This window comes from Bufo bufo, chromosome 8, assembly GCF_905171765.1.
Source record: "Bufo bufo chromosome 8, aBufBuf1.1, whole genome shotgun sequence".
Lineage (NCBI taxonomy): Eukaryota > Metazoa > Chordata > Amphibia > Anura > Bufonidae > Bufo > Bufo bufo.
The window spans coordinates 4,913,485-5,161,756 of NC_053396.1; the positions used below are offsets into that span (position 1 = coordinate 4,913,485).

The 248,272-nt window shown below is 47.6% G+C and overlaps 5 protein-coding genes and 3 non-coding genes across 31 annotated transcripts; 7 read left to right on the forward strand and 1 right to left on the reverse strand.

Annotated features, from left to right (window-relative positions):
• The first annotated feature begins 63,491 nt into the window (after window positions 1–63,491).
• Window positions 63,492–107,896, forward strand: AIF1L (allograft inflammatory factor 1 like). Its single transcript, XM_040405813.1, has 6 exons — window positions 63,492–63,647; window positions 63,761–63,822; window positions 72,325–72,391; window positions 90,740–90,781; window positions 91,264–91,426; window positions 107,520–107,896. The coding sequence occupies exons 1-6, from the start codon at window positions 63,623–63,625 to the stop codon at window positions 107,605–107,607; spliced, it is 447 nt and encodes a 148-aa protein (XP_040261747.1). The 5' UTR covers window positions 63,492–63,622; the 3' UTR covers window positions 107,608–107,896.
• Window positions 107,897–114,219: 6,323 nt separating this feature from the next.
• Window positions 114,220–148,970, forward strand: NUP214 (nucleoporin 214). Of its 2 annotated transcripts, XM_040442084.1 has the most exons (37): window positions 114,221–114,522; window positions 114,932–115,127; window positions 118,434–118,585; window positions 118,889–119,087; window positions 119,164–119,234; window positions 119,657–119,717; window positions 119,885–119,988; window positions 120,105–120,211; window positions 120,309–120,375; window positions 120,951–121,077; window positions 122,265–122,426; window positions 122,731–123,415; window positions 124,183–124,352; window positions 124,449–124,543; window positions 129,332–129,403; window positions 129,481–129,630; window positions 130,837–130,995; window positions 131,083–131,186; window positions 131,866–132,039; window positions 132,139–132,224; window positions 134,979–135,062; window positions 135,218–135,499; window positions 135,577–135,735; window positions 135,821–135,920; window positions 136,436–136,508; window positions 137,814–137,901; window positions 138,268–138,343; window positions 138,581–138,657; window positions 139,622–139,789; window positions 139,869–141,353; window positions 141,440–141,510; window positions 144,374–144,530; window positions 144,606–144,752; window positions 147,085–147,256; window positions 148,242–148,396; window positions 148,472–148,496; window positions 148,810–148,970. In XM_040442084.1, the coding sequence occupies exons 1-37, from the start codon at window positions 114,481–114,483 to the stop codon at window positions 148,844–148,846; spliced, it is 6,339 nt and encodes a 2,112-aa protein (XP_040298018.1). In that variant the 5' UTR covers window positions 114,221–114,480; the 3' UTR covers window positions 148,847–148,970. The 2 variants fall into 2 exon arrangements, with proteins under 2 accessions (XP_040298019.1, XP_040298018.1); XM_040442085.1 differs by lacking the exon at window positions 144,606–144,752 and having other exon boundaries at window positions 114,220–114,522.
• A 7,956-nt stretch (window positions 148,971–156,926) lies between these two features.
• FAM78A (family with sequence similarity 78 member A) lies at window positions 156,927–184,494 on the reverse strand. 8 transcript variants are annotated; one of them, XR_005780760.1, is made up of 6 exons: window positions 184,482–184,494; window positions 183,501–183,502; window positions 167,248–167,507; window positions 165,803–166,286; window positions 158,483–159,603; window positions 156,927–158,036 (listed from the first exon to the last, which is right to left on the reverse strand). XR_005780760.1 is itself a non-coding variant. In XM_040442551.1 (5 exons), exons 4-5 carry the CDS (start codon window positions 166,228–166,230, stop codon window positions 159,075–159,077), a joined length of 957 nt encoding a protein of 318 aa, XP_040298485.1. In that variant the 5' UTR covers window positions 166,231–166,286; window positions 167,248–167,507; window positions 183,501–183,502; window positions 184,482–184,494; the 3' UTR covers window positions 158,244–159,074. The 8 variants fall into 8 exon arrangements, 1 of the variants encoding a protein (XP_040298485.1); XR_005780758.1 differs by lacking the exon at window positions 156,927–158,036 and adding an exon at window positions 158,118–158,342; XR_005780756.1 differs by lacking the exon at window positions 156,927–158,036 and adding an exon at window positions 158,118–158,370.
• On the forward strand, window positions 173,149–191,254 carry PLPP7 (phospholipid phosphatase 7 (inactive)). The gene is made up of 2 exons (XM_040442552.1): window positions 173,149–173,767; window positions 190,807–191,254. Exons 1-2 carry the CDS (start codon window positions 173,326–173,328, stop codon window positions 191,169–191,171), a joined length of 807 nt encoding a protein of 268 aa, XP_040298486.1. The 5' UTR covers window positions 173,149–173,325; the 3' UTR covers window positions 191,172–191,254.
• Window positions 191,255–204,311: 13,057 nt separating this feature from the next.
• PRRC2B (proline rich coiled-coil 2B) lies at window positions 204,312–238,171 on the forward strand. Of its 16 annotated transcripts, XM_040405892.1 has the most exons (33): window positions 204,312–204,468; window positions 214,091–214,260; window positions 214,795–214,972; window positions 215,054–215,156; window positions 216,545–216,617; window positions 216,706–216,873; window positions 218,732–218,976; window positions 219,708–219,835; window positions 219,929–220,080; window positions 220,155–220,242; window positions 220,377–220,572; window positions 221,948–222,275; window positions 222,431–222,594; window positions 223,386–223,590; window positions 223,774–223,975; window positions 224,136–224,250; window positions 224,293–226,079; window positions 226,409–226,590; window positions 226,675–226,787; window positions 226,867–226,990; window positions 227,554–227,630; window positions 228,908–229,093; window positions 229,256–229,450; window positions 229,535–229,753; window positions 230,336–230,440; window positions 230,542–230,734; window positions 231,063–231,160; window positions 233,980–234,107; window positions 234,192–234,417; window positions 234,501–234,662; window positions 234,756–234,859; window positions 236,567–236,642; window positions 237,849–238,171. In XM_040405892.1, the coding sequence occupies exons 2-33, from the start codon at window positions 214,146–214,148 to the stop codon at window positions 237,987–237,989; spliced, it is 6,576 nt and encodes a 2,191-aa protein (XP_040261826.1). In that variant the 5' UTR covers window positions 204,312–204,468; window positions 214,091–214,145; the 3' UTR covers window positions 237,990–238,171. The 16 variants fall into 16 exon arrangements, 15 of the variants coding, with proteins under 15 accessions (XP_040261826.1, XP_040261818.1, XP_040261821.1 ...); XM_040405884.1 differs by having other exon boundaries at window positions 224,136–226,079; XM_040405887.1 differs by having other exon boundaries at window positions 224,136–226,079; window positions 234,768–234,859.
• LOC120978325 lies at window positions 227,679–227,762 on the forward strand. Its single transcript, XR_005774075.1, has one exon. It is a non-coding gene; the product is annotated as a small nucleolar RNA SNORD62 (small nucleolar RNA).
• Window positions 230,936–231,021, forward strand: LOC120978326. The gene has a single exon (XR_005774076.1). It is a non-coding gene; the product is annotated as a small nucleolar RNA SNORD62 (small nucleolar RNA).
• On the forward strand, window positions 231,208–231,288 carry LOC120978324. Its single transcript, XR_005774074.1, has one exon. It is a non-coding gene; the product is annotated as a small nucleolar RNA SNORD62 (small nucleolar RNA).
• Window positions 238,172–248,272: the final 10,101 nt, after the last annotated feature.

The window sequence follows — 248,272 nt, forward strand, 5'->3', positions numbered from 1 at the left end:
GTCTAAACTTCACTCATCGTGCTTGGAGGAAAAAGAAGAATGAGTTGCATCCCAAGAACACCATCCCTACTGTGAAGAATGGGGGGGGGGGTAACATTATGCTTTGGGGGGGATTTTCTGCGGAGGGGACAGGACGACTGCACTGTATTAAGGAGAGGATGAATGGGGCCATTTATTGGGAGATTTTGAGCAACAACCTCCTTCCCTCAGTCAGAGCATTGAAGATGGGTCGTGGCTGGGTCTTCCAACATGACAACGACTTGAAGCACACAGCCAGGATAGCCAAGGAGCGGCTCCGTAAGAAGCAGATCAAGGTTCTGGAGTGGCCTAGCCGGTCTCCAGACCTAAATCCAACAGAACCTCTTGGGAGGGAGCTGAAACTCTGTGTTGCTCGGCAACAGCCCTGAAACCTGACAGATGTAGAGGAGATCTGTGTGGAGGAGCGGGACAAAACCCCTGTGCAGTGTCTGCAAACCTGGTCCAGAACTACAGGAGACGTCCGACCTCTGGAACTGCAGACAAAGGCTTCTGAACCAAATAGTACCACGGATTGTCTCAGGTGTTCAGATACTTCTGTTCAGCAGCAAGACAAAGACATCCTTTATAAATCATACAATGGGATTTCCTGAATTAAAATTTATTTATTTATTCTGCCTCTCAGAGTAGGAATGCCCCTACAATGTAAATGTCAGACCCCTCTATGATTTCTAAGTGGGAGAACTTGCAAAATCGCAGGGTGTACAAATACTTCTGTTCCTCACTGTATCTGATACAGGTTTAATGGCCGGAGGTCTCTGTCCTCACCGCTCAGTCACCGACCTCCCTCTGTTCACTCCTCAGTCATCCATCTCTACACCCCTCTTATCCTTCTCTCCTCACTCATTCTCTCTGTCACCAGTCTCTGACTGCAGTCGACTCTCTACTCACCGATCAGTCCTCTCCATCACCTGTCTCTTCTGTCACCTATCCTATCATCTCTCTTATTACCTCTCCCTATGAAATCTCTCTTTTCTGTCACTTCTCTCCTCTGTCACCTCTCTTTTCTGTGTTGCCTCTCTATGACCTCTCTCTTCCTTATCACTTCTATCACCTCTCTTTTATCAAATCTATCCACTCTGTCACCTGTGTCTCTTCCATCATCTCTCCCTTCATTTTCCTCTCTCTCCTCTATGGCTCTCTATCACCTTCCTCCTCTCCATCACCTCCCTATTCTCTGTCACTCTCTTTTCCATCACTGCCTCTCTCCTCTATCACCTTTCTTTCCTCTAACATTTCTCGTCCATCGTCTCGCTCTTCATTTTCCTTTCTTTTCTCTTCACCCTTTTCTCAGTCAATATTTCTCTCCACTATGACTCTCTCTCCATTACCCCTCTGTCTGTCACTCTCTTCTATCATCTCTCTTTACTATTGTCACAGGAAAGGGAAAAGGGAATAAGGCCTGGAAACTAGGGAAGGAAGACGGACATCTCCTAGTAAAACCCTAATCAAAGCCCTGACTGACTGCCAGTATGAACAGACCCCAGAGGTAGGTGAGTTCATACACAGGAATAGCTAAAGTCCTATCTAACCCTAAAGGACCCTGGTACTAATGATGGACGGGAGTCTCCCTAAGGCCTAATACAAAACAACAAGGAAATGCAACACACAGAAAAGTCTAAATAAAATACAAAAGGGAAAGGTAACACTTAACTTCTAAGAAGCTATGGCAGCACCAGGAACTCAGCCGAGATCCACACACCAGATCTCCACAGGTCCAACAGAAGCTATAAACCGCACAGCATTGTGGGAGAGACAACTATAATTAGGGAAAGTTATGTGACCACAATAGCAACACCTGGAGGTTAAGGTTGTGGCCAGATCCACAAGGTAAACCTGTCCGATCACACCACGTGAGGCCAGTCTCAAAGATCTCCTGCTACTCACTATCGCAGGGACGTCCGTGACAACTTTGAATATCTCTCCCTCTATCACCTCTCTTTTCTGTCTCTCTCCTCTACCACCTCTCTTTTCTGACTCTCTCCTCTACCACCTCTCTTTTCTGTCTCTCTCTCCTCTACCACCTCTCTTTTCTGTCTCTCTCCCTCTATCACCTCTTTTCTGTCTCTCTCCTCTACCACCTCTCTTTTCTGTCTCTCTCCTCTATCACCTCTCTTTTCTGTCTCTCTCCACTATCACCTCTCTTTTCTGACTCTCTCCTCTATCACCTCTTTTCTGTCTCTCTCCTCTACCACCTCTCTTTTCTGTCTCTCTCCTCTATCACCTCTCTTTTCTGTCTCTCTCCTCTACCACCTCTCTTTTCTGTCTCTCTCCTCTATCACCTCTCTTTTCTGACTCTCTCCTCTACCACCTCTCTTTTCTGTCTCTCTTCTCTATCACCTCTCTTTTCTGTCTCTCTCCACTATCACCTCTCTTTTCTGTCTCTCTCCTCTACCACCTCTCTTTTCTGTCTCTCTCCCTCTATCACCTCTTTTCTGTCTCTCTCTCCTCTACCACCTCTCTTTTCTGACTCTCTCCTCTACCACCTCTCTTTTCTGTCTCTCTCCTCTATCACCTCTCTTTTCTGTCTCTCTCCTCTATCACCTCTCTTTTCTGTCTCTCTCCTCTACCACCTCTCTTTTCTGACTCTCTCTCCTCTACCACCTCTCTTTTCTGTCTCTCTCCTCTATCACCTCTCTTTTCTGTCTCTCTCTCCTCTACCACCTCTCTTTTCTGTCTCTCTCCTCTACCACCTCTCTTTTCTGTCTCTCTCCTCTATCACCTCTCTTTTCTGACTCTCTCTCCTCTACCACCTCTCTTTTCTGTCTCTCTCCTCTATCACCTCTTTTCTGTCTCTCTCTCCTCTACCACCTCTCTTTTCTGTCTCTCTCCTCTATCACCTCTCTTTTCTGACTCTCTCTCCTCTACCACCTCTCTTTTCTGTCTCTCTCCTCTATCACCTCTCTTTTCTGTCTCTCTCTCCTCTACCACCTCTCTTTTCTGTCTCTCTCCTCTATCACCTCTCTTTTCTGTCTCTCTCCACTATCACCTCTCTTATCTGTCTCTCTCCTCTATCACCTCTCTTTTCTGTCTCTCTCCTCTACCACCTCTCTTTTCTGACTCTCTCCTCTACCACCTCTCTTTTCTGTCTCTCTTCTCTATCACCTCTCTTTTCTGTCTCTCTCCACTATCACCTCTCTTTTCTGTCTATCTCCTCTACCACCTCTCTTTTCTGTCTCTCTCCCTCTATCACCTCTTTTCTGTCTCTCTCTCCTCTACCACCTCTCTTTTCTGACTCTCTCCTCTATCACCTCTCTTTTCTGACTCTCTCCTCTACCACCTCTCTTTTCTGTCTCTCTCCTCTATCACCTCTCTTTTCTGTCTCTCTCCTCTATCACCTCTCTTTTCTGTCTCTCTCCTCTACCACCTCTCTTTTCTGACTCTCTCTCCTCTACCACCTCTCTTTTCTGTCTCTCTCCTCTATCACCTCTCTTTTCTGTCTCTCTCTCCTCTACCACCTCTCTTTTCTGTCTCTCTCCTCTACCACCTCTCTTTTCTGTCTCTCTCCTCTATCACCTCTTTTCTGTCTCTCTCTCCTCTACCACCTCTCTTTTCTGTCTCTCTCCTCTATCACCTCTCTTTTCTGACTCTCTCTCCTCTACCACCTCTCTTTTCTGTCTCTCTCCTCTATCACCTCTTTTCTGTCTCTCTCTCCTCTACCACCTCTCTTTTCTGTCTCTCTCCTCTATCACCTCTCTTTTCTGACTCTCTCTCCTCTACCACCTCTCTTTTCTGTCTCTCTCCTCTATCACCTCTCTTTTCTGTCTCTCTCTCCTCTACCACCTCTCTTTTCTGACTCTCTCCTCTACCACCTCTCTTTTCTGACTCTCTCTCCTCTACCACCTCTCTTTTCTGTCTCTCTCCTCTATCACCTCTCTTTTCTGTCTCTCTCTCCTCTACCACCTCTCTTTTCTGTCTCTCTCCTCTATCACCTCTCTTTTCTGTCTCTCTCCTCTATCACCTCTCTTTTCTGTCTCTCTCCTCTATCACCTCTCTTTTCTGTCTCTCTCCTCTATCACCTCTCTTTTCTGTCTCTCTCCTCTATCACCTCTCTTTTCTGTCTCTCTCTCCTCTACCACCTCTCTTTTCTGTCTCTCTCCTCTATCACCTCTCTTTTCTGTCTCTCTCTCCTCTACCACCTCTCTTTTCTGTCTCTTTCCTCTACCACCTCTCTTTTCTGTCTCTCTCCTCTATCACCTCTCTTTTCTGTCTCTCTCCTCTATCACCTCTCTTTTCTGTCTCTCTCCTCTACCACCTCTCTTTTCTGTCTCTCTCCTCTACCACCTCTCTTTTCTGTCTCTCTCCTCTATCACCTCTCTTTTCTGTCTCTCTCCTCTATCACCTCTCTTTTCTGTCTCTCTCCTCTATCACCTCTCTTTTCTGTCTCTCTCCTCTATCACCTCTCTTATCTGTCTCTCTCCTCTATCACCTCTCTTTTCTGTCTCTCTCCTCTACCACCTCTCTTTTCTGTCTCTCTCTTCTATCACTTCTCTTTTCTGTCTCTCTCCTCTATCACCTCTCTTATCTGTCTCTCTCCTCTATCACCTCTCTTTTCTGTCTCTCTCCTCTATCACCTCTCTTTTCTGTCTCTCTCTTCTATCACTTCTCTTTTCTGTCTCTCTCCTCTATCACCTCTCTTATCTGTCTCTCTCCTCTATCACCTCTCTTTTCTGTCTCTCTCCTCTATCACCTCTCTTTTCTGTCTCTCTCCTCTATCACCTCTCTTTTCTGTCTCTCTCCTCTATCACCTCTCTTTTCTGTCTCTCTCCTCTATCACCTCTCTTTTCTGTCTCTCTCTCCTCTATCACCTCTCTTTTCTGTCTCTCTCCTCTATCACCTCTCTTTTCTGTCTCTCTCCTCTATCACCTCTCTTTTCTGTCTCTCTCCTCTATCACCTCTCTTTTCTGTCTCTCTCCTCTATCGCCTCTCTTTTCTGTCTCTCCTTCCGTGTGTTTTGGTGAGGCATTATACCTGAGTGTTTTGCGTTCCTTATCAGACCACTTATTTGTATCTGCAGTCAGTGGTCTCTTGGGGACGCTCTCTGTCACATGTGAGACTCCTGTTACAGGAAGAAATATTTTATTAACATCCGTTAGCGATTGCTTCCTTCTGAGGATGATTTATCGCCGCCTCGCGCTGTGATTCCAGCAGGTGTCTGATGTCTCCATGCTGCACTATTGTGTGAGCTGAAGACAACAATATCCATTACAGGAATATGGAGGAGATCGCTGTCCCCTGGAGTGGGACCTCTGGAGTGGGACCTCTGACTAATTCAAGGATGAGTCATCAGGAATACGGCTGAGGAATACCTGTCAGTCACCTCTGCCTGACTCATGTCACCTGTCAATTATCTCTGCCTGACTCCCGTCACCTGTCAATCATTTCTGCCTGACTCATGTCACCTGTCAATCATTTCTACCTGACTCATGTCACCTGTCAATCATCTCTGCCTGGCTCATGTCAGCTGTCAGTCATTTCTACCTGACTTACATCACCTGTCAGTCATCTCTGACTCATGTCACCTGTCAATCATCTCTGCCTGACTTATGTCACCTTTCAATCATCTCTGCCCGACTCACTTTACCTGTCAATCATCTCTGCCCGACTCACGTCATCTGTCAGTCGTCTCTGCCCAACTCACTTTACCTGTCAGTCATTTCGCTCATTCTCTGGTCACTTACCTCTCCCCCTCCTCCCTGGTCGGCAATATCCTCTTCTCACTCATCAATCATCTTTCTTTCCATCTCCTCGGTCCTTTTACTTGTCACTGGTTCATTATCTGCTGTCACTTATCACTTTCATCTGTCTCATTTATCAATCACAGTCTCTCTCTTGTCATCCATCTCTCCTCATTACCTGCTCATTATCTCATGTCCATTGTCTTCATTTGTCAGCCGTCTCTCCAATGGTTCTTCTTTCTCATCTACCATCGCCTGTCAATTCCCCTCACTGATCTCTCTTCAGCTGTCAGTCACGTCTCTACCTCCCAGGACTTGTCATTAATATTCATCTCCCCTCATTACCTCCCTCTACTTGTCTTCATCTGTCAGCCACCGTCTCAGGACTTGTCAGAAACTTCAGTCTCACCTGTCACTCATCCTTCCCTCCTTCCTATCACCTGTCTCTCCTTCCTATCACCTGTCACTCATCCCTCCCTCCTTCCTATCACTCATCTTTCCCTCCTTTCCGTTACCTGACACTCATCCTTCCCTCCTTCCCGTCACCTGTCACTCATCCTTCCCTTCTTCCGTCACCTGTCTCTCCTTCCTATCACCTGTCACTCATCCCTCCCTCCTTCCGATCACCTGTCACTCATCCCACCATCCTTCCTATCACCTGTCACTCATCCCACCCTCCTTCCCGTTACCTGTCACTCATCCCACTCTCCTTCCAATCACCTGTCACTTATCCCTTTGTCCTTTCTATCACCTGTCACTCATCCCTCCCTCCTTTCCGTCACCTGTCACTCATCCCACCCTCCTTCCGATCACCTGTCACTCATCCCTCCCTCCTTTCTATCACCTGTCACTCATCCCTCCCTCCTTTCTATCACCTGTCACTCATCCCTCCCTCCTTTCTATCACCTGTCACACATCCCTCCCTCCTTTCTATCACCTGTCACTCATCCCTCCCTCCTTCCGATCACCTATCACTCATCCCTCCCTCCTTCCGATCACCTGTCACTCATCCCTCCCTCCTTTCTATCACCTGTCACTCATCCTTCCCTCCTTCCGATCACCTGTCACTCATCCCTTCCTCCTTTCTATCACCTGTCACTCATCCCTTCCTCCTTTCTATCACCTGTCACCCATCCCTTCCTCCTTTCTATCACCTGTCACCCATCCCTTCCTCCTTTCTATCACCTGTCACCCATCCCTTCCTCCTTTCTATCACCTGTCACTCATTCTTCCCTCCTTCCAATCACCTGTCACTCATCCCTCCCTCCTTTCTATCACCTGTCACTCATCCCTCCCTCCTTTCTATCACCTGTCACTCATTCTTCCCTCCTTCCAATCACCTGTCACTCATCCCTTCCTCCTTTCTATCACCTGTCACTCATCCTTCCCTCCTTCCGATCCCCTGTCACTCATCCCTCCCTCCTTCCTATCACCTGTCACTCATCCCTCCCTCCTTCCTATCACCTGTCACTCATCCCTTCCTCCTTTCAATCACCTGTCACTCATCCCTCCCTCCTTCCGATCCCCTGTCACTCATCCCTCCCTCCTTCCGATCACCTGTCACTCATCCCTCCCTCCTTCCTATCACCTGTCACTCATCCCTCCCTCCTTCCTATCACCTGCCATCATCCCTTCCTCCTTTCTATCACCTGTCACTCATCCCTCCCTCCTTCCGATCCCCTGTCACTCATCCCTTCCTCCTTTCAATCACCTGTCACTCATCCCTCCCTCCTTCCGATCCCCTGTCACTCATCCCTCCCTCCTTCCGATCACCTGTCACTCATCCCTCCCTCCTTCCTATCACCTGTCACTCATCCCTCCCTCCTTCCTATCACCTGTCACTCATCCCTTCCTCCTTTCTATCACCTGTCACTCATCCCTTCCTCCTTTCTATCACCTGTTACTCATCCCTTTCTCCTTTCTATCACCTGTCACTCATCCCTTCCTCCTTTCTATCACCTGTCATTCATCCTTCCCTCCTTATGATAACCTGTCACTCATCCTTCCCTCCATTCTATCACCTGTCACTCATCCCTCCCTCCTTTCTATCACCTGTCACTCATCCTTCCCTCCTTTCTATCACCTGTCACTCATCCCTATGTCTTTCCGATCACCTGTCACTCATCTCTCCCTCCTTCCTATCACTGGTCACTGATCCTTCCCTCCTTTCTATCACCTGTCACTCATCGGTCCCTCATTCCCCTCACCTGTCACTCATCCTTCCCGTCACCTATCACTCATCTCTCCCTCCTTCCCGTCACCTGTCACTCATCCTTCCCGTCACCTGTCACTCATCCTTCCCATCACCTGTCACTCATCCTTCCCGTCACCTGTCACTCATCCTTCCCTCCTTCCTGTCACTCATCCTTCCCATCACCTGTCACTCATCCTTCCCATCACCTGTCACTCATCCCTCCCTCCTTCCTATCACCTGTCACTCACCCGTCCCTCATCCCATCTCTTGTCAATCACCCTCTGTCTCTGACTGGTCGCCATCATTAATCTTCCATTCTCCTTCTGCTTCTTGCCTCCCCATTTATTGATAATCTCTCATCTCTCCTGGTGATGTCTTCATCTCTTCACATATTTCTGTCACTTCCTTCTGCCGTCGTTGCGCCGCGTGTCCACATCTCAGCCCGCACCACCCCCTCCCTCACTCTCCCCAGATATAATTAAGGGCGCTCAGTCTGCTCCAGCCCGGGGGATTCTGCCATCTTCTGTCTTAATTAATGTTCATTAAATATGTCATAATAAATGCTGACTTGTCCCTATTAACTATTTCAAGGGAATGGCAAAAAAACACCGCCAGGCACAGTTTGACAAAGTTGCGTTCACTGCGACAGTCCACTCCGGAACGTGTAGGTCAATGCTTATAATTACAAATGGGGCGCCTGATACAATGATATTATGGGGGGCCCTTGAAGTCGGCACCCGTCTGGTGCTCGCAGCTCTCCGACTTCCCTCGCACGGTTCCAACGCTTTTTAATTTACAAATCAATAAAACGCATCTTCCCCTGTCGAACCAATTATATTTGATTTAGGACACTCCCGTACAATTGTGGCTCCTCACCACAGAGGCTGGGATTCATTCTTCACAGACACATCGCCTCCCCCAGATTTATCATCATGCCTCTCTATAGAAAATATAATTCACGTGTTATTACGCCATCAGACAGATTAATCAGGCAGGGAATTGTTTTAGACGCTGCAAAAAAAATAAAATAAAAATATAAAAAACCTCGCTGCATAAATCTTATCTCACCGGAAGGAAATTCGCTCCAGTCACTACTATTATATATAGACGGGTGAGTTAAAAGCTAAGGATCTCCCAAATATCTGCAAGACCCTTGAGCACCAGTTTTTTTTATATATGTAGATAAATCCAACAATCTGTGCTGATTAATTTTATAATATAAATCTATAGTAGTTATTGCTCAGTTTTTCTAATATAGACATACAGTGAGGCTACTTTCACACTAGTGTTTTTGCTGGATCCGGCAGGGTTCAGCAAAAACGCTTCTGTTACTGATAATACAACCGTCTACATCTGTTATGAACGCCATTGAAAGTCAATAGGGACAAATCAGTTTTCTATTGTGTCAGAGAAAACGGATCCTTCCCTGTCACGGCTGGGTCGCGGTCTCTGTGTTGTTGGCCATGACACGTTTGCCGTGCATGCTGGTTGCCTGGGGCAACGTGTAGTTTATGCAGCATGTGTGTGCACGTCTCCTTTAAGGTTTGTTTCCCTTCCCTGTCTGGTGCTTGTGGGGTTAACTACCTGGCTGGGTGAGGTCACTAGGTGCTTATATTGCCTGTGGTTGGCAGCCTGGGGGGACTTGTCCTCCGGCCTATGTTGGTGCTGGAGCTATGCTCCTGTCCTGAGTGTTCCATCTCGCCAGTCCTTGAGGGCCTCCTTGTGGGACATCAATGTCTCTTCTATGTCTTCTCCCCTACCTTCCCTACTCTATGTGTGGTGTGGTATTTACGGGTTGGTGTTGTATGTCTAGTTGTTGTTCCATGTCTGGTCTTTCTATGGTGTGTATAGTCCTGCATGGATGCTAGACATGTCCCCTGTCTGTGCCTTTGCTGAGAGGGCTCCAGGGTTCCCCGGAGGGGGAACAACGAGTCAGTGATCAGCTCTGCCTAGGGCCGCCATGCACCCTGTCCACATGGGAGTCCAGGCAGTTACTGGTGTGCTGGATTCTGTGTTTGTTGTTTGTACTGTGTCCTGTATGGTGCTGGTGTTCCTTCCGGTAGTTGCAGCAGGTAAGTGCCTAGGATTCCTGTGCCCTTGATCCAGTGGGTATTATCTGCCACTGAGTTATTACCTGCTGATCCAGTTGCTTTTCACTGTCTTCCCCTTTCCTTGCATCTAGGCCGGTGGGAGACTCCTGTTCATCCGTGCCTGGGAAGAACAGGTCGTCTCTTGTTCTTGACATTTATTTACAGGGATCATAAGGGCGACTCAGGGTCCTAGGTTCCTGTGTATGAGCCCTCCTACCATCTGGGTCCGCTCATACGGATAGGAGTCAGGGCAAGGATTAGGGATGCTTTAGGAGGTTACTTGCTCCCTTTTCCAGGTGTTCTGGCCTAGTTTCTATTCCTGTTTACCTTCATGTGTTCGGTGGGGAGTTTCCCCCCTCTTCCCATCGTGACAGTATGTCCCACAAGGTGGCCCTCAAGGACTGGACAGATGGAACACCCAGGACAGGAGCATAGCTCGAGCACCAACAGAGGCTGAAGGACAACTAAAATCCAGGCTACCAGCCACGGGCAATATAAGCACCTAGACGGAGCTCACTACATACAGATTATACAGCCACCACTAGAGGGAGCTCACTACATACAGATTATACAGCCACCACTAGAGGGAGCTCACTACATACAGATTATACAGCCACCACTAGAGGGAGCTCACTACATACAGGTTATACAGCCACCACTAGAGGGAGCTCACTACATACAGATTATACAGCCACCACTAGAGGGAGCTCACTACATACAGATTATACAGCCACCACTAGAGGGAGCACACTACATACAGATTATACAGCCACCACTAGAGGGAGCTCACTACATTCAGATTATACAGCCACCACTAGAGGGAGCTCACTACATACAGATTATACAGCCACCACTAGAGGGAGCTCACTACATACAGATTATACAGCCACCACTAGAGGGAGCACACTACATACAGATTATACAGCCACCACTAGAGGGAGCTCACTACATTCAGATTATACAGCCACCACTAGAGGGAGCTCACTACATACAGATTATACAGCCACCACTAGAGGGAGCTCACTACATACAGATTATACAGTCACCACTAGAGGGAGCTCACTACATACAGATTATACAGCCACCACTAGGGGGAGCTCACTACATACAGATTATACAGCCACCACTAGAGGGAGCTCAGTACATACAGATTATACAGCCACCACTAGAGGGAGCTCACTACATACAGATTATACAGCCACCACTAGAGGGAGCTCACTACATACAGATTATACAGCCACCACCAGAGGGAGCTCACTACATACAGATTATACAGCCACCACTAGAGGGAGTTCACTACATACAGATTATACAGCTACCACTAGGAGGAGCTCACTACATACAGATTATACAGCCACCACTAGAGGGAGTTCACTACATACAGATTATACAGCCACCACTAGAGGGAGCTCACTACATACAGATTATACAGCCACCACTAGGGGGAGCTCAGAAGTTTACTGCATACAGATTACAGCTTCCCCTAGTGGTGACTGCTGGCAATCAAAACATTATTAAGGATTTATGTCTATGCAGGGTATTTAAAGCTCTGTATCAAAAAATAAAGCTCTGGCCGCTGTAATATAAAAATAAATAATTACTCAGCACTGAGGTACAAACGACCCGATGAGTAAACTCATTTTTAGCAGACGCTTCCTTTCCTTAGGCCTCATGCACAGAACCGTATTTTGTATCCGTGTCTGGATTGCAGAAAGACCCATTTGTTCCTATGGGTCAAAAAAAAACAACTGACGGCACACAGATGTCTATGTGTCCCTTCTGCAAAAAGACAGAACATGTCCTATTCTTGGCTGCAAAATGCAGACCACGGACCTACTGAAGTCACACAAAAAAATAAAACGGATGCAACACAGAAATGACACGGATGTCATCTGTGTTTTGTGGTTCTCATGTTTTGAGGACTGCAAAACAGATGGTGTGCATGAGGCCTTATTCTGAGGGTGTCTGGGCTGCGATGCGGACTGTCTGGATACCAGACTGGGATTATGGGATTAACACCAAATTCTATGCACAGGCAGAGTCTCAGGAGGAGGTGGGAGGGGAGTCCACTGAGAAGTCCAAATACCTGTGACCATGACCAGCAATCCTCAGCCTCCAGAATGGCGGATGGCGGCGACTTTGCACTTTGTTGTAGAATAAGACAGCAGTGTACCATTATGCATTAGACTAATAAGCGGCGCCATGATAAAGCCGCCATCTTGCACATATATGATATAGGTGTAAACTCGTCAGGAGTTCGCTCCATATGTCATGAACATGCAGATCTCGTTTCCTCACTGTATTGTGCAGCACTGATGATGTAAAGGTCACCATCATCGGTTCTCCTTTGCCTCCCTGAAGACGTTACTTAGCCTGCAGCTGATTAGGATGCGTCTTTTTTGCAAGGTAAGGCATTTTCAACGCTCGTCTTTGCTTCCTTTCTCTGCTCTTGACAATATGGTGAATGGCAGGAAATGATGATATTGAACCATCGAACTCAAGAGGCTGAAATAAAATCGTTACAGTGATCTACGTCTTAGAAACGCACCTGACGGCCGACACATGGAGCCTTCTGGTGCCTCTTCGTTATCAGTCATGTCTTGCGGGAGGAGGGAGGGGGCATTGTATGTGCACAGTAATGGAAGCTGACATATATTCATCAGTGTCAGCCAGTTACCCCCCTCCCTACCACCACCACCATCATCATTAAAGACTAGATGTAGCATATGTCTAAATCTGTGAGAGTGACTGACCATGGAATGTTCTAGGTACCTGTGGAGATGCTACATGGTTTGGTTTATGATCTTGGGTGGTCCTCCTGGCATGGATGGTTCGTCTACCTTGGTGGTGTCCATTTCAAAGAGAATTGACAGCCAGGGTTGGCACCATTGCAGGGAAGATGTGACTTCTCTCCAATCCTCGCCTCCAGGAGGTCCTAAGCACTTAGGATCATCTTCGTTCCATTTGGTGTTTATGTGACTTGTGAGGAGCCTCCAACCAATTTGCTATTTGAAGATGGTAGAAGACCTCCTGTCTATTGGGAGACTTCGTGCCAACAATGAGATCCTTGGGTGGTCCTGGATTCTTAGAGCCTGTCCATTGGGAGACTTCGTGCCAACAATGAGATCCTTGAGTAGTCCTGGATTCTTAAAACTTGTCCATTGGGAGACTTCGTGCCAACAATGAGATCCTTGGGTGGCCCTAGATTCTTAGAGCCTGTCCATTGGGAGACTTCGTGCCAACAATGAGATCCTTGGGTGACCCTAGATTCTTAGAGTCTGTCCATTGGGAGACTTCGTGCCAACAATAAGATCCTTGGGTGGCCCTGGATACTTAGAACCAGTGTTTCGTAGAAGACTAGGTCTACCTGAAGAACCAAAAAGGTCTCTCTCCTCCTTTACTGAAACCTCTTGGAAAAATAATTTGGCAGACCATTTCCTCATAGGGTTTATTTAGTCCATGTTTGGACTGGGTCATTACATGATCCCTTGGAAAGGCCCTCCAAATCATGTCTTCTGGTGAACTCAAGTCCAAAGCATGGGGGAAGGGATTTAGGTTGTGGGTTGCTGGAAGATGCTCCTGACAAGATGACTTGAAGGTTGCTCTGCTCCTTGGGGACTTTCCATTGACCGATAGATCAAAGAGCCATACGACGCTGGGAGGGGATGGTCAGGAGGATTGAGGATTTCAGGCTGAAGTCTGCCCTACCTCCATTGCCAAAAGGATGGGATGATCATGGTCGGGAGGTCGGGTCACCTCCATTGTGGATTGGCCAGATGCAATAGGAATTTATCAGATGGTGTAATAATCACAACTGTGTAAAACCTGCGAGATACAATGTAACACTTAGTCTCCATATCACTTCCTGTATATTATATATATAATGCATGAGTGTTTCTTCCATGAGGCCCATATATAATTCATTATAAATGATATACTCTTATCTACTGTATATTAGGGATGGACCAGCCGGCACCTCCAGGTCTTCGGACAGGGCACGATAGCGGGCGCAGTACTGAACAGGTACGTGTGTAATTACTGGAACCCTCGCTGGTGTGAGGGAGTTTATCTGTGTGAGAGAGCGTCTGTGATTGTTTGTTACCCTCGGCGGCTTCTCGCCACATTCTTTCAAGAATCCACAAAGCTTGCTCGGATTTTCTGTTCTGCAGCCAAGAGATGGGGGGGGGGGCACAGACAACCTTAATCTATAATGTAATCGCGCCTCCCATGGCTGCTGCCTCCTCCCGTCTTATTTTCGATGTCTCGCTCTCCATGCTGGTGACTTGATGACGCTCCTTTCCTCTCCATTGCTCCTTTGTCATCATCTTCCCTCTCGGGATCTCTGCCACCCCCTCCATGGCTGTTGATGTTTTTGGTTTTCTTTTTGTCTTCTCTGTTCACAGGTGGTCCCCATTCTGGATAATACCATTCCATGATTTAAAGGGGGGGTCCAGGATATTTTTGCTGATCCCTGACATCTCCTTCTTCCCACCTGGTTTCCTAATACAGTGATCCCTCAAGATACAATGGCCTCAGGATACAATATTTTAAACATACAATGGTCCTTTCTGACCCATCGTAAATTGAAACTAGACTCAACATACAATGTCTCAGACTAAGGTCTAACCAATCCAGGCCACTTTTCTGGTCAAATAGCTGGATTAGATGCTAGATGTTATATGTAAGGATTTGTATTATCTGTTAATTTTTCTTAAATCTTAATTTCCTCTTATCTTCGATGACATTTTGGGGCTTTGGAACCAATTACTCAAGTTACAATGGTTTCAACCTACAATGGTCATCCAGGAACCAATTAATATTGTATCTTGAGGGACCACTGTAGTGTGGTTGACCTTAGTCGTGACCTCTCTAGCCTCCATCCCCTCTCAGACCCTTCTTTGCTCCTCAACATTTTGGCCGTTGCTTGACCTTTCTCCCGTTCTTCTTCATCCTCTGTTGGACTTCAGCCATTAGGTCTTGTCTTCTCCAGCCTTTCTCCATCGTTGACCCGTCACCCACGCATTCGGGTTCTCCTCGCCTCCTTACCCACATTCAGGTGAAGCTCGCTGCTTCATTACTTTCTTCAGAAGTTTCAAGATCTCTGCTTGCTATTCACGAAGTGAGCATGCATGCTTACATCCAGATCCTAAAAACCCATCCCGAGCGAATCCGTCTCACAGCTGAGGATTTGTTACAATCGTATCCAAACCAGACATGGTGAACACACATCTCTGCCGTCCTGATAAAGTGTTACAATGTATCAGTGCAGGTGATTTGTATCAGTTTTGGATCCAGGCTGTTTTGCGCACAGAGTATTGTGTAGGCTGGATACATTGTAACAAACTCTCAGCTGTGAGAAGTGTTATTTACGGATGGGTTTTCACAAACTCATCATTTACATAAGGGTATGTTCACATGGAGCATTTTCCACGCCTGTTTCCACACTGCTGTTCTGTTTATAAGTTAGCAGATTTTTTCCACGCGGATTTGAAAGCCTCGTCAGTAAAGGACTTGTCCCTTCTCGTCGCACTTTCTCGTTTCACGTTCAGCCGTGAGTTTCTGCTGCAGATTCCACCGCAGGTTATGTATTTTACACTGTGTGAATATAACCTAACCCTAGAAGCCTCTTTAACCATCTGCATGTCTTGTACTCTAGTCACCACCAGAGCTGCAAGTAGAGTTCTGTCTGTTTCCTGCTCTTCCTGCTGCCTCTCCCCCGATGGTTCGGCACATGCTCAGCTGTAGTGAACTGTGAGGGTAGTAGTCTGCATGCTGGGCAATTTATCAGTGCGAAGCTGTGAGGTGCAACATTGTGAGTGCAGCTTGGAATGCGACTGGAGTATAAAGTATGGAGCTGTGCTGGGGTCTTCTCCTCCCCTCCCCCATCACGTCTTTATCATTCCTGCAGGTGTTTTCAGTTGCCTAATTCCCGTCCACATCACACCCATGAGGTTCCCCGGATCCCTCCTCCCGCCATCCCTTTCATTTCCTTCTCTTCTTCTCCGGTTTGTCACGTTCCTTGCTCACGTCCTCTCAGAATTCTTCAGTCTCAGGATCCCTCTTTATCCCGCGCCTTGTCCTCATTCACACACAGCTTCTTTTTTCTATTTTTATAGACTTAAAGGGGAACTCCACTCTGTAATCCTCTGTCTTATCTCTTGCTCTCCAGTAATTGCCTTCAATGGTGCTATGATTGCTTCATGTGATGAGGTACCACTGGAGGACCAACAAAGGGGTTCCTGACTAAAGGACGCAGCTTTTGGTCCCCCCCAATATATATTTTGTAATCATCGACTGACAATCCCCCCACAATGACCAGACATCCACAGTAAATGAAACCGGTCAGGAGGATCTTCACTGCCCGACACCCCCACCTATAGCAGGGTGATGTCTGGGGGTGAGGAGGCTCTTGTGTCAGTCCCGGGGTACGGGGCAGTGTCTGTCCCGGGGTACGGGGCAGTGTCAGTGCCGGGGCACGGGGCAGTGTCAGTGCCGGGGCACGGGGCAGTGTCAGTGCCGGGGCACGGGGCAGTGTCAGTCCCGGGGTACGGGGCAGTGTCAGTGCCGGGGCACGGGGCAGTGTCAGTCCCCAGGGACGGGGCAGTGTCTGTCCAGGGGTACGGGGCAGTGTCAGTCCCGGGGCACGGGGCAGTGTCAGTGCCGGGGCACGGGGCAGTGTCAGTCCCCAGGAACGGGGCAGTGTCTGTCCAGGGGTACGGGGCAGTGTCAGTCCCGGGGCACGGGGCAGTGTCAGTCCCGGGGTACGGGGCAGTGTCTGTCCAGGGGTACGGGGCAGTGTCAGTCCCGGGGTACGGGGCAGTGTCAGTGCCGGGGCACGGGGCAGTGTCAGTCCCGGGGTACGGGGCAGTGTCAGTCCCGGGGTACGGGGCAGTGTCAGTCCCGGGGTATGGGGCTGTATCAGTCCCAAGGTACGGGGCAGTGTCTGTCCAGGGGTACGGGGCAGTGTCAGTCCCGGGGCACGGGGCAGTGTCAGTGCCGGGGCACGGGGCAGTGTCAGTCCCGGGGTACGGGGCAGTGTCAGTCCCGGGGTACGGGGCAGTGTCAGTCCCGGGGTAGGGGGCTGTATCAGTCCCAAGGTACGGGGCAGTGTCTGTCCAGGGGTACGGGGCAGTGTCAGTGCCGGGGCACGGGGCAGTGTCAGTCCCCAGGGACGGGGCAGTGTCTGTCCAGGGGTACGGGGCAGTGTCAGTCCCGGGGTACGGGGCAGTGTCTGTCCAGGGGTACGGGGCAGTGTCAGTCCCGGGGTACGGGGCAGTGTCAGTCCCGGGGTACGGGGCAGTGTCAGTCCCGGGGTACGGGGCAGTGTCAGTCCCGGGGTACGGGGCAGTGTCAGTCCCGGGGTACGAGGCAGTGTCAGTCCCGGGGTACGGGGCAGTGTCAGTCCCGGGGTACGGGGCAGTGTCAGTCCCGGGGTACGGGGCAGTGTCAGTCCCGGGGTACGGGGCAGTGTCAGTCCCGGGGTACGGGGCAGTGTCAGTCCCGGGGTACGGGGCAGTGTCTGTCCAGGGGTACGGGGCAGTGTCAGTCCCGGGGTACGGGGCAGTGTCAGTCCCGGGGCACGGGGCAGTGTCTGTCCAGGGGTACGGGGCAGTGTCAGTCCCGGGGTACGGGGCAGTGTCAGTCCCGGGGCACGGGGCAGTGTCAGTCCCGGGGCACGGGGCAGTGTCAGTGCCGGGGCACGGGGCAGTGTCAGTCCCGGGGTACGGGGCAGTGTCAGTCCCGGGGTACGGGGCAGTGTCAGTCCCGGGGTACGGGGCACTGTCAGTCCCGGGGTACGGGGCAGTGTCAGTCCCGGGGTACGGGGCAGTGTCAGTCATGGGGTACGGGGTAGTGTAAGGCCTCTTACGCAAAAACGTTTTTTTTTTCCATTTATGTTCCGGTTTTTTTGCGTTTCATATACGGAACCATTCATTTCAATGGATCCGCAAAAGAAAACGGAAGGTACTCTGTATGCCTTCCATTTCCGTTTTTCCGTTCCGCATAATGGACAAGGATAGTACTGTTCTGTCAGGGGCCAGCTGTTCCGTTCCGCAAAAAACGGAATACACATGGACGTCATCCGTATTTTTTACGGATCTGTTTTTGTGCGGACCGCAAAATACTAAAAAAGCCATCTGGTCGTGTGCAGGAGGCCTCAGTCTCAGGGTCTCTGCTCTTGAGCTGCATTATATCCCTTCATGCACACGAACGTTGTTTGTTTCCGTGTCCGTTCAGGTTTTTTTGCGGATAGGATGCGGACCCATTCATTTCAATGGGTCCGCAAAAAAAATGCAGACAGCACACCGCGTGCTGTCCGCATCAGTATGTCCGTTCCGTAGCCCCGCCAAAAAAATAGAACACGTCCTATTCTTGTCCGTTTTAGGCATTGTTACAATGGATCTGCAAAAAAAAAAAACGGATGTCATCCGTTTTTATTTTCCCCGCAATTTGTGGACCGCAAAACACATACGGTCGTCTGCATGTAGCCTTAGTCCTGGTCGGCGATCTGGCTCTGGGTGATTCTGCGGCAGCAGTAACGGACACTGAGGTTGGGGCCAGACTGTCCATAGATTGTCAGCTCCCTGGGCTAGTATAGGAGACCTTGCCATAATCAGGGGGTGAAGCACTCGCCCCCATTGTCTGTCCCAGTGCCTGCGCTCTGCTCTCTCCCCTCCGCCATGTCGTCTCCCCTTTATCTCCGCCGCTCGTTTCCTCGTCTTCCTTCTTCTCTGTAATTTCTTTATTCTACTTTTTCTCCTAACTTTCCCCCCGTTTGGTGCTTCGCGCCTGGGGAGGGGGCGGGGGGGCTGTCGGTGCATTATAAAGGTATTAGGGAGCTCCTAAGCCCGATCCCACGGCTCCACATTTTCAAAGCCCCATTAGCATATATTGAGCCGGCTTCTGACAGCCTGAGCTGCTGCCAGTCCGGGCTCCGAGAGATGAATTGGCAGACGAGCAGTGGCCGCCAGGCTGGGGGGGGGGGCGCCCCCCGTCTCTCGTCTTCTTAAACTCCCAACACCTGTTGTCTCTTCTGATGCTTAATGCGTCTGGATGTCTAAAGGTGACACCTAATGACTTATGGGTCGTCTGGCGGGATCGGCCACATGAATGGGGCGCACGGCTGCTCCGTCAGCGCCTCCTGCAGAAGCCAAAAGGCCTTTCTATTCCAGACGGTTCTTAAAAGGGCAACGTGAAGAAGGGCTCTCACGTTTTTTCGGTTGGGGGGGCGAGGGGCTCACGCCTCGGTGGTGGGGAACATACAGAAAAAGCGATATATCTATGTCTAGAGGAGAAGCGAGTCCTGCCGGGTGCAGAAAAGTAGGATTTATAGGAAAAAGTTTAAAATGTAAGAAAATCTAAGACAGCGACAACTTCTACGACTGTGGACTCGGTGGTTGTCAGATTGGGGGATAAGAGGGCAGAGGTCTAAGGGGGCCGCCGACTGTGCAGAAATAACATATGGGGGGTGTGTATCAGGTTGTATCATGGACGACTGTCAGCTCCTGGGATCAGGGATGATGGGAGTGATACAATGTGTGCGAGATGAGATTGTGAACATCCGGGGATGGAATCATTGGAGTGACACATGGCGTGGAAGATTGGATTGCGAGCTCTTGGGGAGTGATACATTATAAGTAAAATAGGAGTATTGGATTGCAAACTCCCGGGGGCGGCAGAGATGATGGGAGTGATACCCTGAGTGTGAGGTTAGAGTATCAACTCCTGGGGACAGGGATGATGGGAGTGATACATTGTGTGTGAGATTAGATTGCGAGTGGGGTCCCGTTGTCAGGGATGATGGGAGTTGATACAATTTGTGCGAGATGAGATTGCGAGCTCCTGGGGGCAGGGATGATGAGAGTGATAGACTATGTGATACGGTATTAGATTATGAGCTCCTGGGGACAGGGATGATGAGAGTGATAGACTATGTGATACGAGATTAGATTATGAGCTCCTGGGGACAGGGATGATGAGAGTGATAGACTATGTGATACGGGATTAGATTATGAGCTCCTGGGGACAGGGATGATGAGAGTGATACACTATGTGATACAGGATTAGATTATGAGCTCCTGGGGACAGGGATGATGAGAGTGATAGACTATGTGATACGAGATTAGATTATGAGCTCCTGGGGACAGGGATGATGAGTGTGATAGACTATGTGATACGGGATTAGATTATGAGCTCCTGGGGACAGGGATGATGAGAGTGATACACTATGTGATACAGGATTAGATTATGAGCTCCTGGGGACAGGGATGATGAGAGTGATAGACTATGTGATACGAGATTAGATTATGAGCTCCTGGGGACAGGGATGATGAGTGTGATAGACTATGTGATACGGGATTAGATTATGAGCTCCTGGGGACAGGGATGATGAGAGTGATACACTATGTGATACAGGATTAGATTATGAGCTCCTGGGGACAGGGATGATGAGAGTGATAGACTATGTGATACGAGATTAGATTATGAGCTCCTGGGGACAGGGATGATGAGTGTGATAGACTATGTGATACGGGATTAGATTATGAGCTCCTGGGGACAGGGATGATGAGAGTGATACACTATGTGATACAGGATTAGATTATGAGCTCCTGGGGACAGGGATGATGAGAGTGATAGACTATGTGATACGGGATTAGATTATGAGCTCCTGGGGGCAGGGATGATGAGAGTGATACACTATGTGATACGGGATTAGATTATGAGCTCCTGGGGACAGGGATGATGAGAGTGATAGACTATGTGATACGGGATTAGATTATGAGCTCCTGGGGACAGGGATGATAAAGGTGACACATGGATTGCAGGATACAGAGATTAGATTGTGAGCTCCAGGGATGATGGGAGTGATACACTGTGTGATAGTGGAATTAGATTACGAGCTCGTGGGGCCAGGGATGATGGGGATGATAAATTGTGTGCGATATGGAGCGTACATTATGAGCTCTAGGATGATGGGAGTAGATTCACATCTCCAGCTGTGTCTACACCTCTGCTCTATACAGATGTACTATCTTCCCATCCACTGGGGCCACGGCGACAACGTGGCAGCTGTGTGTGACAAGTCGGTGCCGCGGAGCAGGTGGCACATAGTGTCACATGTCAGCCGGGGGCTCCAGATGTTCCTCCACATCTGCCATCTTCTGCCAGGGCGCCCACACCACATGCGCCATCTGATTGTCTCTCCCGCTGGTGCAGGGGGTGAAATGACTCGTTACAATGTTGCATCTTGCAGCTTCTTGTTGGTGACACATTGAGGATAACCGCTTGGCTTGCTGCGGATTGTCAGCTCTTGGGGTTGTCGGCAGCATGAGATCGGCACTGTGTGTTCCTTTCCAGCCTGTTGAATAATTCAGGGGATGAGAGCGTGCAGATCCTCGGAGCTCAGGTGCCGCGCTGCATCCCAGATCAACCGCGCCGAAGCGGATTTATCTCAGGCGAGCGCTCCGCAGCATCTGGGCTAGCCTCGCCGCCATTAACCCCTCACAGGAGGATGAGATCCCCCATCTCTGTGCTAAAGGCTACAATACTCCGACGCATGGCGTTCCTGGTAGAATGGCGCTGGTTTACGCCAAACTGGACCCTGAAGCTTCTTTTTAGCGCAAAATGGAGCAACTGACATGACCCGAATCATGGATGACAGTCGCCTTAATAATAAAAACCAGGCGGCCAGGACTGAACGCATAAAGGAAAAAATAACACGTTCCCGCCCTTTAAAATTTAGATTTTTGCAAGCCCCCCCGTTTCCTGATTGAAGGCCTAGACAGGTTACGTGCACGGTGAGATGGAGTGTGGCGCGTGCGGCGTCCCATAGGAACGCATCGCGTTTTACATGACATGCCGCTCGAGGCCGCCGTCTGCAGTGACCCAGAGGTGTGACGTGAAGCTTGCGGGCCCCAATGCAAAAGCTGTAATGGGGCCCCCCACCCACCATGTGCCACTAGTTCTGGAGTCTCCTGATGTGGCATTGGGGCCAAAGCGGACTGGACCTCCTACAGCTAAAGACCTCGACAGGGTGAACTGCCTAAATAAATCAATTTTAAAAAAGTGGAAAACGAACAAAAATGTAATTAAATTTTTTAAATTTTTTCTTTAAATCATTACATGAGTTGATAGCTGAAATATTACCGCCACAATCCTGCCTCTGCGGGGGTTTGTCAGTTTGATAACACGGACAGCGTGAACGGAGGGAAGCGATGAGGGGCAGGAGCTGGATAAAGGAGTAAAAAATTAATCGCCCCTTTAAGAATGAGAATTTTTCTGCTGTTGAATGATTGGCGCCGATTGGCATCGCCTGGCGTAATCATGTTGTTAAATTGTACATTTGCAGTGAGGTCCACGGCGTCAGATTTGGAACAATCCAGCACCTTTCAGGGGTAATGATGACGCCGGAGTCCAAGACAATAACCAATCAGGGGCAATTTCCATCCCGGCGCCGTTTGCTTATGACTACACGTCTCGGGCAGGAACCGCTTATATCCTCCTCCAAGACACGGCAAAGTACACTCACGTATCTAATGGCGGCACGGAGGAGAACATTCAGGTCTGAAGAGTCCAATTTGATGGAAAATCTCTTCTGAAGTCATCAAGTGTTTCACTCTGAATAGAAAGAGTCCCAACAACCGGCCCCGAAACCTTCTCAGAATACGAGATTTAGCTGGAGGCTCGAAGACGGCAACTTAAGATGAACTTAAAGGGTCAGGATGCAAAATCGGCGCCAGTCGCCCATGAATAAGTGAGGGAGCCATTAATGACCCCCACTGCAGAACTGAAGGACACTGGTATTATTCACCCTGGTTGTACCACCCTTAGACTGGGGTCACAGCACACAAAATGGAAGCAACATGGTGACCTCAGCCACACCTCCTTAAAGGGCTTGTCCACAGTAGATTTTTCAGTTCATTATCAATCAGCGATAGAGAAGTAGTCACGCATAAATGGTGGCTGAGACAAAAGATAACCAATAATTAGTATAAAATATATTGCTGCTCCATGCTTTACACTGCAGCTCAGCTTCTACAGACTGGCTCAGCAGAAAGTCAAGGAGAAAAGATTAGGACAGAAGAAGTAACTAGACCACCAATGAGAGAACTGCTGCACCTGACTAAAGGGAGGAGCCTCAAAATGGGGAGTGGCTTTACAGAAGCTTTAATATGCTGAATTTACATCGAAACATTATTATGTCCAATGAGGGAGCTCTACAGCACCGCCATCAACACCAGGGGCCCCTCCAGTCAGGAAGTAGAGAGGATTCCCAATATACACTGAAACATGAACATCAAAGATACAGAAGAATAAAAAACTACAAGCATCATCCTCCTCACATCATCCACTTCATCTGCAGCACAACAGCTACTTATGTTTTCTACTCAATTACAGCAAAGAGGCTACAGGCACTGAAATAATTATTACCTGACAAAACTACATTGTAACCTGCTCATTACAATAACAGAAGGAACTCAGCCGGGAATCACAAAGCAGAAGAGACCGAGCACAAGTGTCATAGAGGGGAAGGGGCAAAGGGTAAGATGTGAAACCGTATACGAAGCGGCAAAAACACGCAAGAATATAACTACTATAATACTGCTCCTATGTACAAGAATATAACTACTATAATACTGCTCCTATGTACAAGAATATAACTACTATAATACTGCCTCCTATGTACAAGAATATAACTACTATAATACTGCTCCTATGTACAGGACTATAACTACTATAATACTGCCTCCTATGTACAGGTATATAACTACTATAATACTGCTCCTATGTACAAGAATATAACTACTATAATACTGCTCCTATGTACAAGAATATAACTACTATAATACTGCTCCTATGTACAAGAATATAACTACTATAATACTGCTCCTATGTACAAGAATATAACTACTATAATACTGCTCCTATGTACAGGAATATAACTACTATAATACTGCCTGCTATGTACAAGAATATAACTACTATAATACTGCTCCTATGTACAAGAATATAACTACTATAATACTGCCTCCTATGTACAGGAATATAACTACTATAATACTGCTCCTATGTACAGGACTATAACTACTATAATACTGCTCCTATGTACAAGAATATATCTACTATAATACTGCTCCTATGTACAAGAATATAACTACTATAATACTGCCTCCTATGTACAAGAATATAACTACTATAATACTGCTCCTATGTACAATAATATTACTACTATAATACTGCTCCTATGTACAAGAATATAACTACTATAATACTGCTCCTATGTACAAGAATATAACTACTATAATACTGCTCCTATGTACAAGAATATTACTACTATAATACTGCTCCTATGTACAAGAATATAACTACTATAATACTGCTCCTATGTACAAGAATATAACTACTATAATACTGCTCCTATGTACAAGAATATAACTACTATAATACTGCTCCTATGTACAAGAATATAACTACTATAATACTGCTCCTATGTACAAGAATATAACTACTATAATACTGCTCCTATGTACAAGAATATAACTACTATAATACTGCTTCTATGTACAAAAATATAGCTACTATACTGCTCCTATGTACAAGAATATAACTACTATAATACTGCTCCTATGTACAGGAATATAACTACTATAATACTGCTCCTATGTACAAGAATATAACTACTATAATACTGCTCCTATGTACAAGAATATAACAACCATAATACTGTTCCTATGTACAACAATATAACTACTATAATACTGCTCCTATGTACAAGAATATAACTACTATAATACTGCCTCCTATGTACAAGAATATAACTGCTATAATACTGCTCCTATGTACAAGAATATAACTACTATAATACTGCCTCCTATGTACAAGAATATAACTACTATAATACTGCTCCTATGTACAAGAATATAACTACTATAATACTGCTCCTATGTACAAGAATATAACTACTATAATACTGCTCCTTTGTACAAGAATATAACTACTATAATACTGCCTCCTATGTACAATAATATAACTACTATAATACTGCCTCCTATGTACAAGAATATAACTACTATAATACTGCTCCTATGTACAGGAATATAACTACTATAATACTGCTCCTATGTACAATAATATAACTACTATAATACTGCCTCCTATGTACAAGAATATAACTACTATAATACTGCCTCCTATGTACAAGAATATAACTACTATAATACCGCTCCTATGTACAAGAATATAACGACTATAATACTGCCTCCTATGTACAAGAATATAACTACTATAATACTGCCTCCTATGTACAAGAATATAACTACTATAATACTGCCTCCTATGTACAAGAATATAACTACTATAATACTGCTCCTATGTACAAGAATATAACTACTATAATACTGCTCCTATGTACAAGAATATAACAACTATAATACTGCTCCTATGTACAAGAATATAACTACTATAATACTGCTCCTATGTACAACAATATAACTACTATAATACTGCTTCCTATGTACAAGAATATAACTACTATAATACTGCTCCTATGTACAAGAATATAACAACCATAATACTGCTCCTATGTACAACAATATAACAACTATAATACTGCCTCCTATGTACAAGAATATAACTACTATAATACTGCTCCTACGTACAAGAATATAACAACTATAATACTGTTTCTACGTACAAGAATATAACTACTATAATACTGCTCCTACGTGCAAGACTATAACTACTATAATACTGCTCCTATATACAAGAATATAACTACTATAATACTGCGTCCTATGTACTAGAATATAACTACTATAATACTGCCTCTATGTACAAGAATATAACTACTATAATACTGCCCCCTATGTACAAGAATATAACTACTATAATACTGCCTCCTATGTAAACGAATATAACTACTATAATAATGCCTCCTATGTACAAGAATATAACTACTATAATACTGCTCCTATGTACAAGAATATAACTACTATAATACTGCCTCCTATGTACAAGAATATAACTTCTATAATACTGCTCCTATGTACAACAATATAACTACTATAATACTGCCTCCTATGTACAAGTATATAACTACTATAATACTGCTCTTATGTACAAGAATATAACTACTATAATACTGCCTCCTATGTACAGTAATATAACTACTATAATACTGCCTCCTATGTACAAGAATATAACTACTATAATACTGCTCCTATGCACAAGATTATATCTACTATAATACTGCTCCTATTTACAAGGATATAACTACTATAATACTGCTCCTATGTACAAGAATAGAACTACTATAATACTGCTCCTATGTACAAGAATATAACTACTATAATACTGCTCCTATGTACAAGAATATAACTACTATAATACTGCCTCCTATGTACAAGAATATAACTACTATAATACTGCCTCCTATGTACAAGAATATAACTACTATAATACTGCCTCCTATGTACAAGAATATAACTACTATATTACTGCCTCCTATGTACAAGAATATAACTACTATAATACTGCTCCTATGTACAAGAATATAACTACTATAATACTGCTCCTATATACAAGAATATAACTACTATAATACTGCCTCCTATGTACAAGAATATAACTACTATATTACTGCCTCCTATGTACAAGAATATAACTACTATAATACTGCTCCTATGTACAAGAATATAACAACTATAATACTGCTCCTATGTACAAGAATATAACTACTATAATACTGCTCCTATGTACAACAATATAACTACTATAATACTGCTTCCTATGTACAAGAATATAACTACTATAATACTGCTCCTATGTACAAGAATATAACAACCATAATACTGTTCCTATGTACAACAATATAACAACTATAATACTGCCTCCTATGTACAAGAATATAACTACTATAATACTGCTCCTACGTACAAGAATATAACAACTATAATACTGTTTCTACGTACAAGAATATAACTACTATAATACTGCTCCTACGTGCAAGAATATAACTACTATAATACTGCTCCTATATACAAGAATATAACTACTATAATACTGCGTCCTATGTACTAGAATATAACTACTATAATACTGCCTCTATGTACAAGAATATAACTACTATAATACTGCCCCCTATGTACAAGAATATAACTACTATAATACTGCCTCCTATGTAAACGAATATAACTACTATAATAATGCCTCCTATGTACAAGAATATAACTACTATAATACTGCTCCTATGTACAAGAATATAACTACTATAATACTGCCTCCTATGTACAAGAATATAACTTCTATAATACTGCTCCTATGTACAACAATATAACTACTATAATACTGCCTCCTATGTACAAGTATATAACTACTATAATACTGCTCTTATGTACAAGAATATAACTACTATAATACTGCCTCCTATGTACAGTAATATAACTACTATAATACTGCCTCCTATGTACAAGAATATAACTACTATAATACTGCTCCTATGCACAAGATTATATCTACTATAATACTGCTCCTATTTACAAGGATATAACTACTATAATACTGCTCCTATGTACAAGAATAGAACTACTATAATACTGCTCCTATGTACAAGAATATAACTACTATAATACTGCTCCTATGTACAAGAATATAACTACTATAATACTGCCTCCTATGTACAAGAATATAACTACTATAATACTGCCTCCTATGTACAAGAATATAACTACTATAATACTGCCTCCTATGTACAAGAATATAACTACTATATTACTGCCTCCTATGTACAAGAATATAACTACTATAATACTGCTCCTATGTACAAGAATATAACTACTATAATACTGCTCCTATATACAAGAATATAACTACTATAATACTGCCTCCTATGTACAAGAATATAACTACTATATTACTGCCTCCTATGTACAAGAATATAACTACTATAATACTGCTCCTATGTACAAGAATATAACAACTATAATACTGCTCCTATGTACAAGAATATAACTACTATAATACTGCTCCTATGTACAACAATATAACTACTATAATACTGCTTCCTATGTACAAGAATATAACTACTATAATACTGCTCCTATGTACAAGAATATAACAACCATAATACTGTTCCTATGTACAACAATATAACAACTATAATACTGCCTCCTATGTACAAGAATATAACTACTATAATACTGCTCCTACGTACAAGAATATAACAACTATAATACTGTTTCTACGTACAAGAATATAACTACTATAATACTGCTCCTACGTGCAAGAATATAACTACTATAATACTGCTCCTATATACAAGAATATAACTACTATAATACTGCGTCCTATGTACTAGAATATAACTACTATAATACTGCCTCTATGTACAAGAATATAACTACTATAATACTGCCCCCTATGTACAAGAATATAACTACTATAATACTGCCTCCTATGTAAACGAATATAACTACTATAATAATGCCTCCTATGTACAAGAATATAACTACTATAATACTGCTCCTATGTACAAGAATATAACTACTATAATACTGCCTCCTATGTACAAGAATATAACTTCTATAATACTGCTCCTATGTACAACAATATAACTACTATAATACTGCCTCCTATGTACAAGTATATAACTACTATAATACTGCTCTTATGTACAAGAATATAACTACTATAATACTGCCTCCTATGTACAGTAATATAACTACTATAATACTGCCTCCTATGTACAAGAATATAACTACTATAATACTGCTCCTATGCACAAGATTATATCTACTATAATACTGCTCCTATTTACAAGGATATAACTACTATAATACTGCTCCTATGTACAAGAATAGAACTACTATAATACTGCTCCTATGTACAAGAATATAACTACTATAATACTGCTCCTATGTACAAGAATATAACTACTATAATACTGCCTCCTATGTACAAGAATATAACTACTATAATACTGCTCCTATGTACAAGAATATAACAACCATAATACTGTTCCTATGTACAACAATATAACTACTATAATACTGCTCCTATGTACAAGAATATAACTACTATAATACTGCTCCTATGTACAAGAATATAACTACTATAATACTGCTCCTATGTACAACAATATAACTACTATAATACTGCCTCCTATGTACAAGTATATAACTACTATAATACTGCTCTTATGTACAAGAATATAACTACTATAATACTGCCTCCTATGTACAGTAATATAACTACTATAATACTGCCTCCTATGTACAAGAATATAACTACTATAATACTGCTCCTATGTACAAGAATATAACTACTATAATACTGCTCCTATGTACAGGAATATAACTACTATAATACTGCTCCTATGTACAAGAATATAACTACTATAATACTGCCTCCTATGTACAAGAATATAACTTCTATAATACTGCTCCTACGTGCAAGAATATAACTACTATAATTCTGACCCTACGTACAAGAATTTAACTGCTATAATTCTGACCCTACGTACAAGAATATAACTGCTATAATACTGCCTCCTATGTACAAGAATATAACTGCTATAATACTGCCTCTATGTACAAGAATATAACTACTATAATACTGCTCCTACGTACAAGAATATAACAACTATAATACTGTTTCTACGTACAAGAATATAACTACTATAATACTGCTCCTACGTGCAAGAATATAACTACTATAATACTGCCTCCTATGTACTAGAATATAACTACTATAATACTGCCTCTATGTACAAGAATATAACTACTATAATACTGCCCCCTATGTACAAGAATATAACTACTATAATACTGCCTCCTATGTACAAGAATATAACTACTATAATACTGCTCCTATGTACAACAATATAACTACTATAATACTGCCTCCTATGTACAAGAATATAACTACTATAATACTGCTCTTATGTACAAGAATATAACTACTATAATACTGCCTCCTATGTACAGTAATATAACTACTATAATACTGCCTCCTATGTACAAGAATATAACTACTATAATACTGCTCCTATGTACAAGAATATAACTACTATAATACTGCTCCTATGTACAGGAATATAACTACTATAATACTGCTCCTATGTACAAGAATATAACTACTATGATACTGCCTCCTATGTACAAGAATATAACTACTATAATACTGCTCCTATGTACAACAATATAACTACTATAATACTGCCTCCTATGTACAAGAATATAACTACTATAATACTGCTCCTATGTACAACAATATAACTACTATAATACTGCTCCTATGTACAGGAATATAACTACTATAATACTGCCTCCTATGTACAAGAATATAACTACTATAATACTGCTCCTATGTACAAGAATATAACTACTATAATACTGCCTCCTATGTACAAGAATATAACTACTATAATACTGCTCCTATGTACAACAATATAACTACTATAATACTGCCTCCTATGTACAAGAATATAACTACTATAATACTGCTCTTATGTACAAGAATATAACTACTATAATACTGCCTCCTATGTACAGTAATATAACTACTATAATACTGCCTCCTATGTACAAGAATATAACTACTATAATACTGCTCCTATGTACAAGAATATAACTACTATAATACTGCTCCTATGTACAGGAATATAACTACTATAATACTGCTCCTATGTACAAGAATATAACTACTATAATACTGCCTCCTATGTACAAGAATATAACTACTATAATACTGCTCCTATGCACAAGATTATATCTACTATAATACTGCTCCTATTTACAAGGACAGTGATACAGATGGAAGTGCTGTGGCGGGGCAGGGGAGGGAGAGGCACTAAGCCTGCAGCCTATCAGAGGCCGGCGCAGGCGGCGGGATGATGTTGTTATCGCGCCGCCTGAGCCGTACAGCGCGGGACACAGGCCGGAAGAGGCCTGCATCACATCGCTGCCAGCCTGATGGAGGTAAGTATGTGTTTATTTTTTTTTATATGGTACTACTACTGGCACATAATTGGGGGGCATCTATGGGGGCACATCTTACTGGCACATTGAGGGGCACTGTGGGGGCATCTATGGGGGCAATTACTGGAACATTATTACATAGTAACATAGTACATAAGGCCGAAAAAAGCCCTCAGTCCATCCAGTTCGGCCTGTCATCCTGCAAGTTGATCCAGAGGAAGGCAAAAGAACCCTGTGAGGTAGAAGCCAATTTTCCCCACTTTAGGGGAATAAATTATTCTTTCCCGACTCCAATCAGGCATCAGAATAACTCCCTGGATCCACGACCCCTCTCTAGTAGCTATAGCCTGTAATATTATTACACTCCAGAAATACATCCAGGCCCCTCCTGAATTCCTTTATATTACTCCCCATCACCACCTCCTCAGGCAGAGAGATCCATAGTCTCACTGCTCTTACAGTACAGAGTCCATAGTCTCACTGCTCTTACAGTATAGAGTCCATAGTCTCACTGCTCTTACAGTATAGAGTCCATAGTCTCACTGCTCTTACAGTATAGAGTCCATAGTCTCACTGCTCTTACAGTAAAGAGTCCATAGTCTCACTGCTCTTACAGTATAGAGTCCATAGTCTCACTGCTCTTACAGTAAAGAGTCCATAGTCTCACTGCTCTTACCGTAAAGAGTCCATAGTCTCACTGCTCTTACAGTAAAGAGTCCATAGTCTCACTGCTCTTACCGTAAAGAGTCCATAGTCTCACTGCTCTTACAGTAAAGAGTCCATAGTCTCACTGCTCTTACAGTAAAGAGTATATAGTCTCACTGCTCTTACCGTAAAGAGTCCATAGTCTCACTGTTCTTACAGTAAAGAGTCCATAGTCTCACTGCTCTTACAGTAAAGAGTCCATAGTCTCACTGCTCTTACAGTATAGAGTCCATAGTCTCACTGCTCTTACAGTAAAGAGTCCATAGTCTCACTGCTCTTACAGTAAAGAGTCCATAGTCTCACTGCTCTTACAGTAAAGAGTCCATAGTCTCACTGCTCTTACAGTATATAGTCCATAGTCTCACTGCTCTTACAGTAAAGAGTCCATAGTCTCACTGCTCTTACAGTAGAGTCCATAGTATCACTGCTCTTACAGTAAAGAGTCCATAGTCTCACTGCTCTTACAGTATAGAGTCCATAGTCTCACTGTTCTTACAGTAAAGAGTCCATAGTCTCACTGCTCTTACAGTAAAGAGTCCATAGTCTCACTGCTCTTACAGTATAGAGTCCATAGTCTCACTGCTCTTACAGTAAAGAGTCCACAGTCTCACTGCTCTTACCGTAAAGAGTCCATAGTCTCACTGCTCTTACAGTAAAGAGTCCACAGTCTCACTGCTCTTACCGTAAAGAGTCCATAGTCTCACTGCTCTTACAGTAAAGAGTCCATAGTCTCACTGCTCTTACAGTAAGGAGTCCATAGTCTTACTGCTCTTACAGTAAAGAGTCCATTATCTCACTGCTCTTACAGTAAAGAGTCCATAGTCTCACTGCTCTTACAGTAAAGAGTCCATAGTCTCACTGCTCTTACAGTAAAGAGTCCATAGTCTCACTGCTCTTACAGTAAAGAGTCCATAGTCTCCCTGCTCTTACAGTAAAGAGTCCATAGTCTCACTGCTCTTACAGTAAAGAGTCCATAGTCTCACTGCTCTTACAGTAAAGAGTCCATAGTCTCACTGCTCTTACAGTAAAGAGTCCACAGTCTCACTGCTCTTACCGTAAAGAGTCCATAGTCTCACTGCTCTTACAGTAAAGAGTCCATAGTCTCCCTGCTCTTACAGTAAAGAGTCCATAGTCTCACTGCTCTTACAGTAAAGAGTCCATAGTCTCACTGCTCTTACCGTAAAGAGTCCATAGTCTCACTGCTCTTACAGTATAGAGTCCATAGTCTCACTGCTCTTACCGTAAAGAGTCCATAGTCTCACTGCTCTTACAGTAGAGTCCATAGTATCACTGCTCTTACAGTATAGAGTCCATAGTCTCACTGCTCTTACAGTAAAGAGTCCATAGTCTCACTGCTTTTATAGTAAATAGCCCATAGTCTCACTGCTCTTACAGTAAAGAGTCCATAGTCTCACTGCTCTTACAGTAAAGAGTCCATAGTCTCACTGCTCTTACAGTAAAGAGTCCATAGTCTCACCGCTCTTACAGTAAAGAGTCCATAGTCTCACTGCTTTTATAGTAAATAGCCCATAGTCTCCCTGCTCTTACAGTAAAGAGTCCATAGTCTCACCGCTCTTACAGTAAAGAGTCCATAGTCTCACTGCTTTTATAGTAAATAGCCCATAGTCTCACTGCTCTTACAGTAAAGAGTCCATAATCTCACTGCTCTTACAGTAAAGAGTCCATAGTCTCACTGCTCTTACAGTAAAGAGTCCATAGTCTCACTGCTCTTACCGTAAAGAGTCCATAGTCTCACTGCTCTTACAGTATAGAGTCCATAGTCTCACTGCTCTTACCGTAAAGAGTCCATAGTCTCACTGCTCTTACAGTAGAGTCCATAGTATCACTGCTCTTACAGTATAGAGTCCATAGTCTCACTGCTCTTACAGTAAAGAGTCCATAGTCTCACTGCTTTTATAGTAAATAGCCCATAGTCTCACTGCTCTTACAGTAAAGAGTCCATAGTCTCACTGCTCTTACAGTAAAGAGTCCATAGTCTCACTGCTCTTACAGTAAAGAGTCCATAGTCTCACCGCTCTTACAGTAAAGAGTCCATAGTCTCACTGCTTTTATAGTAAATAGCCCATAGTCTCCCTGCTCTTACAGTAAAGAGTCCATAGTCTCACCGCTCTTACAGTAAAGAGTCCATAGTCTCACTGCTTTTATAGTAAAGAGTCCATAGTCTCACTGCTCTTACAGTAAAGAGTCCATAGTCTCACTGCTCTTACAGTAAAGAGTCCATAGTCTCACTGCTCTTACAGTAAAGAGTCCATAGTCTCACTGCTCTTACAGTAAAGAGTCCATAGTCTCACTGCTCTTACAGTATAGAGTCCATAGTCTCACTGCTCTTACAGTAAAGAGTCCATAGTCTCACTGCTCTTACCGTAAAGAGTTCATAGTCTCACTGCTCTTACAGTATAGAGTCCATAGTCTCACTGCTCTTATAGTAAAGAGCCCATAGTCTCACTGCTCTTACAGTAAGGAGTCCATAGTCTCACTGCTCTTACAGTAAAGAGTCCATAGTCTCACTGCTCTTACCGTAAAGAGTTCATAGTCTCACTGCTCTTACAGTATAGAGTCCATAGTCTCACTGCTCTTACAGTATAGAGTCCATAGTCTCACTGCTCTTATAGTAAAGAGCCCATAGTCTCACTGCTCTTACAGTAAAGAGTCCATAGTCTCACTGCTCTTACAGTAAAGAGTCCATAGTCTCACTGCTCTTACAGTAAAGAGTCCATAGTCTCACTGCTCTTACAGTATAGAGTCCATAGTCTCACTGCTCTTATAGTAAAGAGCCCATAGTCTCACTGCTCTTACAGTAAAGAGTCCATAGTCTCACTGCTCTTACAGTAAAGAGTCCATAGTCTCACTGCTCTTACAGTAAAGAGTCCATAGTCTCACTGCTCTTACAGTATAGAGTCCATAGTCTCACTGCTCTTACAGTAAAGAGTCCATAGTCTCACTGCTCTTACAGTGAAGAATCCATAGTCTCACTGCTCTTACAGTGAAGAATCCATAGTCTCACTGCTCTTACCGTAAAGAGTCCATAGTCTCACTGCTCTTACAGTAGAGTCCATAGTATCACTGCTCTTACAGTATAGAGTCCATAGTCTCACTGCTCTTACAGTATAGAGTCCATAGTCTCACTGCTCTTACAGTAAAGAGTCCATAGTCTCACTGCTCTTACAGTAAAGAGTCCATAGTCTGACTGCTCTTACAGTATAGAGTCCATAGTCTCACTGCTCTTACAGTAAAGAGTCCATAGTCTGACCGCTCTTACCGTAAAGAGTTCATAGTCTCACTGCTCTTACAGTATAGAGTCCATAGTCTCACTGCTCTTACAGTAAAGAGTCCATAGTCTCACTGCTCTTACCGTAAAGAGTTCATAGTCTCACTGCTCTTACAGTATAGAGTCCATAGTCTCACTGCTCTTATAGTAAAGAGCCCATAGTCTCACTGCTCTTACAGTAAAGAGTCCATAGTCTCACTGCTCTTACAGTAAAGAGTCCATAGTCTCACTGCTCTTACAGTAAAGAGTCCATAGTCTCACTTCTTTTATAGTAAATAGCCCATAGTCTCACTGCTCTTACAGTATAGAGTCCATAGTCTCACTGCTCTTACAGTAAAGAGTCCATAGTCTCACTGCTCTTACAGTAAAGAGTCCATAGTCTCACTGCTCTTACAGTAAAGAGTCCATAGTCTCACTGCTCTTACAGTAAAGAGTCCATAGTCTCACTGCTCTTACAGTAAAGAGTCCATAGTCTCACTGCTCTTACAGTATAGAGTCCATAGTCTCACTTCTCTTACAGTATAGAGTCCATAGTCTCACTGCTCTTACAGTATAGAGTCCATAGTCTCACTGCTCTTACAGTATAGAGTCCATAGTCTCACTGCTCTTACAGTATAGAGTCCATAGTCTCACTGCTCTTACAGTATAGAGTCCATAGTCTCACTGCTCTTACAGTATAGAGTCCATAGTCTCACTGCTCTTACAGTAAAGAGTCCATAGTCTCACTGCTCTTACAGTAAAGAGTCCATAGTCTCACTGCTCTTACAGTATTGAGTCCATAGTCTCACTGCTCTTACAGTAAAGAGTCCATAGTCTCACTGCTCTTACAGTATATAGTCCATAGTCTCACTGCTCTTACAGTAAAGAGTCCATAGTCTCACCGCTCTTACAGTAAAGAGTCCATAGTCTCACTGCTCTTACAGTAAAGAGTCCATAGTCTCACTGCTCTTACAGTATAGAGTCCATAGTCTCACTGCACTTACAGTAAAGAGTCCATAGTCTCACTGCTCTTACAGTATAGAGTCCATAGTCTCACTGCTCTTACTGTAAAGAGTCCATAGTCTCAGTGCTCTTACAGTATAGAGTCCATAGTCTCACTGCTCTTACAGTAAAGAGTCCATAGTATCACTGCTCTTACCGTAAAGAATCCTCTTCTATGTTTATGTAGAAACCTTCTTTCCTCCAGACGCAGAGGATGTCCCCTCGTCACAGTCCTGGGGATAAATAGATGATGGGAGTGATCTCTGTACTGACCTCTGATATATTTATACATAGTAATCAGATCTCCCCTCAGTCGTCTTTTTTCTAACGTGAATAACCCTAATGTTGATAATCTTGCAGGGTCCTGTAGTTGCCCCATTCCAGTTATTACTTTAGTTACCCTCCTCTGGACCCTCTCCAGCTCTGCTATGTCTGCCTTGTTCACAGGAGCCCAGAACTGTACACAGTCCTCCATGTGTGGTCTGACTAGTGATGTGTAAAGTGGTAGGACTATGTTCTCATCACCGCCATCTATGCCCCTTCTGATGCAACCCATTATCTTATTGGCCTTGGCAGCAGCTGCCTGAGTTTCTACAGCTTAGTTTGCTGTTTATTAAAATTCATAGATCCTTTTCCATGTCAGTGTTACTGAGTATTTTACCATTTAGTATGTACGGGTGACTTGCATTATTCCTTCCCATGTGCATAACTTTACATTTGTCAGTGTTAAACCTCATCTGCCACTTATCTGCCCAAGCCTCCAATCTATCCAGATCCATCTGTAGCTGTATACTGTCCTCTGTAGTATATATATACAGTATACTGTCCTCTGTAGTATATATATATATATATATACAGTATACTGTCCTCTGTAGTATATATATATACAGTATACTGTCCTCTGTAGTATATATACAGTATACTGTTCGCTGTAGTATATATACAGTATACTGTCCTCTGTAGTATATATACAGTATATTGTCCTCTGTAGTATATTTACAGTATACTGTCCTCTGTAGTGTATATATACAGTATACTGTCCTCTGTAGTATATATATACAGTATACTGTCCTCTGTAGTATATATACAGTATACTGTCCTCTGTAGTATATATATACAGTGTACTGTCCTCTGTAGTGTATATATACAGTGTACTGTCCTCTGTAGTGTATATATACAGTATACTGTCCTCTGTAGTATATATACAGTATACTGTCCTCTGTAGTATATATACAGTATACTGTCCTCTGTAGTATATATATACAGTATACTGTCCTCTGTAGTGTATATATACAGTATACTGTCCTCTGTAGTATATATACAGTATACTGTCCTCTGTAGTATATATACAGTATACTGTCCTCTGTAGTGTATATATACAGTATACTGTCCTCTGTAGTATATATACAGTATACTGTCCTCTTCAGTGTAAATTACTTTACACAGTTTAGTGTCATCTGCGAAAATTGATATTTTACTGTGCAAGCCTTCTACAAGATCATTAATAAATATATTGAAGAGAATAGGCCCCAGTACTGACCCCTGAGGTACTCCGCTAGTGACAGTGACCCCTCCAGTACTGACCCCTGAGGTACCCCACTAGTGACAGTGACCCAATCTGAGTATGTACCGTTAATAACCCCCCTCAGTTTTCTATCACTCAGCCAGTTACTTACCCACATACAGACGTTTTCTCCCAGTCCGAGCATTCTCATTTTATATACTAACCTTTTATGCGGTACAGTGTCAAATGCTTTGGAGAAGTCCAGATATACGACATCCATTGATTCCCCGCTGTCAATTCTAGAACTTATCTTCTCGTAGAAACGGATTAAATTAGTTTGGCATGACCGATCCCTCATGAAGCCATGCTGATATGGGGTTATTTGCTTATTTCCGTTGAGATGCTCTAATATAGCATCTCTCAGAAAACCTTCAAACAGTTTACCCACAACAGATGTTACACTTACCGGCCTATAGTTTCTGGGGTCTGCTTTTGGACCCTTTTTGAATATTGGCACCACATTTGTCATGCGCCAATCCTGTGGAACATTCCCTGTCAGTATAGAGTCCGCAAATATCAGAAATAAGGGTCTGGCTATGACATTACTTAATTCCCTTAGGATACGGGGGTGTATGCCATCTGGTCCTGGCGATTTGTCTATTTTAATAATTTTAAGTCGCTGTTGTACTTCTTCCTGGGTCAGACAGGACGATTTTAATAGGGAATTTACTTTTACATTCTGCATTTCATCTGACAGTTTATTTCCCTCAGTGAATACATTGGAGAAAAAAATATTTAACAGCTTTGCTTTCTCCTCGTTGCTCTCTGCGACTCCCCCCTCATCACTCTGTAGAGGGCCGACAGCTTCAGATTTATACTTTTTACCATTTAGATAATTGAAGAACATTTTAGGGTTAGTTTTACTCTCTTTGGCAATTATTCTCTCGGTCTCTAGTTTGGCCGCTTTTATTTGTTTTTTACATGTTCTGTTTTTTTCCTTATAGTTTTTCAGTGCTTCCTCGGTCTCCTCCTGTTTTAGTGATTTATATGCTTTCTTTTTGTCATTTATTGCTTTCTTTACAGTTCTGTTTATCCACATTGGTTTCTTTTTGTTCCTTAACCCTTTATTCCCATACGGTCTGTACCTCTCACAATGAGATTTTAGGATGCTTTTAAAAATATCCAATTTTGTGGCTGTATTTTTATTTTTGAGGACTTTGTCTCAGTTAGTTAGGCCTATGGCCTCTCTTAGTTGGCTAAATTTAGCTTTTTTTAAGTTTGGTATTTTTGTTCCTCCCTGTAGAAACGCTCTTTTGAATGATAATTGGAAGGTTATTACTTTCTGGTCACTATTTCCCAGGTGTCCCCCGACCTGCACGTCTGTTTATTAGTGGCACTTTTTACTGGCACACTATTGGGTGACACTATGGGGGCACTTCTTACTGGCACATTATTGGGGGCACTATGGGGGCATCTACTGAGGCCACAAAGAAGGGGTATTTTATATGGGGGGCTCTGTATAGGGGTATTTTATACTGGGGCACATTATGTTGGGTACTATGGGGAAGGGGAGAGAGCAGTACTATGGGCTCAGCTATGGGGGGCACTAAGAAGGGGTATTTTATACTTGCAAATTATGGGAGATACTGAGGGCATCTACTGGGGCACTGTATATGGGGCATTTTATACTGGTACATTATGGGGGGCACTAGGAAGAAGGGAGGAGAGGAGCACTGAGGGTCTATGGGGAACATGATTACTAGTATGGGCACTATGGGAGCATTATTACTTCTGGGGCACAGTGGGGACATGTTGGGGGCACTGTAGGAGCACTATTACAGGGCTCCAGACAAAAAAAATATCAAGGAGCCATTGTCTCCTAACCTGAAAAATTTGGGAGCCAAACTTAAAATACATATAATTACGGTATAATAAAAAAAAACACACACGTCTTACCTAGGGTTGTCACGATACCAAAATTTTGACTCAATTTCGATACCATAAAAAAGTATTGCGATACTCGATACCACATGAAAAAAACACACCAAAAAAGCCGCCTGCATTCCAGATTTTATGGAACGTCTGGACCATAATAGACCTAATTTCTGTCGGGACAAGGTGACTAAAAAATGGCAAATTGCACGTTTTGTTTTTTCTGTTATGGCGTTCACCACATAGGAGATATTTTTAAATATTTTAATAGTTCGCACTTTTTCGGGCGTGGCGATATGTAATTTTTTTTATTGTTTATATATTTTATATGTAAAATTGGGCAAGGGGGTGATTTAAACTTAATATTTTGGTGTTTGTTTGTTTTTTTACACTTTTTATTTAATAACTATTTTCCCCCTTAGGGGTTAGAACCTGGATCTTTCATCCCTTGTCCTGTTCCCCCTGATAGAGCTCTATTGTGGTGAATAGGAGCTCACACTGTCCCTGTGCATAGTGCACACAGCAGCAGGGAGCTGACCATGGCAGCCAGGGCTTCAGTAGTGTCCAGGCTGCCATGGTAACCAATCGGAGCCTCAGGATTACACTGCTGGGGCTCCGATCGGAAGCTGCCGCCAATAATAATAATACTTGGGGGGAAGGGGGTTTCGGTGCACTGCGCCACCTATGAATATAGTTTATGCTTAAGTCAAACGCAGGCTCTGCTGCGGGTGCCGGACATATCCCATACCCGGCACCCAGCCTCTATGACTGCGCGCTGCGATCCACCGCTATTAACCGCTCAAATGCCGCACCTGATGGGTTAATAGCGGCGGATCGCAGCGCGCAGTCATAGACCCTGGGTGCCTGGTATAGGAGATGTCCGACACCTGCAGCGCAGCCTTGTCTTAAGCATAAACTATATTCATTGGTGGCGCAGTGGCCACAGCCCCTCCCCTCCTCCTCCTCCTTGCTATCAGCCCATTGGTGGTGCAGTGGCCACAGCCCCTCCCCTCCTCCTCCTTGCTATCAGCCCATTGGTGGCGCAGTGGCCACAGCCCCTCCCCTCCTCCTCCTTGCTATCAGCCCATTGGTGGCGCAGTGGCCACAGCCCCTCCCCTCCTCCTCCTTGCTATCAGCCCATTGGTGGCGCAGTGGCCACAGCCCCTTCCCTCCTCCTCCTTGCTATCAGCCCATTGGTGGTGCAGTGGCCACAGCCCCTCCCCTCCTCCTCCTTGCTATCAGCCCATTGGTGGTGCAGTGGCCACAGCCCCTCCCCTCCTCCTCCTTGCTATCAGCCCATTGGTGGTGCAGTGGCCACAGCCCCTCCCCTCCTCCACTTTGCTATCAGCCCATTGGTGGCGCAGTGGCCACAGCCCCTCCCATCCTCCTCCTTGCTATCAGCCCATTGGTGGGGCAGTGGCCACAGCCCCTCCCCTCCTCCTCCCTGCTATCAGCCCATTGGTGGCGCAGTGGCCACAGCCCCTCCCCTCCTCCTCCTTGCTATCAGCCCATTGGTGGTGCAGTGGCCACAGCCCCTCCCCTCCTCCTCCTTGCTATCAGCCCATTGGTGGTGCAGTGGCCACAGCCCCTCCCCTCCTCCTCCTTGCTATCAGCCCATTGGTGGTGCAGTGGACACAGCCCCTCCCCTCCTCCTCCTTGCTATCAGCCCATTGGTGGTGCAGTGGCCACAGCCCCTCCCCTCCTCCTCCCTGCTATCAGCCCATTGGTGGTGCAGTGGCCACAGCCCCTCCCCTCCTCCTCCCTGCTATCAGCCCATTGGTGGCGCAGTGGCCACAGCCCCTCCCCTCCTCCTCCCTGCTATCAGCCCATTGGTGGCGCAGTGGCCACAGCCCCTCCCCTCCTCCTCCCTGCTATCAGCCCATTGGTGGTGCAGTGGCCACAGCCCCTCCCCTCCTCCTCCCTGCTATCAGCCCATTGGTGGTGCAGTGGCCACAGCCCCTCCCCTCCTCCTCCCTGCTATCAGCCCATTGGTGGCGCAGTCGCCACAGCCCCTCCCCTCCTCCTCCCTGCTATTAGCCCAATGGTGGTGCAGTGGCCACAGCCCCTCCCATCCTCCTCCCTGCTATCAGCCCATTGGTGGCGCAGTCTCCACAGCCCCTCCCCTCCTCCTCCCTGCTATCAGCCCAATGGTGGCAGCGGCAGCAGCGGTGCAAGGGGAGGGACTGCCTCCTTCTCTCCTGTGCTGTGTTGAGAAGAACATGGCCGCGCTGACAGCAGCCTCGTGCCATGTCAGTTTAATGTGAAAGCGGCAGAGCCGCGGTGGGTCTAGGCGCAAATGGCGACAAGACTAAATAGTCTTGTCGCCATTTAGCAATTTTAAGTCGCATCTGGAGCCCTGTATTAGGCTGGGTCTACACAACGACATTTGTCGCGCGACAGATAGGGCACAACTACACAACGACATTTGTCGCGCGACATTTTGTTGCACCAATGTCGCACGACAATTTTTATAATGGCAGTCTATGGTGTCACACTGCAACATGCAACATGCTGCGACTGCGACGCGACAGTCGCAGAAAAATCCATCTCGAATGGATTTTCTGCGACTGTTGCATCGCAGCATGTTGCAGTGCGACACCATAGACTACCAATAAAAAAATTGTCGTGCGACATTGGTGCAACAAAATGTCGCGCGACAAATGTCGTTGTGTAGACGTAGCCTTACTGTGGGGGCACCCTGGCACAGTATCAGCTTACCACAATTATTTTTGGGGGACGTTATGTTTACACTATTAGTGTCAGGGGCACTGTTTGCTGGGCGCAGTTACTTTAGGGCACTGTCTGCATGGTACTAGTATTATCAGGGGGTTTATCTGCTTCTGCAGTATAGAATTGGGGGGCACAGCGGCACAGTATTGGGGGTGGCAGGATGATTTGTCCAGAAGATGGGAGGATGATGGAAAAGTAGTAAACTAAGATTTTGTTTGTCAAACTACAGAGACGAGAAATGGCTGAAAATTGTGTCTGGTCTGAAAGGAGAAGATGAGGAAAGAGAACATCTACATCAAGGAGACGTCACTAGATGTAAGAGGTATGGGGCGCTGTATTACCCTGTAGGTAAGAGGTATGGGCGCTGTATTACCCTGGATGTAAGAGGTATGAGGCGCTGTATTACCCTGGATGTAAGAGGTATGGGGCGCTGTATTACCCTGGATGTAAGAGGTATGGGGCGCTGTATTACCCTGGATGTAAGAGGTATGGGGCGCTGTATTACCCTGTATGTAAGAGGTATGGGGCGCTGTATTACCCTGTATATAAGAGGTATGAGGCGCTGTATTACCCTGGATGTAAGAGGTATGAAGCGCTGTATTACCCTGGATGTAAGAGGTATGGGGCGCTGTATTACCCTGGATGTAAGAGATATGGGGTGCTGTATTACCCTGGATGTAAGAGGTATGGGGCGCTGTATTACCCTGTATGTAAGAGGTATGAAGCGCTGTATTACCCTGGATGTAAGAGGTATGGGGCGCTGTATTACCCTGGATGTAAGAGGTATGAGGCGCTGTATTACCCTGGATGTAAGAGGTATGGGGCGCTGTATTACCCTGTATGTAAGAGGTATGGGCGCTGTATTACCCTGTATGTAAGAGGTATGAGGCGCTGTATTACCCTGGATGTAAGAGGTATGAGGCGCTGTATTACCCTGTATGTAAGAGGTATGGGCGCTGTATTACCCTGGATGTAAGAGGTATGGGGCGCTGTATTACCCTGGATGTAAGAGGTATGGGGCGCTGTATTACCCTGGATGTAAGAGGTTTGGGGTGCTGTATTACCCTGTATGTAAGAGGTATGTGGCGCTGTATTACCCTGGATGTAAGAGGTATGGGGCGCTGTATTACCCTGGATGTAAGAGGTATAAGGCGCTGTATTACCCTGTATGTAAGAGGTTTGGGGTGCTGTATTACCCTGGATGTAAGAGGTATGGGGCGCTGTATTACCCTGGATGTAAGAGGTATGAGGCGCTGTATTACCCTGGATGTAAGAGGTATGGGGCGCTGTATTACCCTGGATGTAAGAGGTATGAGGCGCTGTATTACCCTGTATGTAAGAGGTATGTGGCGCTGTATTACCCTGGATGTAAGACGTATGGGGCGCTGTATTACCCTGGATGTAAGAGGTATAAGGCGCTGTATTACCCTGGATGTAAGAGGTATGGGGCGCTGTATTACCCTGTATGTAATAGGTATGGGGCGCTGTATTACCCTGGATGTAAGAGGTTTGGGGTGCTGTATTACCCTGTATGTAAGAGGTATGTGGCGCTGTATTACCCTGGATGTAAGAGGTATGGGGCGCTGTATTACCCTGGATGTAAGAGGTATGGGGCGCTGTATTACCCTGTAGGTAAGAGGTATGGGCGCTGTATTACCCTGGATGTAAGAGGTATGAGGCGCTGTATTACCCTGGATGTAAGAGGTATGGGGCGGTGTATTACCCTGGATGTAAGAGGTATGGGGCGCTGTATTACCCTGGATGTAAGAGGTATGGGGCGCTGTATTACCCTGTATGTAAGAGGTATGGGGCGCTGTATTACCCTGTATATAAGAGGTATGAGGCGCTGTATTACCCTGGATGTAAGAGGTATGAAGCGCTGTATTACCCTGGATGTAAGAGGTATGGGGCGCTGTATTACCCTGGATGTAAGAGATATGGGGTGCTGTATTACCCTGGATGTAAGAGGTATGGGGCGCTGTATTACCCTGTATGTAAGAGGTATGAAGCGCTGTATTACCCTGGATGTAAGAGGTATGGGGCGCTGTATTACCCTGGATGTAAGAGGTATGAGGCGCTGTATTACCCTGGATGTAAGAGGTATGGGGCGCTGTATTACCCTGTATGTAAGAGGTATGGGCGCTGTATTACCCTGTATGTAAGAGGTATGAGGCGCTGTATTACCCTGGATGTAAGAGGTATGAGGCGCTGTATTACCCTGTATGTAAGAGGTATGGGCGCTGTATTACCCTGGATGTAAGAGGTATGGGGCGCTGTATTACCCTGGATGTAAGAGGTATGGGGCGCTGTATTACCCTGGATGTAAGAGGTTTGGGGTGCTGTATTACCCTGTATGTAAGAGGTATGTGGCGCTGTATTACCCTGGATGTAAGAGGTATGGGGCGCTGTATTACCCTGGATGTAAGAGGTATGTGCGCTGTATTACCCTGGATGTAAGAGGTATGGGGCGCTGTATTACCCTGGATGTAAGAGGTATGAGGCGCTGTATTACCCTGTATGTAAGAGGTATGTGGCGCTGTATTACCCTGGATGTAAGACGTATGGGGCGCTGTATTACCCTGGATGTAAGAGGTATAAGGCGCTGTATTACCCTGGATGTAAGAGGTATGGGGCGCTGTATTACCCTGGATGTAAGAGGTATGGGGCGCTGTATTACCCTGGATGTAAGAGGTTTGGGGTGCTGTATTACCCTGTATGTAAGAGGTATGTGGCGCTGTATTACCCTGGATGTAAGAGGTATGGGGCGCTGTATTACCCTGGATGTAAGAGGTATGGGGCGCTGTATTACCCTGGATGTCAGAGGTATGGGGCGCTGTATTACCCTGGATGTAAGAGGTATGGGGCGCTGTATTACCCTGGATGTAAGAGGTATGGGGTGCTGTATTACCCTGGATGTAAGAGGTATGGGCGGCTGTATTACCCTGGATGTAAGAGGTATGAGCGGCTGTATTACCCTGGATGTAAGAGGTATGGGGAGCTGTATTACCCTGGATGTAAGAGGTATGGGCGGCTGTATTACCCTGGATGTAAGAGGTATGGGGCGCTGTATTACCCTGGATGTAAGAGGTATGGGGCGCTGTATTACTCTGGATGTAAGAGGTATGGGCGCTGTATTACCCTGTATGTAAGAGGTATGAGGCGCTGTATTACCCTGGATGTAAGAGGTATGGGGCGCTGTATTACTCTGGATGTAAGAGGTATGGGCGCTGTATTACCCTGGATGTAAGAGGTATGGGGCGCTGTATTACCCTGGATGTCAGAGGTATGGGGCGCTGTATTACCCTGGATGTAAGAGGTATGGGGCGCTGTATTACTCTGGATGTAAGAGGTATGGGCGCTGTATTACCCTGGATGTAAGAGGTATGGGGCGCTGTATTACCCTGGATGTCAGAGGTATGGGGCGCTGTATTACCCTGGATGTAAGAGGTATGGGGCGCTGTATTACCCTGGATGTAAGAGGTATGGGGTGCTGTATTACCCTGGATGTAAGAGGTATGGGCGGCTGTATTACCCTGGATGTAAGAGGTATGAGCGGCTGTATTACCATGGATGTAAGAGGTATGGGGTGCTGTATTACCCTGGATGTAAGAGGTATGGGGCGCTGTATTACTCTGGATGTAAGAGGTATGGGGCGCTGTATTACCCTGGATGTAAGAGGTATGGGGCGCTGTATTACCCTGGATGTAAGAGGTGTGGGGCGCTGTATTACCCTGGATGTAAGAGGTATGGGGCGCTGTATTACCCTGGATGTCAGAGGTATGGGGTGCTGTATTACCCTGGATGTAAGAGGTATGGGCGGCTGTATTACCCTGGATGTAAGAGGTATGAGCGGCTGTATTACCCTGGATGTAAGAGGTATGAGCGGCTGTATTACCCTGGATGTAAGAGGTATGGGGTGCTGTATTACCCTGGATGTAAGAGGTATGGGGCGCTGTATTACTCTGGATGTAAGAGGTATGGGGCGCTGTATTACCCTGGATGTAAGAGGTATGGGGCGCTGTATTACCCTGGATGTAAGAGGTGTGGGGCGCTGTATTACCCTGGATGTAAGAGGTATGGGGCGCTGTATTACCCTGGATGTCAGAGGTATGGGGCGCTGTATTACCCTGGATGTAAGAGGTATGGGGTGCTGTATTACCCTGGATGTAAGAGGTATGGGCGGCTGTATTACCCTGGATGTAAGAGGTATGAGCGGCTGTATTACCCTGGATGTAAGAGGTATGGGTGCTGTATTACCCTGGATGTAAGAGGTATGGGGCGCTGTATTACTCTGGATGTAAGAGGTATGGGGCGCTGTATTACCCTGGATGTAAGAGGTATGGGGCGCTGTATTACCCTGGATGTAAGAGGTATGGGGCGCTGTATTACCCTGGATCTCAGAGGTATGGGGCGCTGTATTACCCTGGATGTAAGAGGTATGGGGCGCTGTATTACCCTGGATGTAAGAGGTATGGGGTGCTGTATTACCCTGGATGTAAGAGGTATGGGGCGCTGTATTACCCTGGATGTAAGAGGTATGGGCAGCTGTATTACCCTGGATGTAAGAGGTATGCGGCGCTGTATTACCCTGGATGTAAGAGGTATGGGGCGCTGTATTACCCTGGATGTAAGGGTATGCGGCGCTGTATTACCCTGGATGTAAGAGGTATGGGGCGCTGTATGTAGGGGTGGATGGAGGGGTTAGTAGTACAGTACTATCTGCACATGGTAAAAAAAAAAGTAATCTGTAAAATACTAAATATTTGTGTCAGAAGTTGTGCTTTTTTAATTTTTTGAATAATGATACAGACATTTTATTTGATACTTTTGTGCTGATTCTTTTTCCCCCTCTATATTAAGGGACACTATAGTCACCAGAACCACGACAGCTAAACGTCGTAGTTCTGGTGTCTGTAGCGCGTCTCTGCATGCTTCTTAAAGGGAATCTGGTTTGAGCATATTAAGGTGTTACTACTGCCATGTACAATAAGATACCTTATTTCTTGCTGCAGTCTTCATTTTTTGTTTCATGGTTTCATTAGCAATAAAATCCACTTTTTATGTTATGCCAATGAGTGTCCAAGGCGCCCAGAGGGGCGTTATCATCCTTCTCTGGAGCCAGGGAGCTCCCCCGTACAGTGCCCAGCCCGCCAGCATCAGTGACTGCCCGCACCTGGACTCCCTCCGCTAGGTGAAATCTCAGGCAGGCGCAGTACCGCGGACTGCCTGCGCGATGTAGAAGCTCCTGAGGGCAGCAGCTTTAGATTGTCCCTGGGCTCGGCGCATGTTCAGCGACACATTGGAAGCAGTTTTTATTGTACCTGGCAGGAGTAACAGCGTAATGTGCTCAGACCAGGTGACAGATCCCTTAATGGAAACACGGCCTTATCCGGAAAAAGGCTGCATTTACATCACTGCCAAGGAGCCTCTAGTGGCCGCTCATCATTATTACAGCTTACTACTCTACGAGGAGTGTTGTGGCGGAGGGCGCGATTGCATGCCAGGGTACGGGAAGGCTGGATCCAGGGGGCCCAAGTAAATTCTTGCCCAGGGTCCAATCCAATATTAAAGACGGCCCTGACTATAATACTGCTCCTATGTACAACAGGTTTAGGGCGCATTTCCCTCTCTCGCCCGGTTTGCTGTATGGCGTTACAATGTGTTACGGTTTTCGCTTTTCACATTGTATGATGATTCATTTATACGATTGAAGCAAATCAAATTCCGTACAGTGAGATTAGTTTAGAGCGTGAATGAGCCGCGCGACACCCGGGGCCCCCGCCAAATGCTACGACTGGCGCCGTCATCTTTTTTCAAAATTATGTGAGATTGAGCGCTTCCAGGAAAACAAATGGCTCGTGAATGTGAATACGTTCCCTGCTGGAAGGAATCGGACGAGACTTCTTCCAAATCAGGGACAAAGCTCTTTATCTGAACGGTCCCTAAAGAACCATGGAGCCTGTCTGCAGCTGCAGGGGCCGATGTGCGACACAAGTCTGCCACCTGCTGGCCGCAGCCCATACGACGCCCGGCACCCTGTCTGCACCCCATGTGTCACTATTAGAAATAACGGGGGTCTTTCCCTCCATTGTTCTCCGTCATGTAAAGGCGCCAGCGGGTACAGGCGTCGGCCATTAAGCGCCATTTAACCTCATCCATCTGTCTTTGGAAACAAATATTTGCACTGTAATCCTGAGACGTAAGCGGTGGGCAGCGCAGGATACGGACGCGGGCGACATGGAATCCAATAAAGAGGATGTGATGGGTTTTTTGGGGGATTTTTGTAAAGCTGCCGCCGGGGTTCCCAGCCCCTGGAGGGTAGAACATCCGAAAGCGACTCCTTACAGAGAGCAAAACGCTGAAAATAAAAAGTGGTAATGCGGAGACAGTGGCGACGGCGCCCAGGAGATTACGACGAGAAATTAAACCCGTAAATCACGTACATTCTCAACATTACAATCAGGCGGCTCAGCTGGAGCCGGAGAAGAGCAGGGCATGTGGTGGAGGATGCGGGCACGCAGGTACCGGGGAGGTCCTGGTCACCGATGGGGCCACAGCCATCACTGCACTGATTAGAAGAGAAGTGCTCTGCCATTGGAACAGAAAAAAATCAGGGGGTGCACCCGGGGGACACCCCCCAATCCACTCCGCCATCAGCGGGCAGCAAATAGAATCTGAACACGACGGTCGGCGATTTATAGAGCGCAGCCTTGACAGTGCACATCATCCAGCTCTCCAATAGAATTATTATACTAAACTTATCCCCCACCGCTCTTTGGACGTATAATGTCAGTCTTCACCACAGCTCTGGGATTCTGTTCAGTTAGGTAGCCCAGGATAGAAACGTGCCAGAGCTGCAATCACAATTCTATTGGAAACAATAGATGAATGTTGGACCTGCTAAAAAAATACATTCACAGAATGCCACCCGCCAGAATAAGGTCTGTGCAGACACTACGCAAGCAGGGAATGCTGGGGGAATGTTAGCTCTAAAGCCTGCAGAATAGTGAGTGCAGCTCTGGAGTATAATACAGGATGTAAGTCAGGATCAGTACAGGATAAGTAATGTATGTACACAGTGACTGCACCAGCAGAATAGTGAGTGCAGCTCTGGAGTATAATACAGGATGTAACTCAGGATCAGTACAGGATAAGTAATGTATGTACACAGTGACTGCACCAGCAGAACAGTGAGTGCAGCTCTGGAGTATAATACAGGATGTAACTCAGGATCAGTACAGGATAAGTAATGTATGTACACAGTGACTGCACCAGCAGAACAGTGAGTGCAGCTCTGGAGTATAATACAGGATGTAACTCAGGATCAGTACAGGATAAGTAATGTATGTACACAGTGACTGCACCAGCAGAATAGTGAGTGCAGCTCTGGAGTATAATACAGGATGTAACTCAGGATCAGTACAGGATAAGTAATGTATGTACACAGTGACTGCACCAGCAGAATAGTGAGTGCAGCTCTGGAGTATAATACAGGATGTACTCAGGATCAGTACAGGATAAGTAATGTATGTACACAGTGACTGCACCAGCAGAATAGTGAGTGCAGCTCTGGAGTATAATACAGGATGTAACCCAGGATCAGTACAGGATAAGTAATGTATGTACACAGTGACTGCACCAACAGAATAGTGAGCACAGCTCTGGAGTATAATACAGGATGTAACTCCGGATCAGTACAGGATAAGTAATGTATGTACACAGTGACTCCACCAGCAGAATAGTGAGTGCAGCTCTGGAGTATAATACAGGATGTAACTCAGGATCAGTACAGGATAAGTAATGTATGTACACAGTGACTGCACCAGCAGAATAGTGAGTGCAGCTCTGGGTTATAATACAGGATGTAACTGAGGATCAGTACAGGATAAGTAATGTATGTACACAGTGACTGCACCAGCAGAATAGTGAGTGCAGCTCTGGAGTATAATACAGGATGTAACTCAGGATCAGTACAGGATAAGTAATGTATGTACACAGTGACTGCACCAGCAGAATAGTGAGCGCAGCTCTGGAGTATAATGCAGCATGTAACTCAGGATCAGTACAGGATAAGTAATGTATGTACACAGTGACTGCACCAGCAGAATAGTGAGTGCAGCTCTGGAGTATAATACAGGATGTAACTCAGGATCAGTACAGGATAAGTAATGTATGTACACAGTGACTCCACCAGCAGAATAGTGAGTGCAGCTCTGGAGTATAATACAGGATGTAACTCAGGATCAGTACAGGATAAGTAATGTATGTACACAGTGACTGCACCAGCAGAATAGTGAGTGTAGCTCTGGAGTATAATACAGGATGTAACTCAGGATCAGTACAGGATAAGTAATGTATGTACACAGTGACTGCACCAGCAGAATAGTGAGTGCAGCTCTGGAGTATAATACAGGATGTAACTGAGGATCAGTACAGGATAAGTTATGTATGTACACAGTGACTGCACCAGCAGAATAGTGAGTGCAGCTCTGGAGTATAATACAGGATGTAACTCAGGATCAGTACAGGATAAGTAATGTATGTACACAGTGACTGCACCAGCAGAATAGTGAGTGCAGCTCTGGAGTATAATACAGGATGTAACTCAGTTGTTCACTTTCCTATGTCTGGCGTCTTTTATTCTGTTTTGTCGCCTTTAAGTGAAATTGAATATAATCAGCTATTCAAGCACCAGTGAGCTCTGGGGACCCATCATGAATCTGAGCGATGAGGGGGTGATAATCTGCTGACAACAGTAGTATGAAGCTGTATTGGTCTCTTGTGACTTGTTCCTCTAGAAACTTTGCTGTGATGCCATAAAGTGTTTTTATGGGCTTAAAGGGCAACTCCATTTACTGCTGATATTAATATAACTGGAGCCGGGATCCTTCCTTCTTTTCCTTGGTGACAGCAGTAATAATACTACATCCCTTCTCAGGCTTGGACTGGCCCACCGGGGAGGCGGGAGATTCCTCGATAGGCCCCCCCAGTCTCCTGCGCGGAGGAGTAATTATTTCTCTCGTTTCTCAGGAGAGATAATTATTGTAGCCACTAGGTGGCAGTATCGCACAGCGATGCAGCCTCCTACTGGTGAACATTGTACAGGAGGCCACGCTGTATCTTCTAAACTTCAGGGGCTGCTGGCAGTGAAGGAGGAGAGAACATGTCCGGCCATCCTCCTGCCTTCCCTGCTGTCAGAAAACTGTGGCTGCTGGAGAGAAGGACTCCTCTGCGGTGCTGAGCTGATTTCTCAGGTGTGTGACAGTAGTGAGCTGTAGGAGACTGTAAGGGGGAAATAGGGGATATGTTTATAGCAGACTCAGATCTGTGTATGTGTGCTGCTCTCTGCAGAGTTCAGAGTGGCATTGGGGGGACTCTGCCCTAGGTCCCCCCAATGCCTCTGCTTTATGTGCACCCCAATTAGTGCCACAGCTCCTGATGCCCCCACTCTAAATGCACCCCTAATATCTTCTCCAGTTACCCCTGCTCCAGGATCCCCACTATTACCCTGCCTCAGGTGACCCTTTTGTGCTCCTCTAGCACCTTTGCTTGGGCTTTGTTAAAGGTTATGACCTGCAAAGGGGTTTGGACTTATGCCCGAAAAAGTCTGCCCAGTGCGTCACATTCTCCAGTATTGACAGGTACGGTTTACATGGCGGCAGTGATGATATTCCGTATTTACAGGCATCACTGCTGCCAGGTAAAGAGATGCTGGTGGTGGAGGATTTAAAGGGGTTGTCCAGGTTTTCAATTTATCCTCTCCACACCATAGGGCATAACTATATGATTAATGGGGTCCAATTCTGCGACCCCCACTGATCCCAGGAACGGGTCCTGTTCCCCCTTTTTCATGGTGTGACAGGCCACACATACGCCCTGCTGCTCCATTCATTCTCTTTGGGACCACTGGAAATTGCCAGCGCTGTACTCCGCCATCTCCGGCGACCCCATAGAGAATGGATGGAGAGGCAGGGCATGTGCTCCACCTGCCCCTCAGTCAAGAAGGGGGGTCAGTGGGGGCTCCGGCGTTCAGACCCCCACAGATCACTTAGTTATCCCCGAACCTGTGGATCGAGCAGAACTAGAAAAGCGGACACCGGCCCTTTAACAGGCGAGCGTTTCTATTTTAGTTTGACACATATTTTGGGCCAGATTTTTAATTAAAAATTTTTTACACCCTAAGAAAACCTTTAAGTTTAGGAAATGTGAAAAGGTCCCACAGCTATGACACGACAGGTGATAAGTGTCTGATTGGTGGGGGTCTGACTGCCGGGACCCCCATGATCAAGGGAACGTGGTCTTAAGACTGGCGGTCATGTAACTGAATGTCTTCGGACCCCTTTTATCCTGATCAGTGGGTGGTCCAGCAGTCAGACCCCAGCAATCTGATATTTATCACCGATCCTGTAGATTATGGTCGGACGTCCCTGATCATTATACTGTAGATTATGTGCAATCTGAGGAGGGTAGGATTTGGTAAATTTCATGCCAGACATTTATGCTTAAAGGGTTAAAGGGTTTGTCTCCCTTCAGTAAATGGCATTTATCCTGCACTTACTAATGTATTGTGATTCTCCATGTTGCCTCCTTTCCATCACATTATACACAGCACGTATCCGTGGTTACGACCACTCTGTAATCCAGCAGCGGTGGCCGTGATTACACACTATAGGTATAGGCTGGAAGTGCTCATAGGCCCTTTACCTATAGTGTGCAAGCACGGCCACCGCTGCTGGATTACACGGTGGTCGTAACCATGGATACGTGCTATGTGTAATGTGATGGAAAGGAGGCAATATGGAGAATCACAATACATTAGTAAGTGCCTTGTATTAACTTTCTCTACATGATAAATGCCAATTGCTGACGTGAGAGGACCCCTTTAAGTCTGCTACACGTAATAGGGTTAGGCATGAATGTCTTGGTGTGTGCATTGCGTGTTTCCTATGTGTGATTGGTGTGTGCTATGCATGTTCTATGTATCAGTGGTGTATGTGCAGCATGTGACATATGCATCAGTGGCATGTGAGCCACGTATAAGTCTCTTGTGTGCCACATGTGTCCAATGAGTGATTGGTGAGCGCTGCACGTGTCTTGTTTCTGACTGACGCAGGATATCCATATATGTGTAACTTTTGCCACATGTATGTTTGTGCGTGTTGCTGTCAGTGTCGGCCATCACGCTTCATCTGTAATATTTCTGTTATCACGATAAGGGCTCATGAACGCGACTGTTGGATGTTTTTTAGTCCGCAAACTGCGGATCCGCAAAACATGGATACCGGGTGTGCGCATTCCAGATTATGCGGAACAGAACGGCCTCTAATAGAACCGTCCGATCCTTGTCTGTAATAGGACATGTTCTATCATTTCGCAGAACGGCCATGCGGACATACAGACGCGGAATGCACACAGAGTCATTTTTTTTTTTTTTTTTTGCGGCCCCCCAAAAAAATAGGTTTGTGTGCAGGAGCCCTAAGGTGGGCCCCCAGGATCAGTTACACTGGTGGGCCCCAAGTACCCCAGTCGGACACTGTCCATCAGACCCCTGCAGAGATTCTCCTTACTGTGGGAGGAGCTGTATCTTATGGTCACTGCTGCCCCCTGCTGTAGAACGTGAGAAGCGACCGGACAGAAGTGGTTTTTACTATTCAAGGCCAGTGTGCGCCCACCTGGTGGCTCTCCAGCTGTTGCAAACCTGTTACGTCCAGCATGCACGGACCACTTCTGACAGTCTGGGCATGCTGGGAGTTGTGGTTTTGCAACATACGATGAGCCGCAAGCTTTGTTACACTGATGCAGAGGAACAGTCCCTGACTCCACATCTTCTGGGAAAGCTGGGTGACAAGCAATCTGGTCGACAAGAGCTCCCACCCAAAGTTCCCAGGCCCCGATCTCCCCAATGACTAGTGTAGTGTATACGCTGCAGAAAGCCTGGAAGCTTGTGGTTGCAGCAATAGCAGTGACTCCATATTGTATGGTGAGCTTGCAATCATTTACAGCAGTTTTGGGGGTGCAGGGGGGGGGGGGGGATTGGGCCCAAGACAGGAAACCATCTGGCACCGTGCACACATTCTGTACACCAAGGACAGGGAGTGCCATATACAAGGGTACGTCAGGGGAAGAAATATGACTCCAGCCAGAAGAGGAAATCAGGGCGAGGGTGGGGAGGGCGATAAATATGAATCCAAGGACGTAGATCAGCGAGAGTTTTAGTGCCATGGAGAACGCTGTGGGCGAGGGGCAATACGTGGGTCCACCACGATAACAAATATGGAGCACCAGGGTAGGGGGAGTTACGATCAGGTGTGGAGCCCCCCATGGTGGATTGTCCGACTGCTAAGACTCAGACGTCAAAGTGGCGCAATTTTTATAAAGAATTTTCCGGCACGCCCCTGTAAACAGATAAGAGTGCAGCAGTGCTGCTACATTGTTGCATATCATTGTAAACATAACTGATACATATAAACAGCTGTATGCAAATGAGCAAATCAAACCACAAGGGCGGCAGCACAATATTGGACGCCGTCCATCCGCTTTATCGCAGATTCCGGACTCCACACATGGATCATCGCTGATGACAGTGGCATGGCACATGTTGTGCACAGCAGCGGTTGTCGCTCTTTTAGCTCCTCCCCCTCCGCTGGCCGTTACTTATCCGCAGCGCGGTTGTCATTCACGCGGCACGATCTCAACCGCCTGCGGCTCCGATCCTGAGCTAACAATTTCATAATCAGGTAAAATGACAGGTTAATTATACACAGATCAGGAGAAAGAAAATGGTGAATTATAAGAACCCCGACCCCCTCCACTCCAAACCCTTACGGGGACACCCGACCTGCTTGCATCACTACAGTTGTGCGTTCCTTCTCGCTGCAGGTAGGTAGTTACGTCCCCAGAGTGACATAACCTTAGGTAAGTCAGACATTACCAGATCAATAAAAATAATACCGCGGAACTGTGAGCAGAGTTCTCCTTTAAGTCGGTCAGCGGCGTGCGGAGAACCATGGCCTTTGCATGCAGAAGTTAACAAGGACAGAATGTACTTTTTTGCCGGCAGCGAATCAACAATAAAAGTTAAAACAGAGCGCGCAGAATTACGGCGCGGCAATAATTTACGCAATAGAAAAAATTCCACCAAGGAGGTCCTGCCATCCAGTGCAAATCCACCGGCGGCCCACTGTCAAATATATGAGGGGGGGGCGGGCATGGAAATACTGCGACTGGGCGGTAAAAACAGATCCCCATTACTCAAAGTGACGCTTTGACTGAGAATCATAAAAAAAAAAGAACAGCCGCGCGGTGTCCGACCCCTCTGATCGTCTGGAGGACCGCAAAACCCGCGCCTCGCGGCTCAAAAATGTCTCATCAATAATAGGTAGGCCTTCAGAAAGAGATATAGACCCCAGCTGGTACCGCCTGACACCGAGCATGAATCTCACCGCTCCATATGCCGAGCATGTCACGGGGTCCTTGTTCTAGAGAAATAGATGTGATGTTAGAATCTACCCCGAGATCATGTGACCAACAGAACGAGGCGCAGTAATGTGCGGGCAATATTACTCATAAATGACGTTCCGCTTCTAGTACATAGGAGCAGTATTATAGTAGTTATATTCTTGTACATAGGAGCAGTATTATAGTAGTTATATTCTTGTACATAGGGGCAGTATTATAGTAGTTATATTCTTGTACATAGGAGGCAGTATTATAGTAGTTATATTCTTGTACATAGGAGGCAGTATTATAGTAGTTATATTCTTGTACATAGGAGCAGTATTATAGTAGTTATATTCTTGTACATAGGAGCAGTATTATAGTAGTTATATTCTTGTACATAGGAGCAGTATTATAGTAGTTATATTCTTGTACATAGGAGCAGTATTATAGTAGTTATATTCTTGTACATAGGAGCAGTATTATAGTAGTTATATCCTTGTACATAGGAGCAGTATTATAGTAGTTATATTCTTGTACATAGGAGGCAGTATTATAGTAGTTATATTCTTGTACATAGGAGCAGTATTATAGTAGATATATTTCTGTACATAGGAGCAGTATTATAGTAGTTATATTCCTGTACATAGGAGGCAGTATTATAGTAGTTATATTCTTGTACATAGGAGCAGTATTATAGTAGTTATATTCTTGTACATAGGAGCAGTATTATAGTAGTTATATTCTTGTACATAGGAGCAGTATTATAGTAGTTATATTCTTGTACATAGGAGCAGTATTATAGTAGTTATATTCTTATACATAGGAGCAGTATTATAGTAGCTATATTCCTGTACATAGGAGGCAGTATTATAGTAGTTATATTCTTGTACATAGGAGGCAGTATTATAGTAGTTATATTCTTGTACATAGGAGCAGTATTATAGTAGTTATATTCTTGTACATAGGAGCAGTATTATAGTAGTTATATTCTTGTACATAGGAGCAGTATTATAGTAGATATATTCTTGTACATAGGAGGCAGTATTATAGTAGTTATATTCTTGTACATAGGAGCAGTATTATAGTAGTTATATTCTTGTACATAGGAGCAGTATTACAGTAGTTATATTCTTGTACATAGGAGCAGTATTATAGCAGTTATACTCTTGTACATAGGAGGCAGTATTATAGCAGTTATATTCTTGTACATAGGAGCAGTATTATAGTAGTTATATTCTTGTACATAGGAGGCTGTATTATAGTAGTTATATTCTTGTACATAGGAGCAGTATTATAGTGGTTATATTCTTGTACATTGGAGCAGTATTATAGTAGTTATATTCTTGTACATAGGAGCAGTATTATAGTAGTTATATTCTTGTGCATAGGAGCAGTATTATAGTAGTTATATTCTTGTGCATAGGAGCAGTATTATAGTAGTTATATTCTTGTACATAGGAGCAGTATTATAGTAGTTATATTCTTGTACATAGGAGCAGTATTATAGTAGTTATATTCTTGTATATAGGAGCAGTATTATAGTAGTTATATTCCTGTACATAGGAGCAGTATTATAGTAGTTATATTATTGTACATAGGAGCAGTATTATAGTAGTTATATTCTTGTACATAGGAGCAGTATTATAGTAGTTATATTCTTGTACATAGGAGCAGTATTATAGTAGTTATATTCTTGTACATAGGAGGCAGTATTATAGTAGTTATATTCTTGTACATAGGAGCAGTATTATAGTAGTTATATTCTGGTACATAGGAGCAGTATTATAGTAGTTATATCCTTGTACATAGGAGCAGTATTATAGTAGTTATATTCCTGTACATAGGAGCAGTATTATAGTAGTTATATTCTTGTACATAGGAGCAGTATTATAGTAGTTATATTCTTGTACATAGGAGCAGTATTATAGTAGTTATATTCCTGTACATAGGAGGCAGTATTATAGTAGTTATATTCTTGTATATAGGAGCAGTATTATAGTAGTTATATTCTTGTACACATGGAGCAGTATTACTCTGGTCCTGTCTGTCTATATGGTTTTCTGTCACCAGTCTCTGTAGGATATGAACAGTTATTAGTCTGTGAGTGCCGGGTAATTACTCCACAGGTAGTGGTCTCTGCGGACTGGAGAAGAAGCTCTCTGACTGAACAGGTGGTGACATCTCTGCCCCCTCCTCCATGGTGAGGTGTCTGTCTCAGCATCCCTGCCTCTCATGAGATCTGACACTAAACCCTAAATCTAGTTAGCAGGCAGAGAGGCCAGCTCTGCAATCCGGGGATAATAGTGTCGTTCTACAGATTAGCAGCGCCTTGCTTCGTGCAGACATTGTACATTTGTACTAAGTGTATATTCAGTTCTTGAAGATTTTAAGAGATGGAAAGTGAGCAACCGGAATAAAGCTAAAAAAATCACGGCAGGTGGGTGACAGTGAAAACTAGAGAGGTTCCTGCTGCTGACGCGTTTCACAAGCTTTCATCCCACATCCTTGGCTGGAATACAGCATTAATGATGAAGCTTTATACTGTAGCATGGACAGGACATGTTGAGTTGTAGTTTCCCAATGGCTGAGGATCCACATTTTACAGTCCACTACTAATGTCCACGTTTCTGTCATTCATTGAGGGGTATCTGAATCTCTATTTTCTAGTGGCCCTATGACAAACACTTGCTGTCCCGTGCCCTGGTCAGTTCAGAGTTGTCATAGGGATATGTGTGGATCCTAATCCCCTTCCACATCAATAGCTATGTCATAACTAATAATTATTGATATGCAGCCATATTCAGCTGATCAGGGGGGGGGGTGCCGTGAGTCGCCCCCTTAAGTGATACAATATTACTGGCCTATCCTAAGGTCCTGGAAAATCCCTTTAATCATTATATAATGAAGAGCTCTGCTACTTTACAATATAGTCTGTGTTTCAACTTCGTATAGCTGAGGTTTCGCTACAGTTGGATCCTGTCTAGACAATTAGTCAGCTAAACAGTCTGAACTCCGGATGGATACATTGCTCCCGCACTGATAAATTGTATCAAACTTTTAGAATTGGAGCGTGAAGTTTTCTGCCGATGTGTTGCACATGGGGCCCTTTATTTGACATCTGGGGCCCATTAAGACATGGGTAATGGAGCCTATGGATCCCAAAGGCATGATTGAACCCCAAATCAAAAGACATTTTTAAGCCCCACCGCTTTCCACTAGGAAACGTCCCTCAGACGCCTAGAAAATATTACAAATTTGCAGAATCTGTGCCCTTTGATAACTGGACGGACAGATGTATCAATGATGACCCCATAAGACGCTCCCCTCCACAACATGTCAGTGACTGAGCCCCTTCACGCCTCGAGTCCGTGCTCAATTAAAGCGCAGGTTACCACTACCGCAGGACTCTTTTTTTTTTTTTACGCCTCCTCTTGTGTTATTTGGCGCCATACTGAACTATGGGGCAGTTATCTGACAGCAATTCCTGGTCAGTTTTTGAGGCGTTCTCAGCCTCGCGTCTCTTCTCTATTTCTCATCCTTTTTCTGCTCCATGTTTAGAATATCTGATATGGCCAGGCCTTGCTTCTGGCCTCTCACTTGCTTTGTGTTGACTCCCTATTTGAGGTCATTTTTTATGTCTTCGGGACGGGTATCAGTGAGAGGGAATGAATAGCTGGAGGCGGCGAGGCTGTTTGCTGGCGCAGGGGACGTGTCCGCTCGCAACGCAAGGCGGTTTAAGGCCCTTGACGCCTCGTTTCAACATCTGTTGGGTGGAGAGGAGTTCGGATCAGCCGGAGCCCCCTGGGTGATCGCCTCACTTTTTGGACACCTGCCTGATCTCTCTGGTCCTTTGTACAGAAAGTGGAGTCGCTTTCTTAAAGGGGATTTCCACCCTGTACATAATGATGGGGGATGTGGATACGTGTAAGGCTATATCAGAACTACATGCTGATTTCAGGGTACTGGACTGTCATACGTGCTTCAGAGCCACAATCAGTCTGTTTCACGTGGGGGATGGGTGCTGACAACCAAACAGCTGAAAAGTGATTTGAGAATGATCTGTGTTGTCAGGTGGAGTTGTGGTTCAGGTCTGTAAGATGGCGAGCTAACATGTTTTGCACGTCAATCCTTCAAGGTGGCCTGAAACGCGTTAGGTATTTTATGAAGATTCCGCAGATCATGAACGTTCATGTCCTAGAAGCAGGTTGTGTGTGTCCGGCGGTCTCCTTGTCGTCGTCGTCCCCCCATCTCTTATTATTTGCAGGCACTGGAGATGAAGCCGAGGCTCTAATCCCCGGGCTGAGGATAATGAGAGGACTTCTCTGACAATCTATACTGCAGCCTCCAGCAAACAATACTCTGCATCCTCCGCTACACTCCCCAAGAACCGCTCTCGGCTGGGCGCCAAAATATATGCAAACAGATGCTCACTAATCCAAATAGTGTCAGATTAAACGTGCGGCCAGGACGTCTCCTTGTCGTGGCAGATGAAGAGTCAGCTGAGGGGAGTCAGTGATGGATCTGTCAGTCACACCTGGTTCATGGATCCTCTCGCAGGAACGGAGATTACGCGTTTCATGGACGGTCTCCATAAAGTCACAGACATGAGGCCAGAGCAGAACAGAGCCCCCAATGTGCTGCAGGGGTCAACTACCCCTCATCTACAGCCAAAGGGGCGCAGGACTGGACCACATACCCTGACTGCCATATAAACCTGCACTGTGGTCTGCACATGAGTGTCAGTCCTGGAATTCTATTCAACAGTCACCATAACTCAGGATCAGTACAGAATGTACAGTTAGGTCCGTACATATTTGGACACTGACACAAATTTTGTTTTTATTACCTGTTTATGAAAACCTATTCAAGTTATAGTTATATAATGGACATGGACATAAAGTCCAGACTTTTAGCTTTCATTTGAGGGCATCCACATTAACATTGGATGAAGGGTTTAGGAGTTTCAGCTCCGTTACATGGGGCACCCTGTTTTTAAAGGGAAATAAATGTATTGGACACTTGACTCTTGGGCAGTTTCATGGGCAGCTGTGGGCGATTCCTTCATTATTTCATTCTCAATTAAGCACATAAAAGGCCTGGAGTTGATGTGAGGTGCGGTGATTTTGAAGATTTTGCTGAGCAGTAAACCTGCGGTCACAGGAGGTCTCCATGCAGGTGACACAAGCCGTCCTTCATCTGCGAAAACAGAAAAACCCACCTGAGAAATTGCTGCACTATCAGGAGCGGCAGAATCTACAGTTTGGTTCATCCTAAAAAAAAAAAGAAAGCCCTGGTGACCTCAACAATCCAAAAGACCTGGACGCCCATGGAAGACACCAGCGGTGGATGACGGCAGAATAATTACCACGGTGAAGAGAAGCCCCTTCACAGCAGCCGACCAAGTGACCACTCTCTCCAGGATACAGGCGGATCAATACCCAAATCTGCCATAAAGAGAAGACGGCATGAAAGTAACACAGAGGGTTCACTGCGCGGTGCAGCCGCTCCTCAGCCTCCAGGATAAGAAGGATGGACTGGACTTTGCTGAAAAACATCTTAATAAACCGGCACACTTCTGGAAGAACATTCTGTGGACGGATGAAACCAAGATCAGCCTCCAGAATGATGGAAAGAAAAAAGTATGGCGAAGGCGCGGTACAGCTCATGATCCAAAGCATACCGCATCGTCTGTAGTACACGGCGGGGGCAGGGCGATGCTCGGGCATGCATGGCTGCCAGTGGCCCCGGGGCCCTAGTACTTATTGATGATGGGACACAGGACAGAAGCAGCCGGATGAATTCTGTGCGCTCAGATCCAGCCAAACTGATTGGTCGGCGTTCATAATACGGATGGACAATGACCCAAAACATAAAGCCAAAGCGACGCAGGAGTTTATTACAGCAAAGAAGTGGAATGTTCTAGAACGGCCGAGTCCCCGGGTCTGAAGCCAACAGAGCGCGTCACTGGTCACCGACTAAACTTCAGACAGAAAGGCCACAAACCGCAACTGAAAACCGTGGCCGTAAAGGCCGAGCATTAAAGAGGAGGAAACGGCGTCCGGTGATGTCCGTGAGGTCAGGACTCCAGGCAGTCACTGCTAACAAAGGGTTACAACCAAGTATTAGAAAGTAACATTTTATTTACAATTATTTAATGTGCCCAATTCCGGTATTTTTCGCCCTATAAGACGCACCTAGGTTTTAGAGGGTGAAAATAGGAAAAATTAATATTTTGACAAAAGTCATGTTAAAATAAAAAATTTAATAAAAATCAGAACAATATGTTAACACTGTAAACATTAGTCAATGTTATCGGCACGCAGTCTTGACTTCCGTCATTCCATGTGCCTCACCTTAATAATAAGTGGCCTGTATTCTGTAACTCACATTAACCCCACATTGCCCATTATTTGAGAAGGCACCAAACTTTGGGGGTCACTTACTATTAATGTGAGGCACATGGGGCCCATTCCAAAATAAAGCATGTGCCCAGCCTGACATTAAATATAAGTGACCCCCATCATGTTTAAAACATGGCAGCCGCAAGATTGGGGTTAATGAGTCACATTAACCCCGATCTTGCTGGCTGACTGGTAAGTACAGTATGTTTTCGCCTGCCTTTATTTTGAGGCAGGCTGATCACATTTGCACTGTATGGGGGACACCTGCTATGCACAAAGTGACTAATGGTTTCCTATAGATATTGGGCCAGATTTATCATTCCTCTGACAGCTCACTCCACTTTAACATATGGCTAAAGTCAGTTTTAGCCAAGTCAGATTTATGATCGGCCCTTTAAGACTATAATAAATGTGGTTTGACGGTAGCAGTTTATCCGTCAGTAAGCAGCTTTACAAAAGTCGCACATCTTGATGAAAAAGTCGCACGTTTTTATGAAAAAGTCGCATGTTCTATTAAAAAGTCTCATAAGATAAGCATGGTCCTCGCTGGAGTGAAATTGGGACTTTTTTGCGACTTTTTTGCGACTTTTTAAAAAAGTCGCAATAGTAAATTTGTCTTGCCAATCATTTGCATAAGGCAAAACGCCCATTTTCTCAAAACTGGAGTGCTTAGCGCTTGCCTTCAAAAAGTCGCAAAAAAGTCGCAAAATTTTGATTTGCGCATTTTTTTGCGACTTTTTGACTCCATAAAAGTGACTTAGCCTAATGATATATCTGGCCCATTGTCTCTGTGTGACTATCTTTCTGGTTCACGTGATATCGCACCTCCTCGACTGCCCAATGGGTAGATGATCAGTCTTCTTCCTGTTCGTGTTTACATTGAACAATGGGTAAAGAAGAAGAATTGGGACTACGTTATTCATGTACTGACCACTGTCCTGCCCCATGGGTTGATGTTGTTGGCTATGTCTTTGCCCCCCTCGTATACAATTCACCAAATCTGGCTTAGCTCCATGACACCAGAGAAGCCTTATAATGGAGTCTGTACAGTAAGTCCTTGCTGGATTCTGTCAAGGTGATGGTGTCCTGTGCAGACTCCTGAGAGGACAATGACAATGGAAGATCTTGGGAACAGCAACCTCCATGTAACAGACATTTTAGGGGACCGCAATGGGGTCTCACTCCAGGCTCACACTGAATTTTAAGTTGCTAAAAATGAAAGAAGACGACAAGCTGCAGCAAGATGGCTGCAGACAAAGGCGGCAATGGCGAATACACCAGTGAGAGACCTAAGGCCCCAAATAGAGGACAGGACATACTATTTCTATAGTCACCAGGTGTTCACCCCATGAAATGCCACCTAAAAGAGGAAATGAATGGCTGCAGACTGGGTGCCACCCTAGCTCATGGGCTGTATCTGATCTTGCAGAATAGAATTCCGGGCAGTTGGCTGCATTCTCTTTCTTGGGCAGCAGGGGGTGGTATGTTAATGCTGAGGATGAGTAAGAAGGCATGATGGTTGTGTTAGCTGGGCTGGGCTGGATACAGCAACCTATGTAAGCGGGTGCCTGTAGCCATCTGCTGCAGAGTGAAGGAGACAGAGGCGTCTGCATCTACAGCTCAGGAGATCAGAATCCAGTCCTGAAGGAAGTCCCAGCACCCTGCTCAGCATGACCTGCAACAACAACACCCAAGGTAAAAGCAGCTCCAAAGTGTCCTCCTAACAAATCACTGGCTGGGTATGGGGGCTCCAGTGTGAACGATGCAGACGAGACCCTCATTCTGTTCCTCTCATTCCTTGCACACAGGTGGCAGAGCCTTTGGCCTCTTGAAGGCGCAGCAAGAGAAGAGGTTGGATGAGGTGAACAAGGTGAGGCGGGCACTCTGGGTGGCACTGTACCGCGCTCCAGGAAAACTTTCGGTGACTTTCTGTAGAATAACTTTCATAGGAGATGAGGGTGCGCTGCTGTTACTTCTGCCAGGGATTATGAGACTTGTAGTTCCATCCACAGATTGGGAAATTGGGTGACTTTGCTTAGTATTAGTAGGAGATGATATAGTATTATGTCATGTGATATGGTATGCCATTATGGGGTACGATATGATATAACGTGGTATAGTATGATGTGGTATGGTGATATATATATAGTATGTGACATGGTATGGTATGACGTGTTATAGCATTATGTGGCATGGTGATATATAGTATATGACATAATATATAAGATATGATATATATGGTATAATATGATACATATGGTATGACATAGTATGGTATGATATGATATATATTGTATGATACGACATGGTATGATATGATGTGGTAAGGTATGACATGGTATGGTATGATATGACTTTAAGGCTATGTACACCTTTTATTTTATTACAGCATTGTACTTATTTTGAGCTAAAAATAATATAAAATATAGAGCCTTTTTCTCTGTACAGAGCTGAGATGCTGTATTAGCAGCCTGTGGATTTTCTCTCTTTCCCGTCATCTGGGGAGCTACGGCTCCTTATCTCTGCTCATAAACAGGGATGAGGGAATCGACTTCGGATGAAACTTTGTTTCAATACTGCTCCGTACAGTATTAGAATGTATTGGCTCCGATGAGCCGAAGTTATTATTTCGCGAAGTCTCGCGAGACTTTGCATAATAACTTCAGAAATTGATTTATACTGTAAAAAAATATTTCGTGAACTCGGGTTCGGTCCCTAGTGGTACCTTGGAACTGAACTAGAGTTCGGGAAATGGTTCTTTACAGTATAAATCAATTTCTGAAGTTATTATGCGAAGTAATAACTTCGGCTCATCAGAGCCAATACATTCTAATACTGTCGAAGCGTTCGCTCTGTACAGTATTGAAACGAAGTTTTATGCGAATCGACTTCTGATGTTGCATCCGACAGGTCGATTCGCTCATCCCTACTCAAACACTCATTATAGCTCAATCCTTATCTTACTGATAAGAAAGTGTCTTTTCAAAGATCAGGTTTATCAGAAGACCAGCACAAAGTGAAGGTAAAATTACCAGTCACACAGAAAAAGTTAACCCTTTGTGACTGAATGGCTTCATATTTTAAATAAATTGAAAATATGATTTTTAGCCAAAAATGAGTAAGATGCAATCATAAACAAAAATTGCCTCCAAAGGTGTACCTAGCCTTTAAAGGGGTTATCCCATCTTAGACAATGGGGGCATATCGCTAGGATATGCCCTCATTGTCTTATAGATGCGGGTCCTACCGCTGGGACCCGCACCTATATCGGGAACGGAGCCCCATAAGGTGGTGGCTGGAGGACTCCGGTCCGGCCACCACCAAGCTGCTCCCCATAGAAGGCCCATAGAAAATGAATGGAGGACGGCTGCGCATGCGCAGTGCGCCCTCCTTCACTTCCGGGGCTCCGTTCTCTATATAGGTGCGACCTATAAGACAATGGCGGCATGTCCTAGCGATATGCCCCCATTGTCTATGATGAGACAACCCCTTTAAGCCTCCGAGTGTAGCCCCGGCCTGTGGTGTGGGCCCTGTACCAGCGGCGTGTCTCCGGCAGTGTCACCGCTGATTACTTATCACTTCCTCTACTCACCGGGTCTTATCTCCGGACTTTCCATCTCTGATACACGCATCGCGGCAAATAATACACCTGCAAAATCCAATTCCCGCAGCTGAAGCCCTTGATCCGGCAGGAGACACAGACCATGATCCCGGCCGCTGCTTCAGCCATGAATATATTCATGAAGGCCGTGCAGAGATTTCCTGCACCCGGCAGAGTGAATGCAGCGCACGCAACCCTGTACATCAGAGCGGTGCGGAAAAACGGGCAAATACAGCGCCAGCATCCGATCACGGAAAGTTCTGCACATTGTATCAGTGCCTCACAATAGTCAACATATCTGCATGTTGTCGGGGAATGGAAACATTCTTGTTTAAATTTATAATATCTGTGCAGGCCGAATACTACTCACAGCTGAGGGTTTGTTACAGTGTATCAGCCCAGGCATTAGGGTCCATTCACACGTCCGCAATTCTGTTCCGCATTTTGTGGAACGCAATTGCCGACCCATTCATTTCCCGCACTTCCGTGTCCGCATTTCCGCTCCCGAAAAGAATAGAATATGAAAAGGCATATGCTATTAGTGCCGGCGATGTGCGGTCCGCAAAATGCGGAACGCACATTGCCGGTGTCCGTGTCTTGCGGATCCGCAAAACACACACGACATGTGAATGGACCCTTAGGCCTCATGCACACGTTGTTTTGGTCCGCATCCGAGCCGCCGTTTTGGCCCATTCACTTCAATGGGGCTGCAAAAGATGTGGACAGCACTCCGTGTGCTGTCCGCATCCGTTGCTCCGTTCCGTGGCCCCGCTAAAAAAATATAACATGTCCTATTCTTGTCCGCGCTTTGCGGACAAGAATAGGCATTTATATTAAAGGCTGTCCGTGCCGTTCCGCAAATTGCGGAATGCGCACGGACACATCCGTGTTTTGCCGATCCGCGATTTGCGGACCGCAAAACACACCACGGGCGTGTGCATGAGGCCTTACTCTGCGATTTTTAGCAGTGGCAGCAGCCCAGATCTCTCTCCTGACCTCATAGTGTGTCAGTCTGGAGTCACAAACCCTCGGCTGAGCGGACTAGGTCACGAATACTTCCACTCGGTGTTAGCAAGCAGAGATCTTGAGAATGGAGAAGAACTGAAACACAGAGGGATATATTTAGGCCTCATGCACACGACTGTATGTGTTTTGCGGTCCGCAAATTGCAGATCCGCAAAACAAAAAACGGATGCCGTCCGTATGGCATCTGTTTTTTTTTTTTTTGCAGATCCGTTATTTTTGCGGATCTATTGTAATAATAGCTATCCTTGTCCGCAAACTAGAAAAAAATAGGACATGCACTATTTTTTTTGCTGGGCAACGGAACGGACATACTGATGCGGACAGCACGCGGTGTGCTGTTCGCGTTTTTTGCGGACCCATTGAAATGTAGCATCCTATCCTCAGAAAAAAACGGAACGGAAACAAAATATGTTCGTGTGCATGAGGCCTTATCCTGTAGATGGTGTGATCTTAGATCTTCCCCAGATTTATCACAGGGGCTGATGATACCTCTGGTGCAGACACTTTTGTCTAACTCTATAGAGACTAGAGACACCAAATTGCGCCAAAAATGCGCCTGTCTGGGTGCGCCTGTCATCAGCTCGCGGGTCTGCGGTCACATGACTCAGGGTCCAAATCATCATGAAGACATCACTTTTCACAGTGAAAACATCTGCAACTTTCTATCCGACTCTGACTTGAATTCCTCACCATTTTCACTATCTCTGTCTGCTGTCAGTGAACAGGAACACACTATTATTTCCCGAGGCTAAAACCTGCCTTGACCTTGCGCTTCTCACAGCTGAGGGTTTGTTATAATTGTATCCAGTCTACACAATGCTCTGCGCACTACGCAGGCTGGACTGATACATTGTAGCAACACTCAGGAAAGGAGAAGGACATGTGCTGCTGATGTGCTTGGGATTGTTCTAGACTGGATACAACTGTGACAAACCTTCAGCTGTGACAAGTATAAGGTCATTTTGGCGTCTTGAAACAAGACAGAATCAGTGAGCTGACAGCAAGCAGAGATCTAGAATGATTTAGCTTTTTAGCTCTCCATATGGGCATCGCCATTGGGGCCCCTTATGTGAGAGCTTTTAATGGCAACATTTGCCTGTTGTCTTATAACCTACAGCGGATTATAATCACTCTATAAACTCCGACTAATTATACCCGACATCACGGCTTTTAATTATCGCTCTCTGATGTTGCCGAAACCTCCCTGCCCCACCCCCGCCCTCTCTGAATGCCATTCACATGACACCATGTGACCCTGGCAGCCATATTGAGTGTCACCCTGCTTTTCCAGGAACAGAAAACAGGTGGAGGTAAAGTCAAGTTTTCGGGGTGATACGCCTCATACTGCAGATACCCAGCTTTCCAAGGCTTCCGCATCGCAAACCCAGCTTTTTCGGAAACTGACAGAACTCGGACAAAGCTTTTCTGCACTTCCAAGGGTTAATAATGAATTTGCCTCAATTCCGGGGTTGTTGCAGAGTGCGCCACCTTCCCAGCATTCCATCTACTACACCAGGACAGGAGGGGTTAATAAACGTGTTGATCATGTGACCCCTTTAAGGGTAGATACACCCGGGATACGTTGTTATCCGCAGCAGCACAATCCGTACCAACTGGCGGCGATTTTGTTAGCGTAAATGCTGGAGGTTTGGCGCCAATTTTTAAACTGGCATGCTTGTGTGACAGCCCCATAGATCGCAGGATGCAGCGTGGTACACTAGCCTCTCCATGACCTGCTCTTCCTGGGCCTCCTGGTGCACAAACAAAATGTCAGAACTGCAGTGAAGACTGACACGCATAGTGATCAGGGAGAAACAGAGTGCAGGGATCCTGATTTATGGGCCCTTAAAGTGTGGGTGACAACCCTTATGAGGGCCCCCCCTCCAGTGACTCATCAATGAAAGAACGCGACGTGTATTATTAGGAGACCGTCGAGCCGCCGCCTGCAACGACTAATTATTACCGCTGCTGATCATAACAAGAAATGAATAGCGCCCCTAAAACCGCAGCGCACTGAGCGCGCCTCCCCCGGAGATCCTCCACAACACTAATAATTAACTGTCCCTCCTATCCCGTCCCTAAAATCACCCTGCAGGACCCTCCGTTAATCTGGCCTCGCTGGGATGTGAAGGGTGTCGGATTGTCCGATATTCTGGATTATTAGACCCTCATAGAACCTGCCAGGTCCCTGAATGGCAGATATTCTCACGTTTGCAGCCATATTGGCGTGGAGCATGAATGGTCGCAGAAACAGGCCCAACTGCTATGCACGACTGGGTGATAACTCCTGCGTAACCGCTTAATGGCGGCCCTATTGGTTGTCACCCAGGTTTCCCTGCAGCAGATAGTGACATGCGCTGCGTTTAGCGCCATATCCAACAACCCCAGTGGCGTATATGTTTATTATGTCACGACTTTCGGAAAATATCCACTGTTCGGCATTTGTACTGTGAAATATTAAATATACGTGATTGTGTCCGCGGCGTGACTTCAAGGGGCAAATGACACGGATACCGTAACCACTTCTCGCAGGAAAGGATTCTTCTAAGGCTTCTGTGAAGCCGGAATATTTGGGATTCCAGACGGAGAAAGGAGCCGAATCCCAGGAGGGTACGAGCTCCAGGCTCCTTTTATGGGAAATGGCAGCTTCCCTATCAGAGGAGAAAGCTGTGAGGGAATGGTGGGCCTCATGAACGAAAACCAAGACAGAGACCACAACGGGAGGAGAGACCTACGGCAACCAATCAAATCTTTCCTTTCATTTTCTAATTTACTATCGAAAAATGAGAGCTATAATCTGATTGGCTGCTTTGTGCTATAAGGCCTCCTATGTAAAGAGCAGTGCCAATAAGCTGTAGCACATAGCAACCAATCAGATCTCTCCTTTCATTTTCTAGCTTACATTAGAAAAATGAGAGCTAGAATCTGACTGGCTGCTATGTGCTCTGAGGCCTCCTATGTAAAGATTACTGCAAATAAGCAGTGGCCCATGGCAACCAATCAGATCTCTCCTTCTATATCCTAACCTGTATTTGAACTGGGCTCTAATTGGTTGCTATGGGCAATCACTCCAGGTGCAGGAATCATGCCCAAAAACAGCACAAGCAAGAAGTGATGAGGTTTTCCTTAGCAACCAATCAGGAGGCTTCTTGCATTTTCCAAATGGCACTAAAACAATGAAAACTTAGATCTGATTGGCTGCTATCTAAGATCCTCTTTCACTGTTGGAAAAGTTGCCCATAGCAACCAATCAGATCGCTTCTTACATTTAATAACTTGTGATAAGACAATTAAATCTGGGATGTGATTGGTTACCATGGGCTATTCTCATAAGGTGCATGTCATGTGATACTAGAATGGCGCCAAAGTCGTGAAACATTTCCGAAAAGCCTTGGAAATTAGATTTGTTTTATTTTTGTAGACCTAACAGAGAATTTTTGTGATTACTGTCCACTGCTGCCATCGCAACCAATCACAGCACAGCTTTCATTTCATATCCTGCTCTTCGAAGATGAAAGCTGCCCTGTGATTGGTTGCTATGGGCATTATTTATAACCTGCCCTACTGTCCACTGCTGCCATCGCAACCAATCACAGCACAGCTTTCATTTCATATCCTGCTCTTCGAAGATGAAAGCTGCCCTGTGATTGGCTGCTATGGGCATTATTTATAACCTGCCCTATGGTATAACACAAAAGCTACAGTACTTAAAGGAAATGTTTGGAAAGGCGTTAAAAGTGGAACACCTGCAAAACCGCGCCATTTAGTGACCAACCTGAGCCTCTTATATCTCCCCCCCTTCACCCTCGCATTGCGGATTCATTATCGGGGGCTTCAGTGCGATTATCCTCTTAGTCGCCAGATATCCTACGGCCTCCATGTGTTATCCACCAGAAATCTTAATTCGTATCCATACTGGCGAGACTGACGTTAGCCTTATCTGTGCTCGGTTATCTGCCCTGCGTGGGGGAGAGACGCGCCATCCGCAGAATCGCGCCAATCTTCCACTTATAAGGAGATGGTGACGGATAAATTCTATTTTTACCGACGACAAATTAAAGCTTTTTATTTTTAGACTGGGCTAAAATAGGGGAAGACTCATGAGACGGGCAGCGGATTTAAGGAGGCACACTGACCTGACAATTTACAACCCTGCCTGTGTCAGTATTCACTGCAGTTCTAGCATTCTGTTCAAGCTCTGGATGGACAGATCTACAACTCTAAAGGCACTGGTGCCCACTGGCCAACTTGGCGCAGCGATTAATACCAGCCTCACTCTGGCCGGAGGACGGGGGAGGGGGTGTGCATTGGGAAGTTTCCGCACGGATTTGAGCGTTCCCACAGCCTCGCTGTAGACCCCCGCCGGCAGCCGCCACCGTACATGAATAGAGACTGTGAATAGCTGGGGGGGAGACAATGCTGCGACGGCGTCCCAGAGACCGCTGCGCGTATTGATGTATGCCAGCCATGGAGGAGCCCACAGGGCCCGACTCTTCTCGCATTTAACCCCTCAAGTGCCAAAACCGATAGCACCGAGCGTGACAGAACACTTGTCTTTATCTTCCATTAAGAAGAAAAATGATCTGTCATTGAGGTGCGTGGATATTGGTTGTCACCCAGCTTTCCCGGAAACAGATATCACTAAGGCCTCATGCACACGACCGTATGTGTTTTGTGTTCCGCAAATTGCGGATACGCAAAAAAAAAGGATGACGTCCGTATGACATCCGTTTTTTTTTGCGGATCCGTTATTTTTGCAGATCCGTTGTAATAATGCCTATCCTTGTCCGCAAATTAGAAAAAAATAGGACATGCACAATTTTTTTTGCGGGGATTCGGAACGGACATACTGATGCGGACAGCACAAGGTGTGCTGTCCGCATTTTTTGCGGACCAATTGAAATGAATGGGTCTGCATCCTATCAGCAAAAAAAACGGAACGGACAAGGAAACAAAATACGGTCGTGTGCATGAGGCCTAATAAATGGCGTCCCCCGTTGGTCCGCAGAAGACGTCTCCAAGACTTATATTCTCTGGGGATTTTTTTATTTTTATTTTAGGGACTTTCTTTCTGTTCTCGGGGACAATCCCCTCGTTAACCCCTTACTTCCTCATCACGTGGATTACAAGGTTTATTTTTTTAGATTATTTTGTTGTTTTTCCTGCTGATTAAAAGGAAGTTAGAAGAGGATCTAACATCAAAGAGAGCGAGGCAGAACAAACATTGTTATGGCTGCACACTCAGGTTTAATGAGTCACTACAACCCCCATTATACGCCAGCCAGACTGTATGTGACTATAAAAGGGATAGAAGATTGGATTTTCTAACGGTGTCCGGGTCATAGACTGAGTTTTGCAGATTATAACAATGCGGCTGATATTTGCAGCTGACGCTTTCTTCCACTTTTACGGTGTTCTGAAAATCAATTCAGTTACTAGTTCAGGGAAGGGGGCGCTGTTGCAAGTCTTTTCTATAGTAAAACATAGTAATCACTGGCAAAGTGGTGGAAGGAGGTACTGCAGGTCACAGCAATTAATATCCTAAAGCAGGCATGCTCAACCTGCGGCCCTCCAGTTGTTGAAAAAATACAACTCCCATCATTCCCTGACAGCCTACAGCTATCATCGTACAGAAGGGCATCGTGGGAGATGTAATTTTACAACAAGCTGTAGGGCCGCAGGTTGAGAACAGAAGGTAAAAACGAAGGATTCTTAGAGGATATTCATTTTTATTCTATTTTACAGGAATTCCTTACAGATGAAAAGTACATGGATATGGAAGACATAGAGGAAAAGCTGACATCCGCTAAGAGTAAGTGCCAAACTACCATCTATGCAATCACACAGGCTCCTCCCCCTCGTATAAGCCCCGCCTTCATCCAACGGTGACCGTCTCCCCTCTGGGGGTTTACACCTTTTAGTTTATAATCATTCTCTTCTTACTGCCAGGAAAATATTATATCCAGGTAATAACACAGAGCAGCCAATGTGAACAAACAGACCTGCACTGTAAAGAATGGTGGAGAGATTAACTCTTAGGCCTCTTTCACACGAGCGTGTCCGGATAAGGTCCGGATGCGTTGCGGCAAACCCGCGCGAGTAGGTACGCAATTGCAGTCAGTTTTGACTGCGATTGCGTTCCGTTGTTCAATTTTTATCGCGCAGGTGCAATGTGTTTTGCACGCGCGTGATAAAAAACTGAATGTGGTACCCAGACCCGGACTTCTTCACAGAAGTTCAGGTTTGGGTTCAAGGTTGTGTAGATTGTATTATTTTCCCTTATAACATGGTTATAAGGCCCCTTTCACACGGGCGAGTATTCCGCGCGCGGATGCGATGCGTGAGGTGAACGCATTGCACCCGCACTGAATCCGGACCCATTCACTTCTATGGGGCTGTTCAGATGAGCAGTGATTTTCACGCATCCCTTGTGCGTTGCGTAAAAATCGCAGCATGCTCCTCTTTGTGCGTTTTTCACGTAACAAAATAATTGGGGTTGCGTGAAAATTGCAAGCAAGTGCGGATGCGGTGGGATTTTCACGCACGGTTGCTAGGTGACGATCGGGATGGAGACCCGATCATTATTATTTTTCCTTATAACATGGTTATAAGGGAAAATAATAGCATTCTGAATACAGACTGCATAGTAAAATAGCGCTGGAGGGGTTAAAAAAATAATAATAATTTTAACTCACCTTAATCCACTTGCTCGCGCAGCCCGGCTTCTCTTCTGTCTTCATCTGTGAGGAAAAGGACCTTTGATGACGTCACTACGCTCATCACATGATCTTTTACCATGGTAATGGATCATGTGATGGACCATGTGATGAGTGCAGTGACGTCATCAAAGGTCCTTTTCCTCACAGATGAAGACAGAAGAGAAGCCGGGCTGCGCGAGCAAGTGGATTAAGGTGAGTTAAAATTTATTTATATTTTTTTAACCCCTCCAGCCTATTGTACTATGTATTCAGAATGCTATTATTTTCCCTTATAACCATGTTATAAGGAAAAATAATAATGATCAAGTCCCCATCCCGATCGTCTCCTAGCAACCGTCACGCATTGCACCCGCGTGGAAATCTCGCCCGTGTGAAAGGGGCCTTATTATACAATGAAGTGGATTCCAACAGAATTACAACAGTGCATTGAAGCTGGAGTCACTGATCATAACTGGTATAACCTGGGCATCTCCTGTATATAATTATATATGTACAGCTGGTATAACCTGGGTATGTCCTGTATATAATTATATATGTACAGCTGGTATAACCTAGGTATCTCCTGTATATAATGATATATGTACAGCTGGTATAACCTGGGGATCTCCTGTATATAATTATATATGTACAGCTGGTATAACCTAGGTATCTCCTGTATATAATTATATATGTACAGCTGGTATAACCTGGGTTTGTGGTCGGGGCTATATGTGAAAGAACCTACCCCCTAATGTATGCCCCAACAGAACTAGCGGCTTGAGTTGTGCCATAACCGCTTCCGTCGAGAGTACACCTGAAAGAGGGCATACCCTGTAGGAGAGTGAAAGGAAAAGGGCGGGCTGGGAGGGGAACACTGCTGCCGTCCGTCCCCTCTGGAGAAAGGTGCGTCCTAGATATAGGGCAGGGCGCCCCTCCCACAAATACAGGCCAATTAATCGGCCTTAATACTTGTGGTCGGGGCTATATGTGAAAGAACCTACCCCCTAATGTATGCCCCAACAGAACTAGCGGCTTGAGTTGTGCCATAACCGCTTCCGTCGAGAGTACACCTGAAAGAGGCCAAAAACCCAGCATGAAAATACAAAGCGTGTTCATTGACGTATTACAACGCCAAATTCTGAAAGGCACAAGAAATCTCGCTAACGGGGTTCGGAACATAACGGCTGTAACAAGACGAGCGCCACCGGCCCAACTTACGGATAATGTGGGCTGGCACCTGATTCCTGAAGCGGCCGAGGCTGCCCCAACCCTGAACGAATGCCCTGACACCGTGAGGGGGTCAAAACCTAGATTGACCGCCAGTATACGCGCATGCGCTATGAATTGGGAGGTAGATAACGCTGCTGTCCCGAAGGGTAACAGTGGGGTGTTAGTGCCGCGACCGGCCAGTGCCCCTGACAATCCCTGCAGGACGTGGACCGGACCCCATTTGTGAGACGTGGGGAAGAATTTGACCTGGGTAGGGGGACCTGACTGGGAGGTCTTGGTCATTTAGACCACAGTACGGCCTGTCCAATGGTTACCCTAAACATGCGCTGCTGCCACCACGGGATACAGGTCCCTAGCCTCCGTTGCCTGGAAATTCCCGTGGCCTCGCAAAACTCCTCCGGCCACGCCCCATTCAGCCAATGGGGGCCAAAAATAGCAGCGAAACCAGTGCTGACCCCGCTGTTGGAGAATATGACGGGGGAGTTGTGGGAGACCGCCGGGACAAACATGGACACGCCATTCCAATGACTCAAGAAGTGGTCCCACATGCTCAAATCCGCTTGCGCTTGACTGTCCAGGAACACTGGACTATCCTGACAGGAAATAACTGAGACACGGCTGGATGATAGCTATGACAGTGGGAATAACTGAGACACGGCTGGATGATAGCTATGACAGTGGGAATAACTGAGACACGGCTGGATGATAGCTATGGCAGTGGGAATAACAGACATGGCTGGATGATAGCTATGACAGTGGGAATAACTGAGACCTGGCTGGATGATGGCTATGACAGTGGGAATAACTGAGACACGGCTGGATGATAGCTATGACAGTGGGAATAACTGAGACATGGCTGGATGATAGCTATGACAGTGGGAATAACTGAGACATGGCTGGATGATAGCTATGACAGTGGGAATAACTGAGACACGGCTGGATGATAGCTATGGCAGTGGGAATAACTGAGACATGGCTGGATGATAGCTATGACAGTGGGAATAACTGAGACACGGCTGGATGATAGCTATGACAGGGGGAATAACTGAGACATGGCTGGATGATGGCTATGACATAGTGGGAATAACTGAGACATGGCGGGAGGATAGCTATGACAGTGGGAATAACTGAGACACGGCTGGATGATAGCTATGACATAGTGGGAATAACTGAGACACGGCTGGATGATAGCTATGACAGTGGGAATATCTGAGACATGGCTGGATGATAGCTATGACATAGTGGTAATAACTGAGACACGGCTGGATGATAGCTATGGCAGTGGGAATAACTGAGACATGGCTGGATGACAGCTATGACAGTGGGAATAACTGAGACATGGCTGGATGATAGCTATGACAGTGGGAATAACTGAGACATGGCTGGATGATAGCTATGACAGTGGGAATAACTGAGACACGGCTGGATGATAGCTATGACAGTGGGAATAACTGAGACACGGCTGGATGATAGCTATGGCAGTGGGAATAACAGACATGGCTGGATGATAGCTATGACAGTGGGAATAACTGAGACCTGGCTGGATGATGGCTATGACAGTGGGAATAACTGAGACACGGCTGGATGATAGCTATGACAGTGGGAATAACTGAGACACGGCTGGATGATAGCTATGACAGTGGGAATAACTGAGACACGGCTGGATAATAGCTATGACAGTGGGAATAACTGAGACACGGCTGGATGATAGCTATGACAGTGGGAATAACTGAGACACGGCTGGATGATAGCTATGACAGTGGGAATAACTGAGACCTGGCTGGATGATGGCTATGACAGTGGGAATAACTGAGACACGGCTGGATGATAGCTATGACAGTGGGAATAACTGAGACACGGCTGGATGATAGCTATGACAGTGGGAATAACTGAGACACGGCTGGATAATAGCTATGACAGTGGGAATAACTGAGACACGGCTGGATGATAGCTATGACAGTGGGAATAACTGAGACATGGCTGGATGATAGCTATGACAGTGGGAATAACTGAGACATGGCTGGATGATAGCTATGACAGTGGGAGTGGTAACAATCTGGCTACGAAAACCTACCCTGAGGAATGACGCGCATCGCACACTTTACATGCCTAACAACGACTGCAGTTCCACCTTGGTGGTGACCCTACCAGTGACGAAACTGTGAATGGCTGCGCGGACCCTAACCAACTTGTCTTCCGGCAACCTAGCTGACATGCTCTCTGTGACTGTAAAGCAAGCAAAAAACGGACCGTCACTACTACTGTTTAGCAACAATTTGACTACCACCCGTGCCTAGACACCACCACCGCCACTGCAGAAACCATCATGCAAAGGTAACTGACCCTGGTGACCACCTGACAGGTACGGAGAAAGAGGAGACGTGTGACAGTGGAAAATAAATTAGAGACAAAGAAGGAGGACCTTACCGGAAACCGGACATGATGCTGATACGAGAAGAACACAAGGAACCAACCGTGGAAATAGACCTGTTCGCACGAATTAAGCAGAATACGGTTTGTTTTTTTTTAACAACGCTTGCGCCTGCGTTCAGGTGGCCCGAAGCTGGGTGACGAGACACGATTGTCAGATTGCCGGGGTTCTCACGGAGTTGGCTGAACGGCTGACGTGCATATGCCAAAATAAAACACAGCTATCTACGTAGCAAGCAAATTGCGACAAGTGTATGAAGACAGGCAAGTGAGAAACCTGCCCATCTGAAACAGAACAATGGAATAAAATGCCATACAATGTGAAGGGTCTGGCGTGCCCCTGCTGGCCTACGTCTAGGGGCGCCTGTTACTGGGGGTACTACCCCCAACAACTCATCACCATCACACTGCATGGCATTAACCCCCTACCTAACTGACAGCACAGCGGCCCGTGCCAGACTTTGCCCCCCATATAACAGTCATGGTGAATATACCAAATTCGTCTTGACAGAAAAGTTAAAAACAGCTAGGCTGTGATTAATCAGGCAGATTGAAACTCCGCCCTCAAAGACTAGCCTTCTCATTGACATTCCCCCCCCCCTCCCCCAGTCCTTACTCCCTTACAAGCCTCCCCCAATGCAGAAAGATAGAGCCTAATGCGAGTAGCCCCAGCAAATATACGAACGGAGTCCCGCTGACTCCTGCTACCTGCGTGCAAGTCACGTGGGAGCGGGGCGTGCTGCCAGACTGCCGTTCCGGTGTGGGGATGTCCCTCTCATACCTTAGAGGGACCGACCCCACCGACCGGACTAAGGAGCCGACACTGCGCTGAGGCAGCCGCACGAGGAGGAACAGGACGCCGGAGGAAGCGCCGACCGGAAGTGACGCTCTGTCGCCTAGGAGATGCTGACGCCGCCGGCTGTAACAGGAACACTGCTGCCGTCCGTCCCCTCTGGAGAAAGGTGCGTCCTAGATATAGGGCAGGGCGCCCCTCCCACAAATACAGGCCAATTAATCGGCCTTAATACATGTCCTGTATATAATTATATATGTACAGCTGGTATAACCTGGGCATCTCCTGTATATAACTATATATGTACAGCTGGTATAACCCGGGCATCTCCTGTATATAATTATATATGTACAGCTGGTATAACCTGGGTATCTCCTGTATATAATTATATATGTACAGCTGGTATAACCTGGGCATCTCCTGTATATAATTATATATGTACAGCTGGTATAACCCGGGCATCTCCTGTATATAATCATATATGTACAGCTGGTATAACCTGGGTATCTCCTGTATATAATTATATATGTACAGCTGGTATAACCTGGGCATCTCCTGTATATAATTATATATGTACAGCTGGTATAACCCGGGCATCTCCTGTATATAATCATATATGTACAGCTGGTATAACCTGGGTATCTCCTGTATATAATTATATATGTACAGCTGGTATAACCTGGGTATGTCCTGTATATAATTATATATGTACAGCTGGTATAACCCGGGCATCTCCTGTATATAATTATATATGTACAGCTGGTATAACCTGGGCATCTCCTGTATATAATTATATATGTACAGCTGGTATAACCTGGGTATGTCCTGTATATAATTATATATGTACAGCTGGTATAACCTGGGCATCTCCTGTATATAACTATATATGTACAGCTAGTATAACCTGGGCATCTCCTGTATATAATTATATATGTACAGCTGGTATAACCCGGGCATCTCCTGTATATAATTATATATGTACAGCTGGTATAACCTGGGTATCTCCTGTATATAATTATATATGTACAGCTGGTATAACCTGGGTATGTCCTGTATATAATTATATATGTACAGCTGGTATAACCCGGGCATCTCCTGTATATAATTATATATGTACAGCTGGTATAACCTGGGCATCTCCTGTATATAATTATATATGTACAGCTGGTATAACCTGGGTATGTCCTGTATATAATTAAATATGTACAGCTGGTATAACCCGGGCATCTCCTGTATATAATTATATATGTACAGCTGGTATAACCCGGGCATCTCCTGTATATAATTATATAAGTACAGCTGGTATAACCTGGGCATCTCCTGTATATAATTATATATGTACAGCTGGTATAACCTGGGCATCTCCTGTATATAATTATATATGTACAGCTGGTATAACCCGGGCATCTCCTGTATATAATTATATAAGTACAGCTGGTATAACCTGGGCATCTCCTGTATATAATTATATATGTACAGCTGGTATAACCTGGGCATCTCCTGTATATAATTATATATGTACAGCTGGTATAACCTGGGCATCTCCTGTATATAATTATACATGTACAGCTGGTATAACCCGGGCATCTCCTGTATATAATGATATATGTACAGCTGGTCTAACCTGGGCATCTCTTGTATATAATTATATCTGTACAGCTGGTATAACCTGGGTATCTCCTGTATATAGTTATATATGTACAGCTGGTATAACCTGCGCATCTCCTGTATATAATGATATATGTACAGCTGGTATAACCTGGGCATCTCCTGTATATAGTTATAGCTGTACAGCGGGTATAACCTGGGCATCTCCTGTATATAATTATATATGTACAGCTGGTATAACCTGGGCATCTCCTGTATATAATTATATATGTACAGCTGGTATAACCTGGGCATCTCCTGTATATAATTATATATGTACAGCTGGTATAACCTGGGCATCTCCTGTATATAATGATATATGTACAGCTGGTATAACCTGGGTATCTCCTGTATATAATTATATATGTACAGCTGGTATAACCTGGGCATCTCCTGTATATAATGATATATGTACAGCTGGTATAACCTGGGCATCTCCTGTATATAGTTATATCTGTACAGCGGGTATAACCTGGGCATCTCCTGTATATAATGATATATGTACAGCTGGTATAACCTGGGCATCTCCTGTATATAATTATATATGTACAGCTGGTATAACCTGGGCATCTCCTGTATATAATGATATATGTACAGCTGGTATAACCTGGGCATCTCCTGTATATAATGATATCTGTACAGCGGGTATAACCTGGGCATCTCCTGTATATAATTATATATGTACAGCTGGTAGAACCTGGGCATCTCCTGTATATAGTTATATATGTACAGCTGGTATAACCTGGGCATCTCCTGTATATAATTATATATGTACAGCTGATATAACCTGGGCATCTCCTGTATATAACTATATCTGTACAGCGGGTGTACGTTTTTCTCTCTCCGCTCCTCGGCCGGCTCTGGTAATGTTATGACTGTAGGTGGGGGGTTATTCGCTGTCGCACACTGGAAGCCTTGACTCTTCGTCCTCCTCTCCACAAGGTCCCTATTGTGTGGACTCCAACGCCCTGCACTGGAACGCTCAGCTGTTCCGTCTTCGGGGGCTGCAGTGCTGAGGGGACGGGGAAGGTCAGGGCCGGGAATCTTCAGTGTCCACTGGGGAAGGGGCGAGAGAAGCCAAACATGGAGCAGGGACGAGATCAAGCAGCACAATGGGAGTCTTGTTACACATCTGCCGCTTGTCCCTCTGTTCTCCGTCACATGACGCTGTTTCTTTGGGGGTTCACATAGTTTCCTACATATCACTGTTATAAAGCTGCCAACTGCTTGAGACAGCACATGGTAAATGTTAGTCACAGGCAGGACTGGACTGCGATGACATCATCATTAGTGATATCATCATGTAGTGACATCACCGGATGTGAGATGCTCAGCCAATCAGCTGCCTCATGCAGTCATAAGCTGTCAGAGGGTGGAGTATGTCAGCTAGGGTTCCACCATAGGAAACCCTCATCCATCTGGGGCAGAATATGCTATCACTGTTTTCAAGATCTCTGTTTGCTGTCAGTGAACAGGAACATCCTTTCTTACATCTACAAGCAGAAAACCCATACAGACCTAGTACTCTACAGCTGAAGGTTTGTTACAATGTGTCCAGTCTAGACAATGCTCTGTGAGCTGAACACATCAGCAGCACTGATCTCTCTGTCCTGATAGTTTGTTACAATGTATCAGTGTTACTGACAACATGGTCACATACCTGACCTCACCATGCCCTATTGTCACAGCTCCGCCTCCCGCTAGTAGATGGTATTAAAATTAAAGGGGCGCTCCACCCAATGCATTTTGTGGTTTTTAGTGACCCTGTTTCTGAGATTTAGATCATTGATGGGAAAGGAGGATCGGGTGAAGGAGGTGAGTAATGTCGCGCTAAACTCAAACTTTCTAACTTGGATTTTCTGAAAGCTCAGAGGCAATAAAATATGAGCTTGATGCAAAAGTAATCACCCCCCGAAAACACAAATCCAGCAAAAAAAGAGGAAGCCCCCTCCCCATCACGATTCAGGACGGTTAAGGAAACATAAAGCACGTGAATTGGGGGGGGGGGGGGGGGGGGTGATTTGTGCCGGCCTCCGATTCGAGAAACAGGAAGGCCTTAAAAAAGGAAGATTCCGCCCAGCAGATCTCCATTATTACCGCAGCCATTCTCGCTGAGCCTCCGGGCGCCTTATTAAAATATCATTTCTTGATATAATATTATGGCTGCTTTGTAGCCTTCACCAAAATGAATAGAAACTAAGAGCTGGAGCCGGTGCTGACGTCTACGTGTGAACGGACACCTAGAGGAACGCACAAGGGGCTGACTGTGGGGGCAACACATGCGGAGAACTGGAAGAGCCCTGGATGGATGGATGGATATGAGATAGATAGATATTAGATATTAGATAAATATGAGATAGATAATTAGATAGATGGATAATAGCAGCGGCGTAGCTAGAAATGACTGGGCCCCACAGTAAATTTTTGAATGGGGCCCTCCTCCCCCAGTAATTTTTTCACCACCCCTTCCTTTCAAGCCGCCCCCATTCCTGTGGCCAGTAAAGATCGCTCTCTCAGACCGGGGCCGGCAGCTGTTCCATCCGTTTTCTACACCGTCTATACTGTCACTGTATATAATGGCATAGTGTAATAATGTTGAGGGGGCCCTGACCAAATCTTTTAGTCCTCCTCCTCCTGGAGGGGCCCCTTCTGGGTCAGGGCCCCGAAGCAGCCGCTTCCCCTATAGCTACGCCCCTGGATAATAGATATACAGATAGATAATCTCGGCCCCTCATGCAGTAGTGCGGTGATTGATGGGCTATTAGTCTACACACCGCCGCTCGATGGCGGTGTAGCCGGGAGCGTCAGGCGGAGTCACTCGCTCATCCCCCGGCTGGCGCTGGATCTGCAGGGGAACCGCCGGTACAAATGGCAGATGTCAGCGTTCATCAGAATCCACTGCACCAAAGCTGACGAGAGAGGAAGGAGTAGCGTCCTGGAGGATGGCTCGGAGCGCTCACTGCTCTGCCCACTCCAGTCTACCTGTCTTGTTTGTTACAGTGTGTCAGTGTGGAGCCGGGACACATTGTCTAGACTGGACACATTTACTAAGAGCGGCTTTTTACGCCAATCTTAGTTTCCCCTCTGCGCTGCCGTTAGATTCGTCAGACATTAGGCGCATCTGTGGCAGTCCTTACGCCTGGTGTAAAACTACGCCAGCCCCCGCCACACCCAACTGGCGGACACGGCGTGAAAGCATCCGTGAGACTAAATATTGTCACACGGTCGGTTAAAAAAGTTGCCAAAAATAGTTGCGAGTCCTTTAGTAAATGTGCCCCATTGTAGGACTGTGTTCACACGTGGCCATCCAGAGCTGACGCTCCATGAGGATAATCCGCGGGTTTTCCGAATGGAATTCACGAGAAGAATGAATGCGCTCATTTATCTTCTGCGGTGTGTGAACAGGGTATAAAACCCCTCATTGATTTACACTGCAGGCAGAATATTAGTGGATACGACAAGGGTTTAGGAGCAGAATCCGAAGCAACTCATAGTCACCCGTCGCAAGACCGCCACGTCACCTGAGGCCTGTGTGAACCGCGCAGGACCACATTCACAACCATCGGGTGACATGACTGAGGACAGCGTAAGGGCTCTTTCACACAAGCGGATGCCGTGCGGGTAATCCGCTGCGTGAAAGCGTGCCAAGCCGCGCTCCGGACAGCAGAGACACGGAGCATTAAAGGGTAACGGCATCCGCTCATGTGAAAGAGCCCTAAGACGTCTCTTCAAGGAACTGCTCAGCGCGGCCTCTTCTGCTTTCCTGGAAACGTGGCCAGTTTCTGGTAGACAGGTTGTCGTCTGTCTCACGGATTTTCCATTCTAATGTAATAGAACATATTGCCTCATAATGGAAGCGCCCCTGACCTGACAACTGACAACTACAGTCACTATGGAAGGTTGTCGCTGTTCTCTATGATAGCGCCACAAAGCAGAGCCAAGGAAGTGCGCGGCAGTGTTACCAAATGTGGGAAATGCTGAGGGGAGTAGTTAGTAATAAAGATATAGCACAAGAGGCGCAGAGATTAACAAAGCAGAGGTAGACATTGTATCCAATCCTGTCCTGTGTGATACTGCCTGCTGAGCTGTGTATCTAATCCTATCCTGTGTGATACTGTCTGCTGAGCCGTGTATCTAATCCTATCCTGTGTGATACTGTCTGCTGAGCTGTGTATCTAATCCTATCCTGTGTGATACTATCTGCTGAGCTGTGTATCTAATCCTGTCCTGTGTGATACTGCCTGCTGAGCTGTGTATCTAATCCTATCCTGTGTGATACTGTCTGCTGAGCTGTGTATCTAATCCTATCCTGTGTGATACTGTCTGCTGAGCTGTGTATCTAATCCTATCCTGTGTGATACTGCCTGCAGAGCTGTGTATCTAATCCTATCCTGTGTTATACTGTCTGCTGAGCTGTGTATCTAATCCTATCCTGTGTGATACTGCCTGCTGAGCTGTGTATCTAATCCTATCCTGTGTGATACTGTCTGCTGAGCTGTGTATCTAATCCTATCCTGTGTGATACTGCCTGCAGAGCTGTGTATCTAATCCTATCCTGTGTTATACTGTCTGCTGAGCTGTGTATCTAATCCTGTCCTGTGTGATACTGCCTGCTGAGCTGTGTATCTAATCCTATCCTGTGTGATACTGCCTGCTGAGCCGTGTATCTAATCCTATCCTGTGTGATACTGCCTGCTGAGCCGTGTATCTAATCCTATCCTGTGTGATACTGTCTGCTGAGCTGTGTATCTAATCCTATCCTGTGTGATACTGCCTGCAGAGCTGTGTATCTAATCCTATCCTGTGTTATACTGTCTGCTGAGCTGTGTATCTAATCCTATCCTGTGTGATACTGTCTGCTGAGCGGTGTATCTAATCCTATCCTGTGTGATACTGTCTGCTGAGCGGTGTATCTAATTCTATCCCGTGTGATACTGTCTGCTGTATCTAATCCTATCCTGTGTGATACTGTCTGCTGAGCTGTGTATCTAATCCTATCCTGTGTGATACTGCCTGCTGAGCGGTGTATCTAATCCTGTCCTGTGTGATACTGCCTGCCGAGCTGTGTATCTAATCCTGTCCTGTGTGATACTGCCTGCTGAGCTGTGTATCTAATCCTATCCTGTGTAATACTGCCTGCTGAGCGGGTGTATCTAATCCTGTCCTGTGTGATACTGCCTGCTGAGCTGTGTATCTAACCCTATCCTGTGTGATACTCTCTGCTGAGCTGTGTATCTAATCCTATCCTGTGTGATACTGCCTGCTGAGCTGTGTATCTAATCCTATCCTGTGTGATACTGCCTGCAGAGCTGTGTATCTAATCCTATCCTGTGTTATACTGTCTGCTGAGCTGTGTATCTAATCCTATCCTGTGTGATACTGTCTGCTGAGCGGTGTATCTAATCCTATCCTGTGTGATACTGTCTGCTGTATCTAATCCTATCCTGTGTGATACTGTCTGCTGAGCTGTGTATCTAATCCTATCCTGTGTGATACTGTCTGCTGAGCGGTGTATCTAATCCTATCCTGTGTGATACTGTCTGCTGAGCTGTGTATCCAATCCTGTCCTGTGTGATACTGTCTGCTGTATCTAATCCTATCCTGTGTGATACTGTCTGCTGAGCTGTGTATCTAATCCTATCCTGTGTGATACTGTCTGCTGAGCGGTGTATCTAATCCTATCCTGTGTGATACTGTCTGCTGAGCTGTGTATCCAATCCTGTCCTGTGTGATACTGTCTGCTGTATCTAATCCTATCCTGTGTGATACTGTCTGCTGAGCAGTGTATCTAATCCTATCCTGTGTGATACAGTCTGCTCAGCTGTGTATCTAATCCTATCCTGTGTGATACTGTCTGCTGAGCTGTGTATCTAATCCTATCCTGTGTGATACTGTCTGCTGAGCTGTGTATCTAATCCTATCCTGTGTGATACTGTCTGCTGAGCTGTGTATCTAATCCTATGTGATACAGTCTGCTGAGCTGTGTATCTAATCCTATCAGGTGTGATACTGTCTGCTGAGCTGTGTATCTAATCCTATCCTGTGTGATACTGTCTGCTGAGCTGTGTATCTAATCCTATCCTGTGTGATACTGTCTACTGAGCTGTGTATCTAATCCTATCCTGTGTGATACAGTCTGCTGAGCTGTGTATCTAATCCCACCCTGTGTGATATTGTCTGCTGAGCTGTGTATCTAATCCTATCCTGTGTGATACTGTCTGCTGAGCTGTGTATCTAATCCTATCCTGTGTGATACTGTCTGCTGAGCTGTGTATCTAATCCTATCCTGTGTGATACTGTCTGCTGAGCTGTGTATCTAATCCTGTCCTGTGTGATACTGTCTGCTGAGCTGTGTATCTAATCCTATCAGGTTTGATACTGTCTGCTGAGCTGTGTATCTAATCCTATCCTGTGTGATACTGTCTGCTGAGCTGTGTATCTAATCCTATCAGGTGTGATACTGTCTGCTGAGCTGTGTATCTAATCCTATCAGGTGTGATACAGTCTGCTGAGCTGTGTATCTAATCCTATCCTGTGTGATACTGTCTTCTGAGCTGTGTATCTAATCCTATCAGGTGTGATACTGTCTGCTGAGCTGTGTATCTAATCCTATCAGGTGTGATACTGTCTGCTGAACTGTGTATCTAATCCTCTCCTGTGTGATACTGTCTGCTGAGCTGTGTATCTAATCCTATCCTGTGTGATACTGTCTGCTGAGCTGTGTATCTAATCCTATCCTGTGTGATACTGTCTGCTGAGCTGTGTATCTAATCCTATCCTGTGTGATACTGTCTGCTGAGCTGTGTATCTAATCCTATCCTGTGTGATACTGTCTGCTGAGCTGTGTATCTAATCCTATCCTGTGTGATACTGTCTGCTGAGCGGTGTATCCAATCCTGTCCTGTGTGATACTGTCTGCTGTATCTAATCCTATCCTGTGTGATACTGTCTGCTGAGCAGTGTATCTAATCCTATCCTGTGTGATACAGTCTGCTCAGCTGTGTATCTAATCCTATCCTGTGTGATACTGTCTGCTGAGCTGTGTATCTAATCCTATCCTGTGTGATACTGTCTGCTGAGCTGTGTATCTAATCCTATCCTGTGTGATACTGTCTGCTGAGCTGTGTATCTAATCCTATGTGATACAGTCTGCTGAGCTGTGTATCTAATCCTATCAGGTGTGATACTGTCTGCTGAGCTGTGTATCTAATCCTATCCTGTGTGATACTGTCTGCTGAGCTGTGTATCTAATCCTATCCTGTGTGATACTGTCTGCTGAGCTGTGTATCTAATCCTATCCTGTGTGATACTGTCTGCTGAGCTGTGTATCTAATCCTATCCTGTGTGATACTGTCTGCTGAGCTGTGTATCTAATCCTATCCTGTGTGATACTGTCTGCTGAGCTGTGTATCTAATCCTATCAGGTTTGATACTGTCTGCTGAGCTGTGTATCTAATCCTATCCTGTGTGATACTGTCTGCTGAGCTGTGTATCTAATCCTATCAGGTGTGATACTGTCTGCTGAGCTGTGTATCTAATCCTATCAGGTGTGATACAGTCTGCTGAGCTGTGTATCTAATCCTATCCTGTGTGATACTGTCTTCTGAGCTGTGTATCTAATCCTATCAGGTGTGATACTGTCTGCTGAGCTGTGTATCTAATCCTATCAGGTGTGATACTGTCTGCTGAACTGTGTATCTAATCCTCTCCTGTGTGATACTGTCTGCTGAGCTGTGTATCTAATCCTATCCTGTGTGATACTGTCTGCTGAGCTGTGTATCTAATCCTATCCTGTGTGATACTGTCTGCTGAGCTGTGTATCTAATCCTATCCTGTGTGATACTGTCTGCTGAGCTGTGTATCTAATCCTATCCTGTGTGATACAGCCTGCTAAGCTGTGTATCTAATCCTACCATATGTGATACTGTCTGCTGAGCTGTGTATCTAATCCTATTCTGTGTGATACAGTCTGCTGAGCTGTGTATCTAATCCTATCCTGTGTGATACTGTCTGCTGAGCTGTGTATCTAATCCTATCAGGTGTGATACTGTCTGCTGAGCTGTGTATCTAATCCTATCAGGTGTGATACAGTCTGCTGAGCTGTGTATCTAATCCTCTCCTGTGTGATACTGTCTGCTGAGCTGTGTATCTAATCCTATCCTGTGTGATACTGTCTGCTGAGCTGTGTATCTAATCCTATCCTGTGTGATACAGCCTGCTAAGCTGTGTATCTAATCCTACCATATGTGATACTGTCTGCTGAGCTGTGTATCTAATCCTATCCTGTGTGATACTGTCTGCTGAGCTGTGTATCTAATCCTATCAGGTGTGATACTGTCTGCTGAGCTGTGTATCTAATCCTATCAGGTGTGATACAGTCTGCTGAGCTGTGTATCTAATCCTATCAGGTGTGATACTGTCTGCTGAGCTGTGTATCTAATCCTATCCTGTGTGATACTGTCTGCTGAGCTGTGTATCTAATCCTATCCTGTGTGATACTGTCTGCTGAGCTGTGTATCTAATCCTATCCTGTGTGATACAGCCTGCTAAGCTGTGTATCTAATCCTACCATATGTGATACTGTCTGCTGAGCTGTGTATCTAATCCTATCAGGTGTGATACTGTCTGCTGAGCTGTGTATCTAATCCTATCCTGTGTGATACAGTCTGCTGAGCTGTGTATCTAATCCTATCAGGTGTGATACAGCCTGCAGTGTGATGGGTCGGCAGGCTGTGGCGGGATTATTATTACACCGCCAGTTATGCAGATTTTAGTCACTCGCAGCATCAGCTCCTCTGAGTTTTAATCCTGTTTTTCATATTTGAGGACATTTTTATTAGCGGACTTAATAATGTATAATCACCTCTGAGAGGAGTAATAGCAGAGCAATGGCGGAGAGCGGCAAGCGACCGCAGGAAAGAAGACGAGGGACTAAATGAAAAATGAAGCAAAAATAAACAGTGGGGCCCCTAGCTCTCAGCCGGGGGCCATTGGAGACAGAGCAGGGATCTGGAATCTAGGGTCAGAAAAGTTGCTACATAATAAGAAGAGAGTGCTTCATCTTGGGGGGGGGCTTCAGTAAGCAGGTGAAGGAGTTATAGGTCACAACTGCAGGCGGAAAAGTGGGAGAAGGTCTCTGCTGTAGAAAGCTGCCTCTCAGCTTCAGTAGGAGAAGGTCTCTGCTGCAGAAAGCTGCCTCTGAGCTTCAGTAGGAGAAGGTCTCTGCTGTAGAAAGCTGCCTCTCAGCTTCAGTAGGAGAAGGTCTCTGCTGCAGAAAGCTGCCTCTCAGCTTCAGTAGGAGAAGGTCTCTGCTGCAGAAAGCTGCCTCTGAGCTTCAGTAGGAGAAGGTCTCTGCTGTAGAAAGCTGCCTCTCAGCTTCAGTAGGAGAAGGTCTCTGCTGCAGAAAGCTGCCTCTCAGCTGGAGTAGGAGAAGGTCTCTGCTGTAGAAAGCTTCCTCTCAGCTGGAGTAGGAGAAGGTCTCTGCTGCAGAAAGCTGCCTCTCAGCTGGAGTAGGAGAAGGTCTCTGCTGCAGAAAGCTGCCTCTCAGCTTCAGTAGGAGAAGGTCTCTGCTGTAGAAAGCTGCCTCTCAGCTGGAGTAGGAGAAGGTCTCTGCTGCAGAAAGCTGCCTCTCAGCTGGAGTAGGAGAAGGTCTCTGCTGCAGAAAGCTGCCTCTCAGCTGGAGTAGGAGAAGGTCTCTGCTGCAGAAAGCTGCCTCTCAGCTGGAGTAGGAGAAGGTCTCTGTTGCAGAAAGCTGCCTCTCAGCTGGAGTAGGAGAAGGTCTCTGCTGCAGAAAGCTGCCTCTCAGCTGGAGTAGGAGAAGGTCTCTGCTGCAGAAAGCTGCCTCTCAGCTGGAGTAGGAGAAGGTCTCTGCTGTAGAAAGCTGCCTCTCAGCTGGAGTAGGAGAAGGTCTCTGCTGCAGAAAGCTGCCTCTCAGCTGGAGTAGGAGAAGGTCTCTGCTGCAGAAAGCTGCCTCTCAGCTGGAGTAGGAGAAGGTCTCTGCTGCAGAAAGCTGCCTCTCAGCTGGAGTAGGAGAAGGTCTCTGCTGCAGAAAGCTGCCTCTCAGCTGGAGTAGGAGAAGGTCTCTGCTGCAGAAAGCTTCCTCTCAGCTGGAGTAGGAGAAGGTCTCTGCTGCAGAAAGCTGCCTCTCAGCTGGAGTAGGAGAAGGTCTCTGCTGCAGAAAGCTTCCTCTCAGCTTCAGTAGGAGAAGGTCTCTGCTGCAGAAAGCTGCCTCTCAGCTGGAGTAGGAGAAGGTCTCTGCTGCAGAAAGCTGCCTCTCAGCTGGAGTAGGAGAAGGTCTCTGCTGCAGAAAGCTGCCTCTCAGCTGGAGTAGGAGAAGGTCTCTGCTGCAGAAAGCTGCCTCTCAGCTGGAGTAGGAGAAGGTCTCTGCTGCAGAAAGCTGCCTCTCAGCTGGAGTAGGAGAAGGTCTCTGCTGCAGAAAGCTGCCTCTCAGCTGGAGTAGGAGAAGGTCTCTGCTGCAGAAAGCTGCCTCTCAGCTGGAGTAGGAGAAGGTCTCTGCTGCAGAAAGCTGCCTCTCAGCTGGAGTAGGAGAAGGTCTCTGCTGCAGAAAGCTGCCTCTCAGCTGGAGTAGGAGAAGGTCTCTGCTGCAGAAAGCTGCCTCTCAGCTGGAGTAGGAGAAGGTCTCTGTTGCAGAAAGCTGCCTCTCAGCTGGAGTAGGAGAAGGTCTCTGCTGCAGAAAGCTTCCTCTCAGCTTCAGTAGGAGAAGGTCTCTGCTGCAGAAAGCTGCCTCTCAGCTGGAGTAGGAGAAGGTCTCTGCTGCAGAAAGCTGCCTCTCAGCTGGAGTAGGAGAAGGTCTCTGCTGCAGAAAGCTGCCTCTCAGCTGGAGTAGGAGAAGGTCTCTGCTGCAGAAAGCTGCCTCTCAGCTTCAGTAGGAGAAGGTCTCTGCTGTAGAAAGCTGCCTCTCAGCTTCAGTAGGAGAAGGTCTCTGCTGTAGAAAGCTGCCTCTCAGCTGGAGTAGGAGAAGGTCTCATAGGCATCATAAAAATGTTCGTAAATGTTCAACTCTTATAGATAATAAGTAGTGAACAGGAGAGAAAACATCGCCCATATCTTTGTGCTGATGCAGCCTCTGGTGCAGGCGTGGCGACGCTGATTCAACGCTCATGGCGATTGTTGTATGGCGGCATAATGAGCATTTCCTGCAGTGATTGCCGACATCTACAGGTCGGTGATTGACAATCCTGAAATTGTAGGCATTGTTCTGTAACACTGTAACAATTCTGTAATGCAGAGGGGAGGAGCCAATCACACGACATGTAACAGGACACAATGTAACCATGTTTACCTTGATTCATTGTATACGATTCATCCTCATCATCCTCATCATCCACTCTCTTTGTTCTAGAAAAATTCATGGAATTTGACTTAAACGATCAAGGAGAAATCGGTAAGTGATGTGTCATGGCTCCCATGGCCGATTGTCGCCCCGCCTTTCAGACTCCCCTGAAAATAAATCGCCCCCTATATGCCCATTGGTGCTCTTTCCAATGTCAGCAGTGCACAGGTTCCTCCGCCCTTTTGACACCCAATCGGCATCACACATCCATCTGTGTCTACAGCCCAACGACTGCTTAGTGGGGGTCATTCACTAAAGACTGGGCATTTCACACACAGGTCTTAGTATAAGCCCCGTTGGAAGAAACAGCGACCAATTTATTACGCGGAGTGCGCCACTTAATAAATTAGTCCCACTTTCTGCCGTCTGTGCACCAAAAATGAAATTCCTCCTCCTAGGCGGACATGTAGAGGTCCTACCCGCCACCCTATGCCAGGAAATGGCCCCCAATGTGTGTACCCCGGTTTAGGACCCCCCGTTAATATCTTGACGATACAGTGCGGCATTGACTAACCTACTGACGCTCATTCTAGACATGATGGGACTGAAGATGATGATGGAGAAGCTTGGGGTCCCCAAAACCCATCTAGAAATGAAGAAGATGATCTCCGAAGTGACCGGAGGAGCCAGCGACACCATCAGCTACAGAGACTTCATCAGGATGGTGGTGGGAAAGAGGTCCTCCATCCTTAAAATGTAAGTGGCCCCCACTGGAAGGGTATGTTCACACACAGTGGATTCTGCGCCAAACACAGCAGGTCTTCCCCACGGATTTCATACTGCGCTTTTTTTCCCGCTTGTAGTTTTTAAAAACCTCACAGCAGAAAAATACAGTAAGCGTCCTGTCCTGTCTTCTGCCGGGAATCCACATCCAGAATTCCCACTGAAATGGGCAGGAATGGAAATCCATGTCAAAAGCGCATTTTCACGCGGATCCATTATTTCAGCACAGAAAATCCTCCTAAAGGAGTAACTCCGATACAAGCAAATGTTAAAGGGGTTAACTGGGAACGTGATATTGACGGCCGAAGAGGCCGCGGCGCTCCGTGAGCATTTAGGCCCCTTCCTAGGCCAGTGACGTCATGATACGTGGGTCACATGACCTAGGCACAGCTCAGTCCCATTCTAGTGCATGGGGCTCACCTGCAATACCAAGTGTGGCCACAATCCTATGGATGGCGCTGTGCTCTAAGGCGCTAAACAGCGCTACAGTAAGCGCAGCGGTCCTGTCCAAACAGCTGATCGGCGGGGGCCCGACTCCCGCCACCCCCGCCGTTCTGATACTGATGACCTGTCCTCAGCAGTGTGTAGTAATCATTCCCAAAGTCCCCCATGGGGGGGGCAGCTCTGGTGACAGGTGGTGCGGGCAGCAGTCGTCTCAAGCCGCACGTCTGCTGCTCAACACTTGTCTCAAAAGCAGGTGGCGAACTTACTCACCCTCAGCAGGATCGTCCCTGTGACTGCCGCCCTGTCCATTGGAAGGGGATCACCGGCTGAACCTGGAGGAGACAGAGGCACGAAATTATCAGCCCCAGAACATAGCAACAACATCTGAACAATATGTTATACTCTACTCACACCCAAAGCTGCATTCACAGGCCTGCTTCCCCTTGCAAAAGCAGGCGCCATGTGACCTAACAGTTGTGACTAGACAACCACAATGTAGAACTGTGAATGCAGCTCTGGGTGTGACTGGAGGATAAGACATAATATGAGGTAGGTATTTACAAGGTGACGTAACGTTATAAGCTTTGAGGCTTTATATCTGTGCGCTGTGGATAGAATGAAGGGGGGGGGGGGGGGGGGCTGCGTGTACGGGGGTGACCCGGGGTTAATGGGATTCATTCTTGGCATGTGCTGCCCGCTGCGGTTCATGGATCGTGGGCATCTCATTCCAGTGTGTAGGACGCCGGCATTGGAATGTGCTGGGTCACAACAGAGCAGTTGGTGGCAGCCTGGCATCACCCGTCATGTACCAGCTGAGCAGAAAGCCAGTGCCAGGCAGATGGCGGCCATGACACTTAGTTGTGGAGGACAATAAACAAGGGAGAGAGACCCTAAAGTTACATCATGCCTTATGCTCCAGTCACATCCAAAGCTGCACCGGCAATTCTGCTGCTATCCTGTTGGTTCTCGGGTCCCACAACCTGACATCTGCTTGCTAGTCCAGTGTCTGCTGTAAAAGCACTGGTGTGCAGCTCTGGTGGTGACTAGAGTATTACATCTCATATACTAGATTCAGATGTACTATTATTTTACTAGTGCACATTTTGTGCTGCAGTCACTTGTGTCAGCAGTTTGTGCTCCAGAGCTGCGCTTCCTGCATTTTATAGGACAGACCACATACATTCGGTTCAGTGTGGGGAATTAATGGCTGACACCAGAGAACTGCAGCTCGTCATGACCAAACCATTCTACCTGATCACTGACCCGTGACAGGTATCCGAGCCGCACCTGTATTATCGGGAGAGCCGAATACCTTCCGGATACCTACATACATAGCTGGCATCGCCCCTCCCCTGTAATCTGCCTCCTATGACTGTACCCCGATTACTCCCAGTGTTGTGTCACAGCCGGTGGCGCAGAGCCGAACCCGTTCTACCACATACGTGTCCCCTGAGGAGGTAACTCCCCCGACCACCTATAGGTCTGTGCCGTGCTATAGCCGCCCTCCAATGCCAAATACTAGCAGGGGGTTGTCACACTACAGACTTTCTGTTTCAGTCCCTCATTTTCAAGATCTCTGCTTGCTGTCAGTAAATTACAGCATCCTCATCCTGACCTATTATTTCTCACAGCAGAGAGTTTGTTACAGTTGTATCCAGCCTAGACAATCTTCTGGGAGTTAAACACACGAGCAGCAGAAATCTCCCTCCTGTCCTGATAGTTTGTTACAATGTATCAGTCTGGAGTCCCATAGTCTGGACGGGATACATTGTAACAAACCCCCATCTGTGAGAAACATTACGTCCAGAAGTGTTTCAGCCTCTGAAGGTAAACAGGAATGTTCCCATTCACTGACAGCAAGAAAACAGGCTCCATCTCAGGCAGTGTATCTGTGAGGTCTCCACAGCTCAGCAGACAGTATCACACAGGACAGGATTAGATACACAGCTCAGCAGACAGTATCACACAGGATAGGATTAGATACACAGCTCAGCAGACATTATCACACAGGACAGGATTAGATACACAGCTCAGCAGACAGTATCACACAGGATAGGATTAGATACACAGCTCAGCAGACAGTATCACACAGGATAGGATTAGATACACAGCTCAGCAGACAGTATCACACATGATAGGATTAGATACACAGCTCAGCAGACAGTATCACACATGATAGGATTAGATACACAGCTCAGCAGACAGTATCACACAGGATAGGATTAGATACATAGCTCAGCAGACAGTATCACACAGGATAGGATTAGATACACAGCTCAGCAGACAGTATCACACAGGAGAGGATTAGATACACAGCTCAGCAGACAGTATCACACAGGATAGGATTAGATACACAGCTCAGCAGACAGTATCACACAGGATAGGATTAGATACACAGCTCAGCAGACAGTATCACACAGGATAGGATTAGATACACAGCTCAGCAGTCAGTATCACACAGGATAGGATTAGATACACAGCTCAGCAGTCAGTATCACACAGGATAGGATTAGATACTGCACACAGGGACAGGTCTCAATCCGCTATCAGACATCATGGGGTCTATAAGAAGTGCCGCAGAAGCGAAGTCCCCCCACTCCCCCTCCCCAGACCCCACGCCCATGCACTTGAAGAGCAGCTTTGTGTTTGTCGCGGTCCCCGGACTCCACTCTTCCCAGGACTGATGTGGAGGGTGGAGCGCAGCTGTTCACAGCAGGCACCGCACAATTAAGCGTCCTCCAGAGGAATCCTGGGGCGCAGACAAAACAAAGCGACATCTAAATATATCTTAAGACTGAACGTAAAGTCACTAGATAACGTCGCTACCCCTATGGAGCAGCACAAGAATAACTGAGTATTACAGGTGCAATAACCAGTGTCTGTATAGCATTATTAACCCCTTCACACCCCACTATCCTTTGCCCCAAAAGAGATATCAGAGCAGACAGCAGCACATAACACTAGTACTGGCCGTATAATCTGTATGTAGTGAGCTCCCCCTAGTGGTGGCTGTATAATCTGAATGTAATGAGCTCCCTCTAGTGGTGGCTGTATAACCTGTATGTAGTGAGCTCCCTCTAGTGGTGGCTGTATAATCTGTATGTAGTGAGCGCCCTCTAGTGGTGGCTGTATAATCTGTATGTACTGATCTCCCCCTAGTGGTGGCTGTATAATCTGTATGTAGTGAGCTCCCCCTAGTGGTGGCTGTATAATCTGTATGCAGTGAGCTCCCTCTAGTGGTGGCTGTATAATCTGTATGCAGTGAGCTCTCTCTAGTGGTGGCTGTATAATCTGTATGTAGTAAGCTCCCCCTAGTGGTGGCTGTATAATCTGTATGTAGTGAGCTACCCCTAGTGGTGGCTGTATAATCTGAATGTAATGAGCTCCCTCTAGTGGTGGCTGTATAACCTGTATGTAGTGAGCTCCCTCTAGTGGTGGCTGTATAATCTGTATGTAGTGAGCGCCCTCTAGTGGTGGCTGTATAATCTGTATGTACTGATCTCCCCCTAGTGGTGGCTGTATAATCTGTATGTAGTGAGCTCCCCCTAGTGGTGGCTGTATAATCTGTATGCAGTGAGCTCCCTCTAGTGGTGGCTGTATAATCTGTATGCAGTGAGCTCTCTCTAGTGGTGGCTGTATAATCTGTATGTAGTAAGCTCCCCCTAGTGGTGGTTGTATAATCTGTATGTAGTGAGCTACCCCTAGTGGTGGCTGTATAATCTGTATATAGTAAACTCCCACTAGTGGTGGCTGTATAATCTGTATGTAGTGATCTCCCCCTAGTGGTGGCTGTATAATCTGTATGTAGTGAGCTCCCTCTAGTGGTGGCTGTATAATCTGTATGTAGTGCGCTCCCCCTAGTGGTGGCTGTATAATCTGAATGTAATGAGCTCCCTCTAGTGGTGGCTGTATAACCTGTATGTAGTGAGCTACCTCTAGTGGTGGCTGTATAATCTGTATGTAGTAAACTCCCCTTAGTGGTGGCTGTATAATCTGTATGTAGTGAGCTACCCCTAGTGGTGGCTGTATAATCTGTATATAGTAAGCTCCCCCTAGTGGTGGCTGTATAATCTGTATGTAGTGATCTCCCCCTAGTGGTGGCTGTATAATCTGTATGTAGTGAGCTCCCTCTAGTGGTGGCTGTATAATCTGTATGTAGTAAACTCCCCCTAGTGGTGGCTGTATAATCTGTATGTAGTGAGCTACCCCTAGTGGTGGCTGTATAATCTGTATGTAGTGAGCTCCCTCTATTGGTGACTGTATAATCTGTATGTAGTAAAATCCCTCTAGTGGTGGCTGTATAATCTGTATGTAGTGAGCTCCCTCTAGTGGTGGCTGTATAATCTGTATGTAGTAAGCTCCCCCTAGTGGTGGGTGCATAATCTGTATGTAGTAAAATCCCTCTAGTGGTGGCTGTATAATCTGTATGTAGTGAGCTCCCTCTAGTGGTGGCTGTATAATCGTTATGTAGTGATCTCCCCCTAGTGGTGGCTGTATAATCTGTATGTAGTGAGCTCCCTCTAGTGGTGGCTGTATAATCTGTATGTAGTAAACTCCTCCTAGTGGTGGCTGTATAATCTGTATGTAGTGAGCTACCCCTAGTGGTGGCTGTATAATCTGTATGTAGTGAGCTACCCCTAGTGGTGGCTGTATAATCTGTATGTAGTAAGATCCCCCTAGTGGTGGCTGTATGATCTGTATGTAGTGAGCTCCCTCTAGTGGTGGCTGTATAATCTGTATGTAGTGAGCTCCCCCTAGTGGTGGGTGCATAATCTGTATGTAGTGAGCTCCCTCTAGTGGTGGCTGTATAATCTGTATGTAGTGAGATCCCTCTAGTGGTGGCTGTATAATCTGTATGTAGTGAGCTCCCTCTAGTGGTGACTGTATAATCTGTATGTAGTGCGCTCCCCCTAGTGGTGGCTGTATAATCTGTATGTAGTGAGCTCCCTCTAGTGGTGGCTGTATAATCTGTATGTAGTGAGCTCCCCCTAGTGGTGGGTGCATAATCTGTATGTAGTGAGCTCCCTCTAGTGGTGGCTGTATAATCTGTATGTAGTGAGATCCCTCTAGTGGTGGCTGTATAATCTGTATGTAGTGAGCTCCCCCTAGTGGTGGCTGTATAATCTGTATGTAGTGAGCTCCCTCTAGTGGTGGCTGTATAATCTGTATGTAGTGAGCTCCCTCTAGTGGTGACTGTATAATCTGTATGTAGTGCGCTCCCTCTAGGGGGTCACGTTATTGATACTATTTATGGGGGGTTGATGGCACTTTGGCCTGTATTATGGGGGTGCAGTCTGTATTAGTGTGTGGGGGCCAGGCTCCCAGAACATGATTCTTGAAAGTAGCAAAATATGGCCCCCATTATGTGTGCTTCCTCTAGTGCATTATACCAGGTGGTCCCTATATTATTAGTCACCCCTTTGTTCTCACGGCCCGTTTAGTTACGAGACCACCACCCTGGCCTTCAGGGATGACCACCCAGCTTTCCTACTGCCCTGAGCAGCAGATACATCACCCACTCAGGAGAGCCGGATAATTACCCTTGTGGGGGCCATAATGATGACCCTGTTGGTTGTGATCCAGCTTTCCCCTTGACTGATGAGATTTCTGATTTTAGGGGCCGCTCCTCACTACATGTGACCCCTCAGGGGGATCATATTCTCTTATCTCTGGAGACATCAGAGTCTTTGGGATCAGGTAACCGGTCACCTTTCGGAGGATGAGGCTCCAGTATCGGGGGCTCTCCTCCAGTTACTGCCGCACCGGGTGGGAACAGTACGGCCCTTTGTGCGGATGTCCAACCCTCATCCCTCCCTGTTATCAGCCATTATCTCCGGCCGGGGCGGCGGGCTCTGGAGTGGCTGAGACCCCCTCACATGTGGCACGCTGCCTAACCTCCAGACAATCCGTTTTCTGTGCGTCTTGTCTCTTTCAATGCATTCCCATGAGGCGCCCCAAATAGAGCTCCGTGAGAAGGAAATTGGGGGCTCAGGGGAGGGGAGCGCTGGCAGTTCTTCTCTGCACTTTGTATGGAGTCTGCCTTTCATTGTGCTGCAGCTTGGGTGGTGAATGGTGTGGAGGCGCAAATAAAATGTGGGTATATAGCTTTAAGGGAGCTGCCGAATACGATGAGGGGTTCAGACATGAACGTACGGTTACCGGATGCACAGACTCCGCTCAGGGGGGTCCGAAGGTGGGCAGATGCTTCACCATTCATCTTGCAATTGCTCTATTAGGTTAGGAGAAGGCTGACGTGATTGCTATCACTTTATATTACTCAGGATTTATTAGCTTGTATCACGCTGCAGAACATCCCTGTATACCATATATACCTCTGCATATAACCTGGGGCAGGTCGGGCCACTCCTAATCCCAAGCATATAAACAGGGGATAAACGCACTGGAAAGCTTTTACTTAAAGGGCCGGTAACACTAAAGTCCAGATCTTATTACGGTGCAAAAGCGTCTGATATCAGCCATATATGATAAAAATGTATCTGCACTGGAGATATGGGGGCCTCATGTCACTCAACTCATTAATGAACACTGAAGCCGATAGCTGATAACAGGGAGCAATAGACTGTATTCTCCTGTCCTACAGTCATCCTCTCCCCTGAAATGGCTGATAACAGGGAGCAATAGACTGTATTCTCCTGTCCTACAGTCATCCTCTCCCCTGAAATGGCTGATAACAGGAGGCAATAGATTGTATTCTCCTGTCCTACAGTCATCCTCCCCCTGAAATGGCTGATAACAGGGGGCAATAGACTGTATTCTCCTGTCCTACAGTCATCCTCTCCCCTGAAATGGCTGATAACAGGAGGCAATAGATTGTATTCTCCTGTCCTACAGTCATCCTCCCCCTGAAATGGCTGATAACAGGAGGCAATAGACTGTATTCTCCTGTCCTACAGTCATCCTCTCCCCTGAAATGGCTGATAACAGGGGGCAATAGACTGTATTCTCCTGTACTACAGTCATCCTCTCCCCTGAAATGGCTGATAACAGGAGGCAATAGACTGTATTCTCCTGTCCTACAGTCATCCTCTCCCCTGAAATGGCTGATAACAGGGGGCAATAGACTGTATTCTCCTGTCCTACAGTCATCCTCTCCCCTGAAATGGCTGATAACAGGGAGCAATAGACTGTATTCTCCTGTCCTACAGTCATCCTCTCCCCTGAAATGGCTGATAACAGGGAGCAATAGATTGTATTCTCCTGTCCTACAGTCATCCTCTCCCCTGAAATGGCAGATAACAGGGGGCAATAGACTGTATTCTCCTGTCCTACAGTCATCCTCTCCCCTGAAATGGCTGATAACAGGGAGCAATAGACTGTATTCTCCTGTCCTACAGTCATCCTCTCCCCTGAAATGGCTGATAACAGGGAGCAATAGACTGTATTCTCCTGTCCTACAGTCATCCTCTCCCCTGAAATGGCTGATAACAGGGAGCAATAGACTGTATTCTCCTGTCCTACAGTCATCCTCTCCCCTGAAATGGCTGATAACAGGGAGCAATAGACTGTATTCTCCTGTCCTACAGTCATCCTCTCCCCTGAAATGGCTGATAACAGGGGGACAATAGACTGTATTCTCCTGTCCTACAGTCATCCTCTCCCCTGAAATGGCTGATAACAGGGGGCAATAGACTGTATTCTCCTGTCCTACAGTCATCCTCTCCCCTGAAATGGCTGATAACAGGGGAGCAATAGACTGTATTCTCCTGTCCTACAGTCATCCTCTCCCCTGAAATGGCTGATAACAGGGGCAATAGACTGTATTCTCCTGTCCTACAGTCATCCTCTCCCCTGAAATGGCTGATAACAGGGAGCAATAGACTGTATTCTCCTGTTCTACAGTCATCCTCTCCCCTGAAATGGCCGATAACAGGGAGCAATAGACTGTATTCTCCTGTCCTACAGTCATCCTCTCCCCTGAAATGGCTGATAACAGGGGGCAATAGATTGTATTCTCCTGTCCTACAGTCATCCTCTCCCCTGAAATGGCCGATAACAGGGAGCAATAGACTGTATTCTCCTGTCCTACAGTCATCCTCTCCCCTGAAATGGCTGATAACAGGGAGCAATAGACTGTATTCTCCTGTCCTACAGTCATCCTCTCCCCTGAAATGGCTGATAACAGGGGGCAATAGATTGTATTCTCCTGTCCTACAGTCATCCTGTCCTCTGAAATGGTTGATAACAGGGAGCAATAGACTGTATTCTCCTGTCCTACAGTCATCCTCTCCCCTGAAATGGCTGATAACAGGGAGCAATAGACTGTATTCTCCTGTCCTACAGTCATCCTCTCCCCTGAAATGGCTGATAACAGGGGGCAATAGACTGTATTCTCCTGTCCTACAGTCATCCTCTCCCCTGAAATGGCTGATAACAGGGGGCAATAGACTGTATTCTCCTGTCCTACAGTCATCCTCTCCCCTGAAATGGCTGATAACAGGAGGCAATAGACTGTATTCTCCTGTCCTACAGTCATCCTCTCCCCTGAAATGGCTGATAACAGGGGGCAATAGACTGTATTCTCCTGTCCTACAGTCATCCTCTCCCCTGAAATGGCTGATAACAGGGGGCAATAGACTGTATTCTCCTGTCCTACAGTCATCCTCTCCCCTGAAATGGCTGATAACAGGGGGCAATAGACTGTATTCTCCTGTCCTACAGTCATCCTCTCCCCTGAAATGGCTGATAACAGGGGGCAATAGATTGTATTCTCCTGTCCTACAGTCATCCTCTCCCCTGAAATGGCTGATAACAGGAGGCAATAGACTGTATTCTCCTGTCCTACAGTCATCCTCTCCCCTGAAATGGCTGATAACAGGGGGCAATAGACTGTATTCTCCTGTCCTACAGTCATCCTCTCCCCTGAAATGGCTGATAACAGGGGGCAATAGACTGTATTCTCCTGTCCTACAGTCATCCTCTCCCCTGAAATGGCTGATAACAGGGGGCAATAGACTGTATTCTCCTGTCCTACAGTCATCCTCTCCCCTGAAATGGCTGATAACAGGGGGCAATAGACTGTATTCTCCTGTCCTACAGTCATCCTCTCCCCTGAAATGGCTGATAACAGGAGGCAATAGACTGTATTCTCCTGTCCTACAGTCATCCTCTCCCCTGAAATGGCTGATAACAGGGGGCAATAGACTGTATTCTCCTGTCCTACAGTCATCCTCTCCCCTGAAATGGCTGATAACAGGGGGCAATAGACTGTATTCTCCTGTCCTACAGTCATCCTCTCCCCTGAAATGGCTGATAACAGGAGGCAATAGACTGTATTCTCCTGTCCTACAGTCATCCTCTCCCCTGAAATGGCTGATAACAGGGAGTAATAGACTGTATTCTCCTGTCCTACAGTCATCCTCTCCCCTGAAATGGCTGATAACAGGAAGCAATAGACTGTATTCTCCTGTCCTACAGTCATCCTCTCTCCTGAAATGGCTGATAACAGGGGCCAATAGACTGTATTCTCCTGTCCTACAGTCATCCTCTCCCCTGAAATGGCTGATAACAGGGGGCAATAGACTGTATTCTCCTGTCCTACAGTCATCCTCTCCCCTGAAATGGCTGATAACAGGAAGCAATAGACTGTATTCTCCTGTCCTACAGTCATCCTCTCTCCTGAAATGGCTGATAACAGGGGCCAATAGACTGTATTCTCCTGTCCTACAGTCATCCTCTCCCCTGAAATGGCTGATAACAGGGAGCAATAGACTGTATTCTCCTGTCCTACAGTCATCCTCTCTCCTGAAATGGCTGATAACAGGGGGCAATAGACTGTATTCTCCTGTCCTACAGTCATCCTCTCCCCTGAAATGGCTGATAACAGGGGGCAATAGACTGTATTCTCCTGTCCTACAGTCATCCTCTCCTCTGAAATGGCTGATAACAGGGGCAATAGACTGTATTCTCCTGTCCTACCGTCATCCTCTCCCCTGAAATGGCTGATAACAGGGGGCAATAGACTGTATTCTCCTGTCCTACAGTCATCCTCTCCCCTGAAATGGCTGATAACAGGGAGCAATAGACTGTATTCTCCTGTCCTACAGTCATCCTCTCCCCTGAAATGTCTGATAACAGGGGGCAATAGACTGTATTCTCCTGTCCTACAGTCATCCTCTCCCCTGAAATGGCTGATAACAGGGGGCAATAGACTGTATTCTCCTGTCCTACAGTCATCCTCTCCCCCCTGAAATGGCTGATAACAGGGAGCAATAGACTGTATTCTCCTGTCCTACAGTCATCCTCTCCCCTGAAATGGCTGATAACAGGGGGCAATAGACTGTATTCTCCTGTCCTACAGTCATCCTCTCCCCTGAAATGGCTGATAACAGGGGGCAATAGACTGTATTCTCCTGTCCTACAGTCATCCTCTCCCCTGAAATGGCTGATAACAGGGGGCAATAGACTGTATTCTCCTGTCCTACAGTCATCCTCTCCCCTGAAATGTCTGATAACAGGGGGCAATAGACTGTATTCTCCTGTCCTACAGTCATCCTCTCCTCTGAAATGGCTGATAACGGGGGGCAATAGATTGTATTCTCCTGTCCTACAGTCATCCTCTCCCCTGAAATGGCTGATAACGGGGGGCAATAGACTGTATTCTCCTGTCCTACAGTCATCCTCTCCCCTGATATGGCTGATAACGGGGAGCAATAGACTGTATTCTCCTGTCCTACAGTCATCCTCTCCCCTGAAATGGCTGATAACAGGAGGCAATAGACTGTATTCTCCTGTCCTACAGTCATCCTCTCCCCTGAAATGGCTGATAACAGGGGCCAATAGACTGTATTCTCCTGTCCTACAGTCATCCTCTCCTCTGAAATGTCTGATAACAGGGAGCAATAGACTGTATTCTCCTGTCCTACAGTCATCCTCTCCCCTGAAATGGCTGATAACAGGGGGCAATAGATTGTATTCTCCTGTCCTACAGTCATCCTCTCCCCTGAAATGGCTGATAACGGGGGGCAATAGACTGTATTCTCCTGTCCTACAGTCATCCTCTCCCCTGAAATGGCTGATAACAGGGGCCAATAGACTGTATTCTCCTGTCCTACAGTCATCCTCTCCTCTGAAATGTCTGATAACAGGGAGCAATAGACTGTATTCTCCTGTCCTACAGTCATCCTCTCCCCTGAAATGGCTGATAACAGGGGGCAATAGATTGTATTCTCCTGTCCTACAGTCATCCTCTCCCCTGAAATGGCTGATAACAGGGAGCAATAGACTGTATTCTCTTGTCCTACAGTCATCCTCTCCCCTGAAATGGCTGATAACAGGGGCCAATAGACTGTATTCTCCTGTCCTACAGTCATCCTCTCCCCTGAAATGGCTGATAACAGGGGGCAATAGACTGTATTCTCCTGTCCTACAGTCATCCTCTCCCCTGAAATGGCTGATAACAGGGAGCAATAGATTGTATTCTCCTGTCCTACAGTCATCCTCTCCCCTGAAATGGCTGATAACAGGGGCCAATAGACTGTATTCTCCTGTCCTACAGTCATCCTCTCCCCTGAAATGGCTGATAACAGGGGGCAATAGACTGTATTCTCCTGTCCTACAGTCATCCTCTCCCCTGAAATGGCTGATAACAGGGAGCAATAGATTGTATTCTCCAGTCCTACAGTCATCCTCTCCCCTGAAATGGCTGATAACAGGGGCCAATAGACTGTATTCTCCTGTCCTACAGTCATCCTCTCCTCTGAAATGTCTGATAACAGGGAGCAATAGATTGTATTCTCCTGTCCTACAGTCATCCTCTCCCTGAAATGGCTGATAACAGGGGGCAATAGACTGTATTCTCCTGTCCTACAGTCATCCTCTCCCCTGAAATGGCTGATAACAGGGAGCAATAGACTGTATTCTCCTGTCCTACAGTCATCCTCTCCTCTGAAATGGCTGATAACAGGGGGCAATAGACTGTATTCTCCTGTCCTACAGTCATCCTCTCCCCTGAAATGGCTGATAACGGGGGGCAATAGACTGTATTCTCCTGTCCTACAGTCATCCTCTCCCCTGATATGGCTGATAACGGGGAGCAATAGACTGTATTCTCCTGTCCTACAGTCATCCTCTCCCCTGAAATGGCTGATAACAGGAGGCAATAGACTGTATTCTCCTGTCCTACAGTCATCCTCTCCCCTGAAATGGCTGATAACAGGGGGCAATAGATTGTATTCTCCTGTCCTACAGTCATCCTCTCCCCTGAAATGGCTGATAACAGGGAGCAATAGATTGTATTCTTCTGTCCTACAGTCATCCTCTCCCCTGAAATGGCTGATAACAGGGGCCAATAGACTGTATTCTCCTGTCCTACAGTCATCCTCTCCTCTGAAATGTCTGATAACAGGGAGCAATAGACTGTATGCTCCTGTCCTACAGTCATCCTCTCCCCTGAAATGGCTGATAACAGGGAGCAATAGACTGTATTCTCCTGTCCTACAGTCATCCTCTCCCCTGAAATGGCTGATAACAGGGGGCAATAGACTGTATTCTCTTGTCCTACAGTCATCCTCTCCTCTGAAATGGCTGATAACAGGGGGCAATAGACTGTATTCTCCTGTCCTACAGCACGATGCTAGAAACCTGAAAATAATGGAGACTGCAGCGCCATCTGCTGGTCACAACAAGTTGATTGCCCTCCTGCAGGGTCTCCACTCTTCAGTCCTGTGGATCATTGTCTCATCTCCCTATATTATATTAAATTAGGTTTTTTCTCTTTTCTTCTGGGCCATAAGGTGCTGTTACTTAAACCTCTTAAAGCTACAGAGTCAGCATTTTCTCCTGGGATGCGTCACCGAAGAATTTCTGGATGTTCTGAATTTGTGATTTTGTTCCTTATTTTTAAAGAAGTGAGAACATGGAGGAGATGATGAGGACGTTCACCCCGGATCCCAGTGGCTGCTCTGTAATACACATATTACAGCTCAGTATTTGCTGCAGAATGTGAGGGGTCTTTCTGTTTGAGTCAGGGGGTGCATAGGGGAGAGGGGCCCCTCCTGGAGCTGGCTCCTGCCACCACTGATGGGGCCCGCTCCACACTGGAAGACAGGCATGATCATAGAAGGCCGGGCAGTTATACTGGCCATGGTTATTTCGGGGTTACCCCTTGGACTGAAGCAGGGTCATATGCAGAGGGGTGGGGGACCCTTCATGTGCTCACGCCCCCAGTAGCCTAATTCCCACCCATAGCCAGAATGGACACAGACAATCAGGACCCCCCCCCCCCCCCCCTTTCCCTTGATGGGTCTTACCCCCTAAGTGGCACAGACTCCATATTAAAGGGGAACCAAACATGCTGGGAGTTGTAGTTCTCTCCTCTTATACCCCTCTCCATATAATGTCCACTGATGCCCCATAATAACAGTCTTACACACTTCAGTAGTAACGACTGTCACAAGAGAAGAAGATCTGATAGGACGGGGGATTTATCGTGGCAGATTTAGTACTCTGTAATCTATCATAGTTCCACATGGTAGTAACCCAGCTTTCCCAGGAAACTGAAAGACAAATCTGTCCCACTATGGCACCATTTAGGAATAGGGAGGGGGATTTATTTTGGCAGATTTAGTATTCTGCAGTCATCACAGTTCCACATGGTTGTAACCCAGCTTTCCCAGGATCCTCAAACACAGTGAGGTGGCACTATTTAGGAGTGAGAAGGGGGATTTTTCTTGATAGATTTAGAAATCTCCAGACTTAATTAAAGATCCATATGGTAGTAACCCAGCTTTCCCAGGAACCTGAGCGGGGAGTAGGGCTGCGGCTATCGACTATTTTTGTAATCGAGTATTCTATTGATCGAGTACTCTAATAACAAAAAACAAATTAAAAGAACATTTTTCTTTATAAAAACTCACCAGCTGCCCACCAGCTTGCCCCCCCCCCAGTGCCATCAGCTGCCACCAGCTTGCCCCCCCCCCCCCAGTGCCATCAGGTGGCCCCCCGCTGCCCCCTCAGTGTCACCAGCTGCCCCTCCTGGCCATGTCCCCAGCGCCAGTGAGATAAAATACTTACCTCTCCTGTAGGGGCGCCGCTACACAGCTCGTCCATCTTCTTCTCCGTCACACAGCGGCGGGTCACAGTGCACGCTTACGTGTACTACGTCCTGACGAGGTGTCAGGGCTGAAAGTGCAGCACGGTGCGGGCGACCACGGAGCGGTGAGTAATAGCAAGCTCTTCACTCCCGCTCCGTGGTCAAAAATTTGCATAGAGGATTTTTTTGTGCCGAATTACTCGATTCAATCAAAGTAATCGTTTCAGCCCTAGTGGGAGGGGGATTTTTTTGGTAGCTTAAGGCCCTTTTCACACGAGCGAGTTTTCCGCGCGGGTGCAATGCGTGACGTGAACGCATTGCACCCGCACTGAATCCCGACCCATTCATTTTTTATGGGGCTGTGCACATGAGCGGTGATTTTCACGTATCACTTATGCGTTGCGTGAAAATCGCAGCATGTTCTATATTCTGCATTTTTCACGCAACGCAGGCCCCATAGAAGGGAATGGGGCTGAGTGAAAATTGCAAGCAAGTGCGGATGCGGTGCGATTTTCACGCACGGTTGCTAGGAGGCGATTGGGATGGGGACCCGATCATTATTATTTTCCCTTATAACATGGTTACACGGGAAAATAATAGCATTCTGAATACAGAATGCATAGTACAATAGGGCTGGAGGGGTTAAAAATAAATAAAAAATAATATAACTCACCTTAATCCACTTGCTTGCGCTGCCGGCATCTCTTCTGTCTTCTTCTTTGCTGTGCACAGGAAGAGGACCTGTGGTGACGTTACTGCACTCATCACATGGTCCGTCACATGATCCATCACCATGGTAAAAGATCGTGTGATTGACCATGTGATGACCGGAGTGACGTCATCAAAAGGTCCTATTCCTCAAAGAAGAAGACAGAAGAGATGCCGGCTGCGCGAACATGTTATAAGGGGAAATAATAAAATCTACAAAACACCGAACCCAAACCCGAACTTCAGTGAAGAAGTCCGGGTCTGGGTACCAAACATGCCGATTTTTCTCACGCGCGTGCAAAACGCATTACAATGTTTTGCACCCGCGCGGAAAAAACGCAAACATGGAACGCAATCGCAGTGAAAACTGACTTGTTTTAGTGTCAAAATCGCACCATTTTCCCTGAACGCATCCGGACCCAATCCGCAACGCCCGTGTAAAAGGGGCCTTAGAATTCTGCAGTCTATTATAGATCCACATGATGGTAACCCAGCTTTCCCTGGAACCTGGAAGACAAATCTGTCCCACTATGGCACCATTTAGGAATGGGAAGGGGGATTTATCTTGGTAGATTTATTACCCTCCCGACTCCTTTACAGATCCACATGGCGGTATTTTATACTGTTAGTAACTAGGACGTACGTTATCTCGTATCCAGGACGTACGCTCTCGCTGTGTGGAGGTACGTTATCCCGGCTGATCCCAGCCCCCTCCTCGGGGACTTCCTGGCTGAGGTGAAGGAGGGGGAGAAGACAGGGCTGCAGCCTGAGAGGACAATCCATTGCTTTTCATTGATGTTGTGTTTTGTTGGTTGCTCTTTTTTTGGCTTTAGTTCCTCTTTAACCCTTTCTTTATCTTTCCAGCATCATGATGTTTGAAGGAAAAGCCTATGAAGCCCCCCCAAAACCCGTGGGCCCCCCACCCAGAAGAGACATCAGCAGCCTGCCATAAACCAGCCGCCTCCGGCCTCAAAGCCAAGTCTGCGACCAAGAACTGTGACCAGCCAAGTGCCTTCTGAGCGACCCCCGGGCGTCGCCCCCTAGAGCATCCATTATTTATTACAGGGACGTCTGGTCCTCGCGCTGTAAGATAACATTACAGTCTTCCCCACAGCTGTGCGAGCCGTTAGAGTGCCAGCTCTTGGGGCGTGGACCAGTGTAGAACGAAATTGTGTTTCTTTCCGTTTTCTTCTCTGTTTTCTTCATAATAATGTATATTTTGTAAAGAGCCGTCTATACTATTCAGTGTCCGGGGTTTTTATTATAGCTTGTGCTTAGATCTCTGCTTGCTGTCAGTGAACACGCGGCTGCAAACCTGATCATGTCCAGGAGTCGTGACAGTGTACCCCATCTCTCACTTTCAATGACTTCTGTATGTCTCCATTCACTGACAGCAAACGGAGATGGACAACAGAGAGGCTTCAGATGCCGGAGATCTTACACATCTGAGGGAGGCCATATTTCTAGGGCACGTTTTTGTGGTGTTCCCCTTTAAATCAGTGCAGCTCTCTAAGCGATACAAGAAATGGAGGTTGGGCTCCGACAACTTTCATGGAGTTGTCAGCCTTCAAGACCCGGCTAATGTCCTATAGACAGGGCAGTGATCCAATACTCCAGTCACATCCAGAGCTGCAGTCAGAATTTTACCCTACTATCCCACAATGCACTGCATCATGGGAAACGCAGCTCTTTTCAGACGTTCCTAAAAGACTACACCTCCCACCGTGCAAAGCGGCCAACCAATCAGGGGATCAGCAGTGAGCTGCCGCCGATTGTGAATGCAGCTTTGGATGTGACTCGAGTAAAGCAGAGGATTATTGTTGCTCACTGGATACAACTGTAACAAACCCTCAGCAGTGATAAGAATTGGGTTTACTGGTGGGGGAGAAGAGCCTGGACTGGAGTGTCTGCGGTGCTGGAGGAGGGGGGTTGTAGTTCCTCTTTGTGCCGGCTGCAGAACATCGCACCGCTTCCTCAGTGTCCGCTGACGGAGGAGATATGAAGTGGAAGCGGGATGTTGTGTAATCCGTCACTTCTCCAATCTTATTATAGACGGGCGAGATATCATCAATGGGGGGGGGGGGGGTGCCCTCTAATAACCCCCCCTCCCCCCAAACACAGCAGTCTTCTTTGGAGGTGTGGTTGTGTCAGGCTCCTCCCCATTACGGTGTATGGCCAGGCAGGACTAGGAACACTCTAATGGCGGCCATATTGGTCGGCACTCAGCTTTCCTGACCAGATCTCACCTGGAACCAAACTTCTCCTCCTCACACCTCCCCCCCCCTCCCCCAAGATATATTCCAGTGAGTTCCATCACACTTTCTACTCCAGTCGCATCCAGAGCTGCATCTACAAATCTCTCAGACTCAGTCCGCATTCTGCAAACGCAACGAGCATCACATTGTTGGGGCGCGACACTCTGCAGGACGTAGTCACAACATCTCCAGCAGCGCAGTGAACCAAGTGAGGAGGAGGATGACAACTCCCACCATGCGCTACAACACAGCAAAGTCTATATCAGAGGCCTCCAGCTACGGGGAAACTACAACTCCCAGCATGCCCCGAGGCCAGGCGGCAATAAACCAATGTAAAATGTAAGAATTTAGTCTGGATTGAAGCAAAATCTGAAAACTGAGTGAAGATCGCCATCTAGTGGCCGTAATGAACAATTACAGGCGCTATATCTATCACTCGTGCCCATCCTGATCCTCCTGGTTCATGGAGACCACACAGAAGGCTAACAGGAAACGACAGGTCAACGGAGAACCCAGCAGAAATGTAGATAGACCTCGCCTGTGCCTTGGCAGCCATGATCATCTAATCCAAGCCTCACCCCCCTATCTCTGTGACCCCCTTATACGTCCTCCTCATCTGTCTAATGACTGCCGCCACCTGCTGGAGGTCGTAGTTATAACCAGTATAATAAATGCTGCCACCTGCTGGAGGTCGTAGTTATAACCAGTATAATAAATGCCGCCACCTGCTGGAGGTCGTAGTTATAACCAGTATAATAAATGCCGCCACCTGCTGGAGGTTGTAGTTATAACCAGTATAATAAATGCCGCCACCTGCTGGAGGTCGTAGTTATAACCAGTATAATAAATGCTGCCACCTGCTGGAGGTCATAGTTATAACCAGTATAATAAATGCTGCCACCTGCTGGAGGTTGTAGTTATAACCAGTATAATAAATGCCGCCACCTGCTGGAGGTTGTAGTTATAACCAGTATAATAAATGCTGCCACCTGCTGGAGGTTGTAGTTATTACCAGTATAATAAATGCTGCCACCTGCTGGAGGTCGTAGTTATAACCAGTATAATAAATGCCTCCACCTGCTGGAGGTCGTAGTTATAACCAGTATAATAAATGCCGCCACCTGCTGGAGGTTGTAGTTATAACCAGTATAATAAATGCTGCCACCTGCTGGAGCTCGTAGTTATAACCAGTATAATAAATGCTGCCACCTGCTGGAGGTCGTAGTTATAACCAGTATAATAAATGCCGCCACCTGCTGGAGGTTGTAGTTATAACCAGTATAATAAATGCCGCCACCTGCTGGAGGTTGTAGTTATAACCAGTATAATAAATGCTGCCACCTGCTGGAGGTCATAGTTATAACCAGTATAATAAATGCTGCCACCTGCTGGAGGTTGTAGTTATTACCAGTATAATAAATGCCGCCACCTGCTGGAGGTCGTAGTTATAACAAGTATAATAAATGCCGCCACCTGCTGGAGGTCATAGTTATAACCAGTATAATAAATGCTGCCACCTGCTGGAGGTTGTAGTTATAACCAGTATAATAAATGCTGCCACCTGCTGGAGGTTGTAGTTATAACCAGTATAATAAATGCCGCCACCTGCTGGAGGTTGTAGTTATAACCAGTATAATAAATGCCGCCACCTGCTGGAGCTCGTAGTTATAACCAGTATAATAAATGCTGCCACCTGCTGGAGGTCGTAGTTATAACCAGTATAATAAATGCTGCCACCTGCTGGAGGTCGTAGTTATAACCAGTATAATAAATGCCGCGACCTGCTGGAGGATTTAGGTAAAACCAGTATAATAAATGAAACTACTGCAACACGACAGTCACAAAAAATCCAGTCGCAGTTGTGACACCATTGAAGTTCCATGATGACACGTGCAGCCAGACCCTAAGTTAAGCCCCATTCACAGGAACGTATATTTTAGCGGATCAGATGCAGACCCATTCACCTCTACGGTGCTGCAAAATTGCGGACAGCCCACCCCGCCCACAAAAAATACAGAACGCGTCATATTCGTTGAACCGGCATTGTTACAAAAAAGAAAAAACAAATGCAACGCGGATTATCCGTATTTTTTGTGCATCCGCAAAATACAAAGTCATGTGACTGCACCCTTAAAGGAGTTTTCCAAGAATTTCATACTGACGACAATCCTCTGATTAGTGGGCGTCCGACACCCGGGATCCTCGCCGATCAGCTGTTTGAGAGGGCACTGGATCTCCTGTAAGCGCCAAAGTCTTCTCTCTGCTTTTGCTAGGTCAGCGACGTCATGTTCATCGGTCACTTGGCCTAGGACAGTGATGGTGAACCTTATAGAGACCGAGGGCCCAAACTACAACCCAAAACCCACTTATTTATAATAAAGTGCCAACAATTTTCCCTGAATACTACAGTCCAGTATAGTATATCTTCCATGTACTTTATCATTAGCTATAATATCCTGCCTGCATTCAGTGCGCTGCCTGTGCCGTACATAGTGCGCCCTGCGCTGCCTGTGCCGTACATAGTGCGCCCTGCGCTGCCTGTGCCGTACATAGTGCGCCCTGCGCTGCCTGTGCCGTACATAGTGCGCCCTGCGCCGTACATAGTGCGCCCTGCGCTGCCTGTGCCGTACATAGTGCGCCTGCGCTGCCTGTGCCGTACATAGTGCGCCCTGCGCTGCCTGTGCCGTACATAGTGCGCCCTGCGCTGCCTGTCATGTACATAGTGCGCCCTGCGCTGCCTGTGCCGTACATAGTGCGCCCTGCGCTGCCTGTGCCGTACATAGTGCGCCCTGAGCTGCCTGTGCCGTACATAGTGCGTCCTGCGCTGCCTGTGCCGTACATAGTGCGCCCTGCGCTGCCTATGCCGTACATAGTGCGCCCTGAGCTGCCTGTGCCGTACATAGTGCGCCCTGCGCTGCCTGTGCCGTACATAGTGCGCCCTGCGCTGCCTGTGCCGTACATAGTGCGCCGTGCGCTGCCGGTGCCGTACATAGTGCGCCCTGCGCTGCCTGTGCCGTACATAGTGCGCCCTGCGCTGCCTGTGCCGTACATAGTGCGCCTGCGCTGCCTGTGCCGTACATAGTGTGCCCTGCGCTGCCTGTGCCGTACATAGTGCGCCCTGCGCTGCCTGTGCCGTACATAGTGCGCCCTGCGCTGCCTGTGCCGTACATAGTGCGCCCTGCGCTGCCTGTGCCGTACATAGTGCGCCCTGCGCTGCCTGTGCCGTACATAGTGCGCCCTGCGCTGCCTGTCATGTACATAGTGTGCCCTGCGCTGCCTGTGCCGTACATAGTGCGCCCTGCACTGCCTGTGCCGTACATAGTGCGCCCTGCGCTGCCTGTCATGTACATAGTGCGCCCTGCGCTGCCTGTGACGTACATAGTGCGCCCTGCGCTGCCTGTCATGTACATAGTGCGCCCTGCGCTGCCTGTCACGTACATAGTGCGCCCTGCGCTGCCTGTCATGTACATAGTGCGCTGCCTGTGCCGTACATAGTGCGCCCTGCGCTGCCTGTCATGTACATAGTGCGCCCTGCGCTGCCTGTCATGTACATAGTGCGCCCTGCGCTGCCTGTCACGTACATAGTGCGCCCTGCGCTGCCTGTCATGTACATAGTGCGCTGCCTGTGCCGTACATAGTGCGCCCTGCGCTGCCTGTCATGTACATAGTGCGCCCTGCGCTGCCTGTCACATACATAGTGCGCACTGCGCTGCCTGTGACTTACATAGTGCGCCCTGCGCTGCCTGTCATGTACATAGTGCGCCCTGCGCTGCCTGTGCCGTACATAGTGCGCCATGCGCTGCCTGTGCTGTACATAGTGCGCTGCCGGTGCCGTACATAGTGCGCCCTGCGCTGCCTGTGAAGTACATAGTGCGCCTGTGCTGCCTGTGACGTACATAGTGAGCCCTGCGCTGCCTGTGCCGTACATAGTGCGCCCTGCGCTGCCAGTGCCGTACATAGTGCGCCCTGCGCTGCCAGTGCCGTACGTAGTGCGCCCTGCGCTGCCAGTGGCGTACGTAGTGCGCCCTGCGCTGCCTGTGCCGTACATAGTGCGCCCTGCGCTGCCTGTGCCGTACATAGTGCGCCCTGCGCTGCCTGTGCCGTACATAGTGTGCCCTGCGCTGCCTGTGCCGTACATAGTGCGCCCTGCGCTGCCTATGCCGTACATAGTGCGCCCTGCGCTGCCTGTGCCGTACATAGTGCGCCCTGCGCTGCCTGTGCCGTACATAGTGCGCCCTGCGCTGCCTGTGCCGTACATAGTGCGCCCTGCGCTGCCTGTGCCGTACATAGTGCGCCCTGCGCTGCCTGTGACGTACATAGTGCGCCCTGCGCTGCCTGTGCCGTACATAGTGCGCCCTGCGCTGCCCGTCACGTACATAGTGCGCCCTGCGCTGCCTGTGACGTACATAGTGCGCCCTGCGCTGCCCGTCACGTACATAGTGCGCCCTGCGCTGCCTGTCACGTACATAGTGCGCCCCCTGCGCTGATGAATGGCAGGAAAAGTCTAAGGAATATTGGTACACCATAGACTTTTTCCGTGCCATAGGTTCGCCATCACGTGGCCTAGGAGCAGCTGATCCCCATTGAAGTGAACAGGGCTGAGCGGAATACCAAGCACGGCCATTAGGTGGAGGTGTTGAATATAACCAGTATAAACAATACTGCCTCCTGCTGGAGATATTTAGTAATAACAGTATATTCAATACTGCCACCTGCTGGACGTATTAGTTATAACCAGTATAATGACTGCTGCCACCTGCTGGACGTATTAGTTATAACCAGTATAATGACTGCTGCCACCTGCTGGGGGTTTTCAATATAACCAGTATAAACAATAGTGCCACCTGCTGGACGCGGGCTCGGACTGGCCCACAGGGGTACAGGGGAATCCCCCGGTGGGCCCCTAGGCTCCCACCCCCTGCACAAGTGGCACATAATACATAAGATTTACTGCACTATATACATATATTCAATGTACAGCACCTCAACCAGCTTATGTTCATGTAAAAAACTTGTTAGATTATTTATTATATTTGAATGTATCCGTACTGGTGGGCCCCCAAAATACATTTTACTGATGGGCCCTAGGTACCCCAGTCCGACGTATCAGTTATAACCAGTATAATGACTGCTGCCACCTGCTGGACGTATTAGTTATAACCAGTATAATGACTGCTGCCACCTGCTGGACGTATCAGTTATAACCAGTATAATGACTGCTGCCACCTGCTGGACCTATCAGTTATAACCAGTATAATGACTGCTGCCACCTGCTGGGGGTTTTCGTTATAACCAGTATAAACAATACTGCCACCTGCTGGACACACTAGGGAGGGTTATGGCGCCCACTGCTGGAGAATCTCCCCGAGGCGGGCGAGGCCCCGTACAGCAGGATCCCGCAGCCCCCTAAACCGGAGCGCCGCTTCTCTCCGCCGCGCTCACGGTATTCGGCCGCCATTTGAGGCGGAGGAGGCCGCGCGCCGGGTCGCAGGGCCGATGACGTAGCGGTTCGCGCCGCGCGCATTTACTGCGTCACTCCGCGACGTTTTGCGCGCTAATTGTGAGTCTCAATGGAGGATGATACAGATGTCCCTCAGGAAAGGGAAACCAAGGTAACCGGGGGCCCCCAGAAGTTAGGGCCCGGACCGCCGACACCCGGCTGGGGCCCGTGCTGGCTGATATAGGCTTATACCGCTCCCCATGTGATATTATATAATCACCAGAGATAAGCGGCGCCTCCTTCCTGACTGATTTATAAATCTGCCCCCCACCCACCTGCAGGAGGCGCCCTCACCCCCAGAACGCCCTCCTCACCCGCTGCTTTATATGCGTTGTCTCATCTCTGCTTGCTGTCACTGAATGTACATCCAGTAACCCCCCTCCTGACCCTGTACTTCTCGCAGCAGAGGTTTTGTTCCCGTAGCGTCCAGTGTAGACGGTCCTCAAGGAGCTGATGTGCCCTGCGCTGATGGTTTGTTACAGTGTGTCAGTCCTGAGAACTTTGATGATTTTTTTTAATAGGATTTCCAGTTCCGTCAACTGAAAAAGAAGCGGATCTTCCCGGTGCCGCCGGATCTGCCCAAGGAGCGCTCGAATCTTCTGGCTGTCTCCAACAAATATGGCTTCCTGTTTGCAGGCGGTCCGACCGGGCTGAAGATTTTTCGGACAGATGATGTCCTCGTCCCAATTAACCCAGGGGAGGACCCCAATAAAATTGGTAGGAGGAAGAATGAATGACTGGTTTCTTAAAGGGACGGTACATGCTGGTGCATCTTGCTGCGCAGCAGGGGCGGACATACCGCCTGTGCAGCCGGTTCAGCTGCACAGGGGCCCAGCGTGGGAGGGGGCCCTCCACAGGACGCACAGACAGCTGATTGTAATGGTGAAGCAGAGAGCCGCGCGCATGTAGAAGGGGCCCACCTCACTATCTGACGTCAGTCTCAGGGGGGCCGGGGAAGCGCATCCTGAGCTGCATCTGCCATCGTGTGAATGGGTTAAAAGTGTTGCCCAGACACGCAGGGGGTCATTTATTAAGACCAGTGTTTTAGACACCAGTATTAACCCCTAAACTGGAAGTGGTTCTGCTGATGTTATGAAGAGGCGCCGGCTTCTCCATAACTGCAGTGTAAATGCATATCATCCAGACGGAGTCCTGACCCCTTCATTTCAATAGGTCTGTGTGAGGAGGCGTATGTCTGTCAATAACTACTGTGAGGGGGCACATATCTGGGCATAACTACTGTGAGGGGGCACATATCTGGGCATAACTACTGTGAGGGGGCACATATCTGGGCATGACTACAGTGAGGGGGCACATATCTGGGCATGACTACAGTGAGGGGGCACATATCTGGGCATGACTACAGTGAGGGGGCACATATCTGGGCATGACTACAGTGAGGGGGCACATATCTGGGCATGACTACAGTGAGGGGGCACATATCTGGGCATAACTACTGTGAGGGGGCACATATCTGGGCATGACTACAGTGAGGGGGCACATATCTGGGCATGACTACAGTGAGGGGGCACATATCTGGGCATAACTACTGTGAGGGGGCACATATCTGGGCATGACTACAGTGAGGGGGCACATATCTGGGCATGACTACAGTGAGGGGGCACATATCTGGGCATGACTACAGTGAGGGGGCACATATCTGGGCATAACTACTGTGAGGGGGCACATATCTGGGCATAACTACTGTGAGGGGGCACATATCTGGGCATAACTACTGTGAGGGGGCACATATCTGGGCATAACTACTGTGAGGGGGCACATATCTGGGCATAACTACTGTGAGGGGGCACATATCTGGGCATAACTACTGTGAGGGGGCACATATCTGGGCATAACTACTGTGAGGGGGCACATATCTGGGCATAACTACTGTGAGGGGGCACATATCTGGGCATAACTACTGTGAGGGGGCACATATCTGGGCATAACTACTGTGAGGGGGCACATATCTGGGCATAACTACTGTGAGGGGGCACATATCTGGGCATAACTACTGTGAGGGGGCACATATCTGGGCATGACTACTGTGAGGGGGCACATATCTGGGCATGACTACTGTGAGGGGGCACATATCTGGGCATGACTACAGTGAGGGGGCACATATCTGGGCATGACTACAGTGAGGGGGCACATATCTGGGCATGACTACAGTGAGGGGGCACATATCTGGGCATGACTACAGTGAGGGGGCACATATCTGGGCATGACTACAGTGAGGGGGCACATATCTGGGCATGACTACAGTGAGGGAGCACATATCTGGACATGACTACAGTGAGGGGGCACATATCTGGACATAACTACTGTTAAGGGGCACATATCTGGGCATGGCTACTGTGAGGGGGCACATATCTGGGCATGACTACTGTGAGGGGGCACATATCTGGACATGACTACTGTGAGGGGGCACATATCTGGACATGACTACTGTGAGGGGGCACATATCTGGACATGACTACTGTGAGGGGGCACATATCTGGACATGACTACTGTGAGGGGGCACATATCTGGACATAACTACTGTGAGGGGGCACATATCTGGGCATGACTACTGTGAGGGGGCACATATCTGGACATGACTACTGTGAGGGGGCACATATCTGGACATGACTACTGTGAGGGGGCACATATCTGGACATGACTACTGTGAGGGGGCACATATCTGGACATGACTACTGTGAGGGGGCACATATCTGGACATGACTACTGTGAGGGGGCACATATCTGGACATGACTACTGTGAGGGGGCACATATCTGGACATGGCTACTGGTGAGGGGGCACATATCTGGACATGGCTACTGGTGAGGGGGCACATATCTGGACATGGCTACTGGTGAGGGGGCACATATCTGGACATGACTACTGTGAGGGGGCACATATCTGGACATGGCTACTGGTGAGGGGGCACATATCTGGACATGACTACTGTGAGGGGGCACATATCTGGACATGGCTACTGGTGAGGGGGCACATATCTGGACATGGCTACTGGTGAGGGGGCACATATCTGGGCATGGCTACTGGTGAGGGGGCACATATCTGGGCATGGCTACTGCGAGGGGGCACATATCTGGGCATGACTAATGCGAGGGGGCACATATCTGGGCATGACTACTGCGAGGGGGCACATATCTGGGCATGGCTACTGCGAGGGGGCAGGATGCACAGTCACAAATCAGCAGCGGAGCCCTTATCCAGGAGTAGGTTCAGTCTCCTTAAAACAGTCAAACCCACCAGTAGTTGCAGGGACGGCGCTGACACCAGCGGTAATAGACACAGCGCAGACGTCAGCACGCGCTCCAGCGGTAATAGACACAGTGCAGACGTCAGCACGCGCTCCAGCGGCCGCCGCTATAGATCCACTCCTATGGACGTCTCCTGCAGCGTCTGGATACCAACCGAAAACTTCAATGTACGGCACCGATTCCTTCACAAGACAAAGAGACACCAAGCGCAAAACCCAAGTGGTAACAGTAAGTATCCAATTTATTGTACTTACAACGTCCATGTGATAAAAGACATTTCATAAAATCGCACAGGGTGTCTTTTATCACATGGACGTTGTAAGTACAATAAATTGGATACTTACTGTTACCACTTGGGTTTTGCGCTTGGTGTCTCTTTGTCTTGTGAAGGAATTGGTGCCGTACATTGAAGTTTTCGGTTGGTATCCAGACGCTGCAGGAGACGTCCATAGGAGTGGATCTATAGCGGCGGCCGCTGGAGCGCGTGCTGACGTCTGCACTGTGTCTATTACGGCTGGTGTCAGCGCCGTCCCTGCAACTGCTTGTGGGTTTACCTATGGTCTGTGTTTATTTCTATATGTGTGGTTGGGGGCCCGGGCACATTCTTTGCACAGGGGCCCTCTGCTGCCAGTGTCCGCCCCTGCTGCGCAGGGTCCATTTAAATCCATGCAGTTGCTGTCTAAGATGGCGGCACCCCTTTAAATGGTTGTCTGTTGTAGTCATTGTTAGCTAATAAAGTTTTTCTTGTTGAGCAGAGGAGGCTCCTCCGGGGATTGAAGTACCGACGAGGCACCGGGTGCACCACGTGGCTCTGAGCTCTGACAACCTCACCCTGTCTGTCTGCACGTCGTCCGCTGACTGCGGCTCCTCTGTCGCCTTCTATGACATCCGAACGCTTGTGGGCGAGGTACGCCCTACACCCCGTTAATGACTGAGGGCAACCACACGTACTGTTGGCTAGGAATAGTCACATGACTGCTGGCTTCTGTTCCGCGGGGGGGATTTTCATTGCTTCATTAGTTTACTGTTCTCAGTGCATCTAATGCAGGGATCTGCCACCTATGGCGCTCCAACTGTTGTGACACCACAACTCCCATTATGCCCTGAGAGGCTGCGGCTCTGAGAGCATACTGGGAGTTGTAGTTTTGCACCAGCTAGAGAGGCACAGGCTGCAGGTGCCTGATCTCATGGTCTATCCTGTCTCTTGCAGTCCAAGCAGCCGAAGGAAGCCTTCACCTCCCAGCCGCTCTCCAGGGATCCCGGCAGTTTTGTCACAGATCTAAAGTGGAACCCTGTGGTGTCCAACATGGTGGCAGTGTGCCTCAGTGACGGCAGCATCTCTGTGTTCCAGGTCACTGACGCCGTCCTTTTGTATGCCAGTCTGCCAGCCTCACTGGGCGTGACGTGTGGTGAGTGATGATGAAAATGATCCAGAAAGCGGAGCCGTAAAAAACTCTAAAACCTGTAATGTCTTCTCTACTGCAGTGTGCTGGAGCCCGAAGGGGAAGCAACTGGCCGTGGGCAAACAGAACGGGACAGTGGTGCAGTACGTCCCGGTAAGTGCTTTATACTATACTCCAGAGCTGCACTCACTATTCTGCTGGTGGAGTCACTTTGTACATACATTACTTATCCTGTACTGATCCTGAGTTACATCCTGTGTTATACCCCAGAGCTGCACTCACTATTCTGCTGGTGCAGTCACTGTGTACATACATTACTTATCCTGTACTGATCCTGAGTTACATCCTGTATTATACTCCAGAGCTGCACTCACTATTCTGCTTGTGCAGTCACTGTGTACATACATTACTTATCCTGTACTGATCCTGAGTTACATCCTGTATTCTAATTCAGAGCTGCACTCACTATTCTGCTGGTGCAGTCACTGTGTACATACATTACTTATCCTGTACTGATCCTGAGTTACATCCTGTATTATACCCCAGAGCTGCACTCACTGTTCTTCCTCTTTCAGACCCTGGAGGAGAGGAAGGTGATCCCTTGCCCCCCGTTCTACGAGTCGGACCCAGTGAAAGGTAAGTCTGGTATCGTTCACGTTGTGTGCAGGAGGTAGGTCAGTGATGCCTCCTGTCACCAGAGCGCCCGCTGCAGAATTCTACAGACCAGAGACGTCTTACAGCTGAGGGTTTGTCACAGTTGCATGCCATGCCTGGGTAATACGTGTTGTTGTGTGTGATTTCAGTGCTGGACATCCTCTGGGTCAGCACGTACGTCTTTGCGGTGGTGTACGCGGCTGCTGATGGATCCCTGGAGACCTCCCCCCAGCTTGTCATGGTCTTAATTCCGGTGAGTCCGTCTTGCATCTCCCGCAGGGTGTCATGGTCGCCTTTATTCCGGTGATTTGTGGGGGGTGGCGCCTCCTGTGGTCGATCTGCCAATAACCGCGTTCTTCTGTGATGTAGAAAAAGGAGGACAGGAGAGGAGAACGCTTCCTGAACTTCACGGAGACCTGCTACAGCAGCTGCAACGAGCGGCAGCACCACTTCTTCATGAATTACATCGATGACTGGTACGTTGTCAACTGTACTCCCCGGGCGCCTGCCGCCCAGCCTGGCACAAAGCTGGCATCAGGAGTCCTCACTGACAAATCTCTTCCCTTCTCTTAGGAATGTTCTTCTCGGGGCATCGGCGGCTTCCATAGAAGTCAGTGTGATTGCCAGGCCGCCTGATCAGGTACGGATGTGCCGGTGCCCGCCACCCCTCCCCTGTAGGGTGCCCGTCCCTCTTCTTCAAAGAGTGCCCACACAGAGGATGGGAAGTGGGTGCAATGGTGCCTAGCTCATAAAATAGCTCCACATGTCAAGGGTGTGTATACATTTGCAACCAAATTTAATGCTACAGAGCATCAAAGAAAAAGCTCAACTTTGCAACTAGTCTTCATAAAAGAAATAAAAAAATCTCCCGTTTTGTGCACACAGCTTTTATGCATAACTACAGCCGACAAGTGCATCCTTGTAATCTGATCCTGCGGTCATGTGTCCCCCGTCCCCCCTTTCTTGGAGGAGTATAGGATTGCAGGGTTAAAGGTCAGATTACACAGATTTGTTCTTAGTCTGCATGGGAGCTGTAGACCCAAAACGGCAAATTTAACTTATTTTTTTTAATGAATTGATGTGCTGGTGCAATGAAATAATTGATTGCGGAAGTATACACGCCCAGAATAGGAAGGTTCATGCCCCCCGGGGTGATAGAGTTGCCCTTCTAGAGCCTCGTTGTGTCGCCGATCTCACCCGCTGATCTCCCTTCAGAGCCTGTGGGAGCTGTGGTTACTGGAAGACTCCAGCCGAGCGGAGCTGCCGGTGACTGATAACAGCGAGGACACGCTGCCCATGGGGGTTGTGGTCTCCTACACCAGCCAGCTGAGCGTCTTTATCAGTACGTACCTCTCGTCACATGAGCCGCGTGCAGCACGATAAGAGCCATTATGGCCGCCGACGGAACGGGGAGACCTGGAGCCTGCAGTGCTTAAAGGGTGACGTATCGCTAGGATGTCACCAGTGTCGGATCGGTGCGGGTCCCACCTCTAGGACTCGCTGTTAACTACAGAAGAGCCCCCCAGAGTGAAGGAGAGTGCACTGTACATGCGCGACCACCTCTCCATTCACTACTGTGGGAGTTATAAAAATACCCTATGGAGAGGTGACCGCGCGTTTAAGGTGCGCTCTCCTTCTCTTTGGGGGGTCTTCTGTAAATAATAGCAGGTCCTAGAGAAAAAAAAAATTGGGGTGAGGGAGGGGGTGCCTTTCACTATAGACAAACCTACCGAGGGTTACATGATGTAGGAGCAAGGTCCCAGCAGCACAGAGGATTTCAGGAGAGCAGTGTGCTGATCTTGTGGAGGTAAAAGGATGAGAGTTACATAGTGGAAGGAGCAGGGTCCCCAGCAGCACAGAGGATTTCAGGCGAGGAGTGTGCTGATCTTGGGAAGGTCACAGGATGAGAGTTACATAGTGGAAGGAGCAGGGTCCCCTGCAGCACAGAGGATTTCAGGAGAGGAGTGTGCTGATCTTGTGGAGGTCACAGGGTGAGAGTTACATAGTGGAAGGAGCAGGGTCCCCAGCAGCACAGATGATTTCAGGAGAGGAGTGGGCTGATCTTGTGGAGGTCACAGGATGAGAGTTACATATTGGAAGGAGCAGGGTCCCCAGCAGCACAGAGGATTTCAGGAGAGGGGTGTGCTGATCGTGTGGAGGTCACAAAATGAGAGTTACATAGTGGAAGGAGCAGAGTCCCCAGCAGCACAGAGGATTTCAGGCGAGGAGTGTGCTGATCTTGGGAAGGTCACAGGATGAGAGTTACATAGTGGAAGGAGCAGGGTCCCCTGCAGCACAGAGGATTTCAGGAGAGGAGTGTGCTGATCTTGTGGAGGTCACAGGGTGAGAGTTACATAGTGGAAGGAGCAGGGTCCCCAGCAGCACAGAGGATTTCAGGAGAGGGGTGTGCTGATCCTGTGGGGGTCACAGACTGGGGGTTTTGGGGGGTGGGGGTGGTTGTTGACCTGTTGACCTCCCGCTTTATCGCTTATTTCTGCTCCTTTGACGCTCTCGGTTTCTCTCGTGCAGGTGAGGAGAAGATTTTGCCCCCCACTCCGATCCTTCTGCTGCTTTCCACCGACGGGGTCCTTTGTCCCTTTCACATGATTAACTCCATCGAAGGATCAAAGTCTTTGACGGTAATACCGGAGCGAATTCCTGCGGCGGGAGAACGACTCGTTAAAGCTGCAGGTATTGGCGCTGTCTGTACTGTGAGTGAGACCATAACGGCAAAAACCTGTCCGTGTGCGTCTCCTGCGGCGGCGGCATTATGGAGGGACGCGATCACTTGACGGTCCGGTTGCAGAGGACCGCGTTAGTTTTAACACCCGTACACTGGATTTGTGTGTATCCTGGGTGACGGATCATGTGACCGCGTCTCGCCAGTGATGATTAAGGACTTTGCAGTTTTCTATTAAAACCCAGGATTTTATGTTCTGCTGTTGGCGATGGCCGTGTGGTAATATAACGTAACGTGTCCTTGTTGTGTTTGCAGCGTCCTTCTCCGCCACTCCCGGACCCGCCGTTGTTAACCCTTCTCCACTTGGTGCAGTTAGCGGCAATGCTACTAATGCATCTTTTGCTGGGCTCCCTGGAAAATCGACTGCCCCGGCCTTCGGCCTCCCGATAAATCCTCCGGCTCCTGCCTTCACCGTGCCCGCTGCTAATGTGTCTGTGAAATCTCCAGCCGCTGCCCCTGCTTTCCCACTGCCCGCTGCTACTGGCTCTACAAAACCCAGCGCGGCCGCCTTCAGCTTCTCCGCCACTCTCCACGGGAAGCCTCAGTCTACTTCTGCTTTCACCCTGTCTTCCTCCAGCCTCCCTAACAACCCTCAGACGGCTCCCTTCGGTTTCGGCATGCCTGCTAATTTTTCTTTCAACCCTCAGGACAGTTCATTTGCAGGCAGACCTCAGTCCTCGCCCGCTTTTAGTGTCCCCTCCGCCAGCCTTCCTGTACCCGCCCCATCCAGCTCTTTTTCAGCTTTGTTTGGTGCTACAGTCGGAGCCCCAAGCTTTCACAAGCCGCCAGGGGCCCCAGTGTCTTCCTTCACCTCGGAGCTGCCTGGAGGCGCTTTTGGGGCAGCAACGTCAAACTCTGAAAACTCTGGTAGTTCTACCCAAGCTGCAGAATCCGGTGCCCAACCAGCGCCGCCCTCTGTCCGGGTGAACCTGAAGGACAAGTACGTGCAACTCACCGACATTACAAAGACCTGAAAAAGCTGTTCACTGGTCACTATTACATGTTTGTATTGTGGGGTGGGGGTAGAGCTTCCTCCTAGTCAGTCCTTGACATGTCCTAGACCAGGCATGCTCAACCTGCGGCCCTCCAGCTGTTGCAAAACTACAACTCCCAGCATGCCTGAACAGCCTACAGCTATCATCGTACAGAAGGGCATTGTGGGAGTTGAAGTTTTACAACAGCTGGAGGGCCGCAGGTTGAGCATCCCTGTCCTAGACTCCCAGAAAAGCAGCTGTTGGCCCCTTCACTGCCATTCACCACCAGGGATGCAGGCATTAACCTTACCACTACCCTACACCACTAGAAAAGCAAGAATTATCCTGCAGCTACCCTACACCACCAGGGAAGTAGATGTGAACCCCCGCCACTACCCTACACCATCAGGGAAGTAGATGTGAGCCCCCCCGCCACTACCCTACACCATCAGGGAAGTAGATGTGAGCCCCCCCGCCACTACCCTACACCATCAGGGAAGTAGATGTGAACCCCCCGCCACTACCCTACACCACCAGGGAAGTAGATGTGAACCCCCCGCCACTACCCTACACCATCAGGGAAGTAGATGTGAACCCCCCGCCACTACCCTACACCATCAGGGAAGTAGATGTGAACCCCCACCACTACCCTACACCACCAGGGAAGGTAGAATTAACATATATATTCTGACCCTCTGTGTATGTTTAACTTTCTCTCTCTTTGTCGGCTCAGATTTGGTGCAGTGGACAGCGCTCAGCCTAAGCCAAGCTTCGCCCCAAGCGCTCAAGGCTTCTCCTTTGCCCCTCCAGCCAAGACCACAACCCCAACAGCTCAGGGAGGCAACGTTCCCATGTCCGCTCCATCCCAATCCACAGGGACTCACAGCAGGCCGTTTTCTGATGGTAAATCAAGCTGCTTTAGGCCTGTGTCTTGCCACCTGGAGCGCAATGTGTTAATGTATGATGGTATTTTGATGATCTCCATTATTATCCTTGCAGTCTCGCAGTCAGGACAGAGCGCTCCCCCACAACCAGCGATGGCCCAGAAGACCGCTCGGGTTTTACCAGGGGCAGCAAAGCAAGCACCGCCTCAGGTATCTCCCTCTCCTATAGGGTAAAACAAGCACCTAAATCAGTCATGGCGGCTCACTGCCCTTCCCCGGCCTGAAATGGCTGATAACAGGGGGCAATAGACTGTATTCTCCTGTCCTACAGTCATCCTCTTCCCTGAAATGGCTGATAACAGGGTCCAATAGACTGTATTCTCCTGTCCTACAGTCATCCTCTCCCCTGAAATGTCTGATAACAGAGGGCAATAGACTGTATTCTCCTGTCCTACAGTCATCCTCTCCTCTGAAATGGCTGATAACAGGGTCCAATAGACTGTATTCTCCTGTCCTACAGTCATCCTCTCCCCTGAAATGGCTGATAACAGGGAGCAATAGACTGTATTCTCCTGTCCTACAGTCATCCTCTCCCCTGAAATGGCTGATAACAGGGGGTAATAGATTGTATTCTCCTGTCCTACAGTCATCCTCTCCCCTGAAATGGCTGATAACAGGGGGCAATAGACTGTATTCTCCTGTCCTACAGTCATCCTCTCCCCTGAAATGGCTGATAACAGGGGGCAATAGACTGTATTCTCCTGTCCTACAGTCATCCTCTCCCCTGAAATGGCTGATAACAGGGGGCAATAGACTGTATTCTCCTGTCCTACAGTCATCCTCCCCCTGAAATGGCTGATAACAGGAGCAATAGACTGTATTCTCCTGTCCTACAGTCATCCTCCCCCCTGAAATGGCTGATAACAGGTAGCAATAGATTGTATTCTCCTGTCCTACAGTCATCCTCTCCCCTGAAATGTCTGATAACAGGGAGCAATAGACTGTATTCTCCTGTCCTACAGTCATCCTCTCCCCTGACATGGCTGATAACAGGGGGCAATAGACTGTATTCTCCTGTCCTAGTCATCCTCCCCCCTGAAATGGCTGATAACAGGTAGCAATAGATTGTATTCTCCTGTCCTACAGTCATCCTCTCCCCTGAAATGTCTGATAACAGGGAGCAATAGACTGTATTCTCCTGTCCTACAGTCATCCTCTCCCCTGACATGGCTGATAACAGGGGGCAATAGACTGTATTCTCCTGTCCTACAGTCATCCTCTCCCCTGAAATGGCTGATAACAGGGAGCAATAGACTGTATTCTCCTGTCCTACAGTCATCCTCCCCCCTGACATGGCTGATAACAGGGAGCAATAGATTGTATTCTCCTGTCCTACAGTCATCCTCTCCACTGAAATTGCTGATAACAGGGGGCAATAGATTGTATTCTCCTGTCCTACAGTCATCCTCTCCACTGAAATGGCTGATAACAGGGGGCAATAGACTGTATTCTCCTGTCCTACAGTCATCCTCTCCCCCCCCTGAAATGGCTGATAACAGGGGGCAATAGACTGTATTCTCCTGTCCTACAGTCATCCTCTCCCCTGAAATGGCTGATAACAGGAGGCAATAGACTGTATTCTCCTGTCCTACAGTCATCCTCTCCCCTGAAATGGCTGATAACAGGGGGCAATAGACTGTATTCTCCTGTCCTACAGTCATCCTCTCCTCTGAAATGGCTGATAACAGGGGGCAATAGACTGTATTCTCCTGTCCTACAGTCATCCTCTCCCCTGAAATGGCTGATAACAGGAGGCAATAGACTGTATTCTCCTGTCCTACAGTCATCCTCTCCTCTGAAATGGCTGATAACAGGGGGCAATAGACTGTATTCTCCTGTCCTACAGTCATCCTCTCCCCTGAAATGGCTGATAACAGGGAGCAATAGACTGTATTCTCCTGTCCTACAGTCATCCTCTCCCCTGAAATGGCTGATAACAGGGGGCAATAGACTGTATTCTCCTGTCCTACAGTCATCCTCTCCCCTGAAATGGCTGATAACAGGGGGCAATAGACTGTATTCTCCTGTCCTACAGTCATCCTCTCCCCTGAAATGGCTGATAACAGGGAGCAATAGACTGTATTCTCCTGTCCTACAGTCATCCTCTCCCCTGAAATGGCTGGTAACAGGGGTCAATAGACTGTATTCTCCTGTCCTACAGTCATCCTCTCCCCTGAAATGGCTGATAACAGGGTCCAATAGATTGTATTCTCCTGTCCTACAGTCATCCTCTCCCCTGAAATGGCTGATAACAGGGAGCAATAGACTGTATTCTCCTGTCCTACAGTCATCCTCTCCCCTGAAATGGCTGATAACAGGGAGCAATAGACTGTATTCTCCTGTCCTACAGTCATCCTCTCCCCTGAAATGTCTGATAACAGAGGGCAATAGACTGTATTCTCCTGTCCTACAGTCATCCTCTCCTCTGAAATGGCTGATAACAGGGTCCAATAGACTGTATTCTCCTGTCCTACAGTCATCCTCTCCTCTGAAATGGCTGATAACAGAGAGCAATAGACTGTATTCTCCTGTCCTACAGTCATCCTCTCCCCTGAAATGGCTGATAACAGGGTCCAATAGACTGTATTCTCCTGTCCTACAGTCATCCTCCCCCTGAAATGGCTGATAACAGGAGCAATAGACTGTATTCTCCTGTCCTACAGTCATCCTCCCCCCTGAAATGGCTGATAACAGGTAGCAATAGATTGTATTCTCCTGTCCTACAGTCATCCTCTCCCCTGAAATGTCTGATAACAGGGGGCAATAGACTGTATTCTCCTGTCCTACAGTCATCCTCTCCTCTGAAATGGCTGATAACAGGGGGCAATAGACTGTATTCTCCTGTCCTACAGTCATCCTCTCCCCTGAAATGGCTGATAACAGGGGGCAATAGACTGTATTCTCCTGTCCTACAGTCATCCTCTCCCCTGAAATGGCTGATAACAGGGAGCAATAGACTGTATTCTCCTGTCCTACAGTCATCCTCTCTCCTGAAATGGCTGATAACAGGGAGCAATAGATTGTATTCTCCTGTCCTACAGTCATCCTCTCCACTGAAATGGCTGATAACAGGGGGCAATAGACTGTATTCTCCTGTCCTACAGTCATCCTCTCCCCCCCCTGAAATGGCTGATAACAGGGGGCAATAGACTGTATTCTCCTGTCCTACAGTCATCCTCTCCCCTGAAATGGCTGATAACAGGAGGCAATAGACTGTATTCTCCTGTCCTACAGTCATCCTCTCCTCTGAAATGGCTGATAACAGGAGGCAATAGACTGTATTCTCCTGTCCTACAGTCATCCTCTCCCCTGAAATGGCTGATAACAGGGAGCAATAGATTGTATTTTCCTGTCCTACAGTCATCCTCTCCCCTGAAATGGCTGATAACAGGGGGCAATAGACTGTATTCTCCTGTCCTACAGTCATCCTCTCCCCTGAAATGGCTGATAACAGGGGGCAATAGACTGTATTCTCCTGTCCTACAGTCATCCTCTCCCCCTGAAATGGCTGATAACAGGGGGCAATAGACTGTATTCTCCTGTACTACAGTCATCCTCTCCCCTGAAATGGCTGCTAACAGGGAGCAATAGATTGTATTCTCCTGTCCTACAGTTATCCTCTCCCCTGAAATGGCTGATAACAGGGGGCAATAGACTGTATTCTCCTGTCCTACAGTCATCCTCTCCCCTGAAATGGCTGATAACAGGGGGCAATAGATTGTATTCTCCTGTCCTACAGTCATCCTCTCCCCTGAAATGGCTGATAACAGGGAGCAATAGACTGTATTCTCCTGTCCTACAGTCATCCTCTCCCCTGAAATGGCTGATAACAGGGGGCAATAGACTGTATTCTCCTGTCCTACAGTCATCCTCTCCCCTGAAATGGCTGATAACAGGGAGCAATAGACTATTCTCCTGTCCTACAGTCATCATCTCCCCTGAAATGGCTGATAACAGGGGGCAATAGACTGTATTCTCCTGTCCTACAGTCATCCTCTCCCCTGAAATGGCTGATAACAGGGGGCAATAGACTGTATTCTCCTGTCCTACAGTCATCCTCTCCCCTGAAATGGCTGATAACAGGGAGCAATAGACTGTATTCTCCTGTCCTACAGTCATCCTCTCCTCTGAAATGGCTGATAACAGGGGGCAATAGACTGTATTCTCCTGCCCTACAGTCATCCTCTCCCCTGAAATGGCTGATAACAGGGGGCAATAGACTGTATTCTCCTGTCCTACAGTCATCCTCTCTCCTGAAATGGCTTATAACAGGGAGCAATAGATTGTATTCTCCTGTCCTACAGTCATCCTCTCCTCTGAAATGGCTGATAACAGGGGGCAATAGACTGTATTCTCCTGTCCTACAGTCATCCTCTCCTCTGAAATGGCTGATAACAGGGGGCAATAGACTGTATTCTCCTGCCCTACAGTCATCCTCTCCCCTGAAATGGCTGATAACAGGGGGCAATAGACTGTATTCTCCTGTCCTACAGTCATCCTCTCCTCTGAAATGGCTGATAACAGGGGACAATAGATTGTATTCTCCTGTCCTACAGTCATCCTCTCCTCTGAAATGGCTGATAACAGGGGGCAATAGACTGTATTCTCCTGCCCTACAGTCATCCTCTCCCCTGAAATGGCTGATAACAGGGGGCAATAGACTGTATTCTCCTGTCCTACAGTCATCCTCTCCTCTGAAATGGCTGATAACAGGGGACAATAGATTGTATTCTCCTGTCCTACAGTCATCCTCTCCCCTGAAATGGCTGATAACAGGGGGCAATAGACTGTATTCTCCTGTCCTACAGTCATCCTCTCCCCTGAAATGGCTGATAACAGGGGGCAATAGACTGTATTCTCCTGTCCTACAGTCATCCTCTCCCCTGAAATGGCTGATAACGGGGCAATCACCATGTCACCATATTTTGTTTCTTGCAGCCGGTGGTTAGTGGATCGTTTGATAAATCCGTGGACAGTAAAGATCCTATTCACAATGGAATAAAAGAGGAGGCAAGTACTTTGGGCGGTGGATGGGTGAAGGTTTTCAGTGGCCTCATTTATCTAGATGTGTGTCTTTGTGGGGTCAGATTGCTCATTTTCAGAAGGAGCTGGATGACCTGAAGGCGCGGACAGCGAAGGCTTGCTTTCCCGTTGGGTCGCCGGATGAGATGAGGCAGCTGAGGACCGAGTGTGATGATCTCCATTCCTTCCTTCTGGAAATCCAGGAAACCACAAAGGTAGCAATGGACAGATGGGGGGAAGGTTGTCTCTGCACATAGAGTTAGAGGGGGTCACATCCCCTGCAGGTTTATTATTAGAATCACTTCAAATTCACACAATATAGGTTATACTATTTCCTCATATGCTTTCTGTATCTAGTTCTCACAGTTTTCAAGATCTCTGCTTGCTGTCATTCAAAAGGAGCCTTCATGGATTTCTTCCAGTAGATTAAAATCTGAGTATGTGATGGAGGCTCCAGTGCCCGTTACAAGATGCCGCTCTGCACCTGCACGGAGACAAATCTCTGCTTGAAAATCAGAGATCTTGAAAACTATGAGGAGCCGAAACAGTATATTTGAGAACTAGAAGTTAGTAGGGCTGGGATCAGAGGAGGAGGAGGTCTAATGACGGCCTGGCTCCTGCTCCAACGGCTGGGATCGGAGGAGGAGGAGGAGGGGGTCTAATGACGGCCTGGCTCCTGCTCCAACAACTGGGATCGGAGGAGGGGGTCTAATGACGGCCTGGCTCCTGCTCCAACGGCTGGGATCGGAGGGGGTCTAATGACGGCCCGGCTCATGCTCCAACGGCTGGGATCAGAGGAGGAGGAGGTCTAATGACGGCCTGGCTCCTGCTCCAACGGCTGGGATCAGAGGAGGAGGAGGTCTAATGACGGCCTGGCTCCTGCTCCAACGGCTGGGATCAGAGGAGGAGGAGGTCTAATGACGGCCTGGCTCCTGCTCCAACGGCTGGGATCAGAGGAGGAGGAGGTCTAATGATGGCCTGGCTCCTGCTCCAACGGCTGGGATCAGAGGAGGAGGAGGGGGTCTAATGACGGCCTGGCTCCTGCTCCAACGGCTGGGATCAGAGGAGGAGGAGGGGTCTAATGACGGCCTGGCTCCTGCTCCAACGGCTGGGATCAGAGGAGGAGGGGGTCTAATGACGGCCTGCCTCCTGCTCCAACGGCTGGGATCAGAGGAGGAGGGGGTCTAATGACGGCCTGGCTCCTGCTCCAACGGCTGGGATCAGAGGAGGAGGGGGTCTAATGACGGCCTGGCTCCTGCTCCAACGGCTGGGATCAGAAGAGCCTGGGATTCCAGATGTTAATCATTGCTCCCTCAGTGCATATGTGTGAGGATTCACACCTTAGTGTTGACAGCATTGTTCATCTTGGCCCCCACTGGACCCTAATTTATCTTCTTTTTTTTTTTTTTTTTCTTCTTCAGTCGCACCATGGAGATATCGGCTGTCTGAAAACCACCGTTCTGGAAGGATTGGCCAATGCTGAGAGTGCGCTAGAGCAAAAGGAGCGGTTAAGTGACCCTGTATACCGCCGTCTTTTATATAAGAAGCCCCTGGACCCCAAGAGCGAGGCCCAGATGCAGGTAAGGCTGGAGAGGGATGAGGCTCAGTGCCAGTCACCATATGGCAGGGGCCCGCACATCCACAAACCTCTTGTCCATCTTCTGCAGGAGATTCGCAGGCTCCACCAGTACGTAAGGAATGAAGTTCAAGGCGTGAGCGATGTCCTGGACCTGGAGTGGGACCGCTTCGTGGAATCCGAGAGAAAACAAAAGTACGTGGTCATCAGCCTCATATGTGAGGGTGGAGGGGGGGGGGGGGCAGTTAATGGGGTTGTGAGAGGAACAATACCAACAAATACATGTGCTCTAAGCTTAAGGGGTTTTCTAGAAGTTCAATGCTGATGAATTATCCTCAGGTAGGTCATCAACAATATCAGATTGGCGGGGGCACGACTCCCAGCAGATCACCTGCTGACATCACCCTCTTCCTAGGCCAGCGACATCACGTTCACAGCTCAGCCTCATTCTAGTGAATGGGCCCGATGTGACATACTAAGCACAGCCACTGTCCAATGGAAGGCGCTATGCTTGGTATGATATGAGGAGGCCGTGGCGATCATGGAGCGTGCAGTGGTGCCCGGAGTCAGATCCCCACCAATCACATATACTGATGATCCATCCTGAGGACAGGCCGTCAATGTGCACCTCCTTCACAGTCCCTGCACAGCTGGATTCCAGTGCATGGGCCATGCTACAGTTCCTGCCATGAATGTGCTATACTGGTGCTGCACCTCTTCAGGGTCCCACCAGATATAGCGGCAGCACCACTGTAAGATGGGCTCACCCCTTTAACAGTTGGTTCCCAGGACTACCCTGAGGTAAGCGCATCATCTGAAGGTCTTCCTGGCCTTTGCTGACTGTGCCCCCCCTCCTGTGCTCTGGTGTTAATAGGGGATATGCCGTATCGGACCGCGAGACGCTGTTTAATACCCTGGCCAATAACCGGGAGATCATCAACCAGCAGCGGCAGCGTCTGAACCAGCTGATGGACAGTCTGTACCACCTGCGTCTCTACAACTGCACCTCGAAGTGGAAAGTGACGAGCGACGAATCCTCCTACTGCAGGTGAGAGGAGCCACGAGCCGCAGCGAGACCTCAGCCCGCTCCCCGGAAATGGCCTTTGTGCTGATGTTGTCGCTGCTTTTTTATTTTTTATTTTTACAGCCACGATGTGGAGATAGAAAGCCTACAGGACACTCTGTCAAAGACCATGATAGATACCACGATCAAGCTGGCTCCGAAGCTACCACGTAAGCACAAATCCGCGATGTGGGAGACATGGGGGTCATTTATTGCGAAATATACACCACTTTTTTTTGTTTATTTAAGGGAGCGTGGCGTGGGTGGGAAATAAGGCGGGCCAGCCGTTCTGTCTCATTTACCATTTTCTACGTCAGTTTATGGCGTGGAAAATGGTCTTAAACTATGCCAGCAAGGAAGCTGGCGTAGTTTAAACCATGTCGGAACCAAGCGCCAAAGTTCTGTAGAGGCTGGCACATCAGGGTTAGTAAGACCACCCTATAAATCCCGCTGGGTGTATCATGTGATCCCTCCCTGACTGGAAATGGGAGTTTAATGGTATCACATGACCCTTCCCAGAGCAGCTGATGGATGAAGTGGTCATGTGATTAATCATGTGACTTCTCAGATTTGTAATGTGCTTTATTCTCAGCCCCCTCATTTCGCCATATGGAGGGGCTCTACAGAGGGGATCATTGTTCCCACCAGTATGGGGTATGGTACTGGTGGGTTTATTTCAGTAGGTCTGTCATAACTAACATGCACGATAAACCATTTAAAATGTTTGGACAGAATAAAAAAAAAAACATGGCTGCTTTCTTCCAAGAACAGAGCCAAATCTCTCCGCTGGTTGTGTGTGGTATTGCAGCTGAGTCCTATTCACATCAGTAGGGCCAAGCTGCAGTACAGGACACAGCCTATAGACGTGGGTGGCGCTGTTACTGGAAGAAAACGGCCATTTATTTCTAACACCGGACAATCCCTTCAAGGGGCTTCTCTCACATCAGCAAATGGCATTCATCATGTAGACACCGTTAATACAAACCACTTACTAATGTATTGGGATTCTCCATATTGCCTCCTTTGCTGGCCTAGTTCATGTTTCCATCACGTTATACACGGCTCATATCCATGGTCATGACCACCCTGCAATCCAGCAGCGGTGGTCATGCTTGCACAGTTTATGAAAAAGCCCTGTCCTATGCGTCCTCCCACTGTCCTGGCCACCAGCGAGAATGGCACCTTTTCCTATAGTGTGCAAGCACGACCACCGCTTCTGGATTACAGGGTGGTCGTAACACCTGGAAACGAGCCGTGTATAATGTGATGGAAAAATGAGTCAAGGCAATATGGAGAATCTGTGAAGGTTCTCACTTATCCAGGTCATGGTATATCTGTAAAGAATAAATCAAGGCAACTGGACTTACTGTAGATTTCTTGAAAACGTTTCACTCGTTCTTCCAACGAGCTTTCTCAATTCTGAGTGACTGTACAAGAATTCTCTGGGAATAAATATGTAACTGAATCAACATCTGGTAATTATACCCAGCATGGGGTCAGAGGTCATTATACCCAGCATGGGGTCAAAGGTGTTGATTCCATTATCCTAATTGGAGTCAGTAGGTGATAATGACCTCCCAGAAAGAGAGAAAGAGGTGTCAAGACAGCATTGTATGTGGCAGACAATAGATGTCTAACCCCCCGTCTCTATTCAAGCTTGGCTTCTCCATTTTTACGTAGATGGCCTCCTTCACACCTCGTTTGTACCAATCTGCCTCCTTATCCAAAACACGTACTTGACTGTCTTCAAAGGTGTGACCCGTTTCTTTTAGATGTAAGTACACGGCTGAATCTTGACCAGAGGTTTTGCCTCTTCTATGCGGAGCCATACGCTGATGTGGTTGTTGTTTCGCCGATATACAGTTCTGAGCATTCCTCATTGCACTGGACTGCGTACACAATGTTGTCCATCTTGTGTTTAGGCGTTGGGTCTTTGGGGTGAACCAGTTGTTGCCTCAGTGTGTTTCTGGGTTTAAAGCAGACAATGCCTACATCAGCGTATGGCTCGGCATAGAAGGAGCCAAAACCTCTGGTCAAGATTCAGCCGTGTACTTACATCTAAAAGAAACAGGTCACACCTTTTGAAGACAGTCAAGTACGTGTTTTGGATAAGGAGGCCGATTGGTACAAACGAGGTGTGAAGGAGGCCATCTACGTAAAAATGGAGAAGCCAAGCTTGAATAGAGGCGGGGGGTTAGACATCTATTGTCTGCCACATACAATGCTGTCTTGACACCTCTTTCTGGGAGGTCATTATCACCTACTGACTCCAATTAGGATAATGGAATCAACACCTTTGACCCCATGCTGGGTATAATGACCTCTGACCCCATGCTGGGTATAATGACCTCTGACCCCATGCTGGGTATAATTCCCAGATGTTGTTTCAGTTACATATTTATTCCCAGAGAATTCTTGTACAGTCACTCAGAATTGAGAAAGCTCGTTGGAAGAACGAGTGAAACGGTTTCAAGAAATCTACAGTAAGTCCAGTTGCCTTGATTTATTCTTTACAGATATAATATGGAGAATCGTTCTAAATAAGGAAGGGCCTTGGAATATGTGCATTTACTTTATAAATGCCATTTGCTGAAGTCAGACAACCCCTTTAAATTGCACTTTGCCAGTCATAATGGTTCTGAGTGCCCTGAACAATAAAATGCACATTTTTGTGTTAAAGGCATTGTCCAGGATTAGAAAAACATGGCTCCCCCCCGCCTTGTCTGTAGGTTGTGCCAGGTATTACAGCTCTATCGACATGCATGAGCTGCAATACTACATACAACCTGTGGAGAGGTGTGGCGCTGTTTTTGGAAGAAAGCAGCCATGTTTTTTTTATTTTTATTTTTTTCTAATCTTGGACACCCCTTTTAGTGGAAGCAGTGACGCATTGACCTTTACTAACATTTCTTCTGTTTTTGCAGCCAAGTTATCTCCGGTGAAGCAGAATCAACTTAGAAATTTCCTCACTAAGCGGAAGGTCCCGCCGGTTAGATCGCTCGCTCCAGGTACATAGCATTAGTCAGTGATTACCATGGCCGGGCCTGGGATTCATTCCGTCCTGTGTAACCTCTGGGGATAGATCAGTAATACTTGCATTTGTCCCATCCGGTTGGGGAACGCCATCCTGTTAGTGTCCTATTTTATTTTCTCCGTATTTCAGCCAACCTCTGCCGCTCCTCCTTCTTGAACCCAAGTTTCATAGAAGATCTGGACGACGTTAGTTCTTCATCTTCCCTGTCAGAAGCGGCAGATACTCAGGGGGGACTGTCAGAGCCACAGCATGAGCCAGTAAGACAGGAGACTCCACCGCCGGAGCCCTCCCCTGTGCGAGCCGTGCGTCACGCCCCTGTTACACGCACAGTCTCCCTGCAGCCAGGATTTGCGACACCGGCTTCTCTGCTTGGAAAGGTTCAGCCGAGCTCTGGACCCTTCACCAGCACTCGTACGTTTTTGGTAAAGTAAACGCTGGTCTGTTAATAGTGCAATGTGGAAAGTTAACGCATGCTCCTCTCCATCCAGCTATGGTATCTGTGTCTTCAATGAGTGTCATCCCGCAAGGAGCCGACAGCACAATGCTGGCCACCAAGACCGTGAAGCACGGCGCGCCGACCGTCCCTGCAACACAAGCAGCCGCCGCCGCCGCCATGAGGAGGCAGCAGGTGACCGGCCTGGCGCCAGGTACCCTGAACCATCCCTTTAAATATTCACATGTCGCTCCGGCTTTATTGCTGATCAGCGTATGTCACCTTGCTTTTTCCTGCAGCCGCACTCACTGAATCCACCTTGCAAACTGTACCCAAAGTAGTGAATGTGAAAGAACTGAAAGGGAATGGGCCCGGACCGAACATTCAATTAGTCATGGCGTAAGTAACAATGACCATTCCTGCCTCCAGGTGGCAGCACAACAACTGTTCATTCAGCCGACCCCATAGAACAGGGGTCAGCAACCTCCGGCACTCAAGGTGTTGAGAAACTACATCTCCCATCATGCACACTTGGCTGTTTTCTGAAGTGAAAGGAGCATGCTGGGAGTTCCGAAGGTTGCTGATCCCTGCCATAGAACATTGCAGTCTTTGACACCATCGATGAGACGATCAGAGAGGGTCTGATCAGTGATCGACTGTTATTCTTAGTCCGTACATTTTCTCTGCAGCAGCAACTGCTAGAGAAATGTATTACATTCAAATAGCAGATTTTGTGGATGGGCCAGGAATGCCAAAACGAGAGATGCTCTTACCTGGTACCCCTTATGGAGCCAGTGTGGTGACGTCCATGTTTTCCTTTATAGAGTGAAGACATGGGATCGGCAGAATACAGATGTCACTTGCTCTCTCTGTACATGTTGCTTCTTGATCTAATCTCTCTTTTACCCCTTCAGGCCCACCAACCCGCAGTCCGTCGCTCAGGCTAGTAACCAGGCAAACAAAGCTGCCGCAGTCCAGGCTAAACAGGTACTAAACCGTGAACTGCTGGAATAGCGTCCTTCTCAAAATGTGAAATGTGAAGCCTTAAAGCAGTATTGAGGAAGTATCGCTAGGATATGTCACCACTTAAGGGTCTTATCCCCCACGATCTTGAGACAGAAGAGGCCTCAGTGTTAAAGTGGTTGTCTCATCTCAGACAATGGGGGCATATTGCTAGGATATGCCCCCATTGTCTTACAGGTGCGGGTCCGACCCCTGGGACCCTCACCTATATCGGGAACGGAGCCCCGCAAAGTGGTGGCCGGACCAGAGGGCTCTCTCCATAGAAGTGAATGGGACGCACGGCGCATGACCGGCCACCTCTCCCATTCACTGATATGGGCCCGACAGAAATAGCCAAGCCAGTGCTCGGCTATTTTCGGCGGACCCCATAGAAAATGAATGGAGGGCAGCTGCGCATGCGCAGTGCGCTCTGCACCACTTTCAGGGCTCCGTTCTCGATATAGGTGCATATCCTAGCGATATGCCCCCATGGTCTGTGACGAGACAACCCCTTTAATGCTGCTTTCCCTCCACTGTTTTTCCTTGCACACCGGTGCCCAAGCCACCCACTGTGCAGGGAGCTGCGGTGCCATTTAGTGAAGGGGTGATGGCTGCAGGTACCCATAAAGTCAGTGTCTGGGAGGGGCTGAAGCAGTACGCCAGCAGTGCAGACACATTCTTAGGCCTCCTGCACATGAACGTGTGTGCCCCGTGTCCGTGCGGCGGGCCGCAATACACTAACACCCACCGTGGGGCAGCCGCAGCGGATCGCAAAAAGATAGGACATGTTCTATCTTTTTGCGGAACGGACGTACAGGATGAAACCCCAGGATTCCATGCTTCCGTTCCGCACCATTCCGCATCTCCGGATTTGTGGACCCATTGAAGTGAATGGGTCCACATCCGTGATGTGGAATGCACACGGAACAGTGCCCGTGTATTGTGGATCCGCAACTGCGGACACCTACTTTTGTGTAAAGGAGGCCTTAGTATCAGTGGAGGTCACGAAGGTTGGACCACCACTAGTCATAAAATGATGGCATTTTCTACACTCCTGACGCTGCTTATCTTTCCTGGTAACAAAGGATTAGATCTATCAACATCCAACCTTGTTTCCTCCTCGGTCAGACATTTGTTGTGTTGGACCCACTGCTGCTGCCTTGAGGCCCTGGTGTGGCAAAACAGAAGTGACATGGCGGGGGGTCAGATTCCGTCCTCCAGATGTATGGAGTTTGATGGATAAGTCTTGTCCCGTTGGTTTGATTCTCATTACAGTTGTCTTACTTCCAGGTTCCTCCCTCTGCCGGGTTGAAAGTTGCTCAGGCTCCATCCAGCGCTCCCCAGCCAGGACCAGCGTTGCCACCCAGCAGGGTGATGGGTGAGTTGGCTGATGACCTCGGTGATGATTATTCTGACACGAGGAACAGAATAACCCTTATTATGCTTTGGATACATTGTTTCCATAGCATGCAGCGCTCTTTGTCTCCGTGGTAACAGACTACACAGAATCCACTGTAGTCTGATCCTGCAGTCGGGTGTTACTCCTCTCTTTACTAACCTACAGACGTATACAAAGGAGTGGAGTATTCTTGGAAGCGCATCACTCCGAGTTGTATACTTCTTCTTTCTCATCAGCACTCTTTACAGACTAGTGTCCTATCCCGTGTCCTGCGCTGGTTGAATAGCATGCATACCCTCTAAGACCTCATCCACTTGATAATGGTGCTCTTCTTGTTTGCTGTAGGACCCGCAGCCCCTTCATCTTCAAACATGGCAGCCGGTGCCCCTGGCAACAAAGTGTTCCCGTTTTCTTCTCCCAGGTTTGTGTATTTATCATTGTGCCCTCCAGTCGGACAGTTTGAACCGCTTAAATATGACCGCTTGGCTGGAACAGTTTTGGAGAGGACCAGCTGCTTCCTTACTCTCTATAAAGGGGTACTCTCCACTTAGGACAAATCCACTTTATGTCGCTGGTCCCACAGCAGCATGATGCTAGGGTGTTCAGTCTGATCCATGAATTATTTCTAGTAATGATCTCTTGCTTGTTTGCTTTCCAGTCTTTTCTCTACGAGTCCTGCCATCGCCGCCGCCACCACATCAGCACCCACCTCCACTTTCGGAAGCTTCGCCCCAGGTAACCTGTGCCTGCCCCCATACGGTCTTATCAAGGTTTAAACTTCTGCAGCAGCTTTCTAAAAGCCTTTGTTTCAATTCTTCAACCGTTTTCAAGATCTCGGCTTGCTGTCAGAATGGAAACATTTTTTGTTTACATTCAAAGACTAAGGCCGAATACACACGACCGTGGAACACGGACGTGAGCGGTCCTTGGTATCCCGGCCTGGCATCCTGCTGAGAGCAGGAGCGCACGGCGTCATTGGTTGCTATGACGCCGTGCTCTTCGTGCCGCCGCTGCAGTACAGTAATACACTCGTATAGATCATACCAGTGTACTACTGTACTGCAGCGGCGGCACGAAGCGCACGGCGTCATAGCAACCAATGACGCCGTGCGCTCCTGCTCTCAGCAGGATGCCAGGCCGGGATACCACGGACCGCTCACGTCAGTGTTCCACGGTCGTGTGTATTCGGCCTAACAAGCATTTCTCACACAAATGATTTGTTACAATGGATCCATGTAAAATAACCTTCCGGCCCGGATCTTGACGAGATTGATTTTGCCTGCATCGACAAACTGCAACAAGCTTTTAATTGCAAACCTTCTGGGAACCATTTTCATGTGTCATTTGCGGCCAGTGCTGTCTGCTCGAGGGTTAATAGATTGCTTGGCGATGCAAAGGACATTGCCATCTTATATTGCCTTCCTTTATGATGGGTGGGGACCGACCTCTGGTACAATCCCCCCAGGGCTGCAGTGCTAGAGCACCTGATGTGTGGGGAACTGCATTGTGGCCCCATTAAAGTGATGGGGATGCAGCACTAAACCAGTTTGTTCTCAGGATCTGTGGGGGTCCCTGATGTCAGACCCCCACCAGTTAGTGACAATGCTCTAGATCTACAGTCTCAGACTCTTAGCTGCTGAGTTTCTTGTCTTTCTTGTCTTCTTTTTTTTTTTTTTTTAAATTTTAAATTTTTTTTCAGGAAAGGAGTCTCATCAGCCTCCAGGTTTTCCGGGTGCTCCCGGGATCAAGGCTCCCTTTGCCTCTGGGTCGGAGACGTCTATCCCATTCTTGTCATGTCTGCCGCCATCTTCTTCAGTTGAACCTATCTCTGCTGTTAAACCAGGCACTGCTGCCCCTCACCTGCAGCGTAAGTCTCCTTGTGTGGGGATGTATTCGGGCCTGCACACGATCACTGGTAATTACTTTGCTTATCGTTCATATTTCAGACAGGGATACCACCCAGCCTGCAAACTTCATGAGTGTGGGAGGAATGAAGCAGCAGCTTGTCTCTCCGCCCAATATGTCGCCTTCCATCTTGTCTGTGATGCCACCATCTCTAGCCCCTGCTGATTCCTCCACCAGCGCTAAGCCAGCGTCCCTGCAGGTAGCAATTACTACGTCTGCAGCCACATCCCCTGCGGGTGAGACTCTAGGAAGCTTTTCTGGACTACGGGTTGGTCAAGTCGAGGATGTATACAAAGCTGCCCCATCTGCACCGCAAGGTGTCGGCTCCATGGTCAGTTCTTCAAAGCCTGGAGATCCAGCTTCAACTGCAGGTGCCTCTTCTGTGTTGAATGTCCCATTATTGGCCGGGATATTTAACCCAGGCGTCAAGTCTGGCTTCTCTTTTATGGCACCAGCCGGCTCAGCTCCTCCAGCCAGCGGTGCGCCCTCAGCCGTACCAGCTTCAGTAGTGTTTGGTTTCATGCCTCCTATAACTGCGACCCAGACACCTGCCGCTCCGATACCGGTGCCTTCTCCCGCTCCTGGAGCGTTTAGCTTAGATGTTAAACAGGCAGCGGGACCTGAAAAAGCAGTTCCTGACTATTTTGCTGCTCCTCAGTTGCAAGCACTTTTGGCTCAGCCAAGCGAGGGGGGTAAAGAAGCAGCACCAAGCCCAGCAGGTGACGGCACTGTGTCGACACCTGTGGCTGCCGCCTCTATAACTGCTGCAGACCCAAAGACATTGACTGTTCCCGTGTCCACATTTCCAGCCACCGTGAACTTGGGGCAAAATGCAGCCACCACTTCCACACCAGCAGTGGTTAGCACCAGTCTACCTTCTCCAGCTTTGGTCCCTGCAGCTTCTTCAGGTGCACCCAGCACACAGGTCCCTTCAGGAGAGGGCACCCCCACTCCAGCTCCTGCTTTTGTCCAGCCACCAGCTTCTGCAGCCCCCCCAGTCTTTGGTCAGAACCCGGCAACTGGTTCAGCCCCTCTTCTGTTCGGTCAGCAGAGTAGCACCTCAGCCACCACCTCTGAGTCTACCGCTCCGGCCTCTGCTTTTGGCTCCTCAGGATTTGGGGTGACAGAAGGAAGTGCAGGTTTCGGACAGCCGGCGTTTGGTCAGGCCGGGTCTTTCTGGCAAACCTCTCCCACCTCTGCCAATGGCTTTTCCTTCAAACCATCCAACTTCTCGTCACAGCTGATCTTCAGCCAGACTCCCACCTCTACTGCGGCAGGTAGTAGCAGCGGCGGGGGGCTGTTTGGGAGTTCTGCGACTACTAGCAGTGCAAATGCATTCTCCTTCGGACAGCAGTCCAGCAGCAGTACCCCCACGGCTGAAGGAGGTCTCTTTGGACAGAGCAGTGCTGCAGCGTTTGGGCAGGGCCCCTCCACCTTTGGTCAGGCGACACCAGCCTTTGGCAGTGCGGGCTCCTCGGCTACAACTACGACGTCGTCTTCGGTGTTCGGCTTTGTACAGTCTGCAGGTGAGAATCGGCTGCTACTTCTGCTTATTTCTGTCTATTTAGGGCAGCACTAATCTGTGGGGGTTTTGTTTTTTCGCACACGCCAGGATTTCCGTCAAGTTCTTCTGGATCCATATTTGGCCAGTCTCAGAACACCGGCCCAAGTCTCTTCGCACAGGTACAGATTTAATGTCGGCCAGCAAAGGAGAAGTGTATGCAGATTAAGGATTATGTTTACCATAGTTTGTCCCTGTGATTGCCGCATGTAAGTGGCACATACCGAGCACCCAGCAACCTCCTATATTGGTATAAGGGCCTTAGAGGGTAGGATTACACTACGGCCAAATCCTCACCCCCAGCAAGCAGCAGTGATCCGTAGGTGGCCATGCGTTTTCTCTACAGAGGCATCTGCAGGTCAAATGTAGTGTTACACGGCGGCCATTGGGATGTAGATGCGTTACACAGACGATCCGAAATGCTGCTGTTGGCGGGAGCTGTCTGCTCAGGGAGGTAGGGAGGGTCCCAAGTGGGGATGTCCCATCTGATTTCATTGGGACCAACAACCTTCTTATGAGGCACAGAGCAGGGTGACACCTTGTCCTAAGGGGGCACAGAGCCGGGTGACACCTTGTCCTAATGAGGCACAGAGCAGGGTGACACCTTGTCCTAAGAGGGCCCGGAGCAGGGTGACACCTTGTCCTAAGAGGGCCCGGAGCAGGGTGACACCTTGTCCTAAGGGGGCCCAGAGCAGGGTGACGCCTTGTCCTAAGGGGGCACAGAGCAGGGTGACTCCTTGTCCTAAGGGGGCCCGGAGCAGGGTGACGCCTTGTCCTAAGGGGGCCCGGAGCAGGGTGACACCTTGGTCCTTATATACAGTCCCGTACCAGGCAGAGCCCACGTTATTAAATCTTCCTCTCCCGGGCCCCAGCATTTAACCCTCTGTTTTGCCTTTGTTAAAGGATTGTTGAGGACTAGAAAATCATGGCTTCCGTCTTAATCACAGCTCCACGCTGGTCCCTGGGTCACCTGGTATTGCATAGTATGAAAAGAATTCGCCACCGGCGCTAATTACAGTGGATAAGCAGCAGTGTCGAAACAGCTCCGCAAAAAACTGTTATAAGGGGTTAAACAAATCACTTGTATAAAAGAAGAGAGACGCCGCGCTCGGCCTAGTAATCCTGACCCCTATTAACCTCTGCTTCTGACTGTGTAAAGCCTGTCCACCTCAAGATGACCTTGGTTCTGATATGTGGGATCAGGGGACCACCTTCTCCGGCGGTCCAATATACAGAGGTAATAGCAGGTAGAACAGGTCGTGTGGCGTTCGCCCTGGCCGGTAGCGAGACTCCGCTTGTACCTACGCTCACAAAGGGAGCCGGTGACGTCACCTCCTGAGCTACGGGCTGCTGTAAGCACCAAGAAACCTTCCAGCGCGTTTCGAGCAATGCGATGCTCTTCGTCAGGGAGTCATTCGAGTCCCCCCAGTAGCTTCCTTTTATTCTACCCGCTCATGATCTTAATTGGCTCCGGCTTCAGAAATTCAACGATTTTAAGTACGTTCGATAATATTTAATCGAAACCAAATCACTCGATTTCTGCGTTTAAACCCTTCGGGTCCAGTGTGTTCATGTTAAAAATCCATTGAGTTTCTTTTTTCGACATATTTTTAATATAGTCTCCTCCTCGTATGTCCATTTTAACTGTTTCTATCCCAAAAAAGGAGGATCCCTCGAATTTCCCATTATGCTTTACTCTTATAGTGTCTCGAAAGAGGACGCCCTTCAGATTCTTTATTTATATTGTATATCTGCTCGCTCATATGGTCTCTTTGTACGTCCAATGTACAGCTTTTCGCAAGGACACTTTATTGCATAAATTAAACTCCTATAAATGCAAAACGCACCAGCGGTAATGTTCATACCAAATCTCTATTGAACATATATGCATACTAACAACATGAATGAATAACACATGATTTAAAACCGTTATTTATTCATGTTGTTAGTATGCATATATGTTCAATAGAGATTTGGTATGAACATTACCGCTGGTGCGTTTTGCATTTATAGGAGTTTAATTTATGCAATAAAGTGTCCTTGCGAAAAGCTGTACATTGGACGTACAAAGAGACCATATGAGCGAGCAGATATACAATATAAATAAAGAATCTGAAGGGCGTCCTCTTTCGAGACACTATAAGAGTAAAGCATAATGGGAAATTCGAGGGATCCTCCTTTTTTGGGATAGAAACAGTTAAAATGGACATACGAGGAGGAGACTATATTAAAAATATGTCGAAAAAAGAAACTCAATGGATTTTTAACATGAACACACTGGACCCGAAGGGTTTAAACGCAGAAATCGAGTGATATGGTTTCGATTAAATATTATCGAATGTACTTAAAATCGTCAAATTTCTGAAGCCGGAGCCAATTAAGATCATGAGCGGGTAGAATACAAGAAAGCTATTGGGGGCACTCGAATGATTCCCTGACGAAGAGCATCGCATTGCTCGAAACGCGCTGGAAGGTTTCTTGGTGCTTACAGCAGCCCGTAGATCAAGAGGTGACGTCACCGGCTCCCTTTGTGAGCGTAGGTACAAGCGGAGTCTCGCTACCGGCCAGGGCGAACTCCACACGGCCTGTTCTACCTGCTATTACCTCTGTATATTGGACCGCCGGAGAAGGTGGTCCCCTGATCCCACATATCAGAACCAAGGTCATCTTGAGGTGGACAGGCTTTACAGTCAGAAGCAGAGGTTAATAGGGGTCAGGATTACTAGGCCGAGCGCGGCGTCTCTCCTCTTTTATACAAGTGGTATTGCATAGGGATTGATACTAAACCACACACTACCTGTGGGCACCGTTTTTTCTATCGTCCTGCACATTCCTGTCCTGGTATTTTTATGGCCGGAGTAGTGGGCTCTGCAGTGGGCTCTGCAGTGGGGATTCTTGCTGTTCGAAATGCTAGAAATTCAGAGTCTGAGGTGGTTGCGGCTTCTGACCCTGATTCTTCTATATCCATATGTTTGTGTCCTTCAGTCCTCGTCCTCCTCCGGGAGCCTGTTTGGTGCAAGCAGCGGTGCTAGCGGCAGTGGGGGCTTCTTCAGTGGTCTTGGAGGCAAACCCAGCCAAGAAGCGGCTAACAAGAATCCCTTCGGATCACCCGGTGCAGCATTTGGCGCCCCCGGCTCCTCCAGTGAGTACCGGTCCTGATTGTTTGTGCGACTTCCCTTAGGGTCGCTCTTCTGACTCGGTTCCCCCCGTCTCGCAGACGCCAGCAGCCTGTTTGGTAACAGCGGGGCCAAGTCTTTTAGCTTTGGTGACGGCTCAACAATTGGAGAGCAGAAGTCAGGAACGTTTAGCGCTGGAGGAAGTGTGGCCTCTCAGGGGTTCGGGTTCTCCAGTCCCAGCAAAACCGGTAATGGCAGCACCAGGGGCGTCCTGCGATTCTCCTCCGTATGAGTGCACCCCTCCAGTCACATAGGAAGGGATAGACGGACCTGCGCTGATGAGGCACTGAAACTCTGCACAGATGCTGACCATTAGAAGCCGTAGAATTCGGGCCCCACTCCTTTCTATGTGCAGGTTCTCAGTAGTGTCCCGTCGGAGCTCTGCTGTGTAATGCACACAGAGGCCGAGGTGCTGCAGCCGCATCCCCCACCTCCATCCAGTCTGCTGAATGGGGAGCGGTGCTGCTTTCCCTACAATATTTCAGTCCTCCATGATGGTCCCTGCTCTGTGCAGACTTGCTTCAGCATCTGGTGGCTCTTCAGCAAGTGTCGGCGCCTTGTGTTACCCTCTGGGCAGATCTGTAAGCTAGCGGACACTGAGGCACTGCGACAGCCGCTGAGGAGCCGCCGTGAGGTGCCACAGACCATGGACATTGCATTAAATCTCCATGGTGAAGTTCCACTGGACAGTCGGGAGATAGACTGTGTCGTTGCTCCCCATTGCCCTTAATGTGGCATCCATGATGAGCGGTTTATTAGTGTCCCTCCCCCACTCCCCTCATACTGCCGGAAGGTGGTCTCACTCGTCATATGCATCTTCAGTTGTCTGGATTATTAATAGCCGTACACTGGGTAAATTATTGGCATTTCATGTGATATGGCGGCTTCCTTTCTGTTATGTTGGTGGCTGACCGTGTCTTGTGGCGGTGGATTTGTATTATAAGCCAAAGAAAAATTCAGGCCCCTCCCCTCACTAAGGCCCCTCCTTTTGCTCAGGCTCCTCCTCTTGCCCCAGGCCCCTCCTTTCGCTCAGGCTCCTCCCCTCAGTCTGGTTCAGTTTCTTATCATTTGTGCCTTGTAATGGAAAAACTGACCTCCTCCTAGGACCCCTTTCACACGAGCCAGTTTTCCGCGTGGGTGCAACGCGTGACGTGAACGCATAGCGCCCGCACTGAATCCGGACCCATTCATTTCAATGGGGCTGTGTACATGAGCGTTTGTTTTATATTTATTTTTTTCACGCATCAGTTCTGCGTTGCGTGAAAAACGTAGCATGTTCTGTATTCTGCGTTTTTCACGCAGCCCTGGCCCCATAGAAGTGAATGGGGCTTCAGTAAAAACGCGTCGCATCCGGAAGCAAGTGCAGATACAATGTGTTTTTCACGGATGGTTGCTAAGAGATGTTGTTTGTAAACCTTCAGTTTTTTTTATCACGCGTGTGAAAAACGCATTGCACCCGCGCGGAAAAAAACTGAACGCATTCGCAGACAAAACTGACTAAACTTGCTTGCAAAATAGTGCGAGTTTCACTGAACGCATCCGGACATAATCCGTCACGCTCGTGTGAAAGGGGCCGAAGCGTGTAACCATTCGTCAGTCTGAACAATCGCAGCTGCAGTTTAAAGCATGGAGGACGGAGTAGCAGCCCGAGTCTATGATTAGACGGGGATTTCGGACGACCTCAGGCTCCTAACCAACGATGTAGATGAGCTGGAGTCAGAATCCCTATAGCCGTAGGGTGAAGGCCCAGACTCTCCGTGATGACCGTACAGTAGTCCCTTTATGTTATATGGGGTCTATGAGCAAACCAGATGATTTCCACTTGTCGTTCAGCTGAAGCTCCCTGCTTGCCTCCTCTAAGATCTCTGCTTGATTTCTGTGAATGGCATCATTTGTGTTACTATCCAGAAGTTGAAAATCCCATCCTGGCCTAATGCTTCTCACAGCTGGGGGTCTGTTACATAGTATCCATACTCTGCAGCACAACTCTGTATTCTGTCCTGGACGTTTTGTTACAGTGTATCGGTGCATCAGGATTGTCTGTACTTGATATAATTGTAACAAATCCTCAGCTGCAAGAAATAGGAAGTCCGGACGGGTTTTCAGCCTCTGGATGTAAACAAGAATGTTTCTATTTACTGACAGCAAGCATAGGTCTTGAAAGTGACAGGGAACTGGTCCACAAAATCCTTAGGCTTTTTTTTTTTTTTGTAGACCCCCTGCCAGGTCTCTGAGACCCTCCAACAAGATACTGGAAGCCGCCATCCATCCCTCTTACCGCGTAGCAGCTCTAGTTGCACCCACCCCCCATACGTGGCGCTGCCCCTCCCCTGTGTTGTATCTGCCTCCCGCGGTCTGGTCCGCTGGTTGATGTAGTCTGCATAGTGTGTGTGTACGGCGCCCCCTGCTGGATCGTGCCTGCATTGTACTACTGCTCTTGCCTGCCACTACCTTGCATGTGATGTATATTCCCTTGTCTCTCCCTTCTCCTTTTTTCCTTCTTGCCCCTGTTTTGCTCAGGTGGGTTCGGCGCTGCTCCGGTGTTTGGCAGCCCTCCAACCTTTGGGGGATCCCCTGGATTTGGAGGGACGCCAACATTCGGCACAGCCCAAAGCTTTTCTAGCCCTCTGGGCTCGACTGGTGGCAGAGTGTTCGGGGAAGGTACGGCGGCCGCTACCACGGGAGGATTCGGGTAAGAACTGATTTTACTTCACCTTTTAATAAAGCTCCATGACCATGAGATCTTAATACTGGGGCTACAGAGAGGGATGTGGGTCACAGTGCTGGTGTAGTACTTGTTCTACCTGCAGTCCTATGTAACATTACAGATGACACACGGTGAGGGTTATACTGGTGTATTATCTGTTCTGCCTGCAGTCCCATGTAACATTATAGGTGACATAGTGAGGGTTACACTGCAGTCCTATGTAACATTACAGGTGACACATGGTGAGGGTTATACTGGTGTAGTGCCTTTTCTACCTGCAGTCCTATGTAACATTACAGATGACACATGGTGAGGGTTATAGTGGTGTAGTACCTTTTCTACCTGCAGTCCTATGTAACATTACAGATGACACACGGTGAGGGTTATACTGGTGTAGTACCTTTTCTACCTGCAGTCCTATGTAACATTACAGATGACGCACGGTGAGAGTTATACTGGTGTAGTACCTTTTCTACCTGCAGTCCTATGTAACACTACAGATGACGCACGGTGAGGGTTATACTGGTGTAGTACCTTTTCTACCTGCAGTCCTATGTAACATTACAGATGACGCACGGTGAGGGTTATACTGGTGTAGTGTCTTCTACCTGCAGTCCTATGTAACATTACAGATGACGCACGGTGAGGGTTATACTGGTGTAGTGTCTTTTCTACCTGCAGTCCTATGTAACACTACAGATGACGCACGGTGAGGGTTATACTGGTGTAGTGTCTTTTCTTCCTGCAGTCCTATGTAACATTACAGATGACGCACGGTGAGGGTTATACTGGTGGTGTAGTGTCTTCTTCCTGCAGTCCTATGTAACATTGCAGATGACGCACGGTGAGGGTTATACTGGTGGTGTAGTGTCTCTTCTTCCTGCAGTCCTATGTAACATTGCAGATGACGCACGGTGAGGGTTATACTGGTGGTGTCGGCTGTCCCCACTTCTCCTGTCTCCTCCTACAGGTTTGGAAGCGGTGGCTCCTCGTTCGGCAGCATGGCCACTCAGAGTGCCCCATCCTTTGGCGTCCTCTCTCAGCAGGGCACTGGCTTTGGCAGCCAAGGTAGCGGCTTTGGGTTTGGTCCTGGCAGCAGCGTGCCAGCGCCTGCAAGCAGCGGAGGTAAGTCGTCCAGCTCTCCTCGCCCTGTGCCTTCTGTCACGGGCTGGCAGTAACCGGTGTCCTTCTGCTTTGCAGGTTTCTCATTTGGCGCCACAAACCAGTAAGTATACCCAGAATGTGAAGAAGAGACGTCGCTGCCCGTGGACTGACACGTGGGGGCCGGTGGCTGGACCAGGGGAGGGGATCAGGCTGTTGGATTTCGGCATGGGCAGTGCTTTTTTGGCAGGGAAATGAGCTGCTTCTACTAGAGGGGTCTGAAGGTGGAGGACTTCTACCATAGTCATGTATGAGCGGCGTCCATTTCCGATGGGACCGTTGCACCTAACGGCCCCTGTAGAAAGGCTTTATTGTGGAGCAGTGCACTCGGGCTGAACGCTCCTCTTCACACCGCCATGTTTACTGTCTCACAGGTCGTCTTCATCAGCATTCGGGGGAGGCTGGAGGGGCTGAGAGAACCAAGACGACGTGCAAGAGGAAGATGACTCGTTTCCTTTGGTTTCTGTTTTTGCTTCTTCACAGCGCCGCCCCCCCTCAGTGGATATGTTCTGCAAATCATCCGTTACAACATGTTTTACTGAGGACTTTCCATGTTTATTAAATGGTTTCCTTTACTTATTATATTAAAGTATTTTCATGTTTTTATTTGCTAGTTTATTAGAGCTCGGCATGTATACCTGAGTGAGCCTGTCAATGATTGGAAAAAGAGCTGTAATTACCTTATAATAGCAGCTTTCATTAATGTCCTCTGTCCCTTTCCTCTGCTCCCTTAAAAGACAGCTGCTAGGGCTTGTCTGTCTCCGGCTAAGGCCTCTTTCACACTTGCGTTGTCCGGATCCGGCGTGTACTCCACTTGCCGGAATTACACTCCGGATCCGGAAAAACGCAAGTGTATTGAAAGCATTTGAAGACGGATCCGTCTTCAAAATGCTTTCAGTGTTACTATGGCAGCCAGGACGCTATTAAAGTCCTGACTGCCATAGTAGTAGTGGGGAGCAGGGGAGCAGTATACTTGCCGTCCGTGCGGCTCCCGGGGCGCTCCAGAGTGACGTCAGAGCGCCCCATGCGCATGGATGACGTGTCCAATGCGATCACATGATCCATGCGCTTGGGGCGCCCTGACGTCACTCTGAAGCGCCCGGGGAGCCGCACGGACGGTAAGTAAACTGCTCCCCGCTACACTTTACCATGGCTGCCAGGACTTTAGCGTCCCGGCAGCCATGGTAACCATTCAGAAAAAGCTAAATGTCGGATCCGGCAATGCGCCGAAACGACGTTTAGCTTAAGGCCGGATCCGGATCAATGCCTTTCAATGGGCATCAATTCCGGATCCGGCCTTGCGGCAAGTGTTCCAGATTTTTGGCCGGAGAAAAAAACGCAGCATGCTGCGGTATTTTCTTCGGCCAAAAAACATTCCGTTCCGGAACTGAAGACGTCCTGATGCATCCTGAACGGATTTCTCTCCATTCAGAATGCATTAGGATAATCCTGATCAGGATTCTTCCGGCATAGAGCCCCGACGACGGAACTCTATGCCGGAAGAAAAGAACAACGCAAGTGTGAAAGAGCCCTAAGAAGACGGAGGGGCGGTCCTTCACACTGCAGTCGGCTTCTGAGTGTGGAGGCGTGTCTCCCAGTAATCCAATCTGATTGGCTGGCTACAGCAAGTGTGTATGGGAAGTGAGGGAAAGCAGTTTTGGCCTCAGAACTGGCAGAGGAGCCATCTTGAGCAGGTCATCATATTGTAAATGTTTAAACAGCCGTAACTAAAGGAAAACAGTGGTATGTGAAGAAACTAAAGATTGCTTTATGCATAATGCTGCTGCAGCAGTAACATATGCTAAAATAGATTCTTTTGGATGAAAACATGAGTTACCCTTTAATTGTACTAATGTACAAGAATATAACTACTATAATACTGCTCCTATGTACAAGAATATAACTACTATAATACTGCTCCTATGTACAGGAATATAACTACTATAATACTGCTCCTATGTACAAGAATATAACTACTATAATACTGCTCCCTATGTACAAGAATATAATTACTATAATACTGCTCCTATGTACAAGGATATAACTACTATAATACTGCTACTATGTACAAGAATATAACTACTATAATACTGCCTCCTATGTACAAGAATATAATTACTATAATACTGCTCCTATGTACAAGAATATAACTGCTATTATACTGCTCCTATGTACAAGAATATAACTGCTATAATACTGCTCCTATGTACAAGAATATAACTACTATAATACTGCTCCTATGTACAAGAATATAATTACTATAATACTGCTCCTATGTACAAGGATATAACTACTATAATACTGCCTCCTATGTACAAGAATATAACTACTATAATACTGCTCCTATGTACAAGAATATAACTACTATAATACTGCCTCCTATGTACAAGAATATAACTACTATAATACTGCCTCCTATGTACAAGAATATAACTACTATAATACTGCCTCCTATGTACAAGAATATAACTACTATAATACTGCTCCTATGTACAAGAATATAACTACTATAATACTGCTCCTATGTACAAGAATATAACTACTATAATACTGCCTCCTATGTACAGGAATATAACTACTATAATACTGCTCCTATGTACAAGAATATAACTACTATAATACTGCCTCCTATGTACAAGAATATAACTACTATAATACTGCCTCCTATGTACAAGAATATAACTACTATAATACTGCCTCCTATGTACAAGAATATAACTACTATAATACTGCTCCTATGTACAAGAATATAATTACTATAATACTGCTCCTATGTACAAGGATAGAACTGCTGTAATGCTGCCGGTCAGTAGATGGCGCTGTAGTGTTGTGTAGGTGTATAGGATTCAGTATTGCAGAGGTCAGCTTCTTGGGGTGTTGTATCGCTCACCTCAGGCCATCTGACCGTCCTTTATCTTTAACTCATTCCTGCCTCGGTTATTATTGTGCCCCCTCCTCCCGACACGTGCTGGGGTCACTGATTGGCGGTCGTAACGTCCTGGGGCGTCCATGGATTACAGAAGGCCGGGATCAATGGACGCATCCACCAGAAACATGGGGGAGGGGCGTGTACAGTCTCGTCTAGTCACCATTTTGCCACTGTTCAGACTGGGGAGGGGGCAGACTGTAGTGTTTGGTCCAGTCCCAACCGTGTTATAGCATGGTGGGGGGCCGATAGAGGGGAATGATGGGAGTCCACACTATGGCAGCACAAGAGTCGTAAAACATCACCTGCAACTTTTTGTAAATTATTTTCCAGGGGTTGCACTCGGGTAAGGAGGGTGCACCCTAATTTAGATGAACCCCTGTAATACATTCAGCTGCCCAAAAGGTGAGGGGGACACAGTTGTAGGGTGACCCCATTCTTTTCTACGAGGGTCCAGAAGGAGGGGTATGATTGCTTATACTGGCACACTGTGGGGCCCTCATGTTTGTAATACCTAGTGTGTGACCTAAGGGGGCGGAGCACGACGGATTTAAAGGGATTCTTTTGGATTAGAAAAAATTGTGCCACCCTTCTCCACAGGTTGTGTGTGGTACTGCAGCTTACTACTTCAATGGAGCTGTGATGTAATACCAGATGCAAGCCATAGATTAAAATAAAAATCTGCCATGTTTTTCTAATACAGGACATTCCCTTTAAATCCCTTTGTCATGCTCCGCCCTCTTTTTGGTCTGTGCACCAATCACTGTTCTGCCTGGAGTGGTGCTTTGAAAAAAAAATATATATATAAATGTTCCACTTGGAGACGGAAGGGGTTAATACCCAGCAGCGTCCTTGCTGCCAGGGAAATGTGTGTCATCGTTGCGGGCTGATGAGCAGTTGCGAGCCGCCCGCTCGATATCTGTTCATTAGCCGCGTCCTCGGATTACTTATCGGGTTTAATCAGCGCTCGGCATCAGGACAAGGACGGATAGGATGCCCTTGCAGCGGCGTCTGGTGCTGCGCCATTATTATCATGCAGAGGGAATGCGGTGTGTCTGAAGTCACCGCTCCCGGCAGCGGCGTCATTCCCGCACAGGCCCGCCGCCATTAACCGCAGCGGATCCGACCGCTCACAGCTGTACAGGTCTCGGACGTCATGTGACCATGATGTCAACCAATGTCGTAAATCTGATTGCGTTGGAAGTTTACGCCGCCATCCTCCAGGTCTTTTTCTGCTACCACCTCCATACCATGCTGATAAGGAGGTTGTGATACCAGCGCCTGCACGAAGCCGCAACTTCTCCCCGCACGATCTCGCTTCCTCGTTTCGCCGTCACTTGATCCGTTTATCTATTTTCGGTTTAGTCATTGCGCAAGTCCTCGGCCGCAGGTGCGGATCCAGCGCCGAGAACGTGTTGTGGCTGAGGGAGTCCGGAGCTCTTAAAGGGGCAGAACAGTAGATCAGATAGGCGAATGCAAAACTATGGTATAGTCTGCTGTAAGGGGGCTGGAGGCATCGGGCGCCTCACTAGAGCGTTCACCCGTTACTGTTCAGGAGCGCCCCCAATGGACAGCGAGCACTGATGACAGGCGCCATTATCTGCGACACCGACCAGAAAAGGCCCGGCCGCAGCCCGAATAGAAATATCTTCATTTATGGAGGGTCGGTAACAAGAGAATCGACCGGACCCCACTATGTCCTGCACCTGCTCACAGGACGGGACGCCGCAGCACCACAAACAGACCGTATCACACAGGATAGGATTAGATACACAGCTCAGCAGGCAGTATCACACAGGATAGGATTAGATACACAGCTCAGCAGGCAGTATCTCACAGGATAGGATTAGATACACAGCTCAACAGACAGTATCACACAGGATAGGATTAGATACACAGCTCAGCAGGGAGTATCACACAGGATAGGATTAGATACACAGCACAGCAGACAGTATCACACAGGATAGGATTAGATACACAGCTCAGCAGACAGTATCGCACATGATAGGATTAGATACACAGCTCAGCAGACAGTATCACACAGGATAGGATTAGATACACAGCTCAGCAGACAGTATCACACAGGATAGGATTAGATACACAGCACAGCAGATAGTATCACACAGGATAGGATTAGATATACAGCTCAGCAGACTGTATCACACAGGATAGGATTAGATACACAGATAGCAGACAGTATCACACAGGATAGGATTAGATACACAGCTCAGCAGACAGTATCACACAGAACAGGATTAGATACACAGCTCAGCAGACAGTATCACACAGGATAGGATTAGATACACAGCTCAGCAGACAGTATCACACAGAACAGGATTAGATACACAGCTCAGCAGACAGTATCACACAGGATAGGATTAGATACACAGCACAGCAGACAGTATCACACCTGATAGGATTAGATACACAGCTCAGCAGACAGTATCACACAGGACAGGATTAGATACACAGCTCAGCAGACAGTATCACACAGGATAGGATTAGATACACAGCTCAGCAGACAGTATCACACAGGATAGGACTAGATTCACTGCTCAAAGCCGCCAATCAAATCACTCCTTATATTTGTAGCAAGCAATTTTTAAATGTTATCTAGAATCTGATTGGTTGCTATGAGCCATTCTAACTGCCCTTTTATTCATCTAGCCTTGCCATCCATAGCAACCAATCAGAATTCTGCTTACATTTTCTCAGAGCAGATTAGTAAATGAAAGCTGAGCTCCTATTGGTTGGACAGCGGGGCCTCCATTAGATGCTGCACCGATCCATGAGGGCGGTCGCAGTAAATGTGAAGCAAAGACTAAGGGTCCATTCACACGTCCGCATCCGTTCCGCAAAATCGGGAACCGGTGCGGACCCATTCATTCTCAATGGGGCAGAACGGGCTGCGGTCAGAGATCTGTCTGCTCTGACGTATGAGGTGACAAGATGGATGCCTCAGGAAATTATGGTAAGTTTACATTTATTTTTGACACTAAGTCCCTTTAAGACAGCCTGTAGTCTGCAATAGGGAAAGCTGAGTGACCAGTATGACTGCCAGTATAGATCCTATGGGGGTTATAGATCCAGTTAGGCCGATGTGACGTTCAGGCTTCTGGGAATGGTGGCCAAGCCACAGTGGCGGCCATGTTGGTTTGACCCAGCTTTCCTAGACAATTGTTAACACCTCGACAGACAGGAATTTTGGGAAACGTTACAGACAGACCATGTGACCTACCGTCCCCCCCCGTCCCCCATAACAGTCATACATTTATTTTAATTTTTTGCCTCAGGCCTTTTTGCCATACACATCAGTAAGATAACTTCCTTCCACTTTTAACATTGGGGGTCTGATCTGAGGTCTGATTAGCATTGGGGGTCTGATTAACGTTGGGGGTCTGAGCTGAGGTCTCATTAACATTGGGGGTCTGAGCTGAGGTCTCATTAACATTGGGGGTCTGAGCTGAGGTCTCATTAACATTGGGGGTCTGAGCTGAGGTCTCATTAACATTGGGGGTCTGATCCGAGGTCTCATTAACATTGGGGGTCTGATCCAAGGTCTCATTAACATTGGGGGTCTGATCCAAGGTCTCATTAACATTGGGGGTCTGAGCTGAGGTCTCATTAACATTGGGGGTCTGATCCAAGGTCTCATTAACATTGGGGGTCTGATCCAAGGTCTCATTAACATTGGGGGTCTGATCCAAGGTCTCATTAACATTGGGGGTCTGATCCAAGGTCTCATTAACATTGGGGGTCTGATTAACGTTGGTGGTCTGGGCTGAGGTCTCATTAACGGTGGTGGTCTGATCCAAGGTCTGATTAACGGTGGTCTGAGGTCTGATTAACGGTGGTCTGAGGTCTGATTAACGGTGGTCTGAGCTGAGGTCTGAACTATTTTTTTTTCTTATTTTCCTCCTCTAACTCCTAGGTGTGTCTTATAGGGCGACAAATACATTATGGTACAAAAATGCAGTTTCTGTAATTGTTTTTGCTTCATTACTTGTTAGTAAACAATATAAAAAATATTTTTTTACCATAAAAGGAAGGCGGAAAATTAAAGTATATGTACTGGGGACTGAAGCCTAGACCTGTGGAATAGCCTCACTCACTGCTGTATAGAAAGAGTCTGCAGTTTGAATAGAATTGTCGGAGCCTGGTAGCTACTAAGTATTCCGTTGTTTTTTTTAATATTTTGCCTGTGGAGACAACAGTATTACTATTTATACACAGAAAATCTTGCAGTAGTGGGTAAGGCTTCTGCCTTCTATATGAAAGGTCTTGGGTTCCCACCATATACCTGTGAAATAATTTCTTTACTAAAGTTAACAGAAAATTTTTACAGTTTTATAAAATATTTTATCAAAGTTAAAGGGGTTCTTCGAGAATTAAGAAAATACTTACATATTAGTTTATTATAAATATATTCCCAAATACCTTTTGTTAGTTATAATGGCTTGTTTTGTCTGAGGAGCGATCATCAGGGGAAATAACATGGCTACCGTCCTATTAGTTCACACAAAACCTGTCCTTATCACACAGGCGGACAAGTTATTTCACAACACTGAGGTAAAGAGCTGCCTCATCCTCCTATCTGCTTGTCACGGATTATGATCCTGAATACAAATATGATCTTCAGCTGAACCTCTATAGGAATGGAGTTTATGAGGAGACATGAAGTACAGAGAGGGGGTGTCGGTCTGGCCAATGAGCAGCCCTTGTTTTCAGTCTCCATTACTACAGCCCCACTTTACCACAGTCTTTCCTCTCTGTACTTCATGTCTCCTCATGAACTCCATTCCCACAGAGATTCAGCTGAAGATCTTATCAGATTTATGTATGTATTGAGGATGAGGCAGCTTGTTAGCTCAGTGCTCTGAAGTAACTCGTCCTCCTGTGATTAGGACAGGTTTTGTGTGTACTAATAGGACGGCGCCCATTTTATTTCTCCTGATGATTGCTCCCTTGATAAAGCCAGCCATTATAACTAATGAAAGGTATTTGGGAATAGATTTATAATAAAGCAATATTTAAGTATATTTTGATTTAATGTAACAAAAAAAAAGAGCAAAACCGATTACAATAAATATTTAGAATTAAGTATCACAAAACAGTAATTGGTATCCCCGTAATAATAGTTTCCTGGACGGCAGCACAACTAGACAGACAGGGTAATGAATCGGTAATGATCAATCAATCTATTAACCAGTCACCGTGGCCCCTATAAACCTGAGAAGGAAGACAGAGCCGGAGTCTTAAAGGGATTGTCCAGGTTCAGAGCTGAACCCCAGACATTCCCAGTTTCACCCATGCAGCCCCCCCTGATATGAGCAGTGGAGCATTTCATGCTCCGATGCTTTCCTTTGCCTTGCACTGAATTGTGCAGGGAAACATACTAGCCTCTCCATAGGCACTGCTAGACGGAGGCTTCCGCCCAGCAGTGAGCCCGATGACGTCCCCGGCACTAATGGGCGAGCTTTAGTGCTGCCCTAGCCTGTAAAACGGCTGTAGAGTGCCCATCAGTGCCAGTGACGTCACCGGGAACACATGAAATGCTCCGATGTGAAATGGTGGGACAAACCCTTTAATATATATGGAAAGGACAGTTCCCTTCAGAACATCGGAGACCCTGTTTCTTCAGCATCAAGGACACAATAAGGGCCAGAGAACAAGTAATGCCACCAGCTCAGGGGATCTGTTGAGAAATGCTACCAGTTTCATCAGTCCCTCTGCACACTGGGCTGATCTGGGGCACGTACCACTGGTCACCATCTTCGCCATAGATCACCAGCTGGGCATCCTCACAACATACACTGCTTAATAAGTCCCATTCGTGACCGTGCTGCCGTAGGACATCCAGGAAAACGAAAATGTATTTACCTGAAATTGTGATTTCCTGCAGTCCGTAGGCGGCACAACTGAAGGACACCGGCGCCTTCCTCCTGCTGAGGTTTATAGGGGCCGTGGCGATTGGACTGCTGTTTATTAACCTGTCTCTGTCTAGTTGTACCCAGAGGACTTTAACCCATTCGTGACTGTGCTGCCTACGGGCTACAGGAAATGAATACATTTTTGTTAACTTCTACCGTTTTGTGAACACGTTATTTATGGTGATGGGTAAACAGTGTAAATAAAAATGCCGTAAGTTTTCTCCATTTCAGTAATATACTATTTATTTAATATTATGTCTGAAGAAAACAGCTCCTTAAGCACAAAAAAATACTATCTCCTCAGAATGGCAGGTCTATAGGGTGATGGTGAGTCTTCTGCCTGCTGCACAGAGCGTCTGTCAATTTGTTTCTTTAGTAAAACATCTATGTGCTGGGGAAGGGCCCCCAACCATCGGAAGCCAGAGATGCTGCTTTACTAATACTGCACAGAAGTGAATATTCATGAGGCTGCCAATGTCACCGATCAGTCCGGGCCCCTGACTGCAGTACCGCCAGTACCACCCTGATGGCCGCCCTGGGATGCTCTCCTGACATGGCAGCGCCTCATGTGTTATCATTTGTACCATAATTCTCAAAAAATAAATAAGCAGCTGCATCAAGTAAAAGGGACATGGAAGCAATGCCCTGCAATGCTCGCCCATCCCCCTGCTATCTATGGACTAGATTACCCCTGAGATTGGCCTATCAACAGCATTCCATCAGCCATGCCGCACTACAAACCTCATACCTCAGCTCAATAAAGCCCACCCCATACCTTGACTTTATTCAAGCTGAGGTATGAGGTAGGCTTTAATGAACAGAGGTATGAGCTGGGCTTTATTAAAGCCCACCTCATACTTCTGCTTCAGTAAAACCCACCTCATACCTCGGCTCTAATAAAGCCCACCTCATACTTCTGCTTCAGTAAAACCCACCTCATACCTCGGCTCTAATAAAGCCCACCTCATACCTCTGCTTCAGTAAAGCCCAACTCATACCTCGGCTTTAATAAAGCCTACCTCATACTTCTGCTTCAGTAAAACCCACCTCATACCTCGGCTCTAATAAAGCCCACCTCATACCTCTGCTTTAGTAAAACCCAACTCATACCTCGCCTTTAATAAAGCCCACCTCATACTATAGCTACACTAAAGCCCACCTCATACCTCAGCTTCAGTAAAGCCCACCTCATACCTCAGCTTTAATAAAGCCCACCTCATACCTCAGCTTAAGTAAAGCCCACCTCATACCTCGGCTTCAATAAAGCCCACCTCATACTATAGCTACACTAAAGCTTACTCCAATACCTGAGGTTCATCAAGGTCTCCACCCATTGCTCAGCTTCACTAAGGTCTACTCCAAAGTCCTCCATCTTTATGAAAGGCAGACAAGAACAGTGCCTCTTAGGGGGTTGAGGGAGCTGAGGATCTTTTGGCAACTTCTTGACGATGAGAACAACATTTGTGGGGGGAAAAAAAAGTCATAAATATCACATGAGAATGAAGTACGGAGAACATCTCGAGCTTCATGCGTCATGGGAAAGAATGGACTCTACGTCCAACCTGACATGGAGCAGTGCAGCGGGCAGTCCGGGCGCCCGATAAAAGCTGGTGGAGGGTCTACAGAAACTACCACCTTCAGTGTCATCGTGTCCCAAACCAAGGTCCACCAGCATAAAATACCACAGTGATGCCCTGAGAACTGCACAAAATAACAGCAGGACCTTGGGCGAGGATTTTGGTTGTTAGGTCTATTTACTTAGCAGCTATTGCCTGGTTTGCTGGGTTCACCGCCTTTTTGGGGGTATCACGACCACGGCTGGTTTGTTCTTAGGCCTCCACATAAGCACCTGGGCATCGTTGGCATTTGGTTTCACAAGAGCGCTGGGAGGTACGGGCTCGTTCTTGTTGAGGACTCGTGGCTGTTCCTGTGCAAAAGGTTCCTGTAGTTTGGCTCGTTGTCCCAGCGGTAAGGTCGGCTTGACCTCGATCTCCAGTTTCATCCTCCACTTGATGGTGTGCAGGATGACCAGGTCACCGCTGGACAGGTTGATGGCCACCAGCCAAGTGGTAAAACTTTGGTCCCTCTGGATGCCAGTCAACATAGGCACATTGGAAGCGCTGACAGGCACTGCCCACGTCACGCTCGGGTAGAAGTTGTCATTCATACTGACGGTAAACTTGGTGTCCCGCTTGGTGGGGCCGGTAACAGTGCAGGTCTCGGTGGTATTGCCATACCAGGGGTAGTTGACGCCATCTGAGTCACTGATGGCGGGGATCTTGCCACTCAGGAGATCCGGAAGTTCCCAACTAGACCTGAAGAAAAAGAAATCCACATGTGAGGAGACGTAACCATAGATGGACCCTGCAAGGTTCTAATGTACCTTGTGTTCCAGTTCTTCACCATTTTTCAACACGTCTACTAGCTGTCAGTGAATGAGACCATTCTTATTTTTGTCCCTGGCCTAATACTTCTAAAACTTAAGGATTTGTTAGAAACTATATCCAGTCTAAAGGGTCCTCTGTGAGCTGAATACATCAGTGGCACACACCTCTCCTGTTCTGATAGTTTGTTACAATGTATCAGTGCAGACAATCCTCTGTGAGCTCAATACATCAGCAGCACACATGCATTGTAACAATCCTTCCTTCATTCACTCATTTTGACCCAATTCATACATTTTCATGCAGTTTTCACTGTCTTAACCAAAAACAGAAGTGGAAACTAAAAGAGAAGTAAAACGGAAAAATTTGTACTTCTCGATTTTGGTCAAAAGAAATTTTGAAAAATCAACAGTAAAAAGATAAACATAAAAAATTCTGCAACAGAAGCTAAAAAACAAAAAAAACAGACCACCTGACCTGGGCACAGACTGGTAGAGGTCACTGCCTGAGCTGCTGCTCGACTCTCCACCCGTCATAGCCAGACAATCAGGATTTTGGATCATTAAATGTCAGCCATGTGAACCGTGCGCAGGGGCCAAAGATGCCGCTGATCCCAATGAAAATCTGATTGGAATGCATGTCCTCATACAACAGATTGGGATAGGCCAAGGTTTTTAGCATGTATATTGTAAGTGAACCTTCGAGCATCCCCTACTTGTTCAGTGTATGTAAAAGTGTCATCTTTACACCAGACACTGGACAGGTATCTGAGCTAGTGAAACACCCCTTTCCTCAAGGTCGATTGAGAGGGCACAGTTTTTGTCTTGCCAGTGTACTCTCATTAGGACCATATCTTTGATCAAATCGCTATCACACCAGGGCCATCTTCTTCGTCAGACGGCTCTCACATCAGGGCCATCTTCTTCGTCAGACCGCTCTCACATCAGGGCCATCTTCTTCGTCAGACCGGTCCTCACATCAGGGCCATCTTCTTCGTCAGACCGGTCTAACACCAGGGCCATCTTCTTCATCAGACCGGTCTAACACCAGGGCCATCTTCTTCATCAGACCGGTCTAACACCAGGGCCATCTTCTTCATCAGACCGGTCTAACACCAGGGCCATCTTCTTCCTTAGACGGCTCTCACATCAGGGCCATCTTCATCATCAGACCGGTCTAACACCAGGGCCATCTTCTTCATCAGACCGGTCTAACACCAGGGCCATCTTCTTCATCAGACCGGTCTAACACCAGGGCCATCTTCTTCATCAGACCGGTCTAACACCAGGGCCATCTTCTTCATCAGACCGGTCTAACACCAGGGCCATCTTCTTCATCAGACCGGTCTAACACCAGGGCCATCTTCTTCATCAGACCGGTCTAAAACCAGGGCCATCTTCTTCATCAGACCGGTCTAACACCAGGGCCATCTTCTTCATCAGATGGCTCTCACATCAGGGCCACCTTCTTCCTTAGACGGCTCTCACATCAGGGCCATCTTCATCATCAGACCGGTCTAACACCAGGGCCATCTTCTTCATCAGACCGGTCTAAAACCAGGGCCATCTTCTTCATCAGACCGGTCTAAAACCAGGGCCATCTTCTTCATCAGACCGGTCTAACACCAGGGCCATCTTCTTCATCAGACCGGTCTAACATAAGGGCCATCTTCTTCATCAGACCGGTCTAATACCAGGGCCATCTTCATCAGACCGGTCTAACACCAGGGCCATCTTCTTCATCAGACCGGTCTAACACCAGGGCCATCTTCTTCATCAGATGGCTCTCACATCAGGGCCACCTTCTTCCTTAGACGGCTCTCACATCAGGGCCATCTTCATCATCAGACCGGTCTAACACCAGGGCCATCTTCTTCATCAGACCGGTCTAATACCAGGGCCATCTTCATCAGACCGGTCTAACACCAGGGCCATCTTCTTCATCAGACCGGTCTAACACCAGGGCCATCTTCTTTATCAGAAGGCTCTCACATCAGGGCCATCTTCTTCATCAGAAGGCTCTCACATTAGGGCCATCTTCTTTATCAGACGGCTCTCACATTAGGGCCATCTTCTTTATCAGACGGCTCTCACATTAGGGCCATCTTCTTCATCAGATCGCTGACATGTTTGCTTTATCTTTTTGTGCACTTCCTGCTGTTTCAAAGGCAGACTCTGTTCATTGCAGGGGATTGTATTCTGCTGCTTTTCCTCTCCCCCGACCGGTCTTCCTGTGCTCGGTTGCATCTAGGACACTTCCGCAGACAGACAGATCTTCTAAGAAAAATAACTTGAGGAGAATGACAACAGGATCTTTGAGCGGAAGAGTCAGCAGCTGCGGTAAATGCAGGGGGGTATGAATGGAGTCAGTAAGGAGGGAGAATAGGCATGCAGGTGGCAAGAGAATAGGATGGCCGGGCTCTGTGGTCCGCACGGTGAGGATATGAGGCTGATGTCCTACTCTGGACAGAAGACCACACAAGGAGATGTCTAAAACTGCACATTTCAGGAGGCTGCACTACTGAGAGATTCTGATGACAACATGTCCAAATCACCAATGACACTGATGTCGCTGCTCAGGTAGGATGTAGTTCTGGATATTGATTTTGATCTACTCAAGGTCTCATTAGTTCAGATGAACACAAGTTCTCACCAGAGCCTCAGTAGTGCATCCTCAGGCATTGGGCCTGTAACCTCAAACAATCATATTTCAGTATAGAAGATGTTAAGAAACGGTGCACGCACTGCCGTATCTGCAATAGAAGCAGACCATACGATTGCTATGGGGCCCGGAGGGAGGGGGGGCCCGGCGAGGAACTTTTTCTACTACTCCCCCTGTGAGAACACTGCACTTTCACACAGTCGCCACTATGGGGAACTCAATTCAAAGAGATTCTTACAGCTTCCATGGTAGTTGTATTCATTTCTATTCACTGAGCTCCCCCTAGTGGTGGCTGTAGGCAGCCAGATAACTTTGTAATAGAAGAGAAGCAGGAGATTTATCAATGTATTTTTTCCAATTTTCTGGTGTAAACACATTGAGAAAAATGTTCTTCAGAATGAGCACCATATATTTGAAACACCCACAGTACAGACCAAAAGTTTGGACACACCTTCTCATTCAAAGAGTTTTCTTTATTTTCATGACTATGAAAATTGTAGATTCACACTGAAGGCATCAAAACTATGAATTAACACATGTGGAATTATATACATAACAAACAAGCGTGAAACAACTGAAAATATGTCATATTCTAGGTTCTTCAAAGTAGCCACCTTTTGCTTTGATTACTGCTTTGCACACTCTTGGCATTCTCTTGATGAGCTTCAAGAGGTAGTCCCCTGAAATGGTCTTCACTTCACAGGTGTGCCCTGTCAGCTTTAATAAGTGGGATTTCTTGCCTTATAAATGGGGTTGGGACCATCAGTGGCGTTGAGGAGAAGTCAGGTGGATACACAGCTGATAGTCCTACTGAATAGACTGTTAGAATTTGTATTATGGCAAGAAAAAAGCAGCTAAGTAAAGAAAAACGAGTGGCCATCATTACTTTAAGAAATGAAGGTCAGTCAGTCAGCCGAAAAATTGGGAAAACTTTGAAAGTAAGGGCTATTTGACCATGAAGGAGAGTGATGGGGTGCTGCGCCAGATGACCTGGCCTCCACAGTCACCGGACCTGAACCCAATCGAGATGGTTTGGGGTGAGCTGGACCGCAGAGTGAAGGCAAAAGGGCCAACAAGTGCTAAGCATCTCTGGGAACTCCTTCAAGACTGTTGGAAGACCATTTCAGGGGACTACCTCTTGAAGCTCATCAAGAGAATGCCAAGAGTGTGCAAAGCAGTAATCAAAGCAAAAGGTGGCTACTTTGAAGAACCTAGAATATGACATATTTTCAGTTGTTTCACACTTGTTTGTTATGTATATAATTCCACATGTGTTAATTCATAGTTTTGATGCCTTCATAGTCATGAAAATAATGAAAACTCTTTGAATGAGAAGGTGCGTCCAAACTTTTGGTCTGTACTGTACATAAAAAGTCTGATAAAGTGGGTGAGGACAAAAGTAACTTTTTCTTATAACTATTTTATTTAATAAAAATGTCTTCTACTTGATAAAAACAAACAAACACGTAAACGCATCATAAACCTGTCACGTTGCACGTGTTCTGCATGGCCTGGGAGCGATTGACTTGCATATACTGGTGGGAAACTAGGTGCAGGGGGCTCATACTAAGTTTTGCTATTGGGCCCTATAAGATCTGTACGTGTAGGTCTGCATCAGCGGTATAAAGCATAGCGCCCTTTTCCACCAGATAACCCCCGACACGGACAAAACCTAGATGGTTCTGGATGTTCAGCCCAGACCGTGACTCTGAGCGTCTCCTGCAGCTACTAAAGAAAATACAGTTGGGAAAAAAAAAATATTCACTTTATGTCCTTGTCCTGGAAATTTAAAAATAGATGTCACGTATACAATGGCTGGGAAGTGCGGGGGACCCCTGAAATCTGGAATTATCAAGGCAGGAAAGGAAGCCACTGGAATGGAATTTCCAGCAGGAAACCGGATCTCCAGGTATCTAATATCCCGGGCCTGACACTACCACAAACCACGACCTTACACTGGTTTAGAGACAACAGAGAAGGTACAGGAGGAGATCCTGCAGTGGGTGACACCAGAACCACTGGGGTGCATACAGAATTACCAAATTCATGCAAAAAAATAAATAAGGAGATGGAGTAATTTGAGGGGTGAATACAATCAATACAGAGCACTGAAGGCAGAATTACTGGGGTGTGCAGAAGGTCAGAATAGGGCATATGAGTTAGTGGGGTGAAGGAGAGAGTCATTGGGTACAATGTCTTAGGTGTAAGCTAGTTAGTAGGGTGATGAAGGAGGTGGCGGGGAGCATGTGAGGTCAATGCTGAATCATGATGCAAACCAAATGGGGCGACGATGAAGTTATTGGGGTGTATATTGGCTTAATAGGTTTTAGTGAACATGGAGTACAAGTTGTGGGGTTTACATAGGATTAGTGGCATCAGGATAAGTTTACTAGGATTTAGGAGAATTACTCGGGTATACACAGACTGAGGTACTGGGGCGTATACTGATTTAATGGGGTAAATGCAAGGTTGCTGAGGCGACACTAGGATCATGAGGGGAATAAAGAGTTGCTGGGCTGAGTGACGTGCCCATGGCGGTGCCCTTTTCTTTGACACGTCTTACAAGGACACATCCTGCAACCTCGCTCCTTTACAGAAGTCCTTTTTAATCTCCCCATAAATAAAGGCTGAACGCACCAGGAAACCTTCAAGGAGAAACTAAAGTATCGCTGAAAACGCCGACTGCAGGAAGATTACGATGAATATTTTACAACATCTAAGAAGGTCGAACAAAAAAAAACACAAAAGAAAATTCCCAGAATAAGCAGCTGATGTTGATGGAGGAGATGATGAGAATATGATACGGAGGATTCAGTTCCAGCGCTCGCTCACATCCCGCCACGTCATGTTTCCTATATCTATCGCTTATAAATCATGATAAGAACCTTCTAGTGACCTGGGGGTCGTGGAACCACAAGTTTCAGCAAACTCTGACAGCCAGGAACTGGGTTCCAAGCCCCATCCTCCATATGAGAGCTAGAAATGAACAGAGTTGTCACGGCCCCGCCCCTTCTACTTGTATCTCTGATTGCTTTGGTGGAATTGAAGGGCAATTTTACCCACATTTTCACCACTTCTGACAACACGTTTTGAGTGGAGCCATCATCATTATAGACACGTGTCACTTCATAGGTGGATACGCTTTGCAGTTACCGGCCTGTAGACCACATCCTGCCAAGACTGGAGGGAAAGGTTGTAATTCACATACAGGAAGCAGTTGTAGGCCATAAAAGGTCACTTCCTGGATAGGAGATTGTACTGATAGTAGGTCTACTCCACCCGTTTGTGAAGGACGGCATGGTCTGCACCATTAAATCGCAGACGCCGGCTCCTCTTACCCCCTCACATCTCGCCTGTCATTTAGGACAGATGTGGGACAACCTGTAATGGCGGCCATATTGGACCCCAGCCAGACGTAAGGGAGCGCCCGTCAGAAGATTCGGACCATTGGACTGAGGCTGCTACTTACATTCCCAGGTCCCCGTAGTGGTTGTAGAACTCCATGTGGTTACAGGCCTGGATCCAGCCCACTCTCCACGAGTCTTTCCCAGAAATCGGAGGCACCAGGACTTGGGCGCTGGCTCGGAAATGTGGGGTCCTGTATCGGAGGACGACGCTGGAGGATTCGTCGATGCTGGTGGGGGTGGAGTCGATGGAGGCTTTGACGTCCAGCACGGCGATAGTCTCTCGGAAGACTTTGGGTTTGCAGCTTAGGCTATGGATGCACCCCATAGTATTTAACACCAGGGCAATCTCCAGCAGGCTCAGGCAGTCCTGGGGCCGACGACGCATGAAGACCTGCGCGTTCCTCCAGCCGGATCCCTGCGCGGCGCAGCCGGGCGACACCTCGTCCCGATGGCTGTAGTTCAGATGGTAGATTTCTTTTGTTATATCCATAGAGATGGACTGGCGAGCATCTCAGTGCTGCACGCTAATGGAGTGCTCCTGGGTACCTGCAACGAAGAATGTGTCATAATGCAATCTCATTCACTGACAGCAAGCAGAGATGTGCTGCAGAACCGAAGTACAAAGTACACTAGAAGTTTACAGTCAGGGTTTTGTGTAAAGTCTCTAAGCCTATCCTGAATGCACACTTGTATAGTTACTGATTGCTTGTGCCATTGTCAGTCTTCACTGCGACTCTTGCATTCTATTCCTTCATTCTAACCCCAATGCTGGATCTATCCGCCTTTCCTCATTACTGAGAGAGTGGCAGATATTCCTGGGTGGGGGAAGAATTGCTGAGGATTCCTGGTGACAGGTTTGGCATCAAAGCGGCATCACATCAGCGCCAGGTAGTCCCAACATATGCCGCCATCACACGGAATTGTAAATGAAAGAGAATCCGGCATGTCACAGACAACAAGCAGAGCGACGGAGACTGACGTTTAGTCACAGTAACTATCCGTTTCTGGAAAAGCTGGGTGGCAACCGACATGTCTGCCATTATCGCCACCACATCGCCAGCTTACTCGGATTCCTGGTCTGCTTGTGGACCACCTGGCACCCAGCTTTCCCAGAATCAGATACAACAAGCCCCTGGGCACCTGCCTTGCCCCCCGACCCCTGGGATGCCATCAAATATACACTGCATTGCATTAACCCTTGCAGACCTGAAGGGGGTTGTCAGTTAACCCTTGCCATGCACCCGCCTTTGTCGCTTGCATTAGTATGTGACCCCTTTCCTTTGCTGCTGGCGGCGCGGCTCAGCATTTCAGTGCAATCCTCTGCTGTAGCATAATGCACCAAGAGGGAGAGAAGACGGGAACATTTCCACCTCACCGCTCAGGAAGGATCTGCAATACTGAAGGGGTTAATACATAGGGCTGCTGGCCGCCGCCGCAGATGAAATGTATAGCTGGCGGAGGGCAAGCAGAGACTGGAGCCATTAATAAAATATGGAATATTAACTACCTGTGTCTGATGGCAGCAGCGTCTGGAGGGGGGTGCAGCTTTCGAGGTGGCACTTTCTCTGGAGCCTGGCATGCTCCACGGTGCCCGTCAGCAGGCTGTGGTGTTGCAGCAGCACTGAGCGTTAACTGCAGGGTACAGCAGGGATGCCCAGCTATGCCAAGCAGGGGTGAGTGGGGATCCCCCCGCCATCCTCCCAGCAGTCAGGATGAGTCTGGCACCAACGTGTCCTTGTCACGGTCTCTCATTGTCACCGCTGTAAACTCCCCGCCCTGTAACAAGCACAGGAAACTTTACAAGAAGCACCCTGCTCATAGGGCTCCCCCTCCTCCTCCCCCTGGGAGGGACTCTGCAGTGGAGACGACCATTCAGCCTCTGCACAGTCTGCAAGCTGCAGCGGGGTCTCCCCATAGAACTCTGCAGCGCACAGAGAAGTAAGGGCCCCATAACCAGGGCCCCCACACAGGACAGGAGGCTTTCTGCCTAAACCCCTTTCAATGATCCTTGGGCCATTTTTCCACTGCTTCATTTACTAAAAGTTGTTCCTTTAGAGGGTAGAGTCCTGACCAGTAGAAGAGGAGATGATCCCAACGGGGCCCCTCTTGCCCTGGGCCCCACAGCAGTCGCATGGTCTGCCGCTATGGTGGGAGCTGCAGCAGCCTCTGCCCATAGAAGGCCCACAGCAGGCACCTGCCCCCTCCTCACCATGTACGGTAGGTAGGGTGTCTCTTCTCTGGACAAGGGGGCGACAGTCTCCGCAGTCACCTCCAGGGTCTTGTGGATGTCACCCAGCTGCAATCGATTGGAGTAGTGTCCCTTCCAGTGTCTCAGATGCAAGAGGCGGAAGTAGTCATCATCCTGATCCTCAGCTGTGTGAGGCTGAAGTAGTCATCATTCTGATCCTCAGCTGTGTGAGGCAGAAGTAGTCATCATCCTGATCCTCAGCTGTGTGAGGCTGAAGTAGTCATCATCCTGATCCTCAGCTGTGTGAGGCGGAAGTAGTCATCATCCTGATCCTCAGCTGTGTGAGGCTGAAGTAGTCATCATCCTGATCCTCAGCTGTGTGAGGCTGAAGTAGTCATCATCCTGATCCTCAGCTGTGTGAGGCTGAAGTAGTCACCATCCTGATCCTCAGCTGAAGTAGTCACCATCCTGATCCTCAGCTGTGTGAGGCTGAAGTAGTCATCATCCTGATCCTCAGCTGTGTGAGGCTGAAGTAGTCATCATCCTGATCCTCAGCTGTGTGAGGCTGAAGTAGTCATCATCCTGATCCTCAGCTGTGTGAGGCTGAAGTAGTCACCATCCTGATCCTCAGCTGTGTGAGGCGGAAGTAGTCATCATCCTGATCCTCAGCTGTGTGAGGCTGAAGTAGTCACCATCCTGATCCTCAGCTGTGTGAGGCTGAAGTAGTCATCATCCTGATCCTCAGCTGTGTGAGGCTGAAGTAGTCACCATCCTGATCCTCAGCTGAAGTAGTCACCATCCTGATCCTCAGCTGTGTGAGGCTCAAGTAGTCATCATCCTGATCCTCAGCTGTGTGAGGCTGAAGTAGTCACCATCCTGATCCTCAGCTGTGTGAGGCTGAAGTAGTCACCAACCTGATCCTCAGCTGTGTGAGGCTGAAGTAGTCATCATCCTGATCCTCAGCTGTGTGAGGCGGAAGTAGTCATCATCCTGATCCTCAGCTGTGTGAGGCTGAAGTAGTCATCATCCTGATCCTCAGCTGTGTGAGGCTGAAGTAGTCATCTTCCTGATCCTCAGCTGTGTGAGGCTGAAGTAGTCATCATCCTGATCCTCAGCTGTGTGAGGCTGAAGTAGTCATCATCCTGATCCTCAGCTGTGTGAGGCTGAAGTAGTCATCATCCTGATCCTCAGCTGTGTGAGGCTGAAGTAGTCATCATCCTGATCCTCAGCTGTGTGAGGCTGAAGTAGTCATCATCCTGATCCTCAGCTGTGTGAGGCTGAAGTAGTCATCATCCTGATCCTCAGCTGTGTGAGGCTGAAGTAGTCACCATCCTGATCCTCAGCTGTGTGAGGCTGGAGTAGTCATCATCCTGATCCTCAGCTGTGTGAGGCTGAAGTAGTCATCATCCTGATCCTCAGCTGTGTGAGGCTGAAGTAGTCATCATCCTGATCCTCAGCTGTGTGAGGCTGAAGTAGTCATCATCCTGATCCTCAGCTGTGTGAGGCTGAAGTAGTCATCATCCTGATCCTCAGCTGTGTGAGGCTGAAGTAGTCACCATCCTGATCCTCAGCTGTGTGAGGCTGGAGTAGTCATCATCCAGGGTCTCGGCTGAAGGAGGCCAATTAGTCATCATCCTGATCCACATTTGGAGTAGTCATCATCCTGATCCACAGCTGAAGTAGTCATCATCCGTTGCAGGCTCTGAGCTGTAATTGGCTGACAGTTATCATTCAGGGTCTCAGCAGCTGGAGTAGTCATCATCCGGGGTCTCAGCTGAAGAAGGCTGGAGTAGTCATCATCCGGGGTCTCAGCTGAAGAAGGCTGGAGTAGTCATCATCCGGGGTCTCAGCTGAAGAAGGCTGGAGTAGTCATGATCTAGCTTCTGTGTTGCAGGAGGCTGGAGTAGTCATCCTCCGGGCTCAGCTGCAGGAATTGGTTTAATGCCCATACATCCTTCTCATCCTCCCATGGAGGGACTCTGCAGTGCGGGGTACTACTCCACCCAGCAGTATTAGGGGACAAGAGCTAGGATGACCCAATCCTCAGAGACCAGTCTGCTGATAGATAACCCTCACCATCCATGCTGTCTGTTGTCTGGTGACAGCCCCCATCCTCCTCGCTGCTGCACTAAATCCCTGCACAGCTGCTGCTGGCTGATGTCTGACGGGCGCTGGGAGCGGGGCCCCTGGGTAATGTCGTTTTATGGGCGTCGGGCCTTGTGCACTTGTCATCGGTGGCCATATTCTGTTCAGTCATGAAATGTCTCGTCACCCAGCTTTTCCAGACCCAGAATGGCAAATGTGTCTCATTCTGCAGTGATCCATCCCTCTCTGCTGGATCTGGAGCCCAGAAAAGCAGGGGCCACAACTGGAAGCTGTAATGGAGGCCACATGGGTCGTCACCCAGCTTTCCCAGGAGCAGAGAAAACGAAGAATCCTCTGAAGCAGAGGACTAATCCAAGTAGCCACATGAGGGAGAAAAACGTGTGATGGGCATGGAGGGAAAGAGCGGAGAAGCGTCTGCGTGAACGAGTGGGTGACCGGGTGACCAAAGATCAATGCCATGGCCCGCAGAATGGCCGCCGACGGCTGACACAAGAGCATTCTGGGAAATCTTCTCCGTAGTTCTATATCTCACATGTCACGTGTAGGTTGTGGGAAGCAGGATATTTCCGGAAAAAGTGGAAAAGATGAACCCACAGTGAGTTTCCTGTGGTTGAACTGACGGTATAGAATCTGAACGTCGACGCTGCGCTCAGCGCTGATTGCGTGCATCGGATAATGGCGGCTAATGCAGTTACACGTGATTAGAATCAGTCAACTTCCTTATAATTATATCATGTCAGGACCAGGCCGTCCCTGGAGGAACCGGAGGAGCAGGAGTTAATTACGTAATTGCTGCCCCTTGTAATGGACGCCAGGATCGTAGTGAGACCATTGTAGTGTCTCAGCCTCGTCTGCAGCGGATCGTAAATCCCCGATTTACTGCATTATAAAAACATGCAGAATTTATTTAATCGCCGGTGGATTAGAGCGATGCGATTAAAATGAGGGGGGAAGACGCCGAGCTCTGGAAATATCACTGCCGGGATCAGACGGACTGTAGGTGGGGAATTGGGTGCAGCAGAACCTGTACTAATCCCGGGCTACATCCTGTATTATACTCCAGAGCTGCACTCACTATTCTGCTGGTGCAGTCACTGTGTACATACATTACTTATCCTGTACTGATCCTGAGTTATATCCTGTATTATACTCCAGAGCTGCACTCACTATTCTGCTGGTGGAGTCACTGTGTACATTACATTACTTATCCTGTACTGACCCCGAGTTACATCCTGTATTATACTCCAGAGCTGCACTCACTGTTCTGCTGGTGCAGTCACTGTGTACATACATTACTGATCCTGTACTGATCCTGAGTTACACCCTGCATTATACTCCAGAGCTGCACTCACTATTCTGCTGGTGCAGTCACTGTGTACATACATTACTTATCCTGTACTGATCCCGGGCTACATCCTGTATTATACTCCAGAGCTGCACTCACTATTCTGCTGGTGGAGCCACTGTGTACATACATTACATTACTTATCCTGTACTGACCCTGAGTTACATCCTGTATTATACTACAGAGCTGCACTCACTGTTCTGCTGGTGCAGTCACTGTGTACATACATTACTTATCCTGTACTGATCCTGAGTTACATCCTGTATTATACTCCAGAGCTGCACTCACTATTCTGCTGGTGCAGTCACCGTGTACATACATTACTTATCCTGTACTGACCCTGAGTTACATCCTGTATTATACTCCAGAGCTGCACTCGCTATTCTGCTGGTACAGTCACTGTGTACATACATTACTTATCCTGTACTGATCCTGAGTTACATCCTGTATTATACTCCAGAGCTGCACTCACTATTCTGCTGGTGCAGTCACTGTGTACATACATTACTTATCCTGTACTGATCCTGAGTTACATCCTGTATTATACTCCAGAGCTGCACTCACTATTCTGCTGGTGCAGTCACTGTGTACATACATTACTTATCCTGTACCGATCCTGGGCTACATCCTGTATTATACTCCAGAGCTGCACTCACTATTCTGCTGGTGCAGTCACTGTGTACATACATTACTTATCCTGTACTGATCCTGGGCTACATCATGTATTATACTCCAGAGCTGCACTCACTATTCTGCTGGTGCAGTCACTGTGTACATACATTACTTATCCTGTACTGTATTTTACTCCAGAGCTGCACTCACTATTTACATACATTACTTATCCTGTACTGATCCTGAGTTACATCCTGTATTATACTCCAGAGCTGCACTCACTATTCTGCTGGTGCAGTCACTGTGTACATACATTGCTTATCCTGTACTGATCCTGAGTTACATCCTGTATTATACTCCAGAGCTGCACTCACTATTCTGCTGGTGCAGTCACTGTGTACATACATTACTTATCCTGTACTGACCCTGAGTTACATCCTGTATTATACTCCAGAGCTGCACTCACTATTCTGCTGGTGCAGTCACTGTGTACATACATTACTTGTCCTGTACTGATCCTGAGTTACATCCTGTATTATACCCCAGAGCTGCACTCACTATTCTGCTGGTGCAGTCACTGTGTACATACATTACTTATCCTGTACTGATCCTGAGTTACATCCTGTATTATACTCCAGAGCTGCACTCACTATTCTGCTGGTGAAGTCACTGTGTACATACATTACTTATCCTGTACTGATCCTGAGTTACATCCTGTATTATACTCCAGAGCTGCACTCACTATTCTGCTGGTTGTTATTGGATACAATCATTAAGCTGTCATCTTACATTTTAAAGGATTATTCCAGAACCAACATATTGATGACTTGTCTATAGGATATCGGCTGATAAAACCCAACTTTCCCGGGTTCCAGAACTGCTACTTCAATATATACTCTGGAAAGCGGAGTAAGAGCCCCTTCGGGAGCCGTCCCGGCGGCCATATTGGTTGTCACCCAGAAATAAGCTGTAGATAAAGCCCTGAACTGAGGTGACCCCGCTGTGAGCCGGGCAGCTGCTTCTGCTCATCCTCACGTCATGTGAGAAGTGGAGTTGGCACCGCCAGTGACTACAAATCCCAGAATCCTCTCCGCCCTCGGGTTTAAATAGCCAGGGGGCCCCGTCAGGCCTCAGGTTACTTTCCAGGGGGCGGCCTTCCCCATTGGACGGCTCGTCGGCAGGACTCTGGATAAACACATGGGGCATCTGCCTCAACTAAATATAACTTGGGACATGTGGCAGGGAGCAGCGCCCTCGCCCCTACAACAAAGCCTCTCTCGTGCCCGCCGTCTTTTGAAGAAAACTGTGCCCACAGCTTTGGGGGTCCCGTGAAGATGCCAGCCCCCCAGAAACGGAACAGAGTCCGGGACCGGAACAACGTCCTGGCGCGACCGGAGTTCATGTCCCTGAACCAGCCGGGTACATCGCCCCAGGAGGGCAGAAACTTCAACAGGAAGCAGAGCGGGCAGTACGGCAACCCCAGCGAGGGCGCCCGCGAGAGGCGGCAGAGCCAGCAGCTGCCGGAGGAGGACTGCATGCTGCTCAACCCGTCCTTTAAAGGCATTGCCTGGAACTCCCTCGTCGCCATAGATATCGCCATGTCCAAGAGGCTCGGCGTCTGTGCCCACAGCACCTCGTCTTGGGGCAGCGCCCGCTCCATGGTCAAGCTCATCGGCATAACCAGCCACGGCTTCCCCTGGATCCTGGGCACAGTGATCTGCCTGTGGAAGAGCAACACGCTGGCCGGCCAAGAAGTCCTGGTGAACCTGCTGCTGGGTAAGACTTCACTCTTAGCCGCCTCCTCGTGTAGCTCTGCTTGCTGTCAGTGAAAAGGAGCCTTTTGTTTACATCCCAGCTGAGGGTTTGTTACAGTCTGCACAATCCTCTCACCCCAGCAGCACTAATCTCTCTCCTGTCCTGACAGTTTGTTACAAAGTATCAGTCTGGAGCTCACAGACTGGAAACAACTGTAACAAACCCTCAGCTGTGAGAAGGATCAGGTCAGGAGGGGCGTGCAGCTTATGGATGTAAATAAGACTATTCCTATTTACTGACAGCAAGCAGAGGTCTTAAAAAGAATTCGGAATTGGAACAGAAAGTCTATACTACATGTGATCCATTCTGAATTCAGTTTAGCCATCTCTAGATTATATCTGTTTTTGGGGAAGCTGAGTGGAAACCAATAAGGCCGCCACAGGGGTTGCAGCCTGTTACCCAGGCTAGCTGGTCAGGGGGTCAGGTGACGACGTCAGGCCACATGTTTCGATTTATACAGTTTACAGCCTTTTGCTTTCCTTCTCCACATTATGTTTTCTTCTCCAGTCACATCCAAAGCTGCATCCAGAGAATGGCATCAGGGGAGCGCAGATAATATTCACAGGTCAGGTCACATGTCTAGAAGAGGGGTGGAGCTAAGCGGCTGCAGGTCTCCAAAGGCGACCAGTATCCTTTTGAAAGCAGCTCTTGATGTGAGTGGAGAAGACACGAGAAGTGCAGACGTGACCTGTGACAGGAGTGATGGAGGCCGGGCGGCGGCCCCTTAGCTCAGCATGAGATGTTAATGGAGCAACGGAGATAAGCGTCCACCAGACGCCTCCGATTATTCCCAAGTGGAATAGAAGCCTGGCAATGAGATCTGTGTGCAGCCGTAGTGCCGCCTGGAGCGGGCTTATCACATGGGGGGCAGTCATCTCTAGAGCCCGGCCTGCCCCTTTAAGTCAGGCGAGATCAAGACAGTGAAGGCCCCTACAGTGCCCATATAACATAGTGCCATACAGTGCCTACATAACATAGTGCCATACAGTGTCTACATAACATAGTGCCATACAGTGCCTACATAACATAGTGCCATACAGTGCCTACATAACATAGTGCCATACAGTGCCTACATAACATAGTGCCATACAGTGCCTACATAACATAGTGCCATACAGTGCCTACATAACATAGTGCCATACAGTGCCTACATAACATAGTGCCATACAGTGCCTACATAACATAGTGCCATACAGTGCCTACATAACATAGTGCCATACAGTGCCTACATAACATAGTGCCATACAGTGCCTACATAACAGTGCCATACAGTGCCTACATAACAGTGCCATACAGTGCCTACATAACCGTGCCATACAGTGCCTACATAACCGTGCCTACATAACATAGTGCCATACACCTACATAACAGTGCCTACATAACAGTGTCTACATAACATAGTGCCATACACCTACATAACAGTGCCTACATAACATAGTGCCATACAGTGCCTACATAACAGTGCCATACACCTACATAACAGTGCCTACATAACAGTGCCACACGGTGCCTATATAACAGTGCCATACAGTGTCTACATAAGTGCCACACAGTGTCTACATAACAGTGCCTACATAACAGTGCCTACATAACAGTGCCTAAATAATGGTGCCATACAGTGTCTACATAACTGTGCTACACAGTGTCTACATAACGGTGCCATACAGTGCCTACATAACATAGTGCCATACAGTGCCTACATAACCGTGCCTACATAACAGTGCCTACATAACATAGTGCCATACAGTGCCTACATAACCGTGCCTACATAACAGTGCCTACATAACATAGTGCCATACAGTGCCTACATAACCGTGCCATACAGTGCCTACATAACCGTGCCTACATAACAGTGCCTACATAACATAGTGCCATACAGTGCCTACATAACATAGTGCCATACAGTGCCTACATAACCGTGCCATACAGTGCCTACATAACCGTGCCTACATAACAGTGCCTACATAACATAGTGCCATACAGTGCCTACATAACAGTGCCATACAGTGCCTACATAACATAGTGCCATACAGTGCCTACATAACATAGTGCCATACAGTGCCTACATAACATAGTGCCATACAGTGCCTACATAACATAGTGCCATACAGTGCCTACATAACATAGTGCCATACAGTGCCTACATAACATAGTGCCATACAGTGCCTACATAACATAGTGCCATACAGTGCCTACATAACATAGTGCCATACAGTGCCTACATAACATAGTGCCATACAGTGCCTACATAACATAGTGCCATACAGTGCCTACATAACAGTGCCATACAGTGCCTACATAACAGTGCCATACAGTGCCTACATAACCGTGCCATACAGTGCCTACATAACCGTGCCTACATAACATAGTGCCATACACCTACATAACAGTGCCTACATAACAGTGTCTACATAACATAGTGCCATACACCTACATAACAGTGCCTACATAACATAGTGCCATACAGTGCCTACATAACATAGTGCCATACAGTGCCTACATAACATAGTGCCATACAGTGCCTACATAACATAGTGCCATACAGTGCCTACATAACATAGTGCCATACAGTGCCTACATAACATAGTGCCATACAGTGCCTACATAACATAGTGCCATACAGTGCCTACATAACAGTGCCATACAGTGCCTACATAACAGTGCCATACAGTGCCTACATAACCGTGCCATACAGTGCCTACATAACCGTGCCTACATAACATAGTGCCATACACCTACATAACAGTGCCTACATAACAGTGTCTACATAACATAGTGCCATACACCTACATAACAGTGCCTACATAACATAGTGCCATACAGTGCCTACATAACAGTGCCATACACCTACATAACAGTGCCTACATAACAGTGCCACACGGTGCCTATATAACAGTGCCATACAGTGTCTACATAAGTGCCACACAGTGTCTACATAACAGTGCCTACATAACAGTGCCTAAATAATGGTGCCATACAGTGTCTACATAACTGTGCTACACAGTGTCTACATAACGGTGCCATACAGTGCCTACATAACATAGTGCCATACAGTGCCTACATAACCGTGCCTACATAACAGTGCCTACATAACATAGTGCCATACAGTGCCTACATAACCGTGCCTACATAACATAGTGCCATACAGTGCCTACATAACATAGTGCCATACAGTGCCTACATAACATAGTGCCATACAGTGCCTACATAACATAGTGCCATACAGTGCCTACATAACAGTGCCATACAGTGCCTACATAACAGTGCCATACAGTGCCTACATAACCGTGCCATACAGTGCCTACATAACCGTGCCTACATAACATAGTGCCATACACCTACATAACAGTGCCTACATAACAGTGTCTACATAACATAGTGCCATACACCTACATAACAGTGCCTACATAACATAGTGCCATACAGTGCCTACATAACAGTGCCATACACCTACATAACAGTGCCTACATAACAGTGCCACACGGTGCCTATATAACAGTGCCATACAGTGTCTACATAAGTGCCACACAGTGTCTACATAACAGTGCCTACATAACAGTGCCTAAATAATGGTGCCATACAGTGTCTACATAACTGTGCTACACAGTGTCTACATAACGGTGCCATACAGTGCCTACATAACATAGTGCCATACAGTGCCTACATAACCGTGCCTACATAACAGTGCCTACATAACATAGTGCCATACAGTGCCTACATAACCGTGCCTACATAACAGTGCCTACATAACATAGTGCCATACAGTGCCTACATAACCGTGCCATACAGTGCCTACATAACCGTGCCTACATAACAGTGCCTACATAACATAGTGCCATACAGTGCCTACATAACATAGTGCCATACAGTGCCTACATAACCGTGCCATACAGTGCCTACATAACCGTGCCTACATAACAGTGCCTACATAACATAGTGCCATACAGTGCCTACATAACAGTGCCATACAGTGCCTACATAACAGTGCCATACAGTGTCTACATAACCGTGCCATACAGTGCCTACATAACCATGCCATACAGTGCCTACATAACCGTGCCATACAGTGCCTACATAACATAGTGCCATACACCTACATAACAGTGCCTACATAACAGTGCCTACATAACATAGTGCCATACACCTACATAACATAGTGCCTACATAACATAGTGCCATACACCTACATAACAGTGCCTACATAACAGTGCCACACGGTGCCTATCTAACAGTGCCATACAGTGTCTACATAAGTGCCACACAGTGTCTACATAACAGTGCCTACATAACAGTGCCTAAATAATGGTGCCATACAGTGTCTACATAACTGTGCTACACAGTGTCTACATAACGGTGCCATACAGTGCCTATATAATGGTGCCATACAGTGCCTACATAACATAGTGCCATACAGTGCCTACATAACAGTGCCATACAGTGTCTACATAACCGTGCCTACATAACAGTGCCTAAATAATAGTGCCATACAGTGTCTACATAACTGTGCTACACAGTGTCTACATAACGGTGCCATACAGTGCCTATATAATGGTGCCATACAGTGCCTACATAACAGTGCCATACAGTGCCATACAGTGCCTACATAACAGTGCCATACAGTGCCTACATAAGTGCCATACAGTGCCTACATAACTGTGCCTACATAACAGTGCCATACGGTATATAGCTAACAGTGCCATACGGTATATAGCTAACAGTGCCATACGGTATATAGCTAACAGTGCCATACGGTATATAGATAACAGTGCCATACGGTATATAGATAACAGTGCCATACGGTATATAGATAACAGTGCCATACGGTATATAGCTAACAGTGCCATACGGTATATAGCTAACAGTGCCATACGGTATATAGCTAACAGTGCCATACGGTATATAGCTAACAGTGCCATACGGTATATAGCTAACAGTGCCATACGGTATATAGCTAACAGTGCCATACGGTATATAGATAACAGTGCCATACGGTATATAGATAACAGTGCCATACGGTATATAGATAACAGTACCATACGGTATATTGATAACAGTGCCATACGGTATATAGCTAACAGTGTCATACGGTATATAGATAACAGTGCCATACGGTATATAGCTAACAGTGCCATACGGTATATAGATAACAGTGCCATACGGTATATAGATAACAGTGCCATACGGTATATTGATAACAGTGCCATACGGTATATAGATAACAGTGCCATACGGTATATTGATAACAGTGCCATACGGTATATTGATAACAGTACCATACGGTATATTGATAACAGTACCATACGGTATATAGATAACAGTGCCATACGGTATATAGATAACAGTGCCATACGGTATATAGATAACAGTGCCATACGGTATATAGATAACAGTGCCATACGGTATATAGATAACAGTGCCATACGGTATATAGATAACAGTGCCATACGGTATATAGATAACAGTGCCATACGGTATATAGCTAACAGTGCCATACGGTATATAGATAACAGTGCCATACGGTATATTGATAACAGTGCCATACGGTATATTGATAACAGTACCATACGGTATATTGATAACAGTGCCATACGGTATATAGATAACAGTGCCATACGGTATATAGATAACAGTGCCATACGGTATATAGATAACAGTGCCATACGGTATATAGATAACAGTGCCATACGGTATATTGATAACAGTGCCATACGGTATATTGATAACAGTGCCATACAGTATATAGCTAACAGTGTCATACGGTATATAGATAACAGTGCCATACGGTATATTGATAACAGTACCATACGGTATATTGATAACAGTACCATACGGTATATTGATAACAGTGCCTACATAACGATACAGGAATATCCTGAAGAGTTTGCCCAGTTTTATGTAAATTTCTCCAATATTGTTTCCGTTCTTCTCAGTTTTGAAGATCTCTGCTTGCTGTCAGTTGGAGCACATGTTCTGAAGACCCATCCTGATCATGCGATACGTTGTACCGAAATCAGGAATTAAATCAATTGGAGAGTAAGATGCGTTGTCAGCCTCTGGCAGTAATCCCATTCACTGACCGCAAGCAGAGATTGTGAAAATGGTGAAGGTTTGAAGCATAAATATCTAAATATGTCTATACTGTCCTAGTGACTGGTTCATCACAGGTGTAGGGCCCCTGAGGGCCCCTGTGCAGCTGAACACTAAACACAGACATCATGAGCCCGCGCCACAATTCACAGTCTTTTCGAGCTCATGTTTTCAGGAACATTCTGTCCAGAGGCAGCGAGATCCCTGCGTGTGACAGTGAGCAGACCCGTCACAGTGTGTCAGGACGCCGCTGTTTACAACCTGACACCCGCCAGCGCCCGGCGATTCTCCCTGATCCTAATTATTTGGGTCAAAGAACACCAGGAGCGGGATTAGGTGATCTGTGACTGACTGCACCACCTGCAGCTATTTCTGGGGGTAGAGCGCCTAAAGTGCTGACACCCTCAAACTGATCCCCTGCTGAATCACAGCAGGAGAAAGAGACCGCCACGAGACTGCACCCTCCGGAGAGAACGCAGCGAGAGCAGAGAGACGCGGCAAAACCAGTGATGTCATCATAGCAAATCACTGAGCACACGTCACCCACTGCAATCAACTAACCGACCCCCAACCAGGAGCAGTATTATAGTAGTTATATCCTTGTACATAGGAGCAGTATTATAGTAGTTATATTCTTGTACATAGGAGCAGTATTATAGTAGTTATATTCTTGTACATAGGAGCAGTATTATAGTAGTTATATTCCTGTACATAGGAGCAGTATTATAGTAGTCATATTCTTAACCATATTTCTTTTTATTGAAAGAAAAATTCAGGGCCGTGACCCACACAAGACAGTACATTGATGACAATATGGTACCAAATAGTATCCAGCATACATGTCAAGTGTAAGCAATATAAAACAGTTATTATCATTGACCCTAGAGTGATATCCAAGAAAAGGAAGGGGGAGGGGGAGATCAGGAAGGGAAGGAGGGGAGGGAAACAAGGAGGTGATAAATTTCTGCTCTATTATGTAAAGTTTCTATAGGCTTTCCATGGAGACCACAATTTTAGGAAGCGAGAGCGTGAGTTATTTTCCCAGTGCGCTAGCTCCTCAAAACGGTAGATCTGGTCTACTTTATCAGTCCACATCGGGAGAGTTGGTGGGGAGTCGTTCTTCCACAAGTAGGGGATAAGTAATTTAGCTGCTGTGAGCAGCATCGTTGGAAGGTCATGTTTGGTGGGTGTGAGGGATTTGTTCGGACACCATAGCAAGATAAGCTTAGCATCCAGTGATATCTTGGTATTGCATATTTGATTAACTAAATCCTCAATTAAGGTCCAGAACGGTTGAATCTTTTGGCAGAGCCACCAAATATGTGACAAGGAGCCAGTGTCCAGGCCACATCTCCAACATTTTTCAGAAATTTCTGGGTTCAATTTATGCAAGAATTCAGGTGTTTTGTACCATCTACACAGGAGTTTAAAGGAATTCTCCTGAATCCTCACACAACGATTGAAGCCGTGTGAATGAGCTAGTATGAACGCTTTCTCTGGCTCTGTAAGGGATATGGAGAGCTCCCGTTCCCATGAGGCCACAAAACGAAGCTCCGGGGGCAGGGAGGAAAGCATTTCTTTATACATCTGAGATAATGGCCTAAGGGGGGGTTTGGTAGCCAAGACCTTCTTTTCAAGCCAGGAGGGCGAACTACTATCAGAAAATGGCCCGGTACACAATTTGGTATCTCTCTGGAAATTTGCTAGGTGGAAAAAGGGTGCTGTTTTGACCTCAGGGAGGTCCATTACTGAATCCCATTTTAAACAGCCATCCGGGAGAAGGACATCCCGCAGAGGAATATCAGCGAGCTTAGACCAAATCCCGGAGGGGTTTAACACCGTTGGATGGATGTGGCTTTGTAGTAGTCTAAGCGGCATACCAGTGTTAGGGAAATTAAAGATACGGGACTGAACCATTTTGGACCATTCCACCAACATGCCTTTCCAAACCGGGGACGTATAACAGTGATTAGCAGAGATAGGCCTAATACCCCATAAAGTAAGCAATTCTTGGTTAGACAATAGTGCATTTTCAAGACGGGAGCAAAGAGAGCTAGATTGGCGAGACATAATAGTTACGCATCTGCCTAGCTGTACAGCAGTATAATAAAGCTTCACATCTGGCATCCCAAAGCCTCCGAACCTCCTATCCCTTGTGAGGACAGAGTAAGCAATACGTGGTGACTTGCCATTCCAAAGAAAGCGTGTGAATACCCTACGTATTTCAGTAAAATATGAATTTGGAAGCCAAATAGGTAGGGATTGTAGCAAATACAGAAATTTGGGAAGGATAAAGGTCTTGATGTAATTTTTTCGTCCTACCCAAGAGACAAATGGGAGTTTCAGGTTTTGAAGATGTGTCCGGACCGTTTGAAGGAGCGGCAGGTAGTTAAGGGAAGCCAGATCTTGGACATTAGCCGAAACATGAGTACCTAAATACACAATGTCTCTGGAGGCCCAAGTGAATGGAGTAGCACGCTTAAGATCATTAATCACTGCTTGTGGACAAGAGATATTGAGAGCCATGGATTTCCCATAGTTAATTTTAAAATTCGATATAAACCCAAAATCTTCAAATATGAACAGCAATCTAGGCAAGGCTTCCCTGGGGTTTGAGGTCATGATTAAAAGGTCATCCGCGAATGCCGCAGCAACGTGTGTACAAGATCCTATTTGTAAGCCCTTTATCTCTGGGTCCATTCTTATTCTACATAAAAGGGTCTCCATCACTAAGATGAATAGTGCAGGAGATAAAGGGCATCCCTGCCTTGTCCCGTTAGTGATGTGAAATGGTGGTGACAGTGTTCCATTAACTTTGACCATGGCAGAGGGGGTCGAGTATAACGTATAAATGGCAGTAATAAATTGGTCAGGTAGGCCAAATCTCAACAGGGTCCGCGACATATAATGCCAACTGACCCTGTCGAAGGCCTTTTCCGCGTCCGTACTTACTAGCACCAAGGGCTTAGATGATCTTTTAGCCCAATTTACAAGATGAAGAAGCCTTATTGTATTTTCTGACCCCTGTCTGCCATGGACAAAACCCACCTGTTCCTCATGGACGATGTCAGGCAACACATCCTGAAGCCTAGTGGCCAAGATCTTCGCCCACCACTTCACATCACAGTTTAGTAGAGAGATCGGCCTATAGTTGCTGCAGCATGTCGGATCCTTATTCTCCTTATGCAGGACAGTAATGTGTGCCAATAAGGAATGAGGGGCAAGGGAGCCACCAGTGAGAAGATGATTGCACAGGTTCCTGAAACGGGGAATTAGAACATCTTTGAAGGATTTATAATAAGTGATGGGGAACCCATCTGGTCCTGGGCTTTTGCCCGAGGGGATGGACATGAGTACTTTGTGAATCTCTAGATCAGTGACAGGTCTAGTCAATTGAGATGCCTTGGCCGGGGCTATAGAAGGGAGATCTAAATTCTGTAGGAATTTATCAGTAGCTTCTGAGAGATCACTAACAGATGCACCATCTGGGGGGGGTAGATTGTATAGGGTCTCATAAAAAGCACAGAATGCCTTAGCTATATCTGGGGTAGATTTATGTATTTTACCTTTGGGGTCCTTAATAGAGGAAACAAAGGAGTCAGAGAACTGCTTCTTGGCAATCGCCGACATCAGTCTGTTTCCTCTATCCCCATGTGCATAGGCTTTAAATCGTGAGCGTAGGATCAGCTTTGCAGAGGTTATATTTAATAGGTTTTTTAAGTGTACTCTGGCTTCAGTTAGTTCGGTCAGGGTGCGCTTAGCCTGTGATTCCTTGTGAGAGGATTCAAGGCGAGCAATCTTCGCTAGCAAAGCGTCTAATGCCTGTGTTCTTTGCTTTTTTACATAGGCCCCTAGTGCAATTAGTTCCCCCCTTATAACTACCTTATGGGATTCCCATAGTATGGAAGGAGAAGGCGGGGAGTCTGGTGTATCATTTAGCGCGAAAAATTCGGAAAGCGAGGCCTTGATTTTGCACGCGTGGGTGGGGTCCAAAATCAAGGTGTCGTTCAAACGCCATAGGCGTTCTTTTCTCTGTGGTCCGGACAGGGAGAAGTTAATGATAACAGGGGCATGATCAGATAACGTAATACTACCAATCCGGGCTCCAGAGACATTACGAATATGTGAGTCAGACAAGAACAAATAATCTAATCTATGGAATGACATCTTGGCATGTGAATAAAATGTATAGTCTCGGCCATTGGGGTTTATAGTACGCCAAACATCACGGACCTTCAGTTTTCTCAGGGAAGTTTTAAGCCTTTTCAAAAGCTTATAGGACACAGACGGTCTACCTACTGACGTGTCTACTGCCGGTTCAAGAGCGACATTGAAGTCGCCTCCCAAAACTAACAGTCCATCAGAAAAAGATGACAATAAAGCGAGGGTCTGAACGAGCCATGGTACTTGGCCTCTATTAGGCGCATATAGATTGGCGAATGTAACTGGAGAGTCACCAACTACCCCCTTTACAAAAATATACCTGCCCTCAGGATCCGCTGAAGTAGCGGTATGCTTGAAGGGAAGGTTTTTGTGTATAGCTACACTGACACCTCTACTGGCGGATTCATGTGTACTATGAAACCACTGAGCAAACTTCCTGGGAGGAAGATTAGGGATTTTATTTGTCCTAAAATGTGTCTCTTGCAGGAAGGCTACCGAGACTTTATCCCTCAGAAGGAGAGAGATGGTTTGAGACCTTTTGCATGGCTCGTTCAGCCCGTGTGCGTTTAGAGAGGCGACTACAATTGAGGACATGACAATATATATACTAAGGAGAAAAAGCATATATTATCCATGGAAATATCTGAGAGAGCATAGCATATATGAGCAGGATGAGGAAAGGAGGGGAAAGGGGAACAAGTAAAATAGAATAAAATAAAATAATATAAAATGAGAAAGATAACCAGCAGCATGTCAGGCTGGTGTAAAACCAGCTCAGATGAAATATTCATCTAGAGAAAAGTAGGTGCCTACCTATCACCATCCAAGACAGGGTTGGATTGGCGAGGGGGCAGGTAAAGCACCTTTTGGTCTACAACAAAAAGGGGAGACCTACAACAAAAAATACTTCCAGCACCGGAATCTATCCGGACATTACCCTGCAAATAGGGAAAGCAAAAGTTGCCTTCATGGAGGCAGAGTTCCAAAACAGCACAAGAGTGTCCCGGTTAAGGTCTGACGTCTCATACATAACTCTAAGCCAATAGTAAAAAAGTAAAAAATTGGCTCAAAAACAGAACAATCGTGAACAGGCCACTACCTTCCGCATAAAACACTATGCCGAGGGGCCGGGAGACAGTCATCTCTTATAGTAGAAAAATGAGGTAGGACCTAATATTGGCAGTCTATGTTAGCAGACAAATAGTACCAATGTCACCTTGATTTGAGCTCAGGTAAGGGCTCCGTCCATCCTGCTGCGACCCAAACGATCTGACTTGTTTGCAGATGCCGTCTGCCAGGAGGACACACGTGGCGGGATAGGCAGGGGGCCATCTTGATCGGCTGGTAGCCACGAGGGGATCTCCACCGGAGGGACATCCAGGGACCTCCAAACTGACTCTAGGTCCGCGGGAGAGCGAACTGTAAGCAGCTTTCCATTCCTGGAGATCGCCAGCCCAAAGGGATATAGCCATCTGAACGGGGTCGACGTCTTCCTGAGGACTTCCAGCAAGGGCTTAAATAAGCGCCGCTTAGCCAGGGTAGATGGCGCTAGATCCTGGAACATCTGAATCGGTGTATTCTCATATTCTAGTACCTCCATTTCTCTTTGCCTTTTCAACAGTGCCGCGGTATCTACAAAACTTAGTAGGCCGCAAATCACGTCACGTGGCGGTTCTTGAGGTTTGGGCCTAGGGCGCAGCGCCCTGTGTATGCGCTCCACCACTATTCCCTCTGCTCTTTCCGGTTCAAGCATCATGGAAAATAACTCACGCGCCACTGTCGGCAAGGCCTCTGCCGCAATAGATTCAGGTAGGCCGCGGATGCGTATGTTGCGCCGGCGACTCCGGTTCTCCTGGTCTTCCAGTTTCAAGAAGGCATCGTTCAATAGGGCCTTGTGAGATGCTAGCACCTCTGATGCTTTGCCTTCATAGGTCAAAATGGCTTCTTGCGTGCCTTCTAATGTGACCACTCTCTGGCCTAGATGTTTTATGTCGTCTTTGATGTCCGCCAGATCTTGTTTGAGAGGCGTAAGGGCCGATTCAAGAACCCGGCGAAGGGTCCGTTCCGATAGAGGCGGATCTCTGGGCCTTCTATCTGAAATATCAGAGCCGCTGCCCGCATCAGAGAGTTCTCCTGCGTCGGAGTCATGAGCATTAGACGCCGCCATATTGGCGCCTTTCTGTGTGGCAGCTCTCGGCGTTTTCCGGAGAAACTTCTCCATCTCTGGCTGTTTGGAGTGCCGTAGGGTCGACTCTGAACTTCCTCTGATCTTCTCCTTGCCAGGTTTCCCCATAATAAAGTAAATTATAGGCTTATATAGGGTTAGTGAGCCGGAATGCTGGAGGAGCTCAAGCTCGTGCGGCCATTCAGCTGCGTGGCTAGGCTCCGCCCCCCTATAGTAGTCATATTCTTGTACATAGGAGGCAGTATTATAGTAGTTATATTCTTGTACATAGGAGGCAGTATTATAGTAGTTATATTCTTGTACATAGGAGGCAGTATTATAGTAGTTATATTCTTGTACATAGGAGCAGTATTATAGTAGTTATATTCTTGTACATAGGAGCAGTATTATAGTAGCTATATCCTTGTACATAGGAGCAGTATTATAGTAGTTATATTCTTGTACATAGGAGGCAGTATTATAGTAGTTATATTCTTGTACATAGGAGCAGTATTATAGTAGTTATATTCTTGTACATAGGAGCAGTATTATAGTAGTTATATTCTTGTACATAGGAGGCAGTATTATAGTAGTTATATTCTTGTACATAGGAGCAGTATTATAGTAGTTATATTCTTGTACATAGGAGCAGTATTATAGTAGTTATATTCTTGTACATAGGAGCAGTATTATAGTAGTTATATTCTTGTACATAGGAGCAGCATTATAGTAGTTATATTCTTGTACATAGGAGCAGTATTATAGTAGTTATATTCTTGTACATAGGAGGCAGTATTATAGTAGTTATATTCTTGTACATAGGAGGCAGTATTATAGTAGTTATATTCTTGTACATAGGAGCAGTATTATAGTAGTTATATTCTTGTACATAGGAGCAGTATTATAGTAGCTATATCCTTGTACATAGGAGCAGTATTATAGTAGTTATATTCTTGTACATAGGAGGCAGTATTATAGTAGTTATATTCTTGTACATAGGAGCAGTATTATAGTAGTTATATTCTTGTACATAGGAAGCAGTATTATAGTAGTTATATTCTTGTACATAGGAGGCAGTATTATAGTAGTTATATTCTTGTACATAGGAGCAGTATTATAGTAGTTATATTCTTGTACATAGGAGGCAGTATTATAGTAGTTATATTCTTATACATAGGAGCAGTATTATAGTAGTTATATTCTTGTACATAGGAGCAGTATTATAGTAGTTATATCCTTGTACATAGGAGCAGTATTATAGTAGTTATATTCTTGTATATAGGAGCAGTATTATAGTAGTTATATTCTTGTACATAGGAGCAGTATTATAGTAGTTATATTCTTGTACATAGGAGGCAGTATTATAGTAGTTATATTCTTGTACATAGGAGGCAGAATTATAGTAGTTATATTCTTGTACATAGGAGCAGTATTATAGTAGTTATATTCTTGTACATAGGAGGCAGTATATAGTAGTTATATTCTTGTACATAGGAGCAGTATTATAGTAGTTATATTCTTGTACATAGGAGCAGTATTATAGTAGTTATATTCTTGTACATAGGAGCAGTATTATAGTAGTTATATCCTTGTACATAGGAGGCAGTATTATAGTAGTTATATTCTTGTACATAGGAGCAGTATTATAGTAGTTATATTCTTGTACATAGGAGCAGTATTATAGTAGTTATATTCTTGTACATAGGAGCAGTATTATAGTAGTTATATTCTTGTACATAGGAGCAGTATTATAGTAGTTATATTCTTGTACATATGAGCAGTATTATAGTAGTTATATTGTTGTACACAGGAGCAGTATTATAGTAGTTATATTGTTGTACACAGGAGAAGTATTATAGTAGTTATATTCTTGTACATAGGAGCAGTATTATAGTAGTTATATTCTTGTACATAGGAGCAGTATTATAGTAGTTATATTCTTGTACATAGGAGCAGTATTATAGTAGTTATATTCTTGTACATAGGAGCAGTATTATAGTAGTTATATTCTTGTACATAGGAGCAGTATTATAGTAGTTCTATTCTTGTACATAGGAGCAGTATTATAGTAGTTCTATTCTTGTACATAGGAGGCAGTATTATAGTAGTTATATTCCTGTACATAGGAGCAGTATTATAGTAGTTATATTCTTGTACATAGGTGGCAGTATTATAGTAGTTATATTCTTGTAAATAGGAGCGGTATTATAGTAGTTATATCCTTGTACATAGGAGGCAGTATTATAGTAGTTATATTCTTGTACATAGGAGCAGTATTATAGTAGTTATATTCTTGTACATAGGAGCAGTATTATAGTAGTTATAGTCTTGTACATAGGAGCAGTATTATAGTAGTTATATTCTTGTACATAGGAGCAGTATTATAGTAGTTATAATCTTGTACATAGGAGCAGTATTATAGTAGTTATAATCTTGTACATAAGGGGCAGTATTATAGTAGTTATATTCTTGTACATAGGAGCGGTATTATAGTAGTTATATTCTTGTACATAGGTGCAGTATTATAGTAGTTATATTCTTGTACATAGGAGCAATATTATAGTAGTTATATTCTTGTACATAGGAGCAGTATTATAGTAGTTATATTCTTGTACATAGGAGCAGTATTATAGTAGTTATAATCTTGTACATAAGGGGCAGTATTATAGTAGTTATATTCTTGTACATAGGAGCAGTATTATAGTAGTTATAATCTTGTACATAGGAGCAGTATTATAGTAGTTATAATCTTGTACATAAGGGGCAGTATTATAGTAGTTATATTCTTGTACATAGGAGCGGTATTATAGTAGTTATATTCTTGTACATAGGTGCAGTATTATAGTAGTTATATTCTTGTACATAGGAGCAATATTATAGTAGTTATATTCTTGTACATAGGAGCAGTATTATAGTAGTTATATTCTTGTACATAGGAGCAGTATTATAATAGTTATATTCTTGTACATAGGAGCAGTATTATAGTAGTTATATTCTTATACATAGGAGGTAGTATTATAGTAGTTATATTCTTGTACATAGGAGACAGTATTATAGTAGTTATATTCTTGTACATAGGAGCAGTATTATAGTAGTTATATTCCTGTACATAGGAGCAGTATTATAGTAGTTATATTCTTGTACATAGGAGCAGTATTATAGTAGTTATATTCTTGTACATAGGAGGCAGTATTATAGTAGTTATATTCCTGTACATAGGAGCAGTATTATAGTAGTTATACTCTTGTACATAGGAGCAGTATTATAGTAGTTATAATCTTGTACATAAGGGGCAGTATTATAGTAGTTATATTCTTGTACATAGGAGCGGTATTATAGTAGTTATATTCTTGTACATAGGTGCAGTATTATAGTAGTTATATTCTTGTACATAGGAGCAATATTATAGTAGTTATATTCTTGTACATAGGAGCCGTATTATAGTAGTTATATTCTTGTACATAGGTGCAGTATTATAGTAGTTATATTCTTGTACATAGGAGGCAGTATTATAGTAGTTATATTCTTGTACATAGGAGGCAGTATTATAGTAGTTATATTCTTGTACATAGGAGGCAGTATTATAGTAGTTATATCCCTGTACATAGGAGCAGTATTATAGTAGTTATATTCCTGTACATAGGAGCAGTATTATAGTAGTTATATTCTTGTACATAGGAGCAGTATTATAGTAGTTATATTCTTGTACATAGGAGGCAGTATTATAGTAGTTATATTCCTGTACATAGGAGCAGTATTATAGTAGTTATACTCTTGTACATAGGAGCAGTATTATAGTAGTTATAATCTTGTACATAAGGGGCAGTATTATAGTAGTTATATTCTTGTACATAGGAGCGGTATTATAGTAGTTATATTCTTGTACATAGGTGCAGTATTATAGTAGTTATATTCTTGTACATAGGAGCAATATTATAGTAGTTATATTCTTGTACATAGGAGCCGTATTATAGTAGTTATATTCTTGTACATAGGTGCAGTATTATAGTAGTTATATTCTTGTACATAGGAGGCAGTATTATAGTAGTTATATTCCTGTACATAGGAGCAGTATTATAGTAGTTATATTCTTGTACATAAGGGGCAGTATTATAGTAGTTATAATCTTGTACATAAGGGGCAGTATTATAGTAGTTATAATCTTGTACATAGGGGGCAGTATTCAGGGGCGTAGCTAACAGCTCACGGGCCCTGGTCCAAGAGTTCATCCTGGGCCCCCTTCCCTCTGTGCTTTGTGGCCGGGGGCAGGGAAGCACATAGCCTTCCTGCTGCCTGAGGCAAAAATTGAAACGGCACCCCCCCCCCCCCATGCCAAATTCTTGACCTAACCCATTTCCTCCAGCCAGAGGTGTAACTTGACCAGCATGTACTTTATATAATGCCGGTGTCTTTATGTGGCACAGGGGTCTTTGGGGCCCCCTTAGCCTCCTGGGCCCAGTAGCACCCCCTATAGCTACGCCCCTGGCAGTATTATGGAAGTTACTGAATGGTTTAGTGAAAATTATTTTGAAAAGCATTTGTATGACGGACATATTTCACCATATTCTCCTCCCTTCCCTGGCAGCGCTTCTTCTGGACATTCTCACAGTGGCTGGACTACAGAAGTTGATGAAACGCCGCGGTCCGTATGAAGTCAATCCTAGTATCTTGGATTATCTCGTTCTCGATGTCTATGCCTTCCCAGCTGGACATGCCAGTCGGGCCACTATGGTGTCCAAGTTCTTCCTCAACCATCTAGTGCTCGCCATCCCTTTGCGGGTTCTCCTGGTCCTGTGGGCCTTCAGTGTTGGAGTGTCTCGCATTATGATTGGCCGGCACCATATCAGTGATGTCATGGGAGGATTTGTGACTGGTTACCTGCAGTTTACCTTCGTGGAGGTTCTTTGGCTCTCGTCGAGTACATGTCAGATGTTGTCTTCGTTATGGTGAGTGTCTCCATGGAGACACGGGACTTCGCGTTATTTCTCTGTTCTGGAATAGAAACTATTAAATATCTTTGTCTTAATAATTCATCTCTGGATGTCCAGTTCTGGTGTTTTTAACCCAAAGTAAGTACAACACACAGACCAGGATGGATCCATGTATTTGAGCTCATAGGAACAGACGCGCTGATTTATCAGGTCTTCACTCCAGAATTTTGGCTTCAAAAAGTTGCAAAATGTTCGGATTATTTTTTTTTGGGGGGGGGGGGGGGGGCGTGGTTATCTATGTTAATGAGCTTCACTCCAGATTAGTCACTGTAACTTATTTTATTAAAACGTTGCAAAAAAAAAGTTGCAACTTGACTTAGAAGGCGAGGTAGAAAACAGAGGAGGGGTCTCTCTTATAGGGCGGGACCTGCCACATTGGATAAATGGCATAAAGTACCCCCATACCTCTATCTCCCCCCTCAGTATTGTTGGCAGGCGGCCCTTATACTTTCACACCTTGCACTGGCAGCAGAGCCATTTACCTCAGATATTTCCACGCCGGGGCCTCTGTTCCTCTTTCTTCTATATGAAGGCTCTCCGGTAAGTCGCTCTCCGGTAAGTCGCTCTCCGGTAAGTCGCTCTCCACTGGCAATTCAGGTTTTACCAGTCACGTGACTTTATGTTGTGACATCATCGGACACACACAGCTCTGCCATGTCATGAACTTCACTGTCTACAGTTATACATTGCAACAAACCACCAGCTGTTGGAGGTAGCAGCTCTTTATTAGTCTCTGGGTAAACTACAATGTTCCCATTCACTGATACGAAGCAGATATTTTAAATATAAAGAATTGATCTACAGGATATACTGTATTAGAGACTGGCAGAACTCTTCATGGTACAGCGGTTGTGGGTGGACCAGCCCTTTAAATGACCTTGGAGGGGCATAATTGGTTGCAGAGGTCACAGCTTTAACCCCTTGTTGAATGACATAACGATTAAGCAGCTTACAGTTACACAGGACAGCAGGATTGTAACCCTGACATATGGCGCTGCTGCCAACCTCCCTCTCTGCCCGCAAGCTGATTATTTGGGAACTGGGCGCATAATCAAATGATAAAATATTATTTGCCGCTTTACATGTATGTAACATCCCACCTGTCACTGTGCAGTGAACATATAGCAGTGTCATACAGTGCCCACATATCACCGTGCAGTGCCCACATATCACCATGCAGTGCCCACATATCACCATGCAGTGCCCGCATATCACCATGCAGTGCCCACATATCACTGTGCAGTGCCCACATATCACCGTGCAGTGAACATATAGCAGTGTCATACAGTGCCCACATATCACCGTGCAGTGCCCACATATCACCGTGCAGTGCCCACATATCACCATGCAGTGCCCACATATCACCATGCAGTGCCCACATATCACCATGCAGTGCCCACATATCACCATGCAGTGCCCACATATCACCATGCAGTGCCCACATATCACCGTGCAGTGAACATATAGCAGTGTCATACAGTGCTCACATATCACCATGCAGTGCCCGCATATCACCATGCAGTGCCCGCATATCACCGTGCAGTGCCCGCATATCACCATGCAGTGCCCGCATATCACTGTGCAGTGCCCGCATATCACCGTGCAGTGCCCGCATATCACCGTGCAGTGCCCGCATATCACTGTGCAGTGCCCACATATCCCCACTTAGTGATGAGCGGCAGGGGCAATATTCGAATTTGTGATATTTCGCTAATATTTGGGTGAATATTCACCATATATTCGCGAATTTGAGAATTCGTTATCTCCAGTCATTATTTTCTTGATTGCGGAAATCGGCAATTGAAAATTTCGCAATCAACACTGCTCCTAAAGTCAAAGATATTGCAGCCTTCTCATTGGCCCACAAGCTAGAAGCAGAGAGGGATCAGCTGTACCGATTTAAAAAAATCTAAAATATTTGAAATTATGAATATATAACACTATATTCTAAATATTCGCGAATTCTCGAAGTGTCGATATTCACGATAAAAATTAGCAATTTGAATATTCGTGATCAACACTAATTCCCATACAGTGCCCACATATCCCGCAGTAAACACCGTTTATAGTGCCGTGTATTAGATATAGTAGGTGAGACATGAGGGATGGGTGGTGGGGGCCTTGTTTCCCATTTTTGACTCCAGGTCAGTCTTCGCTGTCGCCCCCTGGATGACTGGTGGAGACGACTGCAGCATCTCGGAGGGATGACCGTCCATAAACAGCACCAGTGCACGTCCTGAGCGCCGGCAAAGAGAAACCACAAGTCTTATCTACTGAGCGCAGGAAGGACTGCAACACCGGATCACATGTATCACACCACTGTATCTCAGCTTGTGTGTCATATTGTGTATGAGATACTGTCTGCTGAGCTGTGTATCTAATCCTATCCTGTGTGATACTGTCTGCTGAGCTGTGTATCTAATCCTGTCCTGTGTGATACTGTCTGCTGAGCTGTGTATCTAATCCTATCCTGTGTGATACTGTCTGCTGAGCCGTGTATCTAATCCTATCCTGTGTGATACTGTCTGCTGAGCTGTGTATCTAATCCTATCCTGTGTGATACCGTCTGCTGAGCTGTGTATCTAATCCTATCCTGTGTGATACCGTCTGCTGAGCGGTGTATCTAATCCTATCCTGTGTGATACTGTCTGCTGAGCTGTGTATCTAATCCTATCCTGTGTGATACTGTCTGCTGAGCTGTGTATCTAATCCTATTCTGTGTGATACTGTCTCCTGAGCTGTGTATCTAATCCTATCCTGTGTGATACTGTTTGCTGAGCTGTGTATCTAATCCTATTCTGTGTGATACTGTCTGCTGAGCTGTGTATCTAAGCCTATTCTGTGTGATACTGTCTCCTGAGCTGTTCTAATCCTATCCTGTGTGATACTGTCTGCTGAGCTATGTATCTAATCCTATCCTGTGTGATACTGTCTGCTGAGCTGTGTATCTAATCCTATCCTGTGTGATACTGTCTGCTGAGCTGTGTATCTAATCCTATCCTGTGTGATACTGTCTGCTGAGCTGTGTATCTAATCCTATCCTGTGTGATACTGTCTGCTGAGCTGTGTATCTAATCCTATTCTGTGTGATACAGTCTGCTGAGCTGTGTATCTAATCCTATTCTGTGTGATACAGTCTCCTGAGCTGTGTATCTAATCCTATCCTGTGTGATACTGTCTCCTGAGCTGTGTATCTAATCCTATCCTGTGTGATACTGTCTGCTGAGCTGTGTATCTAATCCTGTCCTGTGTGATACTGCCTGCTGAGCTGTGTATCTAATCCTGTCCTGTGTGATACTGTCTGCTGAGCTGTGTATCTAATCCTGTGTGATACAGTTTCAGACACACGTCCCCCCCCCTGTATATTATCAGTGTACTGTACCCCGGGGGCTCAGCATCGGTAGAAGTCTCGGACTATTCATATCTAGCAGCTGGATGTTTCGGTGGAGGCCGCGGCTATAAATGAAGCGCTATTTATACGGCTGAGGGACAGGCGCGGCGCTCCTCGTGGAGGTCGTCTTACACTTGTAGCTGTGGTGGCGGCGAGGCTGATCCGCTGTCTCTCAGTCACTGATTGCTGTACATATTCCTTGCTCTCCCATATTAGAAGGTTGTGTCACTGACAAGATGTCTCAGTCCCAACTGGCACCATCCAGGCACAACCCCTGCAAAACCTTATCACCATCCTGGCACCATTCCTGTACCACCCCGGCACCATTGCTGCAGCACTTGGCATCACCTCATTACCATCCCTGCACCACCCTATAACCATTGCTGCAGCACCTTGGCATCACCCTATCACCATCGCTGCAGCACCTTGGCATCACCCTATCACCATCGCTGCAGCACCTTGGCATCACCCTATCACCATCGCTGCACCACCCTATCACCATCACTGCAGCACCTTGGCATCACCCTATCACCATCGCTGCACCACCTTGACATCACCCTATCAGCATCCCTGCACCACCATCGCTGTAGCACCTTGGCATCACCCTATCACCATCGCTGCACCACCTTGACATCACCCTATCAGCATCCCTGCACCACCATCGCTGTAGCACCTTGGCATCACCCCATCACCATCCCTGCAGCACCTTGGCATCACCCTATCACCATCGCTGCAGCACCTTGGCATCACCCTATCACCATCGCTGCACCACCCTATCACCATCACTGCAGCACCTTGGCATCACCCTATCACCATCCCTATCACCATCGCTGCACCACCTTGACATCACCCTATCAGCATCCCTGCACCACCATCGCTGTAGCACCTTGGCATCACCCTATCACCATCGCTGCACCACCTTGACATCACCCTATCAGCATCCCTGCACCACCATCGCTGTAGCACCTTGGCATCACCCTATCACCATCGCTGCACCACCTTGACATCACCCTATCAGCATCCCTGCACCACCATCGCTGTAGCACCTTGGCATCACCCCATCACCATCCCTGCAGCACCTTGGCATCACCCTATCACCATCGCTGCAGCACCTTGGCATCACCCTATCACCATCGCTGCAGCACCTTGGCATCACCATCACTGCAGCACCTTGGCATCACCCTATCACCATCGCTGTAGCACCTTGGCATCACCCCATCACCATCCCTGCAGCACCTTGGCATCACCCTATCACCATCGCTGCAGCACCTTGGCATCACCCTATCACCATCGCTGCAGCACCTTGGCATCACCATCACTGCAGCACCTTGGCATCACCCTATCACCATCGCTGCACCACCTTGACATCACCCTATCAGCATCCCTGCACCACCATCGCTCTAGCACCTTTGCATCACCCTATCACCATCGCTGCACCACCTTGACATCACCCTATCAGCATCCCTGCACCACCATCGCTGTAGCACCTTGGCATCACCCTATCACCATCGCTGCAGCACCTTGGCATCACCCTATCAGCATCCCTGCAGCACCTTGGCATCACCCTATCACCATCGCTGCAGCACCTTGGCATCACCCTATCAGCATCCCTGCAGCACCATCGCTGTAGCACCTTGGCATCACCCTATCACCATCGCTGCACCACCTTGACATCACCCTATCAGCATCCCTGCACCACCATCGCTATAGCACCTTGGCATCACCCCATCACCATCCCTGCAGCACCTTGGCATCACCCTATCACCATCCCTGCAGCACCTTGGCATCACCCTATCACCATCGCTGCACCACCTTGACATCACCCTATCAGCATCCCTGCACCACCATCGCTCTAGCACCTTTGCATCACCCCATCACCATCGCTGCACCACCTTGACATCACCCTATCAGCATCCCTGCACCACCATCGCTGTAGCACCTTGGCATCACCCTATCACCATCGCTGCAGCACCTTGGCATCACCCTATCACCATCCCTGCAGCACCTTGGCATCACCCTATCACCATCGCTGCAGCACCTTGGCATCACCCTATCAGCATCCCTGCAGCACCATCGCTGTAGCACCTTGGCATCACCCTATCACCATCGCTGCACCACCTTGACATCACCCTATCAGCATCCCTGCACCACCATCGCTATAGCACCTTGGCATCACCCCATCACCATCCCTGCAGCACCTTGGCATCACCCTATCACCATCGCTGCAGCACCTTGGCATCACCCTATCACCATCCCTGCAGCACCTTGGCATCACCCTATCACCATCGCTGCAGCACCTTGGCATCACCCTATCAGCATCTCTGCACCACCATCGCTGTAGCACCTTGGCATCACCCCATCACCATCCCTGCAGCACCTTGGCATCACCCTATCACCATCGCTGCAGCACCTTGGCATCACCCTATCACCATCGCTGCAGCACCTTGGCATCACCCTATCACCATCGCTGCAGCACCTTGGCATCACCCTATCACCATCCCTGCAGCACCTTGGCATCACCCTATCACCATAGCTGCAGCACCTTGGCATCACCCTATCACCATCCCTGCAGCACCTTGGTATCACCCTATCACCATCCCTGCAGCACCTTGGCATCACCCTATCACCATCCCTGCAGCACCCTTTCATACCTCCCAACTTTTGAAAATTGCAAAGTTTAGTAAGGAGCAATTTAGTAAATATATTAATGCACATTTATGCAATAATTCCCCAAGTCAAAAAGAGGGACCCTTGGAAAGCATGCCCTTTCACCATCCCTGCACTACCCCAGCAATATCCCTGCACCATGCTTGCTGGGGCGGATTGGCCATAGACCCTGACCCATAGGCCATTGACTCTCTGCCTGAGGAGGTGGTGATGGTGAGGACAATAAAGGAATTCAGGAGGGGCCTGGATGTATTTCTGGAGCGTAATAATATTACAGGCTATAGCTACTAGAGAGGGGTCGTTGATCCAGGGAGTTATTCTGATGCCTGATTGGAGTTGGGAAAGAATAATTTATTCCCCTAAAGTGGGGAAAATTGGCTTCTACCTCACAGGGGTTTTTTTTCCTTCCTCTGGATCAACTTGCAGGATGACAGGCCGAACTGGATGGACTGAGGGCTTTTTTCGGCCTTATGTACTATGTTACTATGTTACCCTACAGGGAATTTTCCGGTGTGCCGATGCCCACAGGGCCACCTGTGCCCTCCTCACTGCCACTGGCCGGGTGCACACTACTGGGGGCACTATGGGAGTCATTATTAGAGGAAGTCCCACATCTCACCTCCTAAGCCCCCTGCTCCGCATCCATGTTAGAGACAACTGGAGGAGGAGGACAGGACGTGGCAGCTACTGATGGCCACCACAGCGGGATAGTATTCTGTGCCGCACTGTGGTATAACTGACTCTGCCAACTTGTATTGGCCACCTTCTGTCAATTTGGACCCACCTACAACATTGGGGCCACTTTTAGTTTTTTTCCAGGGCCACGTTAAGTTCCCCGTCCGCCCCTGCAGCACAGGTTACTGGCGCACATTGGAAACTGCCTACATAGCAATCCCAGAATGTATTTTTACTATCAGATTTGCAGCCAGTTCATCCCATCACAGTAATATGGCGCTCAGTCCTAAGCCAGCGCCATGCGGGGGGTCACGTGACGTCTCCAGGGGGGGAATTGTAATAATCTTCCCTCCATCAATGAGAATAAAGAAAATACACTAAATACAAATAGACAGTATATGTGCATTCAGCAGTCAGAGGGTTAAATCGGCAAGACGGTCACAATATAGTCCGCGATCACGATTATACTGCAGAGTTTGATATGTTTTTGGTACTTGTACTTTACAGTATTATTCCATGACATCCGTGTGATGTCCGTGTTGCATCCACTTTTTTGGTGATCTATTGTAAGAAGGTCATTTCCGGTCCCCCCCCCCCCTCCCAAGCCCTATTGAAGTGAATGGTTCCGCATACATTCGTGTCCATGAGCCCTTATTAATATGTTTCATTGCTGCCTTCAGCCTCCAGGTGGCGCTGTGTCCATGCTTTTTCTACAGCTCTCCTTCTTCCAACTGGAGAAATATTCAGCACATACACCATCTACAGGCAGAAAGGGGTTACTGCACCTTAAAAATGCCAAACCCATAACTGCAATGATACATTGTAACAAACTATCAGGATAGATGCCACTAGAGTTTTTGCTCACAGATGATTGTCTAGCCTGGATACAACTGTAACAAACCCTCAGCTGTACTAGGTCAGGACCGATATCAGCCTCCTGATGCAAACAATGAGCCCATCACATAATAGTGCCAGCAGAGGCCCATAACAATGTCCCCATAATAGTTCCTGCCTCAGGACACCATAGCAATGTCCTCATAATAGTGCCAGCCATACGGCCACCATAACAATGTCCTCATAACAGTGCCAGACACAGGGCCCCATAACAATACCCACATAATAGTGCCAGCCACAGGACCCCCATAACAATTTCATCAACTGTACTGGATATGGTGGACAGTCCCGGATTTCAGTGGCGGTCCCTGAACGGCGGAGGCCTGTCCCGCTCTCAGCTGATTGTAACGGTGAAGCAGGTGCCGTCCGCTCCCCACTCCACCATTCCTCTTAGCGGCAGCACCATATCTGTCACACAGGGGGGCAGCGCAATGTGTGACAGTATCCTGCTGGGGAGCTGTGATCAGCGGAGGACCCAGGGGAGGATATACAGTTTTTTTTAAACTTCCTGTGAAGGGGGCACATATCTGGGCATCTATTACCGTGAGGGGCACATATATTCTGGCCATAACTACTGCGAGGGGGCACATATCTGGGCATAGCTACTGTGAGGGGGGCACATATCTGGGCATAGCTACTGTGAGGGGGGCACATATCTGGGCATAGCTACTGTGAGGGGGGCACATATCTGGGCATAGCTACTGTGAGGGGGCACATATCTGGGCATCTATTACCGTGAGGGGCACATATATTCTGGCCATAACTACTGCGAGGGGGCACATTTCTGGGCATAGCTACTGTGAGGGGGGCACATATCTGGGCATAGCTACTGTGAGGGGGGCACATATCTGGGCATAGCTACTGTGAGGGGAGCACATATCTGGGCATAGCTACTGTGAGGGGGGCACATATCTGGGCATAGCTACTGTGAGGGGGGCACATATCTGGGCATAGCTACTGTGAGGGGGCACATATCTGGGCATAGCTACTGTGAGGGGGGCACATATCTGGGCATAGCTACTGTGAGGGGGGCACATATCTGGGCATAGCTACTGTGAGGGGGGCACATATCTAGGCATAGCTACTGTGAGGGGGGCACATATCTGGGCCTAGCTACTGTGAGGGGGGCACATATCTAGGCATAGCTACTGTGAGGGGGGCACATATCTAGGCATAGCTACTGTGAGGGGGGCACATATCTGGGCATAGCTACTGTGAGGGGGGCACATATCTAGGCATAGCTACTGTGAGGGGGGCACATATCTAGGCATAGCTACTGTGAGGGGGGCACATATCTAGGCATAGCTACTGTGAGGGGGGCACATATCTGGGCATAGCTACTGTGAGGGGGGCACATATCTAGGCCTAGCTACTGTGAGGGGGCACATATCTGGGCATAGCTACTGTGAGGGGGCACATATCTTGGCATAGCTATTGTGAGGGAGGCACATATCTGGGCATAGCTACTGTGAGGAGGGCACTAGGCACATATCTGGGCATAGCTACTGTGAGGGGGGCACATATCTGGGCATAGCTACTGTGAGGGGGCACATATCTGGGCATAGCTACTGTGAGGGGGGCACATATCTGGGCATAGCTACTGTGAGGGGGGCACATATCTGGGCATAGCTACTGTGAGGGGGCACATATCTGGGCATAGCTACTGTGAGGGGGGCACATATCTGGGCATAGCTACTGTGAGGGGGCACATATCTGGGCATAGCTACTGTGAGGGGGGCACATATCTGGGCATAGCTACTGTGAGGGGGGCACATATCTGGGCATAGCTACTGTAAGGGGGGCACATATCTGGGCATAGCTACTGTGAGGGGGCACATATCTGGGCATAGCTACTGTGAGGGGGGCACATATCTGGGCATAGCTACTGTGAGGGGGGCACATATCTGGGCATAGCTACTGTGAGGGGGGCACATATCTGGGCATAGCTACTGTGAGGGGGGAACACATCTGGGTATAGCTACTGTGAGGGGGCACGTCTGGGCATAGCTACTGTGAGGGGGGCACATATCTGGGCATAACTACTGTGAGGGGGGCACATATCTGGGCATAGCTACTGTGAGGGGGGCACATATCTAGGCATAGCTACTGTGAGGGGGCACATATCTGGGCATAGCTACTGTGAGGGGGGCACATATCTGGGCATAGCTACTGTCAGGGGGGCACATATCTGGGCATAACTACTGTGAGGGGGCACATATCTGGGCATAACCACTATGTGCTGGCGGAAATAGGGAATAATTACTATGTGGGTGTGTACAGTTATGTTGTGGGTGGAGTTAAGGGCGTGGCTAGGCACATATTTGTGTTTTCCATAAGGTGGGTGATATGAACAAGGGGGACATCCTAAAACAGGCATGCTCAACCTGCAGCCCTCCAGCTGTTGTAAAACTACAACTCCCACAATGCCCTGCTGTAGGTTGATAGCTGTAGGCTGTTCGGGCATGCTGGGAGTTGTAGTTTTGCAACAGCTGGAGGGCCGCAGGTTGAGCATGCCTGATCTAAAACATTTAATGTGAAAATAGCCGAATGTGCACGAGACTTTGCACAACCCAAGATCTCTGCTTCCCAAACCCATCCCGGAAGTTTCATGGATTTTGGTTCCCACAAGGCAAATGAGTGACATGAAGCTTGTTTTTTGGGGAGTACTTAACGTACAAGAAACACCTCCGATGTATAGGAGCCCCGGCCGACGCTGGGTATAGGAGCGCCGGCCGACAATGGGTATAGGAGCGCCGGCCGACAATGGGTATAGGAGCGCCGGCCGACGCTGGGTATAAGAGCGCCGGCCGACGCTGGGTATAGGAGCGCCGGCCGACGCTGGGTATTATTGGAGCGCCCGCCGACGCTAGGTATTATTGGAGCGCCGGCCGACGCTGGGTATTATTGGAGCGCCGGCCGACGCTGGGTATTATTGGAGCGCCGGCCGACGCTGGGTATTATTGGAGCGCCGGCCGACGCTGGGTATTATTGGAGCGCCGGCCGACGCTGGGTATTATTGGAGCTCCGGCCGACGCTGGGTATTATTGGAGCGCCGGCCGACGCTGGGTATTATTGGAGCGCCGGCCGACGCTGGGTATTATTGGAGCGCCGGCCGACGCTGGGTATTATTGGAGCTCCGGCCGACGCTGGGTATTATTGGAGCGCCGGCCGACGCTGGGTATTATTGGAGCGCCGGCCGACGCTGGGTATTATTGGAGCGCCGGCCGACGCTGGGTATTATTGGAGCGCCGGCCGACGCTGGGTATTATTGGAGCGCCGGCCGACGCTGGGTATTATTGGAGCGCCGGCCGACGCTGGGTATTATTGGAGCGCCGGCCGACGCTGGGTATTATTGGAGCGCCGGCCGACGCTGGGTATTATTGGAGCGCCGGCCGACGCTGGGTATTATTGGAGCTCCGGCCGACGCTGGGTATTATTGGAGCGCCGGCCGACGCTGGGTATTATTGGAGCGCCGGCCGACGCTGGGTATTATTGGAGCGCCGGCCGACGCTGGGTATTATTGGAGCGCCGGCCGACGCTGGGTATTATTGGAGCGCCGGCCGACGCTGGGTATTATTGGAGCTCCGGCCGACGCTGGGTATTATTGGAGCTCCGGCCGACGCTGGGTATTATTGGAGCACCGGCCGACGCTGGGTATTATTGGAGCACCGGCCGACGCTGGGTATTATTGGAGCACCGGCCGACGCTGGGTATTATTGGAGCACCGGCCGACGCTGGGTATTATTTGAGCACCGGCCGACGCTGGGTATTATTGGAGCACCGGCCGACGCTGGGTATTATTGGAGCACCGGCCGACGCTGGGTATTATTGGAGCACCGGCCGACGCTGGGTATTATTGGAGCACCGGCCGACGCTGGGTATTATTGGAGCACCGGCCGACGCTGGGTATTATTGGAGCACCGGCCGACGCTGGGTATTATTGAGGCACCGGCCGACGCTGGGTATTATTGGGGCACCGGCCGACGCTGGGTATTATTGGAGCACCGGCCGACGCTGGGTATTATTGGAGCACCGGCCGACGCTGGGTATTATTGGAGCACCGGCCGACGCTGGGTATTATTGGAGCACCGGCCGACGCTGGGTATTATTGGAGCACCGGCCGACGATGGGTATTATTGGAGCACTGGCCGACACTGGGTATTAGAGCACCGGCTGAACAGTGACCGGCATGAGATCTTCAGTAGGAGAACCCCCAGACTTGCTCCATTTCAGCACCATGTACCTTTGGTGGACTTCCAAGTTCTCTGGTTCTCCTCCTCCTCAATCAGCATGTGAGGCCTCCTGTAGCTTCAGGCCTAGTCAAACACTTGAGCATTCCACCCTCAGACCAAACCTGGAGAAAGACTGAACTAAGACCTGGATTTATAACCGGCCTTGGTGTCAGGGAGCACATGGGAGGCTGAGCCAGGGGCCTAGCTAAAGGCTGACGGGCCCTGGTGCAAGAGTTCAGCTTGGGCCCCCGTCCCTCAGTGCTTGTTGGCAAGGGGCAGGGGAGCACATAGCCCTCCCGCTGGGCGCCCCCTCATGCCAAATTCTTGACCTAACCCCTTCCTTCCAGCCAGAGGTGTAACTAGACCAGCATGCACTTTCTATAATGCCAGTGTCTTATGTGGCACAAGGGTCTTTGGGCCCCTCAGGATCCTGGGCCCGGTAGCGACTGCTACTTCTGCACCCCCTATAGCTGCGCCCCTGGAGGCTTACAACCATGTAAAGCACAGGAGATCCCCCGCACACCTGCAACAAAACCCATTACCCCGTCTAACAGTATACATTAAAAGCTGAGGTTTCGTTGCACAAACCTTTGGCCAAGACTATGTGGAGGCCGCACCGCCGACGTCAAGGCGCCTCTGTAACGTGTGGTCCGAGCTCTATTTATATGGGAGCAGATTGATTCAGTTGATTAAATGCAGGTGAAGCTGGAGATGGCCTCCTCCTCCTCACAAGGTGCAGGGACTCATTGGAGGCCGGCTGGACTAGGACCTGAGCCGGAGCCATGGCTGACCCTGCGGCTAGCCTTGTGAATAAGCCTTCACATTTCTAATAGCTGCTGCACAATAAGTAGTAGGGGCGATGCGAGCCTAACGTCACTCAATAGGAGAACTTCGGTTGTGCAAATTATCAAGGCAATTGATTGAGGTTCAGCCATTTTCACATTAAATGTTTTAGAATGTCCCTGAACAAGGTGCCGCTCCCTGTGATGGATGCCATAGACGAAAGTTTGCATAACTTTTCTTTCTAGAACAATTAAGCCTTATTTTCATACATCCCCTTTAATTGATAAGACGCCATTTGCCGGTGCGGTACCGCAGCCGGCTCCCATCAGTTTGGCTCAGGTTGCTGCCGCTGTTGTTGTAGTACCGCCGGGGGCCGGCAGAGGCCGCTGCTCGCCGCATAGTGCGCGCTGGTCTTCAGCTGGATGATTGACAGCTCGCTGAGGGGGAGGGGCTTGTAGTGAGAGAAAAAAAAAATACACAGCAAGAGAGACGGAGGAGAGAGGCGAAGCCGGAGCTGAGCCGCCTTGTATCCGCCGGCATCCCGCGCACCGAGCACCCGCCCCGACCCCGGCAGCACACCGGCATCACCCCCGCAGAGCGCTCCACCAGAACAGGTCGGTATCTCGGTGGGACGGCTCTCCGGGTCATCCTTTCCCGGAAAGAGGCGGGGGAGGACGGGCCCAGGCCGAAGCTTTGTTCGGTCAGGCCCCGCAACCATCTTCCTCCTCTTCGGCTCCTCTCTGGAGGGCGCAGGGAGGCGGCGGAGGGGCAGACGGCAGGCCGGGGCCTCCACTGACGGAGCGGGCCACCGGGCAGTGACAGCCGAGGCCTGAGGCCTCCTCCGGGGACGGCGCCTCCTGCCTGAGTGATGGGGGAGGTGCGGACCCCCCTCCCCGGCTGTAATGGCTTCTCCTGGGGATCTGTCACCCTGCCCCCACCCTGCTGCCCGGAGGAGTTGTCAGAGGGATTCTGGCCGATTGTTTACCTAGTGATGTATGTGGTACAGTGCAATAGTCTGCAGACAGGTCAGCTGTAGTGGGACTATCACTACCAGCATCCTCCAGTGTAGTGCTATAGTCTGCAGCCGAAGGCCTCTAATTGTGGTGCAACAATCACTGACTGCTCTGTGTATGAGTGCAATGCTCTGCAGCCAGGTTAATTGCACTGTAGCTATCATCCCCAGCATTCATTGACTGCTCTGTGTATGATAGTGCAATGCTCTGCAGCCAGGTTAATTGCACTGTAGCTATCATCCCCAGCATTCATTGACTGCTCTGTCTGATATAGTGTGATACTCTGCAGCCAGGTCAGTTACAGTTGAACTATCACTCCCACCATCTTTTGGCAGTTGTGTGCAGTAGTCTAATTATACTGGAACGATCACTCCCGACATTCATGGACAGCTGTATGTTGTGCAATAGTCTGCAGATAGGACCCTCTAATTGTACTGGGATTATCACTCCCATCTTCTGACAGCTGTGTGTATATATGTGCAATAGTCTGCAGATAGGACCCTCTAATTGTACTGGGATTATCACTCCCATCTTCTGACAGCTGTGTGTGTATATATGTGCAATAGTCTGCAGACAGGGCCCTCTAATTAATTGTACTGGTACTATCACTCCTATTATGCTCTAATAGCTCAGTGTATTGTGCGTTGGTCTGCAGCCTGTGGTCCTCTATATTTGGTGGGACTACAACCTCCAGCATGCTGTCAGCATTTTATCCTACGGCCCAATGTTCTGCAAGAGTGGTTCTTTGTGGGACTGAAACTCCCAGCATGCCCACAGTGTTTTGCACTTGTAGAATTGGTGGAACTACAACTCCCAGCATGGCCTGAGAGTGACCTATCAAAGTGGTGTGTAGCCTGTTGTCGGACTACTCTCCTTATGCCCTGACACCTGTATGTGTCTGTTAGAGCATGGGGGTTGTAGTACATGCGTGGTGTCTGTACCACTGCACTTGCAGTCTGTGAAGACATGCTGGGAGTTGTAGTCTGATGTGACGCCCACAGGTTGGCAGTGGTGGATGTAGACGAGTGCTGCGCCTCACTGATGGCGGTAGGTGACCGATAACGAGCGTTCTGTAATCAACTGCTCCTCCAGTCTTAAGTCAGTAAAGCTTCATCTCTGCTTGCTGTCACTGAATGGCAGCATTCTTGTCGACACCCAGAGGCTGGAAACCCCACTTCTCACAGCTGAGGGTTTGTTACAATTGTATCCAGTCCGGACAAGCCTCTTAGAGTGGAGCACACCAGCAGCACAAATCTGTTTTCTGTCCTGAGAGTTTGTTACAGTGTATCAGTGCAGGCAATATGTATCAGCCTGGAGTCCACACTGTCTCAAAGGGACTGGATACAATTGTAACAACCCCCTCAGCTGTGAGAAGTGTCAGGTCTGTAAAGGTTTTCAGCCTTTGTTTGTAATCAAGAATGTTCCCATTCAAGGACAGCAAGCAGAGGTTGGAAAGTTGTCGAGATGTTAATAAGGTCACTTGACTGGTCGGAGTCTTGCTGTTGGGGCCCCCGACCTGCGCCCAGAAGTGTCCTGCCGCCGCTGCTATAGGGGGCCTCCTCCTCAGTAAGATTCGGGCTGTGTGGACGTCTGCCGTCAGTCAGGACAGATTCTGCAGAAATGGACGGCTCCAGACGTAATGTGTAGGGCCCTGGTGATATGGCGGTGCCCGCAGGTCACGTCAAGATGGCGGCATTACGTCAGGTGACTCTGTAACCCCCGGTAGACGGTCGGATTTGCAGCGTTCACGAGGATACGTTAAAGCCTCCGTATGATAAGTCTTTGTAGGCAACGCCGTATCCTTGACATGGGGGCTCCTCTCTGCGGAGGATGACCCCCATGTCTTATTTGGCCTCAGATAAGTGGCGGAAGTCTCCACCAGTATAACTATCGTGTGGACTGGATTCTGGGGCGTGCGCACCTGAGGATGTTGGCATCAAATGTCCACAGCGTGTGAATGCACACTAACAAACCCTCAGCTGTGAGAAGTCTCAGGTCGGGATGGGTTTTCTGGTTCTGAACAAGGATGTTCTCATTCATTGACAGCAAGCAGTCAAAGTTCTATTAACCTCAGTAGAAATGCTCCCTTTTTTCCAGCAGGATCCTGCTGCTCCAGGTTCTATACGGATGATCCCTGCAGCTGGTGTCCTGCGGGGGGCGCCGTCTTATTCGCAGCAGCCTGAGCGCTGATCTACATAGATGTGCAATAGATATGTGTGGGAGCGGTATAGAGGACCTGTCTCTCAGGTTCCTGTTTATCATCTGCACAGGGGTGCAATAGCCTGCGCATCAACTACTGTATGTGGACCTCTACCGAAATATCAACGTAAAATGATTGCCGCCCGAGCTCAGCGTAGATACCGGGCATGAGCAAGCATGTGGCGGGCAGTTTATTAGTGTGTGATTATAAAAACTGTCATCCTGTATTATACTCCAGAGCTGCACTCACTATTCTGCTGGTGCAGTCACTGTGTACATACATTACTTATCCTGTCCTGATCCTGAGTTACATCCTGTATTATACTCCAGAGCTGCACTCACTATTCTGCTGGTGCAGTCACTGTGTACATACATTACTTATCCTGTACTGATCCTGAGTTACATCCAGTATTATACTCCAGAGCTGCACTCACTATTTTGCTGGTGCAGTCATTCTGTACATACATTAATTATCCTGTACTGATCCTGAGTTACATCCTGTATTATACTCCAGAGCTGCACTCACTATTCTGCTGGTGCAGTCACTGTGTACATACATTACTTATCCTGTACTGATCCTGAGTTACATCCTGTATTATACTCCAGAGCTGCACTCACTATTCTGCTGGTGCAGTCACTGTGTACATACATTACTTATCCTGTACTGATCCTGAGTTAGGCTACTTTCACACTTGCGGCAGAGAGATCCGGCAAGCAGTTCCGTCGCCTAAACTGCCTGCCGGATCAGGCAAAACGTATGCCAACTGATGACATTAGTAAGACTGATCAGGATTCTGATCAGTCTAAAAAATGCATTGAAATGCCGGATCCGTCTTTCCGGCGTCATCCGTCAAAAACGGATCCAGCATTTATTTTTTTCACCTTTTTTTCAGTCTACGCAGACCGGAAGGACGCATCCGGCACTAATACATTCCTATGGGGTAAAATGCCGGATCCGGCATTCAGGCAAGTCTTCAGTTTTTTTCGCCGGAGATAAAACCGTAGCATGCTGCGGTTTTCTCTTTTGCCTGATCAGTCAAAACGACTGAATTGAAGGCATCCTGAACGGATTACTCTCCATTCAGAATGCATGGGGATATGCCTGATCAGTTCTTTTCCGGTATTGAGCCCCTGTGACGGAACTCTATGCAGGAAAAGAAAAACGTAAGTGTGAAAGTAGCCTTACATCCTGTATTATAGTATTATACTCCAGAGCTGCACTCACTATTCTGCTGGTGCAGTCACTGTGTACATACATTACTTATCCTGTACTGATCCTGGGTTACATCCTGTATTATACTCCAGAGCTGAACTCACTATTCTGCTGGTGCAGTCACTGTGTACATACATTACTGATCCTGAGTTACATCCTGTATTATACTCCAGAGCTGCACTCACTATTCTGCTGGTGCAGTCACTGTGTACATACATTACTTATCCTGTACTGATCCTGAGTTACATCCTGTATTATACTCCAGAGCTGCACTCACTATTCTGCTGGTGCAGTCACTGTGTACATACATTACTTATCCTGTACTGACCCTGAGTTACATCCTGTATTATACTCCAGAGCTGCACTCACTATTCTGCTGGTGCAGTCACTGTGTACATACATTACTTATCCTGTACTGATCCTGAGTTACATCCTGTATTATACTCCAGAGCTGCACTCACTATTCTGCTGGTGCAGTCACTGTGTACATACATTACTTATCCTCTACTGATCCTGGGTTACATGCTGTATTATACTCCAGAGCTGAACTCACTATTCTGCTGGTGCAGTCACTGTGTACATACATTACTGATCCTGAGTTACATCCTGTATTATACTCCAGAGCTGAACTCACTATTCTGCTGGTGCAGTCACTGTGTACATACATTACTTATCCTGTATTATACTCCAGAGCTGCACTCACTATTCTGCTGGTGCAGTCACTGTGTACATACATTACTTATCCTGTATTATACTCCAGAGCTGCACTCACTATTCTGCTGGTGCAGTCACTGTGTACATACATTACTTATCCTGTACTGATCCTGAGTTACATCCTGTATTATACCCCAGAGCTGCACTCACTATTCTGCTGGTGCAGTCACTGTGTACATACATTACTTATCCTGTATTATACTCCAGAGCTGCACTCACTATTCTGCTGGTGCAGTCACTGTGTACATACATTACTTATCCAGTACTGATCCTGAGTTACATCCTGTATTATACCCCAGAGCTGCACTCACTATTCTGCTGGTGCAGTCACTGTGTACATACATTACTTATCCTGTACTGATCCTGAGTTACATCCTGTATTATACTCCAGAGCTGCACTCACTATTCTGCTGGTGCAGTCACCATGTACATACATTACTTATCCTGTACTGTTCCTGAGTTACATCCTGTATTATACCCCAGAGCTGCACTCACTATTCTGCTGGTGCAGTCACTGTGTACATACATTACTTATCCTGTACTGATCCTTAGTTACATCCTGTGTTATACTCCAGAGCTGCGCTCACTATTCTGCTGTATTATACTGGTGGGGGCGCTCTGTGGATGACGATACATTGGGTGAGGTGCACTATATGGCGGTGCACAGGCTGACGTGGTGATGATGTGCACTGGGGCCTGTGCCTATTTTCGGCTGCGGGTACAGGTGGGAGCTGCGGTGATTTCTCAGCGGTTGGATCGGGGAGGACGGTGGAGACGGCTTCTGGCCTTGGCTGCGGTGCTGACAGCGGTTTAATTGCCCCCTTAGTGATTACACGGTAATTTTTCAAAAAAATAAACAGAATTCCTGGGAGGACGCCCTCTGCTCCGCTCCCTCCTGGCCGCGGCTCTTCTGCGCTCAGGCTGAACGTTTTCTCCTTTTCCTCTTCACCCTAATAGGGCGTATGAATGTGGGTTCCTCTACATGGGGCGAGCGCTTTATGTTCACCCAAAGTAGTGAAATGCATGTAAGGCAATCGCATTGATAACAATTCCCTGACCCTTCTTTTGCCCATGTGTCTGGGAGAGCAGCCATGGGGAATATTATGCTGCCCCTCCCCCACTGTTATTCCCATCATTCCCACTAATGATGGGAATGATTTGGGTAGTAGTTGGTGTCCGAGGTAAGTGCTCAGAATGTAATTCCCTAGCATTGCCGTTTGCAGGAATCCTGCTTTCCCATTGGTGAGGGAAGAGGAAATGCGTGCACCGCTGTCCGTTCTCTGCAGTATATTCCTTCAGATGGTCACATGACTGACGATTGCCACTCAGTGTTGTCAGAGGGATTTGAATCTGTCCCCATCTTAGGCTACTTTCTAACTGGCGTTTCTGGGTCCGCCTGTGAGATCCGTTTCAGGGCTCCTCTCACAAGCGGCCCAAAATGCATTCTGAATGTAAAGGATCCGCTCAGAATGCGTCAGTTTGCCTCCGTTCAGCCTCCATTCCGCTCTGGAGGCCGCTTGCAGCGTTTTGATGTCCGCCTGACAATGCGGAGGCAAACGGATCCGTCCTGACTTACAATGTAGTCAATGGGGACGGATCTGTTTTCACTGACACAATATGGTGCAATTGAAAACTGAGCCGTCCCCCATTGACTTTCAGTGTAAGTCAAAACGGATCTGTTTGCATTATCGTGAACAAAAAAATATTTATATATTTTTTTTTTTGTTCATGGTAATGCAAACGGATCCGTTCTGAACAGATACAAGCGTTTGCATTATAGGTGCGGATCCGTCTGTGCAGATACCAGACGGATCCGCACCTAACGCAGCCTTAGCAGCAGAGGGGGGACGTTCTCTCTCCTGTAGATGAGGCACGAATTCTGTCCGGATTATCGGAAGTTCTGGATTATCTGACATTGTATTTTCTTCTCTCAGTCTTTCCAATGTATCGAAAATGTATCACATTGCCAGATGAAAGGAATGGGATCGACTGAAAGTCAAGGCAGTGAATGTGTGTGTCTAGTGCCCCCCTTTATTTCCAGCCACGATCAGTGATGATCCCCGCCCCCCCAGGGGCGCTCCGGCGCCTGTTTCCCTCTGCTAATTAGATTTTCTCGCTCTGTTTTCGCGGGATCCGTGTGCGGCGCTGCGTGCTGTGCAGATGGCATCTTGCAGTTTTTTTTTTTTTTCTTTTGGTTTTGTTTTATTGAATGTGATTAACCTTCGTGGCTGCAGGGGGCGTGGACCGGTGCGTTGTCGGCTGCTGTGGACAGGAGGCCGGCAATCGCCTGGGTGACCTTGCAGGATGTCTCCGCCGTGATGACACTGCGCTCACGGGAAATTTGGAACGAAAAAAAATATTTAAATCTGCAGTTGTGCCCCTAGTGGGGTCTGCTCAGTCATGTGACCCTGAGGGGAGGGGAGTCGCGGTGGATGTCAGCAGCAGCCGCCGCACAGAGGAGTTGCCTAGCAACAGCACAGAAGCCAAAGAGATAAATCAGGCTAGGTTTTTTTTTTTTTGGGTGGTGGGGGGGTTGTAGATTTATGCAACTACATGATGGGGAATCCTTTAACTACGGCTTGGTGTAATTGTCCAGTGCTGAAGCTTTGTTACATTGTATCAGTGAGTCTGGCAGAGGATGGTTTAGACTGGATACAACTGTAACACGCCCTCAGCTGTCAGAAGTCTACACGGTTTCAGCTGCTGAGTTTTCACAAAGGTGTCGCCATTCACTGACTGCAAGCAGGAGATTAAAATGGCAAGGAATTGTTAAGTTGGTGCCTGGACTCCTTTCATTTTTCAGAGGCCTTCTTAAGTATGAACGGAGCGACCTGATTGGTTCCCTTGGACAACTACTCCTCTTGTCCTTATTTAGCACGTCGCCCCAGCGTGGGCGTGGCTGCTGTGACCACATCCGTCTGGGACTGAGAAGATCATCCGGTAAACCCTCGACCTCCTCCTTGCGAAGCGGCTCCTATCCACGAGCACCCGTCTAGGAACGTGTGCGCTGCCCCTTTAAGAATCCCATCTTGCACCTGGTACAAACGGATGATCTCAGCGTTGCGTTTTCTGCATCCTCGGCGCGTGGATCGGGGGAGCGGTGGATGGAAGCCGTTGCTTGGATACGGCTAGTACTCGGAATCCTGTGAAAAACATGTTTACGGAATCATTCAGGACGCGTCGCCGCTTCTGTCAGGAAGTGCGGTGGATTACACAAGGCGACGGGCCGCCCACTGCCCCAGGGATGCCCGCCTGCACTCCTGACATGAGGTCCATCATACAGTCTAAAGCTCCACGCTGGGAGTTGTAGTCTTGTAGGGTGAACGTATTGGTGTCCCGATATAACCTACCAAATATATTGCATTTGTTTGGCAATTGGTCCTGTACTCCAGTCACTACCAGAGCTGCATTTACCATGCCACCGGCTTCCAGGCTGCAGACTACACAAATCGCTGCTGCCACCTGCTGGTTTAATGTTTGCTCTGCTTTAGGGGACATAGCATTCACTACAATCCTAACCTGCACAGACCCCTGCAGTAATGTGTGATTGACCCGCTCACCTCCATCTCCTTATAAATGGGTCAGACCACTTGTCCACTGTTCTCCGACGCCGCTTCTCTCCTGGAGGAGACACTATTCTGTGAGGGGTCCTGAGTGTAGTGAAGGGGCAGTGCCAGGATGCCACCCGGAGGACAGGAACTGATGGGAGTGATGCATTCTGGGTGTGGATGTCTCGTCTTGTCCACCCTGCTCCTCCTCCACATCCCTGGAGTAAATGCAACAAAACCGTGGTCAATTACACCGACGGGGGAAGGCGATAAGTAATGCATAGATGGTCCCTTGTAGGACCCAGAGGGTAATGCAGGTCACGGCCGTCTAGTCCTGCTGCCATCACTGACAGCATCGCAGCTACACGGAGCCGCTCGCTGCTGCTGAATGATGGGCTGCAGTGATGACGCTTCTCTTACTATGGAGAGATAAGCGTCAGGGTCTCTGCAGTCATAGCACAAAATAGGTGTGTGGCGGTATACTTGTCATTGTACCGCAGCCTGTGATAGACTGGAAGTCAGACTGAAATTCTCAAAGCAGCAGCTGCCACAAAGAGAGCAAGTGACTGTCATTCCTGAGATGCTTGTGTTTTATGTACTGCTCAGCGATGAAGTAGAGACATGTGTGAGGGAGGCAGAAACAACGTGCAAATGTATTCCCCGCAGCAAGAATACGGGTCACTGTGTACATACATTACTTATCCTGTATTATACTCCAGAGCTGCACTCACTATTCTGCTGGTGCAGTCACTGTGTACATACATTACTTATCCTGTATTATACTCCAGAGCTGCAGTCACTGTGTACATACATTACTTATCCTGAATTATACTCCAGAGCTGCACTCCCTATTCTGCTGGTGCAGTCACTGTGTACATACATTACTTATCCTGTACTGATCCTGAGTTACATCCTGTATTATACTCCAGAGCTGCACTCACTATTCTGCTGGTGCAGTCACTGTGTACATACATTACTTATCCTGTACTGATCCTGAGTTACATCCTGTATTATACTCCAGAGCTGCAGTCACTGTGTACATAAATTACTTATCCTGTATTATACTCCAGAGCTGCACTCACTATTCTGCTGGTGCAGTCACTATGTACATACATTACTTATCCTGTCCTGATCTGGAGTTACATGTTGTGTTTTACTCCAGAGCTGCACTCACTATTCTGCTGGTGCAGTCACTATGTACATACATTACTTATCCTGTCCTGATCTGGAGTTACATGTTGTGTTTTACTCCAGAGCTACAGACAGAAGTTTGCTTCTTCAGAGCTGAAATCTCCCTGCATTCTATGTGTCTGCTCAGAGCTCTGGTGATTTGCATGCTGGGTATTGTGGTCCTTGCACCAGGCTCTGTACAGGACTTGATGTAGAAAGAATTGAATGCCTCCTGGCGCTCGGCTGAACTGTTAGATTCTGCTTTTGCACCTACTTGCTGACTGTTTCCAGTGACAACCAGCAGAAATGACAGTGGATGCAGCCTTGAAGTTCCCGGATGGCGGTCACTTTCATGCCTTCCGCTTTTCTTCATTTGCAGGCAGATCGGGAGAAGCGCAGAGAAAAATTTCCCTACTAGATGACATTTCATCGCAATGTCCGATCGTTTGGGGCAGATATCCAAGGGAAAGGATGGGAAAAGCAAGTACTCGTCTCTCAACCTGTTTGACAAGTATAAAGGGAAGTCAATAGAAGCTGTCAGAACCACAGGTGAGGGGTCTGCTGTGTGAAGGAGACTGTCCTGGAGGAAGAGCGCCTCTCCACAGGTTGTGTCATCTAGTGATATGCCCCCATTGTCTGAGATGGGAATACCCCTTTAATTAGTGGCAATACCACTTGCAACCTGTGAACAGGGGTGACGCTGTTTTTAGAAGGAGGCAGCCATGTTTTTCTGAACTCGGACAACCCTGTTAAGTTCAGGGGAACAGTTGCTGCAAATTGGTTAGAAATTTGGAAATGCCATAAATGATTCATAGATTGGGGTCTTGTGCCCCCCCCCCCCCTCCCCCTTCCATTTTGCAGCTCCGCGCACTTTTCTCCATTGTGGTCTTAGGCATACACTGTAAATTTATTAGAATACTTGTTTAATTATTTAGTTTTATTTGCAAAATCTCTGCTTGCTTGTTGTCAGTGAATGGAAACAAGTAAGCAAAGCAGCGGCCTGAAGTCTTCTGTTTCCCCTACATGAGTTCTCATGCCCGGGGTTGCACAGAGTATAATGTGTGTTTCTCATCCCCCCCCCAGTTATACCTAGACATGGCTTACAGAGTCTTGGGAAAGTTGCCGCTGCTCGGCGTATGCCTCCCCCTGCAAACCTGCCAAGCCTGAAATCTGAGAACAAAGGAAACGACCCCAATATTCTTATAGTGCCCAAAGACGGAACAGGATGGGCAAACAAACAAGAGCATCCAGACCAAAAGAGGTGAGAGCGGAGCGCCCTCTCGTGGCGGAGCGGTCTGTAACCTGCCTGTCTGCTTACGTTAACCCCTCCTTTCACCCGCAGTTCCAGTGTGACAGCTCCTCAGCAGCCGGAGTCGCTGCCGCAGCAGGGTTTGCCGAAATCTGTCTCCAGTTTACAGAAACCGACCACAGTGAACAGTTCGGAGGTGAGTTCCTGCCCCGAGGGAGTGAACGGAGCAAAGTCATGTGCATTTACCAGTATAGTTCTGTCATCTTTTATCTCTAGCCCCCCCCTCCCCGTCAGTTTGGCCCCGATAGGTGGATTATGCAGCATTACAGGGGCGCAGTGTTCATGGTGCAGCGCTGGGGGACTGATGGTCGCTCTCCTCCCTGTCACCAGCTCTTTTCCTTGGTGGGATTTTTATTCTTAGCTCCTGTTTTGCATTTGGTGCCCCCTGAAGAATCGCTCCCAACACCCAGACGCCTGCCCCCCGGGGCTCGGGAACAGTCTCCACCGTGGTGTTAGCTGCATAGAAGAATTAACCCAGAGATGGCGGGGAGGAGGAAGGGCGTGTCAAGGGGTCCCAGCCATCGTCGTGGAGCCTGGCAGGGGTTGGCCCATCTGAGACCCGCTGCTATCTCCATAATGGGGCCCCCGAAGTGAAGGCGAGCACCCCACATTGACAAACAAGTGCGCTCAGCCATTTTCAGAAGTCCCATAGCAACGGAAGGGGAGGATAGGTCATCATTCTTACATCAGCGGGGGTCACTCCTGCTGCTCTCGCCGGAGCTCTGGTGGGCTCGTGGCAGCTCCCCAAGCACAGCGCCGTACATAGTCTAGTGGCTGTGCTTGGTATTGCAGCTCAGCCATGTTCACTTCAATGGGGCTGAGCTGCAACTAGGCCATGTGACTGACGTGCGGTGACATCACATGGATTCGGAAGCGCCTGCAGCGCTCATGGAGCACCAGGATCTTGTAAGAGCTGATCGGCGGGGTCACGCTGATCTGATATTGGTGACCTATCCAGAGGATCGATATCAATATGATTTCCAGGATGACCCCTTTAACATCTGATCTCCAGGGTTAAGAGCAGCTGGATCGGCAGCGATCACCTGATCGGCTGCTTCTGTTGGTTTGGTGGGGCAGCCATTGTCCAGGCTCTAGGTATTGCCCCACCCCCACGGATCTGATACTGATGAGCTATCCTAAGGACAGGTCCTCAGTATCTACAGCCCTGACAACACCTTTCCACAATGCAGCCCCAGAGACCACCGGTGGATCTCGCTCTGGCTCCTGATGCGGGCACCACTGGTAAATAGCTGATTTAGCAGGGGCAGCCGTGGTCAGCCCGGCATTTCTGCTGCAGGGTGACAGCCATTCGTGTAGACTGAGTCCTGCAGAATGAATGCTTCATGTCTAGAGCGTCTCTATTCTGGTTGATATTGGGGGTCTCGAGCAGGCGACCTCCCTCTATGATGTCTGTGTGGCCTACTAGAGGTGGTCTTCAGGTCATTCTCTCTATTACCAGTGGATGTGGAATGTCCTGATCTCCAGGGACCGCTGGAAGCAACTTGACCATTTTTTATTTTTCAGAATATAAGTTTAGTGCCAGGTGGACCAAAGTCATGGGCTCAGCTGAACGGAAAGCCAGCAGGACACGAAGGTGGTGAGTATAACATTAGCGCCTCGCATGTGGCACCGTCCAGCCCCATGGGCGCCCTTCTACCCTCATCTCTGTCCCATCTCCTCCGCAGGTTCAAGGGGCTCAAACCGACTGTTGTCCTTCTCTCCCGAGGAATTTCCAACGCTGAAAGCAGCTGGCGAGCAAGACAAGGCTGGCAAAGAAAAGAGCGGCTTAGATCCGTCGTATGGGCCCGGACCAAGCCTCCGCCCCCAGAGTAAGCCCCTCGCCCTGCTTCCCGGTAACCGCTCTGAACGTTTTATTGTCCGTCCTCCCCTCCCCCGCTTATGTGTGTGTAGAGGGAGTGTAGTGCATGTATTTTCCGGTGTGTGACAATCATTCGCCTTATTGCGCTCGTCGGTACAGAGGTTTCTTATATTTTTAGCTTTTATTCCCAAGCTCCATCTTGGATAGAAATTGACAGGTGACCAAATGGCATATACATAATGGTGGTCGCAGGGGGCCCAGGCTGCGATGGACAGCCGCCCTCCGCACCATTCTACACCGTGATGAATGGAGGTAGCAGTGCTGAGAAGGTGAAGGGGCTCCCAGGTCACCTCCCCGCCGGCCGGAGCTTACGGTTTTATACAGTCAGCCTGAGGCCGAGTAAAGTGTAAGACCCCATCATATGCATACCCTAGATGTGGGTGCATTTCACATGCGCAGAAAATAAAAACAGAATTTTTCATTAAATCTGCAAATCTCAAAAAACAAAATATAGCATCATGGAGTCTGATGCCTGCCAGACGTGGTTCCTGCACGGGCGCAGTATTGAAGAAGCCACGATTAGTGTATCCAGCTCCTGTGCAGAACTGTCTGTCACTATGGTTACAGACCTTACGTAGTCGCTTGCCTCCCTCTTCTACATCGGAAACCTCAAGTTAAAGGGGTTTCCCAAGGTGTTGATATTGATGGCCTCTCCTGAGGATATCTGATTTGTGGTGGTCAGACTCCCCAGACCCCGCACTGATGTGCTGTTCAATGAAGTCTCTTCCTAGCTCAGTGACGTCATGTGGCCTAGGTCCAGCTCTGTCTCATTCAGCCTGCAATACCAAACATTACCACTATACATTGTATGGCGCTGTGCTTAGTAAATGGTGACTGAGGCCACAGCATTCAGCCTCTTCATACAGCTGTTCAGCAGGGGGGCCATGGTTGGGCCCCCAGAAAATAGGCAATATCATAATCTCGGGCAATCAAAAGTAGGGATGACCTCCACAAGGACAAGCCCTTTAATGGAGTTATTGGGTCCATCTTTCTTCCATAGTTCCCCCTGACCTGTGTCTACTACACATTTATTTTACAGTTATTTCTTGTGTTACGGTGCAACCTCAAGAACCGCTTTACAAGGAATGAAATTCTGCTTCATCAGTGTTCTGCTCTCCTCTTAAAGGGGTTGTCTCATCTGGGATATGATATGCCACCCATGTCAGGTGCTGTCACTATCTGTAGAGCGGGGACCCCCAAAGTGAAGGCGGGCACGCTGCTCATGCGCGGTCGCCCTCCATTCACCACTGTGGGACTCCCAGAAATAACAGAGCCAGCCCTATTTTGCTATTTTCGGAAGTCCCATAGCAGGGGACAGAGGGTGACTACACATCTGCTGTCTGTTTACTTTGGGGGTCCAGTTCTGCAGATAGATGTGGACCCCACCTCTAACATTGATGGCATGTCCGAGCACTATGCCATCAGAGTCCCATAATGGCTGATCTACCAGGTCGTGTTTGATCTGTTATGAGGTTGACTGTGTGGGTCTTATCACAGCTGAGGGTTTGTTACAATTTGTGTTGAACTACCAGAACTCTGGGTTGTTATTGCACCGATACATTGTAACAGTCTGGAGTCCTAGATATTTGGACTGAACACAGTTGTAACCAGCCCCTATCTGTGAGATGTATAACCTTTTATATAATCAATGTTTTCGTTCACTGACAGCATGCAGGGACCTTTACAGTGCAGACACTAAGTACTATAGAGAATTGCAGGACTTCTCCCGGTCTGTCTTGGCCTGAGGGGCTAGCGGTCATGTCCACCTCTGATAACCTCACAGTTGTGGCATCTTGATGTTTATCTCGTTTCCTTTCATGCTCCCGTTGCAGATGTCACCAGTTGGAGGGAGGGCGGTGGGAGAAGCATCACCGGTGGCGTCTCTCCAACCGTCTCTCCTACTGAGCCGGGCAGCAAATCCACTGCTCCTGCAGATAGTGCCCCCTCCACAGTGCAAGCTAGTAGTGACCCTAAGGAGCTCTCGCTGCGCCCGGCTCAGCCCACCAGAAAAGGGGCTTCACCGTTCATGGGAAACACCTACCATCCACCTACATACCATGATATGCTGCCAGCTTTTGTAAGTATAAATTGCCATATTTTATGAGATGCTTAATACTCGCATGAACTCCTGTAATGAGTTACATCCTGTATTATACTCCAGAGCTGCACTCACTATTCTGCTGGTGCAGTCACTGTGTACATACATTACATATCCTGTACTGATCCTGAGTTACATCCTGTATTATACTCCAGAGCTGCACTCACTATTCTGCTGGTGCAGTCACTGTGTACATTACATTACTTATCCTGTACTGATCCTGAGTTACATCCTGTATTATACTCCAGAGCTGCACTCACTATTCTGCTGGTGCAGTCACTGTGTACATACATTACTTATCCTTTACTGATCCTGAGTTACATCCTGTATTATACTCCAGAGCTGCACTCACTATTCTGCTGGTGCAGTCACTGTGTACATACATTACTTATCCTGTACTGATCCTGAGTTACATCCTGTATTATACTCCAGAGCTGCACTCACTATTCTGCTGGTGCAGTCACTGTGTACACACATTACTTATCCTGTACTGATCCTCAGTTACATCCTGTATTATACCCCAGAGCTGCACTCACTATTCTGCTGGTGCAGTCACTGTGTACATACATTACTGATCCTGAGTTACATTCTGTATTATACTCCTCCAGAGCTGCACTCACTATTCTACACATTTCAGAGATTACCTTCTCCCTGCTCGTGTTCATGCGGAGGACGATCTGTTCTAATATGTCGGCGTCTTGTCTCTTCAGATGTGCTCTCAGCACTCTGCAGAACCCACTGGGACATTGGATCGAGCTTCCTTCCCCGTCCTTTCCTCTCAATCTCGCCTTGAACCTCGCGTACCCTTTAGACAATATCAGATGAACAGTCAGGATGGGTGAGTGAATACTCCCGTTCTGTGTACTCGGCAATCCTGCCGCAGCTTGTACATTACCCTGGTCCTGACTGTATCCTGTCATGTGTCTGATAGCAGAAAAGATATCAGGCCTAGCGGTGGCGGTTTACGGCCTGTGCGGTCACAGCGCCCTCAACCGGAGAGGGCTCCGCGAGCCACCATTATAAACGCAGAAGATCTCAAAGAACTGGATGACCTGGACAATGACGCTGAAGACGGCTGGGCTGGTGCGTATCGGAGGCTACAGCGCGCTGCGACCCCAGGATTAATACTTGATTAATAGTGATCTCCCTGATTTTAGGCATTCACGATGAAGTGGATTATTCTGAGAAACTAAAATTTAGTGAAGATGAGGAGGAAGAAGAAGCCCCGAGAGACAGAAGTAAATGGTAGGACGGAGTTGATGGCTCTTTGGGGGTCATTCTCTGGATGTTCTTGTAACACACTGAGCTTCTCAGAATTGGAGCTTTGCGCTGCTCCCCTCCCCGTGTGATGGTCTCATATTTTATTTTATTTTCTTTAGGATCGGCTGGGAGTGCCGGAGGCAGCGCCAAGTTTCCTTTAATTCTACTGAAGGCACCGAAGCCAAACACCCTGCAGAGGATGGGAAAGTATGGAGCGAGCAAGTGGCACATCCACGCCCAACCAGAAGGGGGCAGGAAGCTGTGCAGACCACTCCACGGAAAGCCAACAGCTGGGCCGCCGTAGCTGAACACCCGGTATGGAGGATAAAGTATTCGTTTATATGTGCTGCCCTGCAGTCCGTTATCATTCTCTTGTGTATTGATTTATATTATTCCATAGGGGGCAGTATTCTAGCAGTTATATCTGTGTACACAAGGGGGTGGCTGTACCTTTTATTGTCTAAGGGTATATCTAACATATCGGAGCTCACAGAGTGGCCCACCCGTGGTGGTGAGCATACCTAACTGGTCTCTGCTGCTGGATTCGGCCTCTGTTACTCCACGGCCGGGTCTTCATCTTCGGGGTGCTCTGATATCAACATGCTGTTGGTGGTGGCAATGTGACCACTGCCACCAAGAGCTGGCAACAGCTGTGACCTGCTCTCCTTGCGACACGTGGCAATTCGTCTTGACACAAGGGGAGCTGCAGCAGTCGTGACCTGCCCTGATGTTAATATCAGCACATCCGTGAGATGAAGAGACCGAACCCAGCGTAGGGGATCCGGTAAGTATGATCACCGCCATGAGCCTCCTATAATGTTAAGTAACCCCTTTAAAGGCTATGAACACCTTCAGGGCAGATATATATATTTTTTTTATGATAGTATTTGACCTAACCTATTTTGGGCTAAAAATCCCTTTTTCAATTGGTTTTTATTAAAATCTTTTAGCAGTTTTTGTCCTACAGTATCTTAGTCTCATCATGTTGCTGTTTTGACGGATGAATGTGTATAGCGCTTATCTCTGATTTCCCGGCAGCTCATACACTCATTGCAGTCAAATTGTTATCTGATAGGAATATGGCTTAAAGGGGTTTTCCCACCTCAGACAATGGGGGCATATCGCTAGCATGTGACCCCCATTGTCTGATAGGTGGGGGACCCACATCTGTCTCGTAAATGGAAAGTTGAAAGTCACAGAGGGCACATGCGCGGCTGCCCTTCATTCATTTCTATTGGGCCGCCGAAAATAGTCGAGCGCAGGCTTTGAAAGCTCCGTTTTACATGAGGGTTGCGGGTTCCAGAGTGGGGCCTGTGCCTGTCAGACAATGGAGGCATGTCCTAGCAATATGCCCCCGTTGTCTGAGATCACAAAACCCTGTTAAATAAGTGTTTATGAGCGGTCAGTCGTTCAGGGATAAGGGCTAAACATCAACATGACAGGGCTCGGTGTAAAACTGCAACGAAGATACTGCGCAGCGAGGCTGAAATTTAACCCTGTAGGACAACAACTGCTGAACATTTGATAAAGGTTTAGACCAAAATGAATAATAAAAAATAAAATAATTGCCCCCGAAGGTGTTCATTTATACATTTAAAGGATAGGAACACTGTAATGGGGTTGTGAGATTCTCCAGTTTGGTGGTTTGCCCGTGCTGGTTAATGGCATGCCGCTCTGTCCTTTCATACAGAAGCCTTCGGCAGTCTCTGTATTGCGGCAGCCTTCTGTTGAGGAGAAGGAAGAGAAAGCTCCTCCGAGGCAGAAGTTCGTTACCTCTGAAATATCAGAAGCAGTTGAACGAGCTCGTAAGCGACGTGAGGAGGAAGAGCGCCGGAATCGCGAAGAACGGTTAGCGGCCTGTGCTGCAAAACTAAAACAGCTGGACCAGAAGACCAAACAGGCTTCTAAATCTGGGGCCGAGACTCCGAAGCGAATGGAAAACAAAGAGAACGAAGACCCCAGATCTCCAGTGTCAGACCGAAGCATTCCTCAGGAGAACGCCCAGAATTTCCGAAGAGGTACGGCTTTGAGAGATTACGTATCGGAGGGCATCGTCACTGGTGGCCCATGGCTCTGTGGCCTCCTGTTATAATGCAGTGTCCTCAGGCTGTATATATCTTATATGGAACTACAGATGGGTCACTGATTTTTATTTCTTTATTTGTTTCTTTAGATTATTCCCAGGAATCTCCCTCCGAGTATATAGACGAGGAGCCTCCTGCAGCCCCCAGAGCTGAGAGCAGCAGTGAAGATGACTGCAGAGAGTCTGCGTCTCCAGTGCAGGATTTCAGCAAGCACCAGAAGCTGATGCCACCGAGGTTCCAGAGGCAGCAACAGGTAATGGGTTATGTGGTACTCTGAGCCCATGAGGAGGGGATCTGTAATCGCTGGTATATTACTGACTCCGGGGCAGAAGACGGTCATTTCTAGGAACAGATCAATTCACATTAGTTTATCTCTATGGATGAGCGAACATGTGTTTTCAAGTTTGGCGTACAAGGTTTGGGTTGTCTAAGAATTCAGTTATGGATTCCGCTACCATGGACCATAAGTTATGATCCGTGGTAGCAGAATCCATAATGGAAATCTTAGATAACCCGAACCTGAAAACACAAGTTCGCTCAACACGATTTAAAGGGGTATTCTCCTCTTGGATGATGATGGCCTATCACTAGGATTTGCCATCAGTGTCAGATAAGTGCGGGTCCCCCATTAGTGCTGATTGTCAGTGACATCTATTGGCGATGAGAATGCTGAATTATGACTATAATAATAAAATCAATTTTATTAGGTGTCTAATATAAAGCCTGTATTATACTCCAGAGCTGCACTCAATATTCTGCTGGTGCAGTCACTGTGTACATACATTACTTATCCTGTACTGATCCTGGGTTACATCCTGTATTATACTCCAGAGCTGCACTCACTATTCTGCTGGATAACAGTGCTGTAGCCTTTGCGCTCCTATCGTATGCGGGCCAGTTATATCAGATGAGTGTACAGTGCCCGGGGTGGAGAGATCTCTGGTAATGCGGGTTGCTGGAGAGGCTTTTAAGCCTCAGTTATGTGTAGTCTTTAAGGCCCGTGTTCCTGGTGATGTAATGCTGTGCGCTGTCCTGTATTCTTAGGAGCAGTTATACAAGATGCAGCAGTGGCAGCAGCAAGCTTATGTGGCGTCTACCCACTCCAGCCACCCGCGCACCTTCTACTCCCATCCCCCCCAGGTGTTGGGGTTTGATCCTCGCTGGATGATGATGCCTTCCTATATGGATCCCCGGATTCCTCCCGGTCGTGCTGCTGTAGATTTCTATCCTTCTTCCATACACCCACCAGGTTTGTACTCTGCATACTACTGGGAGTCTTTGACCGTGTATTATGCTTTACTGGGTAGTCCCCTTGGCACACCTGTCCATTAGGGGATGTCTGAATTTGATGCCCATCACTGAGCGTGCTCTGTCAGCTGCCAGCGCTTCTTCTTCCTTCTCTGACCACAAAATCATCTTGCTTTCTTGCTAGGTGTGATGAAACATATTATCCAGCAAGAAGCTGTGGGTGGAGGCTGCCAGCCCGAGGATTGCCAGCCGTCAGAACGCAGTCCTCAGTCTGCTGAACCGGTGTCTGGATGGAGCCAGGAGAGTTACATGCACTTGCAGAGCAAAGCCTATGCCCTGGCGCAGCAGAAGCCGATGGACGGTGCTGCGGACGGCTGTTACAGCAGGTAATGGGATAGAAACTATAGTCTCCTGTAGTCAGCTGTCACATTCATTAGACTGGATGACTTCTTATATCTGCTGTCCATGTGAAGACCGCGCTGTGATACTTTGAGATGTAAACACAAAGTCGCCTTGAGTTCTTTGACGTTTCTCTTTTGTCTTTAGGAATGAGAGCTCTTACTGCTCCCTAAGGGAGAGGTCCGATGCTGTCCATGCCCACCAAGAGTCTTTAGATGAGAGGGGCGAGGAATATCTTATTGGAAATTATGAGAAGTCTGCGGGGGTGTTCAGTAGCTGCCTCTCGCCCCAAAGAAAGGGTCAGGACAGCTCCTACCATCATCTGGAGAGTGTGGCGGACTCTGGTGTCATTGGGGGGCCGCAAAGCAGTGCGCAGTGCAAGCAGTCAGAGTTTATGAATGACAAGAAGCCGCAGTTTAATGGTTGGGGGTATGGGCATCATCAGAAGTCTTCTGATACGGCTAGTAGTGCAGAAGAGGAGCCTAAAGAAGAGCTTAATGTGGTCCATGAGGCATGGAAAAGGCAAGAGCAAGGAGGTCAGGACTCTACTGGTGGAGCAGACTGGAGGAACGAGTCCGTTCCCAACTCTAACCAACCACACTCTGAAAGCCTGGGAAGGAGTCGCCGGACCGGTCCTATAAAGAAACCCATACTGAAAGCTCTTAAGGTGGAGGAGAAGGAACTAGAGAAAAGCAAACCCGAAACGAAGGAGCCTGTGAAAACCATGAAGGAAAAGCTGCTCTCAAAGCTAGACAGTGCGCCAAAAGTGGAGCCTGCGCCTATAAGCTCCTCCTCTAGCGCTCAGGTCGAGGAAAAAACCCAACTTGGCGTCCAAGAGTCTGAAAATGTTCCCCAGGAGAAGATTGAAAAAAGTTGGGGCACAAAGTCATCTGCTCCTCGTGAGTCTAACTCTGTTCCTCAAACCAAAAAGAGCAACTGGATATTTATTGATGAGGAGCAGGCTTTTGGGGGTAGAACCCGAGGCAGAGGAAGAGGGTTCAGAGACTTCAGTTTCCGAGGCCGAGGTTCTGCTGGCCCTTATAATGGTCAGAGGGTCAACCGAGGCCGAGGGCTTCGAGAATTTAACCCCACTGAGGATTTTCGAAATAGGTTCTCCCGGCGGCGGGGTGTTAGTGAAACCCACAGTGAAGGGTCTGAATATGAGGAGCTACCCAAACGTAGACGCCAGCGGGGGGCAGAGAACGAACCCCCTATGGAAAGAGAAGCTGATGACACAAGAAAAGGAGACTTCCAAGATTCTTGGCGATCCAATAGAAATTACTCGGATGACTCAAATAGTATAGACTCTAAATCCCGGGCCCCGAGGGCATTTGGAAGATCGCTTCCTCCCAGGCTTAGTAACAGTTACAGCAGACGGCCATTCCCCTCTAAGGAGTCTTCACACTGGAACGCTAAGTCTGGAGGGTCTAATTGGCAAGAGTACAATGGATCATCAGAACCATATGGAACACGGCACAGCGCCGACCGAGAGCATGGCGGTGACTACAACTACACTGACTCCCTCCATCATAGGAGAGGCTTCGATGAAACCCAAGGAGATGACAGGCGGCCATTTTTCCAAGATGAATATTCGGATCGAGAGAGTTTGGACAAAAGATCATTTGTTAGAAGACGACCGCCTCGTCAAGATAAACCCCCCAGATTTCGGCGTCTCAGGCAGGAAAGGGAAACTGCCGGGCCCTGGAGTGGGGAAGAGGTGGGCGGCTATGTGAACAATCATGAGCACTGGCAGGCCCGTCCAAAGATGACCTTTCCTGAGAGACCCGGGCCACCTGCCAGAAGATCTCCAGATCGTCCCTACCACAACTCCGACCACGTGAACGAGGATTGGGAAACTGCATCTGAGAGCAGCGACTTCAGCGAGAAGCGGCCAGGAGAGGCGGACGGAGACGGAAACCTTTCTGGAAACGGCTTCTCTGAGAAAAGAGAACTGTCTAAAAGGAGCTTCTCCAGCCAGAGACCTCTGGTAGACCGACGCAAGGTGGAAACCTCTGGATATGATGAGAGGCCACCAAGGGTCGGAGGGAATCCTCGTGACTACCAGCAAAACTCCACCTCTGCCAAGACTAGGTAAATTCACAGAGAGGGCTAGTGTTAGCAGGGGATTACATGCAGATGGGTTTTCTGCAGTTATATGTAGCCCAGACTGATGCATGTTACCTGCACTGATACATTGTAACAAACTGTCAGGACAGGAGAGAAATGTGTGCTGCTTGCTTGCTTTCTTGCAGATGGTTGTAAAGCCTGGATATTACTGTAGCAAACCCCAAGCTGTAAGAAGTATTGGGTCAGGATTAGATTTTAGCCTCTGCACGTGTCTTCATTCACTGATCGTAAACAGATGTCTTGAAAATGCTGTTTTATAAAGCATTATGGAACTTCTGTCTCTGTCTTTGAAGTCGCTGTTCTGAAGATTCTTATACGCAAGATGGCAGCCACCACCGATACGGGTTAGAAAGGTCTGCTCAGTGTGACAGCGGAGAGGCTTCAGGCAAGAGCTTGGAGCGGGATTCCAGGCCGGCAGGGCTCAAAGCGGGCGAGAAGTCGGAAGCCATGACTGCTTTTGATCTGAAATACGGAGGTGAGCCTCTTCCCTCTGATACGATCTCTGTGAGTTGCAGGTAAGCAGAATTAGATTGTCCATTCATGTCGCTGCTCCTTTCAGACTCCGTTATTGAGGAGGACGCCGAGGCGGGAGCAGAGTCCTATTCCGACATGAACAGTAAGCCCCGACGAGCTCTGGACAAAGATCGCAGGAAAAAGGATCAGATGGTTCAGGTGAGAGCCGAGGGCTAGATTTCAAAGGCCACCCCTACTGCACCTGGATAGGTTCCAATCTGTCTGCCATCTGATTTAGGTGACTACCAAGAACAGCAGCCTACAATCAAGGATTCCTCCTCGTTTCGCCAAAAAGCAGAACGGCATGTGCCTGGACCAGACTGAGGTTCCTGGTAAAGAGATCTGGGAGAGCAGCACTCAAGGTTAGCTGCGACCCTTCATGTCACGAGTGTAATCTATACATCTAGATACGGAGCGCGAGGTCCTCGGCTGTGGGTCGGTCCACATCGCTGGGCGCAGCTTAACTCCTAGCCATCAGACAGCGGGGCTGGGCATTACATTGCCTTTTTATTTCCCTTTCTTTTACCAAAGGTGATGGGTCCAACCTTGACCCAGCCCCCTCTCTTGGGGCCACATTGCAGCTTCTGTAGTACGTCCGTCCTTTTCTAAGCACTGATGCCTCTGTAACTTCACTTGGCGACACCCTTGGGGCCCTTGTTTGTTGGGGCGATCTTTGGCTTGATCGGAGATTGTGCTTATTCACCTGAAGGCTCCTTAGATATCTGGAGGAGTGATGGTACAAGATGCATCAGGCTGTCCTGCTTTGGCACCTTCCACATTACAGCATATACGATTCCCTCTCTAGTTATGGGTGTATTCCTGGAAGTGAATGGAGCAAATGATGCAGAAGTCCCACGATCGGTACATGACCGATAATTCCCAGATGTTGGCTAAGACTCTCCAATCTTGTGCATTCTCCTTCCAGGTATCTCCGTTCAGACCGGCAGTGATACTTGGAGCAAGCCTGGCAGCAGCTTCAGTACAGAGTCTGCCTCCTCAGAGGTGAGTTTTCTGTCTGCATTATATTCGCTGATCCCTGTGGTCTCCCGGCCTCTGTGATGTTCCAATAGATCCTGCCGATCCTTTACCATGTACTCAATAGGAAGGAAGTGAAGAGAGCTATATACTGAGGGGCAAGTCTGCATCATTGGCGCTGGGGCTCGTACACACAAGAGTTAAGCAGGGCAGGATTTGCGCTGCTCTCCTCTTACCGAGTCTTTAACCTAAACTGACCATTATAGAACACTAACCCCATGATCTGCATTATAGTCCCCATATTGGAATGCTACTTACCGTATAGCTGTCCGTCACTTATTTTCGCAAAAAAAACACTTTTATTCAATATGTTAATTAGGTTCTGAAGGTGCCCAGGGGCGGCATTCAAGTGGCCAGTGCCCAGGCCCCTCGTCGCTTTTCATATAAAACCCCTCCCCTTTCACCCCTCTGGCCCGCCCTAGGTTCTTCCGAAATCCAGCGCAGTTCACAAGATTCGCTGCGCCTGCGCACTTCATTCCCCATTATGGGCAGAGGCACAAGGCTGGCTAGATGTACGGGCTGGCACATGCGCATTAAACGCTCTCGTGCCTCTGCCCATAATGGGGAATGAAGTGCCCAGGCACGGCGAATCTTGTGAACGGCGCTGGCACGGGATTTCTGAAGAACCTAGGGCGGGCCAGAGGGGTGAAAGGGGAGGGGTTTCATATGAAAAGCGACGAGGGGCCTGGGTACCGGCCGCTTGAATGCCGCCCCTGGGCACCTTCAGAAGCTAACGTATTGAATAAAAGTGTGTTTTAGCGAAAACAAGCGACTGACAGCTATACGGTAAGCAGCATTCCAATATGGTGACTATAATGCAGGTCATGGGGTTCGTGTTCTGTAATGGTCAGTTTAGGTGACAGACTCCCTTTAAGGCTCCATTCACACGTCCGCAAAATGGGTCCGCATCCTTTCCGCAATTTTGCGGATTGGGTGCGGACCCATTCATTCTCTATGGGGATGGAATGGATGTGGACAGCACACAGTGTGCTGTCTGCAGCCGCAATTGCGGAGCGCGGCCCCGATTTTGGGTCCGCAGTTCCGCAAAAAGATAGAGCATGTCCTATTCTTGTCCGCAGCTTGCGGAAAAGAATAGGCATTTCTATGTGGGTGACGGGCTGGTGTGTTGCGGACCCGCAATTTGCGGGTCCGCAACACACCACGGACGTGTGAATGTAGCCTAAAGGTGTTCTCTGAGACCAAGAGATCACTGTCCTGACTTCATGTGACTTGTTGTTCTTCAGGGTTTCAAAGGCAGCCAGGGCGACAGTGGCATTGACCTGAGCGCTGAATCCAGAGAATCGTCTGCCACTTCCTCACAGCGTAGTTCTCCATATGGGACAATGAAACCAGAGGAGCTGAATGGCGCAGTCATGGAGTCGAAATCTGACTGCCCTAAAGAGCAGGGTCAGAAACAGTCAGAAAAGAAGGTGAGGCCCTATATGATAGACCAGACTAGCCTGCAGATAGGCCATGAAGCTGACGGGAAGGTTTCACCGAGGGATCTGCCATTGTCAATAAGTCCGTTCACCTGTTTCCTAGTTGTGGGTTGGTTTTGACTCCAGTCCTTGTCCCTTGCTTCCATCCTGCAGGAGCCAGACTCTGGGCCGGGAATGAACAAGGAGCACAAACCCGGTCCCATTGGCAACGAGCGCTCTCTAAAGAACCGGAAAGGTTCAGAAGGGGCAGAGCGATTAGAGGGCAGTGTGCCTCCTGTCAATGGCGTCGAAATCCACGTGGATTCTGTTCTTCCTGTTCCCAATATTGAATTTGGAGTAAGCCCGAAAGTGAGGACCGTCTTCCTTCTGTTCCTAGTCTGGTATGGGAGATCCGAGCGTTCATAGATGTGTAACGTCTTTCCTCCCCCTCAGGATGCGGATTACTCTTTACCCCCTGGATCTGCTCCTGGACCTGCTGCTAGCTCCGTTGTGAAGCTTCAGGACGCCCTAGTGAACAAGGTGAGAAATGAAAAAAAATCCTCTCGTTATCTCCCAATTCTATTCAGATGCCCCTCAGATCCACAGCACATCACAATACACGTTTCGAATGTGACATCCGCATGTAGCGACACAAGGAGTGCCTCCGATCCGGTAAGTTGTTCCCATTTAACTGGGGTGAAATCTGTCATTAAGTAAATATACTCAAGTGGAAGAATTGTTCCTGATTTTTCTATATCCACAGCAAAATCTACATTTAATACATGTGGATTTTGCTGCCAGCTTGCATTGAGATCTTTTGGCAGAAAGTCTACCACGTGTGGACCTTGCCTTCTAATTGGCAATTTGATCCTGTGCCATCTGGGCAGTGCCCACACAAGTTGGATCAGATACCTAGCAATGTGCTGCAGCCAGTGGGTTACTTCTCTCCGTGTTCCAGTAGGGGGCACTGCCGTTTTCCATTAAGCTGCAGAGCAGTCTCTGATGTAGCAGCATTGCTTTTCTAATGGGAATATGGCCTCCAGCACTGGAGACCGGGCGCATTTTGTGTCCCTGCCGGACCAGTTTGATGATCCAAAGCTCTGTCTGGATGCTTGGCATAGAATCAAAATGTAGGAAGATTTCCTGGTGCCAGGGTCATATTGTGTGAGCAGAAGCTCCGGACTGTCGGGGTCTTGTGTCTGTATCAGGAATTGTTCCGGTTTATCTGACTTGCTTCTTTCTCACTGGTCTTAGGCTGGTCTGTCACAGTCCATACCCATGCTGAGAAGAGATCATCACCTGCAGCAAGGGATGGGACTAACCCCCATGTCATACCCCACTGCCGACCTTACACTGAAGGTAGCGTCCTCCTCATGATGGCCTTTGGGGGGGGTTTTCTACAACAGATTTCCATATGGTCAGCGGAGCTTCAATGCATTTCATTTTCTTCTATCCTGCAGATGGAGTCTGCCCGCAAGGCCTGGGAAAACTCGCCCAGTTTGCCAGAACAGAGTTCCCCAGCCGGCCCTGGCTCGGGTATACAGCCACCCTCCAGTGTTGGAACGTCAGCAGGTGTCAATTACAGCTCATTTGGTGGAGTGTCAATGCCACCCATGCCCGTTGCCTCCGTGGCCCCTTCAGCATCTCTTCCAGGTAATTTTGCCTTGTTCCACATGTACTTTGTATCCCCTTATGATTGTCGCCTCTGGAGCTGTATCCATAATTCTGCTGCTTCTTATAACGACGTTCCCGGCTAGTTCAGTGTGGTCCGTAGTACCTGCGATGAGGTGCGGCACATTATACTGTCAGTCTGCTGGTTTTGATTACAGCTCTGGGGGCGAGTTGAGCGTGTTGTCATACTGAAGGTCTGTCAATAGATCCTTCTGACCCTTCACTATGTACTCAGGAGATTCCTTTGCCGAGAGACTTTGCCCTGATGACTATAAAGTATCTTCTTACATCCTCTTCCTGTGTTTTTTAGGTAACCACATTCCCCCTCTCTACCTGGAAAGTCACATGTTTGCAGGGCAGCCGCGCCTGGTCCAGCAGACGATGCCTCAGCAGCAGGGATACCAGCAGGTCTGTCTTCTCCTGATCCAGGGTTTCTTCCATGTAATATGACTCTGCCTCCATGATGTTTCAATAGATCCTGCTGACCCTTCTCTATGTACTCAGAAGGGAAATGAGGAGATGTAGTGGCTGAGAGGCTGATGTGCACACGAGTTGGATCGCTGCGCATGTGCAGCCCAGGCCTTGAAAAGAGTCAAATCTACCTGAGAAGAGTCCTGGATATTATAATCTCCTGCTCTCCGCCCATCTGCTGATGATTGGCAGTTCTCTCCTAGAGAGAGAGAGAGAGAGAAAACTAGGTAGGAGACTGTCAGTCATCAGCAGGAGATCATGAATGACCAGGACTCTTCTCAGGAGGCCGGGACTCTTTTCTAGGCCCAGTCTGCAGTGATTGTGATGTTGGTTCTTGGCAGTCACTTACTTTTAAATGACAGACCGCTGAAATCATCTCACCGGTCTCTACTTTATACTGCCGCTAGTATGGGCAGCATAAAGTACATTCCTCTAGTGATGTGGTCTAATTAGAGAAAAAACAAAGTTTTATATACAAGCAATTATACGTCACCGGCTGGAGAGTTCTGCACGTGCGCCCGATCCATGCTAGCACACGGCTTCAGTTTATACCTAGATAGAAGATGCCATAAATGTTCCATAGGTCCTGGACCCGCTCCCATGTGTAAGAACAGGGCCCCACCCTGAATAAGGAGTACACTGCACATACGTGGAATCCTCTCCATTCGCTGCTGTCAGGTGAGTGCGCCATAGCAGTGGATGGAGCACGGCTTGCTCTGCCATCACAGCCGGGCCCTGGTCTTCAGGTCAGGACGGGTTCCTCACCTAGCTCACATTTATAGCATATTCCAATGTGAAATATGTTTTTGCAGTAAATAGGATTTCTCGCCCATTTTCCTTGGGGGACACAGAAGACCTTGGTATAGCTCAGCTCCCTCGGAGGCGTGACACTAAGTGAAAACTGTCAGGCCCCTCCTCCACAGCTATACCCTCAGCCTGGAGAGAGAGACGGCCAGCTGCGTGCTCTGCAGGGCTGTTTTATCCTTGTTTAATTTTAGATTTTTACTTTTTTCTTTTTCTTCCAGACCATCAGGGACAACAGAGACGCAATAGACCTCTCTGTTTCTCCCGGGGTTGAGCTGCGCCAGTGCCGGTCAGCCGCACTGCTGCCTCCCCCACAGAAGGCAAGGTGGACCAGGGCAGCCTAGCTCCCCTGCATCCCGCCAGCGCAAGGGTCGCCCGCACGCCAAGTGCCTCTTCCAGCGTCCTGCCACTACGGTGCCAGTAGTTGAAGTACGGTGCCTCTGGACCCTGCTGGACCTAGGCTGGCCCCTGGGGTGCCGCAGGGCGGCAATCTGCTCTCCTGGCCTCATAGGACATGCAGCTGGCTGTCTCCCCACCGCTAGCTGCAGAATAGGTTCAGCCGCATTGCCTCCCTTCTCCTGGCATATTATTCCCTTAGCTAACACTGCACGGGCACCTGGTCTCGGGGTCCCCCCCATCCCCTTACCGGTGCGCTGCTCAGGGCCAGGGGCCCGCTCCTGACGGCCCGCAGTGTAGGCACCCTTGGCCAGCATGGACTTAGCCCGATGCTTCAACAGGCCGACCGTCGGTCCATTCCGGTCGGCCGGGCGCTGCAAATTTTGACCCAGGCTTCGCCACCTGCTGGGCCGCAACTCCTGCGGCACCCTTTTGGCAGGCTTTGCGGCCCAGCCCAATTCCGGCGCTCCTTCCCGGCCCCCTGACTCTTCCGGCCCGCGGGGTGGACACCCGCGGCCGGTATGTACACGCGCCACTCCGGCTCAGGTCCCGGCCGGTACCTCAGATACTGTGCGGACCTGGTCGGCCGGGCGCCGCAAAAATTTAGGTTGGAGGGGGCGGCATTTTCTCCAGGCACGAATTCTTCCCGCCTGGAGGTTCCCCCGCCCCCATTGGATCGCAGTGCCGCCCCCCAGGCCGGATCCCTGTTAACCCTTTGGGTACAGGCCTGCTCCCATCTAGAGGAGACCCTCTCAGATCTGGGCTTCCTCATGGGCCTGTATGGCTGGCCCCTTTCCTGCCTCTAAGAGAGGCTGTGCCCCTGTATGGTGGCCCCCTTCCTGCCTCAAAGAGGCTGTTATTAAAAAATAAATAAAAACGTATTTCTTGTGGGCCGCGCGGGATGCTGCAGCCTGATCTCAGTAGTGCTGGCCAGGTGCATGTGCCTTGTGCAAGGCGGCCACGGTCTTCCTTGCACGCCTTACCAAGTTCTACAGGGTGCATACTCGGGCTTCGGCGCATGCTGACTTGGGCCGCCTGGGTTTGCAGGCGGCTGTTCTTTGATGCCTTCCGTTGCTTTGCCTTGGAGCTGTGGTCCCCCCCTTCCTCTTGGACTGCTCTCGGACGTCCCAAGGTCTTCTGTGAACCCCAAGGAAAATGGGCGAGAAAACGAGATTTTTGTATAACTTACCAGTAAAATCTTTCTCTCTCTTCCTTGGGGGACACAGCACCCACCCATTCATTGTTTTCTTTCTACACGGTTTCCGGATTTGGTTTACCCCTGTCGGGTAGTTGGCTTGTTGGTTCCACTTGTTGGACATTGCCTTTTCTCACTACTTGGACACGCAGCTGGCCGTCTCTCTCTCTCCAGGCTGAGGGTACAGCTGTTGGAGTAGGGGCTTAACAGTCTTCACTTAGTGTCACGCCTCCTAGGGAGCCGAGTTATACCCAAGGTCTCCCGTGTCCCCCAAGGAATAGCGAGAAAGAGATTTTACTGGTAAGTTATACAAAAATCTCGTTTTCCTCTCACGTTTCCGCTATTCTCTGCTTTCCAACAGGCCGCAGCCGCCCAGCAGATCCCTATGTCACTGCACACGTCGCTGCAAGCCCAGGCTCAGCTGAGTATGAGGGGAGGACTACCCGTCTCCCAGTCACAGGAAATGTACAGCTCCATGCAGCCGTTTAGGTAAGGCAGACGATCAGTGCATGCTAGTACAGGAAGGGCGAGTGGTCAACGACCTCTACAACCCTGTGCCTATTGTGCCTCCAGGTCCCAGGTGTACATGCACCCCAGCTTGTCACAGGCCAGTGCTATGGTTCTGACCAGTGGCACTGGTCTCAAGGCTCAGTACTCGCCATTTCCGGGAATGCAGCCTCTGGAGATGGTGAAGACGCAGGCGGCATCCCCTTATCAGCCTCTGAGTGGAAGTCAGCAGCTGATGTATGAAAGTCAGCTGAACCAGGCAGCCGGCATGATGGACTCCCCCCTCACACAGGTGAGTTTGGAGAATTGTCTGCCTATCGGCCATGTTGGCTGTATGGTTTCCACGTGCGTTTCAGATTCAACCCTCTGTTCTAGTTAACCATGCCAATGGCCGGCTCTCAGCTTGGGATGCCTCGGTATAGCTCCGGACAGCAGCCAATGCTTCTGCCGCAGTCCATTCAGATCCCACAGGGACAGAACATGCCGGTGGGCGGCCCGCGGAGGATGCAGCCTTCAGTCCTGACAGCAGGTCGAGAGGTAAGAGAGGATTTATGTCTGTGTATACCCGAGGGGGGGGTGTGGACAATCCAGACACCCCCTGCAGATGTGGAGCTTCTCATTTATTCATAGTTTCCTCCTCAGTCGTCTCAGATGGAGATGAAGGGATTTCATTTCACAGAAGGCAAGCAGAGTATGCAGACCGCAGCCTCTCTGCAAGCACAGCACTCATACCGGTAAGACTTGCATGAACGGTCACAGCGGCCGCCCGCTCAGGTGTCTGCTTGCCCTTATGCTCTGTCATTACTTGGTCCGTGTGGGGTAACTGATGGTTCTGCATGCAGGTTATGGAGATGTGACCCTCATATCCTTGGTGTCGTCAAATGGCTTCGGCAGGCAGATGAGGGATGAGATGTTGAGCTTTTATAATTCTGCAGGCTTCAGAGCTGAAATCTCCCAGCATCCTCTGTATTCTGTGTTTACATCTGTGATTTGTATTCTGGGAAGTGTCATCTGATGTAGGAAAAATAACTGCTGTCTGACGGCTTCCAGTTACAACTAGCAGAATAGTGAGTGCATCTCTGGAGTATAACACAGGATGTAACTCAGGATCAGTACAGGATCAGTAATGTATGTACAGAGTGACTGCACCAGCAGAATAGTGAGTGCAGCTCTGGAGTATAACACGGGATGTAACTCGGGATCAGTACAGGATAAGTAATGTATGTACACAGTGACTGCACCAGCAGAATAGTGAGTGCAGCTCTGGGGTATAATACAGGATGTAACTCAGGATCAGTACAGGATAAGTAATGTATGTACAGAGTGACTGCACCAGCAGAATAGTGAGTGCAGCTCTGGAGTATAACACGGGATGTAACTCGGGATCAGTACAGGATAAGTAATGTATGTACACAGTGACTGCACCAGCAGAATAGTGAGTGCAGCTCTGCAGTATAATACAGGATGTAACTCCGGATCAGTACAGGATAAGTAATGTATGTACACAGTGACTGCACCAGCAGAATAGTGAGTGCAGCTCTGGAGTATAATACAGGATGTAACTCTGGATCAGTACAGGATAAGTAATGTATGTACACAGTGACTGCACCAGCAGAATAGTGAGTGCAGCTCTGGAGTATAATACAGGATGTAACTCAGGATCAGTACAGGATAAGTAATGTATGTACACAGTTACTGCACCAGCAGAATAGTGAGTGCAGCTCTGGAGTGTAATACAGGTTGTAACTCAGGATCAGTACAGGATAAGTAATGTATGTACACAGTGACTGCACCAGCAGAATAGTGAGTGCAGCTCTGGAGTATAATACAGGATGTAACTCAGGATCAGTACAGGGTAAGTAATGTATGTACACAGTGACTGCACCAGCAGAATAGTGAGTGCAGCTCTGGAGTATAATACAGGATGTAACTCAGGATCAGTACAGGATAAGTAATGTATGTACACAGTGACTGCACCAACAGAATAGTGAGTGCAGCTCTGGAGTATAATACAGGATGTAACTCAGGATCAGTACAGGATAAGTAATGTATGTACACAGTGACTGCACCAGCAGAATAGGGAGTGCAGCTCTGGAGTATAACACAGGATGTAACTCGGGATCAGTACAGGTTGATGCGTCTGCAGACGGGTGCTTTAGGTGTGTGTTGTACTGATGTCCTCTGTACTCTCCTTCTATTTTATGATGCATGGCCTCTCTGTAGCTCGCACCATGCCACATTAAACAGTGCAGCCCGGCACCAGGTGGATGAAGGCGGGATATGCCTCCACTTTGTCTTTTAGTTTACACATCTCCATAAGTCCTCTCCTCATCTTTACCTCCCCCCCCCCCCCCCCCCCCCAATAGTCCATACCCTTCCAGACACCAGTAGTTGTGGTTTTGCGCTTTACCTTCTCTAAGACGGTTGCCTTTCATTTTAAGGCCAGCTTCAGCTAGTCCCAGTGGAAAGTCACCAGGAGCGGGGCCATCTGCCAACTTGGGACACTATCCTCAACAGGTAAAGTCCTGTGATCAAGTGGCCCTTAATTTCCCATATATACGAAGACTTTGTCCAATACTGGACCAGAAGCGGCGGGCCCTTCTGTTCAGATACCTGGGCCCCTGCTACTACGGGCATTGAGGATGGTGTTGAACAAAGCCTTATAGACCCGGCCTAGTGGTTGTATATCCTGCCTGCTGAGCTCCGTTTGCATGGAGATAATCTGGTGTCTTTTTATATCTATATATATTTTTGTGCTCTCCGCATCGTCCGCTGTTCTCGTGCTGTATTTGTGGCGTGTCTGGTGGTCTCATCGGCTTCATTACTTGTGTCCCTTTTTAATGAGTCTGCCTTTAAAGGGTTTATCCAGTCCTATGTCAGTAGAGCTCATTCATTGCATAATAAAAAGTTCTGCATGCTCCTAATATGCTTTGTGTTTCTTCTTCAGTCTTCAAGATCTCCGCTTGCTTTCAGTGACCTGAACATTCTTGTTGACATCCAGAGTCTAGAAACCAGTCCTGAGATAATTCTTCTGGCTATGGCTGACAATTTTCTGAGCAAAGTACTTAAAGGGGTTGTGGGGGTATTTACTATCGCTGGCCTGTCCTCAGGATAGGTCAACAATATCAGAGTAGCGGGGGGGGGGCGACAACACCCGACACCCACGTCGATCAGCTGCAGGAGGAGATCTTGACGTTCTGGTGAGCACCGCGGCCTCATCGCTTCTTGCCAAGCACAGCGTCGTTCATTAGATAGGGACTGCGCTTCGTATTGCCGTTTTGGCCTCATTCACTTGAATGGGACAGAACTGCACCTAGGCCATGTGACCGGACGCAACCTCGACGGTCTAGCAAGAGGCCGAAACGCTCACTGCTCGCGGATCGGCCGGGTTACCAGGATTTGGACTGATCTGCAGGTAAAAGTGCTAGGCTGTGGTTTTCTTGGCCTAGAAACCATTGTAGCGAACTCTCAGCAGTGAGAAATGTTGGATACTGTACAGATTCTCAGCCTGTGGATGTAAATTAGAGCTTATTCACTAACGGCAAGCAGAGATCTTGCAGATGATGAGGTTTTGGAACAAAAGGTTAATTAGAAAGCTGCAATATGGCTATGATCCTGTATTTACATGAGACTGGAAAACCATTCCCCCCCCCCCCCCCCCTTCTTTCCCTCCACTTAAGATTTTGACCCCTTCTTGCTAAATGTTCCTTCTGCTTCTTCCAGCAGGTAAAGCCGAGGACTGACGAGAAGTGCGGCCTGGTTTCCCCTAAACTTCCTGACGCGCCCACTGCAAGTCAGATGAAGCCGGTTCGGACAGGGGCCATCAAGACTTCAGTGGCGAAAATGGAGGAGAGCGCGGCCTGAGAAGCGGTTCCCATTTTTATTTTATTTTTTGTAAATACCTACTACTTCTTCGCGCCTCTCACGCATCTCCGTCTCCTCCTGCTCCTTGTTTGGATTCTTCCTTGGTGGAGCGCGACCTTCCTTCCCTCCACAGTCACATGTACAGGCGGACGGCGACCCCTCCGAGAACTGTTTGAAAAAAAGAAGAGAAAAACAAGTAAAAAACCCGACTACCTGTATCTGCATCCGAGAATTTGCTGAATGGACTCCTGCGTTGATACGGGAGCGTCTTAAGCCCTTTGCTGCCCCTCCCCCTTCGTTCATCATGTGACCACGCAGTCCGTTATTTTTTGGCGTCTCATGTTCCCCGCTTCCATGTCGTCGCTGACACGCAGCAGCGGATTCGTGTCACTTGTTTCTTACGTTTGTTTTTAAATGACCCTTTTCATAACCTTATGTATATTTAATATTATTATTTTTTTTCATCCTATGCACATATATATATAGTTTATGACTTTTAACCCCTTCCTTGTATTCGGATCTGTCCAGTGGGGGGTGGGATTTAAGTAGAACGCGGCATATTGGCAAATTTTAGGTTGAAAAGCATTGGTTATCACTGAAGCAAACATCATGGATCTTCTGACTCCACATTAGCACATTGCTGGGCGGGGCACGACAAAGGGATTGTTTGTCATGCCCCGCCCCCTCAGTTCCTACTCCTAGATAAATGGCGAATCTGCTTCACCCAGTACACTGCTTTAAGTGCAATTCCAAGCAGTTCTGCCCCTTGGTTTTCCAAAGCAGATCTCCAGTGGCTGCAAAACTACAGAGATTTTTAGATTTGCTCCAGGCTGGACACCACCTCACACAGGCTGAAAATGTCGCCAGTCCCTGGAGACTACCGTATGTCGAAAATGTCGCAGCGTTTCCTGGAGACTACCGTATATTAAAGGTGGTTTTACTTTCTTCCAAAAAACAGCGCCCCACCTGTCCACAGGTTGAATGTTGTATTGCAGTCACCTTGCAATACCAGACCCAGCCTATAGAGAGGTGCGGGGCTGATATTGGAAGAAGGCAGCCATATCTTTCATATCCTGAACAACCCCTTTAACGGACAATCCAAAAATGCAGTATATGGAGCATGAGTGAGTGAACGGTGTAAGGTATGGTGGATCGACAGGCGCACGGTCTGGCCCTTTAACCTCCCGCACCCCTTTTGGGTCGCTCCGTTTTTCTCTCAGCTTTGTTCTGATTGGATCCGGTTACTCCAGAGAAGTCGTGGAGTGAAGCTTTAGCATCTAGAAAATTCACAGACTGAACGGCTGTTTTGTGCCAGTTGATTTGGGGCAGCCTTGGTGGGGACTAGTGCGGTTATATTCCACTATCATGAGGAACATTCTCGTCCTTGAGCTGTGCCTCTATCCCAGAGGGAGGTGTTAATATTTTTGCAGTTCTAATGAATTTGGTACAATTTTTTTTTCCCTGTTAGTTATTTTGTGTAATTAGAGTGCACCATGCCAGACTTGGAAGACTATAATCCCCATCATCCCTATCCTGTCTTTTACAGATAGTGGGTCATAGGGAGATTGATGGCGCAGATGCGGAACGGGCAGCTGGTTCCGTTATTTGCCTGTACCCTATATCTGAGCAGAATCTATTCCCGTGCCCCCCGTCCCCTTTCAAACAGCACTTACCCTCTGGATTATTTGTCTCCTTCACAGGTTAGAGTATTGGCTCGAGATAATGCCCCCCCCCCCCCCTTAATAAACCTTCAAGTTCTGCAACTTTCTGTAAGTTTCTATTCCTAACAGTTCTTAAGATCTCTGCTTGCAGTCAGCGATTTAATGTTTGCCCAGTCCTACTCCGGCAGAAACCTCTGTCCCGAGCCATGCAGCAGTGAGCGGGACTGGGTCTGTATTGGTTTGCTGACAGCAAGCGGAGATACTGAAAGCTGTGAGGCAAGTATGTTCTAAAGGTCCATGTCATGTATATTATATAGGAGCGTATGTCAGCTTCTACCCCCCCATTTACATCTAATCCTGTTTCTTGCAGGCCCGGTCCCGGACCCCTCCAGTTGCTTTCCAATAACCTCTGGTAGGAATCTACTGAATGCGAACCTTGTGAGTTCTTAGGCTCCTTTTAGACGTTTTGTTGTAGCCTCCAAGTTCCCCCCCACCAAGGACCATCTGTTCAGTCAATATTCTGGGTATAAAGGGCTAAACCTTACATGTTGGTACCGCAGGGGCGGGCCCAGTACTAAAGGGAACCACCCCCGCTTTTGCAGTCTTAAAGGGGATGGGAGGAGAGACTGCGTGCTGAGACCTTGACCCATATCCAAAGAGAGTGGACAGACCCCTCGGCGACTAGTTGTATCGGCATATTATTCACCCCTCTCCGGTTTCCACATGGCCTTCATCCTCCCGATTCCTGGCTCGATATAAAGATCTTAGTCTGGTTGTGTATATATACCGTGTACAGTGTGTATGTAGTAGCAAATTGAATACTATTTGAACCAGCTTTACCTTGCTTCCGGTTTAGTCTGCACCATGTCTTTGTATATAGTCCTCCTCATTGGCGGTTGACGCGGCCCCTAGTCTATTATTTTGGGGTTTACACTGCGCGCCGACATGCAGCTGTTGCACCCGTTTTTGTTTTGTTTTTTAAAAAAAAGGGCATTTGTGATGTCACTGTAAAAGTTTGAGTGACGCAGAGCGAGGTCACTGGGGGAGTTTGTCAGTGACATCACAAGCCCTCACTTAATGGCTCCTCCCCTTCTCCGCAGGTGAAGGGGTGTACGCTTTGACGTCATTGATCTGCAGTCACATATCCTATCGTTTTACCACAAAAAGGTGAAGGTTTGTACACGGGGGGGTGGGGGCCCGCAGTGCGAATACCAGGCGATCTCTCCCTCCGCCTAGCGCTACCCAATACAGAGTCCGCAGTAGATCGTGGGGGGGAGGGGAGGGGGGTGATGGAGTCCAAGGGTTTTATATTTTTTTAAAGATATATTAAGAGGAATCTTTTTAAATGACCCAAAAAATACAGAGGCTAAAACCTCCCGACCGCCCCCCCGCCTGGTGTCAGACGAGCGCCCCTCCCCCGATTCCCATTACATTTTCTCTGTCGCCCTCCTTTAAACGATGTGATTGTAATAGCTCTTATCATCTGGAAGAATTCTCATTCAAATAATAAAAAAAAAGTGTAAAAAAAATAATAATAAAGCAAAATCTGCTTTTCTCAGTTCTGGTTCTGTGCGTTTTCTTACATTCCTGCACAAGATGATGGGGGTTATTGTGATGAACTCCAGCCTGAAGGAGGGGGCGACCTTATAGACATCCCCTTTAACAGGAGAGCGCCATGGTGGAGTGCTCTGTAGCAACCAGGACTACAACATGGCTGCTTCCTTCCCTGTCCATGAGTTGGAGACAATGGGACAGAGCTGCAGTACCGCGCACAACCTGTGGATGGGGGTGGTGCTGTTTTCTTTTTTTTATTTTGAAGAAGAAGAAAGCAGCCATGTTTTTCTAATCCTGGACAACCCCTTTAACTCATGTCCTTGTAATGTGGGTGTATATTGCAGCTCCAAATCACTGGTCCAGAATTTTCCAGGACAATCTTGCCATGTTTAGGGTGCCCCAGGCAGAAAATGGGGTGAGAACCCACCCAGAAGTGGGCATTCCCAGTTTGATTTGGGGTGCCCCAATTTCAGGAGCAGATGTGTAAGTCGGCATGGGCTAATGACCCAATCTGCTGGCATCAGCGAGGTCCTGGTCGCTGCCAGTCCGGATCTGTAGACCTGCACCACCAGAGCTGAAAATGTGTGCAAATGACGTCTGTCTGAACGAGGCCTTCACTTCCATCCCACGGGGGAGGACTACTGCAAAACGGGCCCTGGTCAGCTGTCAATCACAGGGGGCAGATGATTTGTGAGGAGTGGTAAGTCTTCTACACGCCCGGCCTTCTATAAATCGCGATGTACCCAAGTGGGTAATATATTATTTTGGCATCAAGTAGTTTACGTAGTCTTGGAACATAACTAGATGTATAGGAATAACCCTATGTTGGTATCAGTTCTATGTAGATCTACCCGTCCAAAACTATTTCTGATGTCATTAATACAGCATCATTGACAACATATCCATACAGATAACGAGGCCGTCCCTGCACCGACTTAGACCCGGACTGATCATATCTGCGATTAGGATAGTGCTAGTAATGTAAGGATCACTCGGCAAAGGAATCGGTGCAATCAACATGTAACTGGATCACATAATGTTACACTGACCCCATATAACGGCCAATATTCATCTTCTTGGACATACAATACATATACAAATTGATAACGCCCAGATTGGGGATTGTTTGGTGAACCTCGACTACTGCATAGTTTGTAGCCACAGTGACCCACGGGGATGTAGCCATCTGGACAAGTGCACAGTGTACATCAAAAGAATACACTGCAGGTATATTCAATGCACAGTATAGATAGTGAGAGACTAGTTCATCCCCATATATACCAGATGAAGTTGTTATTTTTCCGGATTTTTTTCGGGATTTCCCAATACTAATGGAGATGAAGTCTACATCTGAGTAATTAATCTCCGCATACAGTAGATAAAACACGTGTGATATAACATCATTAAGTCCGTACGGTTTTACTGTCTGCGGTGTCGACATCCACTGTTCTCAGTCTCTCCTCCTCTCGCCTGCTCCATTCCTTGGAATGAGATTCCAATATGTGCTGCGCTATGGGGGTATCCTCTTCTTTATTGATACTTAATACTTGTTCCCCTATACGTCTCCTGAATTCTCTCTCCGTCTTATCTACATATTGTTTCTGACCGATGCACGTGGCCACATATACCACCACCATTTATAGACGACCTGATGTTCTACTTCCGTCCAGTAGTTGTACTTGTGACAATGTTGCCTTTTTTAGGTCCGCGCTTTTCACCACACCGTAGACACGTGAACCTAGAAATATAACATCCAAATTCGGCGTTTTCTCAGCAACCTCGTCCCATATTCCATCCGGTAATCTCCAGTCACCAAGGCGTCCTTATATAAAGATAAAACCTATCTTGTAATCAGATCAATGTAATGGAGATTATTTATTAGATTTTTATATGACTTGTTGTTTTATCATCGCTTGTTTGAATATATTGAGTTATTTATAAGATTTGTAATAATATGTTACATTATGTGACCTTTGACCGAGGGAAGCAGCAAATAGACTCCCATCATGTGATACAATCGCCTCAGGTGCTTGGTTTGTTAGGAGCCCCCGGGCGCTTTACCTGTGATTCAGATGCTGAGTACAATCAAAGTGTTATTTTCCGATACACTTGGGGTATTGCACAATATGTTTTATCTTTATATAAGGACGCCTTGGTGACTGGAGATTACCGGTCGGAATCTGGGACGAGGTTGCTGAGAAAACGCCGAATTTGGATGTTATATTTCTACGTTCACGTGTCTACGGCGTGGTGAATAGCGCGGACCTGAACTTGGAGGAAAATAGGACCTACTCCTTTAATTCAGGACTGCAGCTAGGAAGAGAAAAAACCCGTGACTACACACTTCAATTTTATATTGGTTTTTGCCTTTTTTATTTGCCTTACACGCAACCCAATTTTCACATTTGAAAGTTCCTGGTGGTTTGATTGTCAGCCAGGTTGGTTTGGTGGGAGAGTTCTACATACTGTGCACTAGTTTGTCCTTCAAGTTGCTCCCCCTTCTGTATGTAATTAGGGGATGATCCCCCAGTAGGTGCCCCACCACGGTATCCGATTTAAGGATCCCCCCGTGGTCCTTCAATATGTTTCGGACTTCCCTGTGCGAAAGATCGTTCGTGCCTATGATACGAATTTTGGTATCACCTGCTGGCCGTTTCTTTGAATACAATCCACAAGAGACTATCCCCATTGAAGGGCAGGCCTATAGCAGGGATGGCCAACCTGCGGCTCCTCAGCTATTGTAAAACTACAACTCCCACCATGCCCTGCTGTAGGCTGATGGCTGTAGTCAGTCTGAGCATGCTGGGGGTTGTCTATCCCTGGCCTATAGTATCAGGGGTAGGCAACCTTAGGGCTCGTTCACACAAACTTATTTTGCGTTCTGTATACGGGCTGTTTTCTACGTTCCGTATACGGAACCATTTATTTCAATGGGTCCGCAAAAGATGCGGACAGCACTTTGTGTGCTGTCCTCATCCGTTGCTCCTTTCCGTGGCCCCGCAAAAATTTAGTCCTGTCCTATTGTCTGTTTTACGGACAAGAATAGACATTTCTATAATAGGCCTCCTGTTCCGTTCCGCAAATTGCGGAAGGCACACGGGCGCCATCCGTGTTTTGCGGATCGCAAAAAAACAGCACGATCGTGTGAACGAGCCCTTACGGAGAAGATCAGTGTATATGTTAATCAAATATTGAGGCCATTCAAAATAAATCTTCCATCATACGTTAGGAACTCGATGGATGTCTTGAGACATCTACTGTGAGACTGGCACGCTATTAGCGAGTCTTGATGTAGAAGCGCTCTACAGCGCAATACCACACGAAAGGGGCTGTCACGCAGTAAGAACATTCCTAGCTGAAAGAGGGTCACAATCAATCGGTGATGGAATTATTAGAATTTGTATTGACCTAAAACATTTGTACTTTGGACCATAAAATATACCACCAGCTCAGGGCAGTGACAAGGGCGAGCCCATGTGCCCCTACTTTTGCCAGCCTCTGCCTGGGCTGGTGGGAACGGGAATTCGTTTTTTCTGAAGCGATGGCACAGTGGACATCATCGATCGTCTTATGGTTACGTTTTATTGGCGATGTCTTCATACTATGGAATAGCACGAAGATGGCATTCAAGGAGTTTGTTTCACAATTGAACAAGGATGATCTTGGTCTTTTTTTAACTAGCGAAATTAGTAAAACTCATCTCACATTTTTGGACCTCTCCAGTATTCGGAATCCGGAAAGATAACAACTAATATGTTCCGGAAGCCCACTGCGACAAATACTCTGCTTAGATGGGAGAGTGCTGAGAGTTGGTATTCCAAAAGGCCAATACCTAAGGAAGCGTCGCGATTGCTCGGAGTGGGTAGCCTTCCAAAGAGCAGCAAATGACCTATAGAGAAGGTTGCATCAGAGGGGTTACCCTGAGTCATGTCTTAACGGGAACCGGTCATCAACTTGTGCTGCCCATACTAGCGGCAGTATAAAGTAGAGACAGGTGAGATGATTTCAGCGGTCGCCGAGAACCAACATCACAATCATTGCAGACTGGGCCTGGAAAAGAGTCCCGGCCTCCTGAGAAGAGTCCTGGTTATTCATGATCTCCTGCTGATGACTGACCGGCTTCTACCTAGTTTTCTCCCTCTCTCTCTGTCACGGTGGGGAGTGGGGAACCGGGGAAGACGGAGAGAGAATTCAGGAGACGTATAGGGGAACAAGTATCAATAAAGAAGAGGATACCCCCATAGCGCAGCACATATTGGAATCACATTCCAAGGAATGGAGCAGGCGAGAGGTTCCCCGAGAGGAGGGGAGATTGAGAACAGTGGATGTCGACACCGCAGACAGTAAAACCGTACGGACTTAATGATGTTATATCACACACGTGTTTTATCTACTGTATGCGGAGATTAATTACTCAGATGTAGACTTCATCTCCATTACTATTGGGAAATCCCGAAAAAAATCCGGAAAAATAACAACTTCATCTGGTATATATGGGGATGAACTAGTCTCTCACTATCTATACTGTGCATTGAATATACCTGCAGTGTGTTCTTTTGATGTACACTGTGCACTTGTCCAGATGGCTACATCCCCGTGGGTCACTGTGGCTACAAACTATGCAGTAGTCGAAGTTCACCAAACAATCCCCAATCTGGGCGTTATCAATTTGTATATGTACTGTATGTCCAAGAAGATGAATATTGGCCGTTATATGGGGTCAGTGTAACATTATGTGATCCAGTTACATGTTGATTGCACCGATTCCTTTGCCGAGTGATCCTTACATTACTAGCACTATCCTAATCGCAGATATGATCAGTCCGGGTCTAAGTCGGTGCAGGGACGGCCTCGTTATCTGTATGGATATGTTGTCAATGATGCTGTATTAGGCTGCGTTCACACGAGCGTGTCCGGATTAGTTCCGGATGCGTCCCGGTGTGTTGCGGCAAACCCGCGCGAGTAGGAATGCAATTGCAGTCAGTTTTGACTACGATTGCGTTCCGATGTTCAGTTTTTATCGTGCGTGTGCAATGTGTTTTGCACGCGCGTGATAAAAAAACGACTGTGGTACCCAGACCTGAACTTCTTCACTGAAGTTCAGGTTTGGGTTCGGTGTTGTGTAGATGTTATTATTTTCCCTTATAACATGGTTATAAGGGAAAATAATAGCATTCTGAAAACAGAATGCTTAGTAGGTGATCAGTTGAGGGTTAAAAAAAATAAAAAAAATTAACTCACCTTCTCCGTTTGTTCGCGTAAGTCCCGGTCTCTTCTTTACTTCTCAAAAGATGAACTATGGGCTAAAGGACCTTTGGTGACGTCAGATCACATGCTCCAATCACATGGTCCATCACCGCGGTGATGGACCATGTGATTGGAGCATGTGATCTTACGTCATCAAAGGTCCTTTAGCCCATAGTTCATCTTTTTAAAGAACTAAAGACCGGGAGAAGTACGCGAACAAGAGGAGAAGGTGAGTTAATTTTTTTATTATTTTTAACCCTCAATTGATCAACTACTAAGCATTCTGTTTTCAGAATGCTATTATTTTCCCTTATAACCATGTTATAAGGGAAAATAATACAGTGTATAGACAGTCACCTAGCAACCGTGCGTGAAAATCGCACGGCGCCCGCACTTGCTTGCGGATGCATGCGATTTTCACGCAACCCCATTCACTTCTATGGGGCCTGCGTTGCGTGAAAAACGCAGAATATAGAGCATGCTGCGATTTTCACGCAACGCATAAGTGATGCGTGAAAATCATCGCTCATCTGAACAGCCCCATTGAAATGAATGGGTCCAGATTCAGTGCGGGTGCAATGCGTTCACCTACCGCATTGCACCCGCGCGGAAATCTCGCCCGTGTGAACGCAGCCTTAATGACATCAGAAATAGTTTTGGACTGGTAGATCTACATAGAACTGATACCAACATAGGGTTATTCCTATACTCCAAGCTCAGCCTAGTGGTCGTGGCTCCATCAATATAAACAGCGGCTATTCGTGGCCGGGCTCATGCATCACTATTGCTGTACGCCCGCCATCAGAGGCGTGCAGCGTTGGTCCTCTGTTCTGAGCGCCATTACACGGGCGTGCAGCGCTCACAGACCCGATTCCTGATGACATGCCAGTAATACTCTAAGGGACATAGAAACGCGTCCAGCAGATGTAGGAGGGAGACTGGGGAGAGATTGGGGTCTATGGTTAGAGGTGTGGAGGCGGCGATGGCCGCTATAATAAAAGCCATCACCATTTATTAAAGAACCTTCCCAGTTCAGCCTGTTATCAGCTGGTAGGTGGCAATAATCACAGGAGGTGGCGATACACAGTATCCAATGCAGGGGCGTAACTATAGGGGAAGCAGCTGCTTCGGGGCCCTGACCCAGAAGGGGCCCATCCAGGAGGAGGGGGACTAAAAGATTTGCTCAGGGCCCCCTCAACAGTATTACACTATGCCATTATATACAGTGACAGTATAGACGGTGTAGAAAACGGATAGAACAGCGGCCGGCCCCGGTCTGAGAGAGCGATCTTTACTAGTCACAGGAGAGGGGGCGGCTTGAAAGGAAGGGGTTGCAAAAAAATTACCGGGGGAGGGGGCCCCATTCAAAAATTTGCTGTGGGGCCCAGTCATTTCTAGCTACGCCACTGATCCAGTGAACATACGGATGGTAATATAGGTCCCCACATATCCCACTTTGGATGACCATCCTGATTTAAGTATTTTGGCGATTAGCCACATTTTTTAAGTAAATCATTTAATAAAATATTTGTAAGCGTCCCTTTTAGGCAGTAACTCATACACTGCAGAAGGTCATACCTCACTCCCCCATGTGTGATCTCGGATACATACCTAGGGCAGTGTGACCCCAGGAGACCAACTGTCAGAAGGCCATGCCAGGGTATATGAAATGATGCATGATGGCCGCCTGTACAAGGTATGGAGCAACTGGCTGTGTCACGGGCTTATATTTCGCCTTATTACCCATACTGACCAATCAGAGAGCAGCTCTCATTTCATTAACTGCTGCTGAAAAATGAAAGGAGTGCTGTGATTGGTTGC

Excerpts from the sequence above, each read along its gene's own strand:
- FAM78A (XM_040442551.1), bottom strand. The coding sequence starts at position 166,230 with ATGGATATAACAAAAGAAATCTACCATCTGAACTACAGCCATCGGGAC. Across the intron at positions 159,604-165,802 it reads CACTACGGGGACCTGGGAAT|GTCTAGTTGGGAACTTCCGG; the intron begins GTAAGTAGCAGC and ends CTTTTTCTTCAG.
- AIF1L (XM_040405813.1), top strand. The coding sequence starts at position 63,623 with ATGACCTGCAACAACAACACCCAAG. Across the intron at positions 72,392-90,739 it reads AAAGCTGACATCCGCTAAGA|AAAAATTCATGGAATTTGAC; the intron begins GTAAGTGCCAAA and ends TCTTTGTTCTAG. Across the intron at positions 91,427-107,519 it reads AGGTCCTCCATCCTTAAAAT|CATCATGATGTTTGAAGGAA; the intron begins GTAAGTGGCCCC and ends TTATCTTTCCAG.
- PRRC2B (XM_040405884.1), top strand. The coding sequence starts at position 214,146 with ATGTCCGATCGTTTGGGGCAGATATCCAAGGGAAAGGATGGGAAAAGC. Across the intron at positions 218,977-219,707 it reads ATGATATGCTGCCAGCTTTT|ATGTGCTCTCAGCACTCTGC; the intron begins GTAAGTATAAAT and ends TTGTCTCTTCAG. Across the intron at positions 223,591-223,773 it reads TTCTTCCATACACCCACCAG|GTGTGATGAAACATATTATC; the intron begins GTTTGTACTCTG and ends CTTTCTTGCTAG.
- NUP214 (XM_040442084.1), top strand. The coding sequence starts at position 114,481 with ATGGAGGATGATACAGATGTCCCTCAGGAAAGGGAAACCAAG. Across the intron at positions 132,225-134,978 it reads GCTGGCTCCGAAGCTACCAC|CCAAGTTATCTCCGGTGAAG; the intron begins GTAAGCACAAAT and ends CTGTTTTTGCAG. Across the intron at positions 144,531-144,605 it reads TGGCGCCCCCGGCTCCTCCA|ACGCCAGCAGCCTGTTTGGT; the intron begins GTGAGTACCGGT and ends CCCGTCTCGCAG.
- PLPP7 (XM_040442552.1), top strand. The coding sequence starts at position 173,326 with ATGCCAGCCCCCCAGAAACGGAACAGAGTCCGGGACCGGAACAACGTC. Across the intron at positions 173,768-190,806 it reads CCTGGTGAACCTGCTGCTGG|CGCTTCTTCTGGACATTCTC; the intron begins GTAAGACTTCAC and ends CTTCCCTGGCAG.